The 274,177-nt window shown below is 43.9% G+C and overlaps 1 protein-coding gene and 1 non-coding gene across 9 annotated transcripts; both read left to right on the top strand.

The window, feature by feature from the left end:
* Positions 1-5,791: 5,791 nt before the first annotated feature.
* Positions 5,792-232,723, top strand: SAMD4A (sterile alpha motif domain containing 4A). 8 transcript variants are annotated; one of them, XM_024997783.2, is made up of 13 exons: positions 5,792-5,993; positions 7,201-7,834; positions 142,722-143,240; positions 176,786-177,049; positions 188,488-188,597; positions 190,778-190,864; positions 200,488-200,821; positions 203,072-203,157; positions 208,425-208,543; positions 213,135-213,336; positions 214,664-214,790; positions 222,788-222,871; positions 228,031-232,723. In XM_024997783.2, exons 2-13 carry the CDS (start codon positions 7,639-7,641, stop codon positions 228,057-228,059), a joined length of 2,157 nt encoding a protein of 718 aa, XP_024853551.1. In that variant the 5' UTR covers positions 5,792-5,993; positions 7,201-7,638; the 3' UTR covers positions 228,060-232,723. The 8 variants fall into 8 exon arrangements, with proteins under 8 accessions (XP_024853551.1, XP_024853550.1, XP_015328680.1 ...); XM_024997782.2 differs by lacking the exon at positions 228,031-232,723 and adding an exon at positions 223,110-223,318; XM_015473194.3 differs by lacking the exon at positions 176,786-177,049.
* On the top strand, positions 16,548-16,617 carry MIR2292 (microRNA mir-2292). The gene has a single exon (NR_030841.1). It is a non-coding gene; the product is annotated as a microRNA mir-2292 (primary transcript).
* Positions 232,724-274,177: the final 41,454 nt, after the last annotated feature.

A 274,177-nucleotide genomic window follows, 5' to 3' on the forward strand; every position in this document is an offset into this window, starting at 1 on the left:
CAGTTGGAGGCAGAAAATGCTTTCCAAGATTTCCTCGAATCCCGAAGCACAGAGTTCTACACTATAGGAATAAACAAACTTATTTCTCACTGGCAAACTGTGTTGTTCTTATTTTAATTAATAAAAATGTGTCTGAGCCTAGTTATGATGATTTAAAATTCATGGTCCAAAACTGCAATTACTTTTGTGCCAACCTCATATTTAAAACCGTGGACATGTTTCAAGTGCATTTTCAGTTCAAAAAGATACTGGCAATTCTTAAATCAACAACAAAGATCAGAATTAGGATTTGACTACTTCTAGAACCAATAATTTTTGCTTTCTTTCCTCTCATGATAATCTAGGGCAATTTATCCCTCTAAAAGATCTCCTACTTTCGTAATCCTAACCTATACAAAGCCAATAAATAGGAGTAGTTTACAACACTTATATTTAACCTTTTGACTATATTTATTTGCAAATTTACCTATGATGTAAGATATTTTACTGTAAAAAAACTATAGTTTAATATTTCACACATTTACTTATTTTTAAAAAGTGTGAACCCATTTGCATTTGTGTTTGAAATTGTGGTTCAATTGAATTTGTGTTTTATTTAAGTGCCAGGTAGTAAGTTTGGATTATACTCTTTAGAAATCAGTCAAAAAGACAATTTACCTGACTGTACACCCTACAAACTAGAGTTCACCTTTCTTATCAAACTCCATTCTAGAGAAAGCTGTCTCAAAAGTTGTCTTCATGCAACATTAATCAGTCTTAAAAAGGAATAACATTCTGATACATGCCATAATGTGGATGAAGCTTGAAAACATTATGCTAAGTGAAATAAGTCAGACACAAAAGGACAATATTTTATGAGTCCACTTATGAGGTACCTAGAATAGACAAATTCATAGAAATGGTGGTGCGCAGAGACCGAGGGCAGGGAGGAATGAAGATTTATTGTTTAACAGGTACAGAAATTCAGTTTGGTGAGATGAAAAAGACCTGGAAATGGATACTTCAAGATGGGTGTACAAACAATGTGAATGTACTTCATGTGATGCAATTTTATGCTTAAGACTGGTTAAAAGGGTAAATTTATGTTATATATATTTTACAAAAATTTTAAAAAGCTTTTCCTCATGGATTCAACAAGTCCATCCAATTCATATTCATATTTGACTCCTGAAGAGTAACTAATCACATCTGTTATGGCTTTTGGGTGAAGTGACGTGAAATGAAAACTGCTCAGTCATATCCGACTCTGCAACCCCAGGGACTGTAGCCTGCCAGGCTCCTCTGTCCATGGAATTCTCCAGGCCAGAATACTGGAGTGAGTAGCCTTTTCCTTCTCCCAGGGATCTTCCCAACCTAGGGATCAAACCCAGGTCTCCCACATTGCAGGCGGATTCTTTATGGTATGAGCCACCAGGGAATGGCCTTTGGGTAGTGGCATTCCTTTTTTGTTTTTTAATTCAAGAAAATTTAATTGAAGGATAATTGCTTTACAATGTTGTGTTGGTTTCTGCTGTACAACAATGCAAATCAGTCATAATTATATACGTATCTCCTCCCTCTTAAGCCTCCCTCTCCCCTCCTATCCCAACTTTATAGGTCATCATGGATAGTTTTCCTACCACTGGGTTTAAGAAGTCTTTTTTTTTTTTTTTTCTGGAAAGATCCTCTAAATTGAGTAACTGAAGAAAATCTGAATACTATATTGAGAGTGGTAAGAACTTCAGTGAAAAGCAAAAGCAGATTCCTCAAGAGTCTCACTGCTTTATGCTTTACCACTGGCTGGTCTGGCCAGGTTTACTCGGGCCAGTCAACAGCCCAGGTTGGATGGCATCACCGACTCGATGGACATGAGTTTGAGCAAGCTTCGGGAGTTGGTGATAGACAAGGAAGACTGGTGTGCTACAGTCCATGTGGTCGAAAAGAATCAGACATGACTGAGCGACTGAACTGAACTGAGTCAGCAGCCATGATCCTGGTGCCGGTATAAAACGGTGTTAGGGATATAGGAAATTGGTGCTGGCCATTAGGTCTCTACCCTGGGCTAACAGAATACCGGCTTTCTCTCTGAATGTGTGCCCCTGCCAACACTGAGATATTTCTGAACTCCTTCTAATGAGATCTGAACTCAAGTTTAGTCTCCCTAAGCCGCGGCTCCTGGGCCTCACCCAGCTTGCCTTTCACTGTTGCTATCTTAGCAGACCTGACTCCTGATTTAGCCTTCCCACATTCCATCTGTCACCAGTTCTGCAGTTTCTTCCTCCACATCACTCTCTTCATCCCCTCGAATCCTAATTCAAGCCCTGGCAATCCTCTCCTAGGCCTTATTACAGGGCTTTTGAGAGGGCACATTTTTGAAGAATGAAAAAGCCTGTTTATGAGGCAGACCCAAGATGTAAATTAGCCAAATTAACATACTCTGTGCCTACAAAGAAGGAAAACTATATTATATATAAAAATACATATCAAGTACCTATTATGTACAAAGTAACGTGCCAGTTACTTTCAGACCTCCTAACAAGTTTATGAGAGCAGGCGTTATAATTATTTTTCAATAATATTCTCAATACAGAAACTACTTGACTGGAGCTGTGCTTACTCTTCAGGAAGCACACTAGATCCTAGCGGCAAATATTACAGAGAGAGAGTTCCATCCGAGGCAGATGCCAGCTTGGCTCACTTTCAATCAGTCTTCAGATTTCCTCACTCCTGGGTACTTCTGTTCAGTCACCCAAGTCTAATATTTTCATAGTCAAATCCTTCTCTACTGCTTGGCCAGCATAGCTTATTCTTGCCTCCATGCTCATCAGTTCTGCACCTTTCTGAGTACAGTGTACAGAGAAGTATCTGGGCTTGTCTCCTGGGCTTCCCTCCCTGCCAGCCATGTTTCTAGCTCATCTATTAATAAAATCCCACTTCTCCTATGTTACTACCTAATCATCTATTCTCTGGAAGTTAGAATTTGCACTAAAACTCCTTTTCCAAGTCATGTGGGTATTTAGTCATTGTTAGCCACTTCTTAATCTTTCCAGGTGGTGCTAGTGGTAAAGAATCTGCCTACCAATGCAGGGAATGTAAGAGACATGGGTTTGATCCCTGGGTCAGGAATATCCCCTAAAGGAGGAAATGACAATCCACTCTATTATTCTCACTTGGAAAATCCCATGGACAGAAGAGCCTGGAGGGCTACAGTCCATGAGGTCGGCAAGGAATCGGACTGAGTGTCCAATTCAATGACTGAGTGTCTGAGCACAGCCACTTCTTCAGTAAAGTTCAGTTCAGTTGCTCAGTCGTGTCCGACTCCTTGCGACCCCATGAATTGCAGCACGCCAGGCCTCCCTGTCCATCACCAACTCCCGGAGGTCACTCAGACTCACGTCCATCGGGTCAGTGATGCCATCCAGCCATCTCATCCTCTGTCGTCCCCTTCTCCTGCCCTCAATCCCTCCCAGAATCAGTGTCTTTATCCATAAAAACTGGGTAGAGGTTTGAATAGGAAAAATCTGTATTAAGACAAAAATATATATTTAACTGAGAGTATTGGTTTCCTTCCTTCAGTGTGACTTCACTCTGTGAGGAAGTGAAGCAGCCTCACTGGGTTTCATCTCCACTCTGGGTTTCATCTCCACTACTAGGGGGAAGGCCCAGAGGCAAGGGAAGGCACAAGTATTGTGAACCCACAAAAACAAGGCAGGTTGGCAACTCATTGACGCTCCTTTTTGTATTTTTCAAAAAATAGCCAAAAAATTAGCTAAATCTTTCCTTAGGTCAAAGGCTGCTGTAAGCAGTACACTTTTCCAGTAGGTGGCAGTATTTTCTTTCTTCAGGTTAAATAGACTTAAATTCGCCTGTTTGTTTTTTAGTTTTACTATTGAGTTAGTAAACTGCAGGTGACAGTAATTAATGAAAGTGACTTTTCCCACTTTCTTTAAAAAACAAAACAAAACAAAACACTCTCGGAGGCTTCCGGAAGCCCCAGGTGGGCAATTTCTGTTTTGGTTGCAGTTGATAGCAAGGTGTATACTGAGATAGCCTGTGCTGGAAACCTTTTCCCCATTTTCTGATAGCGATTATTACTAAGTACTAGCTAGTGATAATAACATTTTGGAGAAAATACTTCAAGATTTCCTGCTTCTGTAATAATAAGACAAAACAAAATTAAAACGTTGACTCTAGAATTCTTGTTTTGGGGGTAAAATATTCATTAAATTATGCAGATACCTTTCCTGGCTGGCTAATAATGAGCTTAAGAAAATTATTCACATACCCTATTTTAATGGTAACACCTAAATTTCTGCAGCTCCACAGACCTTTCAATACCCCAGCAGATGGTTAGGTGCTGTCACGTGTCTCACAGAACTAAATGGTGCAGAAACTAGGTTTGAGGGAGGAAGAAAGATATGATTGAAAATCCAGGGACATAGGCTGGAGTTAAAGAAGGAAGTGTTAAATCCGTGGATAATATCTCAGACACTTTATCTTCAACACTACTGTATTAGCGAGAGTAAAGAGGCTGGATTTGAAGCATGCGTTTCACAAATGTCTCAAAGTACTCATAAAGAAAGCCACAGGTTGCTGGAGAAATGTTCGAGGGCTCTGTGTTTTCACTTAAAACATGGGGGAATTGTCTGGATTTGGTCACCAAGTCCTCTTGTGCATATTCAATTAATATCAGAAGGCACCGAGATTTTTAGGTTTTAGGGTATTTTTAACCAGTTCTCTACTTTGGAGATCAGCCGAGGCCACTTTCCCAGACCTCCCTGTGCTGCCTGGCCTCAGCGCTGCACCCCCCACCCCACAATTCCACCCCACCCCCTGGCGCGGGCGGCCAGGACCTCTGAAGCCCCCTGCCCGGCCCAGGCCTCGCGCACTCTGCAGGGCCAGGTGAAGGCTGCCCAGCCCTGCGACGACGCAGACGCGCTGACAGGTGGCCTCGCCCGCCTCCTTGCCGCCCGCGGCGGAGCTCCTCTCCGCTCCAGGCCCGCAGCCGGAGCCGCAGCCGCAGCCAGGGCGCCAGGCATAGTTTCCCGGAGGGCCCCCAAAGTCGGGCGGCTTCCCCAGGGGAGAGCGAGGCCCCAAAGGGGCCGGGGCCACCCACAAGAGCAAAGGACATCTGAGATCCGACCCGGGCGAGGGGTGAGCAGCCCGGGAACTTCTCGCGCTCACAGGACATGGGCCGCACGGAGCCTCGTGCCCAGGCACTTTCCAGCCCTACAAACGACCCCTCGGCCTCCTCCGCCCTTTGCTTCTGCGACCCCCGGAATCCGACCACACCCCCAGCGTCCTTGACCCTAGGTCTCTGCCCACCCCTGGGCCCCAGTAGGGCCGAGGGGTCACCGGAGTCCGCGCACCACATTCACAAGGACGAGCAGCCGGTGGCAGCACCGCCCCCGCTCAAGCACCCTCCGGGTCCCCTCCCGTCCGCACTCCGGCTGCTCAAGCGCCCTGGCCCCTCCAGAACAGGCAAACAGCAGAGGGCAGGAATTTACTTGGATCCCTCCCCTTCCCCAAACTTCTTCCCTCTCCGCCCCGCCGTTCCTCCAACCCGACCCCTCTGCGCCATCTGGCTCCTCCCTCTCCGCTCTCCTCCCCTTTTCTGGTCCCCACTTAGGAATCCACCTCCCCCCACCCCCGCCGCCGGTCGGGTCCGGGGATCCTCCCCCGACTCCCCCCGCGTGCCGCCGCCGCCGCCGCCCGGGTTCCTCTCCCCCCGCTTGGGCGCTCCCTGCCAAGCCCATGATGTAATGGTGTATGTTAATCAGTAGCATGTGGGGAGCTCCGGCTCGGGCGGCTCAGTCCTCCGCGAGCCTACACTGGAGGCAGCAGGAGCGGCGGCGGCGGCGGCCCGATCCCGCAGCGCCGCACTCTCTCCGCGCCGCCCGCCCCGACGGCATGGCCCGCAGCCCGCCCTCCGGGCGCCCCCAACCTCGCTGAGAGCCACAGCCGCCCCGGACCCGCGCGTGGGGCCCCGAGCCGCCGGGATGAGCCGCTCCGAGGTGAGCGCACTCTGTCCTACGCCCCAGGCCCGGGGGCCCGCGGTCTCTGGGTCCGCTTCCCGGGGGCCTTCCCCCGCTTCCGCTCGAGAAGTTCTGGGAACCGGGAAACAGGGGTGCTGAGAGCGAGCCGCCCCTCGAGGGCTGGCCGAGTCGCTGGGCTCTCTCTACTTCGCCGCTGGCGGCCACCGGGACAGGGTTAGGACTGGGGGAGCCCTCGAAACCGAACTTTTCTTCTTCGCGGTCGTTCGGGGGCGTGTGCCGGCGGCACTGAGCCGCAGTCCCCACGGAACCGCCCTGCCCGCTGGGGGAGGCAGTGCTGTGGGCGCCGACTGTCTCCGCGCTCGGCTTGCGCCAGTGGCCGTGCCGACTTCGGCCTGGGACGCGCGGGCCAGGCGCTGGGCCGACCGGACCCGCCCGTAGGCGGCGGGAGCTGGGGCAGGATGCCTACAGCACACACTCGAGTACACACGCACGCACACGCACGCACACATCTGATCGCTCAGGGCGAAGCGGACCCTCAGAGACCTCCCGGGTGGGCTGGAGCCGAGCGGCTCGCGGGAGCCGAGGCTCCGGCTGCGCCTCTGCCCGCTGGGCGCTGAGCTCTGGGTGGGGAGAGTTTATTTTTGTCTCGAGCTGCTGCCGCGGCTGCTCACGGCCTAAATCCAGAGGGGCGCCTGGCGGTGGAGATGCTGGCTGTTGCTGTAGATGGAGCTGCAGCCGTTCGGCTGCTTCTCCGAGAGGAGGAGGAGGAAGAGGTGGCGGAGGAGGAGGAGGGAGAGGAGGAGGAGGAAGGAACTCGGGCTGCCGCGCCTCCGCCTCTGCTTTGCATTAGCCCCCACCCCCACCCCCGCGCCCCTTCGCAGCCGCAGTGCAAGTTTTCTGCGCGAGGAAGATCTGTTGCTGGTGCGGGCGTTTGCAGGCACAGCCCCCGAGGCCACCCCGGGCGGGGTGTGTGGGGAGCACTAGCCGTTCGCAGCGGCAGCAACAGGAAGCCGTGCGGTCTTCCTCACGCACCTGGGAAGGAGGCTTCTTGCCTTTCCCAGAACGAGAATAGCTCCTCTCCAGCATCCGGGTGCGGAGGGGGCGGCCGGAATTTGGGGGACTAAGACCCCGCGGCGCGCCCCCCTCCGCCCCCTCAGATGCACTCGCTTCCCGGCGCACTCCCTCGCTGGCCGAGGTCTCACTGCAGCCTTTTCTCTCCTTCCAGTGGTGATCGCCACTCGGGAATGCGGGTGTGAAGGGTCCGAGCTGCTGCCCAGCAGGGAAGAGACCCCGGGACGCCGGAAATCACCATCCCGAAGCTGCGAGAAGAGGGGAGGGGGAAAGAGAGCCTTCTTCATTCAGTTTGTGTGCCTTGTGGGGAAATTTTTTTTTTTAATCCTTATTTTTTTAAAAAAGAAATATTTCCGTGCTACTGTCTGTCATCATCTCTGGGGAAATCAGCCAGAACCACCAGAACGTAACTGAAACCAGACGAGAGAGGCAGGAGCCGAGGCAGTACCTGCAGCGTCCGGGCACCAGAGCCACCTTGGAACGGGAACGCGTCTCCGGCGGCCGCGGGGCTGCGGCTCCGCCAAACTTTGGGGCGGGCGGGGCGGGCTGGGGCGCCCCGGGGGCTTTGTAGACTGAGGGCCGCCCCCTAACCATGATGTTTCGCGACCAGGTCGGGGTGCTGGCGGGCTGGTTTAAGGGCTGGAACGAGTGCGAGCAGACCGTTGCGCTGCTGTCGCTGCTCAAGCGCGTGAGCCAGACCCAGGCCCGCTTCCTCCAGCTTTGCCTGGAGCACTCGCTGGCCGACTGCGCCGAGCTGCACGTCCTCGAAGGCGAGGCCAACAGTCCGGGTAAGTGCTCGGCCGCCGCCGCCGTCCCGCGGTCCCGGTTCCCCTCCCCACCCCCAACCGCCGCTGCCCAGCCTCGGGCCTGGCCCCGCCCCTGATCGCCGGTCCTTGGGGACCGAACCACGGCGGCCCCCGGGTCCTTGGCATCTCCCCCGCAAGCCGCCCGCGCCCCAGGCCGTGCCGCCCACTTACCTCCGCTGGCAGCTTCGGGGGTTTTTTTGCCCACTGTCAACTCCTTCAGTTCATTCCGTGTGGTAGCTACGGTAGCATGAATGATTGATTTTTCTCTCATGCAGTTTCCTGGGAAATAATTAAGTCAGGTCACGTAGAGTCTGGATTTTCTGGGCTTTTTTTCTTTCCTCCTTTTGGGCAACGTGGCTCTCTGGATTTCAGCAACACATGAGGAAGCCTGAGACTGCCCTTCAGAAGCTGAGCTTTGATTAGGCTATATGAGTAACATATGAAAACCCAATTTTACATTCATTTTTTTCCCCTCCACCGATATTCCAATTTGAGAGCTCTGTTTTCAGAATAATTTGTAGGTGATGCTACAGACTATTAAAATGATATTTGCATTTCATATACTCCGTGGTTATACTTAACTATCACGACTTTGTTTATATTGATACGCGTCTTATAGAAAGGGTCTCATAGGGAGCAGGCATGAATCAGTGTCTTTAACGGTTTTGTCAGGAAACTTTACTGAACATAACAGAATTGTTTCCTGTTACCCTGCTATTGTATTTACAGACACCTCAACTAGTATAGAAAGTGAATATACTGAGATATATTCAGCAGTTTGCTATTTGCTAGCATGGGTGGTGACAGACTGGAATTATATCCGGGGCTGGGGGTAGGGGGTGAGGGTGGGGGTTGGGGAAAGGTCTGTTGGTTGTAATTTGGGATGGGGAAATTCTTTAGTTCATGCTGCAGCAGGATGGTGAACAGAGCCCCCAGTGTTTATGCAGAGAAAAGAATGCAGGGTCCTCTTCCAGCTGTTCCATGTTAGAGCCGCCAGCCTGCAAGACTCAGCAGAGGTCTGGGCTGCCATTTGATGACAAGGTCCAGTTCAGGGCAGCAGGGCCTGGGAGACACCAAAGTGAGTGTGCTGACGGACCGCAAGAGGGAGGCTGGTCTGCTGCTCACTCCTCCTCCCTGGTGTGGTGCTCACAATGCTGGACACACTAGGATGGGATGTTTCCATATATAGAATCATAGGCTGGCAGTGACCACTGGAAATCTTCACAGGCCTTTTCCTGACCAGACAGGACTGCACCCAAAGGATCCAGCGCTGCCTAGTATGGTGGGCCATTCCGAGGGAAAGCCCACAAAGCCCTAGGGGATTCAGCCTGAACCTAACAGCCCACCCTGGGTGTTACTCACAAGGGTGGCCATGGCAGGGCCCCTTTCCCCTTCAGTTCTGTCTTTATACATAGCTGGAGGACCAGCCTCCTTCATCAGGGTGTGGAAATATAACTAGGATAACTGATGACCTACTCTCTTTACTCCCATTCTCAATGTGACAGGGTAGCCTGGATCACCTGCTTGGTTTTTCTTTCTCAGGTTTGATGAACAAGGTTATATAAACTTTAAGTACAATTTAAGTACAGTAATTTATGTTGAATGCTTGACCTCAGTGCTTGTAGGGACTGTTTAAAATAATGATATTAACCTTTAGGTTACTCACACGTTTGAGCAACCATTTTTCCCTTTGAGTAAAAGAGAAGACTTTTCCCTAGTATAGCAGCCATCAGTTTAGTAAGTCAATAGATGTGTGAAATTAAAAAGAAATTTCTTAGCCTAGGTATCTAATAATGTAATAAACTGAGAAAAAACTGAACTTCTGTGAGTTTAAAAAAATCATTTGGTAATTTTTCCCCTACATTTTTTTTTTAAACCATATTTACTTGTGTAAGCTACCTACCTGGTCATGATGCTAAATGCTGTAAATATATGAAACCGTAACTATTATGTAATATAGGGAGCATTTTCCAGTTTCGGGATTAATCTTTCAACCTGAATATTTTGCTTCCTTGGAAACCTTGCATTTGTGTTGTTGTTTGGCAAGTACAGAAATTCATTAGTGAGGTCATGTGATAGTTTGGTTTACATCTGCATTAGGAGGGGGATCATAAAGAGCAATAAGATTTGTCACAGAATGCCTGAGTCTGGAGCACAGCTCTCTTAAGTATCTGGAACCTAGCCGAGAACCAAGAAAGGGGCAAATATGCCTACTCAGCAACCGAAATAGATGGCATAAAGTCTGGGAGAATACTTCAGACCCTCTTTCGGAACTTACTCTTATTTTAAATAACAGTCCTAACTTTTTTTTTTTTTTTTTCTTATTTGACAAATGATCTATAGCACATACACGGTAGCACAATTTAGAATGGGGTGAGGAGCTGCTGTAACCAACAGTGAAAACTGACCCCTGACAGTTTGACAACTAGGAAATAGGAAAATTATAGCTTTAAATATAAGAACTGGGAGCAAAAGCCCTGAAGGTTTGGGAATATTAGGGTAGGGATTCTCAACTGGCCTTTCAGACATTACTTTGCAATTAGCTAAGTCCATAATTGCTATTTACCAATAATGAGAGTGAAGGACCAAAAAAATGACCAAAAAAGATACATTTTTAAATACATTCTTTGGGAAGGAAGGGAAATCTGCCATAAACACTGCAAATACTAACTCTCAAGGTAATTAACCTCCAAAGCTCTTTTGGTATGTAAAGCTATTACCCATTCAGAAAACTAGGCTGTTAGAATGACTCATTCATTGGCTGGCTGATTTTTCCTATACCAAAATCCTCATATATCACTTACCTTATTTTGTAATTATGAGTTAAACAAACACATATTTCTTCTGGAGTTGAGAGATTTTAAAATGTGGTAAATGAGAATGAAATTCATATCTGGGGCTTGATGTCAGTATAACAGAATTAGTGTACACTTGGCTTTGTTTTCTCCAGGACCAACTTTAAATAGGGAGATAATCCTTCACATTAAACATGGTTTATTTGAAATCTGTGGAATGTATTTTGATACTAACTTTCTGTTCTTTTAAATTTAGTGTTTATTGAGATTCTAGAGGTTCACTGGTTCATCCTTTGCCTCAGGTTCACAGTCATCAGAGATCCAAAGACATCCTTTAGTTAGTCCTTATGGATGTGTGGTTCACTCCGGATTTAGTCAGTGGTTACTGGTCATGATCAGTTCTCTGAGATAGAAGGTTGTTTCTAGAACCCTCATAACCTCAGATACGTGTCCTTCAGCCACCAGCCTAGGTTACAGGTTAGCATTGTGATTTCTGCACAGTCTTAGTATGTAGATGACTGTTTCTGATGCTAAAATGTCATTTGATACCTAAAAATGGAACCTGTTGACTTTACTTGCAGTTCTTCAAAGAAAAATAGATTCTGTGGCACTGGTGTATGACTTTTGTCATTTAAACTTGAAATGTATTTTCCAGTGGAAATAGTGTAATAAATGGAGATTCACAAGTGAATCCACAGACTTACTAACTAACAAAGCAGTTCATATTTTGTGGAGAAATTGCATGTTTGTAATAAATAAATGGCAAAAGGATGGTTACTGTATTTATAAATAAATACAAGAGAAAAGATTACCTGAAATGGTAATGTTGGAGATAAAGCTAATTGTGGAGAATGAAAAGAACTTGTGGGTGTATTTACTCTCTTTAGAGGATAAAGATGTTAATTCTATGATTTTTTTTTATGATTTTTGGTTTCCGTAGTAGAGGTATGCTGCATCTGAGTTGATTTTTTAAGTCAAAATTGAGTAAAAGGAAAGCAAAAGAGCATGGGCTTTCCTGATGATATTTCTTGGATAAGATCTTGTTTGTCGTTCTTCTGCTTTTTCATTCAACAAACACTTACTGACTGCCTACTAGTTTCCTGGCCTTGTGTCATGCAGTGGGAATGCAAAGGTAACTTGCTATATTCCCATGCCTGGTCCATGGATACCCAGTGTTGAGTAAATGACTAATACCATATCACAGGTGCAGAGGCATAGCAATAAAAAGGGTGGTGGGGTGGGGATTCTAGAAACACTATAAACATACAGGTAACTGCCTGAGGGAATCAGGGAAAACCCCACTGCAGAGGATATAGCTTGAGCTGAATTTTGAAGGGTGAATAGGAGTTGGTTTAATATATAAAGAGGATTGCAGAGAGCAGGCATGAAGCTGTTTTCCAAGCAGAAGAGATACCATTCGTAGAAATGTTGTCTTATGAAAGGGCCTGGTTGTGTGCAAGAAATAATGAGTTCTTAGTGGTTGGAAGGCTGTAGAATGCTGGGCTGTAAGAGACAGAAGTTAAAACAGAAGTGATGTTTGTGCAGGACTTTGCAAACTAAGGAATTTGATTTAATCCTGCAGAGATGATAGAGAACCCAAGAAGACTTTTAGGCAGAGGTGTCCTGAGAATGAGGAAAGAGGAAGAGAGTTAAAAGATGAAAGAGGGGTTTGTGTGTGTGTGTGTGTGTTTACACTTTTGGGAAAGCTTTCTAAGGTATGCATGATTTTCTGAAAGGCGAACATGGGAGGAGTGAGGCAGATTTCCATCCTGGCTTCATGGTGGTGTCATCAGCCCAAGGCAGCTTTGTTGCCCTCAGCATTGCTGTACTGGGGAGAAGGAAGGGTTGAGATAGTGAGGAAAAGAAGGTATTATCAGGTGGCCATTTATTTATATCCATAGGAGGGAATATGTCTAGAGGATTCCTAGAGTATGAATGTTGAAATCAATCAGACTAGGCTGGTCAATTAATTTCTGAGTCTTTGTTGTAGTTCAGTCACTAAGTCATATCTGACTCTGTGACCCCATGGACTGCAACATGCCAGACTTCCTTGTCCTTCACTATCTCCTGGAGTTTGCTCAAATTCATGTCCGTTGAGTTGGTGACGCTAACTATCTCATCCTCTGCCACCTGGTTCTCTTTTTGCCTTCAATCTTTCCCAGCATCAGGGTCTTTTCCAGTGAGTCAGTCAGGTGGCCAAAATAGTAGAGCTTCAGTTTCAGCATCAGTCCTTCCAATGAATTTCAGGGTTGATTTCCTTTAGGATTGATTGGTTTGATCTCCTTGCTGCTCAAGGGACTCTCAAGACTCTTTTCCAGCACCACAGTTCAAAAGCATCAATTCTGCATTGTTCACCCTTCTTATGGTTTGACTCTTACATCCATACATGTCTACTGGAAAAACCATAGCTTGTCTGTAGAAGGGAGCTAACAAAACTTTGTTATTGTCTGGAAGCTACTTGTTAACAATTCAGTGAAGATCTATTCTTTCCCCCAGGTTTAAATTTTCCTGTATTAATATGGAATTTATATAAATAATGTTTTCCTAAATAAGACATCTTTTATTTAAAGGATTATCTGAACGAGATCAAAGATGATTTGGAACCCTGAAAAGATACATCTACTTCGTTCTACTTCCTATATTTTAGATGGCGCTGGTGGTACAGAACCTACCTGCCAGTGTAGGAGATGCAAGAGATGCAGGTTCAATCCCTGGGTTGGGAAGACCCCTTGAAGAAGGGAATGGCTACCCGCTCCAGTATTCCTGCCTGGAGAATCCCATGGACAGAGGAGCCTGGCAGGCTACAGTCCATGGGGTCTCAAAGAGTTGAACACGACTGAAGTGACTTAGCACACAGCACTTTGTTCCACCTCCTATATTTTAGCTGTATTGTTCTATTCTATATCATTATTGTTGTTCAGTCATGAAGTCGTATCTGACTGTTTGGGACCTGAAGCATGCCAGGCTTCCCTGTCCTTCACTATTTTTCACAGTTGTGCTCAAACTCATGTCCATTGATTCAGTGATGCCATCCAACCATCTCATTCTTTGTTGCTCCCTTCTCCTCTGGCTCTCAATCTTTCCCAGCGTTAGGTTGGGTCCTAAAAAAGACACCACTGAAATCAATTTTCCCAAATAACTTGTCAACACTTTTCCCCTTTCGTTGGTGAACATGAAAAGGAGAAATCATTTTGTGGAATGAAATGTATAGGGACTTTATATCTGAAACACGTTTTACTTTGTTGTAATTTTCTTTCCGTTGGTCTGGGATGACAGGGAGCAGGTCACACACATTTGTGATCTTGTGAATAAGTTGGATTTGGTTGTTTAGCTTGGATGCTCCAAGGCTTCAGCAGATGAGTATGTGTTATAAACAGGTCCCATCAAAGCAACTAGAAGGCCGACAAACTTAACAGCAGTCAAATTGGTTTGTTTATGTTTAAATAAACAAATGAGAGTGAAATGAGTGTCAGAAGCTCTGAGAAGTAACTGAAAACTCCCTAGTATATCCTGCAGAAGCTTAATTCTAATATGAATTGACAACACTAGAGAAGAAAAAATACCTCTCTTCCTTGACCTGAGGAGAAATTTGGAGGTTTTCATCCATGAGGGAAGTACCTTATGTAGTTCATTTGCTAGGAAAGCTGTCGTGCTCATAAAATCCTTTTTTTCTTTTAAACATATAATTACTTTGAGTTTTTAGTCTTTTCCTTCCTTTCCATCTTTTCTAATCATTCCTTCCAAGTCTGAGTTCATCCGAGTCACATAGATTAAGATGCAGAATCATACGTCTCCTCTGAGCTATTTTTTGCTTCTGTGGAAGCCGCCTGAGGCAGGAATCTCCTAAGGAAAGCAGAACTTTCAGAAGAGAAGCCAAGCTTTCTCTTGGGTTAACCAGTCAGGGTGTGGGCCTTGCCCTGAAGCCTGCACCCCAAGAGCCAGCTCAGAGCACAGAGGAACCTGCTGCTTTTATGTAGGAGCATTTTATTCCTTGGGCTTCCCTGGTGGCTCAGATGGTAAAGAATCTGCCTGCAATGCAGGAGACCTGAGTTCGATCCCAGGGTCGCAAAGATCCCCTGGAGAAAGGAATGGCAACCCATTCCCATAGTCTTGCCTGGAGAATTCCATAGACAGAGGAGCTGGGCAGGCTACAGTCCATGGGGTCATAAAGAGTCGACTGAGCAACTAACACTTCACTTTCATTTCACTCCTTAGGACTCCTAAGCTAGTTCTAGGGTTTTGTTCTCACCAAGGTACCATCATTTTAATACAGTTTTCCTTGCCTTGGTTTACCAGGGGGATAAAGGCAATCAAATGATTCAGTGGTTTCTTTTATACTATAGATTAAACTGTTAAATGGTACCTGGAGAAGAGTATCTGTTAAGAAACTGTGGGACCAAGTTCCTCAGTACACATAATTCACCAAGTCTTGCAGCCAAGTGCTGGGAGCTGTGTCCAGAGGTGAAGTAGGTGTGATGGTTCCCCTCAGGGATCTTAAACAATGTATAATATATACAGATGATCCCTGACTTATGGTGGTTTGAATTAGACAGTTTTTTGACTTTATGACTCAAAAAGCGATGTGCATTCTGTAGAACTCATTCTTGGAATTTTGTATTTTGATCTTCTCCCAGGCTAGTGATCTTTCTATGTTCCTCTCTGGCGATGCCGGGCAGTGGCAGCCCCCAGTCAGCCACACGATCACCAGAGAAAACAACCAATAGTCTTACAACCATTCTGGACCCATTCTGGTTTTCACTTTCAGTACAGTATTCAAGAAATTACATGAGATACTTTCAACATTTTATTGTAAAATAGGCGTGGTGTTGGATGATTTTGCCTAATTGTAGGCTAATGTAAGTGTTTGAGCACATTTAAGTGGGCAAAGCTAAGCTAGGTGGGTTAAGTGTAATGAATGCCTTTTCAGCTCCTGATGGGTGTATCAGGAGGCAGTCCCATTATAAGCTGAGAAAGATCTGTGTTTATAATGAATAGACCATAAAGAGTTGCTAAATTCTATGTTTCCAATGAGAGAACAAAACTGGACTCTAGTGAAGGGGAGGGAACAGGATGGGTTGGGTCATCCAAGAAGTAACGGATAAAAGACGTAAACTCGAATCAGTTATTTGGAACAAGTAGCTCTGGAACTTATGAGATTCTTGCCTTTTTAGTACCTTTAATGAGTGTTTCATTAAGAAAACCACACGTATAGGAGGTGTCTGCTGGGCATATAAGGGGCAGGCTTCCTGAGCCTTTGAAGGATGAGTTGGAGTACATTAGAAAGAGGGGAGCCTGGTGCATATTGTCCATCAGGAATCTCTTCTTTAATGGAAGAAGGAGCAATGCAAACATTCCTCAGATTTCTAACATATTTAAAGGAAGAAAATAGTACATCAGCTCACCCCAAATATTTATCCCCAAAATTACCCGTAAAATTATGAGAGTTTTGTTGGCTGCTTTCAGTAGAATACTTTAATATGTTACTTTGATCAGAACTAGCATTAAGAAGAAGCATCTTAAACACAGGAAAAGATTAAAAGTGTCTTAAGCCAGTTTTCAAAATGTAATGTGCATACAGATTGCCTGGGGCTCTTGTTAAACTGAAAATTCTTATTGAGGAGGTCTGTAAGGGGGCCTGAGCGCCTGCATTTCTAGTAAACTCGCAGGTGATACTGCTGCCGCAGGTCTGTACCACACTTTGAGTAGAAAGATCATTGTCTATTAGAGGTGAAAGGTAATTTAGAGGTAATTGGTACATTGGCTTTCAAGTTTTATGGATGAGTATCACGAATTTTTGTTTGCACATGAAAATTTATGTGAAATCTTATGGGAAGTTGATGGTTTCTGCCTCCCAAACCCCATCTCCACCCCCAACACTAACTTTTCAAGGAGCAGTTTGACATCTCTGATTTCCCCAAGCTCAGAGACAGTCAGCCTGAATTGAGTCTGAGATTGAGGAAGGCAGAGCTGGGCTCTGTTGTAGCATTTCCCGAGCTTCTTGGCCATAACCCTGCTGGAATTTCCAGGCATTCTAATGGTCAGTGTCTCATGGAAAATGAGGCATCAGGAAAGATTCATTTTTTGCTGATGCTATGGACTCTAAAGTTGAGCTGGAAAGAGCAGGAGTGTTAATCCCAGAGACCGGATGGGAGAGATCTCTTCCTACTTCCCCAGTATGCTCCTGCAAAGCGCAATCATTGGAATTTCTGAACCAGCTTATCCTGATCTGTCAGTAGAATTCAAGTGTTTGTGTGCGCAGCATAAATACATATAGAATATGGATTTTCATTGTGTACATTTCTATCTGAGTTAGTATGTGCACCAAATATGTGATTTAAATACGTGCCTAGAATGGCAATGTAAAAACCATTTTTGGATTTCTGAAGTTGTAAAGGAATAAGAGGGGAATCATCAGAAGCCTCCATAAATAATGATGTCTCTGAGAAGGAGAAATGGAGAAAAAAAGCAAATTCTGTACCTTGTAAGGATACGTGAGGTCAGCAGTGATTTTGTGGGAGATACCAGAAGAATATCTGGAACTTTATGTATGAACATTTGGATGAGGAAATAGGAAGCAGCCTGGTTTTCCTAAGAATAGGAAGACTGGGTCATGGAGAATTCATGTCATTTCCCTTTTGATGGGAGATAGGAAAGGAAGAGAGATAACATTTTTATTTACGGAGAGACTTCTGTATTCTGAGCAGATTACAGGAATTCTGATAGGTATCCCGTATCTAAGTATCAGCATAGCCTTTGACAAATCCCCTTACTTCTTGATGAGTAAAATGGAGACCTGGGGGCTAGATGAGAGGCTAATTGTTTGCCCTTAGAGTGACCTCCGATGTTGGCCTTATGGGAGGTCTTTGGTGCTGTGCCCTGGGGCTCACTTGTCCTGCATCATTATTCCTGTTGACTGTGACAGCCTGGAGTCCCCAAGAAAGCAGAGTCCAAGACAGTGGCTGGCATGCAGGTAGTTTATTTTGGGCAGTGATCCTGGGGAACAGGGGTGGGGCTGGGGAGAAGAGAAACAAGGAAGGAGGGGAAGCTGGCACAAGCCTATGTGATCAAGCCAGTCACTGTCGTGAGCTCTGGGGACCTTCTGAGGAGCCAGGCAGTCTGTGCCTCAGAAGGGACAGACACGGTGGGTATTTTATCAATGGGCTCCTCTCTCCTTGGTCAAGAGCTGTCCCAGGGCACTAAGTCCTTGCACTTCCAGGTTTGTACATGTGCAAGTGCTGGCCTTTCCCACAGTGTCCCAGCTATGGTGTCGGAGGATCCCTAAGGTGGAGAGCTGGAGAGAAGTGGTTTGACGGAGGTGGCATGCTGTCAGCTTACAACTGCTGGAAGCTGGTGGCCACAGCAAGGACGGGGATGTAAAAACTGAGCTGAGAAGGTGTAGTTATTATATTTGTGGGTGGACCCTGAGGGGTGGCTCAGGCCTTGATGACAGAATCATGATCCAAAGCATTAGGATATAGCACGATGGCTGTAACACTTCTAAGTAAGATGGGCTCCTATTTCTTGAGCACCTGCTCTGTGCCAGGCACCTTGTTGAATTCTTTGCATACATTATCGCATTTATTCATCCCAGCAACCCTTTGAGATGAGGTGGAAACTGTCATTTTTACGTTCTTCAGGGAAGAAACAAACAGTTTGGCTTCATAACTCCTCCATGTGCTTCTCCTCTGCAGGGATGCAGTGTGTATTTCTTTAGAAAGAACGCGTGGCCTCTTAGTGACCTCCAGAGTCCCTTCTAACCTTAAGATTCTATGACTTCTGTGAATCAGGAATAAAGATAAGCAAACTTTTCCAAAACTGTCTAGAGCTGAGGAGAAACAGAGAGAGAGAGAGAGAATATGAGTAAATGAATGAAGTAGTGAATGAGCGAGAGTGGTCTTAAAGTCTTCTTCAAGTGATTTCCAGTGTATTCCTCCTGGGTTACAGATTTGTGGTGCTTTGTTTAGAAAATACAAAGTAGAGGAGAAGGAAATGGCAACCCACTCCAGTATTCTTGCCTGGAGACTCCCATGGACAGAGGAGCCTGGCAAAAAAAAAGGAAAAAGAAAATACAAAGTAGAGGGATTTTCTGTTCTTTTTTAAAGTAGGCATTGAGGTGAGGCTAAGTCACTATGAAGACTAGGGTCACCATAATTAAAAAGAGATGTAATGAACCCAATTCAGTCTCATTTCTTTTGGGTCACACAGTAACAGTGATAAGTTCTGAGTGTGTCCGTCCTTTATTAGCAAAGTAAATCGTAAATGCAGCCTATGTCTCCAAATCTTTTTTGTTCTCTGTAGTTCTAAAAGTGACTAGAGGGGAGTTTACTGGTGGCCTAGTGGTTAGGGTTCTAGGCTTTCAGTGCTTTGGCCCTGATTCAGTCTGTGGTCAGGGAACTGAGATCCTGCAAGCCACATGACACTGTCTAAATAAATTAAAAGTGACAATAGGATATTCTTTTTATGGTAAGAATATCTTCCATATCTTCGATGAGATATCTTTTATCCCCCCCCCCCCTTTATATCTGTCAGGCACTGTGCAGATAGCTACATACACACACAGATTATTGACTAGATGAATGATATAAAGATGCAGAACTAATGGTTGTGAAAATTAAATGCAATCTATTGTAATAATTAGGTAATGTGCTTATTATTACTGAGAGTCCAGCACATAGTAAGTGCTTAATAACTGGTTTCTTTTGTTTTTATTGGAGTATAATTGTTTACAATGTTGTGTTAGTTTCTGCTGTACAGCAAAGTGAACCAGCTGTGTGTGTACACCCCCCATCCCACCCCTCTAGGTCATCACAAAGCACCGACTGAGCTCTGGCTTAATAACTGGTTTCTGAATTATTATTATATTGTGTATACATATGTATATAAAGCAAGGTAGCATAATACTTTGTAGATAATACAAAGTAGCCCAGGGGCGGGGGAGCCTGGTGGGCTGCCATCTATGGGATCGCGTAGAGTTGGACATGACTGAAGTGACTTAGCAGTAGCAGCAGCATAATACTATGTATATAATACAAAGCAATATAATACTGTGTATCTAATAAAAAGTAGATTTTGTCTCCATTTTACAGGTGAGGAAACTTAAAATGTGCTGAGATCACCAAGGTGTTTGTGATCTAAAAGCCCGTGTTTAATGCTTGCCACTGTAGGAATGCTGCAGATCTTTTCCGGTTCTTGGATAAATAAAATGTTGGTGTTTAAAAGAAAAGTACTTAAGGATATTTAATGGTAGTTCTAGTAACATTTTATAAATTCAGTCTTGGAAGAATTCTTTTCCGCTTGTCCATTTTAATGTTGCTCTTATTTATCACATTTTAATCCTATGTAGCTTGATATGGCTCAGCTTCTTTTTTCCTCTGGCATTAAAAAAAAAATTAAGTAAAAGGCATTGATTCAAACATCTCCCTTCCTATTAGGAAGATTCATGGGACGGGAGGCTTTTACTGCCTCTGTCTGAACAGGCAGGACTTGGGGAAGGAAACAGGCTCGGCAAGCTGCAGAGAGGAAAGGATGAGGAATGTGTTATCTAATAGCTCGTGACATTCTTGACTTTGACAAACTAGCAATTGATGAGCTGGGTCAGGATCTCCTTAGGATTTGGAATTGGGTGAAGCACCAACTTGAGGGCTGTAAATTAAAACAAGCTCTCCCGTTGTTTGTAAATGGTAGACATTTTCTGAAGATTAGTTTAGGAAAACATAGGTTATAGGTGGTCTAAGAGTGAGTTCTACTTATTTCATTTTCTAGCAGCATAAAATTAAGGAGGTGAAAGAGACCTTATCTACTCCAGCCCCTCTGTTGAAGATTTGATAAGACTGAGGTCAGCTAAGGGTACCTGCTTGTAGGGAAGGGCTGTTGCTCCACCCAGTTGCTTCCTGACCATCTATGACCTAGACCTCGGTTTCCCGCAACTTTCCCACAACTGAGTCGGCCACCATGGACACCACATTGAATGACTGTGCTGGGCACGGGAGATGTTCTGTTTATTTGATTGTCAAAGACATTGGTCATTGGGATGGTCTCCTTCCTCAAACTTGTTTCCAGACTCCGCTCTTTTTTGTTTCTTTACTCACCATAAAGCACAGATTTGTTTTCATTGGAGAATGATTAGCATTCATATTTTGAAATGGCAGAGAATTATAGTGTAGGAAGGTTTGGCTTTATTTTGGCATGTTTTTATCACAGTTCTGGTAATGTCCTCTTGGTTTATGCAGGATCTGACTCAGCCACTGGCGTTACCCTAAATCCCAGCAGAGAACTGGATGTCATTTCATGACTGCCCCACTGCTTGTAGGAGGGATTTCATTCACTGGTTGTTGGAGCAGTTCCTTTGCACGAAGGTGTGGTGGAGCAGCCGAGACATGTCCTGAGGATGTCTCCTGGCCCCTCAGGGCTCACTGGCACCCTGCAGACACCTCCTTTACAGCACTTGTCACAAGTCTTTGTCATTGTTCACCCTCCAGACTAGTCTGTATCTTAGTAACTTTAGTCCTCCAGCACCAAATATTGGCTTCCCTGTGGCTCAGATGGTAAAGAATCTGCCCGCAATGCAGGAGACCCAGGTTCCATCCCTGGGTCAGGAAGGTCCCCTGGAGAAGGAAATGGCAACCCACTCCAGTATTCTGGCCTGGAGAATCCCATGGACGGAGAAGCCTGGCGGACTACAGTCCATAGGGTTGCAAAGAGTCGGACACGACTGAGCAACTTCACTTCACTGAATATTGTGCCTGGACTTAAGTGGTTTTGGTACATTTTTGTTGAAAAAATGGATAAGTAAATGCAAAGAAATTTAACTCATAGCCCTTGTCCATATGGGGCTTACATCTTGGATGTGAGAAACATCTAATTGCATAAAAGTTGAATAGTAAAACAGAGCAAGGTGATAATCCTAGTGCTGTTACCAAGAGATACAGGAAAAAGGCCAGATAAGAGAAATAGATGCAGTTACTTTTCAGTCCCTTACAGAAGACATAGGGTAGTATCTTGGTATCATCACTTAGAAATGTATCACTGTGTAAAAATGGTTTAAACTCTCTGAGCCTTAGTTTCTTCATCTGTGAAATGGAGTTACCTCTACAAGAGTCACAGGGCTATTACAAGTGAAGTGGGATCATGTATGTGTAAAGTGCTTTGTAAGCTGCATCCTGTTATAGAAATGCCAGGTGATGTTATTCTGAAATGACCAATTGAAGCAATAGGATAAAAAATTCAGAGTGTATACTACAGGGAGCTCAACCTAGAGCTCTGTGACAACTTAGAGGGTTGGAATGGGGTGGGGTTGGAAGGGAGGTTCAGAGGGAGGGGACATATATATACTTATGGCTGATTCACATTGTTGTATGGCAGAAACCAGCACAACACTGAAAGCAATTATCCTCCAATTAAAAATAAATTTAAAAATAGTATATGTAAAAGAAATTCAGGAAGATTGGAGTTTAAAAGATCCAGGAAAATATAACATTGGGTTCTTTTTTAGAATTTTTGCGTGTTAGCAAGAGCTGAAATAATCACATGGTTCTCTTAATGAATACCAGACACCTCTGGGCCTGGATCAAGGCCTGGATGTGATGGGACTTGTAGCTGATGGCCCAGAGTCCCCACAGGTTAGCCTGGCTGTAGCTTGTCAAATTTCAATTTGTGTCCACTTTCATCCGTTTAATTGATTAGATCATTGAGTGCATTCTCTTCCAGTATGAAGGACTTCAGATGTCAGTGTTGAAGAATTTCTTTTGAAGGAACCTATATATAATGCCGTATGGTGACTGCTGTATTTCTGCCTGCAGATATTCTGGTGTGAGTGTTCATGGAGCCACTGAAACATGCCACAGGGGTTCTGTACATTAATTGGCAGGTCTGAATTCTTTAAAAATGTGTGATAATTAACTTTTTGTTTAAGTTTTATTATTAAAGAGATAATTTTGGGGGGAAAAGTTATTATCCAGCTTAAAACTATGCAGGAGGAAACCTTTGAGTATTTTTGCATATCTCAGCTAAACAAGCAAATAATTATGCTCTGCTTTTTATTCTTTAATGTTATCTTCACCTTTACCTTTCATTGAACAAGTGTTAGTTGGAAACGAACAGTCTTTTACCATTGTCCTCGTTTGTTGGTTTGTTTTTTAAACAAAACTTCCCTATTTCTCACATTTTTCTTTCACTGGCAGAATGAGCTGTGTTAGCAAATTTTCAAGATTATTGTGGTATTTGCAGAGTACAGCTAAAATATTGAAATTGTGAGCTGTGAAATCAAAGTTGGACCTTGTGTGTGATTCTGATATCAAGGTGCTGATACATTACACAGAAATCACCGTGGTGCAGTAGTTTTGGTAGGAATAATCTGGACAAGAATTGCTGCTGCTACTGGTTTTCTTTAAGACACTCCGGCATTTTCATTGAGAGAGAAAGGTTCCTAGAATTAAAATAGGAAATGCTGGGGTGTTTTGTTGAACTCCACAGGAGGTAAAATGGCTAGTGGTGTTCAGGAGCTGCTCAGTTCTTGGACAGAGCAGACTGTGTGTGTGTGTGTGTGTGTGTGTGTAGACAAATCAGGAGGTGCCTTCCCATCTCTGGTGCTCCCATACCCTCTCTGCACATGACCAGCTCGGCACTTAGCACACTGGCTTACAATTACTGTATTAGCTGAGGAGTGGCTCCAGAATAAGGGAAGCTACAGAGATGACAACGAAATGCACATGGAGTTTTGGATTGGATCCTGGATTGGGGAAAAATACTGCCATAAGGGATATTGGGACAATTGATGAAATTTAAATATAGGCTCTAGTTAATTGTGAATGAGTTGAATGAGTGAAAAATTGCTCAGTCATGTCTGATTCTTTGAGACCTCATGGACTGTAGGCTGCCAGGCTCTTCTGTCCATGGAATTCTCCAGGCAAGAATACTGAAGTGGGTGGGTAGCTATTCCCCTCTCCAGGGGTTCTTCCTGACCCAGAGATTAAACCTGGGTCTTCTGCATTGCAGTCAGATTCTTTACTGTCTGAGCCACCTGGGAAGCCCCTGTTTACTATAGGGGATAATATTATATTACTTTTAAATCTTCTTAATATTATCCTTATGCTTTGATCACATCAGAAAATATCCTTATTATTAAGAGATGCATACTGATGTCTTCAGGGGTGAAGGGACATGATGTCTGCAACTTATTCTCAAGCGATTGTCATGTGTAAGGTGACACAGATTAAGAATTGGTGTATCAGTGAAATGCACCTTCCCTAGTGGCTCAGGTGGTACAGAATCTGCCTGTAATGTGGGAGACCTGGGTTCGATCGCTGGGTTGGGAAGATCTCCTGGAGAAGGGAATGGCAACCCACTCCAGTATTCTTTTCTGGAAAATTCCATGGATGGAGGAGCCTGGTGAGCTACAGTCCATGGGGTCACAAAGAGTCAGACACTATTGAGCGACTTCACTTTCTGGTGAAATGTATGCAAGAATGCCTTTCTTAAAATAAAAAGTTCAACACATTTACCTTTTTTGTTCTTGGTATCCTGCAGCACTGAAACACTGGCTCCAGGAAGGCAGGGCCTTTTTTTGTTGTTATCACCCTCGTGTAGGTTGCCAGATAAAATACAGGATGCCCAGGTAATTTTGAATTGCAAATGCACTATGAATAATGGGACATACTTATATCACTTATACAAAAACAAACCTGTTTTGATATATCTGCAATTCAGAGTAAAGTGGAGTACCTGTATTTTTATTTGCTGATGTTGGTAACCCTGTCCCAGGAGCAGCAGGGTAGGTGCATCCAGGTGACGACCTACTGTTATAGGGAATGAATGGCGTGGCTTTTAGGACCCTGATCTGAAGTCTCCTATTAGATAAAATCCATTATGTCTGAGCACAGAACTGGGACTTTGCTGGTTCTTGGACTTGATCTCCTCCTCGTCCTGCTTCTTTGATGGGTCTTTTCTCTTTGAGCTGATGCACAGCTTTCACCATTTCTCTGTAGTTGGTGGAGTCAGCTGGGTTACATTTTATGTTACCTACATGACACTCCTGACAGCTTTAAGATCTTCTTCTAACATATTTGAGTAGAATGGATACTGGAATCTGTTTTGACAATTGTTGAAAACCTAGGCGGTTGCTATAGCACACTGGTATTATTCAGTGAACCTTTTAAAAAGATGTGCACCCTGTTCAGGCAAATAGTATTTTATAGGATTTAAATGATATTGATGTTCACAGTCAGATTTTCAAATATAATGCTCCTAGGGATTATACATGTAGTAATCCCTAGGAGCATTATATTTCCATATATATATTCCATTAATTTTCCTCACCAATGCAGTGATAGTACATGCAGTGATCTCTCTTACCAGTGCCTTTTAAAATGCAGGTGTAGAGTCTTTAAAATACCGTGAGTCTATTTCCAGCTGTCCCATTGATAACCTTCCCTTGAAAAGTGACCTTTGAGCAGTTTCATGAAGAATGAATATTTATAGTATTTTCTTGCTGAGCTGCTAAAAGAGGGGTCTATGCAAGTAACAGGTGGCTTCAGTTGGCCTGCGTTCACTGAAATGTGATTCAAATAAAGCATTGCATTATTTTACCATTGGAATTGTGATTATGTGCTAGAGTGACTTCATTTTTGGCAAATTTCGTGTGAGTGTTGAGGTTTGGGTTTAGGGTGGGTGTCTTGCATGTTCAGGAACAGGAGAGCTTTATAGATGAGACACAGCAGCTGAGGGATGAGACATCCAGGATCTTCTTTATGCAGCAGAGGAGTTTTTACCAGTGTAGCTGTTGCTCTTCTGGGCTTTAGTTTTAAGGGCAACTGTTCAGATGAACATTTTAGACCTAAGTGTTCTTTCCTCTTTGGAGAGGGTTCTATCAAATAATTATCAGTGAAGTGCTTAGCACATAGTAGGCACTCACAGTAAAATTTGTTCAATAGAATGAATTAGATAATTTTGTTTGGGATTTTATTTTACTTTTAATATGATTTAATTACTTGAAATAGAAGATCTTTCTGTTACTGCCCTTTACCCAATTGCTTGGCAACACAATTGTTAACATGTTTTCTGATTAAAATAAATGTTCCCATCTAAGTTTATACTAGATAAGATTATAATATAAAGAATTAGAGGCATTAAATGGGTGAAATGGAATTTGTCACAAAAGCTATTTCTGACAAGTCTGTTTTAGTAAGCATACTTTCTTCTGTGTCTGAAAAGATTTATCATATTGTACAAATCAGGTCCTAGCAAACTGAGTAGAAGAGTTTTTTTAAAAGCCAACGTTGTTTTATAAGAAGAATTACATTTCTATGGGAGAAAATTTGAAAAAGAGAGGTCACATAAGTAACCCCTATAATCTTATTTCTCATTTTATTGAATATATTTAAGAGTCTTCTTCCCTACCATTAATACACAAGTACATTTTTTTACACACATACACAAAATTAGAACTATATGAACATATTATAGTGGTAGGTGTGTGTTTATGTACTGTCTGTTCCAACTCTCTTTTAAAACTTAATACATCATATTTTAATGCATCACCATTTATTATTTTTCTTACAAAAGTATTTTTAATGATTATGTTGCCTTTAATGGTATAGCTGTGCCATAATTTCCATGATTTATTAAATCAAAGCCTTACACTTGGTCATTTAGGTTATTTCCAGTTTTTTTACAATGTTGTGATAAATAAGCTTTAAAGCATGGTTATTACTTTGGGATCCATGCCCAGAAGTGCAAGTTCTGGGTTACACATCCTTATATCTCCATTTGTAGTATATTAATAATCATATTATCCTTCTCACAGTTTGGGCAAATGACTGTTTTTGTGAACATTTAAGTATTTAGCTCATCTACATTCTTTCCTTGCTGGGAGAAATATCAGTAACCTCAGATATGCAGATGACACCACCTTTATGGCAGAAAGTGAAGAGGAACTCAAAAGCCTCTTGATGAAAGTGAAAGTGGAGAGTGAAAAAGTTGGCTTAAAGCTCAACATTCAGAAAACAAAGATCATGGCATCTGGTCCCATCACTTCATGGCAAATAGATAGGGGAAACAGTGGAAGCAGTGTCAGACTTTATTTTTGAGGGCTCCAAAATCACTGCAGATGGTGATTGCAGCCATGAAATTAAAAGACACTTACTCCTTGGAAGGAAAGTTATGACCAACCTAGATGGCATATTAAAAAGCAGAGACATTACTTTGCCAACAAAGGTCCGTCTAGTCAAGGCTATGGTTTTTCCAGTGGTCATGTATGGATGTGAGAGTTGGACTGTGAAGAAAGCTGAGCACCAAAGAATTGATGCTTTTGAACTATGGTGTTGGAGAAGACTCTTGAGAGTCCCTTGGACTGCAAGGAGACCCAACCAGTCCATTCTAAAGGCGATCAGCCCTGGGATTTCTTTGGAAGGAATGATGCTAAAGCTGAAACTCCAGTACTTTGGCCACCTCATGCAAAGAGTTGACTCATTGAAAAAGACTCTGATGCTGGGAGGGATTGGAGGCAGGAGGAGAAGGGGAGGACAGGGGATGAGATGGCTGAATGGCATCACCAGCTCCATGGACATGAGTTTGAGTAGACTCCGGGAGTTGGTGATGGACAGGGAGGCCTGGCGTGCTGTGATTCATGGGGTCGCAAAGAGTCAGACACAACTGAGCGACTGAACTGAACTGAACTGAACATTCTTTCCTACAATGGTTATTTTTAAAAACAAGAAAAGAAACCTTTGGTAGGTTCTTACTTTGCAATACATTTCTTCGATGATATTTTCTTTCTATATTTATGATCCAGCTGTAGTTTTTCTTCTTTTTTTTCTGTCTTTCCATAGGGATATTTGTTTTTGCTTACTAATTTATGATCCCTCTTTACCACATATTTTTTCCTTCCCATTTCTGTATAATATGATTTGATGTTCAGAAGTTTTAGATTTTGATCCATTCAGTCTGTTGGTAGGAAAAGGATTTTTGAGAGTAAGTGATATTTCTGTCAAAAGTATATTTTCTCCTCTGTATGGTATCATTTAGTTTTTCAAAAAGAAGGAAGAGGTAACCACTTAGTCTTAGTTTAACCCCTTTAGAAATGTTTTAAGTTATTAAAACATACATAAGTTATGCTATTCTAAGAATCAAGACATGTCTGCATTTGCATTGTTTGAATAGTATACCCAAAACTCAATTAGTGCTTTCATCCTAGAAAGTTCTCATTTTGGAGTTTGGTCTATTTTCTATCAGGACACATTGGAGGTGGGACAAGAGTTAAAGTGGATAAGTGATTCATTGTGTGTGAAATTTTCTAAAGACGGAGTAATTTACGTAACTCATCTAGCAGGAATGCCCAGACACGGAGATGGAAACAATGACTGCGATAGGCCTGTCACAGCTGATGATTTTCTGATTCATAGACACCTACTGGGTCAAAAAGCCTCATGCTTTTCACTCCAGGGATGGAATTTTGTAACCATATGTGGTATGAATACTTTGTTTTGATTTTTTCATGTTGATATTTTTCTGGTCCATTCTGCATCAGACTTCTGTGACCAATGTAAGTAGCAAGATTCAACTGTATGTGAAATTATTTCAGAAGCCAAGCAGCATTTTTTTTCTTTTCTTATAAATTTATTATTTCCCCAGCTTTATTAAAATAGACTTGACATATAACATTGTGCAAATTTAAGGTGTGCAACATAATGATTTGATATATGTATGTATTGCAAAATGCTTACCACAGTAAGGTTAGTTATATATATCACTTCACATAGCCAAGCAATAATAGTATCAGAGTCAATGATGCTCAATGTGGGGAGTATGCGTGTCCTTCCAGAAGGTGATAAGGTGACTTGTGGCATTCATTCCTTCACTAATTTTATTTTATGCCTATTCAAAACTACATTTGGTATGAAGCCATACCTGTGGTGTTGGAAATTGATATTCCACAGTATACATGGCATTGTGTGTGTGTGTGTGTGTGTGAGTCACTCAGTTGTGTCCAACTCTTTGCAACACCATGGAGTGTAGCTCACCAGGCTCTTCTATCCATGAAATTACTCAGGCAAGAATACTGGAGTGGGTTGCCATTACCTTCTCCAGGGGGTCTTCCCAACCCAGGGATCAAACCCAGGTCTCCCGCATTGGGGGCAAATTCTTTACCATCTGAGCTACCAGGGAAGCCTACATGGCATAGCCTTTTCCTTAATTTGAAAGCAAAGTCCATTGCTTTAATTTGTTTTAATCATGATAGCTTAAGTTTAATTTTCAAATGAGTAGAAATTCCCTCTTTGCCTCAATGTCCATGTAGCTCATTTCTTCATGTCCTTCGGGTCTCTGCTCATATGTCTCCTCAGAGAAATTTTCCTAACCACCTTCTCTTTAAGTCCCTTACCCTGGTTTCTTTTATTCACCATGTTCATCGCTATATGACATATTACATTATGTATCTGTTTATCATCCAAACACCCCAGTAGAATGTAAAGTCCATGGAGAAGGATGTTGTCAGTTCTGTTGACTGCTCATCCCCCACTGTATCAGAAACGGAACATGGAATACAGCAGGCACACAATAAATATTTGTTGAATGAATTAATTCACTGATTATTTGCATGCCTGTGATGTGCTAGCACTATAAGTGGTGATAAGTGCTGTGAAGAGAAATAAAGCAGGATAAAGAGACAGAGAGATCCTAAAAATGTCTATCTTAAAAGGGTCTCAGTTACAAAAGGTAAGAAGATGCTGATTAGACAGCCTTATCTTCCCTTTTCTTTCTCCCAAGTGTCTTTGAGTCGCCCCTCCCAACTGTGTCATGGCCCCTCTGGCAGTTGTGCTGAGGCTTTCTAAGGCGTGACTTTACATTCTTTTCATGCCTCACTTCAAGTTGACCTTCCCACTTGAGTGAAAATCCAAAAGTGGTCAACTCTTGAGTTTGTATTTCCCAGACCTCCAGGTAACAGGCTTCCCAGCAGCTTGCTCCTTTCAGAAGTAGCCACAGGCTCCCTTAGGGTTTGAGATAAAGTCAAAGGTTAGTAAGTGTTCAAGGGTTCTTCTATTTAGTTTTCTTTTTTTTTTTTGTTCTAATAATCATGTGATTCTGAACTTGTTATTTGAGAGATGTATCATAGAAAGACTTGCAAGTGTTAAAAATGAGAGTTCCTTATCTCAGGCCGGAGAAGGCAATGGTACCCCACTCCAGTACTCTTGCCTGGAAAATCCCATGGGCAGAGGAGCCTGGTAGGCCGCAGTCCACGGGGTCGCTAAAAGTCGGACATGACTGAGTGACTTCACTTTCACTTTTCACTTTCATGCACTGGAGAAGGAAATGGCAACCCACTCCAGTGTTCTTGCCTGGAGAATCCCAGGGACGGGGGAGCCTGGTGGGCTGCCGTCTATGGGGTCACACAGAGTTGGACACGACTGAAATGACTTAGCACAGCATAGCATAGCATATCTCAGGCCTGTCCTTTTCCCAGTTACTTCTGTTGCTTGTTATTCAGACCTTCCAAGATCTCAGCTAGTATCTCTCAAAGGCAAACTGGTGTGGCCCAGAGAGGATGTATGAAGGCTGTTCTTTGGTTATCGCCATGAGTGAATTTTAGCACCCATGATAGGGATACCCAGCATCCTACAAGACATGAGACAGGAGACAGTTGTGCCCATGGGAAAACTGTCCTGTCCAGGTGCCCCCAGCATAAATGCTCATTCTTTTCCAGTCCTTTTCAGCAAGAGTAGTTGTGGCCTCTGGGGGCGGTTTAGAACCCTGTGAAATGTTGTTTTTGAGTTAAGGGGTGATTTGCAACTGACTTTTTTGTTTAAATGCCTATTTTTATTCATTTATTTATTTGGCTGCAGGGCATTTAGTTGTGACATGTGGGATCTAGTTTCCTGACTAGGGAGTGAACCTGGGCCCCCTGCATTGGGAGGACAGTCTTAGCCACTGGACTACCTGGGAAGTCCCTTGCTACTGAGATTTAATGGGCATGGCCAAGGAGGCTAGAAATCCTGCAACGCATGGGGCAAATGACCACCTTGGAGAATTTCCCTTCTTCCTGCTTGACTTTCCAGTGTCCACCAGATAACAGGGAAGTGAAAACCCTATTGATAATGATCAGAGCCTGTGACCAACTTTATAAACAAAAAGTACTCTGCACAGCTTGGCTGGAAGGGTGTATTTTGTTTTCTTCTGGACTTTACCAAGAGTCACCTTCCGCACTGGCACCATTACTTGTGGTTTGTAACTGGCTGTCAGTTGATGTGCATAGCTGTTGTTGTATTCATAGAGATAGAGGCGAGGATCTGACTGCTTCATTTTGTCTTCTGGAGATCTGGTGTCTGAAAATGTACCTATTGTGATGTATATTATACCATTATAAATTATTTTCCTTTTATTTCTCCTTTATATTGCAGCTAGGTCATAATGCTGATTTATTTGAAGTGCCTGTGGATTAGGTTATATTACCTGTGATTTTCATTACAAGATTGTAAAGGGGGCATGGAGCCTGATGAGGTTGAAAACCTTCACTTAAACCTGACAGCAGTTATATTTCTTACTACTCTTCTACATGAACACTGTTTCAGGCAAATTCGTTTGCTCTGCATCCTGCATTTTCTTTCCCTTCACATGTGCCTCCAACTATACCTTCTGCTCCAGATTCCTTCCATCACCCCCTCTATAAACCCCACTCACCCATCAGAGCACAGTTCCCTAGGCAGCCTCCTGGAGTCATCATTCCTCAACTACCAGAGCTGGATGACTTTCTGTTTTTTTCAACTACTGTAGCACTTGTAAGAACTCCTCACTCAACACTTGTCTGCAGCATGGTGACATTAGGTGTCTTTTTATGTTTTAAGTTATCTCCTCGAATAGCTTGCAAGCTTCAGACAGTCCACTTGACTTCGTCTTTTTGTCTCATGCAGTGTCTAGGATACTTACTGCTTTGACAGCTCTTGATCTCAGGTTGCACTCTCTTGTCCTCTTTCCCTTCCCAAATATGAATTCTTTCCTATCTGTCATTTTGCTAATGACAAAAGTAAAGCATGTTCATTGTTAAGACATTTATGGAAAAGTAGAAGAAGATAACCATCATTTCAGATCTCCCACCCAGAACCACTCGCTACTCATCATTTTAGAGCATTTCCTTTCAAGCTGTCTTCTCTGTGTATATCTGTGTTTCTAACAAAATTAGAATCTCGTACTTTGTATGGTGTGTATTGGATCCCCCTGCTTATTTCACTTCGTGTTATATCACGAGCATTTTCCTTTGTCACTAGTCTTAGAAAACATATAAAATAGGTTTTACGGAAAATTTCAGACATACTAAAAATAGAACCGTATAATAAATCTTAGATACCCAACATTTAGCTTCAATCATGATCAACATTCTGCCATTCTGAATATGTGCTTTTAAATGGATGCATACCATTTCATTGTTTGGATGATGCATAATTTATTCAACCATTTCTCTGTTACTGTAAATTTAGATGATTTCTGGTTTTCTGTAATTACAGATGCTTATGTTTTTGTTCTTCTTGTCATAATTATTATTCTTGCTTCCTGCTTAATCTAATTAATTTTTTCATGATTAAGTAACTCTAATTAGTTTTGTATTCTGGGATTTTTATTGTATTTCATGTCTGTGTCTGGTTTCACTGTCATTTTTCTTTTTTCCATCCATCAAGTATTTCTTGTTCTAGCCAAAATGAGTCTCAAGTGAGTTACAGTAATAAGTTATATTTCTCTATTCACTTTTTTAGAGAAAAAAACTCCTGAAAACTGGCAATGTTAAAGAATGGTATTTACTTTCTAGATAATTTAAGAGGCAGTCGTAAGAAGGAAGGAGAAAATAGTTTCAGAAGAAACAATAGCTAGAAATTATATTGCTCAATGGAAATTTACTTTACAAATACTTAATTTTGCTTAATTTTGACTGGAAAATGGCCCCCCTCTTATAGGGTGAAATAGTGACCACCTGTCTAAACTAAAGGGCACTTGAACCAGTATGTACAAGTGTTTGTATCCAGCTGATTTAAATTTGTATTTTAACAAGTATATTTGGTGTTAATGAAACCCAGCATCTTAATCTTTTTATTAAACCTTTTATTTTGTATTGGAGTATAACCAATTAACAGTGTTGTGATAGTTTAGATTGACAGCAGAGGGACTCAGCATACACATACATGTATCCATTCTCACCCAGCATCTTGAAACTGAGGGGATGCACAGGCAGCTTCTCTTTAAAAAGATACTTTCTCAGGCAGTGGAGAGAGATGGTTTTCTTAACTCTGGCCCATTGCGAGCTGTGGGAGAATGAGTAAGTGGGAAAGAACTGGATGGGTGGTAGGATTACTAGTTCCCTGAGAAAATGAAGGCAGGATTACCGTTGCCCTATTTCTGATGGATTTTCTTCTGCAATAGCTGCTGAAATTTCTAGACCAGATCATATTCAAGAAGATGATTCATGTGCTCCCCTACTCTAAAAAATGTCTGTTTCTTTCATTACAAAGTAAAATATGGTTGCTATAAAACAAAAAAGTAGATTTTCAGATTTTTATGATAGATATGTATAACATAGCAAACAAGTCTCCCATAACCCACACCCTTTGCCACTGGATGGCCCTTGTCAGCAGTGCAGTGCATGCTTGTCTTGATCTCCCCATGCCCATATTAGCACATATTATCTGCATAATGTAGGGCTTCCCTGGTGGCTCAGTGGTAGAGAATCCACCTGCCAATGCAGGAGACACGGGTTTGATCCTTGGGTTGGGAAGATCCTCTGGAGAAAGAAATGGCAACCCACTTCAGTATTCTTGCCTGGAAAATCCCATGGAGCCTTGAGGGCTACAATCCTTGGGGGTCACAGAGTCGGACACGACTTAGTGACTAAACAACAACAGCCCCTGCATAATGTACAGAACAAAAATGCTACCTTTTAAAATGCTTGTGCTAATTAGGTAACCAGTAACTGTCCAGACCTTGGAAATACAGAGACCACATATTGTTTTTCCTGGTGAGAGGTAAGATGCTAAGTACAAATAACAGGACAGAACTTGTCAGGTGTGGAAACTATAGCAGAAGGGAAAGCTTAAGAAAAGACAGGCGTTAAGAGCCCAATATTATTATTCAGAGGTTAGATTTTTATCACTGAATCAGATTTAATTGGTGGTTGTACTTTTTCTCTTGGGAATACGTTAAAACAGTCACTATGACAAGATGACTAAATCATGAATGAATTTAAAATATTAAACTAGTCTCAGTCATACTAGCATATCAGCAACTTGTTGGAGTTTCATTTTTGCATTGCAGTTTAAATGATAGGAGTAAACATTGCCAGCATTAGGACTTTCAATTTTGAGAACAATGCAAATCATGCATTTCACAAGGTCTGTTTCCAGTTGGGCCAACCATGAATGATTATATCGTAACTCTAACAGGTGCTTAAATAATGAAGACGGTAGAATTCTTTGTATGTAAAGTCTTACTTTGTTCATTGCTTAAAAAAAAGGCTGCCCTGTGCTATGAGCTATACTCAGTAGTAGAAACACGTAAGACTTGGCCCTCCTGAACTCTGTGGTGTCTTGTATATGTATTCCTATCCATCTGGAATGCCTTCCTCCCTTGCATCTGTGAGCATCTCCCTCATCCTTCATGTCCCAACACAAAGGTCACCTCTGATGTCCAGCCTTTCCAGCTCTGCTGACTAACTTCACAGATCCCTCAGTGATGCTCTCATGTTTGGACATGTCTCTACTAAAGCATTATCTCATGGCCTTGTAAGCACACAATAACATTGCTCTTGAGTTCTTCGAGGTCAGGTACCTCATATCCCACAGCCTCAGTGGAATGGGTACATAGTTGGTACTAAATGTATTAATACATAGATATCATCTTATGTGGGCATTTCAGGAAAATATTAGAAAAAGATCTTTGCCCCTGTGGAGCATATATGACTTCCAAATTTTATTTTTAGTGGGAGGATATCGTTTTTTGCCTTTCATGTTACCTGTGGCAGAGTGGGACTGCTCATCTAAGGATTTTAGTAATTCAGAACTGTGATTTAGAAATTAGACTTAGTATAAGGTTAGAGAATTAATATCTTTTCAGACTAGCAACAAATGGAGTCACAGCAGCTTCACCTCTTTTCTCTACAAAACTAGACTTAAGGTCTGGAAGGGAGGAAAGTTGGTCTTATTGGTTTAATATCCTAAGTACATCATGGTATGTGATACAGGAAGATGTGCCAGTTAGGTCCTGGCAGGAAAGAGATTGGTTCCTTCAAAAGGAGTAACGTAGAAAATAAAGGGATTCCTAATGAAATCTAGGCAGGGATCAGGGACATCAACAAAGCATCCTAGAGTTAAACACAGAGAGCCATTACCACTGCTTAGTCCTAAGAAGACAAGTAAAGGGAGAATCTCCTGTAACCCTATAAAAGAGATTTAGTTGTAGGAAAAGGCTGCCTAACAGGAGCTGTGGCCTTTCAGGGGGGATTGCACTCACTGTCAATGCAGCCCAGTGGAGCAGGATCTGGGGGAATAAACACCCCAACCTTTCTCTCTTGCCTCCCTTTGGTTTCTTGCTGGCCATTCTACTGGATGACCCAAGTGAACCCCAGAGATCAGGGAGCCAAGGGATGCGGTGTGAGGAAGGTAGCCTCCTGGGCCACAGAGGTTAAGAAGAAAGGTAAGAAGCAAAGGTAAGAAGAAGGGAGATGGATTTGGAAGGGCAAATGGAGACAATCCAGACCTTAAAGAGAAGGGAGGTCTCAAGTTACAAAAAGTAGCCTTTCCTGTTCATAGCATTCTTGTGTTCATTTGAAGGGTTAACTGGTGTGCCTTATTTCTTAGGATTTGATTGCTTGCAGACTAACCTCTAAATCAGCTGTTGTGAAAGGGAGCCCCACGCAGAAGTGTTTCGTTTGGGTCACAGTATTAAAAAATCTTTATTGTCTTTTGGGAGATTCACATCAAAATCTGAGCTTCAAGCTTTTGGCAAGTGGACTATTTGGGCACACTGAAGATGCATTCCTACATGGAACCCATCTGCTAAGCTTAGTAACAGCTGCCCTTTTAGACAGGGAGGAACTCTTCACTTTGCCTTAATCCCCACCACTCCCTATGGTGGTCTTAAACCCACATGGCTTCTGCCTGGTCCCTGTAGACATTTGAGTTCGTGACCCTGGCTTCCACAAAGCAGTGTAGAGGAGGAAGGACAGATAAGTCACACTTAATCTGCAAAGAGAATGAACTCTGTCTTGGAAGACACATTTCTGTACCAAGGAAATAAAGAAACAGGGAGACTAATCTTGTCCCTAGGGACAGTCTGAGTGTTTGTTGGACTAACTGGAAGAAAGTTTTGCAAAGATAAGTCCAATTTTATCCTTTTAGGTCAGTCTCTAAGTTTACTTTTAAACTTTTAGTTCCTTCCCCGAGAACAATGGTCGTTGGAGGGTATGTGTTCCCAGCTCAATCCCTTGTTGCAGGGCAAGGGCATGCTAGGGAAAGAGGAAGGCTGAGGGAAACCCAGGAGACTCCAAATCAGAGGGAAGATGAGGAGACTCTGGAAGTGGAGAGAGGAGCCATTTTGCCCTTTTGGTCCATTCTTTTCTCCAAATTGCTGCTTTGTCCCTTTGTACCTCCTGGGGCCCAAATGAATGGACTCAAGATTTCCCCTCTCCTTAAGCCTAAAGTTTGTCTAAGTTATTGTTTTAAATTGTACTAAAATATAGGTAACCTAGGGCTTCCCTGTTGGCTCAGATGGTAAAGAATCTGTCTGCAGTGCAGGAGATGGGTTCAATCCCTGGGTCAGGAAGGTCCCCTGGAGAAAGGAACACCCACCCACTCCAGTATTCTTGCCTGGAGAATTGCGTGAACAGAGGGGCCTGGCAGGTTATACTCCATGGGGTCGCAAAGAGTTGGACATGACTGAGCAATAACACTTTACTTATACATAACATAAAATTTACCACTTTAACCCTTTTTAAGTGTATAGTTCTGTGGAATTAAGTACATTCACATTGTTGTACAGCCATCACCACCAGACCTCTTCAGAATTCTTCATCTTTCCCAGAGGGAAACTGTACATTAAACACTAACTCCCTATTCCCTCCTCCCCCAGTCAACCAGCCTCCTAATTTCTGTCTCTGTAAATGTGACTACTCTAGGTGCCTTGTGTAAGTGGAATTACAGTATTTGTTCTTTTGTGTCTGGCTTATTTAGCACAATATTTTCAAGGTGTATGCGTATATGGGAATTTCCTTCTTTTTAAAGGCGGAACAACATTCCGTGTTGTGTGCATGCCACAGTTGATTTATCCACCCATCTGCTGATGGGCATTTATGTTGTCTCTGCCTTTTGGCTATTATGAATAATGCTGCTATGAACATAGGTGTACAAATATCTGTTCAAATCCGTGCTATTGGGCATTTTTAAAAATTACATAAGTAATCCGTGTAAAACCCACACAAACTGTAGAAAGCTTGGAAGATACAGTAAAATAGACAAAAGCAGGAGGGACCCTAGCATCAAGGATGATGATGTTGATGACGTCATGTGTGTGACCCTCCCTGTGGGCAAGGCACACCGCTAAGTGCCTTACCTATTTCTTCCTCATAATAGGCCTCTGAGACAGTCGTGATTGCTTTTCTCATTACAAATGAGAAAAGTGAAGAACAAGGAAGATTAAAATGCTTAAGATTATAACAGAAAAGGGCACATCCAGGATTCAAACTCAGGCAGTTTGGTTCTGGAACGTGCACGTGAAGTCGCTCAGTCGTGTCCGACTCTTTGTGACCCCATGGGCTGTAGCCTACCAGGCTCCTCTGTCCATGGGATTTTCCAGGCAATAGTACTGGAGTGGATCGCCATTTCCCTCTCCAAGGGATCTTCCCAACCCAGGGATCGAACCCAGGTTTCCCGCATTGTAGACAGACGCTTTACCGTCTAAGTCACCAGGGAACTCCTTACCTAATATAACTATTATGTTATCCTGTCCACCAAGGCTAATCCCAGTATAGACACAGACTTCAAAAGTTTTCCTCTGCAAATATATACGTATATGCCTGGAAAATCCCACGGGCAGAGGAGCTTGGTGGGCTACAGTCTATGGTGTTGCAAAAAAATTGGACATGATTTAGCGACTAAACAACGATGTGTGTATACACAATGAGGTAATACTGTATACATCCTATTTTATAATTAGCTTTCTGTATTTGGTAATAAAAGCAAATATCAACATCTTTAATAGCTTTGTAATGGCCAATCTTATGAAGATATCATGATTGTTAAATATTGTTATGATAGAAAAAAAAATCTTGTTTTTTCCCAGTTTTTCACTATTATAAAATACTGTGCTGTATGTTCTTTACACACATATTTTCAAACACTGATCCTAGTCTTTTCATTTTTTTCCTAATCTTTTTATTAGGAAAAATAGGCTTGCTGTGTCAAAAGTCATTTTTTGTCTCACTCTCTTTGTAAAAGTTGCCTTATTATCCTGATTTTAAAAGGAATGCAAGCTCATGGCAAAAAATAAGTAAGTCAAGACAAAGAAGAAAATAAACTACCTGTAGTTTAGTAATATAAACAACACTGTCAGGAATATATCGTTACACTTTTATGCACTTACCCTGATTTCTTTAGCATAAATTCCTAGAAGAGGAATTGCTGAAGTAATGCACATTTACGTTTTTGATAAAAGTGAAAGGGAAGTCGCTCAGTTGTGTCCGACTCTTAGCGACCCCATGGACTACGGCCCACCAGGCCCTCCGTCCATGGGATTTTCCAGGCAAGAGTACTGCAGTGGGGTGCCATCGCCTTCTCCGTTAACAGCGGCTAGGCATATTAGATTTACTTGGAGCTGGTATACTTGGTGACAGCCTTAGTGAAGAAGGACGGCAAGAAGCGCAAGCGCAGCCGCAAGGAGAGCTACTCCGTGTACGTTTTTGATAGACATTCCCAAATAGTACACTTATTAAGACCTTTAATTTCTTTTGTCACCTTGACCTGTATAACTGCAGTGATAGCCACTATTTGAAGAAGTGAAGACTCGGATATGGATGTACATAACCCAACATAAATGTTTGTTACATGTTTATGTTACATGTTTATGACAAGAACACACTACATTTTTATTGTTGAGGATTTTAAGTCAAAATTTATATTTAGAAACAAATATTCACAGTAACAAATTTTTTAAATAAAATTGTCACCTAGGAATACACCTTAAGATCCCATTGCACACTTCATTTATTAGCACCATCATTAATCTCAGCACCATAAATTATCTTTTGTAAACTAATTAGCACCATCATTAATCTCAGCACCATAAATTATCTTTTGTAAACTATAGGTAGAATAACTGGAGCCCATAAGTTTTTAAATGTTTAACCTTTACTTTTTACAGATTCTTAGAAGTAAAATTTATATGCAGTAAAATTCACCCATTTTTAAGTGTACAATTCAATGATTTTTAGCAGATTTACAGAGTTTTGCAAACATCACCACAATCCAATTTTAGAAGATTTTCATCACCCTGTGGAAGATTCTCTGTGCCCACCCTTAAATCCAGGCAACTACTGATCTACTTTCTCTATTGTCCTATTTTTAATATAAGTAGCTTTTAATAGAAATGGAATCCTACAATATGTGGTCTCGCTTGTTTCATGTAGCATGTTTTCAGGGTTCATCCATGTCGTAGCAAGTATCCATTCTTTTTTTTAATGGCTGAATAATACCTCGTTGTATGGAAATGTCACCTCTTGTTTATCCATTCATCAATTGATGTGGAGCCCACAAATTTTGCATAAAAATTTTTTTCTTTGGTTTTTATGAGAAGATTAAAAAAAAAAAACTATAGTGCTTGAGTTGTATCAAGAGAAATGGGCTCCAATTTCTATGAGAAAAGATTTGGCATTAGAAGAACTGGGTTCTAATTCTGGACGAGGTAGTTTTCTGTCTATATGATCTTTGACAGGTTACTTGGCTTGTCTTAACCTTCTCATCTATTCAGTGGGAAAATGCCATACCTAACTCACAGTATTATGTTAAGAAATAAGATCATACCTAGGTAAAAATATAGAGTACTTTGTAAACTACAAAAGAGTGTACAAATATACTGATAGCATCAGAAGCAACAGTAATACTATCCCTAAATTTTCCAGCTAGAGTTACTTCTGAGTGTGTGCGCACTCAGTTGCCCAGTTGTGTCTGACTCTGTGATCCCACAGAGTGTAGCCTGCCAGGCTCCTTTATCCCTGGAATTTCCCAGGCAAGAATACTGGAGTGGGTTGCCACTTCCTTCTTCAGGAGATCTTCCCTACCCAGGGATCTAACCCACATTTCTTGGGTCTCCTGCATTGGCAGGTGGATTCTTTACCAATGTGCCATCTGGGAAGCCCAGAGTTACTCCTGATTAGTCCTTATATTACAGATTAATTAGTTGGGTGGACATCCCTTCAAAACTCTGTGCCTCTTTTCTTCTTAAAATACTGGGGTTTCTCCATTCAGAATACAAACTTCAGGAGAATTTATGGATTTGTAGTCTTGGATCTCAGAGAGAAGAGACATGTACTCCCACATACTCCCAGATCATTAATCCTACTTTTAATTCTACTCCAAACCTTGTACCGCACGATTTCCTAATGCCAGACTGGAGTGAGTAATAACAACCTTTTGGCAGATCAGATTTCAATTTTAAAATCCAGGAAGCAAGCCATGTCCTGGCCTTTCTTCTTTTAAAATTATAGCTAAATGGCCCTTTTCTGTTTTTTAGGCAAGGGATGCCTGGTTTCTGCTAGACCAAAGGGAAGCCAGACCCCTCCTCTGTACACATCACTGTCATAAACCCAGGCAGTCTGGCTAGGCAGCTGAATCCTGATGAAATAATATTGTAGCATTAAGTGCCCACACCTGAAATCAGGATCTTTGGAAGACATTTTCCTGGATGTTGTTGTTTTTATGGGTTTTGTTTTTCTATTTGTTCCTAACAAATATCTTTATTAAGTTCATCCAGTACTTCCTTTGACCCAGCCACATGGAATCTGGTGACCTCTCAATAGGATGTAATTTCTCTCAGAATTTGTTATTCTGCTGCTGCTGTGGTGTTTTGTGATTGAGTTAGCCACCAGAGAACCCCTGCCCTTTACTTTCTAGACTTACATAATTTCTGTTTGTTGCCTGGAACTTTGTACTGGTATCTCTCATGTAACTGGTTTAGCATGTGAAACTTATTAAAAGCATGCTACTGACAAATAATATGGGTCTTGCCTGTAAGAGTTATTGTAGAGTGCCTTCCCTGGCAAGATTTCAAGACAGGGTCCTTCATCTTTCTAACAGAACATCAGCCATCAATACCCACACACTGCACTTGAAATGTTCATCAGCAACCTCAACCAGAGACATTGCTTTGCCGACAAAGGTCCATATAGTCCAAACTATGGTTTTTCAGTAGACATATACGGATGTGAGAGTTGGATCATAAAGAAAGCTGAGCACCAAAGAATTGATGCTTTGGAATTCTGGTTCTGGAGAAGACTCTTGAGAGTCCTTTGGACAGCAAGGCAATCAAACCAATCAATCCTAAAGGAAATCAACCCTGAATATTCATTGGAAGGACTGATGTGGAAGTTGAATCTCCAATACTTTGGCCACCTGATGCAAAGATCTGATGCAAAAGACCCTGATGCTGGGAAAGATTGAGGGCCAGAGGAGAAGGGGTTGACAGAGGAGAAGATGGTTGGATGGCATCAGCGATTCAATGGACATGAGTTTGAGCAAACTCTGGAGATAGTGAAGGACAGGCGATCCTGGCGTGCTGCAGTCCATGGAGTTGTGAAGAGTCAGACACAACTTAGCAACAAACCTTAACCCTTCCTTGAGGAAGACAGTCTGTAGGGCAGGCTGGTCATCCGTTACTCTGATTCTCCAGGAGCTACCATTTTACCATATTAGCACCAGAGTCCAGCTTGCCTAGAGTACACTAGCTGTGCACAGATCTGGCTTTCAGCATCTGGATTTTGGCTTCTACCAACAGTTCAAGGAGGAAATGGCCACCTGGCTTCAGCGGCAGTCACCCTTCCTTATTTCTTAGCTCATTTTATGAAGGCACTACACCATAAATTCCTCTTTGAGATCAGCAGTAGAAAATGGACCGTCTCTCCTAACAAATCCTTCTGCTTCCCCATTTATGAAATTGAGAATTCCTAACCTATCATGTTTCCTCGTTAGTGGCAGTTTCCTAAGCTGAGAGCCAAAATTAGTGCTTCATTACAATAACTCGCATCTCTCTTTCCTGGTAGTTATCTCCCCTTTCTTCCATGTGGATTAGCTCTTCTTTTCTTTACCTCGGTTTAGCTCTTCTTTTCTTTACCTCGGTTATCCTGTCCATGTGTTTCTTTTAAGCCATTTAAAATCCTTCATGGAAGTAGGTAGATTTCAGATTACAAATAAAATGGCAACCCTTGTATTATTGTCATGGTCACAGTATTGGTTTGTCTCTGGTGTTAGTCTCCATTAGTCTCCTGCTTCCCTCTGAACTTTTTTGTCTCTTTCTATTCATTCACATTTGGATGGCGATGAAAAACAGGCACAGGGCAAAAAAGGAATCCAATCCTCAGCTGAAGCTGGGTGATATTTTGATAGTCTAGAGTATAAAATTATAAAGACTACTGTGCAAATATTTTTATTTTCATATAAGTCAAACAGCCATCACTTGTCTCAGGTGCTGTATAAGGGTTAGAATAATTGACTAGTGGACTTTGTTGAGGTTAACTGGTGGATGTCATGGCCCAGGGCTCCCCTAGAGCCTTCAGTGTTAAAATCTATAAAGCATTTTTTTTAAAGTCGAATCTCATGTCTGGGTATAGAGTTGCTGTTTTTTGTTTTTGTTTTTATTTATTTTAATTGGGGGCTAATTACTTTACAATATTGTAGTGGTTTTTGCCATACATTGACATGAATCAGCCATGGGTGTACATGTGTCCCCCGTCCTGAACCCCCCTCCCATTTCTCTCACCATCCCATCCCTCAGGGTCATCCCAGTGCACCAGCCCTGAGCACCCTGTCTCATGCATCGAAGCTGGACTGGAGATCTATTCCACATATGATAATGTACATGTTTCAGTGCTATTCTCTCAAATCATCCCACCCTCGCCTTCTCCCACAGAGTCCAAAAGTCTGTTCTTTATCTCTGTGTCTCTTTTGCTGTTAGAGTTGCTGTTCTAAGCAGAAACAGGCCAATAACTTGGAGAAAAAACTCAGACATTCTTACCTCACTTTCCGTAAGACCTAATATGGGCACTGGGGTTAGAAGGCTACAGTCTGCCTTGAGTGACTTAAAGACTTTAGAGTAAGATGATGGCTATAAGTCATTGAAACAAGGAGAGAACTCCAAAGGCATCTGGCAATAATAGTGGAGAGAGTATCAAGGAAAACAATATAGAAACAAATTGCAAAGCAAGACAGATAGTAGGGTCCTGGGATCCAGGTATTACCAGAAACTTCTCTGTCAGTCTCAGCTGGACCCAGGAAGGCATATGGTTTAGAAGGGGGATGTGGTCATAGCTTAGCTAAACATGGACTCAGCAACCCCTTTACTTGGAACATCTTTCCAGGTCTGATCCATTCCCTTAGAATTAAGTCGAAAATTGCTGTTCAATGGGGAAGCACATCCCTCTACTGCTGTATTATTTTAAATCTAGGATAATGTATTTGCCCATTGCTAGAAGATGCTCCCCTCACCGTCCCTTTTAAACCAGAATAGCACCAACAGTGGCTTCAGGGATCAAGAAACTTCCCTTTGAGCCTACTCTAGTGAAGTCTCATCTGGTTATATGAAACAGAAACCAGCTTGAGCTGGCTGGAAGAAATGGGGCTTTATTGCAAGCATCCAAACAGATTCTCTTTAATACTTCAGTACTCTAATACTTCAATACTTTGGCCGCCTGATGCAAAGAGCTGACTCATTGGGAAAGACCTTGATGCTGGGAAAAATTGAAGGCAAAAGGAGAAGGGGGTGACAGAGGATGAGATGATTAGATAGCATCACCAACTCAATGGACATGAATTTGAGCAAACCCCAGCAGATAGTGAAGGACAGGGAAGCCTGGCATGCTACAGTCCATGGGGTCGCAAAGTGTCACACACAACTGAGCGACTCAATAAATAGGTTCTCTTGGAATGACATGAGACTCCCATGAACAGGAACCTTTCCAGCCTCAGAGGAGCTAGAAATGAGATGGTTTGGGCTCTCGAAACAGCTACTTCTGGATTTCTCTCTGTTCATCCTGTGAGTCCAAACGCCTAGGTCCTTGTTACTTCAAGTGCAGACCAGGAACCAACAGTATGGACATCACATGTGATCTTGACAGAAATGCACCTCTCTCCATATGAACATGCATTTTAACAAGACCCCCAGGTGATTCTTTTGCCCATTAGAGTTTGAGGAACACTTCAGTAGGTCCCTGGCTACTCACAGAGTAGTTTTCATCCACTGAATGCTCACACTGATGTCGTCATCCCACATGAGGGGGTGGGCAGGGCCATGTGGCAGGTGTGAACACCACTGGGGCTGTGGGAGAGAGAGGCCAGGCCAGGTGCATCGTATCCAGTGCCCAAGACTCAGGCTTTCCTTTATCTTGTATCATCTCTGTCAGAGCCATGGTGGTTCCCAATTGCTAAAACAAACTTGATAGAGAAATCTAGTGGTTTATTTAAAAAGAAATAAAACTGGTTGTAGTGCCATTACTACTTTAAAATGTTATTGTTTTATTTATCTTATGTTCATTAGCCCAAAGATAATTGAACCTGAGAACACTATGGAATGAGTTGTATGAATGTGAGTTTTAAATTCTGACGTAAATGAGCTCTCTGGTAATTTCACAATAGCTACCTTTTGCTTTGAGTTAGTGGAAACCAATCAGTACTGGTGTTTACAAAGCTCATGGTGCCCAGCTCTCTGGAGTTCAGGGTACATAGCTTGGCTCCCATCATACCCATTAGCCTGTTAAATTGATTTTTTTTTTAATGGTTGTATGGACATTTGCCCTGTGGCCAACCATATGCTTGAGCACTTGAGTCCTGTTTGAGTACGACTCGATGAGTAAGGAGTGAGACCATTCAAGGACTGGTGTATGTGGATCTGTCATTCCCAGGGACACTTAGGATTCTTTTACAATTTGGTACATAGAAGGCATCTTATAAAAATGGAGATCTTTTCTACTTCCATTGTTTTATTTTAAAGGATTATTTTGTTTTACATCTTAAAGTTTTATTTTAATTTTTTAATGCAAATTTTAAGAGCCTTTTAAGATTTGCAGGAAAATCGAGGGGATGGTACAAAGATTTCTGTAGGCCCCCTGCCCATGTATACTATTATTATTATTACTGGCCATGCCATGCAGCATGTGAGATCTTAGTTCCCTGACCAGGGATCAAATCCACACTCCTTGTATTGGAAGCATGGAGTATTAACCACTGGATCGTCAGGGAAGTCTACACTGCTATTATTTTTTGAGTGCTTTATTCCCTCAGCCTAACCCTTGCTGACCAGTTGTTTAATATATGATTAGCAGTTTGCTCCTTGCTTGGCTGTTCCAATTTTTGGTATTCCAAGTTGCTAATTTATCCCTCTTTTAGTAACTATTCCAGTAAGAATGGTGGATTTCCACAATGCCTTTTAAATAGAATATGTCTTTTTAAGGCCCATTGTACATTTCTTTCTGAACTTCTTGAAGACACATAAATCTGTATCTTCACTGAGACAATTCAGCTGATGGGAAAGAGTCAAGAAGGAAAGGAAGAACCAGGGGTGGTGGCGGGTAACACCTTTAGGTCACTCTTCTGAGTACAAAGTGAGTTTCTAGTGCTAAGAAAACTCCCAGTTCTCTGAAAATATACTAAAATATTAATAAAAGTCATTTTTTCTTAAAAAAGAACCTCCCGGTTCTGAGTATGGAGTTGACAGTGTGTCTGCACATTCCTTTCTTTGGAAGGAATGATGCTAAAGCTGAAACGCCAGTACTTTGTCCACCTCATGCGAAGAGTTGACTCATTGGAAAAGACTCTGATGCTGGGAGGGATTGGGGGTAGGAGCAGAAGGGTATGACAGAGGATGAGATGGCCGGATGGCATCGCCGACTCAATGGATGTGAGTCTCAGTGAATTCCGGGAGTTGGTGATGGACAGGGAGGCCTGGCATGCTGCGATTCATGGGGTCGCCAAGAGTCGGACACGACTGAGCGACTGAACTGGACTGAGTGACTGAACTGAACTGAACTGCACAAGGTGGAATTTTATTTTGGGAATGTTGCTGCAAACCCTTTAAATTAGGTGGTCTTCAGTCTCTTGTAGTCTGAAATTTTATGAACTCTCACATTCATAAACATTGTTTATCCATCTGAAATGAAGAGGAAAAGGGCTCCCTGCCTTAAATTTGTATTCTAATGTATATTTTTAAAAGTTTGAGTTTCTGTTGCACTTTCAATCTTTTTTTAAATCATGAAAATCTATCACTCAGACAAAAGAGTATATCATATTTATGTACCATTAAAGATTAGTAGCCCCCCAAATGATTAATAACCACCCCTACTCCTCAACTGAGGAACAGACTATCACCAGCTTCTTTGAAGCTGTCTCTGCTAATGTGTGTTTCTAGGCCGCTTTACTCTGTCAGACCTGTGCACTGCAGTGTCTCATTTGTGAGCAGTAACGTCTTTTGGTACCAGGTGACAGGGGTTTAGCCATTTTTACTTCATGCCCAGGCTTTTCAGGTTTGCAGACTTTTCCTGATTTTGGACTCAAGAACAGTTAAATTTTACTACTTAGAAACTGATCTTTAACAAGCTAAAGTATCCTGCTGAAAAATAATAGCGTTGTTGTGATTTTAATTTTCCTGCTCACGTGACCATTACAGCAACGGGGGCTTCCCTGATCACAGGATGAGTGTCTTTCAGCTTGAGATTCTGCTGCAAAGAAAGCGAAGAGCTGGGGTGCTGAAAATGCACCCAGGCTTTGGAGTCAGTGGAAGACTGGGAGAGGATATCTAATGGACACTGTCTTTAACTCATCAACATTAAATCCAGATGACGGGCATTGTTTCGTAGATGTGTGCTAGGGGCATTGAAATCTGCACTTTTATTTGTGATGTGGATTTTCTGTTGCCATCTGTAATTCCAAGGAGGCACGATTGGATGCATGCATTTTAAAAATATGTGCTTTGGTGAAAAGCAGAGTTTTGAAAAAAGGAGAGTGAAGGAGACACTGTATAGCCATTACATTGCATCACTTAAATGAAGAAGGGAAATCTAGTAGTGATGCAAATGCCTCATAGCACAATTCTCGGGAGGCCCCATGGAATGCCCAACCTGCTGCAGGTTTGGGCCCCTGGCCAAAGGCGCTGGTTCTTTTTTAGAAATGACCAGAGCTGACACTGAGTGCTTGCTATGTGACAGGCATCATATTCAGCACTGTGTTTACATGTATCATTTCACAACAACTCTGTTGAGTAGGTGCCATTATAAATGAGGAAACTGAGGACCAGGGAGGCTGTGGCCCCTGCCAGGGCTGCATTACTTTAATCCGTGTCTGCTGGAGTCTTGAAGAGAGAGTGTTGCACGGAGATTCCAAGGATCAGTTCTGGGCAGACATTCAATGGCATTCAGTCATTTACTATGAATAGCTCTGTGACCTTGGGCAAGTTCACTTAACTGCTGCATGCCTCAGTTTCCTCAAGTGTAAAGGATGATAGCCTTTCCTTCCTCCTAGGGTGCTGCTTAGGTTTAAGAAATAAAGACGGCAGAGCACTTGGTCCAGTGTCTGGCATAAAGTTCATGCTTAGGAAAGAACGGCTAATTTGCAGAATGTAGAGAGTTCATGCTGAGCATTTCTGGAAGCCTGAGATTGCTCAGATATTTTAGTATTTTAGAAAATTATTCACTTTTTATTATAAGTAATAATGTTTATAATAGAGTAGTTAGAAACTATGTAGAAATAAAACAGGGAAAAAAACCTTATACCACTATCCAAACAAAATTTCAGTTAATATTATGCTCTGTTTTCTTCTGTGCTATTTTTAATATCATTGTGATCATAATCATATTCCATAAAGAGTTTTTTACCCTTTTATGCTTATGATAGCATAATGCTGATATGACTATTATCACTGTAATATCTTTAAAAATACGATTTTAACGGCTATATAATTTCTATACTGCTCCATTGCTTGGTATATGAATACTATAATTAATTTTTTCATAAAAATCTTTGTGAATAATCTGTATTTTCCTAAAATAACGATACGTGAATAAAAATGGTTAAAAATAGATTGGGTCATTAAGCACACACACATATATATATATATATAACTTTAAAAATCTATTTTTCACAATAATCACTTTCCACTATGACTGACTCTACGTGTAGACTTTTTAAGAAATTCATGTCTTTAAAACATCCTTATTAAATAGTTAAAAAGAGGTTATCCTCATTCTTCTGACTCTCTGGTAGAGAAAGACTAGAGCTTAACTAAGAATAAAACAATAATGAACTCATTTTGGCATTCATTAGGTGTCCGTTTTTACATTAGGACTGTTCTGAGTGCTAGGAGGGGGAGGAAATGGTGAACCTAAGTTCTGGTGTGTGGTGTTTGTGTGTTCACACATGCTTTTGCAACACTGCTTCCATGCCTCGGGCAGGCTCACATGTAGTTTCTAGTAGTGAGAGCTCAAGATCAGAGAGCACGTTGCAACCCTGGTTGCCTGTCACCGATTCATATGACATTTCTGTTTACAAGCTGTTTGCAGAATGTTGCTTGGTGCTGCTTAATCTGTGGCCTGTGCCCGCTTCTGACATGTCCCTTTGTGGGAGGCAGAGCTGAACCCTGGCAGGGAGCATGCGCCCTGCACCGGCATGAGGCTGCTTCTCTGAGGCAGAACAGTAACCTTGGGAAGATGAAGGGCATGGGCCTGATTGGTCTCTGTGTTCTAGAAATCACCACTAGACCATCAGCATTCATTCAGTGCATTTCTTGGGGGTCTTCTGTGGAACGCCTTTTCATAATGTCTATTTGAAAGGCTTAGTTTTCTAAGTCCACAGAGATCAGTGACTCAGAAAGTTCTTAATTCAGCAAGCTGCATGGTACCAGGAACCATGTTTTTGATTCCTCCCCGCTCCCCTGCCCCAACCTTGTAGTCCTTTAGTTTGGTGCCTTCTTCACTGTGGAAACCCTGCAGAAATAAGGGTGGTCAGCACATCTTCACATATTTGCCAACGCTGTCTTTGGTGCTACCCAAGGAGCCAGAGCACCCGAGTCTACTTTAGGGGGAAGTTCCTCCCTGGGCTATATATTTCTTCTTTCCTAGTGGGGTGTGGGGGTCAGAGGGTAGCCTGGCCATTGGAGATGCCACAGGGTCTGAGGGAGTGACTCTTACCCAAGCTGAGTAACCACTGGAGTCGTAAGAACAAAAGACTTTGACAGAACAAGATATAAAGGAGAGGCAGGAGTTTATTGATATCTTGGTTCTTTACCGTGCTCAGTCATGTCCAACTCTGCAACTCCATGGACTGTAACCTGCCAGACGACTGTCCGTGGAATTTTCCAGGCAAGAATACTGGAGTGAGTTGCCATTTCCTTCTCCAGGGGATCTTCACAACCCAGGGATCAAATCTGTGTCTTTTGCAGCTCCTGCATTGGCAGGCAGCTTCTTTACCACTGTGCCACCTGGGAAGCCCACGGTATCAAGGTTATCAGGTTGGAAAGTGGTGTCAGTGATGCAAATAGGGAATCAACCTAAGATCAAGGAATGGAGCAGAGCCTGGGTTACGTCATCTTGGCAGATAATTCTGATGGGCAGGCGGAGAGAGATGGGGTTGGAGCTCAGAGAGCTCCATGTCAGAGGGAAGCTCTTCATGGGGATGTGCATTCGTGGGAGGTAGAAATTATTTCCATTTAGGAAGAAGGCTGGTTCATTCTTTGAGAAGAGAGTAGAGTACTGAGCAATGTCTGTAGTAGGGGATGGCAAGAAGTGTATTGGAAGAAAGAGGGGTCACGAAGTTAGGAGAAGTGGCATGGCATCCTGCAAGCCAGGCAAGGAGAAGGAGTCTCTATTCATAGCATCAAAATGACAGATGTGAAGAGAGCAAACAATTTGATGAAGACTTGAATCTGAGTCCTTGACTTTGCCATTTACTGTGTGGTCTTAGTCAAGTTACTAAAGCTTTCTGGACTTGAATTTCTCACCAGCTAATTGGGGATGACTCTCTATACCTGACCAAGTTATAGCATGGATCAGGAGAGATAATGTATCAGAAAGAACTTAGTTTACTGAAGTATCACATATGAAACTTAGAAAATCTGCAGTGAGTCTCACTGTTTCAATCCAGATCCTTGTCTGTTATGATAGCTATTAATCTTTGTTTGTTGTTGCTGTTGAGTTGCTCAGTTATGCACAGCTCTTTGAAACCCCATGGACTGCAGCACGCCAGGCTCCCCTGTTCTTCACCATTTCCTAGAGTTTGCTCAAACTCATGTCCATTGAGTTGGTGATGCCATCCAACCATCTCATCCTGTTGTCCTCTTCTCCTCTTGCCTTCAATCTTATCCAGCATCAGGGTCTTTTCCAATGAGTCGGCTCTTCACATCAGATGGCCAAAGTATTGGAGCTTCAGCTTCAGTGTCAGTCTTTCCAGTGAATATTCAGGACTGATTTCCTTTCAGTCCAAGGGAGTCTTAAGAGTCTTCTCCAACACCACAGCTCAAAAGCATCAATTCTTCGGCACTCAGCCTTTTTTATTGTCCAGCTCTCACATCCATACATGACAACTGGGAAAACCATAGCTTTGACTATACAGACCTTTATAGGCAAAGTAATGTCTCTGCTTTATAATACACTGTCTAGGTTTGTCATTGCTTTTCTTCCAAGGAGCAAACGTCTTTTAATTTTATGGCTGCAGTCACCATCCACAGTGATTTTGGAGCCCAACAAAATTAAGTCTCACTGTTTCCATTGTTTTCCCATCTATTTGCCATGAAGTGTTGGGAGCAGATGCCATGATCTTAGTTTTTTGAATGTTCAGTTTTAAGTCAGGTTTTTCACTCTCCTCTTTCAGCTTCATCAAGAGGCTCTTTAATCCTCTTTGCTTTCTGCCATAAGTGTGGTGTCATCTGCATATCTGAGGTTATTGATAATAATCTTTGTTACACACTTCCTAATTTTAAAGATTTGCATTGCACATGTCTTTATCATATGTTATGTGTTCTCAGATATGTATTGAAAAGAACCAGGACATAAATAGTGGAAAATAGCTTTCCTCTGTATCCCACTAGCAAATATTGGAAAATGCTAAACTAAGCCCAGTTAGGACAGAGAGTATATCTCTTTTGTTCAGCACTGGACTTGCTGTGCCTGGCATATCATGGGTGTCGAGTGAATACTTGTTGAATGAAAGAACAAATGAATGTCTTGCCAAATTCTTTGAGCTGAATTTTGCTAGCTGGAGGAAGGGCAACCCAACTTTGTCTTTTTAGTGGGAGGTGAAGGCTGTGATTTTATTAGGTTAAAACAAGGAAAGAATTGCTAGTCACAGAGTCATTGATTTAAAGGTAGAAAAGACAGCAGGAGAAGCAAGGTCTATTATTACTACTTTTTTAAAGGTGAGGTGCCTGTACCCAAGGATATAGCTGGATAGTCAGGAACAGAAGAGAGGCTGATGAAGGTAAAATTTTCATTTTATTCTTGGTACCTGTGGGAAGCAAAATAATGGCGTCCCAAAGATGTCTACAACCTAATCCCAGGAACTTCTGAAAGTGTTATGTTATATGGCAAACATGCAGAGGGATTTGAGGTTCTTAATTTACCCTAAAATTATTTTGGATTATCCAGATGGGCTTCCTGTAATCACAAGGGTCCATAAGTGAAAGTGAGAGGCAGAAGAGTTAAGGCCAGAGGAATGTGAGGGGAGAAAGACTTGATCAGCCATTGGTGATTTTGAGGATGGAAGGGGCCATGAACCAAGGAGTGTGGGCAGCCTCCGGAAGTCAGAAAATGCAAGGACACAGATTCTCCCCCAGAGCCTCCACAAGAAACACAGCCCTGTTGACACCTTGATTTTAGCCCAGTGAGACCCGTTTTGGACTTCTGACCTCCAGGACTATAAGATAATAAATATATGATTTTCTTAAGCCACTGGGTTCATGGTGATTTGTTACGGCAGCTGACAGGAAACTAACACAGTTCCAGGATGGTCACCAAAGCCAGGCTCTGTCTGCTTTTGTTGGTTCGCCTCTAGAGAATAATTTACTTTTTGGCATCCAAATGGTTTTATGAAAGGCTAATTTATGCATCTGGAGAGGAAAGTGCATTTAATAGGACACAGGTTTGAAAGAAATAGCTATTAATTGACTAGAGTTAATCATCACGGGTTCCTCTTGGCCACATTGGCACTTCTTTTTTCTGCCACATAATTATTCTGAGTGCACCTTTCTTGCTATCAAAGAAAGTGAAGTTTTGTTAAGTCCTTCCTGAGTTAGACTGACAGCAAAAGTTAGACTCATTCAGAATATCTTGTTGGATTGTTTAAATGTGCTTGTGGGATCCTGCATTGTTTAGTCTTTGAAATAAAAGTAAAATCACCATCTCTGTGTGATTTTTTTCCCCCTCAGTAAGGAATTTGTGTACTTTCTGAAAAAGGGAGCCTGTTGTGGCCTCTGAAAACTTCTCTTGTTGGCACTGCTGATTTTAAGCTGCAGTATCTCAGCTGATTCAACTACGGATGCTGTATTTCTGACTCTCAGCTAGTTAGTGAATTCCTGTTGTTTTTCCACCCTTCTACAACCTGATGTTTATTTTCACTGTAAATATGAAACATCCCTTTCTAGGTCCAGAATACTTTCATTCAGTTCTGAATATTTAATAAAAGTTTCAAAAGGAAGCAGGAGTTGTTGGAGCATTTTTGCTTCCAAACAAGCTCGGGCTTATTTCTTCAAATGAGAATGAAACTGAAATGTGGCCGAATCAGCATCTTCATTTGAAATGATGAGAATGTATTTCTACAAAAATATAAACTGAACTTTACAATGTAAAGAAGGAACAAAGTCATCTATAGAAAAGCAAGTCCAGGCCCCAGAGCTCACAGAGTACCCATTATAATCATCCCAGAAAAGCGTTTTCTTTACCAGAGAACTTACCGGCTAGCTCAGCCTGGCACTGCAACAGGCTGACGCTAGCTCTTACTATTCTCTCCACTGGGTGTCTGAAACACATTTATTTATTTTTTTAGCACATTTTTCTGACCTTTGGTTCTCTGCCTCTACAGCTGGATATTGCTTACAGCTAAATATTTTCTGTGGTAAAGTTAATTTCTGAAGCTTTCAAATTTTTTTTTTTTGAGCCAAGTTGCATGTAATACTCAGTCTCTGTTGACAAAGTGTTACTACTATAAAAGTCCATTCTGATTTTTTTTTTAAGTCAGATAGTTCAATTCTCCTGTGAAATAGCTGATAATCAATGATATAATTGTTTGGCTCTGACACAATCTCCTGAAAGCTTAGCTCTAGAGCATTTTTTAGGGATGAGTGTGGAAAAAATAAACTATGAAAAGGACTTGTAGCCAGATGGAAAAAGAGGAAGCTTTGATTCTCTCTTTCTCTCTCTGAATGCAGATATGCCCAAATCTTTAGAAATAAATTAAGAAGCTGGTACAGCCCATGATAGGCTTAAATATTTTCAGAGGTTTCACCTAATAATAATGATTAAAATCCAGGATGATGATAACTAAAATTTATAGCACATTTAATTTGTATATAATATCATATTAATTGTGATTACTCAAGGCTGTATGTAATAATGGCATGGAAATATAGTAATATTTTAGGCAAAATGAAGCCTTTACCTTTAAGCTGGAGATATGGATCTTAAAGAAAAAAAATCTAAAGAATTCAAAGAAGTCATGAGGAAAAATTAATAATGTCACTTCCCCTTTTATTCATAAAGCCTCATTTATTAATAGCAATAGCATCAACAATAATGGGCATATTCCTTCTCTGCCCTACAAGTGGCCTTCCTGGTTTTCACAGAGCCTTCCATCCTGGTCAGTGAGTGTGCAACGCTCAAAACACTAGTCGCCTTCCAGGGTAGGCAGAAATTCCCTGGGTAGCTCCAGGTCCCACTTGATCAACCTTCATGTAGAGATCAGCATCCAGAAGGCATTGGAACAAACTCTTCCTTATGTTAGGCTTTTTGTCTCTGGTTTTGGCCCCTGGCTTCCTATCAGGTATCCTATCCTATCAAGAAAACCTGACATACTAGATTCCAGCAACATACCCAGTTTGATGGAAAATAAACCAGCGAGAGCTGTGGTTATTGCTAATAATTATAGTGTCAACAGATCTCCTCAGTTTGGCCGGAAACCCCTAGATGGGCTTTCCACTGATCAACCCCAGATGTGTAGACCCCTTGCTGAGGTCAGCTGGGTAGGTTGTTGTGGGTTCCTTGCACCACTGGAACAAGGTTTCTGTTGGTTTCCAAATTGCACCTCTGCATAGCACAGAATTTGAATTATTACTTAAAAAGTTGGTTACTTATGTTTGGAAAATAACAACTGTAAATTTACATGAAAAAAAATTTTTATTCAAAGAAAAGCCTTTCCACTAGGTTGCGTTTAGCTGGCCAGTTTCTTCTAATTTTCCATTTCTTTTAGCTTGTTGCTTACTGTCCATATTTTCGTGATAGGCTAGCATCATTTTGGTATTCACTTGCATATGACAGACTAATCTGCATGTATCCCAGTCTTCTTTGAGTCATTAGAAGCTCTTTCCTGCTCCATGGAATTTGGGCTATTAATTTTACCTCTTATTTAAAAATCTTATCTTTCTTTGAATGTAAATGTCTTCATTTCCCCTAAAGTCTATTCAGGCAGCTCTAATTGCTATTTCTTCAGTCTAGGGTCATCTTCATTAGATTAATTACTGTGGAAGCTTGTTTCCTAAATGTGCTAATAGCATGAAAATGACTTATTTTCATGTACTGTGTCACTCTGTGGTAAGATACAGGCAAAATGAAAAATTTGTAGAAGATTGAAAAATATCAGGTTTCTTGAATGGCCCATTCGAGGAAGCTGCACCCACTCAGCTACTGGTGTCAGGACTTGAATGTGAGGTGCTAAAACCAGTGTGGAGGTTGGAGTGGGCACTGCCTGAGACTGTCGGCAGTGGAAAGAGCCACAGTCCTCCTAAAGAGGAAAAGCCAAGGAAAGCAAATATACTCACCACTTGTAGTTATGACAACAAAAGCAGGATTCACACAGGGGCAGAAGGCTTGACTCGGCAGCTCGGTGGAGATTGGAGGGAGGTGGGAGCAGGTTGGGGTGAAATGAAGCAGGTAGCAGACATAGCTATGACCAGAATTAAAACTGGGGTTCCCAGTTTGCCTCTGTTGGTTGTAGGTTGTGGTATGTGCCTACTTGGCTAGTGTAATGTCTGTGGCTGGTTCCGAACAGTCATGATGCAATAAAGAAGTCTTTACAATGTGCCCAAGTGTTCTTACATATTGTTGAGAATGTCACCCTGTCTGAGATGTGTGGGCCATTATAGTGCAATGACTACTGCTGGGTTCTAGCTGGGGCTCTAGCCTTCCAGCATCTACTTTCCAATTTCCACGTCCACATGATGGTGGACCAGGGGGCGACTGATTTGTTTGCACTTGATCTCTCTTCCGCACCTTGTTCCTTAAGTTTCATATAGTATATCCCTCACTTTACCAGTTGTACATCAGAAAAGACGATTTGTATCTTTAAAGCAGAGGTTTTCAAAGTGTGGTCTAGGGAACCCCAACGTGCCTGAAACCTTTTCAGAGAATCTGCAAAGTCAGGCACATTTTCACAATAATACTATGACATTATTTGCCTTATTTGCTCCTCTTATCTCATGACTATTTAGAGTACAAGTTCATCAACAGAGATTCAGATTCCATGTTGCAAGTAACCCTTCAAGACATGACCAGCTGTTAACGTTTTAGTGTTTGTCAAAGAAGAGTATCACAGTTATCTGAAAAGGCTATTAGAATACTCCTTCTTTTTCCAACTGTATTTCTGTGAAGCTAAATATTCTTCATATACTTGAACTGAACACATCCCAGCAGAACGAATGCAGAAGGAGATATGAAAATCGAGCTGACTTCAGTTAAGACAGACATCAAAGAGATTTGCAAAAATGTAAAGACTGTGGCTTTTCTCACTGAAGTTTTTTCTGGAAATCAGTCCTTTTTCATTAAAATATTTATTTTAATATGTAATGGGCTTATTTATTTTAAAATAAATTAATGAATAAATATTTTAAAAGTTTATTCATTTAAATTTGCAATATAGTTAAACTGGATAATCTACATAAACACAAGTTCTGTGTGGGTTTCTATAATTTTTAAGATCCTAAAATGGATCCTAAGACTAAGAACTTTGAGAACCGCAGCTTTAAAGTATGCATTTTATGGATAATGCAAAAATTTGGTTGTTAAATGACATAAATAAATGTATACAATCATATCAGATATTGATAACCAAGTGACTTTTAAAAGGCTCTTGGTCTGGGTCTCTCTTGTCCTCTGTACCATGATTAGCAATTTTCCCTCTTCATTCTTCCACTTACACACCAATTGAATCCACTTAGCTGTAAAATGTGATGTAAACCTTGTATAAATACGTGGGAAACATTTAGTTACTATTTATTCTCTTTTCATAAAAATGTTTCTAGTTGCCAGCAATACTTTAATAAAAGCAAGCAGTTTCTGCCCTTTTTGCCTGAGGGACGCAGAGCTTTACAACAGAATTTCATTGATTTTCAGTTATTTACGCATTACAATAAAAGCCAGAAAACAGCCTCCTAAGAGGAAGACTGGAGAAGCCACTTTATTTGTCTCAAATTAAAGAGAGAGAGAGAGCTTGTGAAATGGGAAGTGGCTGTGTGATTGTCTCATTAAGTCCTGGAGTCAGAGGTGAGGCCAGGGTTGGGACCTGGTTCTCCTGGGTTCAGCTCAGACATGTCAGAATGTACATTATTACTGTCATCTATCTTTGGTTTTCTGCCCAGTGTGTGTTCAATAAATTAACTACCAATAAGTAAGTTAGATGCCACCTCTAGTGCAGAAGGAGATGGACCAGAAGTCAACAGCCTGCCAGGAGGTCACCTTACAACCTCGAACGAGTCAACCCAACCTCCCTTGTGCTCTGGGTCATCTGTCCAATGAGGATTTAACTGCGTGGAGAGGGTGGAGGTGGCTTTATAATGCAATTTTCTGGTACTCTGTCTCATTGAGTGCTTACAGCAAACCTCTTAAGTAACCTGGACAGGTATCAATACTTTTCACTTTAGAGTTGAGGAAAAACCTGAGATTATGTGACTAGTAAGTGATGACACTTAATACTGTTTTTTTTCCTAACAATACAAAAACATGAACCAGTCTCTTGGCCCTTGAGAAATACCTGTTCAGAGCACGAGAGATGTATTTGACTTCTCAAGTTGGAACTCTGAATTATTTCATATAGAAATATTATTACCTGTGGTTCTTAAGAATTTCAGGAACATCCTGGAGTATATAGATTTATGAGTTGACTGAGGACCCTAATCACCTCATTGTTTCTTGAAAAAGGTGCTCCAAGTTCTAAACAACCTATATATAAATGAGCTTTTAGAATATAAAGCATTCTGTAGCTAGGTACTATCTGTTCTCTATTTTAATATTTATCACTTTTATTTTGTGACTTATTTGAAATCACAATATGGTATTACTAATCAGAAAATTTTATATGAAAGTGATAATTTTAAAAGTATACTATTTTAAAAAGCTTTACTTTATTATATTGCATATAATATATATAATTATATAATATATAACACATAATAATTACAGGAGGCTCTCCTACCTCCATAGAAGGCAGCTTTAATTATATAATAGAAGTGAGTGGGGAAAAAAATTCTCATCAGAAATTTCCTGTGTAAAAATAAAATTTCATTGTACCCCATCCTCTTTCAAATAAAATTTACTTATATTTATAGATGGCTATGGGCTTCCCATGTGACTCAGTGGTAAAAATTCTACCTGCCCATGCAGGAGACACAGGAGATGCAGGTTCGATCTCTGGGCAGGCAAGATCCTCTGGAGGAAGAAATGGCAACCTCTAGTATTCTAGCCTGGATAATCCCATGGACAGAGGAGCCTGGCAGGCTACAGTCCACAGGGTCACAAAGAGTCAGACATGGCTGAGCCACTGAGCATGCACACACGCCATAGGTGACTATACAATTTATGGTATATCCCATGAGATTCTGTATAAACCACACATTATTTCTAGAGAAGTGCCATTAAATAGCTGCCTCTTTTTAAATGTTTCCAGTATAAAGAATGAGAATATAAACCTTCCTTTTTAGGGAAAGATTATAAATTGCCTTGCTCCCTCCACTCATATACATTTTATATCTATCTTTATTGTTCTCTTTAGAACTACTCAGAGTTGTGCCACACTTTTTTACAGTCTGGGGAAATAATTTTTCCATAACTCTATTGACTTATGTGGCAAGGTCTAGTTTTTGTTTTTGAGTCTTAGAACTTAGCCTTTCATGAAGAGGTACATGTCCTAGAAAGATCGCGTGCTAATATATTGCTCTTCTTGTCCCATTAGAAGACTGTCCACCCAGTTAGAGCTTTGTGTCATTGTGTGAAGCTGCATATGTCTTGGTGATTGTGTCAATATTCTTTAAAGTGTAAGATCTGCGTGTGGGAATGTTCTGGTTGAGGTCTCAAGACTTGTTGGTTGAGGCAAGGTGGTATCTCAAGTCGTCCAAAACAAATTGCTCCATCTTAGATAACCAGATATAGTCAGCATAATCTCTCTCATTGGCTTATTCCAGAATTAAGTAATAGGAAAATTTGACTATTATGAATTCCTTTGGTTCAACTAAAGTTTTACAGAATTAAACTTACTATTGTTAATTTATTATTGCTAAATTGATACAATTATTTTGTTTTACAGATTCAAAACCTTTTAATGCCTGTCTTGTCATGAACCTTGTTTATTTTTCCTGAAGTAGCAATGCACACTTCAAGAATTCTGAGTTTTCAAAAAAATATGAAATTTTATTTTATAAGGTAGCAATAAAGAAGTAATGCTCTTTAACTGAGAAAGGAGAATTTTAAATGTGAGTCAGTGAAAGCTGAAGCCAAAACTGGAATTTGTTTCCAGTCAATTTACCCTTGAGTAAAATTTGTCTTTGATTTACTTATGTGTCAAACAAGTTATTCAAAACCCTGGTAACAAAATATATATTTACAAACCAAAGGATTTTTAAAGGTACTGAAATTATATAGTTAATAAAGTGGAAGTGTGTAAATATGGTACCATTCTTTGCAATTCTCTGAGGATAAAGGAGGGAAGATGAAAAGGTCATTCATTTCCTTAAGATAATATATTCCATTGGCTATTTCTTTCCATGGGTATTTCTTTCTTAATTGTACATGAAAAGATTGTGGTTCTCCAAACACAGTCAGCTCTTTCAATCAAAGAGAAATACAACTGCATTAAAATACATGAATAATCATTAAGTTATAAGAACATACAAGTAGGAATTACTGTATCAGTAATTTTATTGAAAGCCATAAAGCATTTCTTCAAAGACATGACCTCAGGCTTGGTTTGTTAAAATTATTTGAGGAAGAACCTCACAATTCAGAGACAAGTGATGTAGGAAGATAATTTAGGTGTAGCCCGTTCCCTGGTGGCTTCACATTTTCTTCTTTTTTGAAGTTGAGAAAATGAGCAAAACGTCTGGTATCCCATACTGCACGTCATCATCCTGATGAGCCATTAGATTTCCCGACTAGTGTTAAGAAGTCTTCCTACTTCTTTTCCCTTCAGAGCTGTAACTACTACTTCTTGCACATTATCTGTAGAATTAATGTTGTTGTTAAATATTTAGTCTCTAAGTCGTGTCCGACTCTGTGACCCCATGGACTGTAGCCCGCTAGACTCCTCTGTCCATGGGATTCCCAGGCGAGAATGCTGGAGTGGATTGCCATTTTCTTCTCCAATAGAATTAACTGTCAGGCGCTAATAATGATAGTAACTTTAAACTGGACCTGGATCACCATTCAATACGTGTACCCCAAACGATTCTTTTCTCTGTAACTCATAACTATGCTTCACTTAGAAATTTCTTGGAAGTTGGGTTCCTGATTTTAAGCACTATATAAACTATGTTTTCACAAGTTTATTGATGACTACATTGTGTGGGAAAGACTCCAAGCCTTCTTGACATCAAGATAGATGACACCTTTTAGGCCTGGCCCTGAGTTACTAACGGAGATTGGTATACAAGGACTTGTTCTTTAAGGAGTCATTCCATTCGTTATCCTGCTTTTTTTCAAGGGTTTGCAATCGTTTGTGCTCCCAAAATATTAGTCTTTTGTTGACAAACATCAGAAGAATAAACAATTTGACGCTTTCAATTTGGATGAAGTGGCTTTTGGTGCAACTCAGAATAAACTTGGCCCAAAGCTGTATGGTATCAGTGATGTACTTTATTTCCAACGATGTCCTAGAGCCAACTCACATCAGCTTCCATGAGATGACTGCGAATATCGCTTCCCAACTGGGTGACATCACCTAGGGAGTCTGAAATCAACCATGTTGGTAGTCTTTGTACCAAGGAAATTACTACATGCTCTATATTTTCACTTTCCCCCCACAGAGAATCAGTTGTTAAAACATCTACTAACATAATACTGCTTCAAGAGATAGTAAAATATCTACCAAGAGTCAGTCACAATGGAAATATCAAATAAGGCCTTTGACATTGAGGAATCATAGAGTTAGCCAAACCATCTCCACCTAAGCATTTATCAAATTTATCTCCCTTCAAACTTGAAAGTGATCAAGAGACTTTAAGCCTATGTTAGGATAGATAAATATGTCTTCAAATATATTTTTAAATGTTAAATTGATTTAATAGATTCTTCTGGGGGCAGGTCTTTGTCCAGTTTGGAGAGAACCAGGTAGTTACTAAGGTATATTTTCTCAGGGCTGCTAATCTTGCCTGGTACTCACAGAAGCTGGCCAGTCACTAAGATACTTTCATTTCCTTTTTACCCCTTTTGTTTGTTTTATTTTTAACCTAACACTTTCCTTTGGAAAATGACTTACAGGTGTCTTGGGCAGAAAAGAAAATGTTTTGTTTTATTTCACTATTTATTGGATCTCTATAAGCAATGTACTTTTCCTGAGGCTAACTATATAATAGGGTTAGCATTCTATTAAAAAAGTCATGTCTTTTTTAAATGCTGAAAAAATATAGTTTTCATATAGAAAGATAATATATTTTGAGAATAGGTTTGTAGAATCATTTCCAATGTGAGTGAATACAACTGCCTTCAAATCTGTTAACCGTGATTTAAAATATCATGAATTATAAATGGAAAAATTGCTAAGAATGATAATCCACTTATTGATATAATTAACGGGTAATTGTTTCAAGTCAAAATATTAATTAGCCAAGATCAGTTTCTGGTATTCAGATATAGTTGTTACCAAGATGTTGAAAATGATAACAGCTTTCTTCCCATTGTACTCTACTTTATATTTAAAATTCTTTAATTACTTGAAGGCAGGAGGGATAATCTTGAGCTCCTGCTTTTGCATTTACATTTTTCTTTTCTGGCTATGTCTGTAAGACACATCCCAGCACTTACTGCATTTGACATAACAGGTGTTCTTTCCCTACGTAACATATACTTGGAGAAATGATGTGAACAAATTTAATATAGAACTCATTAGGAAATTGGGAAGGAGATCATACTTGTGGCTATGTGCTCAGTCGCTCAGATGTGTCTGACTCTTTGTGACCCCATGGACTGTAGCCCTCCAGGCTCCTCTGTCCATGAGATTTTCCTGGCAAGAATACTGGAGTGGGTTGCCATTTCCTACTCCAGGGAATCTTTTCGACCCAGGGATCGAAAGATGTCTCTTGCATCTCCTGAATTGGTAGACAGATTCTTTACCACTAGCGCCACCTGGACCCTTTTTGTTTTAGGAGAAGACAAAACAAAGGTAGGAAAGTTAATTACTTTTGAAAAAGTCCTGTTCTCCTTTGGACTTCGGAGATAGTTGTCTTTTTTCATTAATCTCAGAAGAACTATCATCTGGATGACCTTAAACTTAGCCACGCTAACCTCCGACAACGTCTCCTTTTTTCAGCCTCAGCCGTGATATGAGGTGATGCATACCAGGAGACTGGGGTGAGCACCTCTTGCTCCAGGCTAATACAGATGACTTGGGTGGGTACCATATATACTCCAGGCCAGTGTGGAGAGCCTCATCTCACGAGGTTTGCATTATTATAATGCTCACTTTTCAGATGTTGAAATGAAGGGTTTGGGAGTTGAACTCATCCTGGGAGTCATAGTTAGCAGCTATAAAACCCAAACTCATGTGCAAAGAGATCTCATATCAGTGCCCATCTCAAAGGGTTGTTCTGAGGATTAAAATAAATGAAAACTGCTGAGAATAGTGCCTGAAACAAGAATAGGCACTGGTTAAATCTTAGCTGCTATAAGCTTTCATCATCATCATCATCATCATTAAAACTTGGTCAACCTGATCCCCAAACGAGCTAACAGTCCTGCCTAACGTGCCAGGCGAATAGAGTAGTAGTGGCATTCTCTCCACTGTGGTGGCTGTGGTCTACCCAGAGGGTACCCGGATGAGTCCGTGGATGATGTGGTACAGGTTTATATGCTGTTAGCCCTCCCTTCCCAGTTTAGGAACAGCTTTTCTCCCTATAAGGTGGAGTGATTTTGACTGTTTTTATGTCTGAGCCCTTTTATTAAAAACAAAACAAAACTGGAATTAAACCAGATAGGAAAGAAGTCTTAAGGAATATAAGCTAAAGCTTTGGAAGTTTTATGAGCAATTTAGGGCTTCCCTGGTGGCTCAGCGGTGAAGAATCCACCTGCAATGCAAGAGACCCAGGTTCGATTCCTGGGTCAGAAAGATTCCCCTGGAGTAGGAAATGGCAACCCACTCCAATATTCTTGCCTGGAGAATCTCATGAACAGAGGAGACTGGCGGGCTACAGTCCACAGGGTTGCAAAGAGTTGGACATGACTGAGCAACTAAGCACACACACACACACACAGACATAATTTAAAAATTGATCCTGGGGGGTGGAATCATTGTTCCATCTCTTTTTCCTTATGTACGACTGAAGTTTCATATCAGATTAAGTGACAGAAGGAGAAAGGAAGAGCTGAATCTGAGAGCTATTTTGATGGCGTGACCTCTAGGGGAAGGTTTGGTACATTTCAACTCCAAGATTTCCTGTTTGAATTTTTTAAATAGCAACTCTGGAACCCAGATGGCACAACCACGGAATAGCCTCCCCCTGCTAACACTCACCAACACAGAGAGTCCAAGAAGGGCAAGCAAGACCTTCAGGGTTAAAAGTGCTTGAAGACGGTTCAATTTGTGTTTATTTTCAGATCTCCTGTTTGAGGGACAGAAGCATCTCTAGATTCTGAATCAGATCCTTTCTTTCTAGTTTCCTCTACCCCAGAAAACCCCAGAACAAAAATCCAATCTATTCCCTAAAATGTGCAGAGCATCGATACTTTCAAATACATTGTCTAAGAGAAAAAAAGGGAAGTCTTGTGATTTCGAAAGTCTCCAAGTACAATCAGACTCATTTTTTATACGCCAGTGAAGCAGAGGAGGACAATTTTTTGGAGGGAATTCTGCAGCAATTAATATTTTAAGAATTGTTTTTGTTCATTCATTTAGTTCTTCTGTGTTACTCATAATATATGAAATTTAGGAATAGAATAATGAGTATTTTCTTCATGCCGGTTTTCCTCTGGAGGAAGGGAAGCATTTCATTGATTTTTCATGTATAAACATGTGAGATCTGTGTACAGTCTTTGTGATTTTTGACTTAGAAAACTGATATTCCTTAATGGGAATAGCTTTATGATAGAGACACTAGGCTACAGCTTGTTAATGGGGGAAAAAGCCCCTTTTTTACATTAATATTCTGTTGTTTTTATTTAAATTAGAAATGAATCATTTAGGGTTTGTTACATCAATTCTGATGTTTTACTGAGAAGGCAATTGTTATAATGTCTCTCTTCCATTTTGCATTCTCATTATCTAGTCCTCAGAGAAAATTTTTCTCGAATAACCAGGCAACTGGTGGAGGCACTGTTCAAGGCCTATCAAGGGAGGCGGGATGTAGGATTATAATGGGCCTCTGATGTACACTTGTGATGTTATCGTCAAATGAGCTTATACATACAGTTGTACTTTGTGCAAAGGCTTTGGCTTGATAAATGTGAATACTTACAATGTGCCACAATTTGAGTGATTCTGCCTTGGTAAAAAGGAACCTCAAAAAGTGGAAGCAGCTCAGGCCTCTGCAGACAGGGCTTTGTTGATTTGCTCCTGAGTGTCAGGAGCTGAGATTCAGGCTGTGGGAAGGCTCCTGACCTCGGACCAACGTCTAGGCCAGTGGGTCTCAGCCTTGGCTGCCCCCAGGATCATTCCAGAGCTTTCGGGATTACCAATTCCTGGTTTCAGTCCCCGAGACTCCAATTCCATTGGTCTGTCATGCAGCCTGGGTACTGAGATTTTTTGCTCCTCAAAGTGGGCTTCATAGATAAGCAGTACCTGCATCACCGGGAGCTTGTTACAAATCAGAATCTCCAGCCCCACCCCAGCACTACTGACTCAGAGCCTGCTTTCCAGGTGTGGACCGCCAAGTCTGAGAAGCATGTTTTTCATGCTTTTTCAGACCTCCCACCCCAGGCTGATGGGTTTGAATGTCACCTGAAAATGAAAGTGGTTTGGTTCAGTAGCTGAATCATGAATTGATCCAGAAATGTTAGAACCCGTTGCACTAGTGTCTAGATTTTATTGTTTTGAAAACAGAAATATCACTGCTGCTGATCATCACCATAAAGGCAGAATTTGTTGAGTACAGTTAGAATCATGGGGAGTGACGTAACTCTACTGAGCCTGAGGACTCTGCCCAGTTAAGTGAAGATATGCCAAGATGTTGCCCTGGGTGAACCACACTCCTAGGTCTAGTCCTTGGTCTGATTTGTCAACATACCTGGAGGAGATCCATCTCTAGGGGCAGCAGACTCAAAGCTCCAAACTCATGAGAATAAAGAGTGAAAACCAGCCATAGAGAATTTACAGTGACAAATATGGCTGCCACAGGGCAGTACTTTTCCACTTTGCAAGCACATAAAAAGGCAGGTCACACCAGACAGCGGCTTGTGAACAGGGGATTGGGTGGAGGATTCCGTTCCAAGTTTGGTTGTTTCCTGTCTCCTCCACTAGACTGACAGCCATGTAAGGACAGACTTGTTCTTTCCGCGGCTCTCCCCTCGGCTCCCAGGAGAGCCCCAGCCTTGTATGGTTTCTGCCAGTGCCTCCCCAGTGACTTTCTCTATGCTCCCACACCATTGCTGGCCAACTTCTTTTCTTTTGAGGTCTTGATGGCCTGGTTGCCCTTTAGTCCCGTTAGGTGTCTTTGCTGGCCTATACACCTGTCCCAAATATCACTTCTATGTTTTGTCTCTCAGAAGCTGTCTTACTTCTGTTTCTAGCTTCTCGGCAGGACCTTGAAGTAGTCCTTTGTACTTTACAAATTGTTTTTAATATCATAAAGCCCACTTCCATTTTTAAAGCTCCTGAGCAGGTGGGAGAGCATTTACATTCACAGCTAAGTCCGTATCAGTGAATTTTCAAGCGTGGGCAGGGACCCCACATCTGTGGATGTAACTGATAACTGTGGTGACAATTCTGTTAAGAAATAGCTTGATCATTCGTGAAAAGGGAGGAAATGTGTAAAAGATGATTCCAAATTATTAATCATTCATTGGACATTGGGAAAATGATGGCTGATTTCATGGGTGGAAATAGAGAAGTCAAGATAGGGTCTATTTTGGTGGGGGAGAAGGATGAGCTTGTTTCAGACTTGCTGAATTTGAGTTAAGGGAGGCTATCAATGTAGAAATGCCATGAACACAGGTGGAGATGACATATGGGAGGTCCCCGTTATTACTGTCTTGCCTCCTTTAAATCTCTGGGCCTGGAATATTCTCATTCTTTCCACTCTTCCTGAAATGCTGGAAGGAAATGGACTGTGGTTATCCAGGGCCCTTCTCCTGTAAGTTTACAACCAGGAAAAATAGGAGGAGGATATTTTTGTTTTCATAAGAATCTAGCTTGAAGAGACAAGTCTAATGGACCTGGTTTGATTTCATCCAGTCCTGTTTCATTTCTGTTATATTTTCTCCAATCACACAATAACTTACACATCATTGTGCAATGTAAGAAGGAAAAAGACATCAAACCTTACTGAATGACCCTGGACTTCTCTTCTAGAACCACTTGCATTGACTCATTACACACACCCTCACTGAGCCAGGGATCCCAGGCATTACCCATCTAAGGCCTTTTGGAGACCACCTGCTTGGACATCTGTTTCCATGCTAGCAGGAAGTTTCAGAAACAACCAGTTTAACTGAGTGCAAATGATGTGCTCACTGAGATTTGGTAAAAAAGCCTACAGTTGAGACCTAGAAAGTAAATGCTATTTTCCTTCTGAGTCACTTGTGACTTTTAATAGACTGAGAACTGACAGAACTGCCAAGAAAGCAAATAGTTTTATTCATATGACTGTACAATTATCCTCAATTACCAAGTTCAGTTGATGAACATCACGATTACTTCATAATATCCAGGACAACCTGGGAAAAGAGATTTTGTTTGTGGAGGAAAGTGACCAAAAATGACTAAAACTTGAAGGATACAGAAAGATATGCGACATTTTTTTCTTTCAAAGCATCAGAAAAATAATTACAACTTTTCAGAGTGCATTCCAAATGTAAGGATTTTGTTGACTAACAGAAGTCTTTGGAACACGTATCTAAAGTTGAGAGCAATCGTCAAGTCAGTTTGTTCTCTAGGATGAGATGGGTTTGGGTCCCCATCTTTTGTTTGAACACTACAGTACTGCCACAAAAAGGCCAATCATTTCTTTCTTAACACACTGCATTTTTCAGTGGGTGGATTCTCTTGTTCCTCCTTCCCCAGCCATCTATCCCTCGAGCGGGGCAGGGGGGAAAGCTTTAGGCAACCGGAAGAAACTGCCAATGCTAGTGTTTTGCTAATCCTATAAATATTTCTGTAAACTTGACTCCAGTGAGACATAATTTCAGCAGTTGGAATAATGGGCTTTCCTGCTGTTGCAGCCATCCAGAGAGCAAGCGCTCTGACTTGCTGAACAATTACTCCCACGTTCTGCCTCCCGACACTGCCATTAGTCTTCCCTACTCTAGGTGTGAGGTTGTACGGAAAGTAACGTAAACACTGCCATTCTGTAATTAGCTGCCCCAGAGTTCAGCAGTGAAAATAGCAAGAACACGTTTCTTCCCAGCACCTGGAAAAGCCGATGTGATTTGTTTGTGAACCCAGGTGGAGCTTGTTTATTGACAAACTGTTGCTCTTCTGATCACCAGGTGATGTTTACACAATGAGATGGTAAATCCCTTCACACCTCTTTAAAAAAAAAATCCATTCCCATATTTGCATGTGTTCTTAGAAAAAGGACCCCATAGTTAAGTGGTTGCCAGTTTGAAATGTAAAGACCTCAAGAAGCACTTAAGGAATAGAGCTTTATAGTAAAATAATTTAAAACATAAATTCTCCGATTTCCCCTGTGCAGCTTTGTTTATTGGGCCAGTTTAGCTCATGACTAGTAGTCTCCCTGGCCTTCCTTTCCCTATTTTCTTTACTGATTCATCTCTATATATTGTACTTTTAAATGATCCCACTCCAATTTGATATCTCTTTGACTTCTGCTTAAAAACTTCTAGTTGTTTCTGAAGCATGCTAAGCAAAGTCTGTTTCAAACAATACCAAGGTTTGGTATTGTCATACTGGATAGCAGCTCTACTGATAGGTATGTGTATACGTGTGTGTGCGTGTGTGTGTGTGAGAGTTGCTTTGTCCTTTTAGACCCAAGTTCCGGGAAGTCAGGATAGTAGTAACTCTGCTTTAATTAACATCCTCTTTTAACACCTGATGCAGGGTCATTAACACATTAAATGTTAGAGTTTATCTCCTTTCCATCAGAATTTCAGTTTCCACAGAATACTATATTTCTTTCATGCTAATCTATGTTTTAATGGCCTCTAAATTGTCAATTGAGAGGATAATTAGTTCTAATTTAGCGTTAATGCCATGAACATAGAGTAAGAAGCTAATTGACATGGCAGGCTACCAACTAGAATTTTATGAACTAAAACTTTTTATCTCTTGCACAACAGTGAGTGAACTCATTATGCAAGTGCCATTTAGGAAGAAAAACTACTTTGCCTGCGGGTGTTCTGTACCTTGTGGATGAATCACTAATGGCTTGGCGAGGGCTTTGATGGTCTAAATAGAACAGTTTACCTTTAAACCAACTTTGCAGAAGTTGGTCTAAAAACCTATAGGCATATTTGGTTGGCACATTTTTGCTTTCAATTGCATTTTTGTACCTACTAGATATAAGGAATTCCTATGGAAGCTGAACTTTGTACCAAGCAGGAGAACATCCAGTAAACCTAGAATCTAGATTCTAGTAGAATTAACAACACATTCACTGAGCAGTGACTATTTTGCAAAACAATTTCATGTATTTGATATCATTAGATCTTCAATTTGAATTATTGAGGTCAAGGCAGGTATTTTTATACCCATTTTATAGTTAAAACAACCAAGGTTCAGGGAGTTGAAATAACTTGTCTGTAATTATGTGGCTGGTTAAGTGATAGAGCCAAACCAAGGACTTGAATCTGTGACTTCTGTTCCAGAGTGTTTTACTCCTGATCACATCCTACTTTTCTCATCAGTTTAACCATATGATCTTCTTGTGTAATTTTAAGCAATTACCATTTCCTTAAAAATTCACAAAAATTACATAATCACAACCAGGCAAACTCATCATCTTTTTACCTTCTCACTCCCAGACCCCTGAGTTATCAGTACTGACTCTGTCCTCACTCAAAAAAACCCAAAAACTGTCTTAGAAAAGGAGGTAAAAATGATAGAAAGTAAAGAAAATCATGTTAAGGGGTGCTTCTGGCTTTTTTTTTTTTTTTTTTTTAAAGAAAAATTTAACTGCTGCCCAAGATGTCAGTTCTCAGTTTAACCCAGAGTAGTTTTTCAAAGATGAAGCCTTTTAGTTACATTTGCTGCCTTCTGGCTGGTCTTAGCCTGCGCTAGTCTACCAGAATTTTCTTTGGTCGAGTTTAGATTATTTGGCGCTTGCCTATCTGGTACACAATCCCTGGTTTGTGTTCAGGTGTTTTTCTTTTGACTGCGATTTACCTTTTCCATGCTTTACTGTTCCTTAGAAGCTCCACCAGAATGTAGCCAGGGAAACAAAGACAGGAAGATCTAGCAAGTCAGCTCTGCTGTGTGTGAGAGGCTCTGTCATGCTGTGGGCAGCGTAGAAGTCACTGGAAGATGAAGTCTCAGGGTTCCAAGTCTGTTCCTTTCATCTTTCTCTGCCCTCCTCCAGTTGCTCTTAACCGCTGGGAGATGAATTCTATCTGTGTCCTTCTGTTAGTTTATTTGTAAACTGCAGGTCAAAAAGTAATATTATATATAAAATCCAGACTGGACAATTAGTTGTTTCATGCAGAGGGAGAGCTTTAAAGGAAATCAGCTGACTTCCTGAGTTGCTGAATGAAGTGTGAGTTTTAGTTTCTATCCTGTTAGGAAATGACATGTGAATAGAATACTTGTATGAGCAGGCTTTTATTTTTGTCAATGACTGGAAACTTGTAAAATAAAAAAAGAAAAGAAAAGTCTGTTTATTTTAGCATATCAAGATTTGTTTCTGGGAAACAAAGGCAGAGATGGCAGTTTCTGAATCCTTTGGTGGTCTCCTTCCTGAAATTCGGTTTCTTCTCTCCTTCTGCCTAGAGTTGTCGGGTTGCCATAGCAACATGACTCCTCCCCCACAACCTGTAAGATTAACTGGATACAGATTTAGCAGCCAAGTGAGCCCAAGATCAAAATCCAAATTTAGGACACTAATCACAGAAAGTGGGAAGTCTGAGGCCAAGGACCACTCTGCGTCCCTCCATGAGCAGCACGTGGCATGATGGATGTTGCGTCCTGATGGCATCCATGGCACTGCTCAGAGACCCCAGTGGCCATGGTGTGCTCATCTGCCACACTGCAGATGGGATCGCATCCAAGGTGAGAGTTGGATAAGTGTGTGGAGCAGGAGTATTTAGTGCAGTGGTGTAACCCTATCTCAAACACTACAACTGTGAAAGTCACGCATGAGATTCTTGGGCAAGGAATGATGGAGAAAGGCAGTGAGTAGGTGCTGCAAAAATAAAGGCCCTCTATGCCCAGGAATGCTTTCTAAGGGATTCTTAAGTGGTGATAACCGTAATAACAATTGCTCACATTGATGGAGCACTTGTGCTGTGCTTAGTTGCTCAGTCGCGTCCGACCTGTTGCAACCCCATGAACTGCAGCCTGCCAAGCTCCTCTGCCCATGGGGATTCTTCAGGCAAGAATACTGGAGTGGGTTGCCATTTCCTTCTCCAGGGGATCTCCCTGACCCAGGAATGGAACTGGGGTCTTCTGCGTTGCAGGTGACTCTTTACCAGTTGAGCTACCAGGGAAGCCCATATTTAAATGATATCATACAGTATTTGTCTGGCTTACTTCACTTAGTATGATAATCTCTATGTCCATCCATGTGGCCACAAATGGCATTATTTCACTGTTTTGGTTTTTTTTTTATGGCTGAGTAGTGTTACATTGTGTGTGTGTGTGTGGGTATTTTGTGTGTGTGTATCTCAATACACACACACTTATATACACACATACTACATCTTCATTATCCATTCATCTGTCGATGAACATTTAGGTTGCTTCCACGTCTTGTTAAAAAATGGGCAGAGGATCTAAACAGACATTTCTCTAAAGAAAACATACGGATGGCAGATAGTTGCATGATGGTCCACATCATTATAATGATTATCAGAGAAATGCAAATCAAAACTACAATGAGATACTACCTCACACTAGTCAGAATAACCATCATCAAAATGTCCGCAAACAGTAAACGCTAGAGGGGGTGTGGAGAAAAGGGGACCCTCCTGCAGTGTCAGTGGGAATGTAAATTGATGCAGACACCATGGAAAACAGTATGGAGGTTCCTTAAAAAAATAAAAATAGAGTTGCTGTATGATCTAGCAATCCCACTCCTGGGCATATATCTGGAGAAAACTCTAATTAGAAAAGATATATGCACCTCAGTGTTCACAACAGCACTATTTACAATAGCCAAGACATGGAAACAACTAAATGTCCATTGACAGATGAATGGATAAAGATGTGATGTGTGTGTGTGTGTATATATATATATATATATATATACACATACATACATACTGGGAGTTGAAGTCTTAACTCCCAGTGGCTATGAATGTGACCTTATTTGGAAATGAGGTCTTTGCAAATGTAATCAAGTTAAGATGAGGTCATTAAGGTGGGCTCTATTCCAATATGACTGGTGTCCTTATCAGGAGGGAAAATGCCAAGTGAAGAGAGACACAGGGTGAACGCCATGTGACGACAGAGGTGGAGATTGAAGTAATTGAGGCTGCAAGCCAGGGAACACCAAGGAAGGATTGACTGCTACCATCAGAAACTGGGAAGAAACAGGAGGCCTCTACCCAGAGTCTCAGAGGGAGTGTGGCCCTGCTGACACACTGATTTCAAACTTCTACTCTCTAGAACTGGAAAAGAGTAAATTTATGTAATTTAAGCCACTCAGTTCGTTATTGCCACCTCGGGAAGCTAATACAAATATGTTCTTACTGTACCAGGTTCAGTCGATACAGAGGCACAGAGTGATGCAGTAATATTCCCATTATGCTTCATCTCCCCTTTCCCATCTTAAGGACAACAGTTTGGTGGCTCAGATGGTAAAGAATCTGCCTGCAGTGCAGGAGAGCTGGGTTCGATCCCTGGGTCAGAAAGATCCCCTGGAGGACAGCATGGCAACCCACTCCAGTATTCTTGCCTGGAGAATTCCATGGACAGAGGAGCCTGGTGAGCTACAGCCCATGGAGTCACACAGAGTCGGACAGGCCTTAGTGACTGAGCATGGACACACGCAATGACAACGTGTCTCCTTTCTACTTGTGGATGTGTGCATTCATTTGTATATAACGGGACTGTATTATGTGCATTTTACTGAAACTTTTTCTTTTTAAAGCCTACATGTGTATCTTAGAGATCTCTTTAAGTCTTTAGCTTTTTAAAAAATTGTAAAATGCATATAGCATAAAGTTAACCATTTTTGAGTGTGCGGTTCACCGGCATTGAGTACACTCACACTGTTGTGGTGCCATCGTCACCAGCCCCCTGCAGCGTTCGTTTCACTGTAAAGCTGAGACTCTGTCTCTATTGAACAAAAATGCCCCATTTCCCCCCAGTCTCTAGCCCTGGGTAACTACTACTCTACTTTCTGACTTTATGAATTTGACTACTCTAGGTACCTCAAATAAGTAGAATGATACAGTATTTGTCTTTTTGTGTCTGGCTTATTTCACTTGACATATCCTCAGGTTTCATCCGTGTGTAGCATCGTCAGAATTTCCTTCTTTTTAAGACTGATTAATATTCCGTTTATATGTTTACATTTCATTTATTCATTCATCTGTCAGGAGACTCTTGGGTTGCTTCTGCCTTTTGGCTGTTGTGAATAATGCTGCGGTGGACATGTGGATACAAATATCTGAGATCCTGCTTTCAATTCTTTTGGGTATATACCCAGAACTGGAATTGCTAGATCATATGGTAATTCTATTTTTAATTTTTTGAAGACTTGCCATACTGTTTTCCATAGCAGCTGCATCATTTTACATCCCCACCAGCAGTCTACAAGGATTCCAATATCTTCACATCCTTGCCAACACTTGGGTTTTGTTTTTTTTAATAGTAGCTGTCTTAATGGATATGAGATGATATCTCATTGTAGTTTTGATTTGCATTTTCCTAATGATTAGTGATATTGGGCTTATTTTCCTGTGCTTATTAGTCATTTGCATATCTTTGGAGAAAAGTCTATTTAAGTCTTTGCCCATTTTTTTTGGTAATTGGGTGGTTTATTTAAGGAGCTCCTGTGGATGGACATTAAGGTTGTTACCACTGTTTTGTTTTTTTTTTTAATTAGAAGCAGGACAGAAATATATAATCCTGCAATATATATCACTTCACATGTGTACAAGTTTATATTTAGAATGAATTCTTAGAAGTAGAATTGCTAGGTCAAATAGCTCTGTATATGCCTTGAGGTATTGATTGATTTAGCCAGCTGGCTGTCTGAAGAGGTTTACCACAATCCATAGTCCTAGTTAGAGTGTATAAGGGAAAGTGTGGGAGAGAGGGACAGATTACTTCAGACTGAGTGATCACGGAAGGTGATTCCGTGGATGTGACGTTGAGATTAAGTCCTAGATGCTAAGACAGAGTCAGCCCTGTAAGATCTAGGGTCACAACAGCTGAGGTTAAGCTATAAGGCAGAAGTGAGCTTCGTGTGTTCCAAGGCATGAAATCAGACCACTGTGGCTTAAAGCTGGTGAGTGAAAAAGAGGGTGCTATGCTGTGAGTTGGCCTGGAAGGCAGGGTTCATATAGGCCCTACTCAGGAGCATGCTCTAGATGAATGGAAGCCAGAAGAAGGAATAACTTATGATGAGATCGCTCTGGGCGTGAGGTTGAAAATAGACAGTTGAGGGCAGATGGAGGGATGCAGGAGATTAATTAGGAGCTACTGCAGTGACCCATGTGAGAAAGAGCGTGGTGCCTGCGTGCCGGGGTCGTGGTAGAGATGGGAGCAGTGGCGCCTGCAAGATTTGCTAATGGATTGGACACAAAGAACTCAGGAGCTGGTTTGTGGGCAGAGGAGAGAAAGACAGAGAAGCCTCAGGATGATGGTGGCCTCTTGGTTCTGTTACTCACTAGAGGCATGACTTGGGGCAATAATTTCACTTCTCTGTGCTTCATTGTTCTTTATAAAATAAGAGTAATTTCAGCATTCTCACATGATGGTTCTGAATAAATGACTTAATATGTGTAAAATGCTTTTAGTCTGGGACATGTTGAATTTGAGACGTTTAATATATCTCCAAGTCCAATGTTGAATAAGCAGTTGAATGTACAAGTCTAGAATTCAAGAGAGTGATTAGTTGTGGAAGTTTAAATTTGATTAAATTTGGAAGTTGCTTGCCTTAAGTATCATCTACGGGGCATGAGATTGTATGAGATTACCAAGGGAGAGGGAGAAGATAGGGGAGAGACAGGGACTAAGAACTGAGTCATTTTAGTATCAAGAGTCAAAGAGTAGTGTAGGAACTAGCCAAGGAGGATGAACTGGAGCCAACAGTGAGGTTGGCCGAAAGCTAGGAGAGAATGGAGCCCTAGAATTCAAATGAAGAAGGATCATTAAGGAGGAGAGAATGTCCAAAGCTTCTCATGAGTCAAGTGAGTGTTTTACCTCCTCCCACACGGAGAAGAGATCTGACCGTCAGTCCTGTGTGTCTGCACAGAGGAGAGTGGAAGGAGGCTTAGTGGATGCAAAGCTGTCAGTGGCATCCTCGGAAGATAAGGGAAGTCTCTTCCTCCAGCAGTCCTGGCCCTCAAGAAGAAGAGAAATGAGCAGAGGTGGAATGTAGCCTTGTTAAGGACATAGGATGACTTCTTGACCCTTTTTTTGACACTGGTTGTCTGAAGTAGGTTCTAAATGGCCTTTAAGGATTTCCAGCAGATGAAATTTCTTTTCCTTTTGTTTGATGTGCCACTGAGGATCTCTTGAATTCTTGAAATTTTTATTAAGAATTCCTCGTATACCAATAAACAATGCCCAGACTCAATAGCCTCTGCTGACACATTGTGATTATGTTTAAGGAAGGTCTTGGGCAGCAAAACAGCTCAGTTATTGCAGAGTCCCAGTGTTGGTCGCTTTTTGCCAAATGGTCACCATTCATACATCCTTCCTTCCTGGAAGGGATATAAATCCCCAAGCTATTTTTGCTCCAAGGAGATTATGGCACAACATATGGAGTCTTCACTCTCCAGGAGCAGAAGCAGAGTCTTGTCTTTGCTGGAGCAGGCCACTTGGTGAATGCCACAGGTTTAGGGCAACTGTCATCCTCGTGATTCATGGGTGACTGTATCAGGGAGCCGCAGCATGGAGCAGCTGGTCTGAGGAGCATTCTAACCTGATGTTTCCCACAGTGTTGTTCATGGCATTTGCCCCATTTGTGTTACTAAGATGGCTCGATTAATCCTACCCAAATTTCTGTGTATATTAATATTTTACCTCGAACCTATGCAATAGCATTTTAGAATATTGACATTCTGAAGGTGACTATTTGGGGATGGGTATTATAAACTTTCGGGGCTTCCCAGGTGGCTCAGTGGTAAAGAATCTGCCTGCCAATGCAGGAGATACAGGAGACGTGGGTTCAATCCCCGGGTTGGAAAGATTCCCCTGGATTAGGAAATGGCAACCCATTCTAGTATTCTTGCCTGGGAAATCCCATGGACAGAAGTGGGCTACAGTCCGTAGGATTGCAAAGAGTCGGACATGACTGAGCATGCTTGCACATTCAGTTATAAGCTTTTATGGATAGTCCCTCTTAACACAAATGTGAATAAATGTGAAAGAAAAAGAGAAGTTATAGTAAATTATCAAAAAGACTGTTAAATTTCCTGATTTAAAAGCAAATTCATCTATAAGTCAAAAGTTTCAACCAACAAGGACCTACTATATAGCATAGGGAACTATCCTCAATATTTTGTAATAACATATAAGGGAAAAGCATCTGAAAAAGAACATATATGTGTGTGTGTGTGTGTGTGTGTGTGTATATATATATATAGTGTATATATATATAAAAGCACACACACACACTTTGTGCTGTGCTGTACACCTGAAGCTAACACAACATTGTCAGTCAACTATACTTCAATAAAAATCATCAACAACAGAAAAGCTCAGTTTTCCTTACTATTCTTTGAGCAGTTAGAAAGGTTTCCGTGGGAGATTAAGCTGAAGAATTGAAACTTTTGAACTGTGGTGTTGGAGAAGATTCTTGAGAGTCACTTGGACCACAAGGAGATCAAACCAGTCCATCCTAAAGGAAATCAACCCTGAATATTCATTGGAAGGACTGATGCTGAAGCTGAATCTCCAATACTTTGGCCACGTGATGTGAAGAGCCAACTCACTGGAAAAGACCCAGATGCTGGGAAAATTTGAGGGTAAGAGGAGAAGGGGACAACAGAGGATGAGATGATTGGATGACATCATTGACTTAATGGACGTGAGTTTGAGCAAACTCTGGGAAATAGCGATGGACCAAGAAGCCTGGCATGCTGCAGTCCATGGGGTTGCAAAGAGTTGGACATGACTGAGTAACTGAACAGCAACGAGGAGATTAGGCTAGTCACTTATTGTTTCAGGGTAGAGGATACTTTGAGTTCTAATAGAATCCTGAAATTAATTTCTGTTATCATGAAAACTATTTATCATAATTCCTAGCCAAGCTAGAAATTGAAGAGTTAGTTTTATTTTCTGGATCCAGTGTCTACTGATGTTATGGCAGATAGACATGTAGCCAATTCTATTATAAATGCTATTATTGAAAAAACATCCCTCTCTGTATTAGAAGGGTTGCTTTTACCTTTTGGCATTTACTATTTGTTAAAATCTGACCAAGTTGAGGTTTATTAACCTTAGGGCACAGAATCCCATTTCTCTCTAAACGTCTGAGCGAGGCTCACACACTAGAGGAAGGGGCATGGCTTAGCAGCTGTGTGGACTGTGCCAGCTGGTACTTATTGACCCCAGCAATGACTTCAATCTGTCTAAGCCTCTGTTTCTTCATCTCTGTTATGGGGGAAATAACCTGCATCACAGAGGCATTGTGAGAATTGGATTAAATATTTCACGAGAAGCTCTTAGCACATTGCCTGGTGTGTGGGGGCGTGGAATATATGGCAGCTATTATTACTGTTGTCGCGGTGATCTCCTCTACCCTGCAGTCTTGAAGCTGCAAGACAAGAAACACTGTGGTTGAGCCTTGGTGAAATATCTCAGCATCTTTGTTTCTTAGGTGTGTCACGTGCTTGTCTAAAGCGTCTTGCTCTCCTCTCGCTCTACCTTCTCTTCCAGTGGAGGCATCAGGGTCGAGAGTGAGGGGACAGAGTGGGGAACCAGCCTTGCACGTGCGGGCCAGTCGTCACGGCCACTGCACTCTGGGTCACGTGAAGCAGCAGCTGCCAAGGTGGCCTGTTGGGGGAGGAGGGCATCAGTGGTTCCCTCCTTCCCGCTCAGATAGCTCCTCTCCCTCTCAGACTCTGTCCGCACTTCTCTGCAGAGCCTGCTTCCCCACGTTCAATCCTGCGGTTTTTAGGTTGTTTCTCCTTTGCTTTGGGATTGCCAAGAGGCCAGCTCATATCACAGCACATCCATTTCCTCAGGATGCCAGTCGTGCCTGCTACTTGCCTGTGTTGATTAGATGTTTTGAATGTCAAGTCGGCATTGATTAGAACACACACACACACGTACATCTTACATGCTACCGGTTTCTAGTTCTAAAACATCTGACTCCTTGATGAGGATCTAACATGAAGAGATCTAACATGCTGCTATTGACAAACTTCCCCTTTAAAAGTGCCAAATCCTTGCGATTGTGTTTATTTTCATAGGATCTGTTTGGCCAAAAAGTCTGCATAAATTAGCTAATTAGAGCAAAGTACTTGTGTTTGATTTAAAAAAATAATCATAAACTTTGCATTTTGTTTTCCGTGTGCCTTCAGGTCACCACGTGCAGATCTGGTACCCCAAGAAGTCAAGGCAGAGGATGGCTTCTGTTTCCTTCCCCCAACTAAGCAAGACCACGTACCCTTTCCTTAGACTTATTTTCTCTTCCCTATTCTTCTCCTTTCCTTCCTATCTCTGTCTGCCTCTCTGTGTCTCCTTCTGTCTCTCTTTCTCATAACAGTATATGGCAGTTTTTGTGTCATGGATTTCCACCTTTTACTCTGGTTTGTAAATTTGTTTAATGACCATAAAGATCTGGAGCTAATCCCTGAAATCTCTTATCTCTGTTTGGGATGTAAGAGGTCCCAATTGACACAGAATCAATTATTTATTGATTTAGAAGGAGAAAAAAATAGAAAACAGCAAAGGCATTGTCAGGATTTATAGATCTCATTTTGGTTGATGGGCTCTAAGACAAGTCTGTTTGGGGACTCACCACAAGGGAAACTGTTCCCAGCAGAAGGGGCTCCTTTTCTGAGTTTAGACTCTTCCGGGGGGTCGTTTGATTGTGAAGAAGCTGGCGGTTTTGTCTGCAGACTTTCTGGTTTCATTAGCAGTCTGGTGGTGACAGCTAGCTCTAGCTGTTTCCTCTTGTCGTTGCTCACAGGAATGGTGCTGAATACTCAGAGGTGGCACAAGGCTTTGGGATGGCAGCAGCTTCATCAGTGTGCCCTCAATTGTCACAGTGGCAGGTCGTGGCTCCGAGAATAACACTGCTGATTAGTGTGCCTGGTGCACTGGGCAGGCTGTGGGGGAAATGCCACGGTCTAATCTCTGTTGATTTCCCAACAATTACATTCTCTTTGCTTCCTACTGGCCTTCACCTTCCAGGCAGACTACGTTTTGTCTTCCATTATAAAGAATTTCATTTTGGTCTTTCCCACTAGGGTTCTCCCAGGTTGTTTTCAGTGTCCGTAACTTCATTCCACCCCTGCTCTTGAACTTCACCACTCTGTGTTTCAACCTTTCAGTCCTGGTGAATAAAAGTCTGCTTTTACTTCCTGATGCCTTTCTCCTTTCATTCAACAGTCTATTGAAAAGAAATGTACATGCTCAGAGGGAATTGCACTGTATGATGAATTAAAATGGGGATAGTAGTTACGTCTTGGGGCTTCCCAAGTGGCACAGTGATAAAGAATCCTCCTGCCAGCGCAGGAGATGCAGAAGACATGGGTTTGTTTGATCCCTGGGTGGCGAGGATCCCCTGGAGTAGGAAATGGCAACCCACTCCAGTATTCTTGCCTGGAAAATTTATGGATCGAGGAACTTGGCAGGCTATATAGTCCATGGAGTCGCAAAGATTTGAACATGTTGAGCATGTGCATGTCTGCACGCGCGCGCACACACACACACACACACACACACAGAGTTACTTCCTAGGGTTATTGTTAGATTGAACAAGGTAAAACATAGAAAGTTCTCAGAATAGTTTTAGATACCTGGCCTTCACTCAGTAAGGGCATCATCATTGTCACCTCTTTGTTCATCACCAGCATCACCAATAATTCTGGGTCTATAGGCAGAGACCACTTGTAATTTTGATATTATGATTGTATGTGGCCCTGCATATCACAGCAGGTCTCCTCTGAAACTCATTTCATGTGGTACCAGTTTTCCCTTATTTTATTTTGGATTTTCAAGGAGTAGTCTTCTTATAGGAGAAGGCAATGGCACCCCACTCCAGTACTCTTGCCTGGAAAATCCCATGGGTGGAGGAACCTGGTAGGCTACAGTCCATGGGGTCGCAAAGAGTCGGACACGACTGAGCGACTTCAGTTTCACTTTTCACTTTCATGCATTGGAGAAGGAAATGGCAGCCCACTCCAGTGTTCTTGCCTGGAGAATCCCAGGGACAGGGGAGCCTGGTGGGCTGCCGTCTATGGGGTCACACAGATTCGGACACGACTGAAGCGACTTAGCAGCAGCAGCAGCAGCAGCAGTCTTCTTATTCTTTCTTTTCTGTACTGTTTTACCTCGCTTATTTACTTACTACATCAGATTTGACAAACCATATTATAAATTAAACTGAAGTTAATCTGTAGAACAACATAGTGTGATGGCACATTCCCCTCTCCATTTTGCATATGATAACATTTCGGATCAGAGAGAGTACATGTGTTGCTTACCATAACTAGCCAATAAAAGGCATCTCCAAGATGCAAACCCAACTCTTCTGACTCCAAGTCCAGTGCAGTTTCCATGAGGAGCCCTTTTTGTGTGTGTGTGGAGGAGCAATAACATTTAATTTTCTAACCTAGGCTTTAATTAAGACATCAATAAATTTTGAGTTCTTGGATGGTAGATATTAGTTCTAAATGCATATTAATTTATAAAATAAGATATTAATTTCTAGAATGCATAAATCTAGTCATTTCCCAGCACTATGGCTTGGGCTACTTACCAGGTTTATTTTCTGATATCTCACAGCAGGTAGAAGACTAAATGAGGCTTTGTCTAGGCTGTAAGAGTAGTCTTCAGTTCAGTTGCTAAGTCGTGTCCGACTCTTTGTGACCCCATGGACATGGACTGCAGCATGACAGGCTTCCCTGTCCATCTCCAACTCCCAGAACTTTCTCCAACTCATGTCCATCGAGTCCGTGATGCCATCCAAGCATCTCATCCTCTGTCGTCCCCTTCTCCTCCCACCTTCAATCTTCCCAGCATCAGGGTCTTTTCCAGTGAGTCAGTTCTTCGCATCAGGTAGACAGAGTATTGAAGTTTCAGCTTCAGCATCAGTCCTTCCAATGAATATTCAGGACTGATTTCCTTTAGGATGGATCTCCTTGCAGCCCAAGGGACTCTCAAGAGTCTTCTCCAACACCACAGTTCAGAAGCATCAATTTAGGGGAGTATGATACATGGGGACACTGTGAGAAGTACTAGGTATTATCTGAGAACTGGAGGTGGGTAAAGGTGACACAGAAACAAGAGCTGGTTCTGCAAACCAGGTATAACTTCTGCCCTCAAATTGGTCTAGCCTTGGCTGTAGAAGAATCATTTTGAATTCATCTGATGATGACCTGGCCCCAAATCCAGGAATGTCTTTGCCCTGCTACCTAGATAGCAATGGAAACCAGGTTCATTCATTCATTTATTCATTCACTGGCAGACTTTTATTCAATATTAGCTGTGTGTCTGGTGCTTTGTTAGTCACAAAATAACAGGGATGAAAGATCCTATCAAGTGGATGATCCAGCTTCCTGGCGCCTGGGTAGGGAGAGGAAGGAGCGAGGGGAGGAGAAAGAGGAGAAAGGGCAGAAATTCAGATGAAGAGAAAAGCATTCTGAATCAAGGAGGAGGCAAATCTGCTTTAATCAAACCTGCAACTCTTGCCTTTCTGAGCGTGGTGTCATAAGCTGGTGAGCACTAATAAATACTAGGAGATGTATCACACAGTGTCACTGGCCTGCCAGAACCTCTAAGTGATGGAGAGCCCAGCAGTGAATCCAGCAAGCAGTTGGAAAGCCCTGGACTGTGAAGGAAAACAACCCCCTTTCCTCAAAATCTCAATGCAATGTACTGATTCAACTGTATCTTTAGTTCCTCTAATATCTGAATAGGAAAGCATGTGTTCAGGAAGAATAAAGCATTGAGTCAGCAGCAACTGGGTAAAAATCACATAAAAAACAGGCAAGGGCAGGGGTGTCAGAACCTTGATCCAAGAACTCTATTCCTTATAGAAGATATATATACATATTAAAATGAAGTGTTATTCAGCCATAACAAATGAAATCCTGCCATTTTTGACAACGTGGATGGATTTACGGGCATTATGCTGTGGGATAAATGAGAGAGAGACAAATATCATCTCACTTATGATTTCACTTACATGTGGAATCCAAAAACAAACAAAACAAACTCAGAAAACAAGATCAGATTTGTGGTTACCAGAGATAAGGGTAAAGTGGGAGGAGTGGGTGAAATGGATGAAGGTGGTCAAGAGTTACTAACTTCCAGTTATAAGATAAACAAGTCTTTACTATGGCCTGTAGTAAAGGCCATAATGGGGGAGTAGTGTACAGCGTGATTACTATAGTTAATGTTGTTGTTTAGCCACAAAGTCATGTCCAACTCTTTTGCGACTCCAGGGACTGTAGTCTGCCAGGCTCCTCTATCCATGGAATTTTCTAGACAGGAATATTGGAGTGGGTTGCCATTTCCTTCTCCAGGGGTTCTTCCCAACCCAGGGATCGAACCCAGGTCTGCTTTATTGCAGGCAGACTCTTTACCGCTAAGCCCAGGGAAGCTGTACTTAAACAATACCGGAAACACACTAAGAGTGGATTTAAAAGTTCTCGGAAAAAAAGTTTGTAACTATGTGTGATGATGAATGTTAACTAAACTTACTGTTGTTCATTTCCCTGAGTGTGTGTGTGTGTATCATATAATTATGTAGTATAACTGAAATGAATAAAATGTTATATGTCCATTATATCTTAAAATTTTTTTGATGTGAACCACTTTTAAAGTCCTTTTATTAAATTTGTTACAATACTGCTTCTGTTGTTTATGTTCGATCTTTTGGCCGTGAGTCACGTGGAATCTTAGCTCCCTGACCAGAGACTGAACCTGCACCTCCTGCATTGGAAGGCAAAGTCTTAACCACTGGACCGCCAGGGAGGTCCCTCCATTATATCTTAATTTTAAAGAACTCCGTTCCCTGCTCTGTTGACTTTACTTCTGCTCTTCAAGAAATCTAATTTTGAAAAAAGAAGAACTGTAGGAAAGGGGAAAAAAGAAATATACTCTTCAGAATTGTTTGCCGTAATTGTGAAACTCACTGCGTAAGCTCATTATTGGTCTAACTCCATGCAAACGGATCGACTGTGAACCTTCTTGTCTATCTAGTAGTTGGTCACAGCCAGTGCATGCCTCACACCCATGACCGTTCGGCTTCAAAATCCAAAGCTGCTCCTTTGGCTTTGTTCCTAAACCAGACTTCTGCAAAGGTCTGCCCTTTGATGGAAGTACCAGCCTGGAGCTAGGAGGTCTCCTAGATCCGAAGATCTACAGCCTGAGCTTTCAATAGGTTGTTGTTATCATATCCAGAAAGCATTTTAAAACACCATCAAAATGCCTTGACAATGGCCTTAGATAGTTTGATTTCCATTTAAGCCGGTAGGCAGGGGTTGGTATGCTGTTTGAAGTTTCGTGGTGTTATAAGACACTCAGAGAAGTATGCGTGGCAAAGTATTCCAGGTATGTTTAAATTGTCAGTTATCGCTTACTCTGTTGTGCCTTCAAAGGGTGTTTGTATTACAGAGGTCACAGGGATTTTACACTTTTCTTCTTTACTGAAGAGAATAGTGGAAAACTACCTTCTCTAGAATTGAAACGAAATTAGTTACAGGTTTGTTTTCCTTTTTCACTTTTGGCTTAGAGAAGAGAGGCCTCTCCACTAGGGGGAAGGAGAAGAGAGGGTCTCTAATGGAGATGGGGGCCCAGGGAAGGGGCTTCACACACGCTGGGAAGGCAGGCAGGCCCACCAGGCACCCATTAGGACAAGCTCTCATTTTGGCAATGAGCTGGTGACACAGTCAGAAGTCACTTGGGTGATCTGGAGATTGGAGAGCAAACCATGATGACCAGCCATGATGCAGGGGAGGATAAAAAACGAAGTCTGTTTTCTATTTAGGAAACTTTGCCATTCCATAGGGTTTTCAAAAATACTTCCTAAATTCAAGCTTCTTTGTCCTACTGCTGGGAGAATGAGATGGAGAGGTGTGCCTTTTCTAAGGTTACTGCTGCTGCTGCTAAGTCGCTTCAGTTGTGTCCGACTCTGTGCGACCCCATAGACGGCAGCCCACCACGCTCCCCCGTCCCTGGGATTCTCCAGGCAAGAACACTGGAGTGGGTTGCCATTTCCTTCTCCAATGCATGAAAGTGAAAAGTGAAAGGGAAGTCGCTCAGTCGTGTTTGACTCTTAGCGACCCCTTAGACTGCAGCCCACCAGGCTCCTCTGTCCATGGGATTTTCCAAGCAAGAGTACTGGAGTGGGTTGCCATCGCCTTCTCCGTCTAAGGTTACTAACTTGTGGTAAAAACAGATTTTCTCAAAGGTGAGCCCTTGTTATTAAATTTCCGGGAGGATGCTATGGTTGTAATAGATTGAAAATAGCCAGGAATTAGTGTGGAAGGTTCTAAATTATACTGAGTTTATGAATTTAAATTTGACTTGATGATAGCTAGCTTAATATGTATTGAGTGCCAATTATGTGCCAGGCATTTGGCTAGATACTTGACATAAATGATTTCATTTAATCCTTACAGTTCCATTGAGTAGGTAGATATTGTTTTTAATTACAATATTACAGATGAGAAAAACAAAGCATAAGAGGTTATAATGTAGGGACTTCCTTGGGGGTCCAGTGGTTAAGACACTGTGCTTCCTCTGTAGGAGGCACAGGTTTGATCCCCGTTCTGGAAACTAAGATCCTACATGATCCATGGCATGGCTGATAAATAAATAAATTAACAATAGAACCATTCATTTTTAAAAAAGAGGTTATATGCAGTTAGTGACATAGTTAGGAAGTGGAGGAGTCAAATTTAGGCGGAAAACTGCTGAATCCCTGATTCAGCCTCTGTACAGGTGCTCTGGACAGACCATCATTCAAGCTCAGGGTTTAATTACAGTGTTCACCTTTAGTTATAAAGGAGTTATGTTTTTGTAACACTGTAGTAACTTCGTGATTATGATTCAGACCTTGGATTAACTCATGAGTGGTGTTGTAGAATCTATGATGGACAACACGATATGATAAAAAAAGGAGCATAAACCAAGACACCCAAGAAATGAGGATGAGCCTGGTTTCCAATATCAGGAAGTCTGAAGCAACAGGCAAATCCTTTAACCTCTCAGGATCTCAGCTTCTTCATTTACAGCTTGACTCAGTTGTACCAGTTGAGAACCTTTGTTTTCTGGTGGTCACATGCTCAAATGGTAGGCAAAGTTAGCTGAAAATGGTACCTAGAGTTATTAAGTAACATTCAATGAAAGGATATGAAAGGTTAGTGTCCAATAATATGAAGTATTTTTAAGTTAACTTATTTGATTTCTATCTAGTACAGTTAAAAGAGAGTTATACAAAATATCTACAATAATAAATTTGAATAGACCTCAAGGATTCAAAGGGAAAAAGTAATAGTCTTATTTCTCTGCTCCCAGCCCCCAGTCCCACTACCCAGATGTAACTAGTGTTGGAAATTAGCTCTGAATATACAGCTATGCAACACATCTTTTGTGTGAATTTATAAAAGACTCTGCTAGTTTCTTTAAATTATCTTAATTACAAAAACAGTATGTGACTATATACACTTGGTAAAAAAAAAAAAAAACCACCTTTGAACAAAACCTGTTTGTAAAAAAAGCACAAGACTTTATGCATACTGAATTTTATTTTCTTCCATCCAAAACTGAATCAGGTGCTCTGCTGGAGAATATATTTGAATTGTGAAAATATAACTGTCAACATTATGGAGGCATCAAAGTATTAAAGTAAGCTTTCCTTTTGTTTTAGATCTTTTAAAAAATGACAACAAAAGTCATTTAAGGCTTTCTTGCTTAAAAAAACTTTCACATGATGATTCAGGTTTTGAGAATCCAGAATACTTCTCCATTTCCCTCTAAATGAGTTTTGACTGTTAGGTATTATGTTTTGAAAAACCTCTGGAGAGGATTTCCTGTATCTCTCTTTTTTGTTTTTCATATAGCTGGTAGGATTTTGTTATATAATTCTGTGCTGCTTTTGTTTTCCACAACAATCAGAAGTAAAAATGTATTGGGGGCTTTCCTAAATTAGCTGCAATATGCTATCCTTTGTATTGTTACTCTGTGTCTCATCATAAATCAGTAACTCTTCCTGTAAAGTCCAAGTAAATTGAACCGTGTGATTTGGGGCTGTATGATATTGACTCTGTTCTATATGTAGATAGAATGCGTGATTCCAGGGTTAGCTCCTCTAAATGACCTTCTGTGCCTTAGAGCCACAGAGGTTCCCCCTTCGTGGGTTCTGCTTACATCATTAACAGCTCCACTAATTTTCACATCAGAGAGTCAAGTCTTAGTGAGGGAGGCTGAATCCATATCATGCAATTATACAGGTGAGAGCCATTTGAAGATAATATCAATACTTCCTGTCCAAGAGGAGGCCTAATGAATGGCTTCTCTGCTTGAGCTACCCCAGATTCAGGGCCCACCTCTGAATTCCAGCTACTGAGGATAAAGGGACAGAGATCTTAGGGATCCGAAAGTGTGGAATGTGTATACCCACTTTATTTGTTCACTGGGATGATGAACCTTTAAGCACTCAATGTAAAATAATACCCACATGTGCTTTCCATTATAAGTCTTTCTTCTCTCTCTATTATTGTTTTGTTTTTCAGATTTTTGAAAAGACTAGTATGATTAGTTATATCCTGCCCATTTAACCACTTTCCACATTTCACTTTTAAAATGAAATCATCTTTCTTGCATTTAACTAATGGAAAGTTATTCAACTTGCCAAGCGAGGTTCCACTGTCCCTGAAATAAATTTTCCAAAGAACTGGAAACTCTATGCAGCTTTTATACAAGAAGCAGAATGGAAATGTTCAAATTTATGTTACACTGATACATATTTTCCACAGTTTGATATTTAAGTAATATCCATCACATTGTATCTGAAGATACTCATTTGACTCTGTAAGAAGAGCAGTTGCATTCAAAATTTCTCTTTCATCTCACTTCCAACTTCCTCAAGGATTGAAATTTATTCTGTTTACAACTATTTAAAATAACTGATATCAGCAGCAGGAGCAGCAACTGACATTAGTGAGTGAGTGTCATGTATCAACCATTGCTAAGGGATGTACAGGTCTATTCTCATTTGATTATCACAACCACCCTATGAGGAAGACAGTTATTATTTTCTCTATTTTACAGATGCTTAAACTGAGAATGATGAGGGATTAAATAACTTGCCCAAGGTCCTTGGCAAGTAAGTGGCAGAACCAGAAGTCGGATGCAGGGTAATTCCAAAGCCTAAGTGGTTTCCCGCTATGCTACCACCCTTATTAAAACATACTCTTTAAAGAGTTCTTTATGCTTGGCATCATTAAGTCGACCCCACTCCCAAAAGCTTTCGATCTAAAATACTAAACCTTATTGAGCAGATAGTAAGGACGTAATAGCTGAGCAAGCACTGAAAGAGATATAAACTGAATTAGTATTCAATTCATGGAGTAGCTCTGCTGTTCGACAGAGTGCCCACCAGTCACATGTGGCCACTGAGCCCTTGAAATGTGACTAGCGCAGCTGAGGAATTATATTTTTAGTTTTATTAAATTTTAATTAATTGAAATGTAAAGAGCCACATGTGGCTAGTGGCTGTCATACTGGGCAGCATAGGGACGGAAGAAGGCAGTGGAAGGATTAAGTATTAGGAGGAGGAATGGAGCTGACATGCATGGACCCAAACTTGAGTGTAGAAAGAAGCCCTTCTCAGCCCTCTGGAAGGACACTTGTTACAGCAATATGAGGAAGCTAAGGGGCAACTGGAGGAGGTGTGGGATTTCATACGTGAGATGAGTGGGGCAGACAGACACAAGGCTGAATAGAGGGAACGAGAGCGAAGGGCAGACCGGGACTTCTGTGGTGGGGAACGTGGCAGGATTTGGCAGCTGACTGACTGTGGGTTGAAGTACAGTGGAGGTTGGCAGCTACTTCAAGGCTTCCAGCCTAGTGATGGAAAAACAGCTCCTTTCTGCAGTGTCTAATTTATGTTGGCAGAGGGACATCTAGCTTGAGATGCCTTATAGACAGTGTATCCTAAGGCTGTATCTGAGAAGCAGGTTGGTAGATAGATGAATAGATTTAATGTTTACATAGAGATAATATTTAATCCATGTACACAGAAAACATTCAGAGTTATTTAAAAAATAGTAGGATTTTAAATAGTAGGATTTAAAACAGCATTTAAAAAATAGTGGGAAAGTCAGTGACTGGAGTGGGGTGACTAAGGCAAAGGGTGGAAGGAAATGCAGTTAGAGTGGTAGTTTTTACGGGCTGTGGGGCTATCAGGAGCTGCCCGGTCCATGTAAAACTTTGGACTGTATTCTAAGTGTGATGGGAAGCCTTTGGAAAGTTTGAGAAGGCGAATAGGTTTCATTTTACTTTGTGAATGACCACTCTGAATGTAAGAACAGACTTAAGTGAAAGTATAAGGGTGGAACTAGGGAGCTTAGGTAGGTTACTCTAGTATTCTAGGTGAGGGATGCTGATAACTTGGACCAGCAATAACAATGGTGGACGTGGAGACAAGTGGTGGGTTCCGGAGATAGATTTTCAAGGCAGGATGATTCTGTTGATTGTCGGAGGAAATATGTGGTGTGAGTGATAGAAAGGAGTTGGGAGTGATTCTAAGCTTTTGCCATGAGAGTTACCGTTTATTGAGTTGGGGACTATGGAAGGAATACTGGGGGGTTTACAACCAAAATCAAGAATTCGGTTTTGGACATACTAAGCTAGAAATGCCCATGAGACATCTTAGTGGGACTGTCAAGTGGGCAGTTGAACATGTGATCCTGGAGTTGTCCCATGACTTGATGAGTTGTGGTTTATTAGGTTTTTAGGGGAAAGAAGGAGCTAGAAAAGGAAGAGAAGATGGACAAGAGTATTCACTAGTGGGACAGAGGTTTCAGGAATTGGGAAGTGGCAGGATCCTGTTTTGGGATGGACCCAGGAGAGGAATATGCCATTCCGATTGTGATGTTGTTGAAACAGAGAAGATGTTTTTGAAGAGATAGGCGTAGTGTGGTGGTGATCACTGGGAGAGCCCACCCTGGGAAGCTTTGGTGTGGTTCTCAAAGGGTGGAGAGGGGAGGGGGAGAGAGCAGGCAGGCAGAACTCAAGATTAGCTCTGTGCCAGCACCACAACGGGGTAGAAGTCGGGCTGTCACTTGACTTTGTCACAGTGCAAGGCAGTTTTTGCCTGTTCCTTGTGCATGAGAGCATTTTTAGGCTATTTAATCAAATTTTTATGCCTCAGGGCGGAATAACAGAGTGGGAAGTGTTGATTTAAATTGTTTTTTCAAGCAAGCATAAATGTCAGAATTTAGGAGAATTGTATGCTGGAAAAAGATTAGTTTATTTTAGAAGGGGGAACTTTTTTCCTTCTTTTTCTCATTTGCCTGAAGTATTTGTCACACATAATCATCTTGCCTGCTTTTATAATGTAGGATTTCCATTTACATGAAAATATATATTTCATATTTTTCCCATTAAAATGGCCAGTGTTGATATATCTGGTACTCATTCCTAGTCTGTTCAGACTTTTAGCCATTGGAAAGAACAGCTATTAAAAGGAACAAGGTTTTGTGTTATGATCACTGACTTCTAATGTACAAATGGGGTGATGGGGGGATCATCGAGAACTCTAAGGAGATGATTGTTACAGAGAGAGCTTTCTTGCCTTCCCACTTACCTCCTGTCTAGTAGTTCACGACAGGTCGACAGAAGAGAAGTGAAGGAAAGTGAGTTAAATCGGTCAGACTCACAACTTTTATCATATGAAACGGGGGTCCCCAGCCTTCTTGGCACCAGGGACCAGTTTTGTGGAAGACAGTTTTTTCATGGACTGGGGTTGGGTATGGGAGTGAGATGGTTTGGGGATGATTCAAGCACATTACACTTATTGGGCACTTTATTTCTATTATTATTACATTGTGATATATAATGAGATAATTATACAACTCACCATAATGTAGAATCAGTAGGGCACCGCTGATCTGACAGGAGGCGGAGCTCAGGCAGTAACGTGAGCGATGGGATGTTGTAAACAGAGATGTAAATACAGATGAAGCTTCTCTAGCTTGCCCACCACTCACTTCCTGTTGTGTGGCCCAGTTCCTAAAAGGCCTTAGACCAGTACCAATCTGTGGTCCGGGAGTTAGGGACCCCTGAGATAAAAGACTTGGAACAGAGGGTTTACATCTTGTTTATAGAGAAACCCTGACATCACTTATGGACTCGCCAGTCCATCCCGTTCCTGAACCTGTGTAAGTAATTAATAGTTGCCTAAATAGATAAAATTAGAATTCCTTCCCCAAGTCCTGTTTATAGGCAAGGATCCCTCTGTTATTAGCTGGTGTTTTCCCTTCTTGCACTTGTTGGAATGGTCCCATTGTTGAAGCTCGTGGGACACTGATCGGCAGTGACTCAATCTTGTCCCCCTTTGTCTCATTATAGTAGCTCCTGTGACTGGGCTACAATTCTGTCTTGTGGGTTGGCAGTAGGGAAGAGGACTTCCTTCCGATGTTCATGCTCAAGCAGCTGTTTCTCCCTAAACACCAGTTTCCCCAACCCCCAGCTGGTCCCTCCCTGCTGAGAAGCCAAAATATACCCAAGTCACTGCTAGACTAAGTTCATCCCATGAAAGTGCAAATGACGGTGATGCCTTTTCCCAGCATCAACTTTTATCCTCTTTATCAAGAGCTTATTTTGTCATCCTCCTTCCCTTCCCCTATAAATAATCCATTTCCCCCCATCAGACTTGCAGAACAGAGGCATGCCCATGTCACAGGCTTGCACTGAGCGTTCTTTGAATGGTTTTTGACTCTCTTGGCCTTTTAGTTCTTTTTTTTTTTTCATCCCTACCAGAATCTCCAGACTGAGGTCATGGAAGGTCAGAGTTAAAACCGATACTGCCTGAGTGCTTTTCATCTGAAAACGGATCTCTGCTTTCTGGAGATTGCAGACGTTTTCCCAGGTCTGTGGTGACCCTTGGCACACTTTTGCTTCACTATTTCCATTTCAAGATTTAGAGGCTCTGGTGATAGGAAGGAACTATAAAAATAAGAACAATCCCAAGAGCGATAGGAGGAGCTCAGATGGTCCTTAACTTTCTGGCCTTTCTCTCGGTTTAGAATTCCTCAAGACCTATTATAGTGACTTATTTCATTTGACTCAGAATACCAGGCCTTTAGAGTTTATGTCACTTACAGAAAGGACTCATGGCTGTAGGATCTGTCAACTCAGTGCTTATTGAAATGTCTTTTATTATAAAGTAAAGAGGGGGTGAAGTGGATACTAACTTAATGATATTTTACACACACACTTAATTGCCCTGAGGGAGTTCAGTTACATGAACCGTAACATAAAATGCCTGAATTCTCTGCTCTTCTTTTTTTTGACAAGTTCAGTTGTCATTTAACAGATTTTCCTCACAGAAGGTAAGCTTGTGCTTTCTAAGGATGAATGAAAGCCTTGCGACTAAATTGGTAGGTTGGAATTTAAACGTATTAAAAGAGTTAATTCTTTTAAAACACTTATTAGTAGATATGCACTACCCACAAAGAGATTTTGAAAATAATCTCCTCTGGATGATTAATATGTATATGTAGTCATGCTGGTAGCTTAGTTGAGATATCTGTGATGTAAATATTGATGCAATCTCCTTAAATAAGGAATACTATACATATGTGTGTATACATATATATTCTGAAGTAGAAATATGTTCATCTTAACCTTTCTTTGATCTCCAAGGGCATCCAAATTTGGAAGGGCCTTTGATATCCAAATAGAATCCTAGGCCTCGGCTTCTATATAGACATCTGAGGCAATGCCCAAGCACTTTTGTGTGCCAGCTTTAGTAATTGTCTTCACTGTCCAGAACATTGTCGCTTCCAGCTAATTCATCTTGCTCCTCTCTGCCTCCTTCTTCCTTGTGAGGGTTTAAAAGATCCATTATACTTAGGAGTGAAAGTCTCCTCAAGTTCACACCACTGATTGTAGAAAGAAAACCACAAGTTTGCACTTCTACCCTTTCTCTTCATTCCTAGCCTGTGCTAAACCTCTGAGGATCTATAACCACCTCCTAGGATGGTCTGGAATTCTTCTGGTTTCAGTGGACCAAAGAGAACTGTGGCAGTCAGACCCCCACGGCCTGTTTCCTGGCCATACAGTCAAAATGGTAAAAGAATGAAACAGTCAGATCCCTAACCTTTCCCTGTCTTTGCTTTATATGAATCACAGTGATCTTTGAGCGAAAGAATGTAGCTCACCAGTGTCATTTGGGATCTTCTAAAGTAGTAGGAAACTCTGCATTCTTCACACCAACTTGTGGCATACCAGCACATTCCTCTGCGATGAGGTGGAGAGTGCTGGTGGCCGGCCTGGGATTTGTAGGGCTGGGGCGGGGAGCTGCTGTTTAAAAATACATTTAATTATATTCCTTCTCTGCAGTAATATTGATACCATTTTTAGCCCATTACAAATACTGTGATTTTCATTTAAATCATGTCCATTATCTTATTGACCTAGATTTATTTTGTAATCAAAATTTTCTATTTCTGGATAGCTTAGCCCAGAATTTTTTTTTTTTTTTAAGGCTATGGACCCTTCCTGGAGTTTTTTCTTCCATATCTGTCTATAGATGGGCTGTCTCTGCGTTCACTGAATTAGAGAAAACGATACTCTCTTATTCTCTTTCAGGGTGCAGCTTTTCTCTATTTAATTTGGCAGGATTCCACAGGACCTCACATCTGGTGACTTTTTTTTGGTGAATGGATGGTGGGAGAGTTGAGAAATTTTACTCGTGTTCAAAATGAGAGGCAGAGGTCTCGATGATCTTTTTCCTTCTTTCCTTGCTCTCTGTCTACTCTTCTGTCCCCTCTGTCTCTCCAGCTTTCTCTTCTTTCTCTTCACTCCTCCCCGTATGCTGTCTTGCAAAGTTGACCTCACTTCGGCTCTCTCTTCACATGCTTTTGATACTCATAGGGTCCTACTTCTTTTAGGTCTTGGCCTTCTCTATGTTTCTTTCCCTCCTATTTTCTTCCTGGTCTCCTCCTAACCTTCTCTCTCTTGCTTTCAGCAGTACAAGCCCCCCCTTCTTCATTTCTCTTCTCTGACTGGAAGCTCATTCTGGGCAGAACCCCTCTGGAGGTGTTCTGGCGGCTCTGTGCCTGGGGCTCATCTTTCATCAGTGTCTACTAGGGACTTGAGACCCCTGAAGAACTCTCCACTTGACCCTCAGAGTTTTCTTTCAGTATTATTTCTCACAATTCCTTGACACAGGAAGGTAGTTTGTTCTTTTCTCCAGACAAGGAACAGAATCATGGAATTTTGGGATTCAGAGTGGCCAGTGGTCTCATTTTGCCAATCAGGAAGTAGACCTGAGAATGGTTTCTACCAAGATTCTAAGGCAATCTAATGGCAGAACCATGGCAACTATCCCATTTCCTGACTCCTTTTTGGTGGTGGTGGGGGTCGGGGGGAGTCTTCTTATCACCTTCTTCCTTAGCCAGGAAGTAGTGAAGATATTTCATCTGGTTCCTGTTAGCACTCATTTCTCTCAGTCATCGTTAACCTTCTCAAATATTGTTCATCTTGAATGACATTTTAGAGTAATTGAGTTTTAAATGTGTCACTTTCTTGTCAAAAGAATACACAAAAAATGAAGTGCAGTGACAAGAGTCTCTCACTGAGCTGCTGGGGATTTTCTCAGGAATGCTTTTTTGCTCCAGGTCACTTCTGTTGATGTATTCATTCCTAAGAACTGGTAGATGACTATGACATACAATATTCAAGCTTGAACTCCTTCCTGCCTAACTGGAGTCTCTCTGCTAATCAGGAAACCACATTTAAAGCTGTGTCCTGAACTCTGCCCAGCACGTCAGCTTGGCCAGGAAGGACAGGGAATTCCTACTGGTAGTAGCCACTGGGGACCAAAGGGGTAACTGGAGGTCAGAAGAAGCTTAGCAGGGAAGACATCGGCACAGGGACATTCCACCAACCACTGATCTCTTTTCTAAATTTTCTCTGTGGTTGAGGTCAGGCAAACTCAGCATGTCAGTCCCCAAGCTAGTGACCCTATAATACATGTCGTATTTTATGATCTAACAACAATTTTTTTTTTTTTAATTCAGGAGGCTAAACATAGGGTTGTTAGCTTTTGTCTTGGGAAGTGAGGATATTAAAAATAGCAATAGTAGAATTGTCATATAATATTATAATCTTTTCATAAAAGAAAAGATATTTCAATACTAGAAGTAGAAAGAATATAATCTTACAATAAAGGGGAGTCCTGTATACTACACACATAGAGCTTCCAGAAAAACTCATATTGGGTTGTCCAGGTTTTTCTTATTAAACCACATGCATGTATGCGTAGTCGCTCAAATCAGGTTCAGCTCTTTGTGACCCCATGGACTATAGCCCGCTAGGCTCCTCTGTCCATGGGATTCTCCAGGCAGGAATACTGGAGCGGGTAGCCATTCCCTTCTCCAGGGGGTCTTCCCAACCCAGGGATCAAACCCAGGTCTCCTGCATCTCAGGCGGTTTCTTTACTGGCTGAGCCACCAGAGAAGCCCAGGCTAATGTAAATTTTGTCCTAGAAGTGCTAAGCTGTGATATTTGGGAGCCGCCAGCCTTCATTCCATGGCTGGTAAACTCCTGTTCTGTCCCCAGGGAGAACACAGAAGAATGCATAAGGAAGATGGCCTGTGAAACAGCTCCTCAGTAATAGGAAGTATTCAGTAAATGGTGTTTATTTTTATTCTCTCTTAGAAGTGAGATGATTCATTAGAATTGGGCTGATCATTAGAATGACTATTTCGGGTTGGGCTTCAAGGGACAGTGCTTTTCTTTGGCTTCTTGTCTTTGTAGACTGGGGTCTGACGTACAGCTTTGCAGAACTGAAGGTTGATTTGATTAGTTACCTCATGGATGGTCTGGGAAGACTCACACTTCCCAAGTTGGAAGCTAATGGAGACTAATCCATGAGCAAAAATCCCAGCTCGTTACTTTACATGGAGAAGATATACTTTTTCAGAGAGCGTATCAATGGGTCAGTCTGCCCAAGTTCCATGGCCTCTCTGCTGTGGAGGGGAGATGGGATGGGTGCTGGTGGAGGCGGGGGCAATCCTGGTGTCTACTTTCCTTGGGGAAGACACACTCAAAGTGATAGGAACTGGCTGACTGAATTTATTCCAGCAAGCTGTAGATAGAGCCCATTTTATTCACTGCCATTGTTTTCTTTATCTCACTTGGACATTCCTCCTCCTTGAGAGGCAGTGAAGCAGAGTGGTTAAGTGCAGAAGCTCTGGAGCCAAAATTTCTGGGTGCAAATCCAGGCTTTACCTCTTCCAAGGTGTGTGACACTGGGTAAGTTACTTGACCTCTCTGTGCTTTCATATTATCATCTGTAAAATGGAGATGTTAATAGAATTTGCTTCGTAGGTTTGCCTTGAAGAGGAGAGAAATTGATAAATGTAAAATGCCTAAAATGTGTTTGACATATAATAAGTGATCAATACCTATTTATTATTATAATGAATACTATTGAGGATGCTAGCTTTGTGGTGGACACTGGAGAAATTAATGCAAATCATATGGGCAGAATTGGTTAGATTCTTACACTATAAATGTCTTTATTGTAGAATTCAGCCTGCCCATAACCTTGGGTTTTGGTTTTTACCCTTCACCCCTTCAGTAGATTTTGATATCATGTCACTCTAAGCTGTTTCTCACTGCTTACGTCATGGTGTACTAGTCCCTGCCGACGTGGAGAGACACCTTTGATTTGAAGCTGTCAAGTCTTCTCTCCCCAATGTGTGCCTTTGGAGAGGCTTCTGTTCTTGGTGTGGTGGACTCCTGTCTGGGTCCCTTCCATAGGTCACTGTTCCCTGGACTTTCCCCCTTGAGTGTGAACCTGACTTATCTGGTGTTGGTAGCTCTTAATAAATGAGACAGACCTGTCTGCTAAGATAGTAAGAGGTACTGAGATGCTTGTAAAGATGTGCTTTAAAATAAGTAGCAAAAATAGTAGTAAAGCTGATTCCATAACTAGCTTTTTATGTGCTTTCTCATATTTTGCCAAGCCCACAGGGCAAGGTGACAAATAACCTGATTATTTTCCATTTCTCCGTCCCCTGGAGAAGCTTAACAACTATTTTCCAGGGGGAGCCAGTGCCAAATTGACTGGTATTCAGGATGCCTTTTTTAGGAATGCATGCATTCAATCTAATCTATAGATGTGTCTAACACCTGTAGTGTGATCATTTTTCAATTTCATCACTAAACTTACAGTGATAAATTACAGTTAATATTAGCCATTAAAATATTTTACTATAAAATATTCCAGGTACACTGGCCACTGAAGTAAATTAATCTACCGACCATGTATCTGTGATGTAATGAGAAACTAAAACTAATAATCAGCTAATCATTCTCTCTTTCTTTTGAAGTATAGTTGATTTGCAATATTGTGTTAATTTCAGGTGTACAGCACAGTGATTCAACTATATATATTCTTTTTCAAATTATTTTCCCTTACGTACGTGTGTGCATGTGTGCTCAGTCATGTCCGACTCTTTGCAGTCCCATGGACTTACCAGGCTCCTCTGTCCGTGGAATTTTCCAAGCAAGAATACTGGAGTGGGTTGCCATTTCCTACTCCAGGGGATCTAGTCCCATGGACTCACCAGGCTCCTCTGTCCATGGAATTTTCCAAGCAAGAATACTGGAGTGGGTTGCCATTTCCTACTCCAGGGGATCTAGTCCCATAGACTCACCAGGCTCCTCTGTCCCTGGAATTTTCCAAGCAAGAATACTGGAGTGGGTTGCCATATCCTACTCCAGGGGATCTTCCCAACCCAGAGATTGAACCTGCGTCTCCTGCGTTGGCATGCAGATATTTTACCACTGAGCTACCTGGGAAGCCCTTCTTTCATAGGTTATTACAAAATATTGAATATAGTTCCCTGTGCTATCCAGTGGAGAAGGCAATGGCACCCCACTCCAGTACTTTTGCCTGGAAAATCCCATGGATGGAGGAGCCTGGTAGGCTGTAGTCCATGGGGTCACTAAGAGTCTGGCAGGACTGAGAGACTTCACTTTTACTTTTCACTTTCATGCATTGGAGAAGGAAATGGCAACCCACTGCAGTGTTCTTGCCTGGAGAATCCCAGGGACAGAGGAGCCTAGTGGGCTGCTGTCTATGGGGTCGCACAGAGTCAGACATGACTGAAGTGACGCAGCAGCAGCAGCAGCAGCAGCAGCAGCAATACTATCCAGCAGGTCCTTGATGGTTATCTTTATTTATTTATTCATTTGGCTGTGCCGGTCTTAATTGCAGCATTCAGGCTCTTAGTTGTGACAGGTGGAATCTAGTTCCCTGAGCAGGGATCAAACCCAGGACCCCTCCATTGGGAGTGTGGAATCTTAACCACTGGACCAACTGGGAGGTATCAGTTCACAGAGATACTTTTCCTCACTGCTGTATTGTGTTCCCATCCCTGTAAGCACAGATTTCCTCCCTGACTCCTTTTTTGTTTTCCAAGGTGGCTAGAATTAGCAATGTCATTGGGCTGTTGGTCTTGCTTGTTCACTACCAGTAGAGAAGTCAGATGCTGGATTTTGGGAGGGGAAGAGTTGAGATCAGCTGGAAGTACTATTTCTAGTTTTGTGGTCAAGCTTTTTTTTCACAGAGTGTTGCAATCTTGCTGTCAAAGTTGTGCTGGTTTCTCTACTAAGGCATGGGCACCAGTCTGATCTTTGTAGTGGTATAATGATATAAAATGACCACCAGCTCCTTCCCAGGGAGCAGCTGCACCTGTAGGCCGGGTCAACCATGTGCAGTAAGTGACAGTGTCAAGAAATTTCATATGAGGATTGTTGAAATTGGTCAATGAAGAGCCAGCCTTTTTGCCACCTATCCTTTGGGGGTGAGAATGTCCCCTTTGGGTTCTATTTTGCAGTTCTGTAGATGTGTATAGTCTGAAGATTGTTCCGTTCAGCCCAGAAGCCAAGGCTCTGTGGGGTGAAGATGCCATTAACATCCCAGCTCAGCTTTACGTTCTAGTATCTTGAGGTCAAGAATATTCTTAAATTGAATCTCATGAAGTAGATATGAAAGGAGCTTAAAGGGAAGGTGTAACGATCAGGCTTTCCAATTCATTAGAAATTTTAGCCTGGAGCTTCTGAACTCTCAGACCTCTCACAGAGACTTAGAGAACCTTCCTCATGGTCCAGATCTGGTCTGTATTTTCCTGCCAGACTTCAACCAGCCCCAGAGTTTTAGCCTTCTTTCCTGAGCAAATGACGGCCAAGTCCCATCACTAGAGAGAGCGTATTGTGAGCCTCAGACTCACATATCCAGAAGCTTGTTTGACGTCCTGCTCAAGTAGCCATGACTCTCTCACAATCAGCCTGCCCAACCAGAAAAGTCTCTTATACAGCCAGGTCTGCCCTCTCCACCATTCATGATGCTCCAAATGAGGGTTATTCCATTTTCACAGAGCTTCTCCAAGGAACTCTTTTCCCAGAATAATGTCCGTCCATTTCACTTTTGAGTCCCACTCGCACATCTTTTAAGATTATTTGTTAGAAGAGAAGTCAGACGGGAATTGGACACACCTGTACACTGTGCAGGAGGTCGAGGATGAGCAGAATTGGGGCCAGTCTGGTGCTTTGAAAAAGATAGCTCTGAGTAAGTCGCTTGGCTTTTCTGAGGCTCAGTTTGTGCCTGTAAATTGGGGATGCCTCACTCCCAGGGTTCTTGTGAGGGCCTGATATCGTGAGTGAGGAATCAGGCAAGGAAGTATTAATGGGAACCTAGCTGCCATCTTATTTCCAGCTCTCGTACTGTAGACAGGAGATGCTTAGGATTGCAGTTCCATGTGGCTGTGACTGATTCTCAATCCTTTATGTGCCTGGGCACATGAGAAAGTGCTAATATTTATTCAGCACACTGGGGTTACTCAGCTACCCTGGGCCATCCCTGACTGCTCAGAGGCTGAGGGGATCAGAATCTCCATAGCCTGTGATGTGTGACATCATGGTTGAGGACTGTCTCATGGTTCACAGGAGACCTGCCACCTTCCTTGGTGGTATCCATTTTTATCAGGGCTATTTTAAACATTTTCTCTGGGGGTTTGCTCCATTTAGTCAGAGACGTGACGGAGTGGAGGATCCCTAGGAGCCTAGGTCAAGGCTTTACCCATTCTTTTGCTTCACATGAAAGGGTATGTGATCATTGAACATATTGGTGGAGACCTCTACTGGTTGGGGTGCTTACTGATGCCCCACATTCTCACCAGGCAGGGTCCTGAGACTATTCTTCTGCTTGCTTGGCACAGGATGTGGAGCTGCCTGTGGGTCTCCACACTCCATGAGTCCCCCAGAGAGGTTGGGCCACCAAAGGGGATGCCCTGGGAAGTTCAGCCTGGATTTCCTGCGCTGCTGGGGTGGCTCCCTGTGCTGGGCAGCAAACCAAAGGCCACAGACTACAAATGCGCCACCTTCGTTGCCCAGTGGAAGGCCCGGACCACAGGGGTCCGAGTTAATTGATCACACTGGGAAAACAACTCATTGAAGTTGGACGTGGCAGGATGACGGAGAAGTGACTGAGCTGCTTTAGAATGGACTTAATTGAAGAGCCACGCTGCCTCAAATCCTTTGTGGAAGTAGGCAGGATGTAAATAATAAATCATAAATAAATAAAACTCAAGAGCTAAATAAAGCCCCTTTAAATATACCATCCCTCACAGCTGCATGTATTGCAAAGTGGAACTAGCCAAGATGGACCATTAGGGGCTTTTACTCCCTGACACTGAGACTGGATTCAGCCTCAGATACATTTCGTCCAAAATACTTTTTTCCAAACTCTGTATAGTAGCAATGATGAGTAAAATGATGGACTGAGGTCTGAAGTACTGAACCAAGGCAATTAACCCGATCGATCCAGCTGGAATTTTAGGGACTAAAGTTTTTTATCAAAGGATTTTAAAATACAATGTGAAGCTCCGTACCTTGTAACATACCATCAGATAAGTATATGCACTCATATATTTGAGCAAACTCTGGGAGATGGTGAAGGACAGAGGAGCCTGGCATGCTGTGTGTAGTTCATGGGGTCACAAAGAGTTGGACATGACTTAGCAACTGAACAATAGACATCTGTATATACACGTATATTTATAATGTAACACCAGTTCAGTCACAGTCGTGTCCGACTCCTTGCCACACCATGAATCGCAGCAAGCCAGGCCTCCCTGTCCATCACTAACTCCCGGAGTTCACTCAGACTCACGTCCATCGAGTCAGTGATGCCATCCAGCCATCTCATCCTCTGTTGTCCCCTTCTCCTCCTGCCCCCAATCCCTCCCAGCATCACAGTCTTTTCCAATAAGTCAACTCTTCACATGAGGTGGCCAAAGTACTGGAGTTTCAGCTTTAGCATCATTCCTTCCAAAGAACACCCAGGGCTGATCTCCTTCAGAATGGACTGGTTGGATCTCCTTGCAGTCCAAGGGACTCTCAAGAGTCTTTTCCAACACCACAGTTCAAAAGCATCAATTCTTCGGTGCTCAGCTTTCTTCACAGTCCAACTCTCACATCCATACGTGACCACTGGAAACACCATAGACTTGACTAGACAGACCTTTGTTGGCAAAGTAATGTCTCTGCTTTTGAATATGCTATCTAGGTTGGTCATAACTTTTCTTCCAAGGAGTAAGCGTCTTTTAATTTCATGGCTGCAGTCACCATCTGCAGTGATTTTGGAGCCCCCAAAAATAAAGTCAGCCACTGTTTCCACTGTTTCCCCATCTATTTCCCATGAAGTGATGGGACCAGATGCCATGATCTTTGTTTTCTGAATGTTGAGTTTTAAGCCAACTTTTTCACTCTCTTTCACCTTCATCAAGAGGAATTTTAGTTCCTCTTCAGTTTCTGCCATAAGGGTGGTGTTATCTGCATATCTGAGATTATTGATATTTCTCCCAGCAATCTTGATTCCAGCTGTGCTTCTTCGAGCCCAGCATTTCTCATGATGTACTCTGCATAAAAGTTAAATAAGCAGGGTGACAATATACAGCCTTGACGTACTCCTTTTCCTATAGCCTTGACTTGACTAACACATTTGTAACTAAAAGGCAGAATATTATTCATAATGTATATAGAATACATATACTTTAAAATATATAGCATATGTACTTTTATATATAATATACTAGATATTTTTAAGTGTATATATATATCTTTTGTTTTTGTTTTTGTCTGTACCACATGGCTTGTGGGGCTTCCCAGGTGGCGCTAGTGGTAAAGAACTCACCTGCATTGCAGGAGACATAATGATACATGGGTTTAATCCCTGGATTAGGAAGATCCCCTGGAGGAGGGCCTGGCAAGCCACTCTGAGTGTTCTTGTCTGGAGAATCCCACGGACAGAGGAGTCTGGCAGGCTACAGTTCACTGGGTCACAAAGAGTGGGATACAACTGCAGTGATTTATCATCCATGCACATGGCTTGTGGGATCTTAGTTCCCTGACCAGGGATCTAACCTGGTGCCCCAGCAGTGAAAGCACTGAGTGTTAACCACTGGACCACCAGGGAATTCCCAAAGTATATGTATTTTTATATAATATATACTTTATATTTAACATGTACAACACATATACTTTTATATATAATATGCTAGTTTTTTTTCAGTATATGTTAAAAAAAATATATATATATACTTTAAAATATTTGTATAGTATATGTTGTTGTTGTTCAGTCACTAAGTCATGTCTGACTCTTTGCGACCTCATGGACTGTAGCCCTCCAGGCTCCTCTGTCTATGGGATTTCCCAGGTAAGAATACTGAACCAGATTGCCATTTCCTTCTCCAGGGGATCTTCCCTACCCAGGGGTTGAACCCATGTCTCTGCATTGGCAGGTAAATTCTTTACCACTGAGCTACCAGGGAAGTCCATATAGTGTATGTACTTTTATATATTATATACTATATATTTAAAAGTATCCACGTATCTGAATAATACAAACATATATACTTATATAGTTACATAATATACATTCTGTCTTTTCATACTTCTCTCTGTTTAGCCAAAAGCACAGTTACTTTTTCTTTTTTTCCTGTTTACAGCAGTATTACTTACTGTATCTTATGAGAAGTTACATCCAATAGTCCAAAAGGTAAAAATTAAGCAGACAAAGTTACCCTTCAAAGATTTAGAAAGCCATCAGGTTAGAGGCCAACCTACAGTTCCTCTATAGGTCCAACCTGATCATTTCCCCCCTCCATTATGGGAATAAATCATGAGCTGTTTCTTTGGTTGAGCCTCAGATGAGGTACAGAGACGTTCATTGCAAGCACTCAGCCATCAAGTTGCACTCTCTTCCTCTGGCAAGTGCCAGATGTCTGTGGCGGACTGGAGTCATCAGCTGCTCTCTTGTGGCCCTCCTCCTTCTTCAGTCAGTTCAGTGGGAAGCCGGTTGAGAGTTGTTTGTTGCCAAACCTGTTTATGCCAGTTGTACTTTTTCCATTGAGGACATGTAGCTAAATATTATGTAAACAGATGATATATGAGTGTGAAAAGGAAAAGTGTTTTTATGAAAACTATACTGTTGTCTTGGAAAGACTTGTCAATGATGAATTTGCTTAAAAAAAAACAAAAATTGTGGCCAAATTAAGTATAAACAAGATAATTTTAAAAGATTAGGGGGAAATTCATAGAAATCTAGGCAGCTTCCCCAGTCAGATTGCTTTTCAGCTGTTTGGAGTTTTTTTCCTCCTTTAAAGACACTAAATTTGAAAATCATAGCAGATTTCTGGTTTATCCAGAAAAGACAATTGGGAATTCCAAACAGTCGGACCCATCATCAAATACAAGGCATTGCTCCTGTACCAAATTTGTTAAATGAGTGTATGGTCATATATTTAAATATCTATGAATAAATTTCTATATATATATATATATAAATAATGAGAGTATCATTTTTATAATTCCATGCTTTAACCAGTTTTTTTTTTAGATTGTCAACCCAATCCAAGCTACTATATGTGTACCCAATCCAAGCTACTATATGTCAACCCAATCCAAGCTACTATATACTATACATGTCAGTCCAAGCTACTATATGTGCTGGATTAGAGAACATTTTTTTTAGCTACTGCATGTTGTGTAAAATATACATGCTTACTGAGCATGTCAAGATGCTTATACTATGTGATTTACAGGACAGCTGAGCCAGGCTGAGGAGAGAGCAGACACACACCTCCTTTAGTGTTCTCATCCAAGGACACATGCTAATTGAGGAAAATTGTGGGCTGAACCCTTTGCGCCTGCTCTGAAACACATTCGCTTTCTCTCTCCCACCCTCTCTTCCCCTCTTTCTCTCCTGTCTCCCACCTTCTCTTCTTCTTTCTACCTCTCTCTCCTCTCTCCCTTCACAAATGTAGTTTAGGTCAAAGAACTCCAAAAGAAGGAAGGGAGAAAACATTTGGAGTTGAACAACAACATATTTCAAGCCACTTGTTCCAAGAAAAATAAGCTCTTTGACTTACAAAAGTTTGAATATATGTTTATTTATGTGAACCGAACAGAAAGAGAGAAGAAGGAGAATTCCTTTAAATAAAGAACTTTCATTTAATAAGTGTGGCTTACATTAGATGGTTTAGGAATATACCTGTTTCTCAGGAAGTGAGAGCAGGATATAGCCAAACTTATTTGAAATCTCCTAAAATACAGTGTTTCAAGTCATAGTCTACCTTCTTTGGTCTCAAAACGGTGTGGAAAGACCTCCCTCTATTTCTATGCTGTGTCTAGACTCTGTATCAGAGCACAGACAACTGCAGAAAAAACGTGAGGATGCCTGTGGATTCGGACATGGTAACAGAAGTATCGGAGGACCTCAGGAAGAATAATATTTTACAGTGAGATGGTTGTCGTCTTGAACAATAAAAGCCATATGAGTGTGCTCTAGTTTATGCTGGTGTAGAAGGCTTAAAATCATAAAGCAGGTGTGATGATTGGGTTCCTGTTCACCCAGAGAATGTGGCTGGCAAAGATAAGCACACCAGAACATGCACTTCATGGGAAAGCATGAATCCATCCACCTCCAACAAATAAGAGGCTGTCTTTCCTTTCAGTACTCACTCTCAGGGGTTTGATGTTGATAGATTCTGAAGTATCCTATTCTAGAGCATAAACCAGGTGCTCTCAAGGTAATGAACAACTGATAGCTGCCAGGTTAACTAGAAAAGAAATGTTTCTCTCTGCGGTTCTGGACAATAATGCAGTTTCATGGCATTTCACCTGAGTGGACTTTTAAGATGGATGGATTTGTCTTTTGCTGCTCGGGGCCTAGGTCCAAATTTGGAGCAGATGGCAGAAAAGATGGATGGCCCCAGAGATTTCCAGGTAAAATTGGTTGGATTTCCTCAATCCTCATTAATTCCTGCTTGATGATCATCCATCTCCAACTCTCCAACCCTGCATAATGGGCCCTGGTTTCTGAGGATTTTCTGAGTCTAGAATAGCCAAAATGTGCTGACTAAACTCTGAACAGATTGAGAGAACTCCTCACTGATGTTACAGGCTTTTGGGAAAAAAAGGACTGTCTCTACCTGAAATCTTGTTTTCCTTCTTTGAGTCGGGGTAGATTTTATTTCCTTGTAATAAGAAGACAAAACTGAGCAGGATGTGAACGCTAAAGCTCAGGGAGTGAATTTAAGAGGCAAATTGCTTCCACTGTTGTTCAGGTAAACCGTAGCAAAAGAGAGACTTTGGGATTCTTAGATTAAGTCTGGTGAGAGACTCGAAGCCATCCATGACTAAGCAAGACTGACAGTTAAAGGATGCCCCAGGGATGAGATAAGGCTTAAGAAGCAGTGGATGATTGTGAAAAACCCCAGAAGTGTTCTTGGCCACTGAGGTCAAGAGGAGACCCTCAAGATCCATGGAAGGAGGGACTCAGGGGAGGTACTAGGGGCAGCCATGCTTTGTGGGTTTAATTTAAAAACATCTGTGTGAGGTCCTTGATCAATGGCCTGATATTCTCATACATGTTAAGGTAGGCTTATTGACATAATTGTTTTTGTTCATACTGGAAACTCTCCTGCTGACCAATTTATATTATTATTATTTTTTTTATTGTGGTTGTATTTAGCCCCCATTCAGAGCCAGATGCTTTTGATTTACAAATGGCATATATTGTCAGAGACTGCTAACTAAGCAGACAAAAGATTCCACTTGATAATTTCTGTGTGATTGACGGAGTGAGCATTAGCCCTTTGGTTGCACATGCATAGGTACCCCCCCACCCCCCCATGTTGGAGGACTAGAATATACCAGCAAACTAAAAACTAGCAAATCGCAGGTGCTTAAGACCCTGGAAGAAAGTGCCCAGGAGGTGCACACTGAGTTTTAAGAAAAGCTAAACAAGTGTGGCATTTTCAATAGGCCTTTCCTTCACCTGAGCAAAATGACAATATTTTACTAGTCAACCAAGAGATAAATCAAGATTTAAAGTAACATCTCACCTTTCATGCAAAGCCTAACCTCAGTAGTTATTAAAAATAAATGGGATTTAAACAGATGCATTTTATTTCCAATTTCACGGTCTTGTATTTTACACTGTGGTTTTAGATCTGTTTGTGAAGACTGGGGTAAAAACAGCCTGAGAGACAGCTGGGAGAGGAACAGGCTTTCAAGTCCAAGACAAAGGCCAGGCTCTGGGTTCAGCTGTTACCAGCTCACCAAGTGATCTCAGCCCAATTTTTACACCTTCAACAGTGAAACAATAATGCTGACTACTGTCTTTTTACGGGATGCAATGATATCTGTGATTGGCCCTGTTGATGACTTTGGACTGAGAATTGAGAGTAGAACCCCCGTGTCTTCCTCAGGGACCATGTATGGAGGGTAGGGCTCCAGGGCCAGGAAGGCCATTGGCTTTAATCGCTCCCTAGTCTCCACGGCAACTGTAGTGTCGCTGCCTGGGGGCATTCTGATTGAAGAGTCAAGGAGAGGTGCCCGCCATGTCTCCACATCTCCTGGGTGACCCCCTTTCTTTGTCATCTTCTCCCAGAGCACCGTGCTGACAACTTGGAGGAATTCTCCATGGCCACCCTCTTTCTTGCTACTGTTTGTTTCACCAATAATTGGGACTTACAAGTGAATGGGCTTCGATGGTAGCTCAGACAGTAAAGAATCTGCCTGAAATGCAGGAGACCCAGGTTCGATCCCTGGGTCAGGAAATCCTCTGGAGAAAGAAATGGCAACCCACTCCAGTGTTCTTGCCTGGAGAATCCCATGGACAGAGGAGTCTGGCAGGCTACAGTCCATGGGGTCACAAAGAGTCAGACATGACTAAGCTTTTCCTTTCTAGGTGAATAGTAATTCTCCACTGACAATTTTTCTCACATCCATCACTTTATTTTCTAGGTAATGTTTACTAAGTTCTTACAGGTGCAGGCACTGTGCTGACACTTCACCGTGTTATCATTTTGTTAACAGGAGAGAGCTGTGGATAAGAGAGGCTAAGAGAGCACCCCGACAACTGCTCCATGGGCTCCACCTCCCACCCAGGGGCTGTAGACCCCACCTCCCCATGCGTTCACCCGCCTCCCTTCCCGGTGCAGTTGCCCTCCAACTGTTCTCTCTCCACCCGGCTCCCTCCTTCGGCCATCACCAGATGTACCTCCCCATACTTCAGACAGTATTTCCTCTTCAAAAACTGCCACTTGTCTTCTCACGCAGCAGCCCTCCCAAAGCTGACCTCGTATGTCGTCTCTCCTACTCTTCCCAAACCTGTTCTCAGCTGCAGCCGATGTGTTCCGTTTCCTAGTTCCCAAAGACTCTTGTGCTTCGGCACAGGATCCTTCCTCCACAGGAAGCAGCCTCCCCACATCTCTGTCTCCCATCCTTCAGGGCCGAGCACACATTGGCAGCCTGTGCTGCCTTCTGAGACTGACCCAAAGCACCATTTATCAGCCAGAGTGTTGGCCAGGCTGCTGATCTGTAGCTATGACCTGGATCAGTGTTGTAAGTTAATTACTGTGAAACTCTCCAAACACAGCTCCATACCTTCTTCCTTATAGTCTATTCATTAGGAGACTTAGTCCAGGGACTGTTAGGGAGTACAGCAAAGTGAAAAAGTGAAAGTGTTAGTTGCTCAGTGGTGTCTGACTCTTTGTGACCCCATGAACTGCAGCCCACCAGGCTCCTCTGTCCATGGGATTTCCCAGGCAAGAATACTGGAGTGGGTTGCCGTTTCCTTCTCTAGGGGATTTTCCTGACCCAGGGATCAAACCCAGGTCTCCTGCATTGCAGGCGGCTTCTTTACCGTCTGAGCCACCAGGGAAGCCCATTAAGGAGTATACCTTCCCCCAACGCAGAGTTGGTTAGAGAGGGGAAGGTTACCACTTTCTCCCCGAGGCTCCCTCCACAACCAGTGCTTTCCATGGGTTGGTCCCTTAAAGGAAAAGTCATAGACTCGAAATCACCACAGCTGCAAATGAGTAGTTTGTCTGTCAAGTTTGGCTAAAAACCAACTGATGAAGATTATTTAATGGAGGCTTTTATCCTGAGAAGCAACTCTTCTATTTAGTCCACCGTTAATGTGGTTGGTTTTTTAACTTGGCCCTCAGTGGCTGTTAGGTTTTCTGCTTGTGACAGCACCACTTTTCTCTTACACACAGAAAAGTCTAACTGAAACGTGCTGTGCGCTTTAGAGCACTTTAGAGGAAGTGGCCTATCACGTAACGGCCATGGAAGCCTGAATTTGTGAGCATTTACAGAACGCTTTGCACCAGGAATCCTGAAGTGAACAGAATACTGTTGCAGATTTGAGGACTCAGAGTAGAATCATGTTTCAGTGTCTGCTGCATTTTGAAGACTTCCCTCTGACCCCGCCCCTGCAGGGTGAAAAGCCTTGCTCTTCCTATACAAAGGAAAATAGTTGTTTACGCCCCAGACCGCTAACATGTTTTTGTGGTGATGTTCTGAACGCATTGAGTGTTTGTTGTGGCCCAACTAAGACAACTTTATAGTTCAATGAAAAGTGATTTATTCCTTCTTCTAAACAAAACATTTAGTTCTCTCTCTGACTCTTTGACTCCAAACAAATCTGCCTGGCCCCATCCTTTGCCCCCTACTCCCATGGACACTCCCTCCCTCTTGTAGATGTCATAGACATTTCTGTGACCATGATCCTGTCTGTTCCTAGTAATTAAGGGCTCTCTGAGTAATGTGAATGTAGGTGACTGTTAATCTGGTTTCTTGCAAGAACTGTGCATGTGGGAGGGTAGCTTTTCACCTAGAAGACTAAACCACAGAGAGTCCAGGAAGTAAGGAAGGAATGGGCCAGGTGACTTGCTTTTCTTTGCTTCTACAGGACTCCATGGAGCCCAGATTGACCCTCAGGGAAGCAGAACTGGGTTCACAACTCCATGCTGTATGTTTTAACAGCTCATGACCTTGGCAGAAAGAGTTAGCTCTTCTGAATCTCAGTTCCCATTTATGAAATAAGGATGATAAGGCCTGGATGCAAGGCTAATGAAAGGATTGCAAATACTGGATAGAAAGTGCCTAGCACAGGCATACGATAATTGATAGTAGTTTGATGTTGTTTTGCTGGTCTTGTCATCATTATCATTACCACTGCTTCTATAAATAGCTGGGTGTATGGGAAGAACAAAGGGGAATTTGACGGCTGATGCCACCCATGCATATAGCACACACATCTAATCTTCAAAACTACCTGCCTTCCCTACCACAGCAGCTAAGATTGCTCCAAAAACAAAGTAAACATAAAAATCCCAGCCACATAGGGATGAAAACAAAGAACGAGGTGTTTCCTCACTCTAGCAGGGGATCCCTTAGCTGAGTGGGTTCCTTCTTCCTTCCTTGTCTGCTTTCTTCTATCTACAAACAAATGTTGACTGACACCCGCAGAGCACGTGCCTGGCTCAGGGCTGAGCGCAGAGGCCAGTGTTGAATCAGATGTGGTTTCAGTCCTCAAGGATCCTACCTGCTACCAGGAAGGGGGAAATGCCCATAAACATCTTGAAAGTTAGGAAGAAAATAGTAGGATCGTAAGAGAGATACCACTAATGCATGCTAAGTCATGTCGGGGCCCAACTCCTTGCGACCCTATGGATGGCAGCCCACCAAGCTCCTCTGTCCATGGGATTTTCCAGGCAAGAATACTGGAGTGGATTGCCATGCCCTCCTCCAGGGGAATTTCCTGACACAGGGATCAAACCCACATCTTCTGTGTCTCCCACATTGGCAGGTGGGTTCCTCACCACAAGCACACCTGGGAAGCCCACTAACGGGCTATGGAATTTAGGAGGAGAGCAGTTTTGGCTGGAGTTGGGACACACAGGTTTTATGAAAGAGGCTGCCTAGCATAGTCATTCAGAGTGTAGATTCTGTACTTGGACCACCAGGTTTGAACTCTAGCCTTTTGCTGCTTGGTTGTGGTTCCTTGGGCCAGGAGCCAGGTCATGTCTCTGTGCCTCTACTTCCTCATCTTTAAAATGGGGATAATGATAGTACCTACCTCTCGGAGGTGTTGCGAGGATGAAGTAAGACATGCAGTGCTCAGTACTGTGCCTGGCACACAGTGAATGCTCTGTCGGTGTTTGTTAAATAAATTTGCTGAAGGACAGGTATAGATACACCCTTCAAGTGAAGGTGGGTAATGTTTTTCCACACATGGAGGGTTGCATGAGCCATTGCGGAGTCCACACTGAGACAGAGGGTCGGGGAAGATGGGAGAGGCGGGGAAGGCAGCTTGGGAAGTGACTTGGGCCAGGCAGGGAAGTCTTGAATGTCAGGCCAGAACTTTGGACTTTACGAAAATGTGAAATGTACTCAGTCTTCTAGAATTGTATGTGTGTAAAGCCAGAATCTGAACCTGAGGAAAGGTCTCCACATCTCAGTTCCAGTGAACATGGCAATGAACCTGATGCCAGCAGGCATGAAATCGAAGCCCGGATTATCAGGGCTCAACACGTAGGCTTGAATTGACACCTCAGCTAAGATGTGCAGCGGAGCCCCAGCAGGAAGCTAAACTTGGGGACAAAGAGATGGGAGGTGCAGAGGCATGGATGGGGGGACAGGACATGTCACACATTGCCCCCATCTACTGCTTCCTTTTCAGGTTACAGATTTTTCTTTCTTTAGGGTTTAGCCAGCTGTTTTGTTGTTGTCTTCATTTGTTCTTTTAAGCCTCAGGATGTATGCAGTCATCTTTGCTCTCTATGCTAGGGTGGCGGGGAGGTAGAGATGATCAAAACCCATCACAGCGGACTTTGTTTTCAGTCATCTTTGTTTTCAGTCAACACAAAGGTGTTACACTTTGTGCGGGGGGGTGGAAGCTATCGCAGTCTGCTCACTCCTCTCCGCACTCATAGCTGCATCGGTAGGACTTCAGAAAGGGCTGTGGACAGTCGTAGGGCCCCCGAGAGGACGCCTGTCATCTTGGGATTTGTTTTTAAGTGAAAAATTGGAGGGTTGAAATGCCTTAGGTTTCAACTTCAGCTGTGTAAAGGCTGCATTCAATTTTTAAGAAATCAGCCAAGTCACCAGAGGATAAAACAGTCAGTCCTCGTGTCCTCGGGTTCCCCAACCGCTGATTCCAGTCTGAGGATGCAGAACCGTGCATGGGAGGACCAATTTATTAAGTGTTACAGGGATGTGCAAGCAGTTCCTAAGACTACATGCAAGTCATTTAAAATTATTTTTGGAACAGAGTAGCACATGATACATCTCTATACGTATCAAATCAAGATCGATTACCGTAAAGTCTGTCTGTAACATGGGAACAATCAAATGATGGAGTGCGACTATAAAATCATCTGTGGCTCTGAAACCCGCTATGCATCTTCCCACAGTGACTGAGAGTGGAATAGCACCTACTTAACAGTTGGAAGAGAAATCTTCTGGCTCAGGCTGCGTTCTGCCTGCAGCCCAGGGCCACCTGAGGAGACTGAGAGTGATCTCCAGGGCGCTGCCTGGGGCCCTGGCTCAAAGGTTCCCTTGCAAGCTAGGAAGGTAGACTCAGAGGGCACGTTCTAGAATGACTGGGAGTGTTTGTTGATGTGGGCTTTAAAGGCATTTTTTCTACCCTCCATCAATGGCTCTTTATCAGATCATTGTATTCTGGTCTTAGAAACCACTACTTATCTATCACATCCTTGCACAAGAGTGACATCTGCCCCTCGATGTCTGACAGCCAAATCACATCAACTTCAGTGGGAGCAACGCATGCCCAGAGGCAGAATTTGAGTCTTTAAAACTTAGGCCTAAATGGCCAGACTAATACATTATGTCAGAAACGGTGAGGTCCTATAAACATTCAGGTCCCTACCTTGAACCCAAGGTCATCCTTATGTGGTGCTTCAAAGTTAGAAAACAATACAGGCAAGAGACGCTCGCTCAGGATCCATGAAGAGATAATGGCTGTCTTGTTCTTGACCGAGTGTTTTGTGCTGGTGTCAGCAGAGCAGGCTGCCTGTTGCTCTTAGCACTTGAAAGGCTGCCTGTTGCTTTTAGCACTTGAAGTTTGGACTGGTTTCATTTACCCTCTCAGCCCGCTTAGAAGGAACGTTCTGAAAGTCCCCTGAGTCCCCACCTGCTGTCAGGATGCCAAGGTATCCCTGGGGGAAGCTCTACAGTGGGGCCCGGGGCCCCCGGGCGAGGGTGGGTGGCTCTCTGGCCCTTAGGAGGAAGCAGTGGCCCCCCCACCCAGCAGCCCTACTGCTCTGCTCTGCAGGGCCCTTTGGCAGCTGAGTCTAAGAAGAAATAGTATATAACACTTCTCTCCGATCATCATTTTGGCTGAGCCGAAGGTAGATCAGATTTCACCCTTAAATAACTGTCTTCTGTCTGTGTAAACAGTCCCAGCCATTACTCTTCACCTTCAAACCTCAGCCCATGGACCTGGATTGGTTCTTCTTCAGACCTTAACTCTGGGGGCCACTCTTCTCTGCCTTCTGAAGCCTCCATTGCCTCTATCTGAGCATGCAGCCTAATCTCCAAGTCTTACAATACCATGCTTGGAGCACATACAGTCAAGTGGGGGAGGTGTGTGAGAAATCCATTTACTTCTCCCCACTGTGACCTCAATCCATTTTAACATCCCACTTGCATCCAAAAAGAAATACCGAAATATTAAAGCATGACGTTTGCGTTCTTTTCAAGGGGAAGAAGAGGTTATGCAGAGGCAGCCTGTGTTGTGTCCCTGCAGAATATGGGTGAGAACCTGGCAAGGGGTTTGTCTTGTTTAAGAAGCTAATATACTCAGTGGCAGCAAAGCTGCCGCCGAGTCAATCCATTCCACGTTGACGGAGAGAAGGGCAGGAGTTTTGCTGCTCTTCCTGGTTACTTTTTGGATATACATTTTCTAAGAAAGTAAGAATGCAACAGCAGCTTGCTTAAAACTTGACCTCTTCAGCTTGCCCAAGAATTTAGAGAAACAAAAGAGAAGGCAGTGGGTAATTGATTGTGTTCTCCAAAGGCCCATTCTGATACTGAGCAGATCCTGGCTTGGTTTCTACCGTACAGGTGTTTAGTCTCTACCAGCAGGAGGGCACAGATGGAGTCTCCCTTTCTGCAGCAATCTTTAAATGTCAAAACCATGAGAAGGAAACCCACTGACACATTGTCACTGTAACTGTGCAGTGTATCCCTAAGAGTCCATGTAGCTATGCCCCAACCAAATGACATCCAAATCAATGGGACAGGGAGAGATTTTCAAAGAAGGCCCAGAACCCCCTACCATGGAGAGCAGCTTATACACAGGAAGCCACGAGATCTTCCTGAAATGTTTGCTTGAGGCCTAACCTTTAAACATATTCCTTAGCCACGCATTAGATCTGATTAAGCAATAGGGTAAGAACATGAGAATTCATGTTTCAGCGGTGGAGAGCTTTGGAATCTTGAGTTTGTTACCAAATATAAAATTTAGGAACTCAGTGATTTAATCAAAATGCTTGCTTCTGGTAGCAAATCAATCAAGCCATCATATCCAATTAAGTTTGATCAAGTTTAATCTGACAGGGATATTTAGCAGCCATGATTCCCCCAACTCGGTATATGCTCACTGAATTTATAAAGTGAGGCTTGAGTCACCCTGTAATATGAACGAGGTCACCTTAATTAGCCTGTTTTAAGACTGTGGCTATGGGGCCATCAGAGCCCAGGAAACCAGCAAGTAGCCTGTTAGGAAGAAGATCTCATAAGAGAGATTCCTCCCTTGCATGGTTTAGAAAATTCAGTCCTTCAGTGAGTGTCTTGCTCAGGCACAAACCTTAACCTAAATATAGAGGGCTAAAAAAAAATCCTTCCATGGTAGGGCTCCCTTAAATTAGCTCAGCTAATCTATTCATCTGTGTGTACTGACTCGTGCCTCAGCATTGGAGGCCAAATCCAAAAAAAGAAAAAGCAAGCCTGTGGCTCAATCCTAGGAAAGATGCAGAGCAATTGAGTCTAATCCTGGACAAAGGAGCCCCTGAATACCACAGCAGGTCCTTGTTAGAAAAGAGATCCACTGACTCCTCATCATCACCCTTGTTCATTAACTGCACATTTTGGCTTTTCAAGCGCTCTTGGCATAGTCACAATTCTCTGTTTCTTGTGATTCTTCTCAGTTTCCAAACCATCTTACGGTCCAGGTTCAAAACTTAAGATCAGAAGTTCTGGAAAGATGTTAGTCACAGATGCTTTTTGTACTTTCAATATTTCTGCCTTGCTGGGCTTCCCAAAGTATACTCAAAGAAAATTTTTCTTAATAGCCAGGATAACAATGTTCTAGGTCTTTATCTCTTATACCTAGGAAGCTATTTTTAAGAAAGAAGATGGCTAAAGAGATCTGAACTCCAATTTCCTTACCTAGAATGGCAAGAGGGAGCATGCCAGGATGCAGAAGAAGTCCCCATGGTCTAGAGCCTTGCGTTCTGCATTTTGCTTCCCACTGAGCCAGGAGTCTGCGTGTACCTGCTGAAGGACTGCACGTGTCCTGCTGGAATTCTGGCCATTTTGTTACCTGACTTGTTCCATTTCTCTGTGAAAGTCAGCTAGTGGAAGACACTTGAAGAAGAAAGTCAAGACAAGAGAAGGTGTTTGGAAGAGGTCAAAAGGTGTGTGTGAAAGGGGCCGTGGAATTGTTCCTGAGAAGCTCTCGCTGGTCATAGTGGCTTTTACCACACTGTAGTGTTTGGGTAGCCATTGGGGTCGTGGTGTTAGAATTTTGATAATTGGATGGATCTATGCTTTCAGCAGTCTTCGGAGAAATACATTTTATGCATGTTTCTATTTAAAGAGAACAAACCAATAACCGAAAAAAATGCCATTCCTGTTACCCTCCCTCCCCCATGCACATAGTATTCTGATGTGGTTTATTCCTGAACCTGACTCATTCAGCTCTTCTCCTGGAAGTTGTCAGTATGTATGCCTAGTTAATGGAGAAAATCAGTGCGATGCCCAGGCACCACGCCATGACTCATTCCTGGCATTTCAGGAGCTTTGTGATGGAAATCATTGTTCCAAGCTACAGTTCTTACCAAGTGGATGTGTGAGTATTAATGGAACAAAGCAAGGTCTCTGCTACTCCTGTGTTACTCTCTTGCCACAGATTCAGTGTCTGCTTATGAAGTGGAGGTTCCTCTTCATAACCCACGCATGGTTGAATACCACAATATTGTTTTAATTAGTCTTTTAAAGCACAGTCAAATATTTGGCTTTGGTGAAAGGAGGAAATTCTCTCATATGTTGGAACTGTTTGGTTGAAAGGACATTTTTGTCTACTGAATTCATCTCCTGGGGTTTACACTAGTTTCTGAATTCTTTTTGTAATGACTTGCAGCCAAATCTCATTCATTCATTATTCTCTCTATCCCTTTGACTCTGTTTACCTATCTATCTGTAATAGGTGTGTGTGCATGCAGCACATATGTGTGTATATATATATATATATTTATACATATTTATTTACATATATATATATAGCTTACAGTCTACTGGGAGAGCATGTATAATTGAAATCCTGGATAATCCCAATCTTTTATTTTATGTTCTGCTTGACTCAAACTTTTCCCTCAGATTTTTCGAGTGCCATTGCCCTTTCTTTGTACTATGTAACATGTAGAAGTAGTTACAAATACAGGAGAGAGGCAGCAGAAAGAAGTGGGGGAAACAAGGAAGAGAGATATTCAAATGCTTATTTTTTTACCGACTCGGATTTGAATTTTGTGTCTGACAGCTAGTAGGACATTGTGGAAACTCACAGATAAGCCAGTGTCCCATCATTCTGGGAGACAGGGACTGAAGGTCAAATATCTAAAGGTGGCATTTGGTGATTCTTATGTGTCTATAGTCCATTGGACCAGGAATCTTTGGGAGCTGCCAATTGGAAAGCAGATATTTAGAAGATATTTTCAGCCACAGAAGAGAATGAGCAATATACCTTATAATTCAGCCATTTTATGCTAATCTTGTCTTTTCTAACAATAATAGCTCCCTGCTACATGCTCTTAAAACACAAGTGCTAATATTATGAGAAATGAATTACATGAGAAACAATTTCATCTTTTCTAGGAGTGCTAAAAATAAAAATGTCCAACCAAGAACATTTCAACTTTCTTCCCTTTCCAGACAATGCAGGGTCCTAGGCAAAGACTGGATTGCAGAGGATGCCTTGAGGTCTGAGCATGAGTTAAGCTTGTAGGAGTGAAGAACTTTAGACAAGGCCATTCAAAGTGAATGCCTTATTATTACACTTTGTGCTGAGTCTATAGATGCACAAATCATGTTTGCCATGTCATTCTTTTTTTTTGTCTTAAAAAAAATTTTTTTTAATATTTATTTGTATTTATTTGGGTGCACTGGGTCTTAGTTGCAACATGTGGACTCTTCTGTCTTTCTTATGGTACTCAAGATGTTGAGTTGTGGCAGGATTTCTAGTTGTGGCCTGTGGGATCTAGTTCCCTGACCAGGGGTCAAATTTTCAAAAGTGGCTGAGGATGGAAGAGTATTGATGTTATGAGGAAACTGAGGCACAAGAGATTACATTCCTGGACTTAGAACCTAGGACTGTGTCCCTCAGGTCCTGTCTGCAGCTGTAAACAACTCTGAACTAAACCATTCCGTGTCACAGGTTTCCACACGGTTACGCTTCCATCTGCTTCCTCTTCCCAGATCCACCTACCTCTCGAAAAGTGTGAAGGGAAATACGTCTCTCTGTTTGACAACCTTTAGGATTTGATGAGAGGATCTTGTCTGGGACCTGCGGTAAAGGAGACCAGGTGTGACCTGGAAGATATGGAGGCAGAGGTGATGGGACCCGTGTGTGTGTCCAGAGAAGTTGCAGTGTGTGTGTTCAGAGTCTCACTGGTCTCACGTTCCCTGTGTGTGTATTGTTCCACGGCCCTTCACCATCATTCATTCCCGTGCTGCTTGGTGGGAAATCTCACCAGCATGTCTGACATCATTGTGTATTTCTTTATACAGAAATCTTTTCTTAGGCTTCATGGAGCTATAGAATAAGAACTATGTAAGTGAAAAAGTAACAGTCTTAAAACAACTGCCAGATTTTCTGTCTGAAAAAAAGTTACTTCTCAGAAAATAAAACTTAATAAGACAATGCAAGGCAAATTGGGCCTTGATAACTACCACTCTCCTTTAAATGCATCTGCCGTGGGTGCATCTTGCCAAGGCAGGACAATTTTCAGGTCTGTGGCTGAGAGACTTGGATTGTATTTGTCTTTGGACTGTGAGCAGAGGTGAGGTTTAGGGTTGTAATGTGAGTGTTGAGGCCTTTTTAGTGTATGATTACTTTTTGATAGGGTTATTTTAAGGGCTCAGACAGCAAAGAATCTGCCTGCAATGCAGGAGACCCAGGTTCGATCCCTGGATTGGAAAGATCCCTTGGAGAAAGGCATGGAAACCCACTCTAGTATTCTTGCTGGGAGAATTATATGGCCAGAGGAGCCTGGTGAGCTATATAGTCCATGGGGTCACAAAGAGTTGGACATAACTGAATGACTAACACACTAACTAAATTAAGTTACTTAAATTTAGCCACATTTACTAAATATCCTTTTCTGGAAAATTGAAAAGTGACTTAGTTGAAACAAGATCCAGAAATTTCTGTTCCAACACATTTTTCAGTTCATCATGTTGAAGTTTTAAGAAATTTCAAAGTAGCCAGCATTGTGTGTGTGTGTGTGAAGTCATTTTAGTCGTGTCTGATTCTTTGTGACCCCATGGACTGTAGCCCGCTGGGCTCTTCTGTCTATAGGATTCTTGAAGAAAGGATACTGGAGTGGGTTGCCATGCCATCCTTCAGGGGATCTTCCCGACCCAGAGATTGAACCTGCAGCTCCTATCGCTTCTGCATTGGCAGGAGGGTTCGTTACCACTAGCAACACCTGGGAAGCCCACCCAGCATCCCTGAAACCTAATATAGCACTTTATATTTTTACTTTTTTTTTTTCTTACTTCAAAAACTTGTTGCCATGTAGAGTAAAAGAAATCTCATGCTCTTAGTGGCTAATATTCCATCGTATATATGTACCACATCTTCTTTATACATTTCTCCATGGATATCTAGGTTGCTTCCTTATCTTGGCTATTGTAAATAGTGCTGCAATGAACATCGAGGGGTGTGTATCCTTTCAGACCATGTTTTTCTCAGGAGGTTGCAGGATCATATGGTAGCTCTATTTTTAGTTTTTTTAGGGAGCTTCCATACTGTTCTCCAAATTTACATTTCCACTAACTGTGTAGGAGAGTACCCTTCTCTCCACACCCTCTTATTTACAAAACAGACTTACAGACTGAGAGAATGAACTTATAGTTACTTAGGGGGAAGGATGGAGGGGAGGTATAGTTAGGGAATTTGAGATTGACCTGTACATGGTGTTGCTGCTGCTGCTGCTAAGTCGCTTCAGTTGTGTCCGACTCTGTGTGACCCCATAGACGGCAGCCCACTAGGCTCCTCTGTCCCTGGGCTATATTTAAAATAGATAACCAACAAGAATCTACTGTATAGCACAGGGAACTGTGTTCAGTATCATGTAACAACCTACATGGGCTAAGAATTTGAAAAAAATAGACACGTGTATATGCATAACTGAATCACTTTGCTGAAGACCTGAAACCGACACAACATTGTTAATCAACTATGCTCCAATATAAAATAAATAATTAAAAAAAGAAACCTCAGGCTTTTAATCTCAGTGGACGCTGCCAGCAAGGATTGTTATTGTTAGATAATCATAATGGTATGTTCTGGAGGCTCTTCTCCCCTTACTGACACACCCAACTCACTCACACCCTGCCAGCAGAGCCAGAAAAGAGACTAAAGCAGCGTCTTATTTGCTTTTATAATCCGACTCTTCGATTGCGTTGGAGACATGCTGGGAGATATACTATTAAATTTCTAATGTCCATCCAGGACATGTAGATGTGTCCGTAAGAAGAACTAAGAAAACAGTGAATGGGTCAGGCCTAGCAGACCTACATCCAGTGAGCCCGAGCGGAGGCTCACGGTGAGAGGGCAGAGGACTGCGGTGCTGGGCTGGGCGGCCGGGTCTAGGGTGCTCAGGGGGCCTGGGTGAGGTGGGTCATTTCACCTCCACCAGCCTCGACTTCCTCACCACCTGCCCAGTCACACTTGTTTTGAGAATCAGATGTGATAATGTTCAGAAAGAGATTTTGCAAACTTTTTTAAAAAGTCCTCAACAGATGTTAGATAGTAATAACCAGAGATTGAGTAGGTTATTGTGTGTGTGTACTGATCATTATGTGTGGGGGACACTGCTGACTCTGGAAAAGTTTTTAGGCACTTTTTGATGAGGCTCCAAGTGAAAAATCTTTGGGGAGACCAGTTCAGCAGTTTTCTTACGTTTAAACAAAGTAGGAAGTAGAAATCTCCCCAAAGACAAGTAGTAGAAGTAAGCTGTGACAGGTCATAGATACTGGAAAGATTTATGCTTGATGCAATACCCCACTTTAAGAAGAAATGCGGAAATAAAAATTTAAAAATAAGAATAAAGGATAATAAAATAAAGAAGAAATGCAGAGCTCCTGAAGAAAGCTACTACGGCGTACAGCGTTTGGTCATATGACTGACCCTCCTGGGAGTGCAGGGATAAATACTGTGAACACATCTGAAATGGGCATTCCATTAAAGGTCTGTGTGTGGTTCAGGAATCCTTAGGTGAAGAAGGAGCCCTGTTCTCAGCCCATAATACAGGCTTTCTAATGTTTGAGGTCATGGGGTGTCTGCTGCATGCATGGAAGAGTCTTGAGGTATGAGTTTATAGGGGGAGATGTCTGTAAGGTATCCTTATTCCCAGGACTCAGGGAGCAACAGAAATACCTGAGGCTTGTTCCCTGTCGATCTCCTATTTCTAATGTTTCATCACATTTGCTCTCCTCTGTGACCACTCCATCTCCCCAGGCCATATCTGTACAGGACAGAATCATAGAAAATATTGGGCTGGCCAAAAAGTTCGTTCGAGTTTGTCCATAAGAGGGTACAGAAAAACCCAAACAAACTTTTTGGCCAACCCAGCAGAATAAGATGGTTTCCTGTGGGCTGTTGAGCACTGGTACCAATGGTAACCAGGGAACACACACCGTATGTGGACCCCTAAGGCTCAACAAGAGCCCCTCCCAGCACACATCCCCCCCAAAGACTCAGCTTGAAAATCTCTCTGATATTTCCCAACTCCCAGTGACCCTGTTGATTAATGTTTACTGGCCATCACTTGTATTTTAAGCATTTAGTTTTGTCCCCAAAAGTCTTGAAGACAGAGTTTCTCAGCACATGGTCAATAAGCCATTATGCCCGGCTCCAGATCAGTACTCTGACTGTGGCTGCATTCTTCAAAAGATAAATAGAAAAGATAATGTGATGGAGAATACACATGTGCCAAATTAAAGCATAAAAGGAAATAAACTAAGAGCAAATTCCTACTCTACTAACAGGACAGCCCAGTCCTATTTTTCAGGCATTCAGTGACTTCTGTTTAAGCAATGCTGCCTCATACATTGGAGAAGGCAATGGCACCCCATTCCAGTACTCTTGCCTGCAAAATCCCATGGACGGAGGAGCCTGGTAGTCTGCAGTCCATGGGTTCGCTAGGAGTCGGACACGACTGAGCGACTTCACTTTCACTTTCCACTTTCATGCATTGGAGAAAGAAATGGCAACCCACTCCAGTGTTCTTGCCTGGAGAATCCCAGGGACGGGGGAGCCTGGTGGGCTGCCATCTCTGGGGTTGCATAGAGTCGGACAGAAGTGAAGCGACTTAGCAGCAGCAGCAGCAGCCTCATACATAGGCCCGGCCCGTTGGAAAGGAAGGAAATGAATGAACAAGGGAAAGCGTTTTCAGCATTGCTGGCTACCCGGATTGCCAAGCCTGTGTTCCCGGCACCCAGTATATTGTTTTCTTCTGTGGTCAGCCACCAGGCAGTGCTGTTAGAGGTGGGCTTTGCCTGGGGCAGCTGTGTACCCAAGTGATCACACTGTGCTTGGTTCTGCAGGGACAGAAGTGTATGCTGATGCTCTGGCCTTTATGGGCTCAGACTCCAGAACACTGAGAGAGAGACATCATCTCTTGGAGCCACAGTTATATCCTTCCTGGGGTACCCCCTGATGGGAATGGAACAGCAGGTAGATGGCATCTGATTCTAGGATACTATAGGTTTGCCCTAAAACCTAGGCACCAGTGGCTGTCATGCAGAACAAAGTCCATGCTAGGACCATGCCAGAGTCAGGGAAACCCCCATTTCTGTCTAGGAAGACCCCAGTGGGTAGTGGTGATGCCTGAGCCCAACACAGTCACATATAAACTTTCCCAGATTCTCTACTGAAAGGACTCGTTCTGTGAGAGGTTGACGAGTGCCGACGGGAGGCTGAGCATGAGATGGGGAATCCAGAATAACCTCTCCTCTATCAGCTTCATAAACTTCTGTGATTGTTCCACTGAGAATCGCTTCTCAGCTTGATTTATTCCTACATCAGAGGCTGCCGCACATGCAACTCCTCCTCTTCCCAGCAAAGCTCCAAAAACAGTCCTCTGTCTGCACAGTTTTAATCAGAAACTTTAGATGCCTTCCTGCAGACTGCCTGTTCGTGAAGCGGGAAACACAGGAGTCTTTTTGAAAGGATTGTTTTAAGTGATCGTTTGAGCCCCAGAGAAATAACCTTTTTATTCTTTAACGCAAAAGGTTTTCTCCAGCCACCTAATTTGGAGTCTAAATTGTTCCACACGGGAGAATGGGAGACACGTCTCCAGGTATACCCAGTTGTGCACAGCTCTGAATAAGAGGGGATAGAGGAGATCTTCTCTATGGAAGCCCCAAGGCCACTAGACTCACAGAGAGGGGATTTTTCAAATCCTGTCATTTGAAACTCCAGACAAATGATTGGCATAGAAAAGAGAGTTTTCCAAAGTCAACCTATCATTGGCTCTGATTTTAATAGAAGATCAGGAGTCAAGAAAAGTTAGAAGTTAGAGATTTTAAAGTCAGACCTGGTTTTAATTTCTATGTGGTTATTCTAAGCAGTCAGAGGAGCTCCCTTCCCCTCAATAACCCGTCCCAGGCATAAAACTGCTCACCCGGTACAAAAGACAAATTGACTTTTTTTAAAGGTGCCACCTTAAGGGTCATTAATTTCGTAAATTAACTGACATTCCTAGAAAAGCTCCATGGCTTGTGCCAGTAAATATTTACCCAGCTAGTGACATTTCAAATGGCACCCCAAAATCCCTGGTCCACTTCCAAAGGGTGAGCAGTTTACTTTCAGGAAATGGATTACTCACTTGTGGAATCAGACCAACACCCAGGCTGCTTGGTTTCAACATACTTTAAAATCCAAAAGGGAACTTTCCTGCTTCAAACTTTCAAACCTTTTCCAGATGGTCCGAGAGGGGCTGGTCTAGCCGGGGTGCCTGAGCCCCACGATGCTGGCCACAGGCTGCTGGTGGGTTCTGGTGGGAGCTGATGAGAGGCATCCCTGAGTGCCTGGAGAGAGATGCCTCCCATGCCTGCCCCATATCCATTTGCTGAACACCCACAAGAAATGAGGCAAATATGTGGAAAGGCCAGAGTGTGCTCAGCTGAGATGCTGCCCCCCACCCCCACCCAGCCCTCCGCCAATTGCCTCTGCTGGTTTCACTTCTCAGCTGCAGCTGCCCACAGCTGTCTGGGAAATGGATCTGAGCTGGGGAAGCAGCCGCAGGGGGGTAGGGGCGGAATAGGGCATGTTTTTTGAACCTGGACCTTTCTGCCCTGGCAGCCAAAACAGGCAGTCAGTAGGCCCCTCCTGTGCACCTTTGCAGTGGGGATTAAACTGGGTGCTTCTGAGGGAGACCTGGGGAAACAGCAAGTGGCCTCAGAGAAGGGGAGCCAGGAGGCCGTGGGGTCTAGAAATCATATTATCTCAAGATTATTAGAAGGAACTGGGGGTTTTAAGGCTGAAAAAGAAAATGTAGGGGGTGGCTATCTTGTGAAAGGGGATGGCTATCTTTTGAAAGGGGAAGTTGATTTAATTTTTCCCGTATTTTTCCATAATAAAATAGACATGCCATTTTAAAAGTTTTTGTGTGTGCAGTTCGATTACATTAATTATATTTACAGTGTTGTACTACCATCACCACTCTTCATTTCCAGAACCTTTTCATCATCCCAACAGAAACTCTACACTTAAAAAAAAATTTTTTTATTGTAGTCGATTTACAGTGTTGTGTTAGTTTTAGGTGTTCAGCACAGTGAATCGGTTACACATATGCATATGTCCACTCTTTTCTTTAAAGATTCTTTTCCCATGAAGGCCATTACAGAGTACTGAGCAGAGTTCCCTGTGCTGTACAGCAGGTTCTTATTAGTTCTCTGTTTTATATATAGTAATGTGTGTATGTCAATCCCAATCTCCCAGTTTATCCCTCCTCCACTATCCCAGTGGTGACCATAAGTTTGTTTTTTACATTTGTGACTCTACTTCTGTTTTGTAAATAAGTTCATTTGTATGCTCTTTTATTCCACATATAAGCGATATCATATATTTGTCTTTCTATGTCTGATTTACTTCACTTAGTATAACAATCTCTAGGTCCATCTAACAATCTGTAATGCCAAAAAAAATGGCATTACTTTGTTCTTTTTTATAGCTAAGTGATATTCCATCATGTATATATACCACTTTAAACAATAGCACCTCCCCTCCCCTGAATCCCTGGGAACCACTATTCTGCTTTCTGTCTATGATTTTTGCCTTTTCTAGGTACCTCATGTAAGTGAATCATAGAATATTTGTCTTTTATGTGGGGCTTCTTTCATTCAGCATAATGTTTTCAAGGTTCATTCATGTTGTAGCACGTGTCAGAATTTTCTTCCTTCTAGAAGCTGAATGATATCCCATTATATGTATGACCCACGTTTTGTTTATCCATTCTCTATTCTCTGTCAATGGATTTGGGGGTTCCTTTTGGTTATGATGAAAAATGCTTCTATGAACGTGAATGTACGAGTATCTATAGGTTTATTCTTTGTAGTTTCAGAAGAACTGACCTTTGTTGAAGGAAAAGAAGTTGCAGAGAGGTGGACTAGGGTTTCAGTAATTCTAACTCTCTTTGATGGCAAAAGTGGGGTCCCCGTGCTAGGGAGTTGCTCAGACCAGGTGACCATCAGGGAGGAACAAAGGTGGAAGCCCCACAATTAGTAAAGGAAGGACTAGAGAATCTCTGACAGCCCTTCCATCTTCAGAATTCTGTGATTCTCAGGCAGATGGAGTGTGCCTTCTAAGGGAAGCATGTGGAGAAAAAGAAAGTGGTGTCCGACCACCTCTGCCCTGGAGAAAGAGGGGAAGTGGAATGGTAAATTATCTGTCAATCAGGGGAGGTGACGTGCTGAACTGTCTCTGGCTGAACTTGAGATCAGAGGATGCTGATGCTGCGAAGCTTCAACCAAGGCTCTGTTTAGTCTTAGGGAGAGCTCCCCGGAGTGACTAAGAAAGCTAGCTCCCTTGCGTCCAGGGGTGGGTGTGGGAGTGGGGGCCAGGGTTCTCAGCACAATTCCCCTGATGTCTTCCCAGAAAGGAGGGCTGCCCCTGAGAGACCGGAGCCCCATCTCCCTGTAGGCTCTGCTTGTCCAGGTCAGAGGTGAGGGCAGGTGGGGAAAGCTGAACCGGGGAGTGTCCAGCAGTCAATGTCAGCTGAGATGGGGATGCCCTGGGATCCAACACAATTAGCTCCATTCCGTTACAGTGGGGGGTTTTCTTATCATTAATTGGGGAGGCCTAGCCAGAGAATTCCAGTATTCCAGGGTGAGTTTAATTGTGGGTGATTTCATTCTGCCCTTTTTATGTCGAAGCCAGGGGCTTGCGTCATATAACAGTGAATTCAGGGAGATTTTTATTTGCATGTGAATCATCGCTTTTCCAGCTGAATGTCACTTACTTGGAATTTTCATCTGATTTTGTTTTTGTTTTTGTCTCTTGGTGTTTTTCCATCAGGCTCTTTGGCTAACCAGAAAAAAAAAAAATAGAGGAAGGGCTCAATCTGACTGGAGCAGGGTTTGAGTTGGCAACTCCAAAAGGAGAGTATTATGAATGTGAAAAAGAGAAAACGGATGCTTTATTTTGCTTTAAGGGAGGGACCGAGGCCAAGTCAAATTGAGAGCTCTAATTTGGGAATGGTGTTATTACAGGTCATTGGGAGTTGGTTGCGCTCTAAATTGGGAGGCCGGTCACATGAGGCAGCAGCAGAGGTGGATCACATGGGGGACACTGGGGTTCGTGTACAATGAAGTTTTATTTTATTTACTACACGGTTGAAATGCACTTCTGTCGTGTTGAGAGACCAAGTTACCTTATTGGCTGGTGAGAGCTCCCTGTCTTAGCCCATCAGTTGTTTTATACATGAGCTGGTTCTGCCCATATGTGTACTTTCTGAGGCTTTATTTAGGCACTGGAATCTGTTCAGTGAGTAGTGGAGCAAGCCATGTGCTGAAGGTTATATATCTGTTATTCACCTTCACATGCAGATCTTATTCTAAGGATCTTGCTTCCTTTTCTTCCAAAGACTACCCATTTTAGATCTCAAGGTCAAGACATTCTGATAACTTTAAAATACATATATATATATGTGTGTACATGTACATATCTGTGTATTTATTTATAGATTATCTTTCATTGTCTCAGTTCTGTTACTGTTAGCTTGAGAAATGAAAACAAAAAAGTTGTGTCTTGCCTCTCCATGGTCTGTTAGGAACAACGTATTCTTCCTAACCCCAAACTGCAGACTCTTGACATTCTTGGCATCTTGGGATTGTTCTTGATGACCAAGAACAATCGTGTGTGGTAAGCTGCTGATTTTTCTTGGAGAATCGAGTCAGCTTTCTTGATATATAAAGGCCTGAGTAGTTAGCTGTGTTTGAAATAAAAACAAACAAAAAAAAGCAGCCCAAGAAGAATATCAGGAATTCAGTATCCTGTGCAAACAGGCTGTGCTCATGGTCCTAAATGAGGTGTGTTACTAAGGCTCTGACACAGAGTCGGCTGGTGCTTCGGAGGCATGCAGACTGGCGATGCTTGTGATCGGGGTTAGGAATAGAAGGTGTGTGGAAACTTTCTATAAAAGGCAGCCGGGTTCCCTGGACTGGTGTGGACAGGCGGTCAGGAAGCTTTGGCAATGTTCATGGTCATACCAGAGTGTGGCTGCCTGACCTTGATGAGTTTCTCTGTGCCTCGGTTTCCCTGAAGCACCATACTGATTTGGGGATGGGAGGATAAGGACTTCTGGAGATGTAGAAGATGTGCGATGTAGTCGGGTAGAGGGAGGAAGTGTGGTGTCATGTGGTGTCATGGGAGCTCAAATCAGGACCGTGTGCTCCCAGACATGGCTGGGCAGCTAGTCTCTTCAGGCATGTCCACTGTGGGTAATGCCTCTGACATCACAATACCCAGCTGGACACTCAATAATGCTGATCTGTGCCCAGTGGACACCAGAGGAGGGAAGAAAAGGAGGAGGATCAAGTGTAGAGGGAGGAGATGGAGCAATCCCTTATGTGATCATTCCAGCAACTCACAGCTTTTTCACCTAACATCTGCTTCAACTGTAATGTGTTCAGCTCCATATAACCTATACAGCGTCTGTGCCCTCCCCCCAAACTCAACAAAATATTATGGTCCTCTAATCAAGTGAATTTCGCTCCTGTTGCTGTATCTGTCCCGTGATTCATCGTCAGACCTGTGAGTTGATACTTCTTCACCAAACGGCTCTCCAGAGCAACTGTTTAGAGGTAATGCCCTGGTTTTGCAGTCCAGGCTCCTCTGGCTCTCCTGCAGAACCCTCTTCACCCTCCTCCTTGAGCCACCCATAACTCTGGGAAGCTAGCTGTGGGAGTGGTTTGTGGGCATGTGACTCTATGGGAACGATGCTTTATGACAGGAATTTTCACCTTCTTTGTCTTCACAAGCCATCCCAGGCCTGCTCAGTCTTTGTTTCTTGTTTTGAAAACACTCTTAAAACCCATGTGGGCCAAATCCTGACCCATCTGTGTAGCCTTAGAAGGTGCTCTCACTCCTTTTACCTGGCTAGGTGACTGAATGGAAAACTTAAGAAATCAGCCCTGTCCCGGAAATATTATGGCGTTTTGCTGGCGTATTTGTTAGTTAATTGTTTAATCCAGCAATTTCCTCTTAAAAATAGGTTCCTGCTGCCCTTCGAATCAATCTCTCTCAGCCTGTCTCCTGGTAAGAAATTGGTTTTCCCACCCAGTTTCACACCATCCTTATGCTGTGATCATCCCAAGCGCTGGAAATTGGAGGTGCCTTCATCATGAAGGCCATGATTTTCCCTTAGCTTTTTTGACCAGTGGGTCTCAATACATAAGCCTGGATCTGAATCACCTGAAGAGGTTTTCAATGACACAGTTTCTGATTCCAGTAGATTTAGGGAGGGGCCCTGAATTTGCATTTCTAACAAGTTCCGAGGTGTGCAGCTCCCTACATTTGGAGAACCTCCCTTTCTTCCCTTCCCTGTCCTGTAAGGGAGGGTCCCAGGGAGCCACATCCTCATTCCTCAGATAATAGGGACTGTTGCTAACAATTCTCGAGCATTCACGATGGGCCAGGCGGTGGTCTCCGTGCTTTACACAGATTAAATAATTCACACAGCGCTACAGTCCAATGGCGCATCCCATCTTCCGGATGAGGCCCTGACATGTACCCATGTGCCCAAGATCACACAGCTAACTAAAGGGAAGGTTGAGATCCAGACCCAGACAATACAGCTGGAATCTGCTCGCAGTCACTCAGCTTTATCTTCTTTCTTTTCCTTTCCCTCAAGTTACTTAGAGTTCTTGGAAGTGAATACCTCAGAAAGGAGCCCCAGGACAACTGAGCCTATCTTAGGTACTTATAACCTGTGTCCAGGGATCCAAGTCTCCAGGCTGCTCAGCTTCTCTACTTGTGTGTGTGTGTGTGTGTGTGTGTGTGTGTGTGTGTGTGTAGGGGTGGATGGGTAGGAAGAGCTCTCAGAGTGGATAGACCCTTGGGAGGGCGCTGATATGAAAATGGCGTCCACTTATGAAGAAAGGCCAGCCCTCCCCTTCTGCTGGGACTCAGTGTCCCATCACCATTCTGCTCTGGTCCAGAGAGCTCTGCTGTTGACCCTTAGCACGCTAACCAGAGACCAGCGAAGCCGAGAAGGAACAGATCTGCGTCATTAGCTGTGATAGAAAAGCATGGGTGTCTTTGTCCAGTTTGGTCTAGCAAGCATGTGTGATCAGCAATGACCTCGGCAAACAAATAGACATGTAAGCAGGAGATGCTGGCCCTGGCCTCAAGGAGCCAACAGGCTAATGGAAGAGAAAGAGTATTGTTTGTCATTGAGCCAGGCAATGTGGTAGAGAGAAGCAGTGAGGGCCAGAGTAAATCAATAGGATTCAAGGAAGGAGGTTGCTTTCTAAACCATGTCATGGATGATGGCAGGGAGGAGGGAATGAGTTTGGACCTAAACAGGGCATATCTACAGCAAAGAATACTTAATAAATAATAATCTCTTAGGATTTAAACAGCCAACGGTTAAGTCTCCATTGCTATAATCATAATTGATTAAGCTCTTCTTCATGTTTTTCCGGTAAATCATGTTTTTGATGCTGGCTGGAGGTCTCCTGGAGGCTCTGGGGTTATTTTATTATTTTTTTTTCAAACTTTAAACTTTTTATTTTGTATTGGGGTATAGCCGCACTCCAGCACTCTTGCCTGGAAAATCCCATGGACGGAGGAGCCTGGTAGGCCACAGTCCATGGGGTCACTAAGAGTCAGACAAGACTCAGCGACTTCACTTTCACTTTTCACTTTCATGCATTGGAGAAGGAAATGGCAACCCACTCCAGTGTTCTTGCCTGGAGAATCCCAGGGACGGGGGAGCCTGGTGGGGTGCCGTCTATGGGGTCGCACAGATTCGGACACGACTGAAGCGACTTAGCAGCAGCAGCAGAGCCAGTTAACAATGTTGTAATAGTTTCAGGTGAGCGTCTAAGGGACTCAGCCACACATATGAATGTATCTGTTCTCTGGGGTTATTATTAGAAAATGGATTCTGCTCCTTACAGAGTTGCCTATTCTATCAATGGAGATATTTTAAAAGTATTTCTCTACCCTTCTAGTCTAACTCTTTTCCAAATTCTTTGTATTACAGATATTTCTATGGGGTAAGAAAGTTTTCTCTGACCCTGTACCCCATTGAAAAAGTGGGATCATAGAACCAGGACACATACATGGACAGGGACAAAAGATAAATATCCAGTGGATTAATAAATACATGCACCTCCAAAGGTGGTGGTGTAAAGCCAGATTAAAAGCAAACAGGCGGCTTCTGTCACTCCCTGCTCTGAACTAGTGTGGCCTAAGTCCACTCACTGTTTTCATGTCTTTCTTTAGTTTAGAATTCTAGACGGTACGTTTTGAGACTCAGGAAGCAGGATCAAGAAGCCCGTGTCCACAGACATTGTAACTATGGGCTCTGAGCTCTTGACTCCTCTAGCAACATCCCCACAAAGTCTCCTAAAGCAGAGTGTCCTCATCTGGTCAGTCCTCCTGATTCCGGTCCAGCCACTGGCCTTCGATTCTGTTTAATTTCACAGTGAGATGCCCAGAAGGAGGGAAATGGCCTCAGCCGTTCTCATTTCTGATTAGAGAATTTCATCCTTTACCACTGTTCTTCCTATCTTTTTTCCTTCAGACCCCACTGACCGAGAGGACTACAGAAATTAAAAAGTAACTCTCCTCAAAAAATCTAAAACGTCTCATTCTGTCTGATTGCCTCAACAGACCTACTAACCTGAAAGTGAATTCAGTGCACAAGTAAGAGGTGAAAATAACCTGCCTTTTCTGCTTGCCTTTGCATAAATTCCTGGAGGTGGCTAATAGCTCCAGAGATCCCAAAAAGGCGGTGTGCCTCTAACTCCCTCTGCAGGGCTGTGGGTAATGAGGACTCCAGGGTGGGATTGGCTCTGTCCTAGGGTTGGTCACCCAACTCTGTCCTTAGGCAGTTAACCAGGCCCCCTTTTCAAGTACATTAACAGTTAATTTGTGACCATGGATTTAGATATCTTACCTTCACATATTTGTCCATTCTATCCTCTGTTGAATAACTTGTACATATATTTAAGATTTCCTACCTAAGTGAGTGATGCATACATTTTACTGTCAACTTTTCCATCATGGGTATGTTTGGCATATGTGTGTGCTGTTCCCTGGTGATAACATTTACACACATCCCAGGGCACTCACATTCACTCTCACACTTTGGATTCTCATCTCTTAAAATGGGAAATTTTGTCAAGCAACTTCCTCATTATTTTAGAAAGTGTGGGACCTAGTGAGTCGATAGTCCAGGCTCACTTCAAGACATTGTAAGGCTCCATGTGCTCAGAGATGTTCACTCTGGCCCTTGCCAGATTCGTGTTGTTGTTCACCTGCTCAGTTATATCTGACTCTTTGCGACCCCCTGGCCTGCAGCATGCCAGGCTTCCCTGTCCTTCACTGTCTCCGGAGTTTTGTTCAAACTCGTGTCCACTGAGTCGATGATACCGTCCAACCATTTTATCCTCTGTTACCCGCTTCTCCTCCTGCCCTCAATCTTGCCCAGTGTTTGGAGTCAGCTGTTTGCATCATGTGGCCAAAGTATTGGAGATTCAGCTTCAGCATCAGTCCTTCCAATGGATATTCAGGGTTAATTTCCTTTAGGATTGAATGGTTTGAATATTGTGTGAGATGGCTGTTGTTCAGTTGGGTCTGCTGGATCAAGCACAGATTACTGCTTTGTGATTTGGCCTGTTTACATTCCTCCTGACACTCCCTTGGTGATTTTATCTGGACATTGCCAAGGATTTGGGTCCTGGAGTTCTTCGGTAACAAAGCTCGTTGCAAGTGGCTCCCTGGACCACAGTGTGCTTCTCTTCAGGCTCTTGTTTCCATTGCTTCTTTATAGAGCAAGGCCTCCCTCTAAGTGCAGGAGTGCGGAGCCTGTTTTGTTCCTCTGTAAGGTCAGCGTGAGGATTGCTAATTTATTATTCTGAAATATGATTGGAGAGTCATTTTGTGGTATGTGGGGTTTGTCAGTGGTGGTCTGGGAGGGCGAGAGTGGCACTGAAGATTAGTGAGTGGGAAAACCTCTTGCTTTTGGAACATTTATAGCCTGTCCTCGGAGGGGTTTTGAGTAAAAAAAAAAAAAAAAAACACTAGCCGAATGTGGTTTGCAAGGATTTGCCTTGCATTTGTCAAGAGTAAGGTAACATTTCCTTCATCTCTAATTTATTAATATATGACTCTTTGGAGACCCATTCCTATGAGGTTTTATTTTAACATGATCACTTATGGCCAAAAAAACTGGGACGTGTAACAGTCTTAACACGACCCTGTTGGCACTGGTTTTGTCTCTTTCTTCAACAGATGTTTGCCAAAGAGTTGCATTAAATGCGTTTAATTCTGCTGTCTCAGCCTAACAAATCTTTATCATGAAGATTACTTTAATTGGTGTCAGTTACAAGCAGAAAAAGCACCCATTACGCTTTTGTTTTCTAGCACTTGGGGAAATTTTCCATCCTAAGTAGAATATTGAAATGGGGGATGGAGTAAAGGTTTTGAAAACTGAGCTAATCATTTTATTTTCTGTTTTTACATATTCCTAATTTATTTGACGTTAAAGCTGATATTAATCAGAATTCCTCAAAAATCAAACAAGAAAGAGGTGACAGAACAGTTTTGGGGTGACAGTTGGTACCTTCTGTTCCTTTTTTTAAAGGAAATTTCTAAATTTCTAGGAAGTACCTCAGATTTTGAGTAAGAAACCCCAAAGTCTAATGAAACCACTCTCAAACAAAAGGCCTGGAGACAATTTTATATAGCCATTTTAAAATGTGATTAATAAGGAGATGGTAATGCAAGGGAACATGGAGAAAGTCACTACTTTTGTGAGGTTTTGTTCTAGTAGAGAAAGATGGAAGCAGGGTGGTACACAGCAAGTCATGTGATAAATGTTGTGGAGAACAACATAGTAAAGCAGGGCAGGGGGATAAGGAAGTGTGGGGTGAGGGGGTCATGTGGGCAGTTTTACAGTGTGGGCAGAGAAAGTCTCACTAAGAAGGTAGCATTTGAGCAAAGACAGAGCTGAGGGAGGGTGAATGTGGATCTGAGGGAAGAACATTCCAGGCTGAAAGACAGCCAGTGCAAAGGTTGGGGATTAGGGCGAGGTCTGCCATGTGCAGAACAGCAAGGGAGCCAGGATGGACTGACATGAATGTGGGACTGTAGAAGGAAGTGAAGCTAGATCACAGAGGGGCTAGTAGGCCTCTCTGTGGCTTTCAGGGCTTCCCAGGTGGCACGGTGGTAAAGAGTCCGCCTGTCGATGCAGAAGACGCAGGAGATGCAGTTTTGATCCCTGGGTCAGGAAGACCCCCTGGAGAAGGACATGGCAACCCACTCCAGTATTTTTGCTTGGAAAATCCCACAGACAGAGGAGCCTGGAGACCTACAGTCCATGAGGTCACAAAGAGTCAGGCATGACTTAGCAACTGAACACCGCCCACACATATGGCTTTTACTCTCTGCCTTCTACTATTGGAATGTTTGATCAGAGAAGTGACATGACTTATCTTCTTGTATAAAAAGATCATCCTGCTTGTTATGTTGATAACAGACTGTTTGCGGGGTGTGGAGGTGGAATGCAGAAGCATGGTAAAGAATAGATTCTGGATATATATATTGAAGACCCAGCACATAGGATTTGCTAACAGATAAAGTATAAGTTGTGAAAAAGAGCAGTCAAGGATGCTGCAGGGTTTCCACCTAAGCTCCTGTGAAGATGGAAAAGCCATGTGCTGAGATGGATAAGAAGACGAAAGGTGCAGATCTAGTGAGAGTAAAAGCAAGAGTTCAGTTTTAGACGTTTTAACCTGGGCTGGAGATACAGCTGTGGGAGATACCTGCACTCTTCAGGCCAGAGTCAGAACTGAGGCAAGTGGTTGGGGGAGCTGGCCCGTCTTATGTGCCCTCAGGGAAGGGACAGCCTCAGACCTAGGAGAGCTAGTCATTGCCAGAAGGAGGTCAGAAGCCCCAAGGTGAATTCCAACCCTAACTTGACCTGGGCTGAGATCCACTGCTGGCCTGGATCGCTCAGGAGCAAAGAAGACCTCCTGGAATGACCAGCCATGCCCATACCTGGGAGAAAAGGACTCAGATGGAAACTCCTCATTGAAGAGCTGACAAGATGGATTGGGAGCAGAGGGGGGTCATTGTAGGTATCTGCTGGGGTCAGAGGGACCTGGTTCTTGCCCGTTGAGGACAGTCAGGTGCCTGTGAATGACTAGCACCTAACCATTGTCCTGTTCTTAGAGAAATTGCTGGTGGTTATAATGGGCTGTAGAGTCCACCACACAGGTCCCTGACTTTTCTAGTAGAAAGGGCAGAAGGATTCTCGAGTGATTCTTTTTTACCAAGTAACACGAAGCTACTAGTTAACTATCGCTGTATGACAAATTGCCCCCAAACTTAATGGCTTCACAAAACAACATTTATCTCACAGTTTTCTGAGGGTCAGAAATTTGGGATTATCTCGCTGGGTAGTTCTGGCTTAAGATTTCTTGCAAGGTTGTAATCCAGATATTGACTGGAGTTGGAGAATTCACTTCCAAGGTGGTTCACTCACATTGCTGGCAAGTTGGTGCTGGCTGTTAGCAGGAGGCCTGGGTTCCTCCCCTTACAGGCCTCTCTTGGGGCTGCCTGAGTGTCTTCATAGGTTGGTATGACCATCACTTCCACCAGAGCAAGTGAACCAAGAAAGTGAGGTGGAAGCTGCGATGCTTTTTGTGACTTAATCTCAGAACTCCTCCATCATTCTCTATTGGTCATGTGCTGCTGTTCAGATTCAGTTTTAAGAGAGAGTACACAAGGGCCTGACCACCAACAGGCAGGGATCCATGGGGCCCACCAGCCAGCAATTACCCTCCTTAAAAATAGGACGAGGTTTCTATCTTCTCAATCCTTTGTGTCTGCTCAAAGCACCACTTGCAGTTCTAGGAGCTCAGGAAACCCATGTTATCTGGGTCCCCCGTCACAGCTGGGCTAATCCACATATTTTGCTGGGCTCCCCCACATGATGGGGATGTTTCTTTAGCCATCTCTAGCTCAAGAGGATCGCTTGAGAGACAGTAGGCAAAAGCAGGTGCCGACACAGGAATCTCATCCTTTGCCATGTTGGTATTTGCCATTTTCCCCCAAAATTTTTAGGTGCCCTCTCAGCTCCCCTCCCTGCCACATTCATGATGTGTCATGTTCCTGCTGCCCTGTCCCTGATCTGTGCAGAGATGTACTGCCTTTAGAAGCCCTTATTACATGATATTCTAGGACTGAGTTTGTAATACAAATTCTTCCAGGGAGCATTTGACCATTTAAAACACACTGGTATTTCTGCCTTTAGCACATTTATTTAACCTGTAGTCCTTGAATGTGTGCATTTAATTTCCAGCCATTTCTCGCATGAGCAAATTGCCTAAATACACTTGTGAGAAACCCTTTTATGGTAAATGTTATTAAACTGAAAACAAGGGTATAATAAAATAGCAATTTAAGCGTAATTTACTAACAACTGGAGCCCTTAAACATTGACATACCATTGTGTAGTAATAATACCAGACTTGGTATTTAAACACATTCTTTGTCACTCCAAGAATCGCTGGGACAGTTTCCTAATCCTCATGGTCTTTAATTATAGCTCTTTCATGATTTTTTTTTTTTTTTTTACTACTCATATGTCACCAGTTTATACATTATAAATCATTAGCTTTTGCTCACCTAAGACATCCAGCAAACTCTTATCTCTGCTCCTTATCCAGAGGAATAATAGAGGAAATATTTAGAGGAAGTAACAGAGGAGAGTTGAGAAGAGACTGAACCTTGTTCTTGGACTTCTGTTTTCTAGACTGTCTGACTGACTAGGGTGATATTGGCGTGAATAATAATAGAAACTGCATCATGGAAGTGATTGACTGAACATTTTGAAGATTCCTGGGTCTTCTCAATAAGGAGAATCCCTTGAATACACATCTCAGTAAAGGCCCCTTCTCCCTGGAAAGTGGTGTATATGCTACAAAGAAAGCCAGTGGGCAACCGGGCAGGACCTGCCATTCCTGTCCCAAGTCCCTGCATGCCTGCTTGGCTTCTATTTGAGGGTGGAGATTCTCTCTCTTGTTAGCCCCTGGGAATACTCCCCTGAGAGGTTGATTCAGTACTACCTAGAAAGCAGGGAACTAGACCCTGCACCATGAGGAGGGACCTCATGTTCTCAGAGGGAGAAGATGTACTCACCGTCCATATAATCAGCACAGGAAGGGCTCCACAGGAAGATACATCATAATCAGAAACCTCTTATTAAGTGGCCCTAAAAACCATCATCATCACAGAATCTAGAAATCCCTCATCTGTATGGTCAGCTCATCCTCTCCCTGAAGGTACCTGGAGTGCTATCACAGCCAAGAAGCTGTTTGGTGAGCAGATAACCAGGATGAGGGACAGTAAGTGAGGGGAGCATTTAGTGGCAACCAGTGAGCTTCATGAGTCTAGCTCAGAATGAGGATGACTTTACTCAGAGGACAGAACTACTCAAAGCCAAAGGGCTAAGACTTCCATTTTCCTAGAGGGGCACTTGGATAGGTGTATTGGTTATCTTTACCCCAACTTAGAAGCTTAATATTAATACAACCATAAATGTGTTATCACACACAGTTTGTCTGGATCAGGAATATGACTCAGGGTCTTTCAAGATGTTCTGTGGTATATAATCACCTGAAGGCTTCACTGGGGCCAGGAATTCAGTTTCCAAGTTGGTCCTGCTGTTGGTAGCAGGACTTAGTTCCTTACCATCAGACCTCCCTCCCTACTGAGTTGCTTGAGTATCCTCCCAACATGGCCGCTGGCTCCCCGCAGAATGAGTAACCCAAGAGAGAGCAAGGGAAAAGCTGCAATGCTGCTTATAACCCAGTTCGTCAAGTCACACCCTATTGCTTCCGCTATTAACACATTCCATTTGATAGAAGTGATTCATTAACTGCAGCCTGCATCTAGAAGGAGTTGATTGGCTCCACCTTTTGGAGAGGACTGTCAAAGACATAGTGGATGTATTTTAAAACCACAAAAAGTACACTGTCCTCTGTAACTTCTTTTTTTCTACTCTTCCATAGCTGACCCAACTCTTCTGCTGATCCATGTATTCTTTTAATATTTCTGCATTATTATATTTGTAAATATAATTCAAGCATAAACAATTTGTATGTAATTACATGCTATATAATTATATTTTAATGTGTTATATAATTACATATGTATTATATATGCAGTATATAATTATATATATAGTATATAATTAGTTATGTATTGTAAATATTAATGTATTTAGCTTACAGCCAAGCTCCTCTAGCACAATAGTCATTATGTATCTTTATGCTAATTTGCATACCTCATTCTGCCTCCTCACTAACTGGGGAACCGGAGGCAGGTTACTTGACCTCCCTGTGCCTCTGTGTCCCCATCCATAAAGTAAGACTGTAATAGGACCTGTCTCATAAGCTTCATCTGAGGATTGAATGAGGAATTGCATGCACAGAGCTTAGAAGAGTGCCTAGCACACAGCAAACATTGAGTACTGTTAGCTGTCAGCATGGCAGCTGGAGCAGTGGCAGAAACAGTTTGATCCAGTTGGCCGTCAGAAGGCCATCGTATTTCCATGTTCCCAGAGGCAGTAAATAAAAGTCATAGTTGTCTTCTTGGCCACGCCATAGCCCACAGCATCCAAGCAGCCCTGTCCCAAAGGTAGAGAAAGGAGCATTTCAGGCCTGGAAGGGACCAGGGTCAGCAGCTCTTGGTTTTCTTTTCCTCTTTGCGGTGCTTATTCCTTCCCTGGATCCCAGGCTAATCCCTGGCAGAGCGGGCTTACATGGAGATCAGATGTTCAGTTTGTACTTTGAGTCCTATTTCCATTTTGTTTTTGTTTCTGATTTTTTTAGGCTGACCTTTTGTGGAAGGGTGGACTACCCAAACAGGAAAGTGACCTCACAAAAAACTAGGGAGTTCCTTAGCCTCATGGATTTGTATTAAAGCTTGTTCCCAAATTTCATTTTTAAACATCCATTTTCCAGGGTATGCACTGGCTACGTGTGATCAACGTTGGCATCAGGCATAGATTCACCTTCTTCTCAGGCCCTTTTGCTTGCCAGTGACTCTTTAGTTCCTTGGGCTTAATGAATAGACTTTATCTTCATCCTAAGCATATCCATAATGTAAAACATGCCAGGTGTTTGCTGGAAATGTATCGATGAGAAAATTAGAATTGGTGATTTCTTCATCTCCTAAAGCAACTTTAAAAGAAAGTCTATATACTTACTGGAATGCACAAGGCTTGTCTTGTGTCAGGTGGCATTTTGCTAAATATAGAGTCAGGAACCTTGGAGGGACCTGCTGAGGTCATCTGTGCCCTCCCACCCCCTTCCCCATCTGAATGTCTCTAGCCCTATGCTAGCCAGTTCAGTAGCCACCAGCCACACATGGCCTCTGGGCATTCAGCTGTGGCTAACCCAAGCCGAGATGTGCTGTCAGTGGCAGAGTGCACCTTGGATTAAAAAAAAAATTAGTTGATGTACAATATTGTGTAAGTTATAGGTGTATAATAGAGTGGTTCACAATTCTTAAAGTTCAGACTCCACTTACAGTTATTATAAAATATTGGCTATATTCCCTGTGTTGTACAAGATATTCTTGTAGCTTATTTTACACATAATAGTTTGTGTGTAATAGTTTAATCTCCTACCCCTGTACTCCCCCTTCCCCTTCCTTCTCCCCATTGGTAACCACAAGTTTGTTCTCCATATCTGAGTCTGCTTCCTTTTTCTAATATTCATTAGTTTGTCCTGTTAAAGATTCCACATATAAGTAATAGCACACAGTATTCGTCTTTCTCTGTCTGACTTATTTCACTTAGATAATACCCTCCAAGTCCACCCATGTTCATTCTTTTTTATGGCTGAGTAGTATTCCATTGTGTATACACCACATCCTTATCCATTTATCTGTTGATGAATAGTTAGATTGCTTGCACACCTTGAAAACTGTAAATAATGCTTCTGTGCACATTGTGCATGTATCTTTTCCAATTAGTGTTTTGTTTTGTTTTGTTTTGTTTTCCCAAATATATACCCAAGAGTAGAATTTCTGGATCATATAGTAGTTCTATTTTTAGTTTTTTGAGAAAGCTCCATGCTGTTTTTCACAGTGACTGCACCAGTATATATTCCCACCAACAGTGTACAAGGATTCCCTTTTCTCCACACCCTCACCAACTTTTGTTATTTGTAGTCTTTTTGATGATAGCCATTCTGACAGGTAATATCTCATAGTGGTTTTTTTTTACATTTCCCCAATGATTAGTGGTATTGAGCATCTTTTCTTGTGCTTGTTGATCATTTGTATTTCTTCTATGGGACAATGTCTATTCAGTTCTTCTGTTCATTTTTTAACTTCTTTTGATGTTGAGATGCATGAACTGTGTATATACATATATATATGTTGGAAATTAACCCCTATTGGTCACATCATTTGCAGATATTTTCTCCCATTCAGTGGGTTGTCTTTTCATTTTGTCAGTGGTTTCCTTTGCTCTGCAAAAGTTTAATTAGGTCCTGTGTATTTTATTTTCACTTTTATTTCCTCTGCTATAGGATGGATCCAGAAAAAATAGTGCTGTGATTTATGTCAAAGAGTGTTCTGCCTAGGTTTTCTTCTAAAGAGTTTAATCATTTCCGGTCTTACATTTTTGGTTTTTAATCCATTTTGGGTTTATTTTTGTGTATGATGTTAAAGAATGTTCTGATTTCATTTTTTTACATGTAGCTGTCCAGTTTTTCCAATACCACTTATTAAAGAGAGTGTCTTTTCTCCATTGTATATTATTGCTTGCTTTGTTGTAAATTAATTGACCATATGTGCATGGGTTTATCTCTGGACTCTATCCTGTTCCATTGATCTGTGTGTCTATTTTTGTGCTGGTACCATATTTTTTTGATTACTATATCTTTGTAGTATAGTCTGAAGCTAGGGTGGAGAAGGGCATTGCAACCCACTTCAGTATTCTTGCCTGGAGAATCCCATGGACAGAGAAGCCAGCTAGGCTACAAGTCCATAAGGTTGCACAGAGTCGAACACGACTAAAGTGACTTAGCACACCTGCCCACCCTGAAGTCAGGAAGTGTGATTCCTCTGACTCTGTTCTTTCTCAAGATTGTTTTGTCTACTCAGGGTCTTTTGTGTTCCCATACAAATTTTAAAATTATTTGTTCTAGTTCTGTGAAGATGTCATTGGTATTTTGATAAAGATTGCACTGAATCCGTAGATTGCCTTTGGTAATATGAAATGTACCCAGGATTTTGAACACTTAGTACAAAGAAAAGAATGCAAAATGTTTCATCAATAATTTTATATTGATTGCAAGTTAAAATAATAATATAGTGATATATATAACTGTATAATGGTTAAATAAAATATATCATTAAAATTAATTTCACCTCTTTTTACTATTCTTTTAATGCTGTTGTTGTTGTTATTTAGTTGCTAAGTCATGTCTGATTCTTTTGTGACCCCACAGACTATAGCCTCCCAGGCTCCTCTGTCCATGGGATTTCCCAGGCAAGGATACTGGAGTGAGTTGCCATTTCCTTCTCCAGAGGACCTTCCTGCCCCAGAGATCAAACCTGCGTCTTCTGCACTGGCAGGAGGATTCTTTACCATTGAGCCACCAGGAAAGCCCCCTTTTAATACTAGAAAAATTTTCAATTACACATGTGGCTTGCATTATATTTTTATCTGACTGCTTAGCTGGATCATCTATCTCGATTCTTCAAGCCCCCAAGATGGAAGTTGTAGAACCTTCCTTGGTGACTCTTCTGAGTCTTTTGTCATGCTGGCACTTCACTTATTCTCCACATCCAATCTTTTTCTCTCATGCTTGTTTGAAGACTTCTGTTTCAAGTAGTTGACTGTCTATCTCCTTATGAAATCCCTACTTGAAAAAAGTAAAGCATCTCTTCATATTCAGTTATAAGCTCTTTGACCTTTTCACTTTCTACCTCTGCCAACTCTGATAATTTTTTAAAATTTTATTTTATTGAAGGGTAGTTGATTTACAGTGTGTTAATTTCTACTGTACAACAAGGTGGTTCAGATTTACCTACATGTACATTCTTTTTTCATATTCTTTTCCATATGGGTTATCACAGGATATTGAGTATAGCGCTATCCAGTAGGATCTTGTTGTTTATCCATTCCATATATAAAAGTTGTATCTGCTAATCCCAAACCCTCAATCCACCCTTCTCGTCCTCACCCTTGGCAACGTTCTCCGAGTCTGTCTCTGGTTTGTCTGTAAGTTCACTGTGTCGTATTTTAGGTTCCATGTATAAGTGATATCATGGGCCTTGTCTTTCACTTAGTATCGCCATCTCTAAGTCTATCCGTGTTACTGCAAATGGCGTTATTTCATTCTTTTTTATGGCTGAGTAGTATTCCATTGTATATATGCACCACATCTTTATCCATTCATCATTCGATGGACATTAGGGTTGTCTCCATGTCTTGGCCGTTGTGAATAGTGCTGCTCTGCATAGGGGTACATGTAATTTTTTTTTAAATTATAGTTTTGTACAAACATATATCCCAGGAGTAGGATTGCTCGGTCATATGGCAACTCTATTTTCAGTTTTTTGAGAAATCCCCATACTCTTTTCCAGACAGGCTGCTCCAACTTACATTCCCATCAATAGTATAGGAAAGGTTCCCTTTTCTCCATACCTTCTCCAGCATTTGTTGTTTGTAGACTTTTTTTAATGATGGCAGTTCTCCTGGGGGAGGTGGTACCTCATTGTAGTTTTGATTTGCATTTCTCTCATAATTAGTGATGTTGAGCATCTTTTCACGTGCCCGTTGTTCTGCTGTGTGTCTTCTTTGAAGAAATGTCTATTTAGGTCTTCTGGCCATTTTTAATTGGGTTGTTTGTATTTTTGTTGTTGAGTTGTATGAGCTGCTTGCGTATTTTGGAAATTAATCCCTTGTCAGTCACATCATTTGCAAATACTTCTCCCAGTCCGTTGGCTGTCTTTTTATTTTGTTTATGGTTTCCTTTGCTGTACAAAAGCTTGTAAGTTTGATTAGGTCCCATTTGTCTATTTTTGCTTTTATTCTATTGCCTTGGGGGACTAACCTAATAAAACACTGGATGATTTATGTCAGAGAATGTTTAGCCTGTATACTCTTCTAGGAGTTTTATGTTATCATGCCTTATGTTTAAGTCTTTAAGCCATTTTGAGTTTATTTTTGTGTGTGGTAAGAGGGCATGTTCTAACTTCATTGATTTACATGCAGCTGTCCAACTTTCCCAACACCACTTGCTGAAGAGACTGTCTTTTCTCCATTGTATATTCTTGCCTCCTTCGTCGAAGATTAATTGACCGTAGGTGTGTGGGTTTCTTTCTGAGGTCTCTATTCTGTTCCATTGATCCATATGTCTGTTTTTGTGCCAGTACCATGCTGTCTTGATTACTGTAGCTTTATATCAACTCTGATAATGGTTAATGGCCTTTCTTGGATCATCTCTGGCCTCTATTATTTTTAAAACTTGGTATCGGAAACCACCCAACATGACTCTAACGTGGGCCTGACTAAGGCAGAGACAAATAGAAGGAATTATTTCTATCATCAAGTACTTGACTGGTCTTTTTGTTACATTACCTCATTTAGTCCTGTAACACAAGGAGGGGCAGGTGCTGTTGGTAGCACTCTTGACTGATGAGGGAGCTGAGGCTCAGAGAGGTTGAGGAACTTACCGAAGTTCCATTGCCGATTAAGTGGCAGAGCTGGGATTTGTGTGCCTGACTCTGAAGCCCACATTCTTTTATGACATACCATGCCTTCCTCCCTTGATATTGTTCTTTGAATATACTCCTTCCTCTTGAGAGGCCTTATCATACGCAGCTGGTGCATTTGTAGCTCATGATCAACACTGACTCTTGAGCTTGGTCTGATGTGTTTGTGCCTCACTAGAATTATGAAGCCCTTCTGCTAAATTCCAGAAATGCCTTTTCAACCTTGCAGATACTTTGTGAAAGCTTTATCCCTTATACAGTCATCAGTGGGCCAGAGTTCAGGTCTTTAGGTATTAGGAATGACTTTTCTGGCAGGGAGCTTTCTTTCCTATCATCCCAGGTCCCATGGATAGCTATCAGTCTGCAGAACAAACTACTTCTTAAAGGCCAGTTAAGGCAAAGTGTACTGTTAACCCATGTTTGTGTGTGTGTATGTGTTCACTTGTGTCTGACTCTTTGCAACCCCATGGACTATAGCCCGCCAGGCTTCTCTGTCCATGGGATTTTTTCCAGGCAAGAATCCTGGAGTGGTTTGCCATTTCCTTCCCCAGGGGATCTTCCTGACCCAGGGATCTAACCCATGTCTCTTGCATCTCCTGCATTGGCTGGCGGATTCTTACCACTGGTACCACCTGGGAAGCCCCTGTTTAGTTACTCCATGTTACTAACTAACATTACCATTAGGTAATCCATGTTTACCCAAAGGCAAGAAGTTTATGTTTTGAGTAGTCGGGAATAAGAGGAATTCCTTGTAAGAGTGTTGAAAACATTCTCATGGATGAACCTTGAAGAGATTATGCTAAGTGCAATATTCTTATCATAAACGGGCAAATACTGTTGGGTTGGTCAAAAAGTTCATTTGGGTTTTTCCATAAGATCTTAAGAAATATTTGAATGAACTTTTTGGCCAACCCAATTTACAATTCCACTTATATGAGATAAGTAGAGTAGTCAAATATATAGAGACAGAAAGTAGAATAATGGTCATCAGGGGTTGTGGGTATGGAGAATGAGGAGTTAGTGGTTCATGGATATGGAGTTTCAGTTTGGAAAGATAAAAAAGATCTGGAGATGGAGAGTGGTGATGGCTGTACCATAATGTAAATGTACTTAATGCCACAAAATTGTACACTTAAAATGGTTAAAATGGTAAATATTAAGTATATTTAAAAAGTATATTTTACCATAATAAAAATAACCAAACAGACCTTCTATACTTAAAGAAAAATAGCTTGCTTAGCATGTGTGATCAGAGATGCCGCTGGACCCATCCTGGGTCCATTGTTGATTCTAGCTTTGAGATCACAGTCGATTTCTGAGTCAGCTTCTCATGAGGAAAGTGCAGGCTTCACCCAGATGAGGGGCATCTTTTTTTCCTGATAGATTTCTCCATCTAGGAGATTTTACCCATTTCACACAAATGCACTTGCCAGGGCTCCATCCACTTTCCAGGGATGTCTAGGGAAGGGAAAGCAGCCTTGCCTTTGAGGACGCTACAATATGGACCCTTAATTCTACTCATTTTTCCATGGAGATTTTCTTATTCCTTATTCCCCTATCTGAGGGTATGCCTAGACTATCCTAAGAAATAAAATAGCTGTAAGTTGTATTCATTTGTACCAAAATGGTCATAGCCTCTTTGGAGACCTGCATTAGAGTTAGATTGAGCACCCAAACATTTCAGTGTTAGTGTTTCACTGAAGTCAGCACCCCCTGACAACCTCAGGTCAGATCTCCACTCGAGGCAGAGGCTGCTTTGAGAAAATTTAGCCAGGGTGCCTAGACTGAGACTCCAGGCCCCAGGAATTCTCTTTGTACAGTGTGCTGCTTGGTGCCATAGTGTGGTGCTTGGTGCCATGGTGGTGTATTTGCTTATTTGCCCTGCCTGTTTTCCTTTTCAGGAATCATTAACCAATGGCAACAGGAATCCAAGGATAAAGTGATTTCCCTCCTGTTAACTCACCTGCCTTTGCTGAAGCCAGGAAACCTCGACGCAAAAGTAGAGTATATGAAACTGCTGCCCAAAATCCTGGCACACTCCATTGAACACAACCAGCACATCGAGGAGAGCAGGCAGCTGCTGTCCTATGCTTTGATCCATCCGGCCACTTCATTGGAAGACCGCAGTGCTTTGGCCATGTGGCTGAACCACTTGGAGGACCGTACGTCGACCAGCTTTGGCGGCCAGAACCGAGGCCGCTCGGACTCTGTGGATTATGGGCAGACGCACTACTATCACCAAAGACAGAACTCCGATGACAAGCTTAATGGGTGGCAGAACTCTCGGGATTCTGGGATTTGCATCAACGCCTCCAACTGGCAGGACAAAAGTCTGGGGTGTGAGAACGGCCACGTGCCCCTCTACTCATCTTCATCCGTCCCCACCACAATCAATACGATTGGAACCAGCACAAGTACAAGTAAGTCCCCCAGAAGCCCTTTAGTGCAGTCTGGTTTGGTGACTTGCTGTGTGTGGCATGTCCCGCTGGGAATGTCTGCTCTGGGCACCCCGTAACCCTGGGAGAGAAGGGCTGATTGGAATTGGCTGCGGGAAAGGGCTCTTTGGACCCCGTGTTTGTTGTTCTTTCAACTCCTGAAAGAGAAAAATCCTGGGCAGGTAAAAATGATTGATGGTTTAAATTTGGGTTACAAATAGATTAAAAAAAAGAAAAAATTAAATATGAGATTAAGTGGTGAAAGAAGGAAACTTCCGCTTTCCACAAACAGAAATGCCTTCACCCAGTACCTTTTACCTGGGGTTTTTGGATTTGCCAAGACATTGAGTTCCCGTGTGATGCTCTATACCTGATTCTAACCCATGTTTAACCAGACAGCCTCATGGGCTTTGTGCATTTTCTTTTCTTTTTCCACTTCTTTTTTTTTTCCTTTCTTTCTCTTTTTTCCCCCCTTCCTTTCTTTCTCTTTCTTTTTTTTCTTTTTTAAATTTCACCATGGAATGTTCCCTCCCTTGCATCTCCTTGTCTTAATCCCCGGTTGTCAGGGTCACTTTTCCTCCTGACCAGGGGGAGCAGGTTTGCTAACTGAGAATGCTGCTCTGTCTGTGGCCTGGTGTGAATGCTGTGGCCTTCTCTCGCTCAGTCTAACCCCTTAGGAGAGGTGGGGCAGGAACGGCTTTGCCAAAGGGGAGAGCAGAGGGCAGCCCTCTGCTCTTTGGACACAAAAGCAAAGTACTCTGCCCGCAGATGGGGCCAGGCCTGGGTCTGGTGGCTCTCTGTGGCTCCCCACTTAGGCTGAGCAAAGTGGAATACATGCTGCTGGCGCCTCTGTATGTGCGTGGGAGAGTGGCCCACCATTGAAGAGAATCCTTGATGCTCGTTTGCATGTGTCTCTGAAGACAGTGTCAGGCCCGAGATAACTTTCTTGGGGAAAAGCTTTCGCAGTTAGACTGTGTGTGCCTGTCAACAGGCAGGAACTCCCAATGAAAAGATCTGAGAGTATGAAGAATTGGCAGTGACAGCTTCTTGGCCTCTGCCTCCACATGGATCTTGGGGCTAATGGGCCTTTTTAAATGGCTTTCTTAAATACGTAAGTGTGTGGAATTTTCACTACATTGATTGAAACAGTACTTCAGTGAAATAATCAAAGAAATACTTCAGCTACTGCTTTGATAATGCCACAATACGAGGTTTTAAAATTCTTTTCTCCGTTTTCACATTTAGATATTGATAACTTGCATATTTGGGGAATTAGGTGATTATTGCATCATTAATTTATTGTGTAAGAGGTTCTGTGACAGTTTTTTTTTTTCACAAACTAGTAATCCAGGAAACAGTTTCACTAACCTCTGTGTGATGGAAAGTGATGGCTTGAACTATTCAAACAGACACATGCAGGCTGAGACTACAAAGCTTCTTGGCCCGAGTTTTCTGGGTTAATGACAGAATCTACTAATTGTTTCAAAATTCTTTGATAGTTAGGAGAGATGCAAGCTCTGGGCTGCCTGCCCTCTCAAAACTTGGTCTTTTGTATTTTAAGGGGTTGAGTTTTATGTCTCCATCTTGAAATTAGTCTGGGGTCATCACATTTCCATCTCTGCTGATGTAACACATTTTTGTCAGGTCTTGATAAGATTAGTACATTTGAGATGGTTATCAGATTGTCACTTTTATATTTCACTGTGGCTACCAAGCCCAGCAGATGGGAAGGAAGTGCTTAGATGCTTGTCATTGTCTCCTAGGCCTTTGAGTCTAGTATAGTACTTGAGCTGAAAAAGGAGGTTTAAGAAGATTACATATTAGAAAAAGATTACATATTACAAAAGGAATTAGAGCCCTTTTTCAGAGCATCAGTAAAGAAGATAAGAGCTCAGATCTTTCCTCCAGGAAGTTTCATTCAAACACTTGGGTCATATCAACACTTGTATTTTAAGAACATCTCTTTAACAAAACCTTAATGTCATTGCTTTACTCCTCTGCTTTGTCGATAGTAGCTAAATTGTGCTTATCCAAACTGCAGTCCTTTGGGTCATTCATTCACTCAATGCTTCTATCAAATATCTCCTGAGCACCTGGGAGGCAGCTTGACAAAGTAAACAGAAAAAAGACTTTGGTGTCACTGCTTCCTGGGTCCATCCAAACCTCAGACCTGCAATTAGCTACCTACAATTCGGCCAAGTTATTTCACCTCTCTGAGCAAGGTCACCACTTGCAAAGTGGAAACATTCATGATATCTACCTGTGAGGGTTGTGGTGAGGGTAAATAAGATTATGTATGTGAATGCCTGGCCAGGGCTGGCAACAGTAAGCACTCAGTAAGTGTCTGCTAAATGAATGAGAGGGACTGGGTAAGACAATGAATAGCAAAGCACTAGCATTAACTGCCCTCCCCAGACTCTTGTGCTCGTTTGCATTGTACTTTTCCTGAGCCCAGGCCATGCAGAGTGGTCTAGGGGGGCTTGAATATGCTATGACCATTTCACTGCAATAGGAAATGGTTTGGCCTTAAGGGTTCAGATCACAAGATAGAAAAGTGCCAGCTTGTTTGGGAAAAAGCAAACAAGGTTGTTGGCTAAAATGAGTGAGTGAGGTGGACAACCATGGTAGGGACAGATCGTGCTGGATATTGTGGGTTGCTGCAAGGACTTTGACTTTTGCTCTAAGCAACCCCCTCGGAAGGTTTTTGGCAAAAGAGCGATGTGATCTGGCTCGTGTTTTAAGGGGGATTGTTTTGGCTGCTGTGTTAAGAATAGATTATACCAGGGCAAGGACAGAAACATAAAGACTAGTTAAGAGACTATTGCAGTAATCCAGGCAAGCTGTTGATTACTTGGACCAGGACGGCCACAGTAGGAGGGGGAGAGAAGTGGTAAAGTCTAAATGTATTTTCAAAGTACAGCCAATAGGATTTCCTGACAGAATAAATGAGTTGTCAGGGGGAAGAATTCAAGAAGGACTCCAGGGATTTTTGCTTACAAAAATGTTGGAAGTTCAGTGTCCTATATGGTGACTTTATACATCTGTTAGACCATCAGAGATGTCCAGTAAGCAGGTGGACATATGAGCATGCAGTTTGGGAGAGAAGACTGACCTAAGATAGACCTTTGGGAGTTACCAGCACATGGGTGGTATTTAAAATTATGAAACTATGAGATAAGATCACCATGGTAGAGATGCAGATAGAGAAGACTGAGGACTGAGCCTGAGCACATCATCATGAAGGCTGGGGAAAAGGGGAAGAAGCAGCAAATCAAGGAGAAACCATTGAAGTTGGAGAAAAGTCAAGTGTGTGTGTGTGGCAAGGCAATGAAGAAAAGGTTTCAAGTAGGAAAAAGTGGTCAACTGACTCACATGCTACTGATAGGTCCGATAAGATGAGAACCAAGAAGTGATCATTGGATTTATTAAGAGAGAGATCTTAGGAGACGGGACCCTTCATTGATCTCTTGGGGTAGTCCTTGCTGCTAAAAGAAACAAACCCACAAAAAAGTTTGTTTTTGACTAATGTAAAGTCCAGAACAGGTGTCCCTGATTGACATGTGATATTCTTCTAAGCAGTTATTCATTAATCCAGGCTCTCTCTGTCACATGTCTCTGCCATCTTCACCACATGTAGCCCAAAGTGACCAGGCTTGTCAAACCACAGGAAGGAGAAAGAGATGGGGGAGGTCTTCTTGGGAAGATTTCATGGGCAGATAAGCTTCACTCACGTCCCATTGGCTAGAACTCTGTCACATGGCCACTTTTAATAGCAAGGGAATGTGGTAGATGTAGTCTCACTGTGTGCCCAGGAAGAAGAGGAAACAGAGGCAGAGGGGACACAGGCAGAAAGTACCTTGCCAACTACCACTGAATAAAATAACTACCACTGGAGAAAAAAGAGAGATCTTAGAGATCAATTGGAAGTGCTTCACACATGATAGGCCTTTAAGGGATGAATACAGTTGAGTTAGTGATTCCAGTGAGATAAGAGGCAAGAAACTAGCTTATAAGCTTGATTTTGAATGTCTATTGACTTTGAGAAGGTGCTTGCACATTGAGATGAAGAAAATGATGCATTAAAAAATAAAATCATGCAGGTTGTTGAAGGAAGGGATTAAGATGAGGCTAAGGTTAGGAGGCAAAAACTATGCCCAAATTTAATAAGAATCAACCTATTTTTATCCATTTAGACAGAGGAGAGAGTGCCTTTTAGTGACTGCAGAAGTTAAAGAAGATCTCACAGGATGTTTGAGCGGGGCCTTTTCCTCCATGAGATAGGAGAGGAATGGGTTGGGACCGTTTAGAGTCTGAGGCACCATTTTGGATAGCATCAAGGTGTTTCAGACGAGAGGGAAGAATCTGCTTTCAGTACCTAGCTCTCTTTTTAAGTCTACTCAGGGGTCTGATGACTGAGAGCAAGAATATGCAGGTTCTTCATCATGAGTCTGTGGGACCAAGGTATTGGCTGTCACGAATTATACACAAGTCTTAGTCAGCTTTGTTTTGGCCATCACAAGCAACTCCACATGCAGTGTGCCCAGAGCCTGGCTTAGCACTTCTAGGTTTTCTTTCTGTCTCAAGTCTTCTATAGAAAAAGTTAATCTTTGAGGAAAAGAACCATCCAGGTTTTCTTAAGAGCCCACAGAATTCTGCTGTGTAGAGGTCAGAACCACCTCCATTGCCCAAGACTGACTTTCTAACCATTTTCTACTCTTCGCTGGTGGACTTTGACCTGGGAGAAAAACTATGCTGCAGTTACAAATGAAAGGAGCCTGTTTTCATTCAAACTGTTGATAATACTTGATTTTTCTTAGCATGCTTTACGTTTGGGTTTGAAAACATGCCAACCTTTGCTAGCCTCATCTGAGGTAAAAACTCAGAAACTTTGGGTTGCAAAAATTATTCCAGAATGCTCCATCTGAGCTGTCTACTCCATCTAGAGTCTCATGGTACAGCTTGAGACTATAGATGAAGAATACAAGAAAGTATTCTTGGAATCTCAGTATTTCTTTTATTAACCTCAGTTGACTTTTATGCTAGTAAAAGCTATATATTAAAAAATTTGGTACCATGGGTTACAAAAAGTAAATTAACATTAATCACTGCATAGTGTTTACTACATGCTGGGTACTCTTCAAAACCCTTTACATAAATATTAACTCATTGAACTTTTGTAGCTCCATGATGTGGCTAATATTGTTATCCCCATTTGACAGATGAGGAAACTAAGGCACAGAGAGGCTGAGTAACTTGACCAATGTCACAGACCATCGAAGTCATATGCCCCAAGTATGCTCACTTTGCGCTAACCCATGTAGCAAGCATTCTGTGCTCCAGTTGTTGGTTGACATCTTTGCCTCCCCTTCCTGATTATGAACCCCTTGGAAACAGGGGTTTTTGTCCTCTTTATCCCTCTTTCCTCACACCTAGAACACCCTCAAAAAGTCACAGAAATATTGGAGATGGCAAATTCCTGGCATGTATTCAGCTGCCATTCTCTCGTGGTAGAGCATCTCTTAGATAATGGTTGTGTCCTGCTAAGCCCAGATGTGGCCTCCACATCCTCCTCAACATGCCCCTCAAGGCAGCCACTATAATTCAATAAGAGCTGAAGCCTGTCTGCCTGCCCTGCCAGAAACATTTGCTCAGCAGTAGGGACTTAATAAATTCCTGGGCTCACTACACAGATGTTCATGAAATTATCAAATTTCCAAAATATAGGAGAAAGTATTCTTGGAAATTCACTAAATATTTGGTGATAATATTGATCGTTTAGCATTCTGTCATCATCCTCACAGTGACATTTATCATTACTCTTCCTTTCTTTGTGACATGTTACCAACTTGATCTCAGTACTAATAGACCTTTAGTAACATATTGTGATCTTGATTATGGAGGTGGGCATATGAATTTATACAGGTAATAAGATGCACAAATTCATACCAAAGAAAATAGTGTGTACAAAATCTGCTGAGATCTGAGTAAGGTCTGTAGTCTCATTAACAGTATTATGTTTGTGTCAGTTTCCTAGTTTCGTTAACACACTATAGTTGTGTCACCTTGGACGATGCTGGGGGAATGAGTACAGGGGACCTCTCCCTGTAGTATTTTTGCAGTTTCTTATAGATCTATAATTATTTCAAAATTGAAAGTTAGAAACTAAAAACTACTGGGGCATACTGGATATTTCTTGGGCTTTGATCCTGTTTCTCGACCTTCTTTGGGGTCTAGGGTCCATCCCTTAATGAAAAGGTGGCTCTTGGGCCTCAGAGAGCCAATACCTAAAACAAAACTACTTCATCAGGCAAGGTGAAAAGTAGAGGTGATGTAGATCTAAGGAAAATTGGCTCCTTTGGGAACCCTGAATCTGCAACTGAAAAAAAAAAAAAAATCTTCCAATTCCACCAGCCCCTTAGGCAGCCCAGGCCAGCTGTTTCAAAAATACTCATTTGGCTCAAGTCCTTCCTTGTCTCTCTGCTCTTCTCATTTTCTTACAAGGCCACCATCTACTGCAAGCTCATTCCAACTAGCCTGTAAAAAACCATCAGGACACATATGCAAAGGGAGGAGGGAGACCACTCAGCTTTCGGAAGGTCTAATAAGAAGAGGTCTTGGCAAGTGGCCTCCTGGAAACTGAAAAGAGGGGCAAGGCTTGGAGATCTCACTTCTGTCTTGCTGGCTGTAGGTCATCTCCATCCTAAGCCTTCAGAGCCACTGGTGTTACTGGAGTTCCTTTTTAAATTTTCATGGAATTATTTTGTCTTTTTAACAACAGATTTTTCTTTCTCAGTGGAAAATTTCTTCCTCCCCAAAATGTAGCCAACCTGGCATGCAACTGAAAAATTCCATTATTTCCTTAACCCCTCATTTGCTCTTCAAAGAGGTAACTGTAGTTGCTTTGCTTCCTTTGAGAAGCATTTATAACAGCTGGCATGATATATTTTTAGCTTCAGCTTCCTTCCCTTTGGGGGAACCTTTTTTTAAATATGGCCCTGGCCTTCCTGATACTACATTGTGAAGATGGCTCAGTGATATCTCAGAGGACCCAATATTGCCACTGCCTGATCCTTTGCCCGTTTCCAAGAGTCCAAAGGTTTTACAGGACCTTGCTTTTCCTCACCATGCCTAGTGTTTGTTTCCTGGGACTTAGGAAAGAAAAAAATCAGAAAAAACACTGTAGTAAGCAAGAAGCCTGCTTGTTTTATTGTGCATCAGAGATCCCACAGCTTGGGAAAAGTCAGAGACCTCCTTGGTACACGTGCCTTGGGTCATGAGGATGTGCCATCCAGCCCCTGTTCGCGAGGGTTTTTTTAGACTCTAATGACAGTGAGAGTTATTAAACACTAGATGAGCTACAGAGGAAGGCAGTAGTGTTTCTAATTCCCCACCATACTTCAAAAATAGGATGGATTCTGGCTGGAATAAATGACTTAAACTGGACTAGCCTGGAAGAGGGGAGGAAGGAGATGAACAAGCTGGCTTCTTTTAGACTCTTTTTTTTTGAGCCCTATAGTCTTGGGGTTTCTATTATTTCACAAGATTTATAGTTATAAGCTCTACAGTTAGAGTTTAGAGTTAGAGTTACAGGCTTAATCCATGAATAATGGGACAAAAAAAATCTTTTAATCTTTTTTTTGGTTTTCTTTTCTCACCTTTAAGATTTCTGGGGATAAACTTAGGTTACACTGAGGAAAGATATATCATGAATGTAGCTTCTCTTTTTAAAAATTATATTTATTTTTAATTAATTGATGATTGCTTTACATTTTGATAAGTTGTGCTGTGTGCTTCGTCGCTTCAGTCGTGTCCCACTCTTTGCGACCCTATGGACTGTAGCCCTCCAGGCTCCTCTGTCCATGGGATTCTTCAGCAAGAATAATAAAGTGGGCCCAACCCAGGATCTAACTCACCTCTCGTATGTCTCCTGCATGGGAGGTGTGTTCTTTACCACCAGCACCACCTGGGAAGCCCCTTTGATATTATTAATATTAAGCAAATGAGACTCTTGAATTCCACGGTGACAGAGGAGGATACATTTCAGTAGAAGCAATTACTATTAATTTGGGGTATGTGTTTAAACACTGTCGGTATCATTCCTGCCATCCCCCTACCTATACCCTGGTCCTCTACATTCTTTTAGGTAAAATACAGTCTCGGGAAATCTCTGGTGTAAGTCAAGTAAGAGAAGGGTATCGAGATGGGGAAGGGGACTTCCAAAATCTGGGAAATGCTATAAAGAATTTTTGTGTATTGGAAAAAGGCTAAAACTCCCACATGCCCTGAGGTAGTCATTCTTTGCCAAAATTCTGGACCATTCCCATAGACAAATTCCATGGCTACAATTAAATGTTAGAGTCAGTGAGAGAACAAGGTTTGCTTTAGAAACTGATTTCACAGCCAACCTTCCTGAGATGCATCCTTTTGGAAGGGCCCAGCAAAACCTATGTGGAACTGGAAAAGCTATAATAGATTATTTTATACTTTAGCCTTCTCCTTTGCACAGTAAGACATTACAATGCAAAGAGAATTATAAGGCTGTAAGTGGCATTGTAGATATTCAAGTTTAGAGTATAAATGATGAGGCAGCCTTGATCAAAATCAAGAATATGGCTTTGAAGTCAGATGACTTGGTTTTAAATTCCAGCTGCACCAATAAGTAGGTATGTGAACATGGACAAATTACTTGACCTCTAAACCTCCTTTCCTCATCTATAAAATGGGAATACATTTCAGTAGGCAAATAGGTGGGGAAACAAAGGAAACAGTGACAGACTTTATTTTCTTGGGCTCCAAAATCACTGCACATGGTGACTGCAGCCATGAGATTAAAAGACACTTGCTCCTTGGAAGAAAAGCTATGACCAACCTAGACAGCATAATAAAAAGCAGAGACATTACCTTGCTGACAAAGGTCTGTCTTGCCAAAGCTATGGTTTTTCTAGTAGTCATGTATGGATGTGAGAGTTGGACTATAAGGAAAGCTGAGCACTGAAGAATTGATGCTTTTGAACTGTGATATTGGAGAAGACTCTTGAGAGTCCCTTGAACTGCAAGGAGATCCAACCAGTCTGTCCTAAAGGAAATCAGTCCTGAATATTCATTGGAAGGACTGATGCTGAAGCTGAAGCTCCAATACTTTGGCCACCTGATGAAAAGAACTGACTCACTGGAAAAGACCCTGATGCTGGGAAAGAGTGAAGGCAGGAGGAGAAGGGGATGACAGAGGATGAGATGCTTGGATGGCATCACTGACTCGATGGACATGAGTTTGAGCAAGCTCCAGGAGTTGGTGATGGACAGGGAAGCCTGGTGTGCTGCAGTCCATGGGGTCACAAAGAGTCAGACACAACTGAGCAACTGAACTGAACTGAGGTGACCTCTTAATTGGCTTGATCAGGGTAGATAGTTAATGTGTTAATCGTAATAGCCATTTAAAGCAGGGGATCATAGAAAAGGCTTAAGAGTTTAAACATATTATTTTAACTTAATGTGTAAATACATTCTCGTGCCGTCTTTTGTATAGTGAGACGGTCCTTTCTTTGAGAACAGCATTCCTGACTGAGGCTGCTCTTCTGTGCATAAATCACACCCTTGATGCATTATTGTCTGTGATTTCCTTAAAATGGAACTGGAATTTGACGACATTTCCAGAAACAGACCATAGAATCTTTCTAGATTCTGGCTTTCCTTCTTTTATAACTTACCTTATAGTTTTCTCACTAACACTGAATTCAACAATAGATTTTTAAAAGTAAAACAATGAGTTTTTCTAAGGCTTGTAACAAAGTTTTTGAGCAGTTAGCTTCTTTGGTAATTCATATGTCATCATTTCTGTTATACTTTTTTAAAGTGATACATTCACAATAGCAAGTACAACCAGGATAAATAGATTTGGGGAAAAAACTCAACTGTCTCTTGGTACATGTGCAGGTGAGCTGATGGGAGCAGAAGTACACAAGCAAATTCTAGTCATTGAAGAGCCATGGGCATACATGAGTAGTTGGAAGGGAAGGGAGAGTACTGAGTGGTCCAGCAAATTGGGCAAGTGAAGATGAGATGAGAGCTTCTTAGGGTTGTGAGGATTAAATGAAAAATGTATATAAAGCACTTGCCAATAGGAGATGCTCAACAAATAATAGACCTCATTATCTGTGTGGATCACAATAAACTGTGGAAAATTCTGAAAGAGATGGGAATACCAGACCACCTGATCTGCCTCTTGAGAAATTTATATGCAGGTCAGGAAGCAACAGTTAGAACTGGACATGGAACAACAGACTGGTTCCAAATAGGAAAAGGAGTTCGTCAAGGCTGTATATTGTCACCCTGTTTATTTAACTTATATGCAGAGTACATCATGAGAAACGCTGGACTGGAAGAAGCACAAGCTGGAATCAAGATTGCCGGGAGAAATATCAATAACCTCAGATATGCAGATGACATCACCCTTATGGCAGAAAGTGAAGAGGAACTCAAAAGCCTCTTGATGAAAGTGAAAGTGGAGAGTGAAAAAGTTGGCTTAAAGCTCAACATTCAGAAAACGAAGATCATGGCATCTGGTCCCACCACTTCATGGGAAATAGATGGGGAAACAGTGGAAACAGTGTCAGACTTTATTTTTCTAGGCTCCAAAATCACTGCAGATGGTGACTGCAGCCATGAAATTAAAAGACGCTTCCTCCTTGGAAGGAAAGTTATGACCAGCCTAGATAGCATATTCAAAAGCAGAGACATTACTTTGCCAACAAAGGTCCGTCTAGTCAAGGCTATGGTTTTTCCTGTGGTCATGTATGGATGTGAGAGTTGGACTGTGAAGAAGGCTGAGCGCCGAAGAATTGATGCTTTTGAACTGTGGTGTTGGAGAAGACTCTTGAGAGTCCCTTGGACTGCAGGGAGATCCACCCAGTCCATTCTGAAGGAGATCAGCCCTGGGATTTCTTTGGAAGGAATGATGCTAAAGCTGAAACTCCAGCACTTTGGCCACCTCATGCGAAGAGTTGACTCATTGGAAAAGACTCTGATGCTGGGAGGGATTGGGGGCAGGAGGAGAAGGGGACGACAGAGGATGAGATGGCTGGATGGCATCGCCGACTCGATGGACGTGAGTCTGAGTGAACTCCGGGAGTTGGTAATGGACAGGGAGGCCTGGTGTGCTGCGATTCATGGGGTCACAAAGAGTCGGACACGACTGAGCGACTGATCTGTTCTGATCTGATCTGATTGTTATTTCTGCACTGGTTGCTAAGCTGATACAAGTAAGCGGTATTCATGCCCCCCAACCCAGGCTCTGCAGTAAACTCAGGTGAAACAGCCCTCCTAGGGCAGTTCTATGACATGGCTCTTCTGATAGACGCAATTGAAATCAAGATGCTTTGCCAGCTCTGTAGAGAGCTGCCCTCCACAAATACATATAATCACCCCTAAGGATTGTTGCTGTGGTCTGTCTTCCTAAATAGCTTAAAATGGACCAGAAGCAAAAGAAAGAGTAAGAACAAGGTAAAATTTTGTTTTTGTTTCTTCAGGATCCATTGCTAACAGAAATAATTTTTTTAATTGGCAATAAGTGTAAAGATATTATTCACATTTATTTAAATGATCCTTAAGTAACAGAAAAGGATTTGTTTATTTGTTTGTTTATTTTTGGCTGTGCTGGGTCTTCATTGCTGTGCGCAGACTTTCTCCAGTTGCAGCAAGTGGGGCCTATTGCCTAATTGCAGTACGCAGGCTTCTCATTGCAGTGGCTTCTCTTGTTGCAGAGCACCGGCTCTAGGCACTTGGGCTTCCATAGTTGTAGTGCGTGGGCTCAGCAGTTGTGGCTCAAGGGCTCTGGAGCACTGGCTCAGTAGTTGCAGAGCATGGGCTTAGTTGCCTCATGGCATGTGGGATCTTTCCAGAGCAGGGATCAAACCCACGTCCCCTGCATTAGCAGGTGGATTCTTAACCACTGGGCCACCAGGGCAGCCCCAGAATAAGATTTAACAGAGACAGATACAGGCTAGGGAAATGTGGCCAGTTCCAAGAGTGCAGAGTGTTTAGAAGAAAAGATAAGTTGCCTAGGCAAGTCACTCCACCTCCAACTCAGTGTGGACTCTTGCACTCTTAGGAACTCGTACTTCTTTATCAAGGCATGAGGTTGGATGACCCGGAAGGATCCTTGATAGTGCTTTCACTCTCTGCTTCTGGGGTAGAAACTGATTCATAGAGCACTGATGTTTGAGTGTACAGTGCTGTTACTTTGGGGTGAGCCAGAGGAGGAAAATGAAATGCCAGCTAATGTGCTGGGCTAGTCTAAGAGAATTGGCACCTGTCAAAGCCAGGAAGAGATCCTCCTGCTGTGTTCAGCGTTAAATACACAGTCAGGGAGAACCTGATTGATTTTGGTCCCCCTCATTTTTAAAAGAATGTGAACACCCGTGATTGCTACCTGGACTGTGGAACTGGGAAGTCTGACAGACAGGGGTGGGGGAAGGTTAGTTTTTCACTCTCCCTTTTGAAGTGAGTACTGTGTTAGTGCCATGTACTACCTGTTAAAAATAAAACATACATACCTATAAAATGAAAATGATACAATGTCAGTGAAGAGAGAAAAAGATATTCTGAAAGAAAAGACAGGGTAATTTAGCCTGGAGCAATAATACTAAAAAGGAGTGATTTGGTAATTTTGAAACATATTAGAGTTTATTAATATGAAAGGTACTGTCTTGAGTTCCTTGGTCTATGTCATACAGAAAGAAAAGAAAATTTGCAAAAATTATGGGTAAAGATCTTGGTGATGATAAAACTCCATGGCATGTAGAATCCAAGTGTAGATTTTCTATTCTTTCTGAGCTTAAAGAAAGAATAAGAAAACCAGAGGATCACCAGGTTCATTTGCCTGGTGCCTGCATCTCAAGTCACCTGTAATCCACTCTTGCTCTGCGGTTGTAGTGTCATCAGAATGGGATTTTGGGGGGAAGAAAGTGGACTGCTTGAAGGTCCTTTGTTTTAAGAGATCTGATAAATATTTGGCATGGTGCTGGTGTTCTTCCTGTGCCAGTAAGTCAAACATCTCCACAGTGGGAGCAAAACAGCCGTAGGATGCAGTCTCAAAAGCTACTGCCCATTTTAGATTTAAACATGCACACACACACACACACACATACACACACACACACACAAAACCACTTCTGCTATACCCAAGTCAAAATAAATTAGGTGTATATTCCTCAGACCCAGTTTCCCAAGAGGCGTTTGTGAGTAGCATCAATTGATAACTATAGCACCAAAACTCCTACAGAGGCTGGAAACTCAATTCCTGTGGAAAAAGAATGACAGTGGCAAGTATTAAGAAAGTTAGTATGCTCTCCTAACCTATCATTAGTATCAAGGTGAAGCACATGGAAGAGAACATGTTCTATGCACAAGTATCATTTACACAGTGGGGATATTCGTTCAGAGTTGCCTGAAATGATCTTTTTAAATCAAATCATTTTTCCATGGACTAAAACTATGATTTGGAATGTCAGTTGTCTTGCCTTCTAGTCTTCATGAGCAGGAGGTCTTAGAATCAGGTTAAGATCCCCAGTTCCTGAGATTCTCAATCAAAGTTAATACTCTATAAAAGGATTTTAAAATAAATACTGAAAGAATTTCATCACATAATTTTTTTTTTCAGTGGTTGCAATAGTCCTCTTCTCTGATTGGTAATTTGGAATGATTTAGGTGACTTATTTGGTTTGGGTTTGCTGTTTTTAACAGGTCACACTTAGGTGGCTTTGGATGGACAGGGCAGGCGGTTCTAATTCCAACCTCAAGCTGTGTTTTAAACAGAGAGAACGTGGCCGTCCCAAATACTTTCAGGAGCTAGAGAGAGAACTTGCTGAGAAAAGATGTGGGCGTGAGGGCTCAGCTAGATGCTGCCTGGTCTGCATCTACTGGGTGTGTTGGGAAGAAGCTCAGGACTACAGTGTGTCTGGAAATTTGGAAGGATTTTACAGTAGTCATTAGGCCTCAGGGAGATAGGTTGTGAGAAAGAGGATTATTCACACATATTCACCATTATCCAAGAAATTATTTGGTACCTGTAATATTGTTATTAACTCTAGTAGGCTTCAGTTCAGTTCAGTTCAGTCGCTCAGTCATGTCCGACTCTGCGACCCCATGAATCGCAGCACGCCAGGCCTCCCTGTCCATCACCAACTCCCGGAGTTCTCTCAAACTCATGTCCATCGAGTCAGTGATGCCATCCAGCCATCTCATCCTCTGTCGTCCCCTTCTCCTCCTGCCCCCAATCCCTCCCAGCATCAGAGTCTTTTCCAATGAGTCAACTGTTAGCAGGATAATTTCAATATCCCCACTGAATATTATATATAAATATTATTCTAAAAGTCAGCACTCACTACATGTACAATAATGGTGTCCTTGTGTTTGTTTAATTTTGGCAAGGTAGGTCCAAACTGACCTGGAATCTCACAGCACTGTGGACTCCCCTACAAAGCCTGAGAGTTTCTGATTCCCAAGAATGTGTCTAATTTGGGTATGAGGGTGACAATGTGACTGAGGCCAGCCCGTCCCTAAGTTGGGACCTGAGCTGCAGACCCTAAATTTAAGATAACCCTTGTCCCCTAGCTCACCGCAGCTCATGAATGAGTTTTGTCAATACTCAGAGAAGGTAGATGTCTTATAAGTGAAGAAGTGTTGCTTGAAGGCTTTGTTTTTAATCTGTGAGATTTGTGAGAATATAAAGCTATGTACGGTCACAGTTCTTTCCCAGATTTTCTGTTGGTGATGATCTCTCTTTCTGTCACTAGAGACAGCTGCATAATTTTTATTTGCTTCTAGAATTATTCTCTTGCTCCTCTTCCCCAGCCACTCTATCTGTATGCAGGTCAGAGAGCAGGCTAATTATGGGGTACTGGAGAAGCAGTTGCTCATAGAAAAGCGCTCGACTCGGGGAGCTCAGCACCAGGGTCAAGCTCGTGACAATCTCCGTGTTCACATCCGCATGTTTGCCTGGGCACTGCCTTCCATCCTTTTGCAGTTGCACAAACCAACTTTTCGGATTCTTTACCAACTGAGCTATGAGGGAAGCCCTTAGAAAGGTCAATACAAGAAATAAGTGCTTGTTTTTAGGACAAAGCAAGTAAAGGATTTCACTCTTATTTCTTGGGTCTTCACACTAAAAAAACAGCCACCAAGTGACGAGAAGAAACATATGTTCCTATACTTAACCAAGGTTTTGTATTTTTGCCTGCCCCTGCACTGGCTTCAGAGCAAGAAACTTTATCCATTTAGGGGGTCAAACTCTCAAACTGGTGGGCTGCTGAAATTCCTTGACCTAGGAGACTGCTTTTGCCGACAGGCCAGTTTTTTCAACTCCTTCATTTTGGGTATTGATTTACTTCTGTAGGTGTTGACCCTATGAAACCTCTCTGGCACCCTAAATGGCACAGGCTGAGAAAGACAAGATGTTTTCTGGGGATATTTCACTTAAGAATCCTGACTTTGGGAACAGGGTATGGAAAAATACCTTTACCCTCTGCCCCTCCCTCTTTTAGATCAATCAGCTTAGATTTAGCCCCTTGGAATTATCTAGACTGACAAAGATTTGTTGCCCTTGGCTGAGCTGTTGGAACTCTAGAAGAAGCTTGCTTGCAACACAGATTTATATTCATCATAAAGAATCTATAAACTCCCAATACCATGTCTTTCAAATGGGAGCTTTGATGAAATTTCTACCTCAAATGAGTCCATGACAGTCATAAGGATCCCAGTGGGAACCCCATCCCTAAGTCCATCACCAGCAGAGTTGGGTCTTCTTTGGTGCTAGGAGAAGTTTGCTTTCCCTCAAGTCTCATCGTTCCAAGATGAGTCACAGAGCCACAGAGGTGGCCTAGTTTTCATGGTTACAGGGAGAGTTGGGGCAAATGACCCCGTATTTCTCAACATTCCCACCTCTGTTATACTTTGGCTAGTTCAAGAACGCATGCTGGTAGCATGGATCTGGCAGTGTTGCCAATTACACTGATGGCAGAATCAGAGTCCAGAAAGGTCTCAGGCACTATCGACTTGTAGTTCAGAGCATGTGCTTTGAAGTCAGACCAACGTGGGTCTGACTGATTCCATTGATACCAGTTCTACTGATGATTAGCTGTGTGACCTTAGAGAGATGCCTTAATCTCTCTTGGCTTTGCTTTCCTCATATTAAAAGAGCGGGTAATAATCACCACCCATGGGTGATTGTGAAAGTCCTCTCTGGGTCTAAGTGCAATCCTCTTCGTTTCTGGAGAGATTTTACACTAACCCTCCTGATCGAAAAACTTGTGCTCCTTCAGTTCTAGGAAAATTTCTCAAATTTAAAAAATGATTCTCCCATTTTAATGAAGTAATAGCTCTTCTCTTTTGATTCTCTAATTTCCTTAACTTTCCTTTTCCTATTTTTAATCTTTTTGCTCTACTTTTTTCAGTCTTTTTGTTCTACTTTCCAGATGATTTCTATAACTTTATCTTCTAAACCTACTACATAATTTTTAATTTTTGCTGTTTTTGAATTGCAAGTGTTCTTGTTCTTTGAGTGTTCCTTTCATATTGCATTCTGTTCTTGTTTCATGAATGCAAGCCTTTCCAATGTCTCTACAGATGTTTCAGCTGTGTTTTGGAGTCTTTTTCAGCTCCTGACATGTCTGCACTGCCTTGAGTTAATTGTTTTGTTTGTTTGGGACCCTTTATCTCAAGCAAGGATCCTTTCATTTAAGAGGAAGGCCCTAGAATTTATGTATATGAATTTTACCACTGAGAGACCTGGTTGGCCCTGGCCAGGTTGTTTCTTGGGGAGTCACAGGTGTAATTCTTATCTCGTGAACTAGTCCATTTTCCCTAGAGAAATCATTTTTTCCTTCTGGAAGATATAGGTCTGGCTGTCTGGGTCCTGGGAGCTGTTAGGAGAAAAGTGCTAAGATGATAGGATAGTTGCCTGGTTTTGTTGGACGTAAGAGGAGAATATATAAGGTGGTCCTTGTACCTTACACATGCTCTCTACCAGCAACTCCCAGCACCCCGCCTTCTGAGGTACCTGATCTTGGAGGCCTAAACTTCTTGGGAGTTCTGCAGCGTGAACTGTCATGCTCCCTATCACTGCGGGCATATGTGTCACCTTTCTTTGGTCTACTGAGTCAGTTACCCTCATGTCCTCCTGTTTCCCAGCTTCCAAAATTTTGTTGACCTCAGTGATCTACTGATGCCCAGAGTGATCTCCTGTCATCTCTGGCATCTTCTCTCTGCATCCTTGTCCTTTGCATTTATGCCTTTGATGCCTTTTTAGTGAGTTTCCAGAAGAAACAGTAACATCTACATAAGTTGGAGATTTATTTTAACTCATTTACTTGTCTATTATCTATCTCCCCCACTTGATTATTAATTCCAAGAGGCTGGAGACCTAGCCTTGTCAACTACAGCATTCCTACTGTCTCAAACCGTCCCTGGAGTATCATGGGTGTTGAATAAATACTTACTGAGTGAATGTATGACATGTAATATAGATCTATTTGTACAATGCTTGCTGCTGCTGCTGCTAAGTTGCTTCAGTCGTGTCCGACTCTGTGCGACCCCATAGACGGCAGCCCACCAGGCTCCCCCGTCCCTGGGATTCTCCAGGCAAGAACACTGGAGTGGGTTGCCATTTCCTTCTCCAATGCATAAAAGTGAAAAGTGAAAGTGAAGTCACTCAGTCGTGTCTGACTCTCAGCGACCCCATGGACTGCAGCCCAATAAATGATAAACTGTCTTAAGCATAATTATTTTAGTACTGAGGATTAAGTATTGAAACCAGACTTATGCTCCAGACTCATAGCCATTGATTTTAAATGAGAATGAATCTGTCTCTTAAAATCTCTCATGAGAAGCATCTGAAATATCTTACCTCCCCTAGAAAAGCTCAAACTTTTCCTGATTGTGATCTCTCCACCATGACTGTCTTTCCTAATAGGACATCACCTGTTTCTGTTAAAGTACAATGTCTGTTAAAGTAAGGCCTCTTGAAAGGTAAGAGACTACCTTGAAGATCCCATTGCCAGGTGGAAGCGTTCCTGGAACTAGAGCATAGTTTTTCTCATTCACAATGTGACCTTCTGCCTGTGATCCGCCATCCCTCAGTTTCCATTGTCTTCTCTGGAGAGTCGGCTGGGGAGAACAGAAAGATTGATTAAATGATTGCTGAAGCTTTTTCAGGCTCTAAAATGACAGACTCTGCAATTCTGCTAATTATAAAGTGGCAGTAAACAATTAATGACCGTCTTTAGGGCCCAGGTCTTATGATAATGATATCCCTGTGAAATTGCCCAGTCTTTTCAAATGACAAATTGGTCAGTTCACTAGATAACTAGGTATTTAAGTGGTGGCTTCTAGATACCTATATAGACATCCCAGTTGTAAACCTCTGCATAAATGTCACAATAAAAACCACAGAATTAAATAAGTACAAACAAACTAATTAATAGGATTCACTGTAGTGGAGAAACCAATCTTCCACTTGTGAAGATTCTGGCTGAAGAAGGGGTTGCTTTTTCCAGTCTTCAAACAATACTTGGCTTCCCATCAGTGCTGGCAATCTGTCTGAGCATTTAGGCCAAAACAAGAGGGTCTCGTGGTAGGTCTTGAGTGGCAGATGGATGAACAGTGGTGGGCAGCTGGTATGAGAAGGACCGGTGCACCGAGTGCCCAGAATTGGGAAAAGCCAATCGTCTGTGAAGGCACAACAGCTCTGGTTCTGGAAAAACCCAATGGCATACAGTTGTTTTGCAGGCCTTAGGCCCTGCTGTGTTTGAGACACGTTGTTTATGACATTGTACAAAGGCCTCAACATTTGTGTCCTGCAGTGTGTTATTTTGGTGTTAAGCGAGGGATTATCTGTTTTAAATCACAGATCTATTAAGCTACCCCTGTGTATCAATGACATTGATATAAAGACTAATGGTTGTTGATATAATTTGAATGACAAAGACCAAAAACATAGGGGCTCTAGTATTAGCTTCAATATCAACTTTGTTGAGTGACCTTGGCCATTGCTATATCTCTTTTGGCCCCTGGTTCCTTAAGTGATAAAATGGCAAGGGGGACAGATTGGATGATATCTAAATCATATTCTTAAAGTCCCTTCCTGGTTCAATGTTCTGGAATCCTGAGATAGTTGGGTAGTAAATAAATGAGGAAAACAAATTTCTGTGCTCCTGATACCTTCTATTCGTCTGAAAATAATATTCTTGGAGAAGGGCCTAAGAAATGGCAGCACCATCTTTAAAACTCCATCAGAACCAGCTCCACTGGGTGTCTAAACAACAGCATCTGCTTTTCAATAAAACATTGGCATTGCCCTCTACCAATTCTCTTGAAGGCTTGACTCAGGAATGAGAAGCTCTGTACCCACCCTATGGGGCACCTGGTGAGACTGTTCATTTTATGGGGACCCTTCTTGAAGCACAGCTGTCTGTTTAGGGAAACTTAATGCTTATCTTATGTCTTTGAAGGAGGAAAAAAAACTAGGTTGTTTCTCGAGTCTGCAGCTCCTGTAGCATTTAATTTTTTGTTTGTTTGTTCTGGCCAAATAGCTTGTGGGATCTTAGTTCCCTGCAGGATTTTCACTGCAGTTTTCCTGCAGTGGAAAACTCAGAGTCCTAACCATTGGACTGCTACAGAATTCCCTCTAGCATTTAATTTAAAATGAAGAGATCTTGGTTTGGCTTTTTATACCAATTCTCACCTGACTCTGCCCTCCGAACATCCACACAAAACAAAGCCACCAGTTCTGTGAGCCAGCTGGGGAAAGCCCAAGTGAAGAAGAGGCTTTTCAGGCAGCTGAGCAGGTGATGTCTACTTCATGCTGCTCAGAGCAGTGACTGCATGGAATAGCCACAGGAACAACATGCACATTTACTGTAGAAGCAGGAGAGAAGAGAAGAGCTTTTTGACTTGCATGCATTTCTCCTGACCCTGTTGTTCTAAAAAGGAGAGCCAGGATTCAGAGAGGCTTTGTGGTCCTGGTGTATTACCACCTCCTCCCAAACTCTCATTAGTCCTTGAGATACGTAGCAAATTAATTGAAATTGAAGTCACCTAAAATTTTTACTTCCTTCAGCAATTCTTCACCTTCATGCAAAGTGTTACTTAAAATATTAACACTGCCTTACGGCTCCTAGCTGCTGTGCGCATCTAAATGATAGAGGGTGATGGCTTAACAAATGATAGAGGCACTGTTTGCATCTGTGCTGCCCTGTCTTTTATTATTTTCTTTTTGGCATCTGTAGCCCTGGTTACAAGCATAGTGCCCTATGCACAGAGATGCTCACTGTTTGTTGGATGAGTGAATGAATAAGGAAGTTAGCTTAAATTTTTTTCCAGGAAGGTAAAAAATTTATTTAAAAAGCATCTGGCATACATTATCTTATTGGGCATTCATCATTCTTCCCAGTACCCAACATAGAACAGATGCTCAGAATGTATTAGATGGATGGATGGAGGGATGAAAGTGAAAAGTGAAAGTGAAAGTCGCTCAGTTGTGTCTGACTCTTTGCAACCCCATGGGCTGTACAGTCCCTGGAATTTTCCAGGCCAGAATACTGGAGTGGATAGCCTTTCCCTTCTCCAGGGGATCTTCCCAACCCAGGGATCAAACCCAGGTCTCCCTCATTGCCGGCGGATTTTTTACCAGGTGAGCTACAAGGGGATGGGTGGATGGATAATATGGACAGCATATGATCCCATAGCAACCCTGGGAGATGGGTAGGAGAGGTATTATTATTGCTAGAACTATTTTCCAGATGAGTACTATGAGACCCTGGGCTTCCCTGGTAGCTCAGCTGGTAAAGAATCCACCTACAATGCATGAGACCCTGGTTCAATTCCTGGGTCAGCAAGATCCCTGGAGAAGGGATAGGCTACCGACTCCAGTATTCAGGGGCTTCTCTGGGGGCTCAGATGTAAAGAACCCGCCTGCAAGGTGGGAGACCTGGGTTTGATCCCTAGGTTGTGAAGATCCCCTGGAGGAGGGCATGGCAATCCACTCCAGCATTCTGGCCTGGAGAATTCCTTGAACAGAGGAGTCTGGCAGGCTACAGTTCATGGGGTTGCAGAGTCACACATGATTGAGCGACTAAGTACAAGCACAGCAGCACTATGAGACCCTGAATGAGAAGCCAGTAGACTTTCTCAGGGGAGTGGATATTGTGTGTTTAGTGTCAGGGACAGAGTTCTTTCTGCCATGAGAAAGAGTGTGGAGTTGGGCTGAAGAACACAAGTCAAGCTTGCATGTCAGAGAACCTTGGGTTTTGAACCCTGGCTCTTGCCCTTTCCTAGCTGTCTCATCTTTGTCAAGCCCCTTACACTCTGTACCTCTGCTTTCTCTCTGTGAAATACGTGTCTGTACTTGCAGAGAAGAGTAATGATAGACCCACAGCATAAGGCATTACATGAGGATTGAACGAAACTGTGTGTGTGTATCTTCGGCAGTGTACTTGCCACGAAATCGGCCTCGGTGGTGGTCGCTGGTGTTGCTGTTGTGCTCACTCTTGTATGGGCGCCTCTTCCGGGACGAAGGTCCAGGAAAGGTAGTCCTAAGGATGTGCTTTTGGGTTGCATTTGGGGAAAGTGTCGACAGTGCAGTATCCCTAGCCCAGGACCGTAAGAAAGAAACAGACTAAGACAACCAAGCCTTCATTTGTTCAGTCACCCTTCCATGCAAGTCTGAAACGTGTGGGAGAAAGGAGAGCATTGGCATGAGCCAGGAAGGGAAAGGGATGAGATGAGTTGGCCCCTTCCGTGTGCAGAATCTAGTGTGCACGGAGCATCGGGCAGAGCCTCTACCCTCACACCCTTGCTGACTGTTCTCTCAGTGTTACAAGGCAGCTGTTGCACACACTTTGTTGTTGTTGTTTAGTCATTCATGTCCGACTCTTTGCAACTCCATGGACTGTGGCTGGCCAGGCTCCTTTGTCCATGGGATTCTCCAGGCAAGAATCCTGGAGTGAGTTGCCATTTCCTTTGCCAGGGAATCTTCCTGACCCAAGGATCCTCCTGCATTGGCAGGCAGATTCTTTACTACTACTGAGCCACCAGGGAAGCCCCATTACAAGGCAGCCTTTTGTTAAAATACGGAGAAATAAACAATGTGAGGAAAATATCTTGTCCAAATGAGAAAGGCCCTCCTTAAATAAGCTAATAGCATCATAGGAGACTGGCTTAGGGGGAGGGGCTTGAGGGATCAGCCTCTGGGCTGTAATGGCTTGTTCAATGTTGTACCCTCAGCTTTTAGAGCTTTTCACATATGGTGAGCACCCAACAAATGTCTGATGAAGGAAGGAATTCATCTAGTCCAACCTTTCTGTCCCACATGTAAAGAATCCAATGTCGCAATAGCTGGTAATAGGTTCTTAGCTTGAAATACAATGGAAGTACTTAGAATCTTCCATAAGGACTCCAGTATTGCTCCAGTGGTAATCAGTATTGCTTACCACTGTCAGGACAAAGAGATGGTCTCATGTGGGGTTCTGGCACTGAAATTTAATGAAAAAGAAGGTGATTCACCTGCCCTGACCCTCCAAAATGGAAAGGAAATGTGAACACTTAAAATGAATGCCAGGAAAGGGATGACCAAGTTGAGTCTGAACCAAAGGAAGATTATTCTGATTGGGACAAAGAAGAGTTTGTCCATGTAGGTAAGAATTCTGAAAGAGCAAGGAAGATACGAGTCAGACGCGACTGAGCAACTTCACATTCACGCATTGGAGAAGGAAATGGCAACCCACTCCAGTGTTCTTGCCTGGAGAATCCCAGAGACGGCAGAGCCTGGTGGGCTGCCATCTGTGGGGTCGCACAGAGTCGGACATGAGTGAAGCGACTTAGCAGCAGCAGCCTAAGACAAAAATGTGGCAGATAGGACAAAAATGTCCCAGGATGGAAGATGGAATGAAGAATTTTTATCTATGTCTATATAGCTAGAGAGTCACTTCTCATTATTTGCAATACTGATGTTCTTTGAAGTCCCTATGAAAGCTGAACTAGCAAACACTGAACCCCTGCTGCTATGGGGAATCCTAGGTTAGGTTCCTGCAAACCTCATGACATTTTCATCAACCTATCAATACATAACTCTTTTGTGCTGTGCCAGTGTTTAGTCATTCAGTCGTGTCCGACTCTTTGTGACCCCATGGACTGTAGCCCACCAGGCTCCTCTGTTCTTGGAATTCTCCAGGCTAGAGTACTGTAATAGGTTGCCATACCCTCCTCCAGGGGATCTTCCTGACCCAGGGATCAAACCCACGTCTCTTATGTCTCCTCCTTTGGCGGGAGGGTTCTTGACCACTAGCGCCACCGGGGAAGCCCTGTATTTAAAGACGTCTTATTTAATATATATTGTTGATTCATTAACATCTGCATTCAAAGACCACAGCACTCTTTAACTCATGCCTGTGGGAAGCTCACGCCTATGGAAGTAATTGTGTTTTCTCCCTGAGTCGCAGCACGGCCTCCTGCGCTGAGGGACACTAGCCCTGCCCTAGTCTGGGGGCCATTTTGAACAGTAAATCACCAGCGAAAAACACCGAAGTTAGAAACACGTGGCACTGAACAACCTTGAAAAGGACCCTGGTTTACAGTATGAGAGCTGACACGGGAAGGCGGGGCCTGTTCGACCCCAGCCGGAGCACGTGTGCCAGGGACTTATTTTTTGCCACTCAGCGCATGTCCGTGAATGATGACGATGAAAATGTCGAGTGCTGATTTTTAGTTATAAGAAATTTTTAGCAAATAGGTGAAGTCACAAATATAGAATCTGCCAATACAGAGGATCAATGGTATATAAGACATACTAGAGGAACACACACTGGATAGTTTGTATGTGGCGAAGGGGGACCTAGAAGCAAACAAGCAAAGGGACCTGTGGATCTGAGGGGGCTATCCGAGGTCAGCCCAGCTACCCTTGATCTCCCTGCGGCTTGTTCTCTCCGCTGCCCGGATCTTAAAAGGCTCCAGACAGCCCTCCGCATCTCATATCCAATAAGAAATGAATGCTGTTCAATTCCTGTCCTTAAACTAGAACAGTCCTGGACCTGAATTATGCCAGGAACCTCGTGCTTGCAGTGTCTTTGGAAGTCTTTTATTGCAGGACTGATTTATAATACCCAAGTAGATGAGTTGAGGGCAATTACGTAAATGCTGTTGCTCTGGGGTAGAGAAGAACGGTCTGGTTTAAATGAAAAATGCAGTGCCAAGTCAAAAATTCAAATCGTTATGTGTAATTACAGACCACAGTAAATCAATTTTACAAACACAGTACCAATCTCACTGTGTTCCAATACCCACAGGGTCCAGTTGTGACAGTTTAGAATTGGAGAAGAGGCTGAAGGTGAAGAGAAAGTGGGAACTGGGACGTGTGAAGCCTCAATAGCTTGTCTTGAATCACATGGTGATTCAATCAAATATAATTAAGAAACCAGGAGAGCCTTAACCATCTAATTTCTCTTAATTAACCCCCTCCCCAAATAATCTAATTAGCAGTGTAAACTCAAATTGTGGGTTGTTTTTTTTTAATGGTCGTTTATGTGTATTGTTACACTTGACATTTGGATTGAGTGCTTTAATGAAAACAAGGACCAATTCCTTCATCAGTAAATTGCCCTGCTGGCCAAAATGCTGAGAATCTCCAGTTCTCATTCTTCTATCAAGAAACTAAGTTAAGAATTAGTCAGGACTGCATAATACATTTCTAATTACTTATAACCCTTCTCCTAATACTAGAAAGAAAAGAAAAAAGATTGCTGCTTTAATCAAGGCCAAGTTCAGAGTTTCATGCTCTGAAGTCCTGACACCCATCCTGCATTTGGCTGGTGCTGAGTTGAGACCCTGATGGGAGGAGGATTTCGGCATTTTCTAATGCTGCCGGTCCTTTCCTGGTCAGTGCTGTTGCATTTAAAAGCCATCTTGCCCTCTTATCTGGGAGACTTTTGAGCTCCAGTTGCAGTGAAGGTTTTGCCTGTAGTTCAAGACAGGAACTAGTAGACAAGGTATCTTTTGTAAGCCCCCTTTAAGCAACTCACCTCCTTCTCCTCTGAACAAGAGCTGTGGTGTCAAGATATAAAAGGATACCCTCGTGATTTGTTCAGTGACTCTGGTGGTGGCCTTGGGATTGATGCTCTGAGCGGGGTGTAATTGCTCTGTCATGAAACTCTGGCTATTTGCAGTTCCAAACTTGGATGGCTTTGCTGGTAGCCACACCCTGTCAACAGCCAGGGAGTGTTAAACACAGGATTGATGGTGCTTTCAGTAAACCTAAGAGGCACTTCCTGGATAGACATGTGAGTTGAGGTAACAGTGATTATAATTTGAAAGTTATCTTTTAAGAAAGGGGTAAGAGGGAAGTTTTGTCAAAAATCTATCTGAGTTTCTTCGCTCTCTTTCTTAAACACAGTGATTGGAGCATTTTTATGGACACATTGAAAAGTGAAAAAGATGTATCTGCTTCAATCCACCCCTGGCCACTTGCTTGACTCAATTATTTTCTTTACTTGGTGTCATAATGAAAATGATTCAAATTCTGCAGCTCTGTCTTAAACTCTTCGCTCTCCACAAGGGTAGAAATTCCACAGACAAACTTAAGGGCCAAGAAACCTAAAGGTTATGTACATATAGATATAAGTATGGATATGAAAAAGAGCATAATTCAGGAAAGTAGAAGTGAGCCCCCATATATCGGAACCTTAGAAATGGCTGGATTGATCCCACAGTCCCTTGAATTGGCTGAAACATCTGCTTCAGTGGTGTCAAGTCACTTCCATAGTTGATGTCACTGGTTCTGATAGGTGGAATGAGAGGATTGGGGCAGTTTCCTTTCAGGACAGCTTGATCTGAAGTTCAATTTGTAAGATTCTACTGATTTCTATAAAATGTAGATATTGGCTTGTCTGACTTTTATCATAAATAATGACAGTGTAAAGACAAACAGCAGTTATCTAAAATAGATTTTCTCCTGGATGACACCCAGTTTTGCCATTATAGAAACTGACAAAAGAGGACAAATGAAATGTACCCAAGATTAATGCAGCAATAAAAGTCTGCCAGAAACATTCTAATTTACTTCTTAAAAGCCCAAATGTTTAAGTGATAACGTGAAGGCAGAAGCATACTTCTTTGCTCTGCTCCAAGACCGGTCATCTGTGGAGTAATAAGGGCTGACACCAGTGGCAACTCACATCGTGGAAAAAGCTCTCCCTGCATCAGAATGTATTCACTTCCATACGATCTGAAAAGGAGACTGAATGGGCAAAAAGAGATTCAGCAGTGCGTATTTGTCAACCTTGTTGGTATGTTCTTTGCGGCTTTGTCTTCTTCTGGAGTCTCCATTTGTTTGGTTTTACTGCATAGGCTAGTATTTACCTTCTCTTCGAAGAGTGTGTGGCTTCCTTCTTGGCTGGTGGGAAACACCCAGTCCACCCAGTACATCTTTGCTTTGTAGCAGGCTCTTTCTTCTCCCAGAATGAGGTGGAGTCTGAAGCGGTTTGCGGGAATCATCTTCTGGTGTCCAGATGTTGTGAGCACTGGTTTTCCAAACTTTTAGACAAGAAGCAGAGTGCAAGCATGCAGAGTTGAGACATATAACCTTTCAGATTTGCTTTTAATCTATTCCCTGAAGCAATGAGGCAGAGCATGTTAATTTTAACCTTAGTAATTAATACCCCCTCCCCTTGCCCCCAACACAAACCTGTTCTTGGCCATAAACATGACTGGTGTTGTCTTTTTTGCATGATGTCACTGATTAAATACTCTAGTTTGTTTTGTTTTGTTTTTTAATGTATTCTTGCAGTACTATTAATCTCTTTTTCCCCAAAGATTCCCACCACAGGGCCTCAAATTACTGGTTGTGGCACCACAAAACCAACTAAAGAAGAGGAACCCAGGGTCTAATGTTTCACCACTGAGCTTTGCTAAAATGTTTGCCTTAAAAAAAAAAAAATCAGATGCCTAGAATTATGCATACAAGTGGTGTTAACAGAACTCCACTCTTTGAAAATGCAAACTCTTTAGTAACAGTTCCTTAGATACTCTGAAATCAGTGTTCGCAGGAAAAACTCGGGATGGTGCCCAAAAGATGCCTGTTAAGCAAACCTAAACTAAGGGAATAAACAGAAACATTCCCTGCCAATAACTTTGAAACAATAGTGATAGCTATTTTATAACTGGCAATGGCTTGAACTTTTTCTCTTCTAAATTTAACAAGTATCAGACCATCTCCTGCAGCAAAACTCTCAAATTGGTGTATTCAACCAAAGTTCTGATACTTCTGAATTTCTTTTGGGAGTAGATCTAGACAATGTGGTTAAAATACACCATTAGCAATGTGTAAGTAGAATTTTCCGCATGTATTTTCATAGCCTGTTGACACACACAGTATGTATCCCCAGAGTAAGGAAATGGCTTGGATCTCTTAATTCAGGAAAGAAACTCTTAAGTTAAATATTTTAAAATAATATGCAAATATATAATTTCCTCATTCCGCTTTTTGAAATCCCTAAATAAGAATGAGCTGCTTTTTGTAAAGTTTAGTAGTAATTGGATTGAGTTCTATCACGTGAGCATCTAGAATTTGAAATATTAACAAAGCATTAAATTTTCCTGTAAGAAGCCAGCTTGAATTAGAAATGGAGACTGAGACTTCCCTGGTGGTCCAGTGGTTAAGACTTTGCCTTCCAGTGCAAGGGGTGTGGGTTCAATCCCTGGCCGGGACCTAAGATCCTACATGCCTCGCAGCCAAAAAACCAAAACAAAATAAAACCAATGTTGTAACAGATTCAATAAAGACTTTAAAAATGGTCCATATTAAAAAATAATCTTAAAGAGATGGAAAGACTGGCTTAGGAACAAGAGTGAAATTGCAAATCATGTCCACGTGGCTGAACTCATAAGGGCCTGATGAGGCTGCAGAGTCCAACCTTGGATTGAGAAAACAGGTTTCTGGGTTTGATGAGAAAGAATGACATTAGAAGTATGGGTGTACTTAATGGCTGTATTCAAAAGGAAGGCAGTTTCAGCAGCAGTCTTGATTCTGGACTCCAGGATAAAACGCTGAGGCTGGAAATAGGTGGAAGCGCACAGTGGGAACAGTGATAAGTGGTGGTGGACTGAATTTGAGGAGTAGTGTGTTAACTGTAAAAGCAATCAGAGGACTTAAAGCATACGAGTTCCTGAGGCCAATTAGGTGCCCGTGGAACTCAGCAAACACAGCAGAGAACAGCAGTCGTCTCTATCATTGAGTTCAGTCCTCAGTTTTTAACAGAAAACTGGGATCCCCATAAAATAACTGTACTTCAAACAGATGATGAAAAAAATGACAAAAAGAGCTGTAAATTCACCAAATATAAAATAATTTGTATTTGATTAATGTTAATGCCTTCTGCATATGTATCAAAACCATTTGTCACACAGCGTTTCATCTACTAACCAGGCTTGGTGCACATAGGAATTCCCAGGTCCTTCCACCACCCAGGGGCCCACAGCTCACAACGTAGGGATTATTGAATTATATTGCCTTTTGGGGCCTTCCAGCTCTGAAATGTTATTAACCTATGCTCATAATAATTTTAAAGCATTACTTGCATTCAGTGTATAAATTTAAGGAGAACAGAGAAGAATGCAATGTATCTTTGAACGATCTCCATTACCGTTTATTAGGATAAAGTTTCAGTGTTAAAAATTAAGCTTCAGTCGTCTGGACTGTTTGTTTATGGGGATCACTGCTCTCCTTGACAGTGAGGTGCAGTTCTTAACCTGACAGTGAACTGAGGAGAGAGCTGGACCCATACCCCAAACCTTCCTCTTTGCACAGCCCCATTACTTGTCACATAAGAAGGCAAAAGAGGTAGTTATACCTGTTTTTTAAGAGTCTAACTATCCTGAAAAGTCTTTTCCTGCCTCTTATTTCAATAACTAAAAATCAAGGCAAAGTCAATTTTGGTCAAAGGAAAGGGGGAAGAAATCTGATTTCCAGGCTTTCAGGAAAATACTTAAAAAGAACAGAACGCAGCGCCAGGTATCGTATTTTCCCCTCAAAAAGTGTTGAAAGGAGTCTCATGAAAGATGCTTAGAGATGAAAAAGACATCATAAGGTTAGAGGAGGTCGCAGACGGCAGCTGGCCCCGAATGGTATGACAGAGTTTATTACCAGATTATAAGACCCTCTGTACTCACATCATGCTGCTGCACTGCTGGAGCAAGATTATTTTTAGCTGCTTTTCCCATATTTCAACTAGACTTGCTCAGTATTTGTTATTTATTTGTAGTTCACTTGAATTTATAAATGTTCCAAATACTACAGTACCCTATCATCATATGTACTCATACATATGTACGTACATATATAAGTGTGCTGTGCTGTGCTTAGTCTCTCAGTTGTGTCCGAACCTTTGTGACCCCATGGACTGTAGCCTGCCAGGCTCCTCTGTCCATGGGGATTCTCCAGGCAAGAATACTGGAATGGGTTGCCATGCCCTCCTCCAGGGGAATCTTCCCAACCCAGGGATTGAACCCAGGTCTCCCGTATTGCAGGCAGATATCTGCGCCACCAGGGAAGCCCATGAAAGCTGGACTGGGTAGCCTATCCCGGCCTATCCCTCCTCCAGGGGATCTTCCCCACCTAGAAATCGAACCGGGGTCTCCTGCATTGCAGGTGGATTCTTTACCAGCTGAGCTACCAGGGAAGCCCCACATATAAGTGTACATACCTGAAATTTCTTGTAGCGATTCCTAAAAATATAAGGGATATAGACGCTATACTCTACATACTATTAAGGCTTAGCTTCAGTTTTTTCAAGAGCAAGGGTTACAGTGTTGCCCCCCTGGGCAATTATCAGAATGAATCCCCTCCCCCTGAAATATGCTGTCCCCGCAACCCTCATTATTATGAAGTTACAAATTCAGGACCTCAATTCTGCTGGAACTTGCCAACTTCTAATCTACAGTGAGGTTTTTTTCAAGTTGTGCTTACTTCGGCAGCATTTGAATATTACTCTGGGGCAGCTTAAGTCTGAATGGAGCGTGTGCTGTTGTCTGCCACGCAGCAGTCAGCTGCTGAGAACATTCAGAAGGCCCGCCTCTAGCTAGAGTTATTCTGGGGAGACTAACACAGTGTGAAAAGCTTCTCAGAAGCCTGGCTTCCCTGCTCTCCCCTCTCTACTTGTAGGAAAAGGACTTTTACTCATTTATTTTCACCTGAATATCCATTCTTCCTCTATGTAACACCACTTCAGATGAATACTTTTGGTCGAAAAGAAAATGGAGCGACGGGACAGCCATGCACCATCTGCCCTTGACCGCCTATTCATCACATCACCGCTGTGCAGTCTGTGGTCTTACACTCTCTCTGTCCACTGCATTTATTCTTTCCTCTGCTAATTTATGGCAAACAAAGGCCCCCAGCACATGAAGTAACACCAAATTTGGCTTTGTGGTCACTATTTGCTCCACCAAAAGATCTGTCTTCACCCCGAAGTGCCCCCGTGGGCAGGTCACCTGTCACCTGCTCCAGCCGCCTTCCCAAAGTCCCCTTTGGAGAAATGAAGCATTTGCCATGCACAACTTGGCTTTCATGTCAGTGTGTGTCACCCCTGACTCTAAATCCTTGGCCCTCTCTGCAAAGCAGAAGCTTAGTGGGAGACATTTTGCTTGTTGCTACAGCAGGTTCACTCCTAAGGGGACATTTCTGACTTTGGTGCCAGCTATAGGAGTCTTTCTGATACAGACCCAGTGAGGCCTTAGGTAGAGAGTCCCTGGGGAAAAGCCCTGGTACCTCAGGTATAACTGATTTTTATTAGAGTGAAAGTCACTCAGTCGTGTCTGACTCTTTGTGAACCCATGGACTATGCAGTCCATGAAATTCTTCAGGCCAGAATATTGGAGAATTCCTTCTCCAGGGGATCTTCCCAACCGAGGGATCGAACCCAGGTCTCCCACACTGTGGGCAGATTCTTTACCAGCTGAGCCACAAGGGAAGCCCAAGAGGCAGAGACCAAATTCATGCCATATCCTCTATGACCTCAGTCAAGCCAGGGGCATATGAGGAAATGGGTCTAGGTTTTTATGAATGAATCCCTATAAGTCCCAGCAAGTTAGGTAAACATCTAGTGAATTCCCTGGACACTGACAGCCTCCACAAGGATGCTCATCAGTGGGGAGCTAACATGAATTTTAAGAAAACTTTTGGTGGAAAGAAGCAAATTGGCTTCATCTAATACTGGAATTCAACTGCTACTTGTGTGTGGTATTGTTCTCTGCATCCAAGGATGCGGACTCTCTTAGCAGTGTTATCACACTCATGGTGATGGATTTGTTATTGCCTGTAACCAAGTAGGGTGCTAAGGGCTCCATCAGCCCTGGGTGTGTGTCTCTTTGGGAAAGGTCTGCTTTTATGGTTTGGGGCTCACTCTAATCCTGGCTGTGAAGAGGAGCCCCCCTTTCCACTCTGGGCCCACCTGGCTAGCACCATTCAGAGCACCCACCAGATATTCTGAAATGGTTGCAGAGGTACCAGGAAGCAAAGACGTCTAAGCTGGAAAGTCCCATCACTTGGGGCAGCCCTGAACAAGTCCGCTCAATTTTGTATAAATACTTAGACAGGCATGAAATGAATTTTCTGGATGTCTGGCTTTTCTTCCTATTGGCTTCTGTCTTCATTTTTGCTGCTGCTTCCTTTTTATTTTTTATTTTTTCTTATTCTGCTTTTTTTATTTTTTTTTTTTCTTTTTCTATTGCTAATTCGGATCCAACCAGGTAGCAATGCATTTTGCAGGGAGCCTTTTTAAAGAGCTTCTTCCTTAGTCTATTCAGTGGAAATGCAAGCTGTTTTAGCCTGTTAGAATCCAAAAAATAAAAAATGTTCCCTTTGCATATTTTTAAGTTAGATGATAATCCCTTGCCTTTGATAGAATCTACCCAGTTTCTCAGGTTACAGATAGTAAAATTGGCAGCTCCCTTTTTTTCCTCCCTTTTTTTGTTAATAAAGAAGTTTCTGGCCCTTCTTTCACACACAAGGCTGTGCTTCTGGCAACATGAAGCCAAACAGAAATATGGACAGCAGGGGTGTGAACTCCATTGCTCTCCGGCCTGGTTAATGCCAACTGACCATGAGCGGCCTCCCCACACCACTACTGTCTCAAACACACTTTTTGCAAACGCTCAGCCTTTGGCTCTGGTCTTTATGTTTTTAAGTGGGGGCAAGAAAGCCTGCTGTTCACGTCTTTATGTGGATTCTGCCCCACCAGAAATGCAGTTTAACAGAAAGCAGAACTTCTCACACTGGGATGTCAAGTCTGCTGGCTAAAAAACAGAGAAGGATTAATGCCAGCAAAGCAGTGCTAGTCCGGACTTGGGAGAGTAAATATCATACCTCATTGGAGGGGATAGAGCCCTACATGGAACTTAATGGCTTCCCTGAAAAATGTTTAAAAATGCATGTGGCTCGATTCCATGTTAGCACTGCAGCAGTCAAAATAAACTGGACCTGTCAGGGGCCAGCACAGAGAGAAAGTTATGAATAGACTTATTTTGTAAAGCTGTCACTTTACACACCCAGAAAAACCAACCAAGGGTAACGTCGGCTCCCTCAGCGTTGATTTTGGTTAAATCCCTCCCTTGAATGACCTCAATTTAATTTGACTAGTTATATGTGAGTTTTGTTGCTTTTTCCTGGTTTTCTGGAAAAGAAATTAAAAATGGGGGCTACACAGATGTTGCCCGCTGTGCGGAAGGGCTGCACATGCTGGAGAAAACTGTTCCCGGCTTACGGAGAGCACCCCACTGGCTTCTGAATGAAAGCTTTGTTACCTGGAAGTGTTCTCATGTAAAGTCTGGCATTAACCTGCGAAGCCAAGGGAGAGAATCGGCCCTTTCACACACGGCTGCCGTGTCGCATACCCTGAGGTCCCTGTTAGTCTCAGGGCCCTTGTTGTGCCTGCACCCCTTTCAGAGGTGACAGCTCCCCTGATTCCTGGTTGGAAGGACTGACTAGTCCACTTCTGCTAGTTCAGCCCAGCCAAGATTGCCAACGATGAGTGGTCTGCCCTCCCCTTCCAGAAAGTCCACCGTAACGACGTGGGTCATGTCCGGTTTTGCGTGGTGCCCCCCTCCCTGCCCCACCAAAAAAAACTGGCCAGGACATGTTCTTTTCCATCTTGGCAGATCGCTACTTTGCCAGGCTGTCAATCCTCACCTGATTTTTGGGTCTACTGCTCCGAATCCTGATTTCTACAGTTAGAACTGAAAACAGATCCCGACCTATAGAGGTGAAGGTCACAAGTGTGGGCCTTATAGGTGTAGCCTCCTTAGAGAGCCCAACTCTCCCAAAGGTACAGACAGCATCCTTTTTAACCACCCCAAAGGGAGAGCCACCCCATGACCCCGGATGCAGCGATCAGACAGCGCCATCTCTCAGGGTTAAGAGGTACTGTGGGTTCTTCTGTGGCCCAGGCTAAAGGTGGGGGAATAACCTATTTCATTTTATTTTTGTTTTTTTCCAGTTCTCTCAGGCCAGGCACACCACAGCCCTTTGAAACGATCTGTGTCCCTTACCCCACCCATGAATGTGCCAAACCAGCCTCTAGGACATGGATGGATGTCTCATGAGGACTTACGAGCTAGAGGACCCCAGTGCCTCCCATCCGATCATGCCCCCCTGTCTCCACAAAGCAGTGTAGCCTCTTCAGGAAGTGGTGGGAGTGAACACTTAGAAGATCAGACCACTGCTCGTAACACATTCCAAGAAGAAGGTAGTGGTATGAAAGGTGAGTGACAAAACGAGAAACCACCGGCAACAGAGCCCCTCCCTTGATTTGGAGTCAGAAGGGTGAGGAGAGAGGTAGTCAGCCAGGAGGAAGGAGCCCGCCCCTCCCCAGGCTGATGGGAGGCCCCTCCCTTGCCGAGCTCTGGGGTTGACCGTGGCGGAAAGGGCTCGGATTCCCCTTCCAGGGCTGCTTGCCAAAACCTGGGAAGAGCAGGAGAGGTCAACACCCTCCTTTTTCCTTTTTATTTTTTTTTCTGAATGCAGTGACTTGCAGACAATTAAATGAGTCACAGCTGGCGGCGATAGCATCTACTGTTTGCACATCCGTTCCTTGGCCTGCCCTGTCTGTACAGACGTTGATCTGCTCCAGCCTTCTACCTCACTGCTCTGGCCAGGGAATCGTCAATAATTTAGCAAAACAAACCACAGGATCTTTTTTTAAAATCTCTCTTAGTGTAGAATCGTACTGGTGCCTCCTTTCCTCTCTCCCTTTCCCTTTGATATCCAGAGAAACCTGCAAACCCTTTTCTCTGCATCTGTTGAAGGGATGTGAAAAAAATAACACTGAGACTTGGTGACAGTGTTTTAAGGCTGATAACGGATTTGCATACAGGTGATAAAGGCCTTTTGTGCAGCATCAATAAATGTTCCTACATTGCCCTGTAAATCTCTCCTCTTCTAAAGATACTCATCGAGAGATAGAGATTTCCAAATTATCCATGGTAGGTTCAAAGAGGATACACACATTCTGTATTTTTAGATGCAAGTTTTTCAAGGGCTGGGAAGGCCTCAGGGAAAGATGCTCGTCAGAGACACACTAATAACAATTTTAGATGGAGAAACAAGAGCTAGTCGTGCCCCTGGGACTGCGATGCTGACAGGAGGCTCTGAGAGCACCCTCATTGATGGTGTACACAATCCTGAGGTTGTGCTGTTTCTGATCTTTCCCTTGAGAAGGATTAGTGTTGACACAGGAGGCTGGGGACTGAGCCCCCTCCCCACCACAGAAGCGTGGCACAGAGAGATGCCCACTACTCGCCGGGTGCTGGTTGTAAGTGAGCCTGAGGCTGAAAATGGAGCCTGTCAACCAGGGGAAATGAACCTGATGTGAAGCCACTTTCTTGGAGCATCCGTCCCTCCCAGCTGCTCAGCCCAGCATCCTCTCATCCCAGCGCCATCCGTGATGGATGCTGTGCTGAGTGTCCAGAGTGGTTGGGACTCGTCTTGATATTTTCCTCTCTCAGGTGATACAAATGGGTCATTCGAAGGTGTTTAACAGGCCTCAGAAGCAATGGCCCCTTTTGGCAGGGAGGGGATGTGTGTCCTCTTTTATATCTCTTTCATAGTTTTCAGGGGAATGTGTCATAATTTTGGAGACCTCCCAAAACCTATTTTTGAGTTCTGTGCTCCAGCTGCTGGGCCCCAGGGCATGGGGAGCAGGGATGGCTCAGCCATGCTTGGACCAAGAAGGGTGGAGCCAGTGTTTCTCTGGACTTGCTTCTTTCCAAGTGAAGTGGGGTGTCTGGACGAATGGTTTCCAAGACAGTGGATGTGAGGTTCTAACTGGTAACCATGGGAAGGAGGCCTGGCCTTCCTGTTGAAGGGCTTAGAGGGTCTTGTGGGAAGTCCTTGTTCCCCAGGACACTGGGTTCACCGTCTGCTTACAGGAGCTTCATTATCTTTTCTTTCTTTTTTCCTTTGCCTTTCTTTTCTCTGTTATCTTTCATTATTTGTGTTTTATTCTGAAGCCCTCTGTATACTTTAGACATTCTCTCAGAGAAGGTGAAGGTTTGCCCATTGCATGCTGACTTTTGGAGATGAGAAAGTCACTACTCACATGAAGGAGAGAAAGATGGAATCAATGTCCTATCCCTGTTTAAGAGTGAGAGCCAAAATATTCCAAAGTTCAAGGAACTTCCCACATATCAGCTTATTCGATTCCTTCCTTTAAAACTGGTGCAAATTGTCCCTTAGAGCTTCTTTGATCAGAAGGTGATGCAGACAAGACTTTATATCCAAGATTTTCTTCATAGGCCCAAGACGTGTGGTCAGAAACGTGCTATTTGGTGACGGGACTAAACAGAGGACACTCTTCTGTGTATATCCACCTTCTGCTGACTTATTGAACTGTCTCTGTCCCAAAGAATTGCATGGGATTCACAGGATAAAGTTCTTAGCAAATTAAATAGAAACACCTATTTGAAGGAACATGATAAAGGATGAAACGTTCTATGTATGGAAAAAGTATATTTGCGGTTCCACTAATAAGTCAAGCTGTAGAAACATCCACACCTGAAAACAGCATCATCCCAGAGGGTTGGGGCCAGTGTTTGTGCCCCACGAATGCCCCTCCCCACCGCACCTGGTGCCATCTTCCCTCAAAGGCCACCCCCCTGGGGACTCCTGCCACCAGATGCTGCTCAGAATGGCCTCCCAGGAGAGCACAGAAGCAGCCCTTACAGCCTACCCTAAGAGTATGTCATTCAATTCTCCTGTCCCAGAGCAGACGCCGGGTTCAATTTCCAAATTAATTTGTATTTTTCTGAGAAATGAAATCTGAAATCAAATGAAGTGCCTTTAAAGAGAGCCAGCTCTTCCTCTTGGATCCTCGTCTCTTCCTTTCTGTGACCGGGCCCTTTGGCAGGAGTGCTGGCCTTTTAAAGCCCCATTCTGGTCCATCTCAGGATGCCATCATCTGATTGCTATTTTCCTACTCTTTAAACGCCCAGCTTACGAGAACAACATGGAATCTGTAGTAGAATCTGGAGAAGTTCCAAATCTCTAGGGGATGCATGTCAGCCCTCACCCAACACCTTGGGAAAAGAACAAAAATTCCCGTAATTGAGCTTAATTTAGTGTGAATTCATCTTTCTTGCCAGCAGCTGTGCATACCTTGCTGAAACGCTGTGTTCATCCTAGCCTTCCTTTCCATCCAGACAGATGAGCCAGGTTTGGCTACACACTGTCCCTTAGGAATGTGCCTCTTGGGTCAGGAGTGGGAAATACAGCTCAGGGCCCAGCATTCCTTCTCTTTTTATTTTTTCAGAAACATCTATCTCTCTCTTTGTCTTGGTGTCAGCGTTCCCTGCCAGGGTTTGTCACTAAGTTCTCTCACAAGTAGATCAGCTCCTGCTCTCAGAGGATTAACATCATCTGCCCGCTTTGCTTTGTTTTTCCTTTTATAGTGAACAGCCTTCCTGAAGATTTAAGTCAGCTCCAAGGCACAGAGTGGATGTCCCTGGCAGTAGGGATCTCAGACTAATATCTCAGGCTCAGGGAACCATGGGATCAGCTACTCAACTAGAAATTAATGAACAGAAGTGGAACTCTGAATGGGAATATAAAAGTTTCCCCTTTAACATGCCTCACAGAGGCTACTGGTTATACATGTTTGGACTGAATACGCTGATTGTGGTTTCTAAATTCAGTTCTCCTTATTCCTTGTGAACACTTGATTGTGACTTACTTATCTCAGGGGAAAGATTCTTGATTCTAGGTTGATACTCAATTATGTTCTTCTCTTCCTCTGTATCACATGAATCTAATGTGCTCTCTACCCTTCCCTCACACAAAGCCTTCAGGTGGCCAAGAAGGGGGAAAAAAAACCACACCCTTCCAAGAAAACGAAATGGAGAATTTCATTGGTGGAAGAAGCACATGTGCCCCTCCTATTAGCATCATATCTTTCGAAATTTTGTGTAAACCCAGCACCTAGAGACTTTAAAGTCCAGGGCTGTTGCTGAGCGATGTGACTGTTCAATGGAAAAAGAGACAAGGAAGAAAGGCTGGTTAACAGGTTTCATTTTTGTCCTCATCAAGTCAGCTGCCTTTCTTGAGCACTTGCTGAGAGAGGCTTTGGACTAGTTATTGGAGAGACAGAGGTGAAGGAGGTGGTTCCTGCCTCAAGGGGCTCGCTATAACGTGAGGGGTCCAATGCGTGTGCACAGCTGTGAAAATATTTTGTCTTGGAGGCTCGCCGTGGATTGAGGCAGGCAGCAAGGAGGGCCCTGATTCAAGTGGAGGGGAGTCAAGGAAAGTTCCTGGAGAGGGAGAGGCCTGGAGCCTCAGCTGGGAGCAGGATTACAGATTAGCCAAATATATAAGGTGAGGGAAGGGCATTCTGTGCAGAGGGAACAGTATGCCTGAAAGCGTGGTTATGAGACAGCTTGACCAAGTGCATCATCTGATGGCTTGAGGGCACATGGGAACACAATCTTGGGAGAGGGAAAAGCCAGATGCTAGGCTTTGCAAAAGATTGGAGCTTTTATCCTGACATTGAAGGAATGTAGCAGCAGAAATGACCTGTTTAGATATACATGTTAGAAATAGGACCTGAAAGGAAGAGTGGGAATTGTATCAAGGTAGAGGATGGGGAGGGAATTCTGGATTTGGAGGCCAACTGAGAGGTGGGAGGTTTTTCGATAACCAAGGAGAAAAATGAATTTGGACCAAGCCGAGCAGAGGAGACAAAAGGAGTGTGTTCATGGGGTCTTCAATAAGTAGACTAGAGAGAGCTCTGAATTGAATGGCGCTGATTGAACGTAGACAGGGATAGATAGAGCGGGAGGAATTGAGGACGATGCCCAGCTTTTTGCCTGGGACATCTGGGTAGCCCATGGTATCATCAATAGCAAATAGTTAATAGGAAAAAGAAACAGGCCGAGGGGATGGAGTGGAGCAGGCTGAGTTGGGCACCTATGGAAGAGTCCAGTGGAGGCGTGCCAACCAGGGCCACGCTGCATCATGCTCTCCCCTGGCCCAGTCTCTCCAAGAGCCCCAGCTCCTCTCCTCCCCTGCACAGTTTAAGCATTCTGCCTCCCTGTGTGTAGTTCACGTGGGGGATTCACTAGGCTTCTGGCTAGCGAAGTAGATTTAGACTAGTGAGGTGGACTTAGGACTTCTGGCTAAGTCCCGTAGATTTAGGCTTCTAATGGACTTCCCTGGTGGTCCAGTGGTTAAGACTCTGCACTTCCAGGCCAGTGGGGCGCAGATTTGATCCACGGTCAGGGAACTAAGGTCCCATATGCCATTGGGTGCAGCCAAAAAGAAAGATTTAGGCTCCCTAGAAGCTCCAAGATCAATGTGTGAGAGGGGTAGAGGTGGGGGTGGGGTCTGCTTCTCTTGATGTGAGCTTCAGCCTCACCATTACAAATTAACACTGGCTGGTGTACTTAGGAGGCGTGGCATTTTGTTAGTATAAAAATATAGGGGTAATTGAAACTTACACTGTTTGTATATAGACATGATAAAGGTAAAGTGGAAAGCTTTGGTTCCAGTAACCTTGATAGAAACATAGCAGTTAAGAGTGGAGGGGATCAGTGACTCTGAAAATAGGCTCCGTTTTTCTTTTCTAAAGAATCTTTCTTCAATGAAACTTATATAATATTTTTTTTCTCCATAGCAAAGGAAATATATTGCCTATTCTGAAATAGCTCCTTTGGGGTTTTGAGTTATTTTTGAAATGTAGAACTTTGAACTTCTGCCTATCTTAGAATGAGATTAGACAAAAATATATATTGAGAAGTGTGATTTTTGTAAGACAAAGGAACCTGTCAGGAACCTTTGTAAGAAAGGTTGTGAATCCAGTTTCTGAGGGTCATAAGGGTGTGAGTGACAGAGAGGGAGTGACATAGCCCCGTGTGTGGCTGGGACACTTTTCAGCATGGCTGTCATGGGAACAAGTTACTATTTTCTGAAAGCTGACTTTCTAGACGCTGTCTTGAATTCATCTAACTTAAAGGCCAGGATTTAGTAAATTTACTTCACTTTATTTCCAAATGCCAGCATACGACCTTTGTGGTTAGGTCCTAATGGGCTCAGACTTGTGCTGCCTCTTCTCAGATAGGCTGAGAAGCCCTGATGTCTTTGAAAAGCAAATCCCCAGGATTCCCCCAAATTCTAACAGTCATGAGACTACCACTATTCCTTAACCAAATGTGTGTCTTCTGCTGAAGTACTTCAAGCACAGCTTTCAAGGTGGAACCCAGCTACTACTGATGCAAAAGCAGGCTGAGAGTAGAACACCACTTATGAATGTCATAGCCAATGGAAACTGCGAAAAAGTGAGACCCTCTCTTTGTACCTAACCCTTCAAAGTGGTTATTCTACCCAAACTCAGCCATCTCTGTGCCTTCCAAGACCCACACGTGCTCCCCACCAGCATGGAAGCCAGAAGCCACCATGGACATGTCCAGGATGGTGTAGCCCCCTCTCAGCTTCACAGGGACCAGAGACCAAGGAGCCTTCTTTCTTTTGCTCAGAGCCTGGAACAGAATATGGCTTCCCTCGTAACCCAAACAGTGAAGAATCTGCATGCAATGCAAGAGACCTGGGTTCAATCCCTGGGTCAGAAAGATCCATGGAGCAAGGGATGGCTACCCACTCCAGTATTCTTGCTTGGAGATTTCCATGGACAGAGGAGCCTGGTTAGCTACAGTCCATGGGGTCACAAAGAGTCAGGCACGACTAAGCGACTAACCTCCTACTACTGGAACAGAGTAGGATTATTCATTCTGCTCTAGTCAAAAATACATACGGGCTCTAATTATCTTGCTGGTGCTGCTAGACTTCTGTTCTTCATTTTTGAAAGATGTGTTTTCCTTCTGACTTCAACACTGAAGAATTAGTCCTTTTTCCTCTTAAGTTGGTTCTTCTCTCCCTCAAAGACCAAGGATGCAGTCAGGTCTTGGAGAGAAGGAGGGAGTTTGCGATTAGCCTGGCTTTCTGTGGCCAATGGGAGCTGCTCTTCCATTGCAGTTTCCAGGACCACCACAGTGAAGCTTCTTATGGAAAATGAGGGTGTGATGGTTCATGGTTCTCTTTTCCAGGGATGCCTTACTCCCTGCCTTTTATATCGCTCCCCATAGTGGGTTCTTCTGCGGTATCACTTCCATCTTTCTCTCTTGCTGGGTCTCCTTGTTTGTTGGATACATACTGCACCAACCTGTTGACTTGAATAGTATTCCAGCAGGAGGTATTTGAGCAAAGCAGCCCAGATTCTGTATAAGCTGTTGTGTGCACCACAAAGCCTCTCTGTGGCTGATTTATACAAACTCTAAAAGGTAAACAGAAATCAGTGTAATTGGAAACTTGATCCCATTGGTGAAGACCAAGAGGTAGAGAGAGCGTATGAAAGATAGGTGAAGTACTATTATCAAAAATGGCCCAGAGAAGATAAACCACTATGGATGGCAGCAACATCTGGAGGAGCTTCATAAGGGTGGACCCTGTGGCACGGTGGTCTGCAAATGGATGGTGCCATTTTCTCCCAGAATCCTCCTTCCCTTTGCCCTTCTCTTGTCAGTTTCCTTCACGGGCTTCTCTTCCCACACCTTCCTCTAAGGGCCCAGTGCTTCCAGGGCTTCCCCTGGGCTCTCCCTTCTTCCCTGAGGGTCTCACCCATGTCTGTGGCTGAAGCAACTGCCATGTGCTACTGATGAGGGAAGTGGCTCCCAGCGCAGCCTCCTCTTCAGAGACCTTGATCAGTTGTCGTCTCCATCTGGATGGCTCGAAGGATGACCCTCCGCTGACCTAGCGTGGCATTCCCCGTCTCTCTCCTGTCACCCCAGACCAGCTGCTCCCCTGTACTTTCCCACCAAACCTGACTCAGGAACTGTCTTAGGCTCCTTTCTCTCCCTCACTCCCTGTTCTTCCTTGATATTCAAGGGCTGTGGATTTACATCTTTTCCTTCTCCACTGCCCTCCCCAGCCATCTCGGAGGGCTTGGATTTATCCCCTGACCTCCACTCGCACATGCTCCAGCCCTGCCTTGACATCAACAGCCTTCCCTGATCTCACATACGCATCTTATTGTGCCTCTATTGCTCAGATTTCAGCAGTTCCTCCATCACCCAAGCATAGGTCAACTTTCCTAGTTTTGGCGTTACAAATCCGAGTCATCTGGCCCCTACCTGTTTGTCCCACCTGGTGTCTAAGCTCTTTTCTAGCATTCACCTAAGCCTTTGCTTGGCCTGGAATGCTCTCTTGGATCTCAGCTTCGCTTATGCTACTGCTCCTGCTTCCTGAGATGGCTTCCTCATTATGGTCTGCCCAGTGAGTCCAGGACTAATGCTACTGTGAAGCTGCCCCTCACTCCCCAAGGCCAACCCAAATGCCTGTCATTCTGTGCCCATTCCCCAGAACTTTGAGTAGAGTTAGCACTTGTCTTGCAACTTTTATACTTTTTTTTTTTAAGTTTGCCTTTCTTTTTGGATTGAAAACTCATTGATGGCAGGGACATGCCTGGCCCCTATAACAGGCGTTTAGTAAATGTTGAATGAGCAGATATCAGGATACCCAGACTTGGCAAGGAAGTCAGCATATAGTAAAAGCATCTTTATCTTTCTCACACTGCATAAGAGAATTGGCTTGTCCATTGGCTTGTCCATCAGAAACAGCCCAGATGAAGCTAAATGACTGTGTGCCAGCCAGAGGCAGGAGCCCAGAGGCATGCATGCTTTCAATCACGTATCCACCGCTCCAGGAAACACCCCTGTTTGTACATGTCCTCCAACCATAGCCACAGCTTTGCAGAATAAGAAAAGAAGGTCTGGGGTTAAGTTAGCTAGTTCTCAGCTTTGCATCCAACCATGTAGCATCTGGAACGTGGGAAAGGACCTGAGCTTTTAGAGTTTGTCCCTGGCCGACATCTTACGGAATCTAGCCTCCCAAGTCATTGGAATTCCTGGCTTCAGAGGAGTGAAATGGTCAAGGCACTCAGTTCTCTGGTTTGTTTCTCTCTTAATGGAGTTTTGTTTTAATCCCTGGAAAAGGAAGGTGCCTCACCACCAACCAGAGTCGGGGGGGGGGGGTGGGGTGGGGAGCAGAGGTTAGTAGGCTACGTTCTTAAGAGCTGGAATTTCCTCTTCTTTGTTCATCAGTTCACGCTGTAGGAGGAGAGGGCACACAGCACTGAGCTAGGAACTGACCCTCTGGAAGCAAGTCAGCATGCCTGCCCAAGGGACATATGGCCAAGAAGAGCTTGTATTTCCTTGGAACAAATCCAAGAATAACTCTTCAGGAAGGTCTAACTCACCATGTTCTGAAGTTGTATAGGAACCTTTTCTGGGAAAATGATTCCCAGTGACCTATATTTTGATTAAATGAGTGAGGCAGGCTCTTCATCCCTCTAACCAGGAAAACTCTAGTTGTCAAAATACTTTTCTAGAAAAAAATGAGCACTGATTGGACTGAGATTTGCCACACCTAGATTTGTACCCAACTCTTAAAACACCATATTGTCATCTTGGCTTATATAGCAACCAGTTTGCAACATGATTTAGTAGCTCGGGATTCTATTTGTCTTATCATCAGTGGGTTTTGCATAATTAAGTTGTAGGGCATCCAGTGACAATGTAGCCCATGAACTTGCTCCATACTCTTTTGTGGCAGATTGTACCCAAGTGTGGCATTGGGTTACCCAGACTTCTTTGAATCGTGATCCGAGTTTTCTGAACAGCTGCTTGGGGCCTTTCAAAGATGTAAACAGCAAACATGAAACCCGATGACCAAACAGTAACACGATGGTGGCCTAAAGCTGAAGCTCAATCTATTTGTTGCCCGCTCCCTGGAAGTATTAGCATTGTTTTACAACAGCAACAAAAACATGGCGGAGAATCAAGTCTAGTCAAAGAGGTCCAGGATATCACATGAGGGAAGCGAATGCCCTGGACTCTTGATCCAACCACAGTTTGAGTTGAGGAGGATATCAGGGATTGGTACTATGTATCTCAGGAAGCCCTGTTTGTTTATGGTTAGTGATGGTCCCAGTGGGAGTCTCTACTTGTCACAGTAGAATGAAGGGCCTCGAAGCACAGAATCAGTGATTTTTTTTGCCTGAACTGAGTCTTTTCTTAAAATGCCATTGGATATCCAATTCTGTTTCTCCAGAAATTCCTCTTCTTTGGCCTTTGTATTACTGCAAATCAAAAAGTAACCTCACCAGGCCACCCACTTTCTCCCACTTTATCTTTTGAGTTTCAGGTGGTAATATTCTAGATTCAGTTCACCCAGGAGGCAGGGTCTGATTTCAGAGTAGGCCAGGCCTCTTCAATTAATCCCAGTTGACTACTTTAAACATTAAAAAATTAGAAGGTTCCTACTAATTTTGTAGTGTTTATGGTCTCTGTCAGTGCCTCAGAATAAAGCACTTAGCAATAGACAGTATCTTGCAATCAACATGGTTAGTAATGGGTAATAATTCACAGAAAGCTTGAATTCCCCAGTGCTTCAGCATTTCAGAGGACTTTAAGTTACTGTTTATTCAGCCTTCCCATTGATGGGTTATTGGTCCTCATTCTACGGAAGACGATACAGTATAGGAAAAACCTGGGAATCTGGCAACCTGGCTCTAGTCCCCATTTCACCACATACTTGCCCTGTGATCTAGATGTAATGACTTAATTTTGTCATCTGTAGAATAAGTCAGGGATGGGGGAAGATGATTCTAGAGACTTCTCAAAGATCCTATTGCTGAAAAACCCTGGCTTAAAAAAATATGAGCAAGTGCTTTGTTTTGGTTGTACTTAGAAAGGTAATAATTCTCCTGTGGATTTTCAATACAGTTATTATTTAATTTTCCTAATTGTAGAATCCCAAACATGAGACTTATTTCAGATGTGCTTTGGAATTCCCATTATTCCATAGTCTAGGCAATCTTTGGACCTTCAAGTCCTGATATTGGGTTGACATTCAAGAAGAAGGTCAAGGACAATTTCAGACATATGCCTTAGCTTGAAGAAATGGTCAGCAAAGCTACCCCCTCCCCAACACACACAGTGTGGTAGTTTAGAGTCCTGGATGCCCTGATTCCCACTAGGGTCTAGGAAGGCAGAAGAATGATCAGGCTAATGACAGTGGCTCCACCCATGGTCACCCCTGCCTGGTTTGCTTGTTTTATTTTCCCTATCACTGTGAAAGCAGTGGAAACAGCATATGGGGATCTGCATTAAACCTAGAAAGAAATTATCTCGAGGATAAAGATCATCGTTATGTAGTTTAACATTCTAAGTCAGTTCTTTCTAAACCAACAATGAAGTAGTCTGACTAAAGCAGTGAATCCTTGCCATCTGGGGGGTTATGAACCCCTTTGAGAATCCTATAGAAGCTGTGGATGACCCTCCTCCCAGAAAACCACCTATATACTCACGAATTGGAATGTAATTTTAAAGAATTTCTGTGTGCTCTGAAGCCCAGGGGCCCCCGGGTATAAAACAAAGTAAGAGAGCCCAACAGTGGGAATATCAGAACTAGACCAAGCCTTCTAAGTTGGTAATTTGCTGCCAAAATGAAACAATGAGTAACGTACAGATGATCTTTTTTTTCCCTTTCCTTTTCTCTGACCACCATCTTCTTTCCTTTTCTCTCTTCCCACATCTCTGGTCATCTCCTCTCTTTCCCTCTCAATTTCTCTCCCCATGTCCTGCACATCGTGCATCACAGATGTTCCAGCCTGGTTAAAAAGCCTCCGCCTGCACAAGTATGCCGCACTCTTCTCCCAGATGACCTACGAGGAGATGATGGCCCTCACTGAGTGCCAGCTGGAGGCTCAGGTACGTACGCGGGAAGGTGCCCAGTGGAACCTTGCATTCAAGTCTAAGGCAGACCTCGTCTGGCCCCATACCTGTGCCCACGTAGTAGCTTGCCTTGTTCTAGGAACTGCCAGGTGTGGGCCAGCATCACATGGTAAGGCTGGGTTCTTGCCTTCAGGGTCGAGTACAAGATGGAAGACAAATGGGTAACCACAGGACAAGTGAGGCTGAGTAAGAGTGTTATGAAAAAAAAAAATAACCTAGATGTACACTCCTAGGGTGCCAGGGAGGAATCAGAAGAAACAGCATTGACCAAGACCTCCAAGAGTCTGTGTCCCTGCTTTTGTTTTCATTGCCCACCCACTCTGTCTGCTTGGCCAGTGCTGGGTTGGAGGATGACAGATTGGTTGTGAATTTTTCAATCTTAGTCACAAATCAGCTAACTTCCAGTAGTTAGGAAGCAGAAGCACCAGGTCCTGAGTCAGAGCTTCCCCAGAAGTTGCTCAAAAACACATTCAGACTGATCTTAATTCGAACGGAGAAAGTTGTACAAAATATTTTGTAACCACACTGAATAACATTACCCCAGGTCTCAGATGGCAGTCCCCTGCTGTGTGCCATAAAAGGGCAAGTTCCTCCTTCCTTCTGTGGATGCAGAAGGCCAGGCCAGTCAACAGAACCCCTGAAACTAAGCATGTTTCCTACCCTGCTGTGCTTGAGCAAATAGATCTGACCAATGTCTTTGTTTCCCTTGTTTAAAATGCTATTTGCATTTTCAACTTGACCTCAGTTTCCTTTGAGCGGTGATTTGAGAGAATTAATGGTCTGAACGGGCTAATAGTATTTCCCCTGCAGGAAGAGGAGATTGTACCAGTTGGGGCATGGCTGGTCTGGACGTAGGCCTCCCAGCAGATCCTGAATTCCCATTGCATATTCAGTACCCGCAGTTAACCTTTGCAGGCCTGGCTGAATACCAGTATTGAGATGTAAGACAAAGCCCAAAGTCACTGCACATTCTCAGAGAATGAAAAGCCCTAATTTCAACTTCCTAAGGCTTCTCCCACTGCTTTTTATCTCGATCGCTCCTTGAGATCCTCAGGATTGATGAGAACTGCTTCTAAGAGCATTCTTGTGTTTGGGTCAAAGTTGAGAAAAAAAAATTTTCAGTCATCACTTGGTCAACTTGAGGAAAAAACAAGAAATAATTGACATAGAGGGCAAAGCCCGAGGCCAGCACAAACTTTTCAGAGTAAAAATTCACGTGAACTGAAAGTCAAGGCTAAATAGTAATATGCTCCCAGTGTTTCATCTTAAAGATGGATTTAGATATCACTAGAGTCTTAATTTTCCTCAGTAAAGGCAACACCTCTGGTGTTTTCATCTTTTCCACCTTTAAGGGAAATTTTATGAATCTTTGCAGAAAATCATCAGAAGTTTATATTACAGATCTGATTTGAGAAAGAACCTTCTATTTGGAAATCTTCAGTCTTTCTAGTCAACATATGTTTAACTGAATCCTAGGGCTCTTCGCCACTACACAGTTTATTAAGATACAATCCATAATCCTAACTGTGAATCCCAATCTTCTACCTGAAGTGAGGACTGCATTATTACAGATTTAAGTTCTCTATTCTGATTTTCCTTGTGGAGACTTAGGAGGGCCTACAGACTGATAAAAACCAGCCTGTATTGTCTGACACCAGATGAGAATTGAACTGGATTTCATATCTCCTCGAGATGGGTAAACATAGAAAAGCTTTGAGAAAGCAACGCATATCTCTGTATGGGATTGGAACCTTCAGGGAAACTGGAAGGGACTGAAACGATAAAACCTGGACACAAGGAAAGAGTGTGTGACTTAAAAATGATGTTTGAAGACTATGAAGAAATTTCATGCTGGGTGGGATGATTGGCTGTTTCTTGCTCTCCTAAAGGTCACAGGGAAAAGACACAAGCACGTGTGTGGTCAGCTGGAGTTAAAATATTTAGTAAGAAGAGCTTGACGATAATGGATATTGAGGAGTTACAACATTTAGTAAGAGGTTGATGACAGTGGATGTTGAAGAGAGAGACGAATGTCTATTTACTAACCTGTATACACACGGGAACCAAGAAGACAGTAATGTACTATATAGCTTCCAAGAATCTCTAAGCTGATGCCTAAAAATATGTTTTTAAATCTAACTTTTACTTCATTACAGAATGTTACCAAAGGCGCAAGACACAAAATTGTCATCAGTATTCAGAAGCTCAAAGAGAGACAAAATCTCCTGAAGTCTTTGGAAAGGGTAAGTTATCACCAGGTGATGGGCCATTTCTACCTTCATGGTAGGAAAATGGGTCAAGGGAAATTATATTCTCAGTTGCAAGTGTCGTCAGCAGGCCTTACAGAGAGCAACAGGTTGTTTCCTTACCACAGTCAGAAAAAATGAAATGGTTTTGAAGTTCATCTCCTGGTTATACACGCTTCTACAGAACCTGACCGCTTAAGTGTACCTAAGCCTTGGGTCCAGGCCCCTGGAGACTGGCCCTCCCGTAGCTCTCAGGAAATGTTTTACATACATTCATTTCTGCCTTTTATACATTTGTAGTGATTAAGGAGGTGTTCAGCCCACAATCAGAGGCTGAAATTTTGACACATGAGTATAGGAAACAAACAGATGAGCCTCAGTCCCGCTGTCCACCCAGGGAAGGATCTGACTTTGAGAAAAGCTGCCCACAGCACGGCAGACACCCGCAGGTTAACCCCCGGCTTCCACGGAGAGATCGCAGTCTTTTGGTGGATGGACGTACTAGACTCTCCGGAGAATAATTTCGGACATTAACTTACCAGAATGGGTCCCTGTGACTCTGAAAGGAGCTGTCTCAAAAATGCAAAATGCTGAAAAAGCGTTTATTCCATCGTTAAAAGCAATTCATCTGGTGTTCATCTGCTCTTTTTGTTTGCTGCCCAAGTATGTTTTCTTCTTGCCTTTGTATCTGGGTGTCAACCTAGTGTGAATGTCATTTTTAGGACATGGTGGCTCTATGACTTCATCTGAGGTCCAAAAGCTACCCACTGCAGTATTCTTGTCTGAAGAATTCCATGGACAGAGGAGCCTAGCAGGCTACAGTCCACGGGGTCACAGAGAGTTGGACACAACTGAGCGACTTATTTTTTTTTAAGATCCAAAAAAGAACAGACCTTGTAAGCTGGTGCTGCCACAGCCCCAGTGGGGAGATCCTTGTGTGTTGCTGTTGGGAGTGGTGGGTGGGAAGGTATTTGCTGCTTGCAGAGCTTGAGTTGTAACCCCTTCTAGAAATCCCAGGGTGCCTTTGAAAGGAATCAAAGAACTAAGGCAGGTGAGGCTAAAGCAAATTTTGGAGCACAGAAACATCGCAGTGTAGTGGAAATTTTTTAACTTATTCACAAAGATCTGTGTGTGTATATGTTTACATACAACATATAAAATTATGCTTAATGAATCATTAGTCGCTCAGTCATATCCAACTCTTTGAGACTCCATGGACTGTAGCCCATCAGGCTCCTCTGTCCATGGGATTCTCCAGGCAAAAATACTGCAGTGGGTTGCTATTCTCTTCTTCAGGGGATCTTCCCAACCCTGGGATTGATCCTGGATCTCCTGCATTGCAGGCAGATTCTTTACTGTCTGGGCCACCAGGGAAGCCCAATGAATATCATATAAAATACAAAGTAATATATAGTTATAGAATATGCATCTGTAACTTTATAAGGAAGATGGCTTTTAAAACCTCTGGATGGATAGACAGAGGCTACTTACGGGTACTCCCATGATGAAAGACCTGTTCTTAATTATAGTGAGTCACAAATGACAAGTGACCTGCCCAACTGAACCTGAAGTTACTGTTGTTCTTAATTTTACACCAACTCTTTTACCAAGGCATTCATCTAACAGAGTATTTATTGCCATTTCTATATAACTTCTCTTTTGGGAAGTATTCAATAGGCCAATTTTCTCATCTGTTAAAAAGCACAGAAAACATTTTGCAGAAGGATTCGATTGCTAAGATTATGGTTAGAGAGTGGTGTTTTCTGCTCTTATTTCTGGAGCTTCCTTCAAGAACTCATTCACATCCTCTGTCACTGAGGGTCATGCACCCACCTGGGAGACAGAGATGGCTGCTGTCGGCTCCACCTCTGGTAGTGCTGGGCCGAACCAGCACGTGGAAACAAGGGCAGCAAGGTGGTTTGGGTGGCCCTCATATGCCACTGACTTTCTGTCTAGCCTTTGATAATTCGGTGACACTATGTCCTATATTTCACACCTAGAATAATATTGACTCCACAAAAAAAAAAGAAGGCTTTCTCCCTGGACCACTGGATTGGGCATGTTAAAAAAGATGACAAATGTAGCACAGAATCTGAAAGAAACTACTGGCCAAGAGGAAAGCATGATGAGTTTATTTGGTGTGACTTCTTTGAGGAGGAAGGTGGTGGACCACCATTTCAGGCTTGCCTGAGAACCACCTGAGTGTAGACACCTGCAAGCTTGTCCCGTTAGGAGCTGACGGCCTGGGGGTGGGAGTGAACCGCAGTGTCCACTGAGGACTCAGCCTCAGCTCTGTTGTTCCCTCTTCTCTGGAACCCGCATCTCTTCTGCTTTTCAGGGAGAGGGCTGTCAGTAACCTGTTCCCACATAGGCCACCAGCAGCAGGCTCCCATTAGCCATTTCTCTGGCATTCCCAGACATCCTCAACTGACTGTGCTGTTGGAACCGCTGTCGTCATGTTCTTGCTTCCAGTGGCATTCTTACGTCACACAGAACCCTGAGATTTCTAAGGAGATGGCTGGGGCCCCGCCCGTGACTAGTTCATAATCAGCAGCTGCTGCAGATGAGCTCTATGTCTAGAGCACCTCCACTCAGTTACTGAACACTTACTAAGCAGCTGCCTTGGACTCGATCTCCCCCGTCCTCACTGGAGGCAAACCGTGAGGAATTCGAAGTCCCCACCCCCGGAGAGCTGGGGACACGAGGTGCCACAGATAGACGTGTGGTGATGCTGTCACAGCCCAGCGTGATCAGCACCATCCCTGAGGCCGGTGGGGGTGTCTTCCTGGGATGAAACAGAGGACTCCACTGCGGTGAGGACAGAGAGCAGACGGGCATCGGTGCTGGTGGTGGTGGAGAACGGGCCCTGAGCCAGGGTGGGGGCCACGACCAAGGAGAAGAATAAGAGTCACTTAGCAGGAGTCTGGGCATTGGCAGGAAGTGCAGGCGTGGGTGTCATACCATTTGGGAACCAAAAATAAAGGAGGAGTTACTACTGTGAAAGGACTTCCCTCGTGGCTCAGACGGTAAATTGTCTGCCTACAATGTGGGAGACCCGGGTTCAATCCCTGGGTCGGGAAGGTCCCCTGGAGAAGGAAATGACAACCCACTCCAGCACTCTTGCCTGGAAAATCCCATAGACAGAGGAGCCTGGTAGGCCACAGTCCATAGGGTCTCAAAGAGTTGGACACAACTGAGCGACTTCACTTCACTTCACTAATGTGAAAGAAATGGGGTTGAGCTTGATGGGTGGCATCTGTAATACCTTGGGACACCCCGCTGAAAGTAGCAAGTCAGTGGCCCAGAGAACAAGTCTAGAGCCCACAAGGGTTTGAAAGACTCCGTTGTGGGTCGTTTATGTGTAAATGGCCAGAATTGTGTGATGAGTGATAAGAGCTGAGGATGGACCCTAGATGGGGAGCACCAGAGGACATGGAGCGACCAGTGACAGGCCCCAGAGGGTGGGAGGGTTAAAGAGGGACTGTCCCATCAGGAGCCATGGACGTGTCACACCTGATGAGGACTGAACACTGCTCCCCGGAACTGGCCACCAGCAGCTCCCTGATAGCCCTGATGCAAAAGGGTTTCAGGGAGATGGGAGGGGAAGCAGGAACCCAAGAACTGGAGCGTATAAATGGGACTGAGGCCTTGGGGTGAGGCAGTGCAGACTTCTCAAGATGTTTGGTGGGAAAGGTAAGATTAGAACGGTCACCGGGGCAGATTTTCCAGCATTTATCTTTAATAGTGAAAATGTTTCCATGTGCGTTTCAGTTCAGTTCAGTTCAGCCACTTAGTCGTGTCCGACTATTTGAGACCCTATGGACCCTAGCATGCCAGGCCTCCCTGTCCATCACCAACTCCCGGAGTTTACTCAAACTCATGTCCATTGAGTTGGTGATGCCATCCAACCATCTCATCCTCTGTTGTCCCCTTCTCCTCTCGCCTTCAATCTTTCCCAGCATCGGGGTCTTTTCAAATGAGTCAGCTCTTCGCATCAGGTGTCCAAAGTATTGGAGCTTCAGCTTCAGCCTCAGTCCTTCCAATGAATATTCAGGACTGATTTCCTTTAGGATGGACTGATTTAATCTCCTTGCTGTCCAAGGGACTCTCAAGAGTCTTCTCCAACACCGCAGTTCAAAAGCATCAGTTCTTCAGCACTCAGCTTTCTTTATACTCCAACTGTCACACCCATGTGCTTTTATTTACTGTCTTTTTTCAGTTGACTCCCAAACTGTGAAACTGACCATTCTCTGAGCTTGGGAACCTGGCTTGGAGAAAGGAGACACGCACACACCTCTGTGTTACCGCCACCCCCACCGCCCCCATCCTAGCAGCATCTTCACAATGTATGGGCCCATCCCGGGAGCCATAAGCATCTTAGGGTGAGGATTCTGTCGTCCTTTTTAGACCCCCAGTGTCTGACAGCGCCCAGCCCATAGAGAGGATGGAGTTAAGTAGACGCAGGAGTGCTGTCTGCTGGGTGAACGGTCCAGTCCGTCTCACACAGAGAGAAGGATGGGGCAATGGGATGCTGCATAAGTGCTGGGGATGCCACCACCTGCCATTTTCCAGATGATTTGCACCCTGTGGCTGTTACAAGCCCCGAGAGAGGCTCTAAACCAGTCCTCCTCCAAGACCTAAGAAAGCCAGGCCAGGAAGCCTGGGACAGTCAGGATGGAGCACCTTCCTCCTTGTCGGCCCCAAGCTGCATCTGCCTGACCGACTGCAGTGTAGGAGGGTCCAGCCTTCCCACTCTGCTCTCACCTCTGTTCCGCACAGTAGTTAAAGGGCAGCTGTGCTGCTTTGTGCTCATGTTTGCCTCTCTGAGTTCCTAACGCAGTGTTATATTTATCATACAAAGGATCCATAGAGACTTGGGTTGATCTCCTGTTTTTGTCAGCATGGGAGTTCGGTCCCTCAGCCAGTCGAGGGCACTGGATTGAGCTAGATTCCTTCTCTGCCTGGGCCCGAATTCACTCTAGAGTCAGGAATGCAACCTGATGGTCATAGTGCGCCCCCCGGAGGCTGGCATCAGCAGAGCTACTGCCTACTGGTCATAAGCCAGGGGTTGTCTCTGAGACAGTGGCTTTAGGTCAAAGCAAAAGACCAAGCTAAGCATGATTCCTGATTGTGATATTCTCAGAAAGTATCCGACATTATTCACTATGTTTATGGGTTTCCTTTTGGGTGTGGGTGTCCCCAGTAGCGTCACATAAGATTTGAACTTGGAACAAGTATACATGCCCGGTTTGAAGGAGTTCAGCTCTTAGCAGAACCCACATCTCCGCCCCCATCACTGAGTAACTGCAGAAGCCTTCACACCACGTGTCGAGAGCAGGCAAGGTTGGTAGAAGTTGAGTCACAGGCACACATTTGCTCTTCTCAGTGGTACTGCCACATGGGCTGGCACAACAGGGGTGCATGTGATCACCCAGAGGAGCCTGCCAGCTCTGTCTGCCCAGCCCCCTCCCACGGGGCAGCCTCACCCCCTCCCTCTCATTTCCCTTCCTCTCCTCAGTCAGGGCTGGACAAGGAGGTCAGAACCCCCCACCCCCCAGGTGCTGGCAGGAACTGGAGAACCTTGAGGCAGGGCTCGTCTGGTTGGCATGTAGTTTGATCAGAAAAGGCAGCAGGGGCTCTCTTGGCCTGGGTTAGCTAGCTTGCCTCTATGGGTCCTGCCCTGATACCATGTCAGAAGTCAAGGGACCAGTCATGTGACAGCATCAGACTCTGCAAAGGGCCGGTCCAGCCCAGCATCAGGAAAACTGGGACTGACCAGGAGCATCCTGACTCAGGCATTGAGCTTGTGGGCACGGGCTGCAGGCAGGTCTTACCATGCCCCTTTCTGCCAGGTTGAGAAGGATGGGTGTAGGCTCTGCAAAGTCCACTTCTTTAAAAGGAAAATGGATTCTCTCCCCTAAAATAGACTGGAGAGTGGCCCTGGCCAGGTTTGAGACAATTCTGGTGGCTACTTAGCATTTCAGTTCCCTCGGAATCCTGGGGTGCCAACTAGGCCGAGGCACAATTCAGGCTCTGCTTCCAACCCCCCCACACAAAGCAAGTTCCCGCCAGCACCCGGGCGGGCTGTCAGTGTTTTGGTGCCCAGAATTGAAACAGGCCTGCGTCCTCAGATTTCCTCTTTCTAACTGATTGATGGGAGATCTGGGTGCAGAAATGATCGTGTCCCATCAGCTTGTGTTGCTTGACATCATCGAGCAATTTTTCTTGATAAGAGAGGATCCCAGGAACGGGCTGGTACTCATGCTTCAGGCTTTTAAAATTATGTTCTTGCTATTCTGGGCTCTCAGAAGATTAAATACTTCATTAGTAATCAGGGCCCTGATTGTCAAGGTCCTTCCTGGGTCCTAGGGAGAGGTTTGCTGCATAATCACTGGGCAGCACTGTGGCAGAGAGCAGGGCACACCCCCTACACCAGGGAGACCCCCAGCCCCAGACCACCATCCCAAAGCACCTGAGCCTATTCTGCGCCTCTGTGAGCATCTGACTGATAGGTGTCCATCAGAATCAACTTTCACTGCTTTTTCTAATAAATAATGCCCAGGATATCAAACTGTATGGGTAGACGGATTCAATTTCATTATATAAAGTCATGGATATATTACATACAATTATATACATTATAGGCATACCTCATTTTATTACACTTCACACATACTGCCTTTTTTTTTTTTTTAACAAATCAAAGGTTTGTGGCAGCCCTAAGTTTAACAAGCCTTTTGGCCCCATTTTCCAAACAGCATTTGCTCACTTCATGTGTCTTTGTCACGTTTTGGTAATTCTCATCGTATTTCAAACATTCTCATTATTATGATATTTGGTATGGTGATCTGTGATTAGTGATATTTGATGTTACTATTGTGAAAAGATTATAACTCGTTGAAGACTCAGATCATGGCTAGCACTATTTAGCAATGAAACATTTTTTAATTAAGGTATGGACATTGGTTCTTTTAGACATAATGCTGTGGCACACTTAATAGACTATATGTGCTGTGTGCTAAGTTGCTTCAGTCGTGTCCGACTCTTTGCGCCACTATGGACTGTAGCCCGTCAGGCTCCTCTGTCCATGGGATTCTCCAGGCAAGAATACTGGAGTGGATTGCCATGCCCTGCTCCAGGGGATCTTCCTGACCCAGGGATTGAACCTGGGACTCTTAAGTCTCCTGCATTGGCAGGCGGGTTCTTTACCACCAGCACCACCTGGGAAGCCCAGTAGACTGTATAGTGTGGTGTAAACATAACTTTTATAGGCACCGGGAAACCAAAAAAAATGAGTGGTACTTTATGTAGTGATCTGGAACCAAACTTGCAGTATCTCCAAGGTCTGCCTCTATAGTGTATATTCAATATGTATATATATGTTTGTTTGTGTAAAATACTTATTTTTCTCTAGAATGATCCTTCTGAAACATGTCACGCTCAGAACCTTCCCTGACTTCTCATCTCATGTAGAAGACATTCTCGCACCCCTGCCCCAGCCTGCTGACTTGACTCCTCTCCACTCAGGCCCTGTGGCTCCTTGGACTTCACGTCCCACCCCACCCCCGCTCCTCTCTGCTCCAGCTCAGGCCTCCGTGCTGTTTCTCACATGCTCCAGGCTCCCACCTCAGTGCCTTTGCCCCCGCTGTGCCCTCTGCCTGGAGCACTCTTTCCCAGGAACCTGCAGCCCATGAGAACCTCCCCTCCAGGAACCCCTGCCCTGCTTCTCAGTCTCCAGCATGATGAATATTCATGTCCTGGTAGGATGTAAACTCCCCGAGGGAACCTTAACAGCTTTCCCACCATATCCCCATCCCCCACACCATCTAGCTCAGTGCGCAGCAGGTCAGAGCACCCAAAACATGTATATTATCATATGTGAAATGAATCACCAGTCCAGGTTCGATACAGGATGCTCAGGGCTGGTGCACTGGGATGACCCAGAGGGATGGTATGGGGAGGGAAGTGGGAGGGGGGTTCAGGATGGGGAACACATATATACCCGTGGCGGATTCGTGTCAATGTATGGCAAAACCAATACAACATTGTAAAGTAATTCAGTTCAGTTCAGTTCAGTTCAGTCGCTCAGTCGTATCCAACTGTTCGCAACCCCGTGAATCACAGCACACCAGGCCTCCCTGTCCATCACCAACTCCCGGAGTTCACTCAGACTCATGTCCATCGAGTCAGTGATGCCATCTAGCCATCTCATCCTCTGTCGTCCCCTTCTCCTCTTGCCCCCAATCCCTCCCAGCGTCAGGGTCTTTTCCAATGAGTCAACTCTTTGCATGAGGTGGCCAAAGTATTGGAGTTTCAGCTTCAGCATCAGTCCTTCCAATGAACACCCAAGACTAATCTTTAGGATGGACTGGTTGGATCTCCTTGCAGTCCAAGGGACTCTCAAGAGTCTTCAACACCACAGTTCAAAAGCATCAATTCTTCGGCGCTCAGCCTTCTTCACAGTCCAACTCTCACATCCATACATGACCACTGGAAAAACCATAGCCTTGACTAGACGGACCTTTGTTGGCAAAGTAATGTCTCTGCTTTTCGATATGCTGTCTAGGTTGGTCATAACTTTCCTTCCAAGGAGTAAGCGTCTTTTAATTTCATGGCTGCAATCACCATCTGCAGCAATTTTATTAGCCTCCAATTAAAATTTAAAAATTTATATTAAAAAATAATAATAAAAAAATGAATTTAACAAAGAATCACATAACATAGGAACCTGTAGCTTTACAAATATTAAGCTCATCGCAACCACCAATGAGGCAGGTACTATAGTAATCTTCATCTTATACACAGAGAAACTGAGGCACAGAGAAGACATTTACCCAAGGGCACACAGCTGTATCAGACCCAAGCATCTGTCTTAGCATCGGTGCTTCTAACCACACCTGTGTTGCCTCTGCCATGGGCTGGATGAAAGTGTGAATGAGCAGGTTCCTTCATCTAAAACAAATCATACTACAGGAAATACGTGGCCCTGTATAACTTTGTTGTGTAGCTTCTAAAGTGTGTGACATAAACTATTATCAAATGCACCTTAAGGAAAGGCACAGAAGATGCCAGGGAAGGAAATATACCGAAATCATTTTAGTGGGATTTTAGCATCTTAGTGGGATTTTAAAGTGATTCTATTTCCTCATGATACATGTATATATTTTTAAAATTTTCTACCTGGGCTAATATTGGTGATTTAATTTGTAACATTTGTGTGTTTGGCTGCGTCAGGTCTTAGTTGCGATACTTGGGATCTTTGTTGCGTTATGCAGGATCTTTCGTTTTGGCACGTGTACTCTCTAGCTGTGGCTCGCAGGCTCAGTGGTTGTGCCAAATGAGCTTAGTTGCTCTGTGGCACGTGGAATCTTAGCTCTGGACCAGGGATCAAACCCATGTCCCCTGCATTGCAAGGCAGATTCTTAACCACTGGACCACCGAGGAAGTCCCCAGAATGATTACATTGTAAACTGTCCCATCTTCCAAAGAACGTTCTAAGGAAAGTGTCAGCAGACATGAACCCCATCTGGGAATAGCTCCAGGCAGAGGCGGGGGAGGCATGGAGGTGGGTCATCCCAGTTCCTGACCCTAACAGAGGTCTTCTCCCTTTGACCCTCTAGGACATCATTGAGGGGGGCAACCTGCGCCTCCCCCTCCAGGAGCTGCACCAGATGATCCTGACCCCCATCAAGGCGTACAGCTCACCGAGCACCACCCCAGAGGCTCGCCGCCGGGAGCCCCAGGCCCCGCACCCGCCTTCGCTGATGGGCCCCGAGAGCCAGAGCCCGGACTGCAAAGACAGTGCCACGGCCGCGGGAGCTACGGCCACCACTTCAGCTGGGGCCAGTGGTGGGCTCCAGCCACACCAGCTGAGCAGCTGTGATGGGGAGCTGGCTGTCACCCCCCTGCCGGAGGGGGATCTCCCCGGGCAGTTCACACGTGTCATGGGGAAAGGTAAGCCCAGTTTTCCCACCTGCCCTTTTCTCTTCTCAACACCCCTGACCAGAGGTACCCATTCCCATGGGCTTCCCCTGGGTGTGGGGTGAACTGCCAGAATCCATGTTATTAGCCCATCCTACAGATGCAGAAAGTGCAGCCTAGAGGGGGAAAGGTATTTGGATCTGGATTCCAAGCTCTCGGACAAACCACCCGTCAAGGCCTCTTCCTTCACCCTAGCTCCCATCTTTCCCCTTCCCTGAGACCAGGGCCCACAGGGCCCTCCTGGTGGACCATTCACTGGGCCTTTGGACTCTCAAGCTAAAGGCAGGCTTCCTACAGGCCACCCAAGGTACCATGGCCACGCTGCCTGTGTCTGTAGGGCAGCACAGAATTCACACATGGTCCCTGGCTGACAGCACCCCTTCTACCCATGACTGCCCTGAGCCAGACCCTTATGCACGTATCCTTTACCACGTCCAACGCTAATCTGTGCTTGATCAGGTGTTTCTCAAGAGCTCTTGATTATTTTTTTTTCTTGATTATTTTTAAAATGTAGTGAATGCCAGTACTTTTCCTCTGGGAAGGGGGACCAATGTGTTTTCTATTGTCCAATATTTCAGACCATTTCAAAGAACTGAGTTCTAATCAAAAGAAAGGGAACACCTGAGTCTTATATAGGTACAATGAGAGATTCCTGGTGATTCGTGTTCTTAGAAAGACTGAGATCTGTAGAATTCTGGTTCAGAGGAGGTGACTTGTAGCATCCTTTGGAGCTGCAATGCCACCCGCTTCATGGTCAGCATGGGTCCCCCCCATTCACTTTCTCAGTCTCCCCTACCCCCAAGGGGCTCCTTGCTGTGTGGATTAGAGTAGATGACCCCCTGCTGGAGGTACAGGTGGGCTGGTTACCTGAGAATGTTGCACTTCACCCCCTTACCCATGACATGATCCATGTGGGCTCTGCACTCCTGTGGCATGGCTGCTTTTTAAAATTTAACTACTTTCAAATAAATTATGAAATCAAGTCACACTCAACATAAAAATTAAAGCTAAATGAAAAATGATGAAAGGTGAAAATAGCCCCCACCTCTACCCTTGGCCCTACCATATTCCTCCCCAGAGGTAACCGCTATAAACATTTCAGAATATCCCTTCAGAAGCACTGTAATTATATATAAGCGCATGAGCATCCTTTTTACACACAAACAGGTCTTGTTTATATATTTCTCTACAGCTTTTTTTTTACATTATATGCTTTCAATATCCCTATCAATACAAAAGTACCATCTCATTCTTTTTTAAAGGCTGCATACTGTTCCTCCATATGCATAAACCATAATTTGACAGGGCCCCAATTAGTGGATATAGAGGTAGTTTCCATGTTTTGTTATTACCCACAGTGTTATACTGAAAAACCTATGTGCCAAGACATGGTATGAATGGGATTCTGTGACAGATCAGGTATGTGGGATGAGGGAGAGAAAGACATCATGGTGCCCAGGTTTTAAGCTTGATCTTGAGAGCAAGCCATTTTTACTCCTAACTGATGTCTTTGTCCAACCACCGCCACCTGTCCTTCTAAACATTCCCATCAAAAGCAGAACACCAGGCTCTTTCGGATGGGAATAGAGTGAATCGCACTAGCGTGGCCGTGAGCTGTCCAGTGGGTGTGTGTGTTGTGCCCTGTCTCTGAACTTGGGTGTGTAGGTGGACCTGTGTATATATAAATGTGTGGGTATCACTTTGAGAAAATCACCCTCCCGTGAATGAGTAGCAGGCTCCTTACTCATGTGCATGCCCACACACCTCACATCCTACAAGGTGCGCAAGCCTCACTCCTCCAAATGAGATGTGCGGCTCATTCATAAAATGATGGTGCCTGCTCTGAGGAGGGCTGATGGTCTTTAGGGTCTTTGAACTCCCTCTCAAAGGACACTCTTTCAAAGACAGGGCTCGGGACGCTGCTGCGTTCTTCTTCTTCCAGAGTGTCTGTCTCGGGCCGGGTTGCAGAAGGCTTAATATAGAATGGTATGCGTGGAATTAACCAAAGGGGCTTCTGGAGGCAAAGGCTCCTGTGGTGACCAAGCCTTTGACTTCAGTGGAACGAGGAGCCTCCTGGCCTTTTTTGTGAAGCTGACGTAAAGCCACAGTCACACATACCTCTCAAAATATTGGTCCTGAAAGGAAATCGGAGGCAGATCTCAGGGGTTAGAATGGATGTGCATTTTTCTAATTCATCCTTTTTTTTTTTTTTTTAATTCCCAGTGTGCACACAACTCTTGGTCTCCAGACCCGATGAGGAAAATATAAGTTCCTATTTACAGCTCATAGACAAATGTCTAATCCATGAGGTAAGTAGTGACAGGTTTCATGAAACTGCTTTTTATCATTCCTTTGAAGTAGTTCTCAGAGATTCTGTGAGGTGATCATTTGGGTCTCTGACATCTCATCTTTGAGGAGTAGACAGTCATTAATAATAGCTCGAGCAGAACTCAGCTGTGGTGACTTCAAACCTAAACGCAGCTTGTGTGTTCCTCTGGTGTCCAGAGATCCACCTAGACTGAGCTCTGACATGGAGGCAAGTGCCTGAGAGAAGCTTCTGACTCCGGAGGCCTCCCTGAGGGACAGAGCCTGGGGTGGACCAAGCAGGGAGAAAGGGGAGAGTGTTCAGAACAAATAATGTGTGTCTGTGTGTGTGTTGGGTATGGTTTGAGGGCTTTCTGCTGTGTTTTGATTTCTGATTCTCATAGGAATTTTTTTTTTTAATTGTATTGGGTTGCAGTTGATTTACAATGTTGTTTTAGTTTCTGCTATCCAGCAAAGTGAATCAGTTCTACATATACATTTATCCTCTCTTTTTCAGATTCTTTTCCCATATAGGCCATTACAGAGTATTGAGTAGAGTTCCCTGTGCTGTACAGTAGGTCCTTATCAGTTATCTATTTTCCTTATAGTAGTGTGTGTATGTCAGTCCCACTGACACATATATTCCTCACCTTTTCCCCTTGGTAACCATAAGTTTGTTTATTACATCTGTGACTCTATTTCTCTTTTGTAAAAATAAGTTACTGTGTACTATTTTTTAAGATTCTACATATAAACAATATCATATGATGATTATCTTTCTCTGTCGGACTTACTTCACTCAGTATGACAATCTCTGTCCTTTTCACGAAGGTCAGGCTGGTGCTATGCCTCCCAGGCCCTCGGGACAATGATGGAGCGACTCTGATGGAGCGAGGAAGGTCCTGGCCAGGGCTGTCCCGAGGGACATGGCGGGGACAAGCAGTTGTGCCTCAGACCCAGGATCCCAATGGCTTCTTGGGTGCCCCTCCCCTGAGAGAATTACACAGACAGGGTTATGGTTTTAGAAAACTTAGGACTGGATAAACCTAGGCCACTGAGATCTTTTTGTGGGACTTTGATGTGAAAATAAGATGGTAAAGGCCTCCAAGTCCCCTGGGCTTTGCCATGCTGGTAGCTGGAACCCCAGGAGTCCAGTGGGCCCCGGGGAAGGGAGATGCACTTCCCACATTCCAGCTGCCCACAGGCCATCTGCTGCTGGCGGCTTGTTTGGTTTTCTGCACCCTCTGCCCTTCTGTGCTGTGACTCCACCTGCCCCTCACACGCAGGTGTGCGGTCTCCCACTGGGTTTCCATCCCAGCCCCTCCTCCCCATCCCTGAAACTCACATTTTTGCGATTTCCTCTCACGGCACTGTGAACTCCCACTCACCCTTTTTAGTGTCCAGTCCTGACACAGCTCTCATCTGGGCCAGCAAAAAGCAATAGAAAGATGGAAGGCCAGAACAGGAGATGGATTTTAGAGTTCATTCATTCTGTAGGTATTTATAAAGCACCTAGGTCTTGCCCCTGGCTGGTGGGCTTCCAGTAGGAGGAGAGTGGGTGAGGCAAAAGGAAAACAGGTCATCACAAGTGTGACCATAAGGCCACCGGTGTGGGGCTGAAGCCCAGGAGGTGCGGTGGGCACCTATCTAGAGGCCAGAGGGACTGCCTCCAAACTAGACCTGAAAGAGAGAGCCTTAGTGGGAGAGACTTGTTCCACGAGGAGGCAGAACAGAGAGGGGTCTAGGTGGACGGAGCAGCACCTGGAGGGGAGGAGGGCACTTGGGGTGGGCTTAGGGGCGTTTAAGCTTCTGAAAAAGCAGACCGGAACCCTGCTTCCGCTCCCACACCCATGCTCAGCATTGAGCCTGCGAGAAACTGAAGGACAAGTTACCTTCCACCTCATCTCCAGTCTGCTGAGCACAGGAGACGAAATAACGAGTCCTCCAGCTGCCTCTGCTGGGCGGTGCGCAGGCATCCTCGTTGGTCCGCAGCGCCCATGTTGTGGTCTGGCGCTGCTCACTTTCCTGCCATTGTGCATGCTCCCTCTGCGCCCTGGCTCTCCTTTCCGTGGCACTGTGTGGGCTCCTCTCTCCTGACTGCCACGGAGGGGCCTTGCTGATGGGAATCACGGGGCAGAAAGGACTCATGCCCACTCTGCTCACCTGCATTCGTGTCAGGATGGAGGCGCCTGCACACTGCTTTGGGAGGGGAAAATGTCTGAGGCTTTTTATTAGTTGAGTTTGAGGAAGAGGAAAGGCGTTTGAATAATTTTCCACAGCCTGGGGGTATCTGTGTGTACAGAGCGCACCCCCCGCCCCCACCCCCGGGAGGCCCTGTCCAGGCCCAGCCTCCATTCTCACTGAAGACTCCCTCGGGCTCCAGGAGACAGGGCTCCTTTCACAGCCTGATCAAGCTGTTCTTCAGCTGCTGGAAGGGAGGGTGCTGACCAAGCCAAGACACCTTCCTTCTTTCACAAGGACAAAGGAACCACTCCTTAGAACAGTAAAAGGAAGGCCAGAAAGTTCTGAATCTTATTTCTGAAGTCCATCACTTCATCTCCTGCATTACAAGCCCAGGCTTCTTGGCTCCTCACCGTCTTGGACCGATGGTTCCCTGAAGATGAGCCCTTGTCCCCTTCATGAGCCCTGTTATCCAGCAACAGGAGCTGTAAGACTCATCTGCCTCCACACAGACATCTGAGTCAGGGCCTGACAGGGGCAGAGGACTCAGAAGTGGCTGACTGGCTGTGTGTGGGCATTCGGGAGAGTGGAATCTTCCTTCCCTTCCAGCCCCAAAGAAGCTCTGCCAGCCCCACCTAGAGCTGCCTGGAGCGGGCTGGGGTGAGGTATTGGCCTCCCAGTCGATAGCAGAGCTGCCACAGTAGAGTGCTATTTGCAGGCACGCACAGGAACCAGCTTTCAGAAATCACTCCTTGCCAGCCATAGTCTAGCTCCACTTCGAGCCTCCCAGCAGTGTCTTCCAGGACTGAGAACGGCCATACACTCAGCATTGCTAAGGGGCCCACTCCTATCTGCAGTCCCAATTACTGTGAGTCTGATGTCCTGGTGCTGAGTGGATGACCTGACCTCTCTGAGGGGGCATAAACATTTCCATCTTCTTGGGTGTTCTTTGTCACCGTGGGAAATGTCACATATGAACCAGTGTCCCTGGCAGCACTTTGAATGCACATCTGTAAAGTGACCCCTTTACTCCTTTGTCACTTGGAAGCTCAGGCTGGCTCCAGACCCACTCAATATTGTGGTTTGGAGACCTTGAAGTCTTTTGTTGGTGTTACAGGTGATGGTTGAATACCAAATGGGATAGACCTTCATGTGCCACCACCAAAGGGCTAGTCCATGCAGCCGAGAAACCTGGGGAGGGCGTCTGTGGGCAGTGGCACGTGCAGCACAAGGAAGAGCTAGGTGTGTTGTGAATATTCTAAGTGCCCTCCGTGTGTAAATTAATTTGAATCCTTATAGCATCCCTTTGATTAGGTATCACTGTCCTGAGTTAAAAGAGCTGAGTCTCAGGTGGAGGAACCTGCATAAAGGTGTGCAGAGATTTGAGCCCTGCCCATTTGCATCCAGAGCCTTCCACTGACCACTGAGCTGGACTCTGCTCCCCAGGTCATCTTGACCTGCGTGCCAGCATCTTGTGTCATTGCTCAACACTTGGCTGACTAAGCTAGTCAAAAGCAGAATCTACCCATCCCTTTATCAGTCTAGCAGAAATGCTTGCCTTTTGCAGTTTTTGGAGATACTCATGGACATTCACCTAGTATCATCAGCAAACGAGAGGGACCATAGAGGAGAGCCACAGCCTCACCTTTTAGCCCTGAGACCATTCACCGTGCACCTTAAGGGATATCAGCACCTTCTTCTCTAATGGGGCACTGAATGTCTGGTGGGGAAGCCCTCCTTGATGACTGTCCTCAATGGCATCTGGCCACGGTCACCTGGGAGGAAGGGGTTTGCAAGTTGTCAGTATCTTTTCCATAATATGATTCACGTCTTTTTGCTTTTGTTCACATAGCTGTCTTGTGTTCGGGTCCTTAAAGATTAAATGTCAGTAGAAGAACATTAAGCTGTCATTCTTTTCTCTCTGTTTAAGGAATCTGCTTCCTTTATGGGAAACAGGCATGTAGTTTATTATTACTCTGAGTAATCATTTACTGCTACTTAAAAAGTATTTATTTCATGCTTTATTGACAAAACTACTTGGGTATGGTATCTCCATCACTGTTATTGCTCATTAGTCAGATCTGGTGGACTTATGACAGCACATGGACCACAGTTCTACACACTTAACAGGGAGTTCCTATATCATGTGTGTGATCCTCACCAATCTAGAATATTACATGGCCATGACCTACCTGCAGCAGAATTCCCCGGCAATTGCTGCATACACAAACCCCCTAGACTCCTCTCGAGATCTATGAAACCAGGCTCTGGTGTGTGGGAGTTGATCGAAAATCTAGATTTTAACAGTCTCCTTGTGGGGATCCTAATATATCCTGAATTTGAGAGTCCCTACCTTGAGGACTTACAGCCCCGTGAAGTCCTTCCCTGGGCTGCGCTGAGTACACAGCTGTACACAGAAGGACACATGATATTGATGGGAGAGTGTTATGTACGGGGCAGTAGACGAAACCTCCCCAAACCAGAAAAGGCTTGAGAAGACATCAGATCTATCCATTTTCCTAAGCCTTAGACAAAATTTAGGTAATCGGTGCGCTAGGGTTGTGTAGCACATGGGGCTCATAACTGGAGATTTCTCAGCAGAGTCCTAACACGTACAGTGTATACTCTGTGTTCTGAAGCCCTGAAGACCACTCCAGGGTGAGCACAGACCATCAAAAAGATTGATTTTTGGAGTGGTTTAGCATTTCCATTGATTATGAAAATGCAGGGGGGCTGCAAAAGCCAGAGTAGTCAACAATCAATTTTGCAATTCATTATTGGTTAATAAATAGAGTCCAGAGTGGAGTCAGGGGAAAGAGGAAGGAGGGTAGGGATCTGCCAGAAATGCAACCGAAATCAAGGATTGCCAAAAGCTTAATGCATGTACCTTACCAGGCACCTCCAATGTCAAATAACTTGAATTTTCAGTACAGGAGGCTCTCAAATGAAATTGACTGCTGTTTGGATCAGGTTGGAAACAAGGTGAAGAAAAGGCAACCATAGGACTCCAATATTTCCCCTATTAATTGCATGTTTCTCCCTCTAATGCCAGGTTGCATCACCCATTAAAAAGTCCTGTTTGTTTTTGCAGGCATTTACAGAGACACAGAAAAAAAGATTGTTGTCATGGAAACAGCAGGTGCAGAAGCTCTTTCGGTCTTTCCCTCGGAAAACCCTTCTAGACATATCAGGATATCGACAGCAAAGAAAGTATGTTGGGATTTCAGTCTTTGTAATGCATGGTGGTTCCAGGACCTTACTGTCTGCATGGGTTCCAGGGTCAAGACTACACAGGGCATCATTCCTTATTTCTTAGAGTGTCCTCTGACAAGTTCAGACCACATTCTTTAAACAGGTGGGGTGGGGAAAAGGCTGTAGAGGGAAAGACTTCCCAGAGGAAGAGCTGAATGTGATCTTTGGCAATTCAATTTACATGGTCAAAATGATGTTATTAGTACAGATGGGCATGGAGTGGTGAGCGGGTACGATTTAATGAGTGCCAGCAAAACACTCGGTGGTTTATCCACAACAGGGGGCTCTGAAAGGACAAAAACAGGTTGTTCTCTCTGCACCTTAAGTGGTAGTGTAATTTTTTCTCCCTTCTTGCTGCAGACAAGCTAATTATAGTTGGTGGCAGGGTGAAGAGCCCAGTGCTCGTCTATTTTGGTCTGAGCTGCAATCTAAGAGTAGAGCAGAACCATTCTTGATTTTTCATAGCACTTCAGCATCTTGGATGCAGTTAAAAAAAGCCTCGTTGTACTTTACAACCCATTACTTTAATCTGGTTTTAAATTGAAGAATCCAGTTGCATATTAAAGGTGAATTATAGTGCCAATCTAGGGGAGGAATCATGAGGAGGGGTGGAGTGAACCATTGAACAATAACAGGGTGTCTTGGGGAGACAAGAGAATGATGGTGCCGACATGCTGGAAAATCAACATCCTTTTTTACTCTTTTCAACATGAGCATATAAATAATCATTTTTTCATTCGCACCTAGAAAGTTCTGAATTCATTTCTCAGTGCATATGTAGAAGTGTTGAGTGTGTTGTTGACTGTGTTGTTCAAATGTTTGGCATTTATTTGCATAAGTGTGCCTTGAAACATCACTGTTTCATAGTACCTCAGGGAGATAAGGCCAGTTGGAATTTGAGAAAAGTCTTCATTAAAAATTAATGTAAAAATTGAAGTGTTATCATATTCCAGCATATATAACACAGTTATTTATTAAACAAACATTTAGCATTTGCTTTGTGCCAAGTTAGGTATCCAAGCACTTAAGAATATTATTACATTTAATCCTTGCAACAACCATATGAGGTAGAAGGGGCTATTATTAACCCCAGTTTACAGGGGAGTTGGGAGGCATCCAGGATTTGGACCAGACAGGCCAATGCCAGCTCCAGAGTCGGTACTCTTAAGCGCTACGGATGCTGGGTCACTTTCCTGGTCTCCAGATGATGTACAGAAAAGCCAGATAAAACAACACTCTGTAGCCAGCTCCTTGGTCCCAAGCCTCCCTGGAGGGTTGGGCTGGACCACCAGTGCACCTTGAGGATTCCTGGGGCCCAAATGAAAGGCCAGGCCTGCTCCTTAGCCTTCTCCCCTGGGGCTACCCCTGCCCTAGACTCTCCCTCTTCTTGTAAGGGCAGCAATACCCACTAAGAAAGAGGAAGATCCACACCCCTCTTGCAAACCAGGTCCTTGGGAGACAAGTTCCAAGAGAAAGAAAGAATTCAGAAGTTGAAGATAAAGATAGAGCTTTCAAGCTCTTTGCTCCTCCTCCCCAAAATGCCATCTGCTCGTCTGTCTGCCCTGTTTTGTCCTTGGTCCTAATCTGAGTGTCTGGTAACCTTGATTTCTCTAGAGTGTTATTAACCAATGCTTGAATTGGGTTAACTCAAGATTTGCCCGATTAGGCCTCCTTATATTGATTAGAGTGAATTCAATCATTGATTATGGATGTTCAATTGGAAGTTGCTAAATTTCGAATTGTGGTGCTAGAGAAGATTCTTGAGAGTCCCTTGGACAGCAAAGAGCTCAAACCAGTCAATCCTAAAGGAAATCAACCCTGAATATTCACTGGAAGAACTGTTGCTGAAGCTGAAGCTCCAATACTTTGGTCAGCTGGTGTGAAGAGCCGACTCATTGAAAAAGACCCTAATGCTGGGAAAGATTGAGGGCAGGAGGAGAAGGAGTCAACAGAGGATGAGATGGTTAGATGGCATAACTCAGTGGACATGAGTTTGAGCAGGCTCTGGGATTTAGTGAAGGACAGGGAAGCCTCCCATGCTGCAGTTCATGGTTGCAAAGAGTCAGACATGACTGAACAACTCAACAACAACAAAAGTTCTAGGAAATAATTTGTTTTCATAAATATTACCTCTGGGATCTTGTTATGCTATTAATTTTCTTAAAAGACCTGTTTTTTCCCATAATACAGAGGTAACTGCAGCCCAGCCCTTCCTTGAACTATCACAAGTCCCAAATTAATTGGTTCTTATCAATGTTATTTTATCAGTCTTTTCATGCACTTCAAGGTAATGAAATCAGTTGGTTAGATTTAAGAAAGCAGAGAAAGATACAGATGAGCAGAGTAAGAGAATGAGAAATGAAAACTTTTGTCACTGTGTTCTCTCCAAAGAAAGAATGATTATTTCATTAAGCCTAGTGATCTTAAGTGACTTAAGCTTTCACTCTGGTTACCAGCAGTGGCAACCCTCAAAAAGTCTGACTTTATAGTAATCAGCTTAGGACCCCACAGTGAGACCCACTGTTATTAGAAAGACACCCTAACCAAATTCTCACCTCCACCCAGTCTATCCCCAAAATGTTAGCTCTACCAGCTCCATGAGTCCTAACTTTAGGAGTCCACGTTTTCTCCTGTGACTAAGTGTCCCATTACAGAAGCCTCTGCCTACATTATATTGCTTAAGAATATAGTCTTGCCTTCCTGGAAGCACAAATTATTTTAGCATCACTTGCTGACTGCTCTGTTTTGCATATGAAATAACTTTTAAAAAATCCAACCAAGAAGGAAAATGAGCAAAAAAGCTATCTGCACTAAATAAGGAAAAGTCTTAGCAGAATACTAAATCATCTACCAGGTGGCCAAAATTCTGACTCCAAAAACCAAAGGACTGGTTTTCGTAGTTAAAAAAACAAACAAACAAACAAACAAAAACAAGAAAACAGCCACTTGATCTTTGTCCCCACCTGCCACCTGTCCATTCTCCAAAGGAGGTCTCTCCCATCGCATGAAATTATTTCTCCTCCTCCTGGCCCAAATTTCCTCTTTCAAACCAAACATTTTAAACCTTAGTAAAAGAAGGAAGGAAGCTGAGAAATCTGAGAAAGAACGAGATAAAGAGACTTAGAACCCATGAGTATCCTCCTCATCTCATGGGGATGAGCCTGGACTGGAATCTGGTCCGAAAAGCCTAGAAGTGGTAAAACACAGACCAAAAGTCAGTGCTTATCAGCTCACTATGGAATTCTCTTCCCCCTCACCCCTCACCAGGAAATTTAGGAATTCTGAGGAAGAAACCCTTTCTGCGATGAGCCATGCTGATGATTTAGTTGCTCCACCCCACCACACACATAACACTCTCTTTCTCAGGAAATAACAGATTTGCAGTGCCCGCCTCCCGCCTCATAGGGTTAAACTACGTCAGCCCTCTCTTCCTGGAGTCTCCTCACAGGCTTGGTAGGAACCTCCCCTGTGTGGCTGCGAAAGCAAGTCTGTTCCATCTTGTGGCCGTTGGAGGTAAAGCATTTCGACTGAGACATCAGTGAATGACTAAAGCTGACTCTTCTTGGAAAGAATGTGCTGGTTCCTGAAGCCCTGCTGGCGGCTGTGCACCCTCCCAGAACTTGAGGCCTGCCGGAGAGGACGAGTTCTTCGGCGCTGAGGTCACCGGACCAATGGGATCGCGGTGTCTGAGCGTGAGGCCACGGGCCCCCAGCGTCCTCCCTGCGTGGACCCTAGAGAAGCATGGAACCTCCGGGTCTTTCTACAGGGAGGGCCCGAGGAGCAGGGAGCAGTCAGTGTCCTAGGTCCAGGGAGCTGGCAACCATCATCCTCTTCGTTCTCATATCCCTCCTGTGAATCTGGGAGTCAGAGCCCCAGACTTGGGGTCTGCTCTGCCATTTGGAGATCATGAGGGCAGAGACTGAGCCATTCTCTTGTTCGCCCTGCCTTTACTGCCAGGAGCTGTGCCATCCAGGCCTGGGACCTGCGGGATTGATGAGGACAGATGCCATCTCTTGTCCCAGGGAGCTTATGTCCTAGTGGGGCCCAGAGGCCACTCCTCCCGAGTCTGCTGCTCAGACCGACAGCAGACAAACCAACCGTGGTGTGCTGGAAGAGGCCTGGGTCCTGGTGCAGCCACTTTCTTGCCATGTGGCTTCTGGATGGGCACATGAGTTCTCAGAGCCTGTGACACAGTAGAAAGAAGGCTGAAGCCCACACTGGTTAACTTTCTGGGCTCATATTCCAGCACTGCCCCCTAATGGCTGTGTGACCTTTGAGACATTATTAAGCTCTGTATTTTACTTCTCCAACTGTAAAAGGAGTGCCTACTTCATAGGGTTGTCGTGAGGATTGAAGAATCAATGTGAAAGTCCCAGGGCACTTGATATTAGCTCTCAGTTCTTAGCTATGATTTTAATCATAAAGCCTTGATCCTCCCCGTAGGCCTCATAATGGTCAAAGTGTGAGCAGACCCCAAGGAGGCATCCCGGGGGCTGGGAAGGGCCGGGGGTTACTGATGACCTCTGTTTTTCTCTATTGACTCTCACAGCCGTGGCTTTGGGCAATCCAACTCCCTCCCGACAACCAGCTCAGTGGGTGGCGGCATGGGCAGGCGGAATCCACGCCAGTACCAGATCCCCTCCCGGAATGTCCCTTCCGCCCGCCTTGGCCTCTTGGGCACCAGCGGATTCGTCAGCTCTACCCAGCGCAATACCGCAGCCAACCCCACCATCATGAAGCAAGGAAGACAGGTCTGCCCCGCCCCCGGGAGGAGGGTGGGCCAGCCAAGCTCAGGGCCTGAGGCTCAGGACATCCTCCCAAATTACCCGAAGGCGAAGGGAGAAGCCCAAAGGGACTAGGTTGAAGACAGTTGCCCCTGTGCTTCAGAGGTTTGTTTGCAGTTTCTCTGGGAGATAAAGCAAGGCCATGGCGGCACCTGGCATCATGGGGATTTGTTCCAGGACCACTGTAAACCTGGGGGCTCTGCACATAGGGGCCATTAGGAAGAAATGCGAGACCTATTTCTTCTTTGCCTTGATCCTCAACCTGCCCTAGCAGATCCCAATGCCTTCCAGATTTGGCTTGCAGAGGAGCCTGAGCATCTAAGGAGCTTTCTTAGCATTTATATCTGAGGCAGATAACTCCTTTGACATGGTCCCAGCTGTGGTAGAAAACCCTACAGGGAAGGAAGGAGACTGAGAGAGGCTGTCAGTCAGTCAAGGCCACACTGCCCAGAGGTTCTCGCTGTGTGATTTAGAGCCAGCATCAGTCCCCTGGCTCGTCGTCTCAGGAGTCCCTCCCCCGCACTCGCACCCTCTGCCTCCCACATGTAGCCCCTGCGTTGTGGGGCTCTGTGGGTGGGGGCTGGGATTAGAGGGACGCCAAGTGAGTCTGAGGTTCTGGGTTTGTCATGAGAAACTAAAGGATGACAGCTTGGTTTTAAAAAACAGGAAACCGTTCCTGGCAAGACAGGCAGGATTCACTCCCCCGGGGAAGCAGCCCAGGGTAGGAGAAAACCCCAGTCTTGACCATTGTGGGAAGCCACCAGATGGATCCAGGAGGAAACCACCGCTAGGACACCCGCGTAATAACAAACACACAAGCTGAGTTGTGCCAGCTCATTGCCAGCTGAGAGGTTCTTTTTTCCTCCTTCTCCCTTTGTAGTAAATTGTAAGAACCTCAAAGAGAAAATCAAATGAGAGCCCTGAAATAGTTTGTGCTCTTCGTTGCAGACATTTATAGAACTCCCCCCATTTCCGAGAAAAGTGATAGGAAAAGCAGAGACAACAGAAGGGATAAAGAGAGTTTTAGAGCCAGCGAGGGAGATTGGTGTCCAGATTAAGCTGAGGCTTAGAGAAGAGCCTGGGGCTGAGGGGTAGTGTTGAATAAAATGAATGGAATCTAAAGCCCCTCTCTCTAAATAAGCAGACAGATCGCGCTGGCCTAGGAGCCCTTTCCCAGAAGTTAGCAGAGAGTTCTCCCAGGGTATCTGCCTCCTGGATTCTGGCTGATGGCCTGCTGTCATCCCTACCCCCAGGTGTCTGGACTAATGGGTTCTGCTTCTGTGTTTTTCCCTAGAACCTCTGGTTCGCCAACCCCGGGGGCAGCAATAGCATGCCAAGCCGCACCCACAGCTCTGTCCAAAGGACCCGCTCACTGCCTGTGCACACTTCACCACAGAATATGCTGATGTTCCAGCAGCCAGGTAGGGCCCAGCCCTCCATCCCTCGTTGTCCTGTCGGGGAGGCCAGGTCACCAAAATAGATGCCCCAGTGAACTCAAGCGGAAAGTGCTTAGCCTCGACTGCCACCTTGCATTCTTTTGAGCTTATAGAAGCCTTTCCTTTTTTAAACCATGCCTTGCCAGCATGAATAGCAGCCTATTGGCTGGGAGCCAGCACATGGAGCCCCAGAGTTGGTTGTGATCTGACACGGGGGTATTTTGGATCCTAGTCATATTTCTAGATTGATTAACCGAGAGACATCACTGGAGGGCTTCCAGGGGAAGTTGGGAGGGGTTCCATGTACAGTGTGTGTGTGTGTGTGTGTGTGTGTATGTGGTTGGTGTGTATGTACATAGGGGGATGAGTAGATAGACAGAGAAAGAGAAAACTCCATGGTGTTGATGCTGAGAGACCCACCCCTGGTTTGGGAGTGCTTTGCACACATGATTGCTGGTCCATCCATCTTCCCTTTACTTGGTTAAAGAGCAGCCTGGTGCGCCTCTTGTCAATTTCATCTTTGACCCTGCCTCCTCAAACGGAGTTGCCAGAATTACATTCAGGTGCCTGCACCTTTCCCTGTGCAGATAGTTGACTTCTTACACTTCATGAGTAATACAAAGCCCCACAAGCGATTATTGCATGATTTGTGCCTGGAAGAAGATCCTCGCCCTTTCTGGTAGATGCACTCTGTACAATGTCTTACAGGAGTTTGAGGGGAAATGTCACTGTGACCTGGGCATGGAAGCTTCTTGGAGGTGAACTTCAGGGAGCAGAGGGTGAAGAGATGGAGAGAGGAGGGTGGAGTTGCAAGTAGAAGGAGCTAAGAGAGCCAAACTGCAAGGTTACCAAGTCCTACAACGAGTTCCACAGTGGCTTGGTGGCGGGCTCAGGCTGAATGAAGTAGCAGTGTGTATCCCAAGGGAGCTGGAAAGGCTGCAGCTGATGGTGGGACCCTGAACCCAAGGCCAAGAAGCTTGGATCCCAGCTGCTCTCAGTGGGGAATTGATAAGAGCTTTTGAGCAGGGGGACAGGCCGGGATGAGCATAGAGGAATGAAGAGTGGGCAGGCTGGAGGGAAGGAGGTGAGGCCACCAAGGGGTGGGGAGGTGCCAGTGGCAGGAAGCCACCAAGGCTCAAGATAATGTCAGGAAAGAGAAGGACGTCGGCATGCTCCAGATGCTGATTTAAAGTTGCTTCTTGACTTCTAGAACTCTACCTATTTGCACACCTTTGTTTTAAAGCTCCTTTTCTTCCTTTTGATACTTGATATTTTTCTTCCCAGGAAGAAAATACTTGATAGAATTTGGGGGCTGTGAAGGCCTGATCCCAGGTCATTTAGTCCCAGCCTCTGCTTTCATGTAGAATTATGTATAATTTACTCCCAGTAAAAGAGACTTTGGAGACAAAGTGAGACTCTGGAGACTCTGGTCCCACCATCAGCTGCAGCCTTTCCAGCTCCCTTGGGATACACACTGCTACTTCATTCAGCCTGAGCCCACCACCAAGCCACTGCGGAACTCGTTGTGGGACTTGGTATCCTTGCAGTTTGGCTCTCTTAGGTCCCTCTACTTGCAACTCCACTCTCCTCTTTCCATCTCTTCACCCTGTGCTTCCTGAAGTTCACCTCCAAGAAGCTTCCATGCCCACCCAGGTCACAAAATCTGAAGACATCTTGGGCACAAGATCTTTCACCTTGAATGAATAGCTCACCCTGACCTCACCCCCAGGACTGCAGCCCAGCTACCCTGGCATAACCAACGACTCTCCTCTAATCCTGACACATTTGTAGCCTTTTACATTCTTTCCTACCTTTTTTTCCCTCTTTGTGGCTCTCTTCCAAGTCCTCCATCATCCTGTTTGTCCCTCATCTTAATTGGGCAGACCAAGCCCACTGGGAAGAGATGGGCCGTCTCTGGGAGAAGAACCATTTGGGTCTGTTGATACGAATCTTTCATTTGCACTTTGCTTCCCCTCTCTGTTACACAGCAGTGCTGAACAGTTGGCTTATGCTCAGGTCAGCTATGACCCTAAGATCGTTTCCACCCTCTTCCCATGAAGCCTCTTGTTCCCTTAGTTAAAGAAGCAAACACTACCGAACGGCTTGTAAGAGAAAGTGACTATCCCCCTGACCTCCCTTCCCAGCCCACAGTCCCACCTCCCAGAGGCAGCACTTAATAATTGATTTCAGTTTTCCTGGTAGTTCCCTGCACGTCTCTCAGTAATGGTGTTTACATGCTGCTGGACTCAGAGCTCTGGAACCCTTGGGTTATTGTTGTTGTTTTTATCAGCCTCTCCCCAAAGCATGACAAACCCATTTCCAGCAAGGCCCTGATGAACCACAGCATTTCTAGTAACCATGGCATGAGGACAGGGCTGCTGCATATTTCCTGATTGTAAATAAAAGTGGTGCAGCAATAAAGAACCTGCCTGCCAGTGCAAGAGACGCAGGAGACACGGCTTCAATCCCTGGGTCAGGAAGATCCCTTGAAGCAGGAAATGGCAACCCCGCTCCAGTATTCTTGCCTGGAAAATCCCATGGACAGAGGAGCCTGGTGAGCTACAGTTCGTGGATTCAACTGAGCACAGCAACAGCAGCAGCAGCAGGAGCCACTCCTAAGTCCTGCCCAGCACCCTTGGCCCATGTGAGGTGGCTCTTCCTGAGACATGACAGCGAAGGGTGAGGCAGGGCACTGCCGTGAAAGGAAAGGAGGCTGCAGAAATTTCCCTCCTCCGTGGGCACAGAATGTTCCTCCTCAGCCTTTGCATCTAGGACCTGGCGGTCAGGGGCTGGGACTAGACCACAGGCATCATATCAGGAAGGCAGAAAGCTTCCGTCTGTACACAAGCAGTACTACTAGTGAATGCATGATGGACCAGAGATGTGTGACCAGCCCAAAATTACTGAGAAAACTGTGCTGCCTTCCAACGTACTAATTGCATCCTGGCCATTGGATGTCTTCACAGCACTCATTTTGAACCATCTGGGCAAATCTTAAAGACTACAGTGCATTCCAAGGAAGTTTTGATTCTGTGAACTTAATCCCATCAAGATGATGGAATGTCTCCAAAGAATAAAAAAAGGCTGGGGTCTGGAACCAGCCTCAATATTGTATGACAACTCATGAGTCACCTTGCTTGAATCTTCAGGACGCTTCCTTCTTTCCTGGATCTACGGAATCTGTGGACCCCTTGGAGGCCAGGGTAGAGGTGATTCTTCACTTCACTCTGCTGTGGACAGATTTGAAATGTTTCCCAGGACAGGCCAGGAGAGCCATCAATAATCATGGCCCCTTGCTGGCCTCTGGGATGAGTAAGAAAGATGAAGCTGGTCCCCCTCAGAGTGAGGGCTGATACTATCACTAGAAGGGTGACGAGCTCACAACCAACATGGTGCCTGGCCAAGAGGGGTCATGTTCCTCCCAGAGGCAGGGTGTTTTCCCAACTGGAAAAATAGTTTGGAAACTGCTCACAGAAATGACATCATATCTTGGGAGCAGATCTTGCTGACCAGGGCTCTACCACTCTTGGGATCAGACAGTATCTCCGAGGAACTTGGGTGTGACACTAGGAGACCATGGAGGCTCTTCACCGCCTGGAGAGCCTGACAGGATGGGGCAGGGGGTCCAGAAGCTGAGGAGAAGCACCAGAAGGGTAGACTGAGCGGCCTCACCGAGCGCCTCGTCCTTCTCCTGCTCAAAGCCACGTGCAGACGACCTTTGGCACTAGACTGCCCAGATGTGAGGCACTGCCTTACATGGTGGCATTGCACGACGTGAGGTTACCTGCTCTCCATCACAAGCCTCCTTGTGCAGCAGCTCACGACTGAAATCCTGCCATTAGAATACCCGGGAGCACAGTGCACAGAGCTGTCATCATCCCTTTCCTTGTTAGTGTGAATGAGCTCCAGGTTCCTTCCAGAGAACTGCCTTTAGTGAGACCCGGGAAAGACAGAGATTCATCGCTATACTCGCTCCACAGAGGACAGAAGGCGCTGCCCCGCAGAGACAGAGGCCCAAACGGGGACCTGCCTGAAGCACCTGATCCACGCTGGCTCCTCCCCTTCCAGTGAGCCCGGCTCAGGGTGGGCAGATGATGGGCGGGGAGGCTGTCAGGTGCATCGCTGTCACCACCAAGACCCCAGCGGGGTCCGTGCCCCCCGCGTCTGACAGCCACATTCAGAAAGACCAATCAGGGTGAGATGAGGCAATAACATCTGGCACCATGTTCTCCTCGTCAGTTTTCATGAAAGCATGGGTCCTGGAGGATTTCCCCTGTGCTGAGTTCCACAGGTCTCTGAGTGAAGCCCCAGAGAAGCGCTGCATTCTCCACAGCAGACTCGGGATGCAGCTGGTACCCGTGTTTCTCCACCACCCGAGCAGGCGTGGGGTTCTCTTTTCCTTTCAGCACCTCTCTCCCCTTTTCTTCTTTGTTCCCACCTTGCCTTCATCTTCCTTACTCCTTTCATCACAGTCAGCCAGCTCCCACTTCTGTATTCTCTGTCCCTCCTCAACAGACTGACTTTCTTGACTTCTCGACTTCGAGCAGTGCCGCTCCTCACTTTACTAGACTCGCAGCCCTCCTGGTTACTCGGCAGAGTGGCTCCAGCTGTAGTTGGCAAAGTGAGATTCTCAAGGTTTCTCCAAGAGTGCCCCGACCTGTTTCTAAAAGTCCTGAAGACACTGGCCTCTTTACCTCAGCCTCAGGGACTCAGAGAGCGCAGCAGAAGGGCATGTCGGGTGCCACAGTTGTGAACCTCAGCTGCCACGGCTGCTTCTGTCAAAGAGGAGCCATGTGGAGGTCCCTGGGGGACCTGCAGCAGCACCTTGCTCAGGTTGGGCGCTGCTTCCAGAGTCCTCTTGACCCTGGGCCTGAGCAGCAGTCCATGTTTTTGTAGGACTTCTAAAAAGGCAAAGTTAAAAGTCCCCCTTCAGCCTCGACTCTGGGCATCCTAGAACTGGGGGTCCTCAAATACACACCCTAATGTGTACACAAATACACATCCTGGAATGGTCTGGTGGAGAGGGGAAGAATCTCTCATTCTCAGAGATGCCATCTGAGCTAAGGAAGCAGGCCTGCTAGGGCAGTAACACAGAGGGCTCCGAGTCTGTTTGTCCTCCTGAAGACTCAAAACTACATCTGTCTGATCCCTTGCTGCTGTGGGGGCCGGGATAAACATGATGAGCCCCTAGGGTGAGCAGGAACCAGGACAAGATTTGGCCTGTAGTTCATGTGGATCTGTGGGCAGGAGTTGCCCAGATACTTAGCCAGGGCTTTGAGAGTGCTGCCCACTAAGCCAATCATGGCTGAGGGCTTCCAGCCTGAGATAGAAGCTGCTTTTCATCCGGCTGGTCTCCCTCTGTCTCATATATGCGGGGAGGTGCCTCGGATCTGTTTTTATCAAGTACACAATTAAAAAGTCACACTTAGGAAACTCTGTTGTGCGAACATACAGGCTTCTCCCAAGACTTAGAATTTTTCAGAGCCACTTCAAGATTGGTGGGGGTCATGACTCTGCCCATGTCCCCGAAGGAAGATCTGGAGGATTAAATGCAAGCATGCCAACTTTCAACCTAAAAGAGCAGCCACGAAGGTTTGGAGATTCTGGAGCAGAGAGCCCCACATTTCTCAGCCCCTTGTTTTTGGAACACGCAATCCAAGGCTTGGAAAATGGCATTTTGCTGCGTGTTGGCAAGAAATCCTGCAGCTGAAACACTTCTCTCCAAATGTCGAGCATCTTTATTTATCCAAATCTCTCCACAGTGTTTGTTTAAAGGGGAGTGCTAGAGAGTAAACTTAATTTTACAATGAGCATATGGATGGCTATAATTGCTAAGGGTTTTTTTTTTAATCTATTTGCTAACTGGCTATATATATAATTGTGTTTCTATTTTATAGATTTCACACCCTGAAGGCTGCTAATTTTTGCATGCATATGATTTTCACATGAATGGATGAAAATACTAAAATACTTTTCCCTGGATTGTCTAATTGCCCCAACCCTACTCTGAGAGCAGGGGTGGGTGGGGCCAGGGAGACCCGTTCTCCATGGCTCCCAGCTTCCCTGGAAGCCCAGCCATCCTCTGTTTGCTCATGAATTGGCAGAGCTGTCTTTCAAACCCATGGATGCTGGAACTCATGTCAGAAAGAACTCTATCTGCTCTCCAGTGATCCATTTTGCCAACCTTCTCGTTGAGAATTTTAAATAACAGAAACAACATCTGCCTCTGAATTAGCTGGTAATGGGGAACATAGATCGCAGAGGAGACCTAAATGTATAGCTCATCCAGGAAAACAAATACTTTGGTTTAGCCATTGGTTTCAACTTCCTCTCCCACCAAACCACCAACCTCATTTTTCATTCCTTCTCCCGCTCTGGCCCCAAGCGCCCCCTAGTGGAGATTCTTAGAAGCCAGGAAGAGGCCTGCAGTCGGGGCCTCAGGATTCTTTCCCCACTTTACAGGCAGAAGAGCCTAGGCCCAAAGGAAGGGAACAACTTCTCAGGGTCACACGGGAAGGCAGCAGCATGCTGACACTTCCCAGGCACTCAGAACACATCCCACGGCGGGGGTTTTTCTGCCCTTCCCCATGGAATTTCACAATTTTGTCTGAGTTTCACAATAGCTGTCAGTTTCCTTCTATTTCTTGCTCCATCTTTTTCATCACTCAGTAGACATGTATAAGGTGTGCAGAAGGCCATGGCTGGGTATCGTGGTAGAGTCAGAGAAATCTGTGAGCATCATAATGACAATGGTGGAAGTGTCTGCAAGGTGCTTCCAAACTAGTCAAGGATGTTCAAGACCTCCGCAAGGTGGGGACGATGGGGGCAGTGCTGGTGATGAGCCCCAGCAGGACAGAGGAGGTACCCGGGCTGCCCCTCCCTCGGAGCAGGAGAGTCCAGAGCCTGGAGGGGTGAAGAGGGTCCAGACGATAGAGCTGGCTCTGTGGTTAAGATGCACAATATTGTCCTGGGCAGCGGAAACACTTGCTTCAAAGTGCTTGGAGACCAAGAGCATTGACAAGCACTGGCAGACGTGTGGTGTGCGGGAGAACACTGGCTCTGGAGTCAGACCCCTGTGGGTTCCTGTCCCAGCCAGTGTCAGGCGGCTAGCCTTGATATGTCACTTAGCCTCTGGGAGGCCCACTTGAGAACTGGACACCCAGCAGAGTGTTGGACTCAGAAGAGGTTCCCACCAAGCTATGGTTTTCCTTTCCTGTGCTTCATAATGAAGCAGAAATGCACCAGGCCCAGTTCTGGGCACAGGGAGCTGAGCCAGGTCCCGCTCCAGTGAAGCAAACACTCAGCTGGGAGGAGGCCACAAATACACACATAATATGTCAGGTGTCGGTGACGGTGACGAAGAAAAAATGGAGCAAAAGGATGGGGTGGAAAAATTCTGTTCACTGCAATGAACAGAAAGTCCTTTCCAAGGAGACAGTAGAGCCAGAGACGTGACAACAGGCAGAGAGTGAGCTATGGGATCTTCAGGGGACCAGCATTCTGGGCAAAGGAAATAGCAGTGCAAAGGCCCTGGGGTAGAAGAGGGTCTGGGAGGAGGGAGTGAAGGAAGGGGATGCTGTATGAAGGCAGGGAGGTGACAAGGGCCAGGTCTGCAGGGCCTTGCAGGCTGTAGGAAGGGCTTGGCTTTTACCCCAGTGAGAAGCTGCTGGAGGGGTCTGAGCAGAGGCTGGCAGACTGTGACTGTGACAGCTATATTTAGCCACCGGTTTTCATCCAGCTGCAGTGGGCTCAGGGTGTCTAACAGACTGAGAGGTCAGTTGAACCCAAGTGCAGCACACTCTCCATGGCAATCTTGGCAGTCCCCCCAAGTCCATGCAGGGAGGCAGCCCTGGAAGTCCCCCCAAGTCCTTGCAGGGAGTCTCACCAAACCCTCACCCTGAAGGTGGAGCCAGCGGCACTGTGCATACTTTCTCCTTGTTGTCAGAGCCCCTGTCACCAATGTAACCCTTTGTCCCCTGCAGAATTCCAGCTTCCGGTGACTGAACCTGACATCAACAACAGGCTGGAGTCCTTGTGCCTCAGTATGACCGAGCACGCCCTGGGAGGTGAGCGCGTCCTCCTGGCATGGCATGGCACACCTGGGAGAACCACTGGGCATGAGGATACAGGGCGGGGGAGGCAGGGGACAGGGGGAGAGAGGCCATGGGGGGCTGTTGGACCCTTGTCAAGCCACACCATCCACAGCACACGACGCCACGCGCAGCGAGCCCCAGCACCCTGCTCCTGCTCCTCCTCTGGGGGTGACTCAGGGCCCTGGAGAGCACGCTGTTCCTCTTTCCCCAGAGGCCCCACCCCCCAGGGCACACTGGAGTCCCAGCCCCGTGGTTGTCCCAGCCAAATGCGGGCACTGGAGGAGTCAGGAACACAAGACGTGGCTTTTAGTGGAAACATCCCCCCACAGCATTGGATTCTTTCCTTCTCGGCACTAGATCCCCCAGTCTGGTCCAAGCATATCCCAACGTGCTCTAAAAATAGAATTTCTGAAACCAAAATCCCTGCCTGTTTTTATACCTCCCTGTTCCAAATGGCTTCCACGACGCCCAGGGCCCGGAGGCGTCCTTCTCGGTCTGACAGGGACAGTCTAGTTGGATGCGTCCATGCTGTGCGGGGCTGCAGCCCCAGAGGAGCTCCCAGAGGCGGCTGGGCCATCCCACCATGAGTTTGGCCTGCAGCCCTGCGTCATTACAGCAGCCCTGGAGGCCTTCAGTGCCCTCCTGGTACTAAACGGGTGCCTTTCTCTGGCTGGACTCGCTGCCAGCCCCGGGGCTGTTTGGCAGGCAGAGGAGAGATGTCCGCCCCTTCCTGCCAACCTCCGGGGAGGCTGTGAGTCACGGCAATCCAGAGAGGCCTCCTGTGACCCTTCCCGACAGCCCTCTCCAGGCTGGACTGCTCACCCACCCCCGAGATGGGCACACGAAGAGCCATGCCGTGTGCCAGCCGGCAGCGGTGCAGAGAAAGGCTGTCGTCGGCCACTGCTCCAGAGAGCTTTGTCCTCCTGACCAGGGGTGTTTAGACTTTTAGTCTCTGCAAACGCAGTCTTATCCTGAGACCAAATATGAGGCAGATAAATGCTCTGTGTGGAGCAGAGTACAGACTAGGACTGCACCCTCCTGATCTCACCTGTGCAAGACTCTCCGAAGCCCGGAGAGAGCCTCTGCTCAGAACCAGAAGGGAGCTAGCTGAAGGCCTCCCAGGGCTTCTGACCAGATGGATGGTGGGGTACACGGCTCCTTCTGTGACCCCTCCCTCCGGGGGTTCCAGGGAACCCCACTGGCAAGCACCACACTCTCCCTTGGCCATTCAGTTCAGATCCTAGAAGCTCTGCCGCCTCACTGGTTCACTCCTGGTACCTCTGGGGGAGGTGCCACCAGCTCCTGTTCTCCAGGTAACCAGGGAGACTGGTCAACATTCTGACAGCCCCTGAGGCGTGATGGGACACAACCCAGAGGTCCATCCGCAGATGAACATGGATGGACAAGATTCACCGTAGCCACACACAGGAGTGTCATTCAGCCTTGACGCATGAAGTGCTGTTCCATGGCTGAACCGGCACAGCGTTATGCTAATCGGTGAAAAAGCCAGATACAAAGGCCACACAGCGTATGATTCACTTTATGCAAAGTGTTCAGAGTAGGCAAACCTACAGAGACCGAAAGTAGATCAGTGGCTGCCAGGGTTTGGAGGGAGGTGGGAATGGAGAATGGCTGCTGACAGGTCCCAGATTTCTTTAGGGGGGTGACAAAAATATTCTGGAATTAGATGGTGGTGATGGTCGCACAGCTCTCCTCAAAACCACTGAACTGTATGCTTGCAAAGGGTGAAATGTGTGGTAAGAAAATTATATCTCAATTTTGTCCTAAAGGGAAGGCCTCCAGACCTGAGACTTCAGGCCAAACTCGGCCCCATCGCAGGCACCCAGGTGCCCTCTCACCTGACACCTGACTGGGGCCGGCGTAGGGGGGACTCTGCTCAGTCCTACGTTGCCTGTGGGAGTCAGCAAGAACTGGCCACTCCCCCAGGGCTTGATAGAGCTCAAATAATTGGCACCTCAGAAGCTCTCATCAATCTGCTAAGTACTAACATCGTCATCATTAGTAGCAAGAATGCCAAATACTCCTTCTTAAAAGGAGGTTTTCATTGAAAAGACTTAATTTTTTAGCCTGTTCTTTTATTTTTACAGGGAACCTCTGTGAACTGGTTTTTGTTTTGTTTTGTTTTTGCTAATGTTTAATCTCCTAAGCCTTTTTATTGCTGTGTTTTTTTCTCAATAATCCTTTCTGGGGGGGAGCCTTATAAGCAGTTTCCTGAGCAGTGGGTGCAAATTAGCTTCAGGATGGCCTGGTTAGGTGCAGCGGCAGTGTGCCTTCCTCCTCTGACAGCACCTTCCTGCCGGCCGACCCCTGCCAGGCGCCAGGGGAGATGACCTTGCTGGGGACAGAATTTCTGCCAGTGAATGAAGTCATCTTACAGGAGGACAGATGACTAGGGAGAGGAAAGCAGAGTAGTAAAATATGCTCCTCTGCGTGCATCTCATGGAAAGAGCAGAGAGGTATCCAAGTTTCTGGGACACCACATCCCAGGATGGCTATTCTAAGACTGTTGGGCCCATCCTTTCATGACGACATCTCTGCTCCCTGTCTCCTCCAATAACTGCTGCTCTCTCAGTGTGGGTCTAAGCTACTTTTCTCTGGCCTTCTCTACCCATCCCTTCTTTTCCCTGCCATGCTCCTCCGATAGAAGCTGTGAGGAAGCCTGGGATGGGAGGGGGTTGCCTTTGCCATCTTGATTTGTGAGTCTTTAAGGCTTTCACCTGGCTCTATATGGCTTTCTTCCGACTGGTAGCCCCAGGTATTCAGGAGGACTCAGTGCCAGACCTGGCCATTGTCCTCCTCCCGCAGAGGGGTCATATGGGCAGGAATGTCCACGGCCTCAAAAACGAGGCTCCGTCCAGCAGAATGCAGTCCTTAGTGAATCAAACCATTAGGAGGAACGCCTGGTCCACCTTCTGATGTTCTGCGGTTCATGCATCACCTGATCACCTTGTCATTCCTTCTCACCTTCTCTCCTCACTTCTTCTTAGGACTTAAAACCCCACTTACAGTGGGGGATATGGAGACATTGTACAAATCGGGAAAAGGCTCCACTTCCTCAAGACACTGTTCCATCTTTTGTTTGAAGTTCACCATAATGATTATAAAACCGATGATGACTGCATGTGAATGGTGCCCCTTTGAGTTGTGCAGTGCGTGACTTGCACCACTGTGAATGCTGAGTCTGCACTTAACCGATTGGTTGTTTCCCTGCAGTTGAATACCAACCATCACCCTTGGAGGGTGAGGTACAGGGACAGAACTCCATCAAAATGCAACTTGAGGCTGGATTAGTTGGGATTTCCTTGTTTCCAGATCTTTACTTTGACAACCATGAAAGGCTGGCATTAATGAGTGGATGAGTGAGGCCCAGCAAGATTGTGCACTGCACTTCTACAGATGAGGGAGTGGCCTCTACACCCTTACCTCACCCACACACGTGTGTGCACACATACACACACTCACTGTTCTCCCACTACTAGTTACCACTGCAGAGCCAGCACTCAAGAGGCTAAGAACTGATATGCACAGAAGGTGGGAAGAGGTGATTAGTGCACACCTGGGGACCTCTAGGCTCGATCATCTTAAAGTACAGATGCTCACAGGGCCATCTGCTTCCCTTGTTTAAAATCTCTCAAAAAATCATATAGAACTTAATACACACACACACACACAAAGTACAAGTAAAACTGAGGAAATCTGTGAGATGGGTAGATTACATCAACATCAGTATCTTGGTGGTAATATAATTTTGAAAAATGTTACCTTAGGGGCAAACCCAGAAACAGGGTGCTGTTTCTTGTGTGGACCTACAGTCATCTCATTAAAAATATGAATTAAAGAAACATTTCTCCTCCCAAGTCCCTGATAGCAAGATGCAATTCTGGCACCACCCATGAGGAAGTCAGAAGACCCTGCAGTGAGCTCAGGGCTCCTCCATATCACTTAGGTCCTGCAGTTTTCCCTGAACACTCAGCCGCACCCTCTCTACCTGAGCTCTGCCTGTTGCATATAGATGCACCTCTGCTAGACGGGGCTTATGATGCAGAGGTTTAGACCAGGACACATCTACTGACATGTGGACATCAGCAAAACTAGGGAGGCATACTGCATCCCATCCTAGCTTTCAGTTAGTGGTCAATTGAACTTAATCATTTCTACCTGCTATGACTAATCCATGCCTCTTTCTGCTCACTGGAGAAACTCTAGCGTGGACCATTGTAGGGACCTCTTAACTGATCCTCCCGCCACCAGCCATGCCAGAGAAGCCATTCTGAAGTCAAATCTGGTTACTACTCTACCATTTATAAATCCCCAGCTGCCTATGTCCAAGCTCCTGTTCACAATACATGAGATTGTTCCGGTCTGATTCTGAGGACCCTCCCATAGTCCCATATGAAAAGGAGTCGGGTAGCCATTGGCTCCCTCTGTGGCCTTGCTCACTCGTGGCCTCTCCTCTCTGCCAGGCATGCTCCCCACTTTATCCGTTCCGCTGATTCTCTATAACCAGACATGACATATACCAGGTGGCCTCAGCACTCTCATATATCCATTGGATCTTTCAGTTCCGGGTGCAAAAAAAATCTCACCAGTGTCTCTACCTTAGATTAGATTATTGAGACAGAGAACCTGGATCGATCTGGATCAGTTTGGGTCAGACAGATCCCCCTGGTCTGCTCAGTTGTGATGGGTCAGAATTACCTCCACCTCAGGCCAGATCTTTCTCTGTGAAGCCACTCTTGACCTCCAAGGGCCACTTAAACACTCCTTCCTCCGTGTTCCTGCTGTGTCTGGTACATACTCCATCAGAGCCCCTATCCCTCATATGTCTCTGTCAATTTACATGTCTGTGTCCCATCCAGGATATATATACTTGGACTAAAGGGTGAAGATTAGGTCTTTCCAGCTTGGTTCCCAGGCTCTGTATTGCTCCTGGCAAAAATAGCTATTTTGAGTGGGTGAGTGTGTGAAGAATGAGCGAATGGACAGGTGGATGAATTTAACCTTTATCTGTCCTCAGAGACTGGGAGGTCCAACATGCATGATGCTGGAGTTGGGCATGAACGGAATTGCTTTGCTCACCTGTGGCCATTGTGTCCTCCTTTCTCTCCCAGACGGGGTTGACCGGACCTCCACAATCTAGAAGCTGAAGATGAGAGTGACCGCGCTGGCCGTGAAATCGACTGCTGCGGGTCCAGTGTTAGCCATCTTCAGGGTTGCACAGAATCCTCCAAGATCCTTTGCAGCCTTTTTTTTCCCCCTGGTCCCTCTCCCATTTTGATTTTGTGAGAGCGTAGGTCGTCCTTGTAAACATATCAGTAGACCTGGGATTGGTTATTTTGTCATTTGTTTCTGTCATGGGATGGCGTGGTGTGGGGCATGGGGAGGGGTCTCTAAGGGAAACATAGGACTGGGAGGAGGTGGAGGGAATGCAAGTGGCTTCCTGGATGGAAATGGGGGTTTCAGGGGGAGGGCACTGCTCGGAAGGAGATGAGAGATGCGGGAGGGAGGAAGACGCCCCTGTCTTGGGAGCCTTCTCAGAAGCCTACCTTCGAAGCCAGACCCCAGGAGGAAGGCATGGATGCCCGCGACCAAAACGCGAGTGACGGCGGCTCGCTCTTTTATGTCTCCTCTGATTGGATTCCCTGAGGCCCCTGCTTGAAATCCAGCCGCAAGAAGTCCACATGGCAACTGGGGCAGTAAGGAAGAAATCCGCTCCAACAAAATTTCAGATAAACTTTGATTGTGTATTGTTTACATAACAATTTTAAAGGGTACATAATGTGTAAAGAGTTGGGATAGAACTTTTCTTCATAGTATGGTTTTTGTAAAGGATTTGTTGATAGGGATTCATTTTTTTCCTCTATTTTTATAATAGCAGCAGGGTTGTCTTTTTAAATGGCTGCCAAGCTCTGCTTCTCGGGAAGAAGGATGCGGTCACGTAGGCCTGAGTGGTGTCTCCCACCTGTGGGTGGGAGGAGCGTGTAGGTGGAGTTGAGGATGTGGTTGGAGGGAGCCGAACGCCGGGGGAGGGCGCCACCATGTGATCTGTTACGGGATTGCGCGCAGTCACCTGGAGAGTCGAAAAGAAAATCTTGCTGCCCTTTCTGTGATGAATTTGCTTCTCACCCAGAGACACCTCTTTCTCCCCACCCTACCAGAGGGTTTCATCCTATAGCTCCTGGCCACACACACACACACACACACACACACACACAGGTGGGTACAAGTTCCACTGGAGGAGAAAAGGCAAGGATGGATATTTTTTCCTGGCAGGAGGCCTTAATATCCAGATGATAAGCTCAAAATACCACTTACGGGGGATTGCTCGCAGGAAGCCGAGCCTAGCCCCCCTAGATTCGAGCACCCACCGCTGAGGAAAAGGAGGAGAGGCGTAAGGTCCAGCAACAGTGTATAAATGGTCAGTCAGCAAGTGGCAGAGAGAGCCTCGGGGAGACGTTGCAGGTGAGCCGGGGAAGGCGATGTGGGAAAGGTCGACTTCATGATGGACATGAAGGTTCTATTACAGACATCAGGGAGTTGCTGTGTTGTGGGCTGATTTATCTACCTACACGGAAGGGAGACAGAACTACTGTTTGCATGGTGAGAGATTAACAAACTATGCAACCACAAAGTAATAGCTCTATTTCTTAAGGGCAAGAAAGACTTATGTTTCGGAATTTGATGCAATGGGGGGTATTAGAGAAAATCCATGAGGAGCTGTGCTCTGCGCTGGAAAATTGGGTTGTGTAAATGATGGTGTGCCAGCTCGGCCAGAGGCAAGATCAGGGAGATGGTAGGAGGCCTGTTTACTGAATGGGTGAGTCTGGTACCGTTTTTTTGTTTGTTTGTTTGTTTTAGCAGAGTCAGAGTTGAAATTTAAGAGATCAGACCATGAAAATCACTGCATTTGCTTAGAGTTATTTTTTTTAAAAAATAAGTTAATAAAGTAAATACACATTTACAAGGCCTTAATGAAATCCAAACAGCTTTCTTCTACCTTCCAGATTAAAAATGTACACCCAACCCAACCTTGGATGTTGTGAGGCTTGTGAAATCCTTTTAAGATCTAAAATGTGGGAACATCTTAGCCACAGAGAGCCTTTAGTGAGCAAAGAAGGCTTGAATCCACAACATCCTGCATTGCATTAGGAAAAAAAGAGATCTCCTTGGGTGACGACTATGTTCTAAAGATACAAATTCATGTGCAGAAAGAGGCGGCATTGTGTAGTTGATTTTTTTTTTTTTTTTTAACCAAGTGCCATTAACATTCATCCTCCACATCCCTTTTCTAAGCAAGCTTAGGGTTACTTGGGGAATGTGTTGGGATGGACGATCATGTGTGAGCCGGGAAGAACAGGTCAAAGATGTTGAAGGCCAAAGGCAAGACCAGACGGTTTGCGAAGGTGATTTTGGATGCTGAGAACGTTAATAGAAGAAGAAGCAGGGGTATTAACACATCTCATGGAGAAGTGAGAAAGCATTCAAATCTGCTGCAAAACACATGTATCCATAAAGACTTGGGTTGTTCAGAAAACAGATTGTGAACACAATCACATTAGCATGAATCCTTTAAAAGGAAGAAGACCTTAAAGCATTTGCAAATCTGAATTTCTATTTATTCCTTCACTGAATATAGAAACAATGGTTATCTGATTATTAGAGATATTATTTTGGATATGTTACTTATTAACTTGCTATGGCTGGTAACCATGATAAAGTCTGTTATTAATAACAACATAATTCTTTTTTTAAAAGAAAAGCTTATTTTTCATTGACTGTGTATAGATTTATCTACTTAGTTGTGTTTTGCTCTTAGTGTTTTAATTTTTTTAAGTTGAGCGTTCTGATAAATTTTAGGAGCCTGTCCCCACCTTGTTTTGAGTCCTGTGTTGACTGCAGGTATACAGCTCAATCTAAAAACCCTAAAGCAAAAGAACTTTATTTATAAAAAAAAAAAAATCAAATGGTTGCATGCATAAGGCTGTGAAGTCAGATATTTAGTAATAAAGCGGCAGTGCCTTTTTTTGTATTTACCCATTGACCCCCAAATGCAACTGTTTTATATTAAGTAAATAGTAAACATTAAAAATCTCAGAGTAGAATCTATTTCACTACATGGGTTTTTTTCTCCCCTCGTTCTGATTTAAGCAGTGTGTAGCTGACATCTCTACACTGTCCCAGGGACAGTGGTATTCTGCGATATTGTTATCATGTATGATGTTTTATTGGTGCTTTTTATTCATAGTGGTTTCTTACCAGAAACAGTAGGAAGACACACATGAGTTGTGTACAAGAAATGAAACATTGCTGCTGATATGTTTTGTTTTGTTTTCCACATGCTTTTTGAGTTTCACTTTGTTAAACCAAGGGCCAGCAAGCAAAATAGATGCTGCTGGGTCTGCCTGCAGAGGGCGGCTGTCTGCACCAAGCTCTCCAATCCTGTGTACTAACAGTCCGTTTCTGGTACTCAGGAGTAGAGCTACAGCTGGGCCCCCTCTCCCATTCCTTTGAAGAGACACTGAGGGAAACAAGGTTTTCTTTTGAGGTGTCGTCGGCTGCCTTTTGCGGAATGGGAGCTTCTCTGGGTCTTCTGTTCTTCTGCCCCTCTCTCAGCTACTGCCAGTGTAGATGTTCACTCCCCCTCGGAACTGGGATCTTCCCAAGAGCCTGGGCTGGGGGCTGAGCCGGGTTGAAGATGTAGGTGCACAACCAGAAGGGCAGTGAGAGGGGAGAGGCAGCCCCCATCACATTGGTCCTCTGGAAATGTCTTGGCAGGCGGCCCCAACCCTGGTGCAGGAACGCAGCCTAACCAAGGCATTCGGGTGTGCCTGATACAAGAAGGCCCTGTGGAGGGGAAATTTGCACATAGGGCTGTGATAACACTAATGTTGATTTTTTTTTTGTTTGTTTTACAAGTCATCAGAGATGTTTGCAAAGTGAGTTTTATTATTGTTTTTTTTTTTTTTTTTGTAATTCCTTTATCTTTACTTAAAGGTGAATGTGTATTCCTCTGGGAGGAATAGGAAGAAAACAGGAATGTTAATAATGTCAAACAGAAGACTTCCTCCCTTATTAATATATAACCCTCATGTATTTATGCCTAATGTAAGCTGACTTTTAAAAAGCTTTCTTTTGTTGCATGCCCCGTGCAGGCATCCCTATTGTACATGCATGCCTTTCGTCCTGTTTTCCTGTATAAAGTTAGTGAACAAAGAACTATTTTTGCCTAGTTCATGTTGCCAAGCAATGCATATTTTTTAAATTTGTCATATATGGAAATAGCATGTTTGTTACATGTAAAAGCTTTACTGATATACAGATATACTAATGTTTGAAGATGCTGTTCTTTGCAAGTGTACAGTTTTCAAATGTTGTTACCAGTGAAACACCCTTGTGGTTTAAACTTGCTACAATGTATTTATTACTCATTTCCTCCCATGTAACTAAGAATCATGGCTATATTTCATATCAACGTTATATTGAAAGTGAAGGGAAATGATTAATACAAGGTTTTGTAACACTGGTGTGTGTCTTTTTTTCCTTTTTGTCAATACAATTGATTATAAAATAAGAACTGAATAAGCCAGCCAGGAAGAATAAGCCTGAAATCCTGTAAACTATTCCCACCTGACCATTCTGTGAAAGCTGTATCTTCCAACTATGAGCTACGTTTTGTTTTGTTTTTTAACAAAAAGGTAGGGAAAGAGGTGTTAAACATTTATGCAGCTTAATCTGTGCCCAGAGTAACCAAAAAATGTATCACCTGTCTTAGGGGTGTGTTTCTAAATAAAAACTCAAACCTTGCAGGTGGTATTCTTTATAGCTTGCTCTCCACCCTCAATGCCTTTGAAATCACATTTTACCCCTTAACCACAGCATAAACAATAGCTTCCTTGGAGACCTGAGGTTTTTAACTACACGTGGCTTGAATCTCATTTTAATCCTTCCAGTATGATGTATATTAATATAAGTTCTAAATAATGAGTCAGTTAAGCATATGGTTGGAGAGACAAACCTGGGTTTGAATTCTGGCTCCAGCAAAGTGAGTTTTATTTTTTTATAATTCCTCTCAGTTCAATTCAGTCAGTCAGTCGTGTCCAACTCTGCAACCCCATGGATTGCAGCACCCTAGGCTTCCCTGTCCATCACCAACTCCTGGAGCTTGCTCAAACTCATGTCCATTGAGTTGGTGATGCCATCCAACCATCTCATCCTCTGTCATCTGCTTCTCCTTCTCCTTCAGTCTTTGCCAGCATCAGGGTCCTCTATCTTTACTTAAAAGTGAACGTGTATGGGAACTTCCCTGGTGGTCCAGTGGTTAAGACTGAGCTTCCAATGCATGGGGCCCAGTTTTGATCCCTGCTCAGGGAACTAGATCCCACATGCTGCAACTAAGACCTTGCACAGCTAAATAAGTAAATTTTTTTAAAAAAGTGAATGTGTATTCCTCTGGGAGGAATAGGAAGAAAACAGGAATGTTAATAATGTCAAACAGAAGACTTCCTCCCTTACTAATATATAACCCACATGTATTTATATATATTCTCTGGCTGTGTGATCTTGAGCAAGCTACTTAACCTCTCTGAGCCTTGGGTTTGGAACCACGATACTCAAGGTTTATGTAGTTAGAAACCTAGTCCCAAAGAAAAAGGTAAAGACAAAGGAAAACATAGGATTACAGACGTTATTACCACCAAAACCTAAGCAACCACAGCTTCACATTATGACAATGACCACCTGGTGACTCCCTTTTCACCAGGCTCAAGCTGCTCAAGAGAGTGGAAAAATCCAAAATGATCCCTGGAAATGTGAGAAATGCCTTGTAGCTGAGATGTTCAATGAAATTCCTCCCAAAGTTAAATTCCCATAACCCAAATGAGCTGTATCTCAGGGTGTGACTCAGGGTACTCTGAAGGGGAAAGGATAGCATACAAGAGAAAAGCTGAGCCTCGCTTGTGAAATACGTGGAATGAAGGGAGATATGAGAGTTGTGAGATTGGAGGAACCATAAAGGGCTCAGCACAGTATGCGAAACGGGTGGGTTAGCAGTTTTTATCGGTAAAGCTGTAGCTCTTTGTTCGTGGTCTTTGTAAGGGAATCCTGGAGAAACGGTTACTTAAATAGTAAAGTTTTCAGGGCTCCCCTAACAGCCCCTCCCAAGAAGACATTTAATTGCATTTATTAAAGGGGTATTTATTAAATAGGTGTTCCTATTTAGGGGGCTGGCTTGGAAGGGGCTGCAGTGTGTTTAAGCCAGGAATCCAGAAGGAGCACAGATAGGTACAGTCCGCTCACACTCCCCATGCTAATGAGAGCTCAGTAAGGGGAGTGCAAGAAGGATCCAGGCTTCTGTCAAAGTACCTTGGTCTGGTCCCTTGAACAGACACTGCATCTATCTGTGGCCCTGACTCCTGATCAGCCCAAGAACCTCTTGTCCCCAGAGGCTGAGGGGAGGGCCTGGAGGTATGGAGAAGCGCATCTATAACCAGAACCTAACCCTTCTCTGGGAAGCTGAGCGGTCAGCGTGACCCGCCTCTCCCCACCCCGCCAGCTGTCCAGGCCCCCTTCCCAGCTGCCACGCTGCCACGTGGAAGCTGGGCACCCATCCCACAGACACCCTTCCACTCACATTTTCTATCTTCCACTCACACAGCTCACAAAATTTGAAAACAATCCTTCACCTGGGTATCTCTGCCTCTGGATCCTCGCTTTACCACTCTAGGATGGCCTCGCTCAGTGTTTCTCAAACCACCTGTGAATTTTAGTTGTCAGAGGTGGCTGTTTCCAACCCAGAGTCCAATTCTTTTTCAAAATTTGAGAAAAAAAAAAAAAATTACAACCCCCCTCGCTCCATCTCACACTAGATTCAAAGAACAAAATTATTCTGTCAATTTGCTAAAAAGTAGTCCGGTTCCTCTCCCTAAGTTCTGGGGCCAGCCTGCAAAATCAATCTGGGAGATTGCCCTCAAGATGAGATGGTAGAATTGCTGAGGTCAACACCCATCTCCCCCGTGCTGACTCTGCCTGCGGCATGGCGGAGGAGTGACCATAGGTTTGCGGGATGCCCGGATGTTGACCGAGAATGGCAAGTGCTTTTGTTCACTGGGCATTTCTAAGAGCCTAAAACAATTGTTGAGAAAGGCGACATGTTGGAAGAGGAGGAGCCAGAAGGTATCCTCCTCTGGATGAACCAGTGGTGGCAGGTTAGAACCCGCTGAAACTGGAAATGGGTCACCTGAAAGAACACCGTTTCTATGGTAACTCTGAGCGTGGTCTTCATGTTTCCCACTCCTGGCTTCTGGCCCAGATGGATAGAGAATGGAGGGTGGCTTCTCTGTGTGTGGTGGGTGGAGGGATCTGTCTACCCATTAGGATCACAGGTACATGAAGGAAGAAATGTGGGTGCCTGGGAAGTTGGAAAGTTTGACAAATGTCAGCACAACATCATCATGACCGAGGGGCTCCGCTGGAGCGCGAGATCTTTCCATGTCCTGCCGGGTGTCAGCCCACCAGCCTTGCCCAAGGGGCCCTTGGGCATAGACAGTGACTTCTTTGTGATATAAACCTGGCCGTTTGATGTCTGAGAATTTCCTCCATGGAATATTTTTCACTCTTCAGTGGTTTCTACTTCAATTTTTAAAACCGACAGAGAAACATTTTGGCACAGTTATAAAGCTCAGACTTTATAAAAAGACAGCTTTGTGTTTACGTTTGACTCAGAGTGCATGTTTTTAAATAGTGTGTTCCACAGCTTTTTGAGGTTTTATGTTTTTAAGACCAATCCAGGAGAAACAAAATCGGAGTTTTGGTGAGTGAAACGATCCCACCAGAACTATTGGAACTTAAGACAGCCGAGAGGTTCCAGTTAAACCTCCCTGTGGGGACCACGGCCAGAACTGGGTGTCCCTGTTTGCGCCAGCATCCTTGGGAGATAGTTGCAGTTTTCCATGCCATAAAATTCTAACAGGCTCAGGTGTGAAGTCAGATGAACCTCCAAACCCCACGATCAAACCTGTCCAGTTGAACCTCTCAACTTTGCTTTCTGTTAAGTTTATCCCAGATCTGCTCACTGGGAAAAAGCTGAACATGGATTTCCAGTAGCTATACCTGACTGAGTCCCTTTTGACATGGACCTGTGACCCTATTACTCATCGAAGATGGAATATGTCCAAAGACAGCAAATTGTGTCTTTGAGAAATTATTGAGAGATGAAATGCGTATGTTGACATCATTTCCTTCCCTCCATTACCAAATGCATATATCCAAACTGGGCAGAGAAAACACACCTGCGTGCTTTCTCCTGTTCTGTGCTTAGGGGTCCAGATGACTTCATCTCCACTTTGCTCTCCTGAGACACCGTCCGAGCCCTTGTTCACTTTCAGTCACTGCATTTATCCAGAGGCACTTCTAAAGTGTTCATATCCAACCCCTCCTCCAGAAAAGACTTCAGGGGACAGGCCCCAGGTTTGCTGTCTTCCTCGTACAACAGGATTTCCTGCTGACCGGGTGCTGACCTCGTGCGTGTCTATAAACAGCAGATACCATGCAGGGGACTAGCACCAAGCCTCTTGTGGATCTGGTGGGAAAGTCCTCTAACAGTGAGCCATCTATCCCAGGCCATCCAGAGAAAACCTGAGATGCCCCACGGGCCCCCTGGTTGGAGGAGGCAGGGGGTGGGGGGGGTCTTTTCAGTCTCTTAGCCTGAATGACCTCTTAGCCCAGAGGTCAAGGTGTCCACGAGAGGGCAGTGTAGGAGTAAAGCCTGCAGCTCTCCTCCCAGCGAAGGAAGTCAAACACCAGCCAGCTTCTTCTGAAGAGAGGAAGCAACCCCGAGGAAAAGCGGTTCTTAGAGAGAGCCTGGGGGCATTCCTGACTTGGGGGCAAGAGAGAGTGGTGTGAGTCAGAGGAACTAAGGGAACAGACAACTGGAATGGAGAACAGGGAGTGGTGGCTTTAGGGGCTGGGAACGGGTTTGGAACCAGAGGATCACAGCCTTGTCAACGACTGTAAAAAGCGTGGGCTCCACCTTCCCTGTCGTTGCCCTTGCCTGCAAGCAACAGGATCGTGTATGAGGGGTTATGTTTTGTAGAACAAAGAAGATAAGTGAAAAGTCTTCTCTTGCCCCAGGCACTCAGCACCCACCACCGGAGACATTCAGAGTTAGTTTCTTATGTAGCCACCAAGAGACACTTTATACATTTATCAACACTAATCTAGTTTCTCGATTTTTCCGAAGAAAAGCACACCAACACACACTGTCATTGTGTGCTATTTTTCTTTTTCCACTTAAATCAGTTTTGGAAACTACTCTGCCATGGCCTCACACATGGTGGCTTACCTAGGGCTCCACTCTGTGGGCTAACAGGACTTGTGCACCAGCGCTGCGCTGATGGGCCCTCAGCCTGCCTTCATTCCTCCTGCTACAGACGCTGCTGTGATGAAATGCATTGTTCTCCGGTCGTTTGATGTACGCGCAAGGTTCCCACAAACAGAAAAGTGGAACTGCTAGATCATATCAGTGTTCTCCAGAGAAACACCGAGAAGACAGACAGACAGATAGACAGATACTAAATGGATATATAGTAAGGGGGTTGTTTTAAGGAATTACTCATTCTCAGCGGCTGGTAAGTCTGAAATTGGTAGTGAAGGCAGCAGGCTGGAACCTCAGGCAGAAACTGGTGCTTCAGTCTTGAGGCAGAATTTCTCCTTCTCCTAGAAACTTCAGGTTTTGCTCTTAACACCTTCAACTGATTGGATGAGGCCCACCTACATCATCAAGGGCTCTCTCCTTCACTTGATGTCACCCGACTGTAGATGTTAACCATGTCTACCAAATGCCTTCACAGCAACACCTAGATTAGTGTTTGATTAAATAACTGGTACTAGAGCCTTGCCAAGTTGATAACCATCACAGTTATTAATATTTGTCATTTGGCTACTTTCCCAGGTTCCTTTCCATTGATTTATGTGTCTGGCAACGATGGATGACAGTGCTTGATTTCTTACCGTCTCATCAGTTCCTCTGGAGGAGGACATGGCAACCCACTCCAGTATTCTTGCCTGGGAAATCCCACGGACAGAGCAGCCTGGCAGGCAACACTCCATAGGGTCACAAACAGTCAGACACGACTGAGCAAGCTAGTACATACGCACACACAGCAATTCCTATGTCACCAATTTTTAAAGTTTTCCAATCTAATATGCGAAAAATAACATATGTCCTTTTCATTTGCATTTCACTTATTTGAGTGAGGTTGACCATAGTTTTATATGCTTAATTTTGCTGTTCAGTTGCTAACTTGTGTCCGACTCTTTGCCACCCCATGGACTGCAGAACACCAGGCTCCCCATCCTCCACTGTCTCCTGGAGTTTGCTCAAATTCATGCCCAGTGAGTTAGTGATGCTACCTATCTCATCCTCTGCCACCCCTTCTCCTTTTGTCATCAAGCTTTCCCAGCATCAGGATCTTTTCCAGTGAATTGGCTGTTTGCATTACGTGGCCAAAATATTGGAGCTTCCACTTCAGCAACAGTTTCTCAATAAATATTCAGGGCTGATTTCCTTTAGGATTGACTGGTTTGATCTTGCAGTCAAAGGGACTCTCAAGAGTCTTCTCTAGCACAATTCAAAAGCATCAGTTCTCTGGCACTCAGCCTTCTTTATGGTCCAACTCTCACATCCGTACATGACTACTAGAAAAACTATATGCTTAATAGTCATTCGTAATTTCCTTTGAAATGTTTGTCCATATATCTGTCCATTTTATTATCAAGTTGTTGGGCTTTTTCTAATCATTGGTAGAAGCTCATTGTATATTGTGAAATTTACCTTTGATTTGTGATATGAGTTAAAATCTTTTACCCAGACTTATGATTTTGCCTATGGTGATTATTTCCATAGAGAGCTTTTTAAATGTAGTTGAACTTTTGATCTTTTCTTTTTTGGCTTCTGGAATTTGAATCCTATTTTAAAAGGCCCTTTCTGCTTGGAATTATACTGTGTTTTCCTCTAGGACTTTTATGGATTTACCTTTTTATGTTTATACCTGTGAACCATTCCTTGTGTAAAGTATGACGTATGGAGCCAATTGTATTTCTATGCAAACATGGCTACCCAGTTGTGCCTATGCTGTTTATTGAATAATCTGTCTTTTGCCCACTGGTTTGAAATCCCACTTTTGAAATATACCAACTTCCTCTACGTATGTACATCTATTTCTGGACTTCTATTTTTCTCTCCATTGATGTGTTGTCTATTCATCCACCAGCACCCCCACTGTTTTAATTATTACAACTGAAAATTTTGCTCTAATATCTAATAAGGAGATTTATAGCTTAGAAAGTTCACTCTGACCACATTTTGGGAAAGGGATTTGAGGAGAGGCACTAGGGAGACCCACCAGGGGCTACTGCATAATTCAGGTAATGCTCAAACTCAAGAAGCTGCAGGATGGATGGGGAGAACAGGATGGATCTGTGAGGTCCTTAGAGGCAGGATATCATGGTTAGTGATGAATTGGATGTGGACTGAAGAGTCCAGAATGCCTCCCCAGTTTATGGCTGGGGTCACCGGAGAGTTGAGGTTCCATTCACCATTGAAGGAGTGTTGCAGGTAAGGGCAGCAGATGGAACTTGTACAACTGGACCTTCCTCATCATTCAAGACAAGTCACCTGGTAGAAATAATAATTTAGCTAGTAGTTATGCAGAGACTATTGTGCTAAGCCAATAAAGCTGGCATTAGATTATTCCCACACTGCAGATGAGGAAACTGAGACTCAGAGATGTCAATCAACTTGTCCAAAGTCACAGAACTGTTATGGGGCCAGGAGTGGGGGGAGTCCAGGTCCGTCTACGCTCAGATCCTCCTAGGAGAGGACTATTAGGCTCCAGGATCTCCCCATATGAGTACTTACCCTTCGGAGACTGAATCTCCAGGCGTTTTCTTTCCAACATCTGCGGCAGCCTGAGGCACACAGCTATGGGAAAGCAGGAGAATTCTACAAAATGACTGCCTCAAACATTGGTTAAAATATGGCCCCCGTTGAAGGAAAAAGAGATGTTATGGCTGTGGAGCTCGGCCGGGCACACAGATTACCTGGGGAGCTTCACAAGATGCTGCTGCCGAGCCCACCCTCAGAGACTGACTTTTCTGGGGAACAGCCTGGGTGTGGGGATGTTAAGCTTCCAGGTGATTCTAATGTGCAGCCAGGGGTGAGATCCACACATTAAAGGGACCAGCTTCTCCTCTTGTACCAAAGTGGTCTGTGACCATGCTTCTGTTTCTTTGATCAGATCAGATCAGATCAGTCGCTCAGTTGTGTCCGACTCTTTGCAACCCCATGAATCGCAGCATGCCAGGCCTCCCTGTCCATCACCAACTCCCGGGGTTCACTCAGATTCACGTCCATCAAGTCAGTGATGCCATCCAGCCATCTCATCCTCTGTCATCCCCTTCTCCTGCCCCCAATCCCTCCCAGCATCAGAGTCTTTTCCAATGAGTCAACTCTTCACATGAGGTGGCCAAAGTACTGGAGTTTCAGCTTTAGCATCATTCCTTCCAAAGAATCCCAGAGCTGATCTTCTTCAGAATGGACTGGTTGGATCCCCTTGCAGTCCAAGGGACTCTCAAGAGTCTTCTCCAACACCACAGTTCAAAAGCATCAATTCTTCGGCACTCAGCTTTCTTCACAGTCCAACTCTCACATCCATACATGACCACAGGAAAAACCATAGCCTTGACTAGACGAACCTTTGTTGGCAAAGTAATGTCTCTGCTTTTGAATATGCTGTCTAGGTTGGTCATAACTTTCCTTCCAAGGAGGAAGCGTCTTTTAATTTCATGGCTGCAGTCACCATCTGTAGTGATTTTGGAGCCCAGAAAAATAAAGTCTGACACTGCTTCCACTGTTTCCCCATCTATTTCCCATGAAGTGGTGGGACCCTGCCAGGAGCCGGCGAGAGGCATTCCGCTCGTGACAAAGGTCATGAGGAAGGAGGCTCGGCATACGCAAAGGCGGGATTGAGCCTCAGGAGTCCCCTCGGATAATCTTGAGCATCTACCCCCAAAAAACCAGAGTCTGCCTACTTTATTGCTTTGTCCTCTCACCTCTGACTTTACTGGGGGCTGTCCCCCACCACCATCTCACTCTCTCTGTCAAAGAGTTAACTTACAGCTCCAATTAATAAAGTTCCTGGGCAACTAGGAGTGTTTAAATCCAAACCCCTCAGATGGCTCTCTAACTCGCCTGACAAGTTTACCCGGACTCCTGCAGCTATGCATACAATTGTTTACAGTCTCCCAGCCTCGAGAGGCACGGGAAGCTTAAGATATTCAAATAGCTTAGAGCCTCTCAGAGAGTTAGAAACTGTCAGAATAAACTAGTAAAGGATTTCATTGATGAGCCAATGCTTGCTGCCAAGTTTTCACATCCCCTGTATTGTATCCTTGAATGTGTATTAATTAATATAGTTGGTATGTAGAAAAAATAAGTAGTGGCCTTAGTGTTAGCAACTTTAGACCCTTAAGGTAATAAATTATTTCCTTTGTTGTAAACCCATTACGCATCTGCCCTATAGGAATGCAATTTTATCTAACACCGTCGGAAGATGGCACCAAACCTTAAAATAATTACTCTTAGAGAAAATAAGTCTTACGGTTGACAAACCTTTGTCAAGAATCATAAAATGTTAATAGGCCTTCTGGCCAGAAGATGATGTAAATCACCTAAACCGTTTGTATACAATAAATTTGCAGGAAAGAAACCCTGGTTTTTGATAAGGATCAAAGACTGCTGACTTTGCATCCCCTATTATCCTCTATGTGTAACTTAGGGTATAAAAGCCCCTGTTGAACATAAAGCTATGGGCCTTGCTCACCAAAGCTTGGTCTCCCCATGTCATTTTTCTCCTTAACTTCCAAGCTGAGTCTCCATCTGGAGCACGGAGGTCCTCTGCGACCATTTATTTGCCTGGGCTTCTAAGACCCACTCGAGAAGGTGTCTAAGGTGGGGCACCTTCCGCTATTTAAGAGGGCGCCTGCGGCCTCCGTGGTCAGAGCTAACCTGGTGTCACAGGTTATATTGATTTTCCGCGTAAACCAAGCTACTCAGCCTCTTTTCTACACTGAATTTTCCTACTGAGCTATCTTCATTCTATTACTCTTTATATCTTTGATGAATAAATAAATAAATAGGTCGCCGATGCCATCTCCCCTTCGAATACACTGGATCAGCCGGGGCTGGACCTCGGCAGGACCAGATGCCATGATCTTCGTTTTCTGAATGTTGAGCTTTAAGCCAACTTTTTCACTCTCCATTTTCACTTTCATCAAGAGGCTTTTGAGTTCCTCTTCACTTTCTGCCATAAGGGTGGTGTCATCTGCATATCTGAGGTTATTGATATTTCTCCCGGCAATCTTGATTCCAGCTTGTGTTTCTTCCAGTCCAGCATTTCTCATGATGTACTCTGCATATAAGTTAAATAAGCAGGGTGACAATATACAGCCTTGACATACTCCTTTTCCTATTTGGAACCAGTCTGTTGTTCCATGTCCAGTTCTAACTGTTGCTTCCTGACCTGCATACAAATTTCTCAAGAGGCAGATCGTGGTCTGATATTCCCATGTCTTTCAGAATTTTCCAGTTTATTGTGATCCACACAAAGGCTTTGGCATAGTCAATAAAACAGAAATAGATGCTTTTCTGGAACTCTCTTGCTTTTTCCATGATCCAGCGGATGTTGGCAATTTGATCTCTGGTTCCTCTGCCTTTTCTAAAACCAGCTTGAACATCAGGAAGTTCACGGTTCACATATTGCTGAAGCCTGGCTTGGAGAATTTTGAGCATTACTTTCCTAGCGTGTGAGATGAGTGCAATTGTGCGGTAGTTTGAGCATTCTTTGGCACTGCTTTTATTTGGGACTGGAATGAAAACTGACCTTTTCCAGTCCTGTGGCCACCGCTGAGTTTTCCAAAATTGCTGGCATATTGAGGGCAGCACTTTCACAGCATCATCTTTCAGGATTTGAAAGAGCTCAACTGGAATTCCATCACCTCCACTAGCTTTGTTTGTAGTGATGTTTTCTAAGGCCCACCTGACTTCACAATCCAGGATGTCTGGCTCTAGGTCAGTGATCACACCATCGTGATTATCTGGGTCGTGAAGATCTTTTTTGTACAGTTCTTCTGTGTATTCTTGCCACCTCTTTTTAATATCTTCTGCTTCTGTTAGGTCCATACCATTTCTGTCCTTTATCGAGCTCATCTTTGCATGAAATGTTCCTTTGGTATCTCTGATTTTCTTGAAGAGATCCCTAGTCTTTCCCATTCTGTTGTTTTCCTCTATTTCTTTGCATTGATCGCTGAAGAAGGCTTTCTTATCTCTTCTTGCTATTCTTTGAAACTCTGCATTCAGATGTTTATATCTTTCCTTTTCTCCTTTGCTTTTTGCTTCTCTTCTTTTCACAGCTATTTGCAAGGCCTCCCCAGACAGCCATTTTGCTTTTTTGCATTTCTTTTCTATGGGAATGGTCTTGATCCCTGTCTCCTGTACAATGTCATGAACCTCATTCCATAGTTCATCAGGCACTCTATCTATCAGCTCTAGGCCCTTAAATCTATTTCTCACTTCCACTGTATAATCATAAGGGATTTGATGTAGGTCATACCTGAATGGTCTAGTGGTTTTCCCTACTTTCTTCAATTTAAGTCTGAATTTGGCAATAAGGAGTTCATGGTCTGAGCCACAGTCAGCTCCTGGTCTTGTTTTTGCTGACTGTATAGAGCTTCTCCATCTTTGGCTGCAGAGAATATAATCAATCTGATTTTGGTGTTGACCAATGGTGATGTCCATGTATAGAGTCTTCTCTTGTGTTGTTGGAAGAGGGTGTTTGTTATGACCACTGCATTTTCTTGGCAAAACTCTATCAGTCTTTGCCCTGCTTCATTCCATATTCCAAGGCCAAATTTGCCTGTTACTCCAGGTGTTTCTTGACTTCCTACTTTTGCATTCCAGTCCCCTATAATGAAAAGGACATCTTTTTTGGGTGTTAGTTCTAAAAGGTCTTGTAGGTCTTCATAGAACCATTCAACTTCAGCTTCTTCAGCATTACTGGTTGGGACATAGACTTGGATTACTGTGATATTGAATGGTTTGCCTTGGAAACGAACAGAGATCATTCTGTCGTTTTTGAGATTGCATCCAAGTACTGCATTTCGGACTCTTTTGTTGACCATGATGGCCACTCCATTTCTTCTGAGGGATTCCTGCCCACAGTAGTAGATATAATGGTCATCTGAGTTAAATTCACCCATTCCAGTCCATTTCAGTTTGCTGATTCCTAGAATGTCGACATTCACTCTTGCCATCTCTTGTTTGACCACTTCCAATTTGCCTTGATTCATGGACCTGACATTCCAGGTTCCTATGCAATATTGCTCTTTACAGCATCGGACCTTGCTTCTATCACCAGTCACATCTACAGCCGGGTTTTGTTTTTGCTTTGGCTCCATCCCTTCATTCTTTCTGGACTTATTTCTCCACTGATCTCCAGTAGCATATTGGGCACCTACTGACCTGGGGAGTTTCTCTTTCAGTATCCTATCATTTTGCCTTTTCATACTGTTCATGGGGTTCTCAAGGCAAGATACTGAAGTGGTTTGCCATTCCCTTCTCCAGTGGACCACATTCTGTCAGATCTCTCCACCATGACCCGCCCGTCTTGAGTTGCCCCATGGGTATGGCTTAGTTTCATTGAGTTAGACAAGGCTGTGGTCCTAGTGTGATTAGATTGACTAGTTTTCTGTGAGTATGGTTTCAGTGTGTTTGCCCTCTGATGCCCTCTTGCAACACCTACCATCCTACTTGGGTTTCTCTTACCTTGGGCATGGGGTATCTCTTCACGGCTGCTCCAGCAAAGCACAGCCATTGCTCCTTACCTTGGACAAGGGGTATCTCCTCACCACCGCCCTTCCTGACCTTCAGTGTGGGATAGCTAGGCCCTCCTGCCCCTGCGCAGCCACGACTCCTTGGACGTGGGGTTGGTCCTCCCGGCCACCAGCCCTGGCCTCAGGCTTGGGGCGTGGGGTATCTCCTCCAGATGATGGTAAAAGGCAGGGTTCCACTGACACATTAGAGAACTAAGCACCTGACTCGTTATTCCTTGGGACCCACCTACAGGAATCCTCTAAGCCAGGCAGAACAAGCAGTGGCATTTAAGCAGACTCATAGCCACTTGCCAAATTTCTCACCCCACTAACCTGCAACAGTGCTAGCAGTGCCTACCCCAAAGACTCAATTTTGGAAATTATATGTATTTTAATTAGGTTAATGAATGCTGTTGCCTGGATACATAACATATTAGCCGAGGGATCCATCAGCCAGGATTCAGCAATCTGATTATCCACATACCTGTCAGCATAAGTTAGATTATGCTGCATTAACAGGCACCCCCAAAATTTCAGTGGTTTAAAACCACAAAGACTTATTTCTCACTGTGCTGTACATCCATCCCAGCTCAGCTGGGGCCTCCAATCCACAAGCTCTCTCTGGAGCTGAGGCTGGCATAACGGCCACCACCTGGAGTGTCGATGATTGCCATGACAGTGGAAAAGAAGGATGGAGCTTCCACCAGAAGTATCACTGCAGTTCATACTTCATCCACAGAAGCGAGTCTCGTGGCCACATCTGACTGCAAGGCAGCTGGGCAGCACCATCCTACACTGCACCTAGGTGGGTAAGGTCCTGGGGTCCCTGTCTGGCCAATTTCCAACTGTTGGAGAATTTTATTTTTTTTACTGAAGTATAAATGATGTACAATATTATATAATTTTGTATATTTTATATAATTTTGTACAATGTTATATAATTTTATATATTATATAAATTGTGTAATATTGGGCAAATATATATTATATAAATATTATATAATTTTGTACAATATTATATAATTATATAATTTGGGCTTCCCTGGTAGCTCAGATGGTAAAGAATCCACCTGCAATGTGGGAGACCTGGGTTTGATCTTGGGTTGGGAAGATCCCCTGGAGAAGGGCATGGCAACCCACTCCAGTATTCTTGCCTGGAGAATCCCCAGGACAGAGGAGCCTGACGGGCTACAGTCCATGGGGTCACAAAGAGTCAAACACAAGCGAGCGACTAAGCACATTATATCATTAAAGGTGTACAACATAGTAACTCAAATTTTTTAAAGATTATGCTCCATTTATTAAACATTGGCTAGGAGAAGGCAATGGCACCCCACTCCAGTACTTTTGCCTAGAAAATCCCATGGACGGAGGAGCCTGGTAGGCTGCAGTCCATGGGGTTGCTAGAGTCGAACACGACTGAGCGACTTCACTTTTTCACTTTTCACTTTCACGCATTGAAGAAGGAAATGAAAACCCACTCCAGTGTTCTTGCCTGGAGAATCCCAGGGACGGGGAAGCCTGGTGGGCTGCCATCTATAGGGTCGCACAGAGTTGGACACGACTGAAGTGACTTAGCAGCAGCAGCAGCAGCAGGGCTTCCCTGGTAGCTAAGTGGTAAAGAATCCTCCTGCCAATGCAGGAGACGTGGCTTTGATTGCTGATTTGAGAAGATCCCACATGCTATGGAGCAACGAATCACACATCCCACATGCTGTGGGCCACAGCTCCTGAGCTTGTGCTCTAGAGCCCTGGAGCCGCAGCTACTGAAGCCCGCATGCTCTAGAGCGGGTGCTCGGTAACCAGAGAAACCACTGCAATGAGAAGCCCGCACACTGCAGAGAGTAGCCCCCACTCACCCCAACTAGAGAAAAGCCAGCAATGAAGATCCAGCACAGCCAAAAATAAATAAATAAATAAAATTATATATATAAAGAAAAATTGGTGCACCCAGAGCCAGTGCTCTGGGACAACCCAGAGGCACAGGGTGGGGAAGGAGGTGGGAGGGGGGTTCAGGGCTGGGGGACACATGCATACCTGTGGCAGATTCACGCTGATGCATGGCAAAAACCATCACAATACTATAAAGTAATTATCTTCCAATTAAAATAAATAAATTAATTTTTTTAATTGGCTAAATTTCCTGTGTTGTACAATATACCCTTTCCTCTCCCTCACTAGTCTTTTTCTATATCTGTAAGTTTGTTTCTGTTTTGTTATATTCACTAGTTGGTTGTATTTTTTTTTACCTGGGTTCACTGTCTCTCAGAGTCCGGAGGAGTTAGAAGTGGCGTCCTGGGACCAGCAGCTGTCCCGGGCAGCCAGATGACCTCCTGCCCTACCTGTGGCTCATCGTGGAGTCACCAGGCCCCGCCAGGCCCAGCCTCCCCTTTGTTAAACTCTCTCCCTCTGTCAGCTCCCACTGGACTCCGAGCAGACCAGTTTCTTTTATCGTACGTCTCCAGCTGGGCTGCAACCTGTGGATCACTCCAGGCTCAAAGAGTCTGAAGCAGAGGAATTTAGTGCTATGAAGAGTGCTTTTATGAGCTGCGGTTCTCACCTTCCAGGCACGTTTGAGGCAGCTCTGACTCAGTCTCCCATTCAAAGGCTGTGTTCAATGGGGAACCAGCAGGGAGCTAGCAAACCTGAGCATCTGAGGACTGACTCAAAAAATAAAATAAAAGTGAACAGGTGCGAGAGAGCAGAAGTGCCTGCAGCAGCCTCCTACCCGCTTCACTGGATGTGCTGGCAATGAAGAGGCTTCAGCCCCGCCCTTCCCTGCAACCCAGAGGGACTGGCTTCCTCCTTCCCCTCCTAGCTTACAGTGCCCAGAGGTGCGGGAGGTGGCTGCTGCTACTGCGAGCTGGATGCCCCGCAGGACCCCGGCTCCTGAGCAGGAAAGGGCCACCAGTCACCCTGGTGTACCCCAAACCCCAACTTGGGCACATTTTCAAGATGATTTCCTTTTCATATTTATTCTGAAGGGGCTGTTCCTTGACTGGGACTCTGAGAAGCTTTGTGCCCATTTCGGAATCTAGCTTCTCCCACCTGGACAATGGGATTTCTCCCTTCCTGGGTACCTTGAAGAAAGTGCTACAAAACTGAACAGGCTGGCTTCAAACCCCTGGGTGTTTAAATCCCAATTTTGAGTTCAGTTCCCAGTTATGCCTCCTACCAGCTCTGTGCATATATGCTAAGTCACTCAGCCGTGTGCAACTCTTTGCGACGCTATGGATGGTAACCTACCAGACTATCTCTGTCCATGGGATTCTCAAGGCAAAAATACTGGAGTGGGTTGCCATGCCCTCCCCCAGGGGATCTTCCCGACCCAGGGATCAAACCTGTGTCTCTTATATCTCCTGCATCGCCATGCAGCTCTTTATCACCAGTGCCACCTTGGGTGTGTCCTTGGGTAAATTACTCTTCCTCTCTGCTTTAGTTTCTCCACCTGTAAAATAGGAGTGACACCCAGTGGGGTACTAACTGCCCTATGAGATAGTTAGTCCTCTATTCAGAGGATCAGCTGAGTTGATGTGTGCAAAGCACCTAGAACAGTGCCTATCACCTAGGTAGCACTCTTGAGAGTTAGTGGTTAACATCATTGTTACAAACCCCAAGTACAGTCTAGTCCACACCTCACCAGTCAGTGGCAAAAGTCATAAGCTATAAAGTAAGGACCCAGAGCCATTCCCAGCACTCTCCCCAGGCTAGCAGCACCCACAAACCCCAGCATCCTATGGACTGACCATCTCTTCTTTCCCTTTGGCATCTACAAACCATGGTTGTAGGCTTAGACATGATCTAAACTCAGGAGCGGTAAGTTCCCATAATGTTGCCACCTAGGGGCTGCTGAGAGTAAATGTCCTGTAGCCGTTGCGTCTGCTTTGAGCAAGCAGGTGGAGTCAGAGGGTGCTCATACAGCCTGTTAAGTGCCCCATGGCCTGCAAAGGCTGGGGGACATCATCCTGCAAAGAGAAGAGCATTTGGAACATGACGAACTGGGACGTAGGATTCTCTTGGGGCTTCCTTCCTTCTCCTGTCTAGGCAGAGGTTGTTGACAAAGCCATAGGGAGATGAGAAGTGAGGGAGACTGCGGTCCAGGTTAGGATGGTGAGATTTGGGATGTAAGGCATTCTGACTATTCAGGTCATAGAGCCTGAGCAGGCTCAGTCATTTCAGGGCAGAGTCACCCTCCAGGCAGATGCTAAATGACCTGGAGCTCACAGCCCAGGGTTCTGCACACATATGCACTATACACACACACCTTGCTAGCCCATGCGCACACACACACATCCCCAGGGATGTTATTCCTAGCTGCACGTTGGTGACTAGCATCCCCCAGGCCTAACTGAAACCAATAAGCCGTGTATTCGGTGGACGTAACAAGGAAGAAAAGGCCACCTTAAACCTTTTCCCTGGCAAACCTCCCATCACATCCTGGCGGCTGAAGTGGCTCCAGAAACGAGGAGGCAGCGCGGCAGCTGACGCCCTCTGGTGGACAGTCTGGGCTCAGCTGCCCGCACGTGTGCTCCAGGGTGGCGGCTGGGGAACAGCACAGAGCAAATAAGCACACGTTTCCGGGCTGGGTGGAAGCGCTGCGAAGAAATGAGAAAGAGGCCATGCTGGCTCTGAGATGCTCACAGCCTTCCCCATTACGTCTCGCCTAGCCTGGCTTGCTCCTCCTGCCTTGGCATCTGTATGGTATCAGCTTAAACATAACCAATAAACAACCCCAGAAGCTCCTCTCACTGAATACCCGATACTCTACACCCTGCACAGGCTTTTTCTCATCCATCAGTTCTGTAACTCTATTTTATTGAATATTTTATTTTTGGCCACACTTGCAGGATCCTAGGTCCCTGACCAAGGATCAAAACTGGGCCTTCCTCAGTGAAAGCTCAGAGTCCCAACAACAACAGGGAATTCCCTCTCAGTGTGACTTTTATCTGATTTTACAGATAGGGCTCAGAGCAGGTAAGTGACTTGCCCAGAGCCACACAGTCAGCCCATAGATGCCAGAGAAATGCCAAAGATGTTAAGTATGTGTATTTATTTAAATAGCATACACATGGTATAAAACTCAAATCTTATAAAGGAGTTCACAGTAAAAACCAATCTCCCCACCACCACTGTCCCCCAGGTCACCACCACAGGGACAACCTCACTTTCTAGTTTCTTGCAACTTGTCCACAAATATTCCATAAATCTAAAAAGAATTATTTTTAAAAAACACAAAAGGTAGCATGCTATACAGGGCTTCCCTGGTAGCTCAGCTGGTAAAGCATCCGCCTGCAATGCAGAAGACCCTGATTCGTTTCCTGGGTTGGGAAGATCCCCTGCAGAAAGGTTAGGCTATCCACTCCAGTATTCATGGGCTTCCCTGGTGGTTCAGATGATAAAGAATACACCTGTAATGTGGGAGACCTGGGTTCGATCTCTGGGTTGTGAAGATCCCCTGGAGGAGGGCATGGCAAACCCACTCCAGTATTCTGGCCTGGAGAGTCCCCACAGACAGAAGGGCCTGGTGGGTAAACAGTCAGACACAACTGAGCAGCTCCGCTCAGCACAGCATGCTATACACTCAGCTCAACCTTGTCTTTCTCACTCAACAATGTCACTGAAGGCCGTTCTGTAGCAGCAAATGCATAGAGCTGCTTTGTTGTTTTTGAAAGTCTATTGTATGGAGTAACCACAGGTCATTTAACTTGCCCAAGGTTGGGGGTTTCCGTGTCTCCAGTCTCCTGATAACACAAATGCACCACAATGAACCTTCTTGCACGTATGTCCCTTTTGCACAAGAGGAATTGCTGGGTCAAAGGATATGTATATCTGTGATTTTGAGAGATGTCGCCGAACTTCCCTCCAATATGGGTGTACCACCTGACCCCAGGCCCCACCACTGGCAGGAAATGGAATCCGGGGTCTCCTGACTCCACAACCAAGGCTCCCACCCCTGCCCCACACCCTACTTCGACAAACCCTCAAAGTTACAACTCAGACCCACCAGACAGGCAGGGCCAGAGCTGGGCCAGCAGGCTCTCAGTAACCACCTCGGAAGCCCAGGGTTCATGGACGAGGGGAATCTTCCCGGCTCTAGGGGTAGAATGTCCATGCAGCCATGAAGCTGTAGCTCCTGAGCACACAAGACCCTCTGGGGACACACCTTGGCCTCCCCAGGCATCGAAAAGGAGCAGAGAAGTGACCTCTGTCCCTAGCCTTCAAGTCACCAGCGCCTCCCGTGGCCACCCTCCAAGGATCTGCACCCTTGCTGAGGGTTCACCCTGCTCTGGCCCCTGCTGAGGGGAGGAGGCTCTGTTAGCTGGGAGCCCCTGAGACTTTGGCCCCACTGCACTGGCCGCCACGTGGACGAGCCCGTCTTGCTGGGCGCCTCCACCATAAAGCAGCATTCGCCTCTGAGGAGAGATGGCGAGAGAAGACCCTGGTGACTCGCTGCCCCCTCGTGCAGCCTTCTTCACCAGCAGAGCACCCTTTCCTCTTTCCCTGTCCCCTACTGGAATCCAGGGACATCTGGTGAGCCAAGGCCAAAGCAGTCTTACTCCGGAGGGGACTGGAGGTCTGAGCAAGGACACTTTCATCAGCTCAGAAGATAGTCAGCCAGGGAGATCCACGCCATCCACTGTAGAGAGTTCCAGGAAGGGGGTAGGGGGACGTGAAGCTAGGGTCTGTTCCGCCCACCAGCCCTGGGGGCTGTGGGGGTCAGGGAAGCCCAGCTGACTCCCACTCAGCACCTGGAAGAAGCCATGACCAGAGACCTGGGAAAGGAGGTGGGGCCTGGAAAGCTGCCTGGATGGCTCCAGGGTGGGTGATGAGCATTGCCAGATGGGGGAGCACTCTCCCAGCCCGCCCACCAGTCACAGCAGCTACTGTCATCACTTCCAGCAAACACCCGTGCCAGCTGATCAGGGCAACGCTGCCATCCTTACAACTCACACAAGGAAACTGCACAGCCCTTTAAATGGCAGAGTCACAAACAAAATCTCAGCTTTCTGACTGGACACTTAAAACCTAGGGTAGTATCAGGGAGCCTGCAGAGTGACATGACATCAGACCAGAAGCCCCCAAGAGACTATTCTCTAGGGAACCCAACAGCAGCTGCCCTTTAGGTTAAGATACAAAATTTGTCTGAAAAATAACTAGAAAGCTTCAACTACAAGATGGCAAGATTCCTGAACCTAATAGTTAGGGATCCTTGAGCAAGGCAAGTTGTCAGCCTGACTTTGTGCTGTTTCCTCTTCTGAGTGTGGAGTTTTAGAAGTTGAGCTCCTGCCAACTTTCTCCAAAAAATGCCACGCTTCCTCCAACATGTCAGACCTGGCTCCTGCCACCAGAGGAAGTGATTTCCCATTGGACTGTGGTCCTCACCCTTGACTCTCATTAGAAACACTCAGAAACCATTGCTCATTTTTAGGCATAATAATGATACTATGAAAGTGAAGCAAAACTGTTGGTCGCTTCAGGTGAGTCCAACTCTTGGAGACCCCATGGACTGTAGCCCACCAGGCTCCTCTATCCATGGGTTTTCCCAGGCAAGAATCCTGGAGTGGGTAGCCACTCCCTTCTCCAAGGGACCTTTCTGACCCAAGGACTGAACCCGGGTGTCCTGCATTCCAGGCAGATTCTTTACCACTGAGCCACCAGCTCCTCAGAAAAAGCAAAAGTTATCTCAGCCATATGTACTAACCTTTGTAGATGAGATAATAGGATGTCTGAGATTTGGTTCAAAATAACTTGGAGGGGTGTGAGTGAGGGTGGAGATGAAACAAGGTTGGCGTATTGGTAACTGTTGAAGCTGGACTGTGGGTACAATAGGAGTTCTTATGATATGATTCTATCTACTTTTGTACATGTTTAAAGGTCCCCATAATAAAAAGTAAAAAGAGGAGGAGGAGGGAACTTGCAGAGAGCATGGTGAGACGCAGCTCCTTGGCCTGGCCGAGATCCTCAGACTGGAGCCCTGAGCCAGTCGAGCTGGGAGGCTGCGTGCCCCTGGAGACCCATCTGTCTTGCCAGCTGCCACTCGGGCCACACGGGGTGTCAGTGCCAGGAGTGTGAGCCGCCTCGGGATCAGCCTTTGCCTGCTCGCCCTGCATCACTGTCAGGATCAAAATAAGGAGAGTGGCAGAATCTACGCACGGAGCGGGTTTAATCTTGATTAAAATCTTTTTTGCGCACGATGTTCCCAATTTGTTTCTTTGTTCCTGGTATCTGGAGTTGCACAGCTTCTGATGTGTGTCTTGGAGACAGAGCAAGTTTAAGTGACACACCATGGTGGTGAAAAGACTGATGCCAGCCAGCAGGAAACACCAGCCCTACTGCTGGGCTGCTGCACCTGGTCGGCCTCTGGGGGCCTCAGCCTGTGCCAGCTTGGGGGGGCCCCACAGAGAACTCTGGATGTGGCGGGCAGAGAGATTCGGGCAGCCCAGACCTGGCCAGTATTACTCTTACTGTGGCCGACTCAGAACTCAACTGAAAGTTTGATCTGATGAAAGCTGACTCAAGCTTGTGCCTAGAGCAGGGCCATCACTCTGGGCTCCCCTGAGCCCCTGAGCCAAGAGAAAGCTTCCAGCTCCAAGAACCTCCCTGACTCTTCAGCCAAAGCTTCCATCTCCTTATCTGCTTTATTTATTGAGGGGTATAGGTATGACCTTTTCCACTTTTTAAGTTCTGCTTCATATATATATATATATATATATATATTTAAAGTTTGAATATTTTTATATATATTTTCTGAGTTTGAAAAGAACTGACTTTGATATATGGGGAAGACTAGAAAATGTGGCCCACGTGTCTGTACAGCCAGAACATGTGGGGACACTGAATGGGATGACCTGGTTGGAGAAGAGTTGGCGGTTTCTTACAAAGTTAAGCACACATCTACCACGTATTCCTGCCATTCTACTCCCATGTATTTTCCCAGCAGAAGGAGCCAGTGATGAGGAAGATCTGAGTTTGATCACCCCTGAAATCCTCAGAAGCCCATATCATCCAACAGGAGCCATGAGCCATACCCCACTTCTGACCCAAGCAGAGACAGGATGACTTTGACCCAGCCTTCATACAACCAGGTGGGGAGAGTGCCTTCTCCCCATCTTCACATGGACCACCACCAAGCTCAGAGGGTCAGGACCAGTAAGGGTAGGGGAACCCCCCTGAGTGTTAACATCTTTCAGGGTGAGAAGGAGGACCATCACTAGACAAGCCCTGCTCTGAAAGTAACCAGTTCCCAAGTTGTCAATTGTAAGCTAAGTAGCTTATAATAATAAGTATTTATAATAAACATTACAACCGGCATGAAAACTGACTTTTACTGAGCCCTCACCAGGTTCCAAGAACTCTACAGATATAATCTGATTCAGTAATTCCAACAACCCTATAATGTATTATTCCTATTTTATGAATGAGGAAATTGAATCTCAAAGAGGTTAAGCAACCAGACCAAGGTCACACAGCTGATAGGTAGCAGAGCCAAGACTTAGAGGACAGCATCTGCTTTTTTAATTCTTGGGGGCCCATGTGAGAAGTCACTTCTCGGCTGCCCTCAATGCAGTTGAAGAGATTAACGAAATTCTCAAGATCAGGTTTCCCGTTTTGACCTTTTATTTCCTGAATTCACAGGCCTGGTTATTTTTCCATTAGCCCCTTCCAGAGGAAGATAGAACAATAGCCCTTTCCCCTTAGGCTCTTCACCATGTCCCTGGCAAGCCCATGAAGGTATAACATGAGTATTTGTTGGAACCTTGCTTGGAGACCAGGACTGTGAGATCCTAGACCTAAGGAGATCCTTAGACTGTCTAAGAATCCTAGGCTGCCTCCATCTGTGAAATCCAATATTCATGGTTGTCATCATTGTCATCATAATAGTTAATAAGCATTGAGTGCAAACTCCCTGAGCTAAGTAGTCTTTTTTTTTTTTTAAGGTATTAACTCAGTTAATCGTCACACAATTCCTTAAGATGGATACTATTATTATCTCATTTTATAAATGAAAACTAAGACTTGGAGAGCTTAAATAACCTGCTCAAAAAATCATGCAGCAAAGACAGCAGCTCTCAGGTGAAAGGAGCTCCCTTCTCGTTACACAGACATCCTGGGGCAGAAAACGAGGCCTCAGTGTCTCTGAAGTGGAGAGGAAGCTGAGCCTCCAGTGGCATCTACTGTGGTCTGACTCTGTGATCTTCACTCTGCTGTGTACGCGGCCCCCATCAGGACTGGGGCGTCCATGCCCGACTCCTCGAACATGCACTGCCATGGCTTGGAAAACACTTGTACCTTTGTCTACACACGTGTTAAAAAAACTGACCCTCCCACGAGGGGCTGAGCAGGTGGTCAAATACGGACTGAAAAATTGAAATTTAAAACACCTGTGGAAAATATTTTATATTCAGAAGATCAAATCAGATCTATAAGAAAGTGCTTTGAAAAACACAAAGCAGTTTCACGGTGTTTAGTAATAAATGCTGGCACAGCGCTAAGTTCGACCAAATGCCTTCCGCGAGGCAATTCTCCTCTCCACGGGGAGCCAACCGTGTGTGCCACTCACCCTCTCAAATTCTTTGCTCTGAGCACGCAGCACCAAAAGACCCCACGTCTCTTCCCAGCAAGGAGGAGTGACCTTCATCCCCGCCACGATGCTCTGATACTCTTGCCGCTAACTCTCAGAGAACTGCGGGCAGTCCAGGATTAGCGCCTCAGGAGAGTTCAGAGCTCACCTATGCCAAACCTGCTTTTTCAATTGTGAAAAGTCTCCTGGCATTATGTCATCTTGCAGGGTCCTTTATGTCAGCCGACTACAGTTAGCTTTGGCCAAGTTATTGATACTTTAGACACATAAGCCAACGTGAAAGATGCAATTTGAATTCCTCTCAGTTTCCAGCGCCTCCAAAACGAGAGGCATTCACGTTTAGTTCTCCTACCGGTTGCCTCTCCAAGCTTATTTACGACTATATTGGATTCCAAGGACAGGAAATTACACATACAACCTCCATCCTCCTTCCCATATTCTAGGTAATGATGCAGTTTCTCTTACACCTCGGCGGCTCTTCTGGGAGCACATGCCAGTTTGGGATGATGGAGGGGCCATTCTAGCCCAGCCATCACCAGAGCAGCTCACACCACCTGCTTGGGCTGGAGGGAAGCCAGTGGCCCCTCAGACTTCCCTGCCTCCCAGGCCTGTGCCAGAGCCATGGCTTTTCTCCTCATAAACTCAGTTATCGGAACCAGGGGCAAAACACCTCGTGATTTTGTCATCCAGATTCATCCCCGGAATGAGCTGCACTAAAGTCATTTTTGTATCCTGAAAGGAGTACAGAGCATCTGCTTTTCCCCCAAGCCCAGCCACACCGCCCCAGGACTCCTGATTCTCCCCACACATTGCATGTTACATGTTCCAGGTTATAGATCTGATTCAGAGCACATCTCATACCCACAATGTTGTTGTTTAATTGCTCGGTCGTGTCCAATTCTTTGTGACCCCATGGACTGCAGCACCCCAGGCTTCCCTGTCCTTCACCACTTCCAGGAGTCTGCTCAAACTCATGTCCATTGAGTCCGTGATGCCATCCAACCATCTCATCCTCTGTCATCCCCTTCTTCTCCTGCCTTTAATCTGACCTCTCCTCTCACTTGGGCCTGCAGACCTGCATACCTAGAAATACTAGAACCCTGATATCCATACACAGCTGTCCTAAACTACCTATTAAATACTTGACAGAGTAACCACCAACCTCAGATTCAAAATATCAACCCTGACTGCAAACGCTCTAGTTACCCCATCATTAAAGGAACAGACACCTCAAAACACAATGAAAGGTTTTTGACATATGATTTTCTCCCTGAATGAGGAGAATAAGAAGGGGAAAGACTGGGGGTGTAGAAAACCAATCTATTGGTTAGCCAGGCACCCTGCCTGCATCCCAAGACCACTCCAAGCCCCTTGCATCCCACATCATGCTCCATCCAGTTCTGCCCTCAGATTAGGAGGCCCACTCAGGGATGATTGAAAACAGACACTTAGGAAGATTGGTTTTAGGCTCTGAAGGCTAATAGCAACTACTTTAAGTGCCCTCAGCTCCCTGGCAGCACGCCCCAATTTCATCTTGCTAAGTGATAACTAATGACACTTAAATTCCATCTTCTGGGAGCAAGGGAGCACAAGATTTCTCTGCCAGCCAATTAACCACAAGGAGAATGTTTAACCTCGCGGAATCCAAGATATTAAAATTAACAAGGAGATGCTCATTTTTCACCTATAAAATTGACAAGTACATTTTAAATGGCAGTAAAAAGCATCTACACACAGCTGGTTGGGAATATGTACTTTCAGGAACATAATTTAGGAATATCAATCAAAGTCTTATAAAATGTGCTAAACCTTACATAAAGAGGAAACCTCAAGGATGTTCATTACAGCAATGATTGTAATGGCAAATACATATATATAGGAATCAACCTAAAGTTCACGTAATGGGAAACTGGTTAAATAAATCAGAATGTGTTCATATCATGAATGAATGATGATGACGTAAAGTAATTTGATGACATCTGAAAATGTTTATATTACAATGTTTAATGGGAAAAGCAGGTACAAGACAGTATGATCCCATTGTTTAAAATTATATATATATATATATATGTATGTATGTATGTATATAAATGAGAGCAAACGAGTCAATCCTAAAGGAAATCAATCCTGAATATTCATTGGAAGGACTAATGCTGAAGCTAAAGCTCCAGTACTTTGGCCACCTGATGCAAAGACCTGATGCTGGAAAAAATTGAAGGCAGGAGGAGAAGGGGACGACAGAGGATGAGATGGTTGGATGGCATCACAGACTCTATGAACATGAGTTTGAGCAAGCTCTGGGAGATGGTGAAGGACAGGGAAGCCTAGTATGCTACAGTCCATGAGGTCACAAAGAGTTGGACATGACTGAGCAACTGAACAAAAATAACGACTATATATATACATATATATATATATATATATATATACACATATATACCTACGTGTGAGTATATATATGTATGTGTGTGTGTGTGTATATATATATATATATACATATATATATATATTCTGATTCTGAGCTAGATGTTTGAAAAAGTTATTATTGGTTACCTAATGGGTTAACATTGGGTTATGGGGCTTCCCAGGTGGCATTAGTGGTAAAGAACCTGCCTGCCATTGCAGGAGACCTATGAGACATAGGTTCAATCCCTGGGTCAGGAAGATCCCCTAGAGGAGGGCATGGCAACCCTTTCCAATATTCTTGCTTGGAGAATCCTATGGAGTCCTCTGACTCTAGGACATGACGAAGCACATATGCATGGGTAATTTTTACATTTTTGTAGTACTTCTCTATTTTTTCAGTATTTTCCACCATGAATATGCAATAATTTATAATCTGAATTTTGTAAAAGGTTTTCACTGTTATGATGAAGGTGATGTTAGGTACATCACCATATTTAAGACTCTTGCTGTCTTCTCTTTGAAGGAAAGGGAGAAGGGTGGGTACCCTAGACCTGGCCAGGATATTCCAACAGAGATAGTAATAGAAACAGTTCTAGATGAGGTGGGACTGTCTCGAGAATGCAAGGCTGCTCCACCAGCATGCTGCTATCCACAGGTGAGAGTAGTGACTTGAAGGCCCTGGGAAAACTGAGATGACCAGAAGCTGTTCTTGTCCTATCCAGGGACCCTGCCAGATGGGGCAGTGGTCTCCAGTCCCTTCCCCTTGTCCTTATACCAGTCCAGGAAATTCAGTTGCAGTTGAAGATCTCAGAAATGGGCAAGTACATAGACAGGCAGATGTATGTGCTTAACAAGTCACCGATATCCAGAAGGTCAGCAGAGCCATAGAGACACTTAGCTTGGAGCTAAATCACACTTTGGAAGTCTTTCCAGCATCAGGAACAACATAAAGCATAAAGCACTTATTCAACACAGCAAATGTTCACTCTCCAGAGAAATAAAATGGGTGCTGTTTAAATACGATCAGAATTTTCTTCCCTAGGAACAGTGAAAAAGGAGATAGAAATCAGGTACCTCTTGATTTAACTTATTAAGTAGCCATTTAGTAGTGAAAACAATTGGCAAAATAGTTACATGAGAACTAACCAATGAAACACAAGCGCCATGGTACATTCCTATGAAACAAATCACAGTTCACAGCCACACCAGGTTTGCAAAGCACTACAAAATGGGATGTACTGGTGGTTAACAATTGAAAGCCAATATCTAAACTCAACTATTTGATAAAAGGCTGACCTGAAATCAGACCCGTTTGGTGAAGTGCTTCTTGGTGTGATATGTGAGGGTGGGATGGGGGTGTCAGAAACATCATCAGACCAATGACCAGCCCAGGTAGTCCCCAAGGGCCATCTGGTTCTAGAGGAACACAGCTCTTCCGCAGGGAGATGGCCCGGGTCTGCAGCCAAGCCTGCAGCTGGCCCCAAAGGTGGAAAGAATGCATCCTTATGGAAAGTTTGATTGATTCCAAATCGGAAAGTCTTTGTCTCCTCTGGGCACAGCCAAGTCTCATACCACACAACAAATGCCAGAAGGAATTTGGCATTCTGCTTGCCTCTGTTTGGTAAAGACAGGACAGGCTAGGGCAGATTATCAACAGTGAGGGCAGGATGGAGCTCAGATCTGGCTGCATCCTCTGAGAGGCAGGCATCTCTTTCCAGGGGGCCTATGAACCCCACCCGCTTCTCAGCAACCAGAAGTCCTGTGAGGCCCAGGCTATCTGAATGAATCTTCAAGAGGCATTGTGGAGTTCAAGAGGAATTGTGGAATGTTCATTGGAAAGACTGATGCTGAAGCTGAAGCTCCAATACTTTGACCATCTGATGCAAAGAATTGACTCATTGGAAAAGACCCTGATGCTGGGAAAGATTGAAGGCAGGAGGAGAAGGGGACGACAGAGGATGAGAGGGTTGGGTGGCTTCACTGACTCAATAGACATGAGTTTGAGCAAGCTCCGAGAGTTGGTATAGATAGATAGGGAAGCCTGGCGTGCTGCAGTCCATGGGGTCGCAAAGAGTCGGACACGACAGAGCGACTAAACTGACTGACTGACCCCGTCCCATGAGTCTAGATCAGAGCAGATGAAAGGAGTCCTCCCAGAAATCGGAGCTGGGGAGGGTCCAAGGGTTCCAGGTGCCCCAGCCCCCTGACCACATGGCCCAGATGTGTTGGACAGCTTTCCTGCCCGCAAGAAACTATGGGGTCTCAGAAGAGCTGCACGGGGGTGAAGATACTCACCCTAAGTCCCTACCTGGTAAACTAAGGCAGCCATGGAGCTTTGGCCTCGCTCTGAAGCTGTGCCCTCAAGCTCTAAACCTGGTAAGTCCACAAGAAGACAAACCCGGAACCGGACACAGATGTTTAACTGGAGAGTAGCGGAGAAAGGAAGCCCTGGTCCGGCTCAGCTGCCCAGGTCCCCCAAGGGCCAGGATTCCACTCTGGGCTCGAGGGCCCCGTTGCAGAAAGAGAAAAGCCCCCTAAAGAAGAAACTGCCCTGAGGGAGAAATCACCCGGAATGTTCCCATCATCCACTGAGAAGTATTCCCAGGCAGAGGGAAGCCAACAGCCACTCTGAAAACACTTCCGGGGGTCCAGGTGCCAGACACAGAGGTGGATTTGACCAGGCCCCCTTGGCTCAGGTGGTACTAGTGGTAAAGAACTCACCTACCAGTTCAGGAAACAGAAGAGACACGGGTTCAACCCCTGGGTCAGGAAGATCCCCTGGAGAAGGGCACGGCAATCCATTCTAGTTTTCTTGCCTGGAGAATCTGATGGACAGAGGGTCTCAAAGAATCGGGCATGGCTGAAGCGACTTAGCCCACAGCTCACTCATGGTCCAGAGCAGAGGGGTCCTGAGGACAAGATGGCTGTCTCTGATATCCCCCCACCCTCTGCCTCAATCAGCCACGAGACTGGTATCTTGAACACTACACACACACACACACACACCCCTAGCATCTAGGAAGGGAAATTCTATCTCTTGCTTATAACCAAGTTACCCCATTTTCTGACCTTAAAAAAGAACAGCAGGTTTCCTTTGAAGGTTTCAAACCTTATTAACCACAGTGGGAAATGATGCTTTAATGGGGCTGTGACGGTCTGAGCCTCGGGTGTCTGTGTACGCAGCCATATTACTTAGCAACACCATAGCCGTTTAGGTTTAATTTCCTAGCTTGCCTGATAAGCAGGCTGCAAATGTAATTTGTGATGCCGCAAGCTGGGCAAACTCACGGGGCTGTTAGATGAGTCACCGGGTGATCGAGGCCACCGTGCCGAGCTCTGCGGAAGAACAGTAATGAACCCTGATCTGTGGGGCTGATAGCACCTGAGCAGACACCGTTTCCTCTGTGTCTGGGAGCTTGTGTTGCCTCCCATCCTGCTTTGGGGTTTGCTGGTGTCATTTATGAAGGGAAGCTTCACTCACCCGTCAGCTCCTGTCAGAATTCCCTTCCAGCTTTCTGAAAACTCAAAGCCCTGTAAGACCAGACAGCTAATAATAATAACAATGATAGTAATAACAGTAATAATAGCAAGTGTTTTTTGAATATTTAACATATACTATGCTAGTGTTTCACATGAATTATCTCAGTCAATTTTCCTAACGACCCCAGGAGGTAGGTACTGCTGTTATTCCTACTTTCAGATGAGGAGACTGGGCACAGGACAGGTAGCCTCAATGGTAAGATAATAGGGAGGAGAGGGCACGACTGTCCACTGAACAGGGCACGCCCTGCCAGAGGCACCAGCTGTCATTCGAGGCCAATCAGCTGTTATCTGGGTTGCCAGAACTGCCACTTTTCTAAAAGAGCAGGAAATCCAGATTTTTATATAAAATGCCATGAGTTTTAAACCTCAGCAGCGAATTCAGTTATTGATTCAGTTATTTAATAAATACTATGAGAACCAAACCAGTCAAGTCTGCCTACCAGTTGCAACCTCCTCCTCATTAGAGCAAGCAAGGAAATTCATCAACAATTGCACTCGTTTTTCTTGCTTCCGTGCCCCCAGCCCTTGGCTCAGCCTCACTTAGCTGTATCCCTTCTAGAGCCTCAGCTGGAACTCCATTCTCCCAGGAGCTCAGGATAACAATCTTAAAGTTGTCCTTGGTATCTTCTCTCTTCTCACATCTCGCAGGCAGCCTGTCAACAGGTGTTCTGGGCTTCCCCCTTAAAATTATCCGTAATCTTCCACTTTTCACACCCTACCAAAACCACCCTGGTGCAAACCACCGTCAGAAACCAGCAGCCAATGAGCCACCAGCTACACCCAGCTTTCCCCTTCCCTCCATTCTCCCCAGAACAGCCCTGCCCCCTGGATCTGGTCACTTCACTGCTCAACCCTCTCCAAGGGCTCCCATCTCACTTGGTGAAAGTCCTAAATGGCCCTCAGACCGACCCCACCTCCCACCTCTCTGTCCCTGGACTACAGACACACTGCTTCATCCTTGGTGGTGGTGTTCAGTCACTCAGTTGTGTCCGACTCATTGTGACCCCATGGACTGCAGCACGCCAGGCCTCCCTGTCCTTCACCATCTCCCGGGGTTTGCCCACGTTCATGTCCATTGAATCCGTGATGCCATCCAACCATCTCATTCTTTGTCTCATCCTCTGCTGCCCAAATACACCAAAAGCAAATGCACCCCCACCGCAGGCCCTGGCACTCCAGCCCCCACCGCAGGCCCTGGCACTCCAGCTCCCACCGCAGGCCCTGGCACTCCAGCTCCCTCCAAGTCTCTCCCCCGCCCGGGGTCCTCTTGCCTGTCACTCTCCCTTCACTCTGTTCGGTTGCCACGGATTTGGAAAGATCTCCCCGGACACTTACCCCAAACAGCAATCTTCTCATCATTCTCCCTCCCTGCCCTTCTCACTCAGCCCTAAGATGTGCCCTGAGTCAGCTGTTTGCGTTCTCTCTCTTCCCACTGGAAGACATCCTCCACAAAAGGTGGGAATTTGCTTTCTTTTCTGCTCTACCCCTGGAGTCTAGACCATGCCTGGGGCATAGGTCATAAACAAACATTTAACTTGATTAAAGGTTTGTTGAATGGATGAAGAAATGAACATAGTGGGCCCTTATGAGACATGTTCCTTGCTCAGATTGCTACATGTGCCTTGAACCCATCTTCTCTTCATTCCGCGTCCGCCTGGGGGACTGTTCCCTCCACAAGGCCAGCCACTTAACAACCTCAGTTCAGTAGGGTGTCAGACTGACTGACCAGGAGACAGTCCTCAGTCTTACACATCTGCCACATGGTGATCTGTGAGCCTCTCTCCCTGGATGGAAGGAGCCCTGGCTCAGCCATGATGGTGATGACTTTTATAATTAGTCCGGATGAGACATGCAGGTTTTGTGTGAGGGTAGAACATTTTAATCCTTAATTACAAGACTAGATAAAAGCTCTTTACTCATTTATCTGCAGAATGTGTGCATTTGCTTGTTGGCTTTCATTTCATTTGAAAACTCATATATTCTGGGAAGGGTAGATGTGATTCGGTCCTTCATAGTTCTTTCATATAGACAGAAACAGAGAACTATAGACTGTATGATTCCAACTCCATCCAAATCCTCCAGAAAGTCTGGACAGTAATTCAACAGTAATTCGAGCTGCAGTAATTCAACACATATTCCCTCCATAGACCTCCGTGGACCCAGCACAGCATGGTCAGCACCCCACAGGATCACTGGAGAGCAGGACCCACCCTGATTAGCCACAGGTGTCCTGGATATTCATCCCTCCTTGGCCACTAAGTGCTCCAGCTCAACAAGACTGGATGACCACTCAAAAAGCCAGGATGACCAGATCCAAATCTCAGGTTTACTTGGGAAAGAAGCAGAACTGAGAGACCCAGTAAGACATACTCATGTATGGCAGGGAAAGGCTTCATCTAGCAGCGCCAACTCAAAAGCTGATGGGAGAGAACTTGGGAGGGTGTACAGAAGTGCAGCCCAGTCCTAAGCTATGGTGGGGGAGGTACTGGGCCTTTTGTCATTTGCTGAGGGACCCAGCCTGTGAAACACGTATCTCTCTTTGACCACCTTCTCTGTACCCCACAGTCTTCCTTTCTCAACATCTTTTCATCATTGTCTCACAACTTGCAAGTCAATGTTTTTTCCTTGAGTGTTTAATGGAAAATTCCCACTCTGGGCATATATGCCCCCACCCGTCATCACTCCCTCTCACCCCCAGCTACCTTTCTAAGGATGTGATAGGGTCTTATCATGAAAGTGTCCACAGCGTTGGCTCCTCTGCCAACCTGCCAAAACCAAGCCTGCAAATGGCAAAAGACTTCCCCTCTGCCTCCCTCTCCCAAACAAGGAGGATCTTTTCTCCTGGAGGAGTGAGTGAGAAGAGGGAGAAACAAGTAATACTTGTGGAGAGCTTGAATGATAGGGAGGGGTGTTCTTGGGCAGTTGGAAGTACTGTGGATGTGGTAGATGAAGGCAAGAGATTTTATTATTGTTTACAGGCTTCCCTTGTGGCTCAGCTGGTAAAGAATCCACCTGCAATGCAGGAGACCTGGGTTCGATCCCCGGGTTGGGAAGATCCCCTGGAGAAGGGAATGGCTACCCACTCCAGTGTTCTTGCCTGGAGAATCCCAGGGATGGGGGAGCCTGGTGGGCTGCCGTCTGTGGGGTCGCACAGAGTCAGACATGACTGAAGTGACTTAGCAGCAGCAGCAGCAATGCGGGAGACCTGGGTTTGATCCCCGGATTAAGAAGATCCCCTGGAGAAGGGAATGGCTACCCACTCCAGTATCCTGGCCTGGAGAATTCCATGGACTGTACAGTCCATGGGGTCACAAAGAGTCGAACATGACTGAGCAACTTTCACTTTTCATATGATTTATTATGTGATTTATGCTATCCTCTGGAGAGTTTTATTTTTTAATTTATTATACTGCAATAAAAATTTTATTGCAGTATAATTGACTTACAATGTTGTGTTAGTTTCTACTTTACAGCAAAGTGACTCAGTTTTTTATACATATATATATATATATATATATATACACACACACACATACACACACACACATACATACATATAGGCTTTCCAGGAAGCGCAATGGTAAAGAATCTGCCTGCCAATGCAGGAAACACAAGAAACGCAGGTTCAACCTCTGGGTCAGGAAGATCGCCTGTAGAAGGAAATGGCAACCCACTCCAGTATTCTTGCCTGGAGAATTCCATGGACAGAGGAGCCTGGTGGGCTACAATCCATGGGGTCTCAAAGAGTTGGACATGACTGAGCATGCAGAGGCACGCACACCCACATACACAACAATATATATATATATTGTTTTCCACCAGGGTTTATTACAGGATAATATAGTTTCCTGTGCTATACAGTAGGACCTTGCTGTTTATCCATTATACATATATAATAGTTTGCATCTAGTTAATTCCAAACTCCCAATTGATCCATCTCCCAGCTTCCCTCCCCTTTGGCAACAACAAGTCTGTTTTTACGTCTGTGAGTCTGTTTTTGCTCCATAGACAAGTTCACTTGTGTCATATTTTAGATTCCATGTATAAGTGATATCATATGGAATTTGTTGTTCCTTTTTGACTTATTTCACTTGGTATGATAATCTCTAGATCCATCCATGTCGTTGCAAATGGCATTATTTCGTTCTTTTTATGGCTGAGTAGTATTCCACTGTGCAGATATACCACATCTTCTTCACTCATCTGTCGATGGATATTTAGGCTGCTTCCATGTCCTGACTATTGTAAACAGTGCTGCTATCAACATAATGGTGCCTGTATCCTATTGAATTAGAGTTTCATCCAGATATATACCCAGGAATGGGATTGCTGGATCATATGGCAACTCTAGTTTTAGTCTTTTGAGGAACCTCCATACTATTTTCCATAGTGGCTGCACCAGTTTACATTCCCATCAACAGCGTGGGAGAGTTCCTTTTTCTCCACACCCTCTCCAGCATTTGTTATTTGTAGACTTTTTAAAGATGGCCATTCTGACTGGTGTGAGGTGGTACCTCACTGTCATTTTGATTTGTATTTCTCTAATATTAGCAGTGATGAACATCTCACGTGCTTGTTGGCCTTCTTTGGAGAAATGTCTATTTAAGTCTTCAGCCCATTTTTCTGTTGGGCTATATTTTGTTATTGACTTCTATGAGCTGTTTGAATATCCTAGAAATGAAACCTCTTTTGTAAATATTTTCTCCCATTTCATAGGTTGTCTTTTTATTTTGTTTATGGTTTCCTTTGCTGTGGAAAAACTTATAAATTTGATTAGGTCCCATTTGTTTACTTTTGCTTTTATCTCTATTGCCTTAAGTGACCAACCTAAGAAAACATTGGCATGATTTATGTCAAAGAATGTTTTGCCTGTGTTCTCTTCTAGGAGTTGTATGGAGTCACCTTATAAGTCTTTAAACCATTTTGAGTTTGTTTTCTGCATACAGTGTGAGGGTGGGTTCTAAGTTTGTTGATTTACTTGCCTCTATCTAGCTTTCTCAACACCACTCACTGAAGAGACTCTTTTCCCCATTGTATATTCTTGCCTCCTTTGTTGAAGCTTGATTGACCATAGGTGTGAGGACTTATTTCCAGGATCTCTGTTGTTTTTTGTGCCAATACCATGCCATTTTGATTACCTTAGCTTTGTAGTTTTGCTCTTGACAGTTTCAGAGAAGGCTAAGTGCCGGGAGCCAGCGTAAGGAACTCTGCCCGTGGCAAAGGTCATGAGGAAGGAGGCTTGGCATACGCAAAGGCAGGATCGAGCCTCAGGAGTCCCCCTGGAAATTCTCAAGCATCTACCCCCAAAACCAGAGTCTGCCTACTTTCTGCTTTGTGCTCTCACCTACACCTCTGACTTTAAGGGGGGCTGTCCCCCACTACCTCTCTCTGAAAAAAGAGTTAACTTACAGCTCCAGTTAATAAAGTTCCTGGGTGTGACAGTGTTTCAACCTACAAACTCCTTTGGAATTCCTCTAGCCTGCCTGGATAGGTTTTTCCGGCCACATGTGATTGTTCAGAGCCTCCCAACTGTGAGAGGCATGAGATGTTCTAAACTGTCTAAATACAGATTCCTTTGAGCAGTTAAAAGATTGATTAGAAATTGTATTGGTGAAGGGTTTTTCACTTGTTGGGCCAATGTTTGCTGCTAAGTCTCCATATCCCTTACCTACTGTGTTCCTGGCTGTGTATTGATTGATATAATTGGTGTATAGAAATGTAAGCAGTAGCTTTAATGTTTGTAACCTTGGACCCTTGAGTTAATTCTTTTCTTGTTATAGCCCACCACACCTTTGCCCTATAGGAATGCAACTTTATCTACCTTTTGGAGGGTGGCGCCTGACTTTAGAATAATCACCTTTAGAGAAAAATAAGTTTTCTGAAGAAAGGATCTTAAAATGTTAACAGGCCTCCTGGCCAGAAGATGATGTAAATCACCTAAACTTTTGCATGTGATAAGTTTGAAAGCCTGGCTTCAATTAGGATCAGGAACTGCTGTCCTTGAATGACTCTACCCCTTCCCCCATTATCCTCTATGCACAACTTAAGGTATAAAACTACTTTGGAAAATAAAATACGCCCTTTTGTTCACCGAAACTTGGTCTCTCCATGTCATTCTTTCTCTCACCTTCTGGCTGAATTTCCATCTGGGGAGCGGAGGCTCGTCAAGCCTACTAATTTTGCCTGGGCTTCTAAGATCTGACCAGGGAGGCCTTAGTGTCTCCTCTCCTTCGGGAGAACGGGAGGACGCTTGCGGCCTACGCAGGTGACACAAATTCCTTATTTTGGAATTTTATTAGCTTTCCACGTAAACCAAGTTATTCAGCCTCTTTTCTCCACTAAATTTTCTCACTGAGCTATCCTTATTTAACCACTATTTATATCCTTAATTAAGGTTTAATTAAGCAATTGTTTCCTGACCCTCGCCGACGCTGTCCCTGCTTCGAATCCCCTGGATCCACTGGGGCTGGACCCCGGCAGCTAAGCAATGGACTTGAGCTGCTTTTAAGCTGCCTTGGGATCTTGGACAATGTTCCTTTTACCATATCACTCTTCAGTTGCAAGAGTTTGAAAGAGTTTCCAGCCTTTGAAAGAGTTCCAAAAAGATATACTCACCCTGAGATGTTCAAGGAGAAAAGTTTGTCATCAGCCTTGACACTAACAGTTGTGTGACTCGGGACAAGTCAGTCGAGCTCCTCCAGTTTCCTTATCTATAAAATGAATGACTTGCAAGGAATGAGCTCTGAGGCATCCACCCTAAAACTTTATGATGCTTGAAAGTTCTACTATAGGCAGTTGGGGAATGACGGTGATGAGCTAGCATTCACTGAATGCTCATTATGTGCCAAAATCTTTAAAAGTACCATCACAAGAGAAAAGTTCTAAAGTTTTTGTTCTGGTACTATAATCACACGAGGAGATGAGTTTCCAAGCATGATGCCACTCTTGGGAGTGGGAATACGACAACTTAGCAAAACACAAATGTGACAATTATTCCCCAAATTATTATTTTACCACGAGTTCAAGCCCAGAGACCCCTTGACCCACAGAGCCTCTGGACAGCATAATGGGTTGCTGAATAAGGGTGAGGGCTCAAAATGGTGCCATAGCCCACTGTTTATTGCATATTTTGACATTATTGGCCCAAGATTACCTGCTGGCCAAATCCTGCCCACCGTCTACTTTTGTAAGATCCTGGAGTTAAGAATGATTTCCACATTTTTAATGAAGGAAAACCAAAAGGGCATTAAATTATATGTGAATATTAGATATTCACATAAAAATTGTATGAGATTCAAATTTCAGTGTCGTTAGATAAATTCATACTGAAACACAGCCACACTCATTCACTTATGCATTGTCTAGGGCAGCTTTCATTCTATAAAGAGTGGCCACAACAGAAATCATGTAACCTGTCAAACCTAAAATATTTACTATCAGGCCCTTTGCAGAAAAAGTTTGCCAAGTCCTGATCTAGAACACAGAAGGCCTACAAATTACAGAGAAATAAAGATGCAAAATTTCAGGCCAGCTTTGATTAGATGAAAGCAATGATCCCTTTATTTCATCCTTCACTTTTATCTTTCTTTTCCTGAAAACTTTAGTTGTAACATTTCAAGGATATTTCAAATAATCATTACAGACAGTATGCCTACCCTTATTCTTTTAGCTCTATATATGTAGATAAAGATATATTTTTAACTGTTAATTTTTACCAAAACTCAGTACACCACAAATTATGAGAGCAATTAAATGTCTTTAAAACAGACTGTGAAACACAAATGTTGCTTAAGACTGTTCAAAATCATAAGAACTCAGGCCTGAACTTTCGTTCCAAATTGTAATACCTTGTGTGGCTTTTATATAAGGTAGATTTGGGGCCTTTTGCTTCTGGTCCTGAGGGAAGAGTAAGAAGGAAGGAATCATGAGGACAGTTCCGCATCCCTCACTTCTTCTGCTTACAGAACACTTCAGCAAACAGCAAATTCCCCCAAACCTCCCTGCTCAGACTTCTAATGTAAAAGACAGTTGATAACACCACAACTCCTGGCCATGTGCTAGTCTTAGAATGAGAAGCTAACTAACTCCTTGAAGGATTCTCAGTAAGAACCAATCAGGTGACTTGCCCAAGCTCAGAACTTTGTTCAATGTGAGTTCAAGGGATAAAAATGAACAGTGGATCAGATTCTGTTCTGCCTCTGGATGGAAAGACGCTAAAAACCACAATCCAAACTTCATGTAATCATTTCACATACTTTGGATTCAGAGCTGACTGATAAATAAGAGCTTTCTTATTATAAACAATGCTGCAACAATACCCTTGTACACGAATGTCACTTTCATATGTATACAAATACATGCAGAGGATTAAGTCCCCAAAGTAGAATTATTGGGGCAAGGGATATATGCATTTAATGTGTATATATATATACATATATACATACATACATATACACATATACATATATATAAGAGAGAGAGAAAGAGTCTTTAAGAGTCAGATCTTTGCTTATATTCTGTATATGATTTCTAGATCTGAAATGTGCATGACTACATGGCTAAAATTAAATTGCATCTTCTATGCATTGTATGTCTTCATTTTTCCAGGCTAACTGAGGAACGATTTATCCTAAATTGCATTCCTGGCCCAAGTAACTCCCCATGCTATATTGATGTATTTGTGCAGAATCCCTTCTAATTCCACCTATCCCCACCTATGTTGTTTTTTACATTCCTTCTAGTCCAAATCCATCCCTATATTATTGTTTATAATCTCCTCAATTGCAAGTTCAGCAGTGCTCTGCCTTTAGGAGAAATGATAGCTTATAATAAAAGGTAGATCCCACTGATTCACTGTAGATCAGTAAGAATTCTGACACCACAAAAGGAGCCTGCTGCAATGATGACTTGGATTACCCTGACCAATAACGAGCAGAAAGAGTAAGCTCTTTTCTCAGGGAGAGAGATTGTGAGGGCCCCTCCTCCCAGAGGTGACCTCCACTCAAAGAAAATAAAATGATTTTTCATTGAATTGTACTTAGGAAAGGTAAATATCTTTTGATTTAGATCAAATCCCTTTTAGAAATAATGTTTGCAGTCTTCCACTCTGCCCTCAGCAAGAAAACCCCATTAAGGAAAATACTATTGTCTCAAAACCATGAGAAGAGTTTCTATAAAGTTAGTATCAGCTTTGTTAAAGATAGAAGTCTGTATGCTTATTGCATTTGGCAGCTTCAGTGATTTGATTTTTGCTGACAATAATGTTTTGAAGAATTGAATATCCAAAGAAATGAAAGAACTGTCTGTCCTATATCCTCTAGGAAAGGGCTGGTAATACTCTTTGAGACTCAAGTTGATAATAAATGTATTAAAAATGGTTAAAGTCTTTTATGTTAAATAAAGGTAGGACAGTGAAAATTTTGTTCTCCACTAATTTATTACATTTTTAGAATGATATCCAATTTTGCTAATACTTTTCCAGGAAGTAGTTTGGAATATTTATCAAGAGTCTTTTTAAAATGTGAAGGAAGGGGGTATGATTTTAATAAGACAATATGAAGATTCTCTGTGGCACTGGAACCATTCAGTATCGAATACAGTGGTAGATACACCACCCCACACATGTGATAAAATTGCATAAAACTTAATACATACATGCATAAGTACAAGCAAAAGTGGGAAAATCTGAATAAGATTGTGAATTGTATCAATGTCAACATCTTGGTTGTGATATTATATGATAGTTTTGCTAAATTTAGCCTTGGGGGAACATATACAAGGGATCTCTGCATAGTGTTTCTCACAACTGTATGTAAATCTACAATTGTTTTGATAAAATGCTCCATTTAAAAAATGTAAGCCTGCCAAGACAAATGAGATGCAAAGTATCCCTGGATAAAGAAAGAAATTACTTTGTGTGCTATAAAAATTTTAGCTATAAGGAACTTCCCTGGTGGTCCAGTTGCTGAGACTCTACGCACCCAATATGGGCGGTCCGGTTTTAGTCCCTGGTCAGGGAGCTAAGATTCCACATGTCACAACTGAAAGATGTCACATGCTGCAACTGGGACCTGGCTCACCCAAATAAATAAATAAAAGACATTTTTAAACATTTAGCTCTAAGGCAGAGGATGACCACATTGCAGGGAAACAGCAGTGAGTGGCTCCTCCTAGGCTCTCCATTCTTATCACTTGGGGGAGGGAAAGAAAGAAGGGTGAGTGAAGAAGGAATTCATAGGGCCTAGACTCCATCTTAGGCCTGTTCATGCTGATCATGCTCAGCCACCTTTCCAATGGGCTCTGAACTCTGTGTTTAGTGCCTATGAAAACAACAGAAGGATAAGACCCCCTCCAGACAGGGGAACCTTGAAGATCATATCTAGGTTACTCATCGCCTAAGAGAAAACACACACTAATCACCCCTTCCTCCAGACAGGCCATAAATTTTTCTGTATCTATCGGAGTGTAACCTTGGGGTTATTGATTATTGGCTAATTGTTTGACTGAGCACATGAGCACATAGCACGTGAATGATGGGGTTATTGGGATTGTATTTTCCTTGGTTTATGTAAGTCTCAAGGAATTTGGGGTGGTGGGTTCAGTCACGTACACATAGGGTATAAAAGATTTTCACAAATGCTGGTCGGGGTCCTTGGCTAAGAGGAGACGCTGCCTTGGGCCCGCCGGTGTAATAAACTGCACTCCACTATCTGCATTGTCCTTCTGAGTGAGTTTGTTTCCCGAAACTCATGGCTATAACATGAGGACTTCTTCATCCCGGTAAATTCGTATCTTGAGCCTTATTCTCAAGAATTAGAGATACATGCTGTAGTATTATTTATAATAATAAAAAACTGGAGATAACCTAAAAGTCCATCTTTATGAAATTGATTGCTACGTTATAACATTTCTACCCTGGAATGTCTTGGAACCATTTAAACAAAGCTACAAGGTAAGACACACCAGTATAAAATACAGTTAGGAGAGGGAAGGGCTTCCCAGGTGGTGCTAGTGGTAAAGAACCCACCTGCCAACGACGAGATGCAGGTTTGATCCCTGTGTCAGGAAGATCCCCTGGAGGAGGGCATGGCAACTCCACTCCAGTATTCTTGCCTGGAGAATCCCATGGACAGAGGAACCTGGTGGCCTACAGTCCATAGGGGCGCAAGGAGTCAGACATAACTGAAGCAACGTAGCACAGCACACAGCACAAGAGAGGGAAAGGCTGTGTGTACTTTACAGTATTTAAGTACTGTAGACGGTCACTTGGGGAGAAGCAGGGAGCAAAAACTGGCAGAGTGTCTGTCAAAGTGTTGCTAATGAACTCTAAAAAGAAATTTGAGACCATCTGGGGAAAAGTCAGTGCAGAATAGGTTGGATATTAAGTAATCATTGTAGATTTTTGTTGGATGTAACAATGTGTGTGTTTTAAGTCCTTCCTTACCCTTTATGTATTAGTGTTACATACTAAATACATACAGATAATGTCCGGGTAGATTTGCTTAAATCCAGAAGTGTTCATATATTACTTACACAATTTAAAAACTAAATAAAATAAAGCAAATGTTCCCAGTAGTTACCTCTAGGCTATGTAATTATGGGTACCTCTTTTTCTTGATGCTTTACTGTATTTTCTATGTTTTGTATGATGAATAACTATAAAAATCAGAGGGGGAAAAGTAGGGTGTGTTTAAAAAAATCAGGCCAGAGAACTAAGTGATTTATACACAGGTAATTGCAGTACTGATTTTATTAATCTGGAGACAGTGCCTTTTAAGGGACAATTTACCTTTAGACTTATCAGCTGAGTGGTTGCAGATGCCCTTAACCCTGGGTGGTGGAACCAATTGCTCACAGAGTGACCCACGCAGCTGTTTTCCTGCCCAAGTCGCCTGGGCATGGGCCCCATAGCTTCCCGGTGGGTTCCCCGGGTCTGAGTGATTGTATCTCAGGCTGCTGGCTCATATCTAGGGAAGCCCACCAGAACAACCACGGGCAATTTTTTTAAATGACAGTTACAAACAGTGAATAAGGCCTTGAGGGTACAGGCGCATGGATTATCTAAAAGTTGCCCATGTGATTTTGATGAACACATATGGTCAAGCATCTTTGATTTAAATAAGCAGACAGATATGTAATATATATAATATAGAAATAATTTTGTGTGTATATGACTTTGCTTACATAAGCCTTAAATATTTTTGGAGGCAGATGTAAGAAGGTGATACAAAAACAATGACTTTGGGAGTTTCTAGTGGTGGCTGGGAACAGAGAGAAACTTTTCAGTGTACATCCTTTTGTGCATTTCACATTTTATGTGAATGTATTGCCTATTCAAAAAAAATAAGCCAAAAGTGAAAGAAAACCAAATTTTAAATGAACCTCTACTTTAGACACTCAGCTCACCAGAATCACTTTTCTTTTGCTAAAATGGTCAAAGTTCTGTAAAATGGTCACATTTGAAGGGGAGAAGTTTTCACTAAACAATTTTTTGAGAAAGCACCCAACATTGACTTTAAAAAAGCACTAGAAATTTATCATCATAACGGATCTTATATTCTAATAGTTACGGAAACCACTTACCACTGTTGAACCATGCAGTCTACCATCAGGCAGAACATACAGACAGATTGGCTGGAGAAGGAAAGGGTTCTCATTGTGCAGTAATCATAAAGCATTTCATAAAATATCTTTGGTGATAGCAGTTACCTGGCTCATTCAAGGGTGAAGGTGGGAGTAAGCTTTTCCTTAATATTCTTTTCTGCCGTTTGAATTTTGTGCTAAGTACAACACATTACCAGTTT

This window comes from Bos taurus, chromosome 10, assembly GCF_002263795.3.
Source record: "Bos taurus isolate L1 Dominette 01449 registration number 42190680 breed Hereford chromosome 10, ARS-UCD2.0, whole genome shotgun sequence".
NCBI classification, from domain to species: Eukaryota; Metazoa; Chordata; class Mammalia; order Artiodactyla; family Bovidae; genus Bos; species Bos taurus.

Coding starts and splice junctions, on each gene's coding strand:
- SAMD4A (XM_024997782.2), top strand. CDS start 7,639: ATGATGTTTCGCGACCAGGTCGGGGTGCTGGCGGGCTGGTTTAAGGGC. Junction 143,241..176,785: donor TGGAACCAGCACAAGTACAA/GTAAGTCCCCCA, acceptor GTTTTTTTCCAG/TTCTCTCAGGCCAGGCACAC. Junction 190,865..200,487: donor TCCTGAAGTCTTTGGAAAGG/GTAAGTTATCAC, acceptor TTGACCCTCTAG/GACATCATTGAGGGGGGCAA.